Consider the following 229,637-nt stretch of genomic DNA (forward strand, 5'->3'; position numbering starts at 1 on the left):
CATATCATTTAAACTGACCCAATTCTGCACAGATCACATTCAGTTTAACACGGAACAATAATGTGAAACTGAAAGCCATCTCAGAATAATCACATTTTAGACAAACTGAGGCATGTTTTAGCATGGGATCATTAGAGCAAACGTGAACATGATCAAAAAAAAAAATTCTTGAAGAAGTAGAACGGTGAAATATCATTGGAAAATGTGCACCGCTATCTCCATAAATTGTCTCCTGGAAGGCACTGATGGTGGTGTATTTATATGAAAAGTCAAGACTTTAAAATTGACCTAGAGAGAGAAAGTCAAACCCTGTAAAGTGGGTGTAATTGTCAGTTAGTTAAAGAAATAGTCTGATAATATATCATATCAGACCAATCCATACCCATAGCACTGTCACATCACTGTCACATCATCAGCAGAATTATGAATGACTTCAAAGGTTTTACAGTATGCATGGCTGCAGTGTTGGACCACTGTGATATATAAACATGGCCGATGCGACCCCGCTTCCTCTTGCTGTGCAGAAATGAAGGCTAAATATCCTTGAGAGTGATACCATCTTGCGCTGATTACATCATTTGAAGCCAGAATTTGCACAGACAAATGTACTTAATGGGAAGAAATCACTGGAATGTCTTTCCTAATAAACTCCCTCTCACAATGAAAATATGTAACATGAAATATCTTAGCATTAGTGTTTCCAGCTAACTGGCAGAGCTTCCTTCTGAATAATACACCACTACCAAAAAGCCTTGAAAAATGCTACCTAAAATAAACAGTTTTTGTCTATGACCCCGATCCAGCCTAAATCACAAAGATATCACTCAATATAAACTACACAAAAGGGACTCACAGACAAAGACAACTGTAGACCCCGCAATAAACAATAACGATGACTGCTTTTATGCTCATCCATTCACACATTCTGGACAAACATCTCCACTCTCTCAGGCCCCTTGAGAGGTATTCTTTACCTGTCCACAAGTTCTTGTTAAAGTTCAAGTGCTCTCTGACTTTTCTCCTTTCACTTTAGAACCTGCCACTCCCATATAATTCAGCTCCCCCATACTACAGTGGCATTTTAAAATATCAATTACAAACTATTTATTCAGTTCACTTATTCTCCCCATTTTATTACCAGGTTAAAATTTATTTTCTATATGTATAGTATTATACATTTTTTTTCCCCCCATACAAATGCCGTGCACATACACTGTATGTGTACCCTGTTCAGTTCGGTTCAGTTCAATTTATTTATAAAGCACAAAATCAAAGCAAAAGTTATCTCATGACACAAAGAGACCAGACCATGCTCTTTAATTTAGTCTTTAATACAGAGAGACCCAGCATTCCTGTAAAACACATAGTTATTACTCTAATTTAAGTCACAATAACTGAAGGATTAATAATATTGTAAATATTAGGACTATTATTTCACCCTTATTTCGTTTGTTTGACGTCTGTATCACGTCAAATTCTGATGTCAGTTCTGTTAATTCCTGACTGTCCTTGAACATCTCGTCTCTGTTCCTGTAAAGTCATGAAATCACAGCACATGGTACAGTAAAAAGTAAGAACATACTTCAAAACATTGGTCATATATCGGTCAGTGAGGTATTGTTCTAACTCTCAAACACACCCACCCACCCACACCACACACACACACACACACACACACACAAACACACACTACTCAATGATGTGTGTAGCCTTAGGTTTCATAAATACTCCCCCTTCCTCTGTTTGAGCAGCCTTGTTTGCATTTACATTCCCCAGTAACCTGGAGACACCTGCATCTCACACAGAACGCAAGCTTATGCTGTTGGACACACATTTAGACACGCACACACACACACACACACACACACACACACACACACACACACACTACACTATAAAACCTGGTGTTATCTTATGTGTCATGATTTACAGCACAATTGCAAAGATAGTATCCTTGTATTATTTGTCTAATGCTCAATGGCTACGAAACAACTTCCTCATTGTTTTTCAGCTTCCTTGCCCTTATTCAGCGACATGCTCCGGTACGTTCAGAAACTCACGATCACATCATGACACAGTGCCTGACAAAGTTTTTGATAGGTAAACTGGGACCTCTCCTAAGGCTTTTCCGTGCATTATCATCATTATCATCACACACAGACACTAACACAGCTCCCCACACCCCCACCCCCACCCCCACCCACTAACTCCTTTGTGACGCCTTACACCTCCACCAATGAAAAAGATCTGTTATGAGACAAAAGTGAGGTGAGCACACAAGTGACAACAACACCGCCAACCTGAGCTCTATACTGTATCTGGTGTGAAGGTAACCATAGCAGCCGTTAAGAAAAGCTGCCATCACTACCATAAATAAACCTTCTTGATGGGTGGGGGATCACTTTTTACATTTTCACCTCGTTGAACGGTGATGCTGATAGGCTATGGAAATCTCTTAATGTTTTAATAAAAAAGCATGTAACTTTGACATTAACGTCATTCTCCGGTTGGATACAGCTAACGACAACACGAAAGCAGAGATTTTAGATTTGTCAGAGTTGAGGGAGTGTGCATGTGACAAAACAGACCAGTTAAGTTGTGCAGAGCTGAAAAGCAGGCCACTGTATGTCTGAGTCAAAGGCACCTCGATAGGATTGTGCTTCAAACCAAAGCAGCCTTTAATGAAACTGAATGGACATGCTCCCTAACAAACAAAACTCTGTGAAAAGGCAGCCTTGACACTGATTGAAATGATGTTGGCAGTGGTGGACAGTGACAGACTCCTTGTGCAATATTACTGATATGCTTCTATCAAAAATCTGCCTTTGTAAACAATGTTCTACCTTAAAAATACAATTTATTAAAAGGCTCTTGCCCTAAAAATGATATTTGAAAGCATTGCTTTTAAATATACTTTATTAAAAGTATTATACTGGCTTCAGAAATACATTTTGAAATGACTCTGACCTAAAAACAAAGTGCTTAAATTGCTAGCGTCACCATAGTGATAATGTTTTTAATCACACAGACCTTAGAACCTCCCAAAAAAATCATCACCTTAATGTGTGGGCAGGATTTGACCCTTGCCATCGGGGCCGTGGCTGTGGCCTCCCCACTGCCTTGTCTTGACCCTTTATGAAAACTATATGCTTATGCCACTGTGGCCATTGTAGTTTGTTCTTTCTTTCCCCATCATACCTCTCTGTCCTCTCATGTCAAATCTGCCTCTGCAATGATTGGTATTAGGCCTGTGCAGCTCTCAACAGAGCTGATAAGTAAGCGAGATGACTTGCTTGTTAGCTACTAGAGATTTCTCTTCTGGTCAGCAATATAATCAGCCAGCCTTGGCACCATGTGTTTTTAAAGTAGACGCATGCCTCACTTGGTGTCTAGATGACCAGCTTGCTGCCGATAAATCTTGATCAATTGTTTCTGAAAGAAGGACTATAGAAGCATGCCACTGCAAGATTTTGATCAGAATGACTTCACTATATAATATCCAATACTTCTAATAATACAGCTAATAATTATTATATCAAATATTGAATTAAATATTTCATTTAAAACATTTTTATCCATCTGGAGGTAGTACCCATCCTTTCCAATGGGAAGAATTACCCAAGCTTTTGATGTCACCATCTGGCCAACTCTGAAATTCTGCCAGAGACATGGAACTCTTGAAGGAACACTTGATCCCAAGGAGTTGTGTTGAATCAAGAATCCCATCTGGGCTGGCTCCCAAGCAAGGATGGTCAGGGTGCACCACTAGGCTTCACTTGTCCACAGCATGTCCTCTGCTCTCAGTGAGTGTGGCAACAGTGACCTCGTGTTTTCTTGCCATGTTGTTTTGCTGTATTGCCACTGGAGGCTGGGAACAAATGTGTGTTTAGAATTTATTTTTGGTGTTTCCTTTGGCGATCATGCAATAACTGTGAAACACTTCCATCAACGAAGCCGCTTGTACAAAAGATATTTTCTTATGTCTACTGAATGTCTACATCTGCTCTGTAGTTTAGCTGAAATAGTTGGGCTCTTCATGAGGAATGAACTTGTGTGGTTCTTAAATAGTCAGGGGAGGTTGTGGAATCTCCCACTGAATTTCTTGATGAGCCTGGATATGTGTGCTATGGTGACTACATTTGCTACCTAAACTGAATGAAATATGTTTATTATTCACCCATCTTAGATTAAGCACCTAAGCTTTTATGTGAAGGCTACATACTTCCACAGAATGCGTGATTACAAGAGTGTCCTTGCCCTGCAATATATGAGCAACCTGCTGTCTGTCGATATTAGTATGCAAACCTTTTGATGAGATATGTGAAGGTTCTGAATTGACTCCTGCTTTGTGGTACACAAGGTCAGTTTCAGCATTCTCATAAATAAAATCCGACCAACGTGCTGCGTAGGTATTGGTATGACGCCAAGCTTTTCAAATTTCTTTACCATCACAGGCTACAGAGTCACCAAAATACTTAAATTCTACGATATGCGATACAGGGCTACTTCTTCATTGTTTTCCCAACCATTACAGAGGGTAAAGGTATTCTTATTTTACCCTTTCTGAACTCTGTGACATTTCCTACATCATGAGTTAACTTGCCAAGCTATATCTTCATGAAGTAATGATACACTGTACCAGCTGCAGAGACAAGATTAGCGTTACCATGGAAAACGCCAGTTCTGGTTCTTTGACAGGTTGCGTCCATAATTTCTGCAAAGTATTATTTAGGCTAGGAATATGGTGCATAACATTGTTGTATACTTTAGCAAAATGTGGGCGGTGAAGCAAATGATGCATATTACATTTTTTATGACTAAATATGCAGATACCAAGAATGAAAAAACTCCTCATTGTAGTTTACATTACTTCCTGATTCAATCACAGAAGTAAGCTTTTTCATAGCTCTGAGTTCCCCCTCACTTCAAATCAACGAAAGCAGCGCAGAGGAAAAACAATAACACAATTAAAAACATGAATTACAAGGAGATGAAAAAGCTGTGTGGTGAGAAAGATTTCCTAACAAATAAAATCTAGTGGTACGTCTTGGCATGAAAGTAGAATGAAAGGCTTTCATTGCACAAATGCAAATAGTTGAAATGGACAAAAGTTTCCCCCTCAAGTTATTTCCTGAGTATTTTTAATTTAACTTGATGTTCACTGAATTCTCTAAATTTGAAGGTCACACAGCACAGACACATGCGTATTAATCCTCAGTTACCAAGAGACATTCTTTTTAGTTTCTTTTGAGCTGAAGGTTTTACTGCAGGGTTGTGAGTCAGATACTGAAGACCGGAAGATAGGATGAAATGTAGGATAAAGAAATAATGAATGCTTTAGGATGTCACATTAGGTCAGTATTTAGAACTTAACGTCCAAGTAACTTGATGGTTCAATGTGACTGCCCTGCTGTATTATTCCAGATCTCCTGAATGGATCATCTACTGAATTATAATCCCATTCTGGGTATTTCATTTATAATACTGTGTGGAGGAGTCTTGTCAAAAGGTTGTGTGTGGATGAAATGCAGGAAGGGCTTACATTCTGATTTATCACACAGTGTGTGCACATGTCAAATGCTGATTTTCCTTTATTAATCACATCATCATCACATCTATCTATCTATCTATCTATCTATCTATCTATCTATCTATCTATCTATCTATCTATCTATCTATCTATCTATCTATCTATCTATCTATCTATTTAGCTAGCCACAAGATGTTTGAGAACTCTCGGTTAAGTGCAGCAGGCTGTATTCATTCTAAAGGATAAGCTGTGTCTTTCAACTTACAAAAAGTAAATGATGGTACCTTAACATGACAGAAGGTTTTATTAAGATAAAGTGCTTGATCCTTTCAGGTTGCAAATATAAATCTGATTCTACTTAGTACTACAGTGACAATTCATCTTTTAATTCTCTTCCAACACAATGGTTGACACATGGTGGAAATCCCTTTTTTGGAATCCACCTCTCCTGTTTATCCTACTGTATGTTTGAGGAAGATAACAGTGACTTTCCATTGTTGTGAGAGGTGCGCATAAATGATGCATCAGACAGTCACCTGCTTCACTTCCCACGTTTCCTTTGTGTGGCTCTGACACAGCATGTCATTCAGACTTCCTGCAAGGCACCTAAAAGCATTTTTCCATTTCCTCTCCTGCAACATGGATTAGATTTCCTGGCACTCTCAATCCCAACAAGATCACACACAAGTCCCTGCTGGATGCTGAGCGGCAGGGCTTCACTTCGGTTGCGTGCTATGCTGGCTATTTCAGAGAAGGCCCCACATGACAAAGGTCACTGTAAACGTATTCTACCCTGTTTAAGTGAAAGTTGTTTTTGGAGTCACTGGTATCATCCTCTACTCTGAGGCATCCTAACACTCTCAGATCACATACCAGTCATCTCTTACTTCTTACACTGCTGATTTTGAAAAAGGTTTAGGGTTTTCAAAGTAACATTCCAGCATTTAAATGAGATGACCAGTGTTATTCATGTCCCTGTCAGTGGTTTTAATGTTGTGGCTGATGGTGTATATACAGCTTCTACTCAAAGTGCTTTGCAAGGCTAGTCTGACACATACTTACTTAAACACTATATAGATGAAAATATCCGAACACACTTCTTTATGGGGCTGTTTTTCAGGGGTTGGGCTGGGTTTTCAACTTTGTGGCAGCAATTTGGAGAAGGCCCTTTTCTGTTCCAGCATGACCGTGTCCCAGGGCACAAAGCAAAGTCCATAAAGACATGGTTGAATGAGTTTGGTGTGGATAAACTTGACTGGCCCACACAAAGCCCTCACCTCTTCCTCTTCCTTCCTCTTGTGGAAAGCCTTCAGAGAAAAGTGGAAGTGGATGTTGTAGCTGCAAAGCTGTTTATGTGTTTAGGATGTGATCCCATTAAAAATCTCTGTTGGTGTAACGGCGAGGTGCTCCAATATCTTTGTCTGTATAGTGTATGTTTGAGTAGAACAATTTAACACAGCAGAAAAACAGCACAGACTATTTCTAACAAGGTCTGGTATAGGTCCTATACACCTCCTGTTTAATTCCAGATTTTGGTGAAACAAACAGATGCAGATATGACTAATGGCTTTGCATTACACTGCAGGACATCCTATACCTCTATTATGTACATTAAACTAACTTGTACTGCACACTGGGTATTGCGTCCTCTGTCTCATCCTAGCTAGGCGATTCTCTAGCTTTCTCTCCCTCTGTCTGTCTCTCTGTTTGTCTGTCTGCCACCGTCTTTTTGTCTGGCTGTCCAAGTTGTGCTTTATTGCCGATGTCAAGTGACAAGTTGCAATTATCTCTGCTTTAAATACTAGACTTCCACTCCACCATGCTGCCCGAACAAGTCTGCATACACCATCCCTCATGTAACTCTTACCCCGTCCCACTCCTGTACCAACCTGGAACTTGCTGTGAATCAGCGCTGTGCTCCTAGTAGAGAAGGGAAGTTTGACTCTTTCTTTGTGATGGTGTGTTGGAATAATGCTTTTGGACCCCATTCTGACCAGAAAGATGTAATTACACTTTTTTTTTACCAGTTTTACCACTATGTCTGATTGGTTTCAAAGTCTGGGTGCTATTCCTCCTGGGTACTAACTCAGAAACACCCGTCTCAACCTGTTTCAGAGCAGCTCACCTTGTGTTTACATTCTGGTCACTCACTTGCACCTGCTGAACCAACTTATAGCCACTCTCAGTCCCCACTGATTCTTACTGACGGTCAGTAATCAGAATCAGGATCAGAATCAGCTTTATTGGCCAAGTATGTACATGCAAGGAATTTTACTCTGATTTCACTTAGCTCTTCATACTAAGATAGAAAGGCATAAAACTAGAACAAAAAGGAATAGTCAAGGCAATTTAGGGAGTAATTAAATGGTAGATGAAATGACAATGAGAGTAGTGCAGAATAATTCATTTATACGGGTTGAACAGAGGATGGGTGAATATGCTCACTGATTTCTATACAGTATCATATACAAATATTTTTATTTACATGTGCAATTATTGCAGATGCTACATTGTGCATGTAATGTATTTATTCAGTGACTCTGTGTGACATCACACCATTTAGGCTGAGTGCAGTCTCGGATGAAAGTTCAATGCATGTTTGCAGTCAGAGGGTTATTGATACTGTTCGGCTTAACTGTTAGTGAAGGCCTGGGAGAAGAAACTGTTGACTTTGTGCTATGTGAATAAATTGAATCGAACTGAATTGAATTATTAACTAACATTTAGAAACTCAATCAAGTGACTACCTGCTGTCAACCTTAACCGAATGGAAAAGTGAAAGGATGCTGTCGCTGATGATTTAATCTTACACAAGGCTAGTGCACTGAGCACTGCTGGGGTTATTAAGTTGCCCTTGAGTTTGCCAAACCAACATCAATGCTGTCACACCTGGGACCATTCCTCTGTCCTTCACAAAAAGATAAAATGCAACTCCAAATTATGCAGTTAAAAGCTTACAGGTGTAATATGTAACAACTGGCCACTTGTCAAGGGGGCAGCATATCCACTGACTAACTGCTAACTGCTCCTCACAATACTGTCTGCTGTAGCAATCAGAATCAGAATAAGGTTTGTTGACATTATACTATAAGTACAATGAAATTCGGTGTGGCTTCTCTCCATTATAAGATATAGACACAGTGTAACCTATACATGTGAAAATAAACATAGAATACAAAAGACAGTATCAGTGTGAAAACAGAGTCAGTGTAGCAGCAAAATTATAAAGATTACTAGATATGACAGGGGAGGGGTACAGTGAGAGAAGAGTGAGAGGAAGATCAGTCATCAACATTGTGAAAAAATGGCTTGCTGAGCAGCGAATTAAGCATTTATTTCAGCCAGACCCTCACTGATTGTCAGAGCAGACACACAAAGATATTTCTGGTGAGTTTTATTTTCTTTTGTGCTTGAATGAACAATGAAGCTTTATGATGAGTTTACATTGCAAGTTCACACAGAGCTGCCAACTTGTGAAAATGTTACACATCATTAAAGTGAGTCCACTGTGACTTTCTTGTTCACCTGGCATTTAAGTTGGCAAAGTAACTGACCAAGCATTACAGGTTGTTAAACATTTTCATTACTTTGAATATTATTTTAGCTAAATCTCTAATGAGAAAAGCAAGAACAAGAGACTCATTCAACAGCATATACTGTAGGTGCACAAAGTATGCATCCAAAACAATGAGTAGTAACCCCCTGACCTGTAATTGGGTGCTGTGGCAGTCACAGTCTGGCATTCAGCAGCTAACACAATCAGCACAAAGCACATATCCACTGCAGTAAGCTGCTGGGCAGGGTCGCCATTTCGGACTCAGGTACGTTCAGGATGGCTATTTTTGCATGTTTACATGACCGTTAACAGAGTTGTTTAGCGGACCAAAAAGCTATCAGAGCCTGTTGAACATGGTGAACTCGCTGCTTACACGTATGTCCCAGCTGAAGCTACACTTACAAAATCAAATCTGGCTACCCTTTCCTGTTTCTGCACTTTTACCAGTATCCTCATCTGGGTCCTCCATGTCCTCATGTTCTGGTTACATAAGGGGCCCAACAGGTCCTGGTGCAGCCTCACACCACCTCACAATCTGCCCTACACATTTTGCTGGAATCATTTTAACTCCAGTGTCCATCAAAATATAATTTTCTTTACAATTTAATTTATGCATAAATTCACTAGAAACTTAACACCTTGCCTCATGTAAATTAAATTAAGATTTTTTTCTTTTTGCATTAAAGTTTGGTTGTTTTCTGATTCCATGGTTACAGTGCAATAGCCAGTGTGTAATTAGCATGATTTTCCATGGTGAAGATTTGATTTGCGTAAATGTAAAGAAAAAGTTCTAAATAAAAACGGGACTCGAGTGTAGTTCACAGCTGACTCAGAGTCACATAACAAAACACTTATTGGTTACATCACCCAAAGCGTGATGGAAACTCTGGTGGCAAAAACTAAAAATACAGTCGGACTAAATGAAATTAAGAAAAAGAAACAAACTATGAACTAAAGCTCAGAATGTCTCATTAACATGTTTTTGTATCCCTGAACACCCACTCTGTCCATACACATAAATTCACAATATATTGAAAACAGTGAGCAGGCAAAATCCAAACAATTATGAATTCTTTTCCCCCCACAGAAGCTGTCATAAAACATATATAGTAACACCTACTAATGAATTTATGAGTAGTCCAGCTTACAGTACGTGACATGCCTAGTGAGCAACTGTGCAATAAGCCTGTATACTGACATTGTCAAAACAGAGCAAAACAGTCAGTTTTGAGTTTGAAGGGTTTATTCCTCAAAAAGCAAAACATAAAAATGATTATATATAAATGATCTGTTTCCTGTAAAAATACACATGATTATAGTTGGCAAGAGAGCCACATTTGATAAATCAGTTGGATTGTGAGGGTTTTAGAGCTCTCCCTGTGGAGAAATAAAGTGCAACGCATAAGTCAGGAGAATGACTTCATTCAGGTGGGAGCCAGCTCTCACTTCACCTACCACCTACTGTCAGCACCTGAGGGTTACGTCACATGACATGGACACAGTTCATTTCTTAAATCTTTCAGAGAGAGACATTACAGGGGTAGTATAGGCAAACAGAGAGCCAGGAAGCTCACCAGTAAGGGCACGTGATCGCTGGAGAAAGTGACTTCTTTGATCATGCTCTACAAACAATGTAGGCTGCCTTTTAATCTTTAGACTTTTCATTGCTAAAGTTAGCAAATGTGGCTAAAAAAGTCAACTAAATGAATGTAATCTAATGGAAAAAAGGAAAAAAGAGTGCACATGCAGGAATATAAGAAATTGCGAGTAATGTTGGTTTAAAAAGTACATGAGAAATGGTAAATAAATACTATTCCAGTGTGTGTGCGTGTGTGTGTGTGTATGCCCACACGCGTGCGTGTGTGCCACACTTGGGCCACTGCAGTCAAAAAAATCTGGAAATGGCCCTGTGGATGACCATACTCAACATCACTGTGTCTGCTGTGAAAATCTTCAGGTATTTCTGGGATCCACAGTCTATTCAGACCTGAAAGTCTATGTCCAGTATTTACACAGTCATCATAAAGGCCCAGCAGAGGGTATGTTACTCTGCTCCAGCTCAGGAAGGTCAACCTGCCTCAGTTGCTGTTCTACACTGCGATAATCAACCTGTTATCTGTACATCCGTCACCATCTTTTATGGACCAAACAAGGCAGGAATAGACTACAACAGACAGTCAGGACTGCAGAGAAAATCACCAGTGCCAACCTGTTCCCATTCAGGATTTATACATCTTATACATCCAAATGATGTGTTTCGAGTTTGGAAACAGGTTCATCACACTTTGGATGCAACCTGTTTTAATTTCTCCCCTCTGTTAGGTGCTACAGAGCTCTGTACTGCAAAACAACCGCATACTACCTGTAGCTACCTGCTGCTTAGTGCTGGGCAGATAGTATACAGTGGGTGTTTTGAGCTTTTTCACTGAAAATAGCTGCCTGCTGCTCCGGACACTATGATGATGAGAGCCCTGAGACTTAAACAAAATAGTAAAATTGTGGGCTGTACAACTGAAACAGTGAAGCTAAAAAGCTCTGGAGAGCAGGGGGGAACTGCACAGTCACTGATGGGTTCATCTCTATGAGTGACACAATTTGATCCATTATTTATATATACAAAAAAGTGCAGTATAGTATATGTGCAGTATATTATTTGAGGTTTTGTATATTTTTGGATCCTGGACAAGGACTCCACAGAACCAGAATGACATCAAATCTCTGTTGCTTTTGAGATCTTGCCTGGTGTGCCACCTGTGCCGCACTGGTGAGGAGCTATTCTGGATGGAGACTCATGCTATATCATTTTTGTACTATTAACATACTATTTGTGGGCATTTAAAAGCATCTTTTAGAAAGCTGTATGGAAGGTGTCTCCTTCTAAACGGACTTCAGTTGGTCTCGGTGCCACGTTCAGAGACCTGTATCACCTCCAATGTCACCTCCAATGAATGAATTCACTACAGAGGAAACTCAAGCCAAATGACACCACTAGACAAGCATCTCCGTATCTCCATCCACGCAGCTCAATCTCAGCGGTATTGGCCTTCAGGTTGCCGTGGTAACATCATGCATTCAGATGTGGTTGTGAGCGTGTCTGAGTCAGAAGCTAAAGTAAATGTCCCTGAAACTTGTGAAAGATATTTATCCGGGAGCAGAAAAGGCAAAAATAATACAGCCAGAACTCCACACAAAACCTCTGCAGGCTAACTGAGGAGCAGAGAGACAACAAGGTCAGAGCCACACACACATGCACACACACACACGCACAGCTGTATCATGAGTGTGAATAGAACATGAATGCCCCACCTCCAGTTGATCACGATGTCTCTGTTTTCCTGTGCGATTTTACTGTGATTTTCATTCTATTGATGCTGTGACATGAATTTCTTGATTAAAGAATAATATTATATCAATACATTAACATCAAACTGCTAATAGCAATTTTCACATCTAATAATTTTCATGCAGAAAACGTTTCAGTGTATTCTCCCGATCTTTATCATCCGCAGCACAGACTTTGCTTCAGTTGTGGGGGAGGCTTTGGGGGTTACTGGACATCATTATACCCAAGTTACACTTATTCATCTTTTATCTCTGTATGCTGCCATACCAACAGGTGAGAAATAAATCATCTTTGACTAGTGAAATTTATTCCAGCTCAGCCACAAGAGGTCAGGAGTGCATGCTTTTCAAATACTCACAGTCTCTGTTACTGTAAGCATTATGTGTAACATTATGTGTAAATGCGGTAACTGTTTCTTTCCCTATTAGATAGATTGATAGATAGATAGATAGATAGATAGATAGATAGATAGATAGATAGATAGATAGATAGATAGATAGATAGATAGATAGATAGATTTTTCACTCCACAATATATATATTTCACAGCTGTAGTCTCTAGTTACTTGATGAATTAAAATTTTATGTGGCAAAAAAAAAACAACTAATAATATGTGATACAGTGTTACAGATTAGTCACCAGTGAATGAAGTATTTAAAACTAGTTCCACTTCAACCAGCTGCAGCTGTAAAATGCTACTTACACCAGCCACAGGAGGACATATTTCAACATCGAGCATGTTTACCTTTTATACTTCAAGTGCATTTTGCTGATAACACTTGTATAATTCTACATTCTACATTCAACATTTTCAATGCAAGACTTTTACTTGGAATATTTTTGCTAGTGTACTTTAGCTTTCAAAAGGATATGAGCACTCCCTCTAACACTATCCACTATAAATACGTTAAATTGTTATAAAATTTGCTGTTTATTTCACATAGTAATTGTTACTTTACATCTTTTTCAGAATAACACATCACTGAGAAAAAAATGACGAGTTTAACTGATATACCATCTCTGATTGGCTATTCTTGCTCTGCGTATGCTGTACATTTGATTATCACACCATTGTTCAAAGTTACTTGATCTAACATATGATATAACGGCAACATCTCCAGTTCAGTTCTGGCTGAAAACCTCAGCATGCCTGCCTCCAGTCTATCAACACTCTTGCTCTTGCTTGCAATCTCTTTCATGTTTATGTGATGAAAATGTGATCTTTTATATCTGTAACGCTAAAAGTAAAAGAAGTAAACTGCAGGGTTTTGTAGTTAAATCTTAAAACTAAGAATGGTTATACATTGTTTTTATGCTGAAGAAAACTAGTTACTACTGGGACAGCTAGGCCCATGTAACACCTTAGGACTGAGAGAAATGCAATGTACTGCAAAGTGAAGAGTCCATGGTGCTGTGCCCTCACTTAGATTCCTGCTGATTGCAGTGAGATAGCCTAAGCCTCAGCAAATTCCACTTTTGATTAGAACCACAAATAAAGCTTTACTGGTCACTGAGCTGTGACAATAGATAGTCTGCTCTCTAAGTCCCGTCAGCCTGGTCTGCAGGGCAAAGAATGCCACAATGGGCACAATGGCATAATACAAAAGCAGGACTTGTTTTTATCTGACAGGGTTGGGTTTTTAGTCGTGCTTGCAAAGCAAAGGGCTGTCAGGATGGCAAATCACTCTGATGGTCAGTTCTAATAACTTTTAGCCCAGTTGGGTGGAAGCAATATCATGAACTTCAAAGGCCACTACCAGCTTATTGGCCTGCACTGTCTAGATATATGGCTGCATGACAAAAAGATGGAAAGCAACAGAATGTGATCCTCTACAGGGTCTAAACTCTGTGCGGCTTCAACAACCCGTCCACGCCTGCCCAGTGCCGTGCATGTGTGAAGGAGACAAACGATGGATCAGTTATTCGGGGATGGCTTGGATTTCAGAAGATTGGATGAGCAGCAGTGTATTTTGCTAATAGGTTGAAGAAAATCTGTATGTGTACTTTATTTTAATCAGCCTGGTGTTTTTCTTTTCAACAAATTAGCATTCCTAGATACCTCTGTTTTCATTTAATACAGGTCAATTTGTTTTATATAATCTTTTATCCACACTTCGATATATCACGCACCTATATTTCATGCTGGGAAGGAAATCTTGTCCATCTTGTCTATGTTATTTAAACACATTCTGCTAAAAGTATTTGTGATGTCCCATGTGGCTTTGACAAAAGAACATTTCCCACTTGGCACTATAAAAATACTGAGATAGAAGTCGTGTACCACCACTCAGCCTGAAAATAGCCAGATATGATTTTCTGTCCATACTTCCATCCCGAACTGGGGGTAATACCATATTTGCTTCTGTAAATGATTTTATTTCTATGAAAATGATAAATGAGGTATTTCAGCAGTAGCAATAGAATTATCTTAGTTTTCTCCCAGGATTGGCTGTGCTCCCTGACTTGCAAAATCAAAGCCATACAAATGGAGTCCAAGCAGGATTTTCTGCTTCCACTAGTGAGTATTGACTTCAAGCTGGTTTCTTGTCCAGGGCAGGTGAGAGCTGGGGCACGGCCTGCTAAAAAAAAATAAATAACAAATGAAAAAATAAATGAAAGGAAAACTAAAACATAATTCAGGAACAAAAGAAAAAAAAAACTCTGCTTCTGCACAATGCACAGCAGTAGGTCCAAGCCAGCCTGAGTGGTTGCGTTTCAGTGAGTTGGTACTTTTTTTTTTTGATAGTTTCACGTTACATTTAGCCTTTTTGTGACCATATCAAATTACTGTGTTTGTGCAGGTTGCAGAAACTCGAGCCTGTCAGGACACAAGGTCTACCGTTTGCCTGACAGAAAGATCAGTGGTGCTAGCTTTTTTGTGCCTGGGTGCATTTTGTGCAGGTAAAGAGACTAGATTACACTGCTGCATCTGTGATGAAAAGCATAGTTGTATACAATGCTCATTTTGGACATGAGCCATATGATACAGTTGGAATATCAAAGCCAGAACCTTGTGAAACTGCTGGCTGGTGCAGCTCATTCCATACACGCAGCTGCCTCATCAGAAACCTCATCAACAATTGTTCCCTCTGCGACCACTCAGGAGGTTTAAGGATTCAAAGGATGAGATCTGTGCACGTACACAGCTGATGACAGGAAGGAGCTTCGTTAAGTAGTAAAACAGCATCAAAAACACCCACATGCTGAAGAGGGTTCTGGAAATAATTAAAGACCCTTCTCTTCCAGCCAAGGCACTTTTTGTCCACTTCCGTCAGATAAAAGGTTACATATTAAGAGAAGAACTACATGCCTCTGTAACAGCACGTATCCTGAAGCAGCGAAGGCCCTTAACTCCTCATCATTAGTTCAGTTCACGAATTCAACTTAACATCCCTTTATCATCTTTATTTTTACACCATTAAGTCATCTTCTTGCCCTGGGCCTGTTGGGAACTTTCCACGGGCCTCATTCCTGATTTGTCATACACCTGCTTGTCTATTCCTTGGCTGTTTCAGGGATTTTCCATTTATTTATTTATTTTTTAATTACTTCTTAAACAGTTTACACCAATATTTCTCTACCCCTTGCCTGTTTCCAGTTTTAGCCTAAGTTACTGCTGGCCTCAGACACCATTATTTCTAGGCCTCTTCGTGTAATATTTTTTTTAAAAATAATTGTTTTATGCAAGATTACAATACTGTTGTAGCTGTATCTTGCTTTTCTTTCAATCAAAATCAGAACATAACACGACTACTTCATGCTATTATATGGCATTGCATACTACAATTTTAGCTCATCACAACTTACTTAGAAATTATACCACACTGTCTTGTCCTACCTCTAGTACACACCAAGACAAATTCCAATCAATGTTTAATTCAAACGGTAATAGACTATTGAATCTCGAATCTTTGTCCTCATCAGAGACGATAAAAGGATCCTATGTGATTTAGTCTTGCACTGTTTCCTGAGTGGACACCCATATCTCCTTGCTATAAACACTGAGAGCTAAGGCTGGGTGATAGAACAATCTCGGGATTGTGTTAAAATTCATGTCCATAACAATGATAAATAGATAGCGGCTTAACTTCAGAGTCCACGGGGGAGATAATGAAACATACCTTATATTTCACTGGAGTTAGTGACCACAATGATCATTATCTGTAAGTGCAATGTAAGAAAGACAGCCTATTTAATATATCAAACAGCTGTTTAACATGCAGAACACAAACACGCAAAAATGTGACATCTTCAGCCACAGTAATTTGCTGCCCGTCTTCATCCACACCAGGTTTGTTTTACACAGCCATACTTCATGCTAAAATGCGTAAAGTGTACATGCTTTATCCTCCAAAACTAAGGAAATTGTTGGCAAAGAGGTAACACTTTGTAAGTTATATGGAAGTGGATTTTTTTTTTAAAAAAGCACAGATTAAGACAGTTTGCAAAATATGCCATTGGCTGGATCCAACCAAGACAGGAAACACACATCGTAAATGCAAACCATAGTTTCAATATAGTAATAAGTTACAAGGCAAGCTAGTCTGTACTGCTTTGTTTGAAAAGATAACATTATTCTATTTTTATGTTAATAAACTACTAATAAACTATTACTGGTTTCCTCTGGCTTCAGCATAAGCAGGATACTCTTCAAAGTGGAAAAAAACTTTATTACATATTTGGATAAATACTGATATTGACCAATATGAAAAGAATTACAGTGAATAAAATGCAATATTATATATCGTGAAAAAAAAGTGAAAAAAATAGGACTGTAATAATTTAGAAACTTTTTACCGCCTCACAATGACGTCAGTACCCTTTTCTAAACTCTCTGTGTTCGGTGTCTGACAGTGGTCTTTCTGCTTGACATGACGCTGCATGCGTCCATGCCTGTGTACACGTGCCTCGGCCCCCGCCTCTCTCGTGTTAAGCCATGTTGCCACACAGCGGCGCAGCATGGATGGAGGAAGCCGCCCCGGTCCCGTCCGCATTAGTAGTCGATATAGTATTTCAAGTCAGAACCTGCTGTATGGACCACAATGACGACTGGAGTCCTGTTTCAAAATAAAAACAAACGTAGCATGCTCGCTGTATTCTCCACCTCTTTCACCAAACCGGGATCTCCACGAGCTGTTTTCTCTCTCGGCCAATCACAGGCGGCAGAGGTGCAGCGTAAACCCCGCCCACTGTTCTGTGCGTGTACTTGGGAGCTGGAACATTTTGTTTACTACAGCTGGACAGCCTGTGGCACCTCACTAGCTCTCTCATTCTTAACAGTAAAAAGCTCAAAGCTGTTGACAATCTGGCGTTTAAGCTCTCCGGGAAACAACCAGGTAGACGCCACGACGTCAAACTTTATTAGTTTCGAGGTAAAGTAATGAAAGATAAACACGTCCTCCCTTCATGCTTACTTTCAACAAAAAAGAAGTTATGGATATTTGCGACGGGAAGAAGAGGAGAAAGGTAAGCGGCGCTGTGCAGGGCTGCAGGCGGAGCGTGGCCGCCCTGAACATGAAGCGGGATGTAACGATAGGCAAAATCCTCCGCTCCCGCACGGTGGAGGACAACAATCATACGGAACCCATGGAGGAGGACGAGGACGACGACTGCTTCTCCATTAGCTTCTTCCGGAATGAACCAGTGGAGCCCGCCGTGGTGGTCTCTCCACGGTACAGCCTGCTTCGAGAGGTCGGCCGGGGAAGCTACGGGGTTGTCTATGAGGCTATAGCCCGAAAAACAGGGGCCAGAGTGGCGGTAAAGAGGCTCCAATGCGACGCTCCGGAAAACGTGGAGCTGGCTCTGGCCGAGTTCTGGGCCCTGACGAGCCTGGAGAACCGACACCAGAATGTGGTCCAGCTGGAGGAGTGTGTCCTGCAGAGGAACGGCCTGGCCCAGAAGATGAGCCATGGAAACAAGAGGTCCAAACAGTACCTGCGCCTGGTGGAGACCTCACTTAAAGGTATACAGCCCACTTACTGTCTGCTGCTGTGCTCCTCAGTCGTTAGCAGTGCAGTATCACCAAGGCTGATACAGTATCTGCTAATCATGAAGGAATACATGCATGAAATGAATCAAAGGGAACTCTAGAAATTCTTTCAGTAAGAGTCCCTACAACAAAACCTTGTCAATAAAACCACTGTCAGAAAGTAGTGAAAGACTGTGATTTTGCCAGTTTAAACTTAAAACTTAAACTAAAGCAGTCTGTCTCTTAAAGGCTCTCTTATCTCACGTTTTTTAATAAAATCACACTCGGTTAATCTACAAAAATAAAAATGTTTTCGTTTTAGGTAATCTGGCACTATGGGTTTGCAACTGATGGCTTTAAGTGCAATCAAAATTGTGGTGCTGGTTTACTGAACCACACATGCAGATTAATAAAAAAAATCAAACTTTTACAGATGGTTCTAGTTATCTGTGTTACTTTTAAAAACAAAGCGAAACATAATTTACTTGGATGACTTATGTAGTTGCTGTATTTGTACTCAAACTGAAAATAAACCATCTGACGAGACGAGACTGAAAATATGCACCATGAACTCTAAACTGTGTGTTTGATGGAAGGCTCATTCACTGAATTAAAAGTCCAGTTTGTTTTGCAGCCTTGTGTCTGTCAGTGACGTTGTTGCTATACATCACCTACAGCGGGCACAGAGAGCACACTGTGCCTGCCTCGGCTCACAAGAGAACACAGTGTACTTCTTGGCAGCATGTTAACCTAATGCTTGTTGACTGAAATTTCAGACACTAATCAATGATTTTACAGTGTAATGTGGCGTATTCTAATGACACACTGCCGCTTTCTCTTAGGACAAATACATTTTTATTCACTTCTTTTTGTGTCATTATTGTCACCAATCCAGTTTGACCTACTTACCACTTCCTTTGTTATTGCACAGCAGGCCTAGCAGAAATAGACAGTAGCTGTTAAACATATCTTCAGAAAGTTGAGGTTTGACATTGAAATGCTGATCCATGCTGTTCGAAATCCAGAGGGATAACCAAACAGTGTACAGTCTTTGCTGCTTTTCTTTTAATAGTCCAGCTGTTGAAATGAAATATTCACCTCGAGCTGACATCTTTTGCACTCATCAAATGATAATACAGAATGTTTGTAAGGTTTGGATAACAACACAAGAATCTGATTTTAATTTATTTGCCCTCTCAGCTTTTTGCTTGACCCACTTAACCGAGTTTCTAAAGTGAGCTGGTCTGAGCATGTAGTGGACTTAAAGCCTGATAGATAAATCAGATCCAGATCCAGTATTTGCTATCAGCATGTTGACTGATAAGCAACAACAAATATCTGTATAATAATGGTAATATGTATTAACTTTGTGTGTACATGCTGTATCTTGGTCGCATATCTTTACTCTTTTAAACTGTCAAATATACCAAAAAAAGTCATCCTAATTTCTCAGAGCCCAGTGTGTGATATTTTCAAGTTGCTCATTTTGTTCAACCAACAATCCAAACCCAAAGACTCCTCACTTACCGTCATGAACGACCAAGAAAACCAGCAAATCCTTACATTTAAGAAGCTGGAACCAACAAATGTTTCTCATTTTTGTTTGAAAAAAATGTCTGAAATGATTAATCAGTTATCAACATAGCTGGTTAATTTTCTTTTCATAAACTAATCAATTAATCAACTTATTGTAGCAGTTCTAGTTCACGCCATTATCTAACTAAGTTGATCACGAGGTGTGTCAGGATCCTGGTGGCTTACCGCCTCGGCTGAACCATTTCCTGCTGTTTGTGAATGTATGGTGAAGTCTGCTGAGGTTAGAGATTTGAAACCTCAAACGTGACAGTAAAACCTGAAGCCTTTAAGTTGTCCCACAACATACGAAGTACCTGTTTCTCCAGATTGGTGTGCACTAGTTATTCTTGTTTTGGTTGCATTGACATTCTAAAACAAACTGTAAACACAGAAATATCAATTAGGCCCCAGAGTTAGAAAATAATTAGCATTTCAGATTCTGTGCCGAAAGTAGCACTGAACTGGGTTTGACTGCTGTGATCTCACTGAGCAGGTCATATCTGTCTGTCTTTAATCTGCAGGGGAGCGCATCCTGAGTTACCCAGAGGAGCCGTGCTACCTCTGGTTCGTCATGGAGTTTTGTGAAGGTGGGGACCTTAACCAGTACATCTTATCCCGAAGGCCTGACCCCCAGACCAACAGGAGCTTTATGCGGCAGTTGACAAGTGCTATTGCTTTCCTACACAAGAATAACATTGTCCATCGTGATCTGAAGCCAGACAACATTCTCATCTCGCAGAAATCTGGTTCACCCGTTGTCAAAGTGGCTGACTTTGGCCTCAGTAAAGTTTGTGCTGGCCTAAACTCCAAGAACAGTGAAGACCTCTCTGCAACAGGAGCAGGTGGGAGAGGCAGCAACCAGAACAACATTGTCAATATAAACAAGTTCTGGTTGTCATCAGCATGTGGCTCAGATTTCTACATGGCCCCTGAGGTGTGGGAAGGCCACTACACAGCTAAGGCTGATATCTTTGCCCTGGGCATCATTATCTGGGCAATGATTGAGAGGATCACTTTCATTGATGCAGAGTCCAAGCGTGAACTGCTGGGCACCTATATTCGACAGGGCACGGAGATTGTACCTGTTGGGGAGGCTCTGTTGGAGAATCCAAAGATGGTTCTCCACATCCCTCAGAGGGCCAGGAGCTCCATGTCTGAGGGTGTGAAGAAACTCCTCCAGGACATGCTTGCAGTCAACCCTCAGGACCGGCCAGACGCCTTCCAGCTGGAGGTGCGGATGGACCAAGTCACGTGTGCTGCGTGACATTTTACCAAAACCTCTCCTTTTTTTTTAACGTAACCAGTCAAAGAAGGGACCCTTTCCCTCTATCCCAGGTAAGCTTTACCTCCATGATAACTTAGTAGTGTTGCTTGTTATTGTCCTTCCTTTAGAATTTTTTTTCTTTAGTCATGTGTAAGTGAAGAACCTGCAAGTTTCAACCAGACAGGAGGAGCAGTCAGTGACATGAGGTGCTGTAGCGATTAGTGGGATTTAAAACAGGAGTCACCACCGCTGGCTGAAAGTAAACACTGGCCGTTGGTAACCCAGGGCTGAGAACCGGTAATCTTCCTTTCAGCTGACACCATTAGGCTTTCTTGTCCTGGTCACCGACTGGAGTGCCTTCATTTAGTAGCCACTGGTAGTTAAGGTTGACTTCTTTTTAGTTTGTTTCTCAGAAATATCCTTGAAATGTCACTGCTTAGCTTTGTAACGAGGAGAGAAGCCACTGTCATTAGTTCCAACAGCCAGGTTGATACAGGTCACGCGAGACATTTGTCAGGATTTGCATCTCAATTTTATAGTATGGGTCATGATTCCTTTTAGTCATGATAATGTTGTGGTTCCCAAAGGTAATTGCTGAGTTGTCTGAATACAACAACATCCCTACAATGAAGGCTGACAAGCCGAGAAGCACAAACAGTGCTTTCTACGAGGCAAAAAGAAGAACTGACCCGGCTGAAATGAAGCAGGAAGTGGGTCTGTAAACAGTAATGGATGTTAGAACATGAAGTTTGGATCATAAGTTTAGTGTTCATCTTTGGACAAAATGGATAACCTGGAAATTTGTTATGTGATGCCACCACACTCCCAGATATCATCAGTTAACTTTGTTAGTACCGTGTTACTGGTACAAAATAAGATCCAAATAGTAATAAACTATAAAACTGTTAAGAAGAATATTTCATTAATTGCGTCTCTGTCAGTAAATCTGATCTGTTGGGCTATAGGGACCACGAGTAGCTGAAAAGACATCAGATGACATGTTGACCTCGTCCCTTCACTCCAAATAGTTCTTAAGTCTTACCTGATATCTGCCAAAGCTTCCCACGTCACTGTCAAGGAAACAGGATTAAGAAAAATGAAAATATTCTTTGCATGGTACTGATGTCAAGGCATAAAACTGAGCCACTGTTACAGCTGACTGAGTCAACAATTGCTGTCACTGAAGATGAGTCTCACTTTAAGTGAATTAACAAATACAAAAGTGTATTTGAAGGTGAAGTTAGGTAACAGGAGTTACCTGGGGGGAGGGGGGAGGGGTGTGTGTGTGTGTGTGTGTGTGTGTGTGTGTGTGTGTGAGAGAGAGAGCACAGCTACTGTATATGAGCACAAGGGAGGCCCACTTTTATATTGGGACTGTGAACCAAGCAAGGTACAACCTGAGCCTGAGGGCAAACAGCCTGGCTTCAGTGTGTGTGTGTGTGTGAGAGAGAAAGCAAGTCAAGCAAAAAAACAATGAGTTATTGACACATTAGTCATGAGTTATTGGCACAGATGCATTAAAAGTGAAAAAGGTCTTTGGCATTAACCTGACGTGCAGTACATTTCTAGAATTAAGGAAATAAGAATGGTGGTAACACATCTGTGTTTGCATGATATTTGTGACTAATTTAATTTGGTTTAGGGGGGAAGTTTAATCTTAGACTAGTCTAAAAGTAAGAAAAAACTCAGAAAAGGTTCATCATTGTTCCAAAAAAATCTTAAAAATATGATAAAATTAATGTAGTGGCTATATTTAGTCTACAATGTTCTTATCTTACTCTAAACTTATTTCTAACAATAACCAGACTGCCTTAAGCATTGAGTTGGCACGCTGGCAACACCAATGGTAAAACATCCACGTGGCTCTGCCGTCACTTGTTTATTAGCATATTATCATTTCACAATAAAATTTCACTTCCTGTCCATTTATCATTCACATAATTAAAACAGGAATTAAATCATATAAAACATTCAGCAATATTCCTCAACTTTATACCGAATACCTCTCTGAACTCAACAAACTGTCACTTGTAAATAGCACTTACAATTACTTATCTGTTTGTTAATTACTTGTTGCTAATGCTTTGACTATGGACATATTTGCAGAATGGTATCCACATTGTCTGTCTTAATCACATTATGATTGGATTATTGGTGTCTATTTAAACATAGCCACTTACAGGTCCCCGTTAACTTCCCTGAGTAACAAAGAGTTCATCAGAAGTGCTTTTAAAGTCAGATTGCCTTTTTAATTTATATCACCCTTTGTGTAAAAAAATACAAAATTCTACTACAGTCGTAGTTTTTTAAGAGAGGGTAAAGCCACATTGACCTTTGTGTGACACTGCTAACTGGAGAACATCTTTAAATCCTATCAGTCTTGAAACAAGCTTCCAGTTTTCAACAAGTCTTTGTTCTGCTAGCTATGTGTATGTGTAATGTGATTTCATTCATACTACCCAAATACAGTACATTTTCATGTGCCTTTCACCCGCAACAGAAAATGCCCCCACTTTTTTCTGCTTGTAGTGACTGTGTAGGAAAGGTGTCCCTGTAAGATGTTAATTGTCTCAGTTTGCTATTTAGAGCGGAAACTTCTTGTAGCACATCAATCAGCCGCTGAGTGGATGTTCACTGACCCGAACCGTCCGTCTGTTTGTTTGAACTTGAATCCTCCTTTGACCAGGACTAAACCCGGCATTTGTTTGACAATTAGCTCTCCAATCCTACAACCATTCTCTGTTAACTCCTTATTGTAAGGCCTTGCCCAGAAAGCCTGCCCCCTCACCCCGTGACGTAACGCCTCTCGGCTTCCAGTGGTCAGGAAGGTCAGTGATGCGCTCGCAGAAGAACGCGCCATTGCACGTTAGTTATGCTATCCCATCATGCCACAAGAGAAAAAGCAAGTTATGCAACAAGACCCACAGCCTTGCACTGGTTCAGTGGGAAAACCTGTCATCTGTTGGAGAGCAGGATTAGTGTGGGGGTATTTATGTCAGGAGCTGGTTAACTGACAGGACTGCTGACGACAGCACAGTGACGACACTCGCCCTGATGACATTTCATGCATACAGATAAACAGAAAGGATCTCTAGTCAGATGGGGAACATATTGGGCTGATTTTGTTTCTTTGGGAATCTGTGGGATCTGGTTCAGTCAAGTCAGTCAGTGTGCAGATGTTTTACTTTGACTATTTCCATGTTAGATTTAGTCTGCAACAATCAGTCAATAACAAATAAATTGTTTCAGCTGTCTCTGCGATATCTCATTAAATTTTTTTTTGGGTCTGTTTTGGTTTTATTTGATATGGCAGTCAAAGAGTGAGAAATGGGGGAGGGAGAAAGAAGCGGCACGCAGCAGAGGGACATAGGTTGGACCTGAACCTGAGCCACTGATCACCTGCTTTTCTGTACTGCAGCTTGTTGGTATTGGCAGACATATGGACCAGTGCTGAATAATATGGACCAGTTTATCAGGTTTAGAGGAATTTTCTGAGCTAATCAAGGTTTACTTCCACTGATTGTGTGACCCTAACCCTAACCCTGTCATGAAAAGAGATTATTCACCACTGTTGTTATTAGTAAGGCCTTAAAAAAAGTTCTCATGCTCTTAAAATTTAACTGTTTGCGGAAACATTTATTATTTTATTTTCCACGTGCAAATGGTTAGTTTCACAAGTGAACTAGAAATGTGAAAAGAAGGTGAAGTCACGTGTAAACTGGACGTTTTCATCATTATTGTGAAAAAAAAAAATCGCACATGAATGAAAATTTCCACATGTGAAATTAACTTTTTCACATTTGAATTACATACATTCATATGTGATTTTTTTTTTTTACAGTATGGATTAGAAATTCCAAATGTAGAAACAAATCTTGGCACATGAATCTACATTAAATTTGCTTCCTCATGTGAATTCCAAATTTTTTGGCTGTTTTCTCACTTTCATTTTTTTCTCACAAAATTTTTAAAATGTAAAATTTTGACTGACGTGGATTAGAATTTCCATATGCGGAAACACTGTGTGACGCGTCCACAGTGTATGAAATATTCATGGCGTGGATCAGGCATAGAAGAGCCCTGTAAAATTGCGTATCGTCAGCATCACATCATAACCATGTGTTTTGTGTGACACCCTTCGCCCATCTGTCTCACCCATCCTCCCTGTCCACCTCCCCCCTCCGTTCCTCTTCGCCTCTGCTGGACAATGAGAGTGCTGCTCCTGGTTCAGGGCTTATGGAGGCTTGTGTCTGGAACATTTTGTCCTCTCTCTGCCTGCCAGCCATGTGCCGCCTCTGTTTAAACCAGGCCAGAGCACTGTAAGCCTTAGCCCTGCCCACGTGCACAGTCTTTACTCTGGGCATCCTTTTTGATTTTATTGACAGCATGAACATGGGTGTGGTCCTTTCGCTGTATGCGTGAATACCTCCCCATACTGTAATAAACATAATGATACCCTCAAGCGTTGGCGTTTTCCTCTTTGCATGTGTCTTCCACCTTATCTTAATCCTCCAACGCAACGTGCAATTTAAACAAAGACCAAAGGGTCCGAGAGAATTCTGGTTTTGGTCCCCCAAAGGAAATGAAGTTGTTTGGACAGCAGTCTGAAGGCAGGGTACGGTATGTTCTGTATTGGCTCAGTCAGTGGGGGGTATTACAGAAGGGCCGAGAAATGCCAGAGGGAGACCATCTTTATGAGGGTGGGTGTGATGAGCGCACCCATCTTATGCAACATGGTTGTAAAAGTGAGCATTCAGTGGCTGAGAAGCTTGTAAATATTTCCTCGGAGCCCTCAGGGTACAGAGGAAGAACTGCAAAAACGAGTTCCTACACAAATACAAATGATCCTGGTGAAACACCACTTTGTGTCCCTGCGTTTATTCTGGAGTTAAAAGTTGGAGAGTAAGAGGGAAAGTGTGTGTGTAACGCTCGATTAATGATGACCCCAGAAGACCCTTTCCTTTTTATTTTTATGTCATATGTCCATAAAAATCTACATTGTTTGATGCCAACGCCCTACACCATTCAGGAGACCCTGTCATCCCACAGTACTCTGGAATAACACAGATCCACATCTTTTCCACTCCACTGTCCCCATTCATGCTGGCTGTGTCGGATCTAATGGGTTGTAAGCTCTTAACGCCATGTTAATCTTTTTACAGTCTGCGTACCGTCTATCACAGCTTCACAGCTCAGTGCAGGTGCTCTGCGTGCTAATGTTATGCCCTCTTAGTGGATTTTTTTGGTACTTCTGAGGTGCCACTGCTGTTTTGGCAGTTTTTGGCCTTTGAATGGTTCTAACAAAGCTGACAGGGTTGATTTTGACTTGTAAATAATAGATGAGAGGTGTGGTCAGTATCCCTTGCAGGAAGCAGAGGTTGGTCTTTTGCAGGTATTGCTTTATGATTTTTGGACGGACATTTTTTGGGAAATGAGACCATAAGAGCTTCAAGATGGCAGGATTTCCGGAGGGATGCAGATGGGACACAAACAGTCAGAACCTTAACCAATGTCAGACTTGGCCTTAAAATTTTTTGTTGTTGTTCACATTTTCAGCTATTGTTTTTGAGACTCTCCAGAAGCTCTGGAGATATGTACGTGTCCGTTTTTCAAGACCACATTGTCAGAATTTCTCTATTTTCAGGTCTTTATAGAAGTAAAAGTATTTGGACAAATTCAGTGGATCGACAGAAAGTCCGTTACAGTTTTTCAGTAAAAACCGTGATATAATGATAGATTCCAGCGTCTCCATTGTGAGGGTTTATAGCTTTTCTCTGTTTTTTATTGTAGTAAACTTTGCGTTTGGTTTTGGACTATTGGACATTGTCTGCTGATTTGTTGGAACTGATTCTCAGTGAGTTTTGCATTGTGAGGAACTTGGAAGCGCACACCTAAACTTACATAATGAACAGTTTTTGTGAATGCCAACCAAGTGGAATGTGTTGCTTTGCATGCCACCCAGCCACAAAACCACCCCAAGCTTGTAAAATGCAAACGTTCCCTCCCCAACTGGTTATCATAGAGAGCTGCCACAGTGTATTGGGTTCACAAGAAACCAGCCCCCACCACTTCCCCAGAGATACCGGTCCTGGCCGGTTTTTAACGAGGTCTGCTTTTGGGTTATGCAACTACAAATGGCTGACAGGGTGGCTGAGGAGGCAGCAGTCCTCAGTTTGTCCAGGATCTACTGGGATTCGACCTTTGCCTTGTTTAAGTCATTTTGCTAATTTATGTAGGAGTAACAAAGCAATAATCTGAAAACTGATCCAGAAGGAGGATCAAATGTTTATATGTTGTGCGATGGTAGTTTCATCAGGGTTCAACATTCAGACCACAGAACAAAAACAGCGACTGATCAGACTGCACCAGATTGGATTGTAAGAATGAAAAAAAAAACATTTAAATATATGTACACTCCATTCAATTTACAGTTCACTTTACAACACGTTATGTGTCTGAACGGGTGAGTGTGTTCACACTTGTGCACATCATACATTTATAACCTCACTTGGTTGTCACATTATATGTCCCATGCTTTTATATTGACAAAAAAAAAAAGCTTAAGTCTTCAAAATATGACTGAAAAATGTTCTCTTTTTCCCAGTGGTGGCGATCTAAGTCTGGATAGTAATGTGCTTCTTGACTGCTGTGCAGAGGAAAATAACTCTCCCTTCTGCCGGCAAAACATCACCAATGAACTCACAGAGATTCAGCATCTTGTTGCAGAATGTGTCAAAAGTTCGAAACTTGAATCCATGTTCCCCAGGTGAATCACCAGCTCTCTAGTAACTTTGTCTCCCTGCTGCTCGGCAATTTAACAGCACAGTAAAAAAAGACAAAACCCAGGTCAAATATTGAGTTTGCTTCAAACAAAGTGTTTGTTCATATCATCAGTCTGATGGCAGCTTGACAGTCACTGCCACTACTTCCAGCTGATTCACTGAATCTGGCTCCACTTTATGATGTTAAGCTAATCATCTCGTGGTCTAGTGTAGCCACGTCTTCTGATGACAGATTCTGTTGAATAGGATACCATTGATACCATTAACCAACACTACCCTTTTCTGTATTTAACCCCCCTGTAATAACAAAAATGTAATTTCAGTTGTAAAAAAGTATGTTGTATGTAAGTATGTAAGTATGTTTTAACAGTCTCAGTCTTTCAAAGGATGAAGGTGTTCAAAGACCTGGGAGCACCGGGAGAACCTGTTCACTCTTTACTCAACCTGGACTGACATGAAGAAAATAATGGACTATCAGCATAGTATTTATTTATATGTAAATATATAAATAACAAAACAAATGTCAGAAAGATCATTAATAAAATGTAGTATTGCCTAGCAGTATGCCACTGCAGGAAGTAGCCTGTCTTATCCAAACAAGAAGAAGAGATGCCACCATTACCTGACTGTTGTGCTGTTATCGTCCCTACCACTAAATTTAAGAACTATCGATTTATAAAAATCCTCACATACTGTTTCGCCATACTGAACGGCATGCTGGGACTCAGTCAGTGGCTGAGTGTTGGCTAATGCAGATAAAAACGCAGATAAAAATTAAACGTCATCCAAAATAGTGAAAAAAGTCCCACCAACAAGGAACACAGCGCTGGCTGCAGATGTACTAATAATGTAGCAAGTACTTGCAGGGGTGATAGAGTCTGTCTCTCTCTCTGTCTGTCTGTCTGTCTGTCTATCTATCTTTGAAGTCCCTCTCTGTCCCATATGCACTCTTGGGTACTTGGGATTTGGTGCAGATCGATTTATCCTCAATCAGCCCTCGGCAGTACTGATATAATTTGGTCCATACCCTCAAATGTATTGGGTTTGGTAACCAACCTTACTGCATCAGCCAACAAATTGTTTGTATTCCATTAGCACATCCATAACTATGTTTGTTAGAATTTTATTTTATATCTCCCTACAATTTCCAAGATAGCAACTGACATTTAACTGCAGATTTATAGGCAATTTTCTTGAAAGAACTATCTCCTTTGTCACTAATTAAAATGTGGACAGTGTTCAATCATTTACTGCCAATTGAAATAATCAACTTTGATGCATGATTTTGATACTAAAGTGTGTAGATCTTCACACCATATTTGATATATTGGGGAAGTTATGGTGCTGCTAAAATACAGTGTTAATACATATTCTCACTTTTCAAATCTGTCCTTTTTCCAAGTTATGCTGACCACATTGATTGTGTGTTGGGATGTGAGTGCCATGAAAATGTGTCTCAGGCACCCGCAGTTCTGTGGTTCATCATGTCATATGCAGACACTGACAAGACAGGAAGACTTAAACGTTCATCTGTTGAACATGTTTGCTGTGGCAGTCTGGAGCTGGTCTCAAACTACCCAAGTAAATATGAAACTTATAGTTATAGATGCGGAATCAGAAAATAAATAACTTGTGTTAACATCTCAGCCAAAACAAAAAACTGCTTCATTTTATAAGAAATTCTATTCTGCTTAAAACAGTTGCTATAAAGTTGCCACAGCGGTTCAGAAGATTAACGTTTGTCATGCATTCTCCTTCAAAATACTTCATTTTACTGTTTATGTGCTTGCTCAGTTACATAACCTTTAGTTGTTGTTGGGGGATTCCAGATCATGATGGCTTTGCTTTCTCTTCTTTAATAACAGCTTTTACTTCAATAGAAAACACAGCCATAAACCAAAGGAGGTCTCCAACAGAGCCTCATCTTTATCAAAGCTTGGCTGATGGAGGTGTGCTGCTTAGTTTGTGTAGTCTGCTGTCAGAGAGTTGTGTAACTTATCCATGGTGGCGTATATACTCAGGTATGGGAAGCATGCTCATTAAATGTGTGCCTCAGGTCAGAGAGTCCAGAAAGTTCACAAATGGGTATGACATTCCCTCACGGAAGAGGACGTTCACAGCTGCTCCTGCAAAAACTGGACATGGAAAGAGAAAAGAATTAGTGAGGTCAGGTAAACACCTGAGTGCACCTTGAATTTATCAGCTGTTCTTTTCAACAATACTGAGCTTTTAAAGGAACAAATTTTGGTAGGTTTTTAGCGTGATGGTAAATTTTGGGAGTGGATGATCTGGCTAAAAATATCACCATCTTTTTAACGACAATCACTATCTACAATCTAAATTGTGATCATTTTTTTTCTCAATTTTGAAATAATTGATGGGATTAAAGTAGTTTGTTTGCTTTTTCCCATGGTGAGTTTTTTCACAGGTGAGCTGTGTGTTGGAGAGGCTTGTTGCTAATGACATAGTCTATCCAGACAATCGAAACCAACCTGGTACCAAATGACATCAGCACCAGTACGTGTAATTACAGTGAGCCCACATTAAACAGGAGATGTCACACCACAGTCAGATTGTCTCTCTTAATGTGTTTTCTGCAGAGCGTGTGTGATTATCAGTAGATGGGATGTGTAGTGTGAGAGGGAGATGTCCACTAATTAAGTGATTAATCAAGTGATTAAGTGATTTTGCCACATTGGCAGCTGTTTAATATACCTGGGTGGAATGCCCAGCTGAAGTCTATGTGTGGGAAACACTGAAGTTTGGAAACAGTAAGAAGAAATTTACCCCGTCAGACCACTGACTGCTAGTTTTGGTCAGAAATGATGGGAGTTCTTTGGCTTGCTTGAAGATGAACAAAGGAGATTAAATGAGCGACCAGTGGCCTCAGTAAACCTCCGGACAGAAAACACATCAACAGTGTGTTGCTTTTAGCATTTGAGGATGCCTAATGGTGAAACAGGTGAAACTATAAGAAACTATGAGATGATGAATACTGGCACCTTTTTCCCAATAGGACATATTGTTAACAGTATACTGTATTTTACTGTAAATATGTATGGGATTAAAAGGGCTCATCCTCAGCAGTGGCATAAGCACTTTCCACGTCTCCATTCAGCACATCATCCCTTATTCACCATCTCCAACATGCGTGCTTCCTGCTAAGCTGACCCACTTGTGTTCTTACCATGTGATGTGAGGTTATGCAACTTATGAAAAGAGGAACGACGCACTGCTAGACTGAGCTGTGGCTATTATTAGAACACAGTGCCGAAATAAATCTGGACACATATGGAGGAAGTACACTCAGGTGTCAGGTGTTGTTGTCATTTTGCTGCAGGTAGGTGCAGAGGCAGTTTCTGTTTACGCTGGGACTCCATTCAGCTACAGCTAAATAAGACCTAACTGTCTCCTTGTCGCTCCACTCTGACCTGTTTATGCTTTCTGTCTTTGCAGCTTTGTTTACTACATGGACGTGGAGTCTGGAAAAAGGGACTCTGACAAACTGAACTGTGAAGAATCCACTAACATATTTTGAGCGGGAAGAAATGGACTGGCTGATGATTCCAAAACTCTGGGACAGGAATATTATATGCAAATCAGACCACAGTGCATTTCCAGCACCATCCAGTTACAATCACTGTCACCAGGGAGATCTGACTGGATGTGACGACCAGGTTTATGACATTTGTTGTTTTATATTTGTTGATTTTTGCTCCCCAACAGCCCCAGTGTAGGCCTCCTGTTCCTTAACATTTGTGGATCTGTGGCACAACTTACAATACTGACTCTACCAGTGTTCTAAGGTCCAACACATGGGGCGTGGACTACTCATCATTTTACTGATGATAGTATCTGAATAACAATGAACCACACACGACACCATCAGCTTCTCTTTCCCACACTACCCCAGACAACCTTGTGCCTTTAAGATGATTCACAGAAGTGCGATTGGATCTTTCAATAAAATGATTGTGTGGGTTACAGTGAAAGCTCATGCGTCAAGACAGAAACTTCATGAGGTTGAAACCACCTTTTCTTCTCATGCAGGTTTCTGTCTGTCTGCACACATGCACGGTTGACCAATGGAATCTTTTCCTTTTAATGATGTCACACTTCTTAGACCATATCCCAGGCTGCTATAATGTCAAGTGAGAATGTGATCCTGTGGTGGCCCTCCTCTTTCCAGAAACTCTAGTGCAATCACGATGCTAGAGCTGAAATATACAAAACTTTAATTAAGATGTAGATAGTTATCAAAGTTTTTGTTTCAGTGTCATGAGCGTGCCCATGTAAAGTAGGTTTACAAGGAACATGCTCTGAAGGCAGAGGCAGAACAAATGTGAATATTACAGGTTTTTCACTTGTTTTGAAGGTTTACTGTAGAATTCACAGAAGTAGCTGGACTGCATCAACACATCAATACTGCGTTTGTAATGGAACAATGTCCAGCGGGGCATTTTTATGGACATTAGTTACTGTTTAATCCAGATAGCATCTATCATCACTGCAGTTTAGTATTAACATATTTGCTAAACAAACTTATAATCAAAGAACAAGTGTAACCATTAGTTGAGTTTTGGTTACTTTTTACTGAGTGACTTTTTCTTTCAATTTTATTTCTGTTTGCATTGGGGTTGAGTGTGGCATTTCAGAACTCTAATCTGCCTTTTGAGCCATTTGTTTTTTACATTTTCTGATTGGTGTGATATGAATAGTGTTTAATGGGTCATTCTACAGGGACATCCCGACACCTAAGCAGTACTACTACATTTTTCTTGAGTATCTGATCTGGGGACTCTGACCGGAGATTTGAAGGTTTGCCATCTGGAAATAATCCCCCAAAGCAGCCATGGGATACCATTCTTAACTGTCCCTTCCTTCCTTCTTCCTTCCCCTCGTTACTGAAATGCTTTAGAGTCTTTGCAGCGGCACACAATGCTGTGTAAAACACATTCAGGCAGTGGTTGGTTGTAGCCTACTATCTGTGTTGTGAAAAAATCGTATCTAGTTTGTGAAAACTGATCACTTTATGTGCACTGTGTTAAGGCACAAGCCACATGACTGATCTATTGGTTAGATGGGGCAACAAGGATTTCCAGGAAAATAAATAGAAAGTTAAAGACAGAAATAAAGGAAAAGGGGCAGTTGTATTATGAAGGTATTTGTATGCTCCACATGTAGAAAGCTCTGCTAGCCTTCACTCCCTCAGCACAGACCAGAGGAATGACCAAAACCTCCTTTTGGTTTCATAGCACTGTGTAGCGTTTAGGAACAGCTCGGTGACTCAATAGTAATAGTAACTATTGAGGTTTTTTTTTTTTTTGTAGTGTGATCCTACCTCATTCTCAGCAACATCTTATCTACCTTGACAGTCTCATTAACAGCACTGCTTGAGTGGGTTAAATTTATACCTCAGAATCAATCTCTTCAATCCTGATCCAACCTTTAACAGAATTTCTGTGTGTTATTTTGCTTAGCTGCAACTGGGGATCTTTGCAACTAAATCATCAATACTAAAACTTGTTGTCCACTTGCCCTGCTGTCACTGTATTTTTGTATGAACAGTTTCAGATAGCTCTCTTCAGATGTGTAGTGATTCCACTTGAAAACATTTTACACTATGCAAAATGTTTCACTGCCTCACTGTAAACACCTTATAGAGCCACACCATTGTCAAACAGTTGTGTGTAATATCTTGTATTTTTATCTTTTAGTGCATATTTCCTGTGTGTACAAAAATGTTTTAAATGTATAATAATGAAGCTGACAGGAGCCATTAGATGTTCGAGAAAACATCATGTTTTTTTGCTGTAAATATGTTTGACAATTTTTCTTGGAATAAATGATCAAAACTATGATAGTCTGGACTGAATATGTATATGCATGGCTGTAGCTCGGGTTAAAATCACCAAAAAATCATACTTAAAAACTATTAAAAATATAAATATAAAAGCATTTTTAGTCAAAATCCACATCCATCCATCCATCCATTTTCTATACCGCTTATCCGTCAGGGTCGCGGGGGAGCTGGAGCCTATCCCAGCTGACTACGAGCGAGAGGCGGGGTTCACCCTGGACTGGTCGCCAGTCAATCACAGGGCCAACACACAAAGACAGACAACCACACACTCTCACACTCACACCTAGGGGGCAATTTAGAGTAGCCAATTAACCTAATGTGCATGTTTTTGGTATTGTGGGAGGAAGCCGGAGAACCCGGAGAAAACCCACGCAGACACAGGGAGAACATGCAAACTCCACATAGAAGGGCCCAGACCGGGATTCGAACCTGAAACCCTCTTGCTATGAGGTGACAGTGCTGTCACACCACCATGCCGCCCCCAAAATCCACATTTTATTCATAAATTTACCTTTTTAATTATGTCCTATGTAAAACTTATCTACCTGTATTACGGGCTAAATGAAGAACTTTCATCTGTCAGCAGATTGTTAAAGTTACGTTTTTAGGCATGTTATGCCTGTTATGTAACAGATAGAGGAGAGAGAATGGGAAAAGACTCATCATGTCATTTCCAACTGATCTCTAGCCAGGTGTGAACCTGGGATGTTTTGCATCACAGTAAACATTTTTTCTAGTTTCAATATAGGCACAGGTTTTGCAGAAATGTAGGGTACTCCTATGCTTGGCTGAAATGACTACAAAAGTATGTAAGATCCTCTCATAAAGCACCGATTTACTGTGCCCATTGAAATGAAATGAGACAGTTAACATCAATCAAACTTTGTGAGCAAAGTTTATAACTGGCATGGAGCTATTGAGAAATTCTGGGAGGGAGGAACCACCATCCTGAACAAATCAAAGAATATGCACCAGATCAGAAGAAGATATAACAAGTCCCACCATTATCCACCACTCACAAGGCAATTAATTTGAAAATAAAAACTAAATGTAAACTAAAAATTGATGCATTCAAATTGTTTAGACAGCTGCGAATCAAATCTTCTCCATACCAGATCAAGTGTTCTATCAAGCTACGCTGTTAGTAGACAAGTCTCTCTGAATAGAAATCAGTTGCTGGCTCCCAACATATTCAACTAAAGCAAATTTGTGTAAAAAGATTTAGCTGAAATTTAATGGATGTCACATGCCGTCAAAAGAACATGCGCCTGAATTTAAAGCTTTTAACGATCTGGAATCTTGGAAAGAGATCATCATTTGACCCGCTGACGAGGGCTGGTCATTTGTGGTTTTGGGTTTTGAGCAATAACAAGAATTCTAACATGGGAATTGCATATGACCAGTAAAAGGAGAAACGATTCAAAGAATATAGAGGTCAGGAGATCCCCAGAGTAACCGCCAACTGCTGCTCACTATATGTTTGGTGTAGCTATAATTATCTTTAGCTCAGTTAGCCGTCAACCTAGTGGCCCTTTTACGTCACTGGAATGTGCCTGAACTGTGACCTTGCATTATTGGGAGAGACACCACAGGTCGTTGGGGCTCAGCCTTCCGGTGAACATGGCTGGGACCAGACATAACCTCGGAGACCGATGAATTTCATACCGGTGACGGGAAGATACAGCAGCTGTGAACAGGAGAGATGTGAAGTGAAGTGACTGCATAGAACCTCCAGTGTTATCGCAAATTTCCAGTTTAAAGGTGTTAAAGTGAAAGAGCATTTCCAGCAAAGGGGTTACCCCACACCACATACTGTATCTCTTTGTCCTATCAGAGGGCCATATACATGGTGAAGTTAAGAAAACCAGAGCTACCAGTACTTCCTCACAGGATAACTTTTTGTATTGAGTACTCTCCTGTGGCAGACAAGGTCACTAGAAAACCACCCAACATTGGCTCCTGGGTTTCTAAGCAACCGACAGGTCTGCCATCGTGATAAGGAATTTCTAAACCCGATAATGATTTTACTAATGGTCCTTTTAAGTAGCAATGTGTGTGATTTTAGTTCATGTTTGTGTGATCTTAGGTCTTTTAATGTCTTGTATGTGTGTGTAGTGAGGATTCTGAGCTATTGTCACAGTGTATAATGTTCTAACTTGTCAGAAAACAAATAATTTATGTATTCATGTGCTGGCAAAAATATATAAAATTTCAAAATTTCAAAATGAATCCTTCCTTAACTGCAGCAGCAAACACGTTGATATACATTTTCTGGTTCGCGTCGGAGAAACAATATCAGCTTTAAAAATGTGCAAATCTGAATACACAACTGCAATACGTACCATATACACAGCCATTATGCACAGGCTAATCATGGCTCTGCAGCACAGAAACAAATCTCATCCTTTCCTAGCAGTGGTGACATAACTATCTCACTACCCTGCAGAGAAGCACGTTGGGTTCACGCGAACACAATGGAACCTGTTAAATGAAGAACTGAATCTATCACACTTCCTCTAATTTGTCACACTTGATGGATGTTTAAACTTGTGCTTATTGTATTTTCATCTTTGGAACTTTAGGAGAGGTCTGTGTTGTTTTGTTCTTTTGTTTCGGACACTGAGTTTGGGGTGTGGCACTCGGACACTGTGGAAACTGCCACCCTGTTCAGCCAATTGTGCAATAACAATTGGCTGATCAAATGGCTTAATCAGAAAACCACATATAAGTAGTTATTTTTAAAAGAACCATCTAATTTGCCACAAACCATCTTTGAGAAAAAATAATTTGACACATTCTTTGAATTTTTAGCTTACTTTAGAATTTTTAGGGACATATTTATTTTTAAGCCTGTGGTTAAAATTGCATGAGCTTCATGAACAGTGTTATAAGAATTATCAATTACAGTTCTGAGGAATTAATTACCAAAAAATGCCTTTTTTTATTTTTTAACCACAGTTGTGTCTTTCTGACCCTGTTTTGTTCAAAGCAGCAGTGACACATTCCCAACTGTGTGTTGGGCTTTGTTTGCCAGCCCACTATTTATCCCACAGAATACATGTTACCTGGCTTCATATGCTAGTGGTGCATCGAGTAGACAGAGTCTGCGCACCATTTGACTGTTATCATAGTTGGCAGATATGCCAGACCCATTGCTATATTTCAGCACAAGAGCGGGTGAATGAGTGAAGGGAGATTGATGAGACAGAGAACTGATGAATATCACTCAGGCATTCCAGGTATTAGATGGTTACTTCTGTTGATTCATTTATTACACTTCTTTTAGTTTTCCACACCCTCAACATTAAGTATTAAGCGATGCACCAGTGCACTGAAATGGAGCAGACCCACTGTTGTTTATTTAAGTCTTTGTCCACTCTGACTCTGGTGAAGACACAGAGCTAAAATGTTAGTCTGTTCTGTACTGTTAATCCCTCTGTACTATTAAAGGTTTGGAATCTATCGGTGTGCCACAGTCCTGTTTGTCCTCTGGATGAATATTAGTTTGTTTTACAGCGCCCATGTCCTGTCATTGTTTATTTAGGCACAAGCAGCAAAAGGAAGAAATTGTTTCCCACAGTTGCCACTAATCCCCTGGATCTTCACTGGATTATCCCACAGATTTTGTTTGATCAGTTCAGAAAGACCAGACAGGCTCCAAACTTTGATCACCACCCAAACAACTACTGAAGAGACTGTTACTGGGTGGTGGTATTTTTATGTCAAAGCTCATTTCAGGATTCTCCTGCACTAAACACTGACTGACATCAGACTGTAGCACAGGCAACACTGTAGGACAAAGCAGAAACTGATTCACCCTTAACTACAATATTGCCAGGGTCAACCAAAAGCCTTCATTACTAACTGAAGATGGGGTTTTTGAAAGAGGAAGGTGGTTTATCAGGCGGAGAGAATATAAATGTATATCCTTTCCACTTTTATATAGGAAGTGTAAGATCCAATCTTTCTGGAGTTTAGCCCATAGATACAGAAAACTGTGATGCCTTCTATTTGAACTGGGAAGCTGGAATTTCCAAGAATTTTACAGAAAGGCAGGAGAATCTCTTAACCCCTCCAAATTCAAGATGGCTGCTCAATATACCAACAACACAGAAAGCTCTTTTGAGTGTCTAACAATAAATATAGCTTAACTATCAAAATAAGTAACTAAGTAACTGGAGACAAAAAACATGAATTGCCCCTTGAATATAAAAACAACTCAATGAAATATTGAGAAATGTAAACATTATAATATATTTTAATGTGTTTGGTTACAGGCCACTGCCAGTGTTGTTTCCAATATGATGGCAATGTTGAAGTATCATATATATAACAACGGCCATCCTCGGTGCACAGGAAACAAAAGATCCAACATTCTGATGCTGGTGACCACTGACAGGTCAGAGCTCTTCTGACAGAGCAAGGGGGGACCTTTTAATGATGCGGATGATTGTTGTGAATATGTATGTACTGTATGTGGAGGTTATATATATATGAACTTATAGACTTTATGAGGAGTCAAACAATTTTGTGCCAATGCACTACAAGAAGAGGAAGGAAAAGATTATCAAATCATTGGAATTGCCCTTTAAAATTTGTCAGACTGATATTTTACTTGTGTGACTTAGGAGCTTATCTATGTTTGGACTGAATGCACACTATTGTCTACTGTCTGGAATGTTTTTGTGGACTTCAGGAAGAGCAGCAGCTGCTGTGGTAGCAGCTAATAGGGATAATGCAGAAAGAATAACAGGGCGCAGTGACCCTATTGGCTGTGGGAAAGTGGAATACCCCCTGCTGAAATAAGTAATAATGACATAGTAAACAACTCCACGGGATATCAGAGCTGCCATGTTGCAGTCCTGGTCAGAAACAAAGCCCCGTTCCATACGGCCACTGAACAGCACAGTCTGATTAGCCTGCTGGATTAACTGGAAAGTATAGATTCATGATGAGTGGGTACCAGGGAAGCACTAGTGATACTTCCTGCAATATAGACACACTGTGTCTCACACACTTACACAGTAGACAACAATATGCCAGTGTGTCACACACAGCAGACAACAATATGCCAGTAGTACACAGTGTACTAAGAGTGGAAGAACAGTGAGTGGGGAGGGGCAGCTATAGGCAGTAAAATGAAACTAAAAGGCAGGGGTTGGAGGGTTTTACAAGACATCGCTGAATCTGGGAAGATGGTGACAGCTGTGACATGAGCAGCAAGTGGCCAATAGGAATGCAAGAATCCTCCATGCCCAGACAAGGCAGTCAAGGACCAGACTTGATGAATCAAGAATCTATTCTATTATTTATGAGTACTTATGAAGGTGGGCTTACATTTATTATTGAGTTGCTGTGTAATTAACAATATTATTTTTTGGAGAAATATCGGTATGTATTTGGTAAGAAGGTAGGAGAGGTGCCCTGAATACAGTGACACAGCTGGAGTCTAACTTTCACAGTGTGCTAACATCCAGCAGCAATAACAATGGAAAAATTCAAGGCTAAACTCAACAGGTAGCAGTAGAATATGACAAGAGTAAAATGAAGTGTGTAGTGACCACACATGATGATTACAAAATCAACATCTCTGCCATAACACAACTGCCATTATCAAGAAGACATCAGCATCATAGTCAACATTATCATGATAACAAGCCCAAGATGGTAGCCTAGAGACTGAGGATTCACTGCCTCTTCTCTCAAACAGGAGTGCTTGTACCTGTTATTCTTAATGGGAGAATCTGTACTGAGAGCCAGAGTTCAAGATCTGAACTTGTGAGTGCTTTGGATGGGTGCTGTTAGCCTTCCGCCTTCCCTACCTGATGAAAGATGAAAGATGAAAGTGACATATTTTGTCATTGGAGGGAACTCACTCCAACGAAATTCGTGCTCTGCATTTAACCCACCCAAGTGACGTGCACACACACACAGCAAACCCGAGGCAGTGGGCGACTGCGTGCAGCGCCCGGGGAGCAGTGGGGGTTAGGTACCTTGCTCAAGGGTACCTCAGCCATGGACACCGGGACGGGGAATCGAACCAGCGATCCACCGGTTACGGGTCCGACACCGCCTAACCGCTGATCCACGACTGCCACTCAAAGAGGTCGCATAGCACGCTATTAAAGCCTTCTGAAAGAACACAGTTATTCATGATATTGTATGACAGGGGATAAGAAGATGCTCAGTTTTGATGGTCACAAGCCATCTGTGGAAATCCTGTGTGAGAATCAACTGAATTCAAATGCTTACATGTAAATTTCCTAAATTACAAAAAGAGAAAAGTGGTCATTTTTTAAAAACTGTCTTCATACAATTGGATTGTGTGTGCGGGACATTTTTAATATGAAGGAATGTACGTTAACTTCAAACCCATGTGAAACAACAATTTCACAGTACATCAGTTTTTAAAGATGGTATCTGCGGCAACTTTCCTGCTCTGGAGCTGGAAAGTGTTCTGGCGAAGATTGGTTTTCCGATGCAGAAGGGGGGAGCAACCATAGTGACGAAATAGGCTACACCCATGCAACTTGAAGTATGTTGGAGCCTATGACATCATGAGCACATCAACACTGTTTTTGTATAATACTCAATAAAAATGGGGATAAAACCTCCACACTGCAAGTTTTTGCATCAATTCAAAAAAAAAATTCTTGACGGTACTGCAGTATCTCTAAATTATTGGATAATATAAATTGGAATGGTATTATTATTAATTCGTATATTATTAATTTTTTATGGTGAATGCGCTCACTCAGTAGCCTGTGATGCAGCATGACAGGAGAAAACTGAAGACATGTAAGAGCACATGTGGTGCAGCCTGAAGACATGTCAGTGGTGTTTTCAGGCCTGCTGCCAGAGAACAACATGTTCCTGAACATGTAGAGGAGGGAGGGGCACCCACATAGAGACACACAGAGCACTGTAGGGATCATATGTGCTACTCTGGTGTCAGTACACCACAGCACACACTCCTCCTCCTCATCCCCTCTGATGCGTTAATGCACTGTGTAGACTGAGATCAGCGACCTCACACAGCTACGCGCATATTCACCAGCTTACATAAGCACACATACTGGTGTCACTTGGCTCGCCTCATAATCTAATACTGGTGCGTCCGAACACAAAGTCACTTTTGTTATTTTACCTGTCTCAATTCTGAATATTGCAATTTGAAAGTCCGAACTTGCCTTGTTAGTTGAATAATTGAATAATTGAGAACAGCTCTGTTTGTTGCTGGGACAACAGTGTTACATCAGTTAAGTCTTTCTAAGAAAAATGGCTAAATACAATGTCTGTCTGTGCTTTCCAGAATGACACAAAGAATTGTTATCTGATCTGAGGTCACAACAGGTCAGACATCATTTGTCTGTGTTTTCCAAAACGGTAACCAATTACTGTTGGAGGCTAAACCTGTGACAGCAGTGTGATTAAAGTTTACTCTGGTTAGGTTTAGAGAAAGCATTTTGGTTTTGGTTAAAATAGGTACTTAGTGTTAGACAAACATCTTGAATTGGGTAAAAACGACTGCTCTATTAAAATAACAGTTAACCCAAATGAGAAAATTTGACCATTATCTACTCACTCCCTTGCCAATGGAAAGTCAAGGGAAGAAAAAAAACAAACATAAAATGGCTCCATAGTCCCTGGAATATCTGACACCCTGAAACAAATTTGTAAAGATGTTATTTAAACCCTTTTCAAGCCAAAATCTTGTATGAAGCCGCTAAGCTAAATGCTAACACACATTGTCTGCAGTGGGCACACAAGCTCAAACACCAATGCATGTGCAGCAAGATCAGATGTGATGTCAGCTGCCTGGTAACAGGTAAACACTGAGGTATGCAGAGAAAACAAATTTGCCTTGACCTTACACTGTGATCTGATTAGAATAATGGCACATATTCATGTCCCATCAATGCACGTCACTAACTTGACTTCTTCCCTGTCTTTGTGTTTTCTCGTCTCTCAGGTTCCCATGGATCATGTCTGGACCTCCTGCTGTGGTCCCGTTTGACACCGACTGTTATTACCGCCTGTTATACAGTACTTACTGGCTAGCAACACCGATCATTCTGTGAGTCAAATGTCACCATCAGTATTCTTCACAGTCCTCCCAAGCCTTCCAGACACCCTTCAAATGTCTAGCAGTGACGTCAGTTATTGGTTTTATTGAACCTGCTCTCTTTTCAACAACAACATGCATGCTTAATAATAGCAACTGAAGTCAGCTTATAATGACTCATGCTATCCGAAGTGCACAAAATTCAGGTGCAGACATGCAGCTCTCATAATACTCTTTGACCGTTTGCTCACAACAGCTGTCCCTTAACATCCACATTGTGGGCTGCAAAAAAGTTACTTTATTAATTCCAAGCTGGGAAATTCTCTGCATTTAACCCATCACTGATTGAAACACACACACACAACATGCAGTGAAACACACAGGAGCAGTGGGCTGCACCAAGCGCCCAGCGAGCATATATATAATGGGAGTTAAGTGCCTTGCTCAAGGGTACATCAGCCGGCTAAGGGGGGTGGGGACATTATCACTCCACCACATTCAAATTTTTCCTGCCCGTCCGGTGGAGGAATCGAACCAGAGACCTTCCGATCACAAGCCACTTCTCAAACCTCTAGGCCACGGCTTTTAGGAAATTTCACGTAGGCTACACTTGCACTCATCGTGAGGATTAAATGTTGCACTTTTTTTGTAAAATGTGGACATTTTTTTTTCCCTGCCCTGTGTTGTCTCTTCAACCTATTACCAAAACAGACACTGTTTAGAGCGGGAAACAAATAGTCTTGTAGTGTATATACTGGTATTGAAAGACAATAGGCTACAGGGCAGTGAAGCAGCTTGAGAATAATGTAGTATGTCAGTGACCCTGTGTGAGAAAATGTGGAGCAGTAATAAATGTAATGTAAATTTTGAACAAATACTATTAGCTCCTGTGTTTGTGGCACTATGTTTGGTTCCCAAAATTATTGATCCCTACAAGCCTCAAGCTATAGTGTGATTTCAAGCATGGCAATTTGGATTATTGTATTCAATTGTTGGTCTTTTTGGTTTCTGAATTCCCCAAACACTAATGTATGCAGTGATTCAAAAAGGTCTGATGTTTTACTCACTGGCTGAGAAAACAGCTTAGCACATCAAATCTCTATTGTTGTTATTGAGAAAAGTGACAGAAAGTGGCCACAAAATGTGACAAAACACCTTTCATGAGATTAATGTAGTACAGTAACAGTACATGTAGTACCTTGTAAGTAGTTTACAATAACTTTCTGACTAACATCTCTTAAAGAAAACCTACCAGTTTAGTTTTTCCCAAATAATTGTTTATTTGTAACTAAATCTGAGCAATTAAATTGGTCGGTACAGTCACCAGAAAACACAACCCATTCATCTATCTATTTTCTATACCACTTATCCATCAGGACTGGAGCCTATCCCAGCTGACTACAGGTGAGAGGCGGGGTTCACCCTGGACTGGTCACCAGTCAATAGCAGGGCTGACACATAAAGACAGACAACCACACACTCACACCTAATGTGGGCAATGGGCAATGTAGAGTAGCCAGTTAACCTAATGTGCATGTTTTTGGGATTGTGGGAGGAAGCGGGAGAACCAGGAGAAAACCCACACAGGCACAGGGAGAACATGCAAACTCCACACAGAAAGGCCCAGACCGGGATTCGAACCTGGAACCCTCTTGCTATGAGGCGACAGCTAACCACTGCACCACCGTGCTGCCCAAAACACAACCCACAAGTTCCGACAAACAGCAGTTTTCCACTAAATGAGCATATTTCTATTTCTTTCTGAAATGACTTAACTAACTGCTCCAGCAGCTGCTATATCATCCTCACTGTCGAGTGAAAAACTATTGACAAATACAGTAGTCATGACTGAATGGTTGGATAATGGCCTTTAATATAATCATTCCACAGACACTGATCCACAAGCTCAGTACTCTCGGACTGAGCTCCACCCTCTGCAATTGGGTCCTGGACTTCCTGACGGACAGGCCGCAGTCCGTAAAGATCTACGACAACTCCTCCTCCCCCATCACCCTCAGCACTGGCTCTCCTCAGGGCTGTGTGCTGAGCCACCTCCCGTTCACCCTGCTAACACACGACTGCTCAGTGCAACATCTGAGCTGCCTAATTGTGAAGTCTGTGGATGATACAGCTGTGGTTGGACGCATCGTCAGCAGCGATGAGTCCGACTACAGGCAGGAGGTGGAACACCTGAAGGGTTGGTGCAGAGAGAACAACCTCTGCACCAACGTGAAAAAGACCAAGGAGATGATCGTGGACTTCAGAAGGGGCAGACATCTCCCCCTTCCTCCCCTGTACATCGGAGGGACAGCGGTGGAAGTGGTCTCCAGCTTCAGGTACCTGGGTGTCCACATAACAGACGACCTCACCTGGAGCAACAACATGTCCTGCCTCATCAGGAAGGCACACCAGCGCCTCTACTTCCTCAGGAGGCTGAGGCGTGCTGGACTGGGGAGCTCAGTCCTGACATCTTTTTACAGATGTGTGGTGGAGAGCATCCTGTCCTCCTGCATCACTGTGTGGCACGGCAGCTGCTCTGCAGCAGAGAAGAAGGTTCTGCAGAGGGTGGTGAAAGCTGCACAGAAGACTGTGGGACACAGCCTATCCACAACCATGGACATTTACACCTCCAGGTGCAGGAAAAGGGCCTCCTGCATCATGAAGGACCCCAACCACCCCTCATACAAACTGTTTGCCCCTCTCCCCTCAGGCAGGAGGCTGCGAAGCACTACGGCCATTTGCACTACTCCGCCATTTGCACAATACCACAGTACTGCTGTAAATATTGTTGCTTGCTGTTCACTGTTTATTTATATAGTGTTATTTTTATTCTATCTTTTATCTAATGCTATATTTATAGCATTAGATATTTTGTTAGGTTATTGGGCTTATACCGGGACCGGAGAAACTAATTTCGTTCCACCTCATGTTCCTACATGTGTGAAATGACAATAAAGCTCCTTGAATCCTTGAAATAATCTCCCTCCCAAACAGCTAACATGAACAAGATTTCAGAAACGAAGTGTGAAACAAATTGGCAACTCGTTATCTTGGCAACTCGTATATCTCATCATTTTACCACAGTAGGATCTTATATATCAGTTTGTTTAGCAAATTGTTTTATATTCATAGACAGTATAATAAGTGAACAGAGCTCCCAGGTCTTAAATTGAAGCCAATTCATGTGTGCCTTAAACCTGCTTTCTTTCTAATGTCCAGCAGAGGGAAACTCCTCTGGTTTCAAAACGAAGTCTGAGTGGGCTGTGGGCTTATGAGAAAATGAGCCTACTTATAACTTTATTTATTGCCTTACTAAACAGTTACCTAATGTGTTTGTGTTTTCTGCTTGTTTTTCAGTTTTTTTTAAATACAGCATGATGTTCATTTTGTAACTTATGTTGAGGGATAAGCTGGTACAAGAGTGTCCTCAGGTTCTTAGTCAAATCCAGTCAGGACAGACTGGACAACCTCTTGTCCAAATATGGTCACTACTAGTTCAATATAGTTAGAGGAGGTGTAACAGGTTGTATGCCTTCAATTCTCTGTGGGGAGAAGAACTAGAAGAAGAACTGATGGAGCAGATGCACCATCAGTCCATTATAGATATATAGTGGACTCAGATTAAGCGTTGCTGAAAGTAGTTACAGTAAGCTACTGAATAATTTATCTTCAAGTATTGCATTAGGTCCCATATCCTTTGAAATGTCTAATGTGGTGTAACTGTTTTTTGTTTTGGGTTTTTTTTTTTTTCTTTTTAACCTGGTCAGGACAGCTTAAAAAGCAAAAATAATGTGCTTAATGTGCTGTTTGATATAGTTAACATAATAATCAATGGGCCTAATGGCTTTTCCCTTTCTGTTTCTCATAAAAGAAGTATTGATCTGAGTTGCCTTAATACATCTTCAAAACAGAGCATCATGTACTCTAATGACAGCATCGAGACGTCATTTTGATGAGTCATTTTGTGAAAGGAGACAGTCAAGGAGGTGACTGATACTCTTTGATTGTTTTGTTAGTTTGGTTTTAATCAGTTCAGTTGCTCTATCTGAAATGTCACCTTTTCACACATGCATGAAAAGCAGCCTTAATCACATACTGTTTTGTTTTCTATATTTATTAACAGTGTCTCATCGCCCAAAGGGGTAATATTTTCTAAAAATCCACTGAGAATTGTGAGAACCACCAAAGATGAAGCTACTGGAGTTAATACTGTCCTCTTTTACAATTCGAACTACCACTCAAATGTTGGAAAAACTTCACTGTTCTTTCTGTTATGGTTTTATACCACAAATGTTAAAAAAAATATGGATAAAGGATAAAGACTGTTTGCTGCCTTAAATTCAGTAACTGTCTTAAAGTCACTGAATCTGAGACGACCTGTTAGCTTTCCTTTAGTGAAAATCATAGATCCACAAAACAATGTAGCTTCAACATCATGATTCAGGATTAGACAACATGGGTGGCTCTTGAATTACTTTCAGCAAATTTCTTGTTGATGCTCAATCCAGATTCAGATTTTCATTGTGCTGGTCAGCTTTGTTTTTGCCATTCAAGGATTATCATTATCTTGAAGTTTCATTTGTCTCTCATTTGTTTCTCTGAGAGGAATATGGTACTAAAACAGCGTTAACTATGGACAATAACCCAAAAAGAAACTCAGACTACTGATGCTGTAAATATGCTTCAGATAGCCTTTTAAGCATAACTTCTGAAGGAATGAAGACTTTGGATTTCTCTCAACGCTTATATTGGAGGCATATTAGGAGGGTAACTTTTAACAACTAGCATGAACATCGGGAATGATTACAGTGACTGCAGACCTTTTTAAGTGTAGATATATGGGCATATGAGAATTGATAGACTCGAAAAAAATGTGAGCCTATTCTTTAACAAACAAACGTGAATAATCATTTACAGATAAATAAAGCGAGCTTGTTGAAAAAAATGAATGAATCAGACTGTGAAGTACAGCATTACTCATTTTGCTTGACAAGAACACAATACATAGAATGTCACAGAACAACACACTTCAGTATGCATCATGAAATACTCTAGTTTAAAGATACTTTCTAACAGGGACCAACAAATGAAGCCAAAAATATCAGTACTGGTACAGAAACTTCACACAAGAGTCACACCCAAACAAGCAAGCTGCTGACTCTCTGTCTGTCTCTGTCAGACCAACCTGACCCACTTCTGCAGTGAAGCTGCCTTGTTCCAGGGCAGCACATGGCGCCCGCAGCAGACACACATACACACACACACACACACACACACGAAGGCACGCTCGCCTACATTCAGAGGGCTGATATCCGCAGTCTGTTCATTCAAATCGCTCTCTTCTTCACCCTCTTTGACAGAAACATAGAAATCAGATGTACTGTTTTAATATCAGGTAATGGTGCTGTTGATAAAAATACTTTGCTAGTCACTAGCAGTCACTAGTCATCTGCTATGTTCTGCCATATCACATTTCAAATGTCTCTTTTTCTATTATTAAACAGTAAAAATGTGTCTGTGTGCAGGAAATGATCAACAACATAAACATTAAACAAAAAGTATAAATGTGTTCTTCAAAAGACCCAGAGATTTAAAATCTAATAAATTTGAGTATTTAAGAAAAGCAAAGCTGTGCTCTTTATCTTTGATTATAACATACAAACATATAAGTAACTTTAAAGGAAGGAATGAATTGACCCCGGCATTATGATCAACTCTCCTGCATTCTGTCTCACTCAGACTCAGACAAGAGGATCAATATGAATCTCATCTCTGTGCATCCAAGGAGACTGTAAAGACTGGAAGACTGGACACTGGGAGGGAAAGTTCAATTATGTCCACATTGGCATCTCATCTAAATATATGTCAATGGCATGTGGCATACTTCCTGTATTTGATGTGTTATGTTTAGGTGGGTGCTGTGTACATCCACATGATTGCCAGAACTCAAGGTTTCCCTGCAGAACATTACATTGCAAATAGATGATTAATATTATACACTTCTTCTGTCAGCGGTTTTAGCGTTGTAGCTAATCATAATTTGTAATTTGCTGTGAGACTTTTTTTTTTTACATGGAAACAGGGGCTGACTAAGCAACTGCATCAAAACAGCTTCTCCAGAAAGAGTATACATTTTAGTGGGAAAATGAAGTAAAGAGTGTCACAATCTAATTTTTTAATCTCTTCTCTCAATTGTAATCTGGATTATGTAAAAGCACCTTTGATTTTCTCTCTCTTTCTCTCTCTCTCTTTTATGTTTTATTTTTGATCCTTTTTAAGTTACCTTTTTGTTAAATTGAATACATTTCTTAAATTAATTTTTCAGCAATTTCCAAATGTCATTCTTAGAAAAATGCAAATGTCCAGTACTTTCCTATAACGTTTATTATAACATCAGTAACTTTCTTATGACACATTTGTGAACTATTTCATTTCCTATGATTAAAAACCGTTTTGTTTTCTTAATTTTTTGTTATCTGTTTTTTGACAAATTATTCATGTCAGGTAATTTTGAACAGGCACATTTGCAGTAAACTTCTTTGACTGACACGACCACTTTTGCCCATGTGCAGAATAGATCAGGCAGCTGGTACAGATCAGGCACTGAACAAGCCTGTTGGAGAAGCTAACACTGATGTTAGCATTTAAATTTCCCTGACCATGTATTAATGGGTGTATATCTTCTCCTCCAACAACACCTAACCCTAACGCATCAGGTTCATCAAAGCTAAAATGTAATGCCAGTCTTTCATTTTGACTGCTGATGTGTCATCACCTTTAATGAAACAGTGTAAATCCATTTACACTAAGTTCCTGCCTGTCCTCTGAACCAGGTCAGTACCTTATTTCCAACACACTTCCTGACCTCTCTTCTTCCCACCTTTATTAAAGCTGGAAGTGTGCACAGGTACTATACATAGGTCTGACAAATCCTAATCCACAGGTCTTTAATCTGCTGTGAGAACAAGCTGTGGACACGTCATGTCTCAACTGCCTGTCTGTCTGATCTGGTCCGTCTCAATCCATTCTTTCCGCTGAGGATGACACAGCAAGAATATGGAGTCAGCCCACAGGAGAGGTGGAGGTCAGACTACACCGCCCTACCTGCCATCCACATGTTCTGTGCTGCATGGTTTTATTTTGCCATTTATCTTAAGGCTGAATGGCTTTGTTTATTTCATTTTCATTTCATTTTTTTTCTTTCTTGTAATATTTCCCAAGATCCTAATTCTGCAAGACATATTCATTTAGTCTCATTTATACATTTCTGCACGTCATTAATGCTTTGGACATATGAGGACTTTGAGGGACAGCAGTTCTGCCTTTTGTCTGCGTGTGTGTTTTGAGCAGCAGCACACAGCGTTCAGGACACAATGTCCCAGCACATTTACAGCTCTGTGTCCTCAGCCTGGAAACTGATGGCTTGTAGCTAAATGAAAGCTCAGCTCACCCATGAACCAGAGCAGCAGCATGTAGGGAGCAGTGCTGCCCTCTGTCTGTCAGCACAGGAAGAACCACTGTTGGCCACCAAAGGATTAACCATATATAAAGTCACACTCTATTCTGCGAAGAGTGAAGAGTTTGCTGGAGAAAAAGGCACATGGCTGAAGCTTGTGGTCACCATCATCTGCTCCAGAGTCTGAGGCATCTCAGAGCAAGCTAATAGGCCAGCCAGTTAGTTTAACTCTTAACTCTTTAACTCGTTGGAGTGAGTTCCCTCCAATGACAAAATATGTCACTAAAAAAGAAAGGCTGTTTTTCAAATAGGCTAATTACTGAACTTTACTGACATTATGATATTACAATAAGTATAGAAACAAACAAAAAATAAAATTGCAAAAGGAAGGACTGAATGGACTGAATATTTTGGCAGTATTAAAAAGTTCAGTGATTAGATTTGTTTAGTTTACAAGTTCTTGACAGTGATGTTGCTGAGACCCTTGTGGTAAAGCAGAGCGACTTCTCCTTCACTGACACATAGAGGAACCCTACACCACTGGGTGAATGACAAAATACGCTCAGCAGCCAGAGAATTGCTGAGGTTAGATTATGGCACAGAACAGACCATGGCACTCAGATAAGAACAAAGGTTTTTCTCCAGTTTTAATCTAATAACAAGCAGAGGTCAAAACCAGAGAATTAAACTTTGTATGCAAAATTAACCAGGCAGCAAGGTGTGCAAATACATGCACATCTTGTACTCTTCTAGAGTATACATGTCTAACCAAAATGATTTGTTTTGAGCAAGAAGAAGTCTGACAAGACATAAGTCTAGATCAGATCAGATCAGCCTAGTTTTGTTGGAGAGAGAGTATATGTGGTATCATAGGTTTTCAGCATTTCAGCATAAAGAATGGGCAAAAATTTCAGTCCGAGTGAACACATTACATTTCTTTCTTGTGTAATTTTATAGTGGATAATAACCAATTTATTCTAACCATGTTAATTTTAAAAATGTATCTGTGACACAGAGATAACAGATGAAGATGAGCTCTATGCACTGCGCAAAACCTGACAGGGGAAACATGAAGAAGTCTCATCACAGATATAGACTGCCCTCTGGTGGTGAACAATCCTCAAACAAGCATTCACCAAATGCGTCACACACTTATACATCATTAAGTTATTGTAAGAAACTACTTGGCCTCTGAGGCCTCTTGGAGTCATATTAGGGCTACCTGATGGAGCATTTACACAGCAGTTCATTAAATAATCAATGTGCTGCAGACATTCAAATGATTAGTTTGAGTCTTCTTCAAGATAGAGGTTAGGATCGAGTCAGTGAAGCAGATTATGCAAGTGTTTTCTCCACAACAATAATGTGTATATATTTGTGAAGTTGAAATCTGGCCTTCAATACTGTCTTCTACTTGTCTATTGAGGAAGCTGGTGTGTAGGCTTACATTTGTTTCTCAATGGTGAGTGTGCACTGGGACATTTTAAACAGAGAAAAACAATTTGTGTATCTGCACAAGTTATATTTTCGACAAATATTTTGGTAATACAAAGCAAAATTAACTTTGAGCAAACAAAACGTGTATGTACTCGGTACATATATTTGTGTTTTTGTTTATCCCCACAATACTAACCTCTCATTTGTCATCTCAAATTTGTGCAGTGTGCTCTCAAACCCTAATTTATGATTTATTTACAGTTTAGTTTGATTGATTATTAATTAAAATTTAATTAAAATACATTAAGCAGAATTGAACATGTATTTTTTTGCATAATGAGGTTCCATTAATGGAAGCCTGTACTTGACTTGACTTCTTAAATCTCAAGCAAAAGTAATCCATTACACAAGTCATTATGTTAAAACAGCAATATTATTAAAGTACAATGCCCTTGGGTTGTTCTAAACCTGTAAAAGTTTTAGTTTAGCGAGATTTTGACAGTGAGAAGACTAATTTCAAAACATTTTTGTAGGCCTGCAGTTCATTCCAGGGTCATGTGACCACAGTACTTGAGTCAATCCCTTCTGTACAGCCTGGTGTCTAAAACATAAAAAACTATACAGCTACACTAGGTTGTAATTAATGTTTTAGCCTGTTTTAGACACAAAACAGGACAGGAAATCATCTTATAAAATCAATATGGCTATGGTTGCCTATTTACCCATTTAGCACATCACATACAACCATTTGAGCCATTGTCTACATTGCTGTGTTGTGTGCTTTATGATCACCCAAGGTAAGTGGCATAAAACATTATAACAGCAACAGGTGCTGTGTATTGATAAATATGCTTCTATCAACTATTGTATCCAGTCGCCATAAAGATAAAGTCAGATGATGGTTCATACATTATAACATCACAGTCATGAAGGCATTCATTAAATAGATTTACATTTTACTCTTACACTGTCAAACAAACCAAGCAGGATGGAACCCTGTGTATACATAAACAGACCTTTATGGACATTATTTATAGAGTGCAGATCAGGAAGTTAAATTGGAAAGCATAATTTACAGGCCTGTGTAAATTAGACAGAGCTGTGCCTTCCTGTTCTAATCCTGCATGTATTGGCCTTTATCTCCAGAGCTGATAAAAACGATGCTTTAGACTCATCTCAAGAGGCTGTGATCCTGTTTGATTTAGGGTGTGGCTAATCTCTGCAGGAATCTAACAGCTCCCAGGGTCTGCATCCTTGAGCCAAGGCATAGAACGAAATGAATCTTTCAAATGACATCAAATTCTCTTGATTAAATTTACTGTAAGCTGGTGTTATGTTAAGGAAGTTAAGATATTAATTTCAAGTATTTCATGTCAGTCCTCGGGAAAATTTGGCTTGTGGATGATCTTATGTGGACGTAATCAGTTGTTCTGTCAGACAGTAGCACCGGCAGCCTTTCTTAACCTCACTCATGGGATATTAGTTGGTGTTATGTTGTCAAGCTCCAGCTGCACTACTTTGCACCACTTTAACACAAGCTGTGTAACATGATACCCTGAGAAAAGCTACATTTCCTCTCCAACAGTGCTGTCACACACTTTTATGTATTGTGTTGTAGAGATATCTACTGAAGTTAGCGCGCTAACCAGTTAGCTCCCATCAGTCATGTTTCAAAATACCACTTTGCACCTCTAGAGGTGATAGTCCGATAGTCCCCTGTAGATTCATATGGGAGATGTTTACATGCTGCAACTTTCACAAGCTCTCAAGCACAAAATGCCAAGAAAGAAAATATTCTTACACGTTTTCCTTATTAAACAGAAAAATACAACTATACACCCTCTGAATTTGGGTTTCTATCTTTCACTGAACTGAGAGGAGCTTATTTGCCTTTTTAACTCACACTTCATTCCGATGAGACAAACCAAGTAAAACTCTGAAAACCATCTTGGCTTGTTGTTCCACAGTCACCTCTGGTGTGTGTCTGATTGTCATCTGAAACATCCTCCTCTCTCACATTTCCAAAGTGGCAAATGGGACAGTCAGCAATGTGTCTGAGACTATCTAACTTTCTTGCACACGGTGCAAAAAAAGTGCAACATCATGAATAAGACTATCACAACAGAATTTTCTGACTGGCTGGCATGTGTCCATTAATTTTTAGCCACCTGACCTGCAGACAAACAGGAACATATTTGTTTGTACTTCAAAATAACATGTGCCAGTCTTAAACTTGGCTAGGCTAGGAACAGCCTCAGCAAGAATTAGCAAGAACTGACTAAAGTGCTAAGAGCCAGAACAGCTGTTCAGTGGGAACGCACAAATTTATCATAAATATGTTTGACCTTTGCATCAATCTGGACATCATAATTTGTACACTATAAGGAGGAAAAAGGGAACAGTGAGAGAGACAAAGTAACAGTGATAAGGACATGGCTAAGTGTGTGTGTGTGTGTGTGTGTGGGTGTGTGTGTCTTCAGGCTGTCAGGCTGTATGATCACAGAGGAAGGCTGCACTTCTCTGGCTATCCAATCCCTCCCCTCTGAGAGAGCTGGACCTGAGCTACAATCACCCAGGAGAGTCAGGGGTGAAGCGGCTGTCTGGGGGGACTGGAGGATCCATGCTGGAGACTGGATGCTCTCAGGTATGAACAGACAAGAGCTCACACACTGTTTGTCTGTCACAGTGACAAGCTGAGGACTGTTGCATCACACGCTGTGTAACAGCAGCGCTGTTGATAACAGTGCAGACAGTAACTGATGTGCTGAGAGTCCCTGCTGAGACTGACGTCCTGACTAATATCACGCCAGAATCTGCTATCCATCATTTACTGATGACTGCTTCAAATGATCTGTGTTACAAATGCAGTCAAAAAGTATATCAAAATGAAATAATATAAAGTGTTTATAAATCGTAATGCAAAATCATCAAGAGGTTCAAAGTTGTACCTTCCTTTAAACTGATTTGTGTTTTGGAGCCAGTCTCTTTTCCATATGTGCTGCATTGGGTTTCTTCTTGTGTGTTTGCAGCCAGTTTCAGGGCAATAGTGTGTAATGTGGGGCAGTCGTGGATCAGCGGTTAGGGTGTCGGACCCGTAACCGGTGGATCGCTGGTTCGATTCCCCGTACCGGTGTCCATGGCTGAGGTACCCTTGAGCAAGGTACCTAACCCCCACTGCTCCCCAGGCGCTGCACGCGGTCGCCCACTGCCCCGGGTTTGCTGTGTGTGTGTGCACGTCACTTGGGTAGGTTAAATGCAGAGCACAAATTTCGTTGGAGTGAGTTCCCTCCAATGACAAAATATGTCACTTTCTTTGGGGCAGTCGTGGATCAGCGGTTAGGGTGTCGGACCTGTAACCGGTGGATCGCTGGTTCGATTCCCCGTCCCGGTGTCCATGGCTGAGGTACCCTTGAGCAAGGTACCTAACCCCCACTGCTCCCCGGGCGCTGCATGCGGTCGCCCACTGCCCCGGGTTTGCTGTGTGTGTGTGTGTGCACGTCACTTGGGTGGGTTAAATGCAGAGAACAAATTTCGTTGGAGTGAGTTCCCTCCAATGACAAATATGTCTTAAAAAAAAAAAAAAAAAAAAAAAAAAAAAAAAAATAGGACTCTAAATCCATAAGTGATCTTCCGCCGCAGTATAAACCGTGACATGCTTTTAGCTGTTCATCTTGTTCAAAGTCGACTTCCAGAAACAACAACTCTTAAAAACAACAGATTTTTGGATCCACATGTTAACGGGTGGTGAGAGAAGGAGCACACAAACAGAGCAATAATACCAGAAGTATTGGAACTGTATAATGATGAAGTATACAGAAGGTACTATGGTGATTATGATAACAGCAGTAGTAATGATAATAATGGTAGTAGCTGTAGTGCAGCTCCTCCTAGTTGGCTGTTTGCAAAGCCTTGATTTGACTTGACTTGACAAAGACTTGCAAAGAGACGTCATTCATCGCACTCTGAATGGAGCTCCTCTCATATCGAGAGTTTTTTAATGAACTAAAATCAATCCAGAGTTGAGACGAGGCACAGTTGCAGTCCTATATGCCTGTCTGTGTTTCCATTAGAGCAGTTCCACACACCAAATCCCATAGAGACTGCATCTGTCCCCCGACCGAAAAATAATAAACAAACAAAAAAAAAGAAATAAAGAAAATAATTTCTTCAAATACAAAAAGAAGAGATTAAGTCATAAAAACTTAAAATAAAAAAATTAACATTAACATTATCACAGTTCAAACATAAAAGAGAATTAAATGTGAACTCCTAATAAGTCTATGACGATGGAATTTCTGCTGCTGTGTGCAATGACTACTGCATCCTTCAGCTCGCCCAGGTGTTTTTCAGTAAACATGGACAGCATCCCACCAGGTATGACTACATTCGTTAGAAGCTTTGCGAAGTTGGAAGACTTCTGCTGACACTGCGCCACTTGCAGCGGAGTCAATCGCTGTGTTTCATTAGTTGCTCCATTTCCCCTCATTCACGTCCCCTCAGAGCACCATGCATCACGCAGAGGTCACTTGGAGAGCGGAGGGAACGTGGATGGGGGAGGAGAAGCGGGAGGAACAGAAGAGTCAAATCTAATGAACTTGTCCACTTTGAGCCAACAGCCCGACCATCAGTTGTATCCTCAGAGCTTCAGCTGACTGCTGGCACTTTGGATGATGTTTTAACTGTTGGTCTTGCTTTGCTGGTAGGTCAGTTTTACACTGCTGGCACTGCAGAGAACACTGATTAGAATATCAATCAGTCTGTTTGTAATTCATCTTAGATAATATAAAATTCATTTTATTTTCAGTCAACTTATGAATTCACATGATCAAGATTTTTTCTGACAGCCTCCCTCTCTTGTCTTCAGTGCAGCAACACTGATGTTTTTCGCTGTGATGTATTTTTAATGTTCTTCACAGCTCTTAATTAAAACAGCCTGTTCCTCTTGACTGAAAAAGACAGCATGTGATTGGTCCATTTTGTGCCAAAGAAGAAGTCAGATGAGGCACTAAACAGCTCTTTTCATGTGAACACACGCACACAGCTTGATGAAGAGAACCTGTGTTAACAAAGAAACTCACAGGAAAGAAGTACAAGACAGCAGCTTTCATTATTGATATGTCAGATAGTTCGACTGTCAGGACTTCACATCTGTACACATGTTATTTAACAGTCTTCACATCCCACTTCCCACAAGTGTAAATAAAGCAACCAGTCCAATGTTAATATACTGTAAGAGACGACAACTATGTAGCAGTGGTAGATTCTCTAGAAACACACTGTATTAATACTGTAGCACGTACTGTATTATAAAATATACCAGAATATATTCAGAAAATGCACTCTATATTAGAGAATATATCAGTATGAATTGAAAATCAATATGTCACTTTCCTCACATTTAATGTTAGGTTGTATAATAATTGAAAGCAATGAGGATTTGAAGAGATGTGGCTCAGGGCTCCTGGTGAAACTGGTCTAGTCAGTCCTGGTACGGGTGTAGTTGGCTCTCATTAAAATCTCAATGTATAGTGTAGGTCATGTTCCCACAGCCCAAGTGTACTGTTGGACACCATTGGAGCCTGCCTACCCATACGTGGGCCAGTGCAGGCATAACTAGACATACATGGGTGAGGAAAAAGTGTGCATCAGCAATTTCTCAAGGACTCTGTTTAGGATAAAAGGATGAGCACGGCCATTCTGTCCTCAGTCCAGCTCCAGAGTGAACTCGCGTTTTGTTTTGATGTGTGACAGTAAAACTCTATTGCATCAAACTCTGACCCTTTCCAGCACATCTTTTTGACTCTTATTAAATACAAATGACACATACTGCCATCTAGTGCCATTATACTGGAGAGAGGGTAGGTGTCTCTAGAGCTGATATCTCCCAAACTCTATAACTGAAACCAAAACAATCCAGGTGGATACATGGTACTACAGGTAAGAGGATGAATATGTGTTTTTGATTCTGGGATGAACTCTCTGTTTAACATGAAATATTTTGCAGTTCTGGGAGCCACTCTGGTCTGTCTTTGGCAGTTGTCGGAAGGTGCCAGCTTTTTAGCATTTGTCATGAATTGTTACCGTTCCCAGACAGATTGTCTGTGCGACTTGTCGGCCTTTGTCTCAGTGATTGTACAGCTGTATAACTCCCACTGACCTTGTCAAATCAAATCATCATCAAGATAGGAAAAACTCAAACAGGTCTTTGTACTACCAGCATGTTTCCAGGTCTCACAGCTGCAGTAACAGCCAGTGCTACTTGGATTATCTCCCCACAGAGAAATATCTCTCCTGACATATTTGTGGCAGTGTATCAGATCTCGACACAACACCAAAGGCTTCTTACCACATTGCCCATTTGTGGCTGCAGCTTTCATTATGGCCAACAGCAAGATATAAGCTTTGCTGCTAATTTCTTTGTCACATCTCACAGATGAGGTCACCCTGACTAATTAATGCAAATGTCTTCTGTCCTTGCCAGTGTGTGTGGACATCCTCACTGTCAGTAGGACCACAGCCACTTCTATTCCGGACATGAGAGGGACATTTAAATTGCCTGTTCAAAACACACCACTAGAACAAAGGTACACTGGGAGCAGGAGATTGCAGCTCACATGGACAAATAAGACGTTCAAGGCTGATGGATCATCTTGTGATTGATTGCCACTGATTAAAACTGCTGCCCATTCACTGATGTGTCTATAGAAGGGACCAAATATAATTTAGATGATACAATGTGTGTGTAGAGGATTATTTATAGAGACAGGATGATCTACAATAGCTGTTTACTAAGAGATGAAATAGAAATCATGATTGATCTACTGAATTTCTTAAAATGAAGATGATGCGACACTGGTGACATTTTATGCACATAGATTGTCACGAGCAAACAACAAATCAACTTCAACTTTTCTTTGAAAAGGTGGAAATAAATTCAAACTCTGACTGGGCTAAACAGCCTATTTGCTGAACAAACCCGAGATGTGGCTGGTGATTCAGAGGTCTGGTTCCAGGCTGTTTTGGGTTTTACCTCCAAATAAAATGGCTTCCTCTGGCTAAAATGCAAAAATAAAATAAATTCCAGTTTTAATGCTTCATCCCAACCCGGTACACAAGTAGTATTATAATCACAAACATCAGTGAAAGGGAAGTCGAGATGGTCATTTTTCCTGTAACGCCACCGGGAATCTATTCTGTCAGTTTACTGGGATTTTAATGTATGCTGGGTGGAGAAACACTCATTAGGTGGCATGTGGAGTACCACCATGAGAGACTGGTAAATAATTATGTCATTACCTCTGGACCACTGGAACCTAACTGAGGTATGCAAAGAAAATGTGAAAAATTACAATAATAGAAAAACATGGTTCAACTAAGCACAGAAACGTCAAGAAATAATAATGTTATTAATATTAAGATTAAGTTTTTATTTTAAAGTTTCATTAATCAGGGTGGACAGGAAATTAGAGAGCAGAGGAGAAAATTACTGAAGTGCTGGTTTAGTTTTCCTCCCAATCTTTGTAGTTCTGAGGCATTTTACAGGTGTGGATATACACATAGTTTATTAGGTACATAGCTAAAACTATCACAGTCTAACACAACAGCTGTGACAAGATGTGTTTCTAATGATGTGTAGCTAAAAATACACTTTCTAAAAGGCGATGACTGTCTGATTTCTCCTGAGCTAGCCACCGTTACATCAGAGTTACATCTAGGTTCAAAGTTAACATCAGTGGTGAGACATTTACAAACCAGATTTAAAGCACGTAATCTATTTCTTACAGTACATCCAAGTAAACCTGTGTGAAACCTAGTTGGTGCTCAGTATTTCAGTGACTGTGCACGAGGGTCTATGGACTTCTAGTCAACATCAACCTCTTTATAGTGAAGATGTATTTTTTTTGTCTTTTCAAATGTTTGAACAAGTGTCATCTCTTGAAAAATGTCCAATCATCACAAGAAACATTTGGCTCCCGGGCGGCTGTTCAAGCTGCTTTATATAAATTTGTACGGTTTGCTTTTTCATTTCACGGCATGCAGCTCAGATACTGCATGTAGCATTGCAACACTACAGATTTATCTGAATGCACAGATACCATTATAAAGTCTGTAGAGGTTCCTTCTGTGCAAGTGAAATGGTCCTTACAATAAGAAGAATTAACTTTTAAGTTGCATAATCACCTCTTTTTGACGCAACTGGGGTCACAGCATAAAAACAAGCTGAAAATCATATCATTTCATATCATCATATCATTTATCATTTGATATGATAAATGTGTTAGCTAATACCTGTATTTACACAGCCTGAGAAAGTTCAAGCAGGAAATGTGCGTCTGACACCAGAGGCCATCAGGGGTTATAAGGCATACAATCTCTGCCCACACACCTAAATCAACGATCTGACAAGGGTGGACAAGCAAGCATGATTTAATAACCCAATATACACTTTGTTGACCGACTGTCAGAATTTGACCCTATCTAACCCCATTGACCTCACACCGGGTGAAATCTATATAGCAAGAATCTATTCACACCTTGGGAGAACACCAACTAATAAAACACACGTGTGTGTATGTGAGTGTGTATGAGTGTATATCAAAGAACAGAAAATGATGTCCTTGGGATCAATAAAAATGTAGAGAGAGAAGAAGCTTTTAATTAAACTGTGCCAGGGAAAATTTGAAAATTGACCCAGCTCTGCAGATATGAACAAACACTCAAGACTTCATCAATGAAATTTATGATGAGCCACAGAGATTTAATGTGAATTTATATCTAATAGGACAGAAGAGGAACGCAGGTTCACATCTCTGCTTACTCATAATAGCATTTACCAAGACTTTCAAAATGTGTATTAAAATAGGTTCAACATCATCACAACTGACTAAAAACAATCAAAACTGAAAGATTTGAAAGAAGACTGAAAGACTCATTTTAAGCCATGCTAGCTGTGTGGATCTGTTGATGTCAGTTGACATTTTAAGGTTCGTGGTAAAATATTTTGGCAATAGTCACTGGGTTATGTAGGTGCAGCACGCTAAGTATCACAGTCCTGGGTGTAATGGAATATAGATCGGAGGGCATGATGATGAGCCATTATCCCCTCATGCAGTCTCATTACTCATTTTATGTTAACACTTGACAATAAGGTATGTTCACTGGCTCTTTCACAGTTAATCAGGAACCGTTCATGAAAAAAGTGGTCAATATAGCTTAGCTTAGCCAACCTATGATTCATTAATGTAGGTTCTCCCAGGCTATTCTCAAGGAACTCATCATTATCCACCATATAGTCCTCCATTAGGAATTATTAGGGAAGTCCTTGTTAATGATTAATCAAGTATAAAGTCAATCGCCTCTTAATTAACGAATCATTAACTTATCATTAGCTACTCTATAAAACTTGACTAAGAGTTACTCATTAGCCAGTGGCTAACTAGCTGTTAATTCCTTATTATCCAAATATTTAGTTTGCTCTTCTTGACAGAATCATCAAATTACCAGCTGAGAGAATGTGCAAGAAAATCCCTGGTTATGAGAAGTCTGTTCTCAGTGCAATCAATAATTATAATACCAGCATAATAATATAATACTAACAATGTGCTTTGCACTGGCATATTTGAATTAAAATCCCTTCTACTTCCACTGTGCACCTTTTCTGTTCTGGGTAAAAATATATTTATCACACAGTAGGAGAAGTGAATTTAAAGAAATGTGTTAGAAGAGTGTTAGAGTGCTTAGTGCTTAGTAAGTGCCACTAGAATAAGATTTGATTTTAAAGGATCCAGGAATTACATAAAACCAAGAAAACAACTAATTCTAGCAGTATTTGCTGTCTTTATGGCACCAAAAGCGGATACTTTGAATGATATGTCGTTGTTTCCATGTTTGCTGCAACTAAAGCAGAACCCCACCCTTAGTGAAACCTAACCAGACTTAAAATGCATGATGTCATAACACAAAATAGAAAACTGAAATGTAAACAAGCATATTATGAAGTTTCAACATATCCCTGTTTGGATATGTACAGTGCCAACATTTATTCTGGTGACTGGATTGGATACTTCACTGTGAGTCATCACTACAAGCAACAGCTTTTCACATTGCAGCTCATCAGTTTAGAAAATATACATGATAATATCAATTTCTATTAATTAATAATATCAGCTAACAATTCTCTATGACATGATTTAGATAGATAGATACTTTATTGATCCCGAGGGAAATTCAATAATTTCAAACCAGACATCACAGCATAATAAATATTACTGGAGTGGGGAAAGACACACAAACAAAGTGTTGTGATGGAAGAAAAGATTGCTTCTTAAAGCCTCATTTTTACTACCTCTGCATCACTGTTTGGACAGCAGTGGTATTAAAGAAGTGATGTATCCATCATCATGCACTGTGAGGGCTTGTGTCTGTCCGCGTCAGTGGAGAGAGCCAGTGGGCTGAAACCAGCATCTGCCATGATGACAATAAATCAAGTGACGACTAAATCAAGCTTCTTTGTGAGGTTTATGTGTGAAAGGGAGTGTGTGTATGTGTGTGTGTTTGGGAAAAAGACGCTGGAAACATATGTATGAGCTGATATTCAATAGTTTGCCGTGAATGACGTGGTGATGATACCCTGTACGAACAATGACACTAGATGATATGTTAATCAAAGTGTCTCGTTGACATTTCCACGAGTCAAGCTTTAACAGTTTTGTCCATCAAGGAATGAATGGTCTGTTTCATGAATGAGTCAGTGTTTCATTTCTATAATGACGTGTCATTTGTTAGATAAGAGAAACAGGATGAATGATCGTCCACATCAGCACACGTCCTAAGCCCCAAAGCGGTATGAAGCAACTAACATCAACAGACACAGAAAACTTCAACTTGTTTTTATGGTATTTAACAGAAAGAAAAAAAACTGTATGTATGCATTGTTTCAAATGGTTTGAAGTCCGTTTCCTGTTTCCCAACATATTTTTCATACAAACTGCCAGTGTTAACCCAGACTTGTTAGATACCAGCCTAGTAGACTTCTGACAAGATATGATCCCAAGTCGGTAAAAAATTAAAAGCAGAATGATAAATTCATGATGACATATAAAGTCAATCTTGACTGAATTTGAACAGCGTTCACACCGACGCTGAGCCATGTGTTACAGAACTGCTTGTTTGTTTGAGTCCTGAAATAAAGAGATAAAATAAAGAGACCACCGTAAGTCCAATAGCACCACCTACTGGAAGCAAAGCTCTCCTCCCTCAAAGTCATCTAGTGAAAAACAGGTGGCAGAAGAAAACCCTCAAAAAGTCGGATGTTGAGAGGACAGAGGAGGCTCTGACCTTACAAAATCATATATGGGAGATTTTTCATTTTTAATTACGTATTGTGCTGTCTTATTTTCTGTGTTGGTTCCAACTTTCCATCTGCCCTGTGAGATATTGCATACCGGTATTTTCCGGAATTGTCTAAAGTCATTAACATCTGGCTAATTTGACAAGGAAGATATCTGGCCTTGCCAGATTATAAAAAAGCGAGTGTACATGTGCGTATACGTGACGAAACGAGCTGACGTTAAACTCCGCCCATATGTTGTTGTTCCACCGTCACGTGACATACATGCTATTTTTAGCCAGAATAAGTTCTGAAAACACAAAACACTGTATGCTCTCGGTCTGTAGTCGTGTACGATGTATTACAAAATGCATTTTGTCTGAGATTACAGTAAATTTACAACATTTCAGAATATTACTTTGAAAGTTGAAAGCGGAAGTTGTTTTCGCAGTATTTCTTCTTGACACTGACCGGGGATGAACCGTCTCCCTCCCTCACGGTAATTAAAGATGGAATCACGACAAAACCTGTCCGAACCAGCAGTCGGTGCTGAGCAGGAGGCTATACCGAGTCCCGTGGATGTCGACACCGCAGTGTTGCTGCTGGGAGCGGGAGTAACAGCCATCACACACCCGCTGCTCTATGTGAAGCTGCTAATACAGGTAGCTGATGTCGTTAGCTAACAGCAGCCATAATTATGGTATCAAAAGTGCTGTGTTGTGTCTAAGGGTCCTGTAAAGACTCATGTTTCTGTATACTCATTTAGATTAGTTACCGACGGCAAAAGGCTTGCTGGTTGTTACATCCATGGTCGTTACTCCAGAAAGAGGAGTCCTGCTGCAGTGTGTCTTTACTGTAACAGAAGATGCAGCACGGCAAGAACCGCTCAGTTTTCTCAAATAAGACAACAGAACTGTTCAGCTGAAAATATGTCAATCATTTTCTCCGTTTTTAATGGAGTTAGATTGTGTCCGTTTCTTGCCCTGACTTGCACTGCCTGGTGTTGCCTCTGTAATCTGTGGGAGAGAAAAAAATACCAACATTATTTTAAATGAATGTATTATCTGTTTTACCCTATTATATACTGTATATTCTTTTTTTATACAAGTTGTCATGTCAAACACTTCCATTGCTGATTTTATGCCGCATACTCTGTCATAGTGGAAGAGATCTAGTGTGTGTGACGCTGGTTAAACCTCTGAAATGTCCCTTTAGGCTCTTATGCTGTGCTTTAAGTCAGGCAAGTTCATGATTCAGCTGTTCTCCTTTGCATGAGGATAGTGAATCGATTGCAACCCCATGATAACAGCAGTAAAGCTGCTGTGACAAAATCATGACTTTATTATCATCATTCCCATAACGCAGGGAGGACGTTTAATCTCAGTTACTGTTGTTTCTAGGTGGGTCATGAACCTCTTCCCCCAAGTGTGGGCACCACTATGTTTGGACGAAGAGTCTTATACCTGCCTGGCTTCTTCTCCTATGGTGAGTGAGGTGTGATCATTACTGTTCTTAGTCTTATTGTTTTACTGCGCACAAGTCAAGAGCGGTTGACAGGAAATGAATTTGGTTTCAGCGCAGTACATTGTGAAAGTGGATGGAAAGAGAGGACTCTTTCGTGGCCTCTCGCCTCGCCTTGTGTCCAGTGCCATCTCCACTGTGGTCAGGAGCAAAGTTAAACAGGTAAACAACGATTGAGACTAAGTCTTTATCACTACACTATATAGACTAAAGTATTGGGACAGGCCTCTTTATTGTTGAATTCGGGAGTGGCATAGAGCTGTTTTTCAGTGGTTGGACTGGGCCCCTTACTTCCAGTTAAGGGAAATCTTAATGCTTCAGCATACCAAGACATTTTGGACAATGCTGTGCTTCCAAACTTTGACAGAATTCCCACAGAAACACTCCAAAATCTTGTGGAAAGCCTTCCCAGAAGAGTGGAAGCTGTTATAGCTGCAAAGATGTCTTTGTATTTAGAATGTGATGTCATTAAAATCCCTGTTGGTGTAATGATCAGGTGTCTCAATACCTTTGTCCATATACTGTATCATTACATGACAATTGCTAATTTTGAAGACGGAGGCTAATATGTGTTTGAAACATGTTGCATGTCACTTCCCTGAGTTTTGATCCCTAACTGCATCCATTATGTCACTGTAAAAATGTGTCCCTCGGGCACTTCCTCACCTGTTACTGACTTGAATGGATAATGAAGAAGTCCACACTTCACTACACCCATCTCTTCTCAAAGTAGTTGTCATTTCTGAGTCAATGGCATGACCTGGAGATTTGGTATAACAACAATACAGCACTTTTCAAACTGAGCCAAGGTTGTGGCCGCATCTTAGGGCCACACACACACACACACGCTGGTTTTATATTTCCATTTCCTGTGACAGTTGTGGAATAAAAAAATTAAGCTTTTTATCATCGTTTTTATTATCTGTCTGGCGCGTAAAGGCGATGGTTTGTGTGGGAGAAAAGAAACGTCTGGGTGAAAGGTTGTTTTAAAGTATTGTGAAGGCTTATCCCCCCCGCCTCTCGCCTGTAGTCAGCTGGGATAGGCTCCAGCTCCCCCGCGACCCTGACGGACAAGCAGTATAGAAAATGGATGGATGGATGAAGGCTTATCCGAGTAATTTCAGTCCTTTATTCAGCAGGTGGAGCTTCTGTCCAAGAGGGATGACATTCAGACTTCACTCAGGAAGGTGGTCCAAGAGGTGAGAGGTGCTCCCGATGAAACATGAAAACAACATCCATCACTTCTTTCATTTGGAGTCTCACTGAAGTTTAATAATTGAAATGTCTCTGTGTACTTTGTTTGAATAAATTCGAATGTTTAAAAGAAACAGTTTAACCCAAAACGAAAATTTAGTCATTATTTATATATCCACAACACATTTCTGCAGCGTCAAAGCAAAACAGCGTTGCTGCAATCTGTTAAACAGCTGAAGGAGTCAAATCCACTTGGTCTCTTGGGGCTTCCAGAGAGTGGGACTTTATTTTTGTTTTTTGTTTTTTTTTTTATTTTAAAGTTCCCATGTGCTTCAGTTGTTTATTTGGATGATGCAATTCTTTTTTTTGCTATGAAGCTGTGAAAGCCTCAGAAACTTAATTAAACTTTCATTTTTATCCTGGCTCACTTTATTATTGTCTCTTCAAATTGTTTCCTCTCTCCAGACCTCACATGAGATGATCATCCAGTGTCTGTCCAGACTAGCCACTCATCCTTTCCATGGTATGTCCTCATTAAGTCTGTCAGAGTTTGTTTAACCATGAAAAGTTTCTTTGATTTTGTGGCTACTGGCCTCTGCCTCTCCAGTGTCACAGCAAAGCAGGGCTGTGCCTGATGACGTTCATTATTAATAGCTTGTGAAATAATTTTTTTAATGAATTCTCCAAGGTGATGTCTTCGGACGTCTTGTTTCATCTGACCAAGTACAACCCGAAAATATTCATTTTAAAGGAGCAGTTAACCAAAAAAAAAAAAAAAAAAAGGAAAATTCAGTCATATTGAAACAGCCCCATGCCAATGGAAAGTTCGATTTAGTGTCTCTGTTTACAAAGCACTGGAGCTCCACAGCGGAACAGGAGCTGTGAAGCTCCAGAAATGCTTTGTGGACTACTTAACTTCACCTAGACCAGGCATGTCACACTGGTCCACAGGAGGGCCGGTGTGGCTGCAGGTTTTCTTTCCAACCAAGCAGCAGTACACCAGACTTGACTCATTTAATCAACTGATCTCCGTCTTCAGACAGCTGATTGGTCAAACGGTGTGCTCTTGGTTGGTTGGCACAAAAACCTGCAGCCACACCGGCCCTCCTGTGGACCAGTTTGACATGCCTGGCCTAGACGATAACTGAGTTGTCATTTTTAGGGGGAACTGTTCCTTTAACATCACCTTGGAGAAACTGAAAGGAGCAGCAAAGGATTGACATTTTTCATCATTCTTTAACTATTAGACCATCCATCCTTTGGTGCTCCTACAGTATGGAGGTCTCGTATGCCGGCTGAATGGAATATAACACAATAATCTCCATTGGTTGTTTGGCTCTTCACCTCTTTTGTTTTCCTTTGGCAGTGATGTCAGTGCGGTGTATGGCCCAGTTTGTTGGCAGAGAGGTCACATACAGGTAAGACTTTGTATGGAGCTGCAGATAAGTTGCACTTTTCCCTTTGAACACATTAAAACTGTTTCCACAACCTCGTCATGACTGAATAAGCAACAGTCCAGGTCAGGTAGCTAACCGGCTGTCCTGCTCACTGTTAGTCACATCCTGCTGGCTCTCTACACTCATACCTGATAAGTACCAGTTCTGTCAAGTAGCATGAAATCAAACCGGATTCATCTTGTACGCTGTACCGAACTGGACTGGCAAAACCGGAAAAACTCCACAACCATACAACAGAGCCTTGCCTTCTTCAAACTAATGAGAAGAGCTCAACACAAATAAAGACATCTGCTTTCAGCCAGATTTGTTAAAAGTTTAACATGATGATAGTTTGTTCATGTAGGACACCTTCACTCAAACTAAACTAAGGGCCTTTAAAATGTGGGATTTTTTTCATGTTAATTGAGTGTGTGTCACATTTGCAGTGGGATGTTCACTTCTGTTATCAAGATTTTTAAGGAGGAAGGAATTGCTGGATTCTATGTGTGAGTCATGCTCGTAATTTCATGCTTTCATGAAATTCTCAGTGATCCTGGACTTTGACCATTCTGAGCAGTGTTTCGTGTGTTTGCAGTGGTCTCATACCCCACGTGGTGGGAGAGGTTCTCTTCCTGTGGTGTTGTAACCTCCTGGCTCACTTTATTAACACCTACGCTGTGGACGACAGTGTAAGTCCATTTCATTGTTGGATGGCAAAAGAGAGGGTGTAAGAAAAACTATAAGCTATTACAATAAATGTATTGTACGCTGAGGGAGTACTGCTACTTTCAGCAGTAGTCAGGCCAGATAAATTCAGTATAATGTACATTTTTGTAGCACTAATTCACTCTGCTGCTCTGAGGGGATTAAAAACGATGTCTGAAGAGCAACTTCATTTTATTTTGAAACATTTGCAGGAAGTGTTGATTTTCATTGCTGGTAAATTAAGAGTTTAGAAGTAAAGGTAGTAAAGGAGAAACTTATACTGAGGGAAAACAGTGTGAGTGTTATGTGATTCGAGGTGGAAATGAACATTATACTGAATGAACCATGTGAGCTACTGTATTTCTAGTACAGCTAATTCAACCTCCCTTCAGTGCGTTTTGTTTTTTTACTGCAGCAATTATTTCAGGCTGTCATTTCAATTCAATTCCATCTTTTTATTTTACAATTGATGGTTGATCTAACATTATTTGATCCAAAAGATAAAAGAAAAAAGGTGTTAAGATGTTTGAATGTGTCAATGTGCTGTTCTGGATGCCAGGAAATGACAAAGGATTACATTTGCTATCAGGCAAACTAAACAGGTTTAAATGTGGTTAAATTCTCTGTCAGCTGCAAAGTGATGGAAGCACACGTTCACCTTGTCTCCTTGTTGGTCTGTTGCAGTTCAGTCAGGCCTCAGCAATAAGAAGCTACACTAAGTTTGTGATGGGGGTAGGTTCAACACACACACTGTGGTTTGAAATGTTACTCACACGCAGCCATTGCAGCATATTAAAGTGGTGTGTTTTACTCCAGATTGCAGTGAGTGTTCTGACGTATCCATTCATGCTGGTGGCTGATCTTATGGCGGTCAACAACTGTGGGTGAGTCCTTCTTTCAAATTCTCTAAGGAATGATCAGGAACGTTTTCATGGAGATGGACATTTTACTGTTCAGCTGTATGACTGATGGAACATGTAGTCTTTTGCTTGCAGCTAAGAAAATGATTAGAGAGAGATAAAGAGATTACCATCCACTTAAAGTAAACGTCCTTGTTTTATTTAAATTTGACTACTTTTAAGCTCACTGTTTCCCCAACCAGAATTTGAACCGTCATGTCGGGAAATAAAATACACCAAAAAAGTTCTTAACACAGTTGAATAAGTAAAATATGTCAGATCCACATGATGGAAAACATTTCCTTTTGGGACTGTTGTATTTCTGAAACCTTGGCGACTTGTCCTGACGCCTCAGTCTGCCTGCTTGTCGTTTGTGTCGTCAGTCTAGCTGCGGGTCTTCCTCCTCACTCGCCCGTCTTTAAGTCCTGGCTGCACTGCTGGAATCACCTGAACCACAAGGTACAGACGCTCTGCTGCTCAGTCATTCTGTTCAGACAGCTGTCGCCTCACGCTGACTTTGACCCGAGCTAATGTAGTGACATCACATGACGCAAAAGGAAGTTTTCCAGCCGGGATCTGAATGGTGCAGTAGTATCCGGTCTCCAGACCAGCTGCGCTCTGTTTTCTTTACCTGCATGTATAATGTGCATGTTAGAGTACCTTCAGCGCTGATAGGATATTACTCAATCAGATGGCGTCATGGGAGGGAATATTAATGACACTTTGCTTAAGTGGAACATATGGCTCCTCATCCTTGTCATTTTCGCAGAGTCCCTTTAGTTTGACCAGGTTTTTGTTTGAGGCTGATACTCAGAGTTTGGACTGAAATTGTCAGTATTCCAAAGCATTTAAAATTAGCGCGTGTCTCCGTCCTGTCAGGGCCACCTCTTCAGAGGATCCAGCTTCTTTTTCCGCCGGGTGCCTGTGACCTCCCTGCCTTACATCGAGGACTGACGTCATTATCATCATCGGCACCTGTGGGGATGTTCCTTCCCCACCTAAACATCTCCACCTGTCGGACTTTGCTGCTGCCATCCACATGTAGCAGAAGCAGCAGATGCACAGCTCACGGAGTGCCAATGAACTTTTCTTCACAGGAGCTGCAGTTCAGTCCCGTGGTTCTGGGGGGACGGAATCTGTTCGGGTCAGCTCAGAAACTGTGGGGCAGTGTTTTGTTCCAGAGTGAAATAACCAAACTTATATACGCTACGACTACGGCTCCTTCTCCATAGCGACGGCTGCTGAGGCTCATGGGTGCTGAAGTGACTAATGCTGTCACACAAACCAAACTGAGAGAAACATCCTGATCTGTTCATGGTCATAGCTTGCATCTGTATAGTGTCATTGAGTGTTCTTTGTGGAGGGACACTGAATTACCAAGCAATTCCCTACCCACACCCATTTTTACACAACACATGGATGTTAGCCATTGATTTCCCTTAATTTTCTTAGATTTTAAAGGTTCAATTTGTAAGATATGGCCAGAATTTTAGTATAAAGCATTTTAGAAATTATTAACATTACCAAGAGAATTGAAGAAGCGACAGTGTTGTGCAGAGACGACCTGTGTATTTTAAGTTAGCACGCTAACCAGCTAGCATCTGGAGGCCAATAGCCCCCTTATTTTCATCTGGGAGATCAGAATCAGAAATCAGAATTCCTTTATTTATCCCTGAAGGGAAATTCTTATGGATGGATGGATACAAGCAGCAAGTTTGCTAAGTCTCACAAGCTCTTTTAGTCTAATAAGTAAGCAAAACAAACTCTCATGTCGAGGAAGTAAATGCTGTTTCACCTATTTTCCTTACTGAACAGAAAAATTCAGCTGTACACCCTCTGAATTCAAATCAGTTCAGTTCATTGAATTCAATGCTCTGTTTCACCAAACAAAGATGAATTTAATTATGTAGTTAACTAACCATAAAATGCTCTTTAAACTTAGCTGAGATGTAATGAGCCATCATAGTGAGCGTCAGGTTTGCACTGCTTTCTGTCAAGTTACATTATCGATGTTCGCTGGCTTGGATTGCACATGTGTCAGGAGTGTCATGAGTCACTTGACTTTTATATCATTACAGAAATGAGTGGCTGCCTGAAGTGGCAGTAACCCCCCCCCCAAAATCAATCGTGAAAGTAATTTGTAGATAAGTAGCTAAAATTTTCCTTCAACAGTTCACAGGTATTTTTGTTCAACTGTGGAACATTTTTGCTGAACGGCATCTGCTGTTGCTACAAATGGAAATTACAGGATAACAAAACATTGATTTTGTAAGCAAGCTAGTTGACGTCAAAGCTAGGTGACCTGACCGAGAGACAGTGGAATCAAACGTGTCCAACTGCAGACCCCAGGTCAGCAATCCAACGGAACGAGCTTAAATTTGCATAAAGACAAATAGGTTTACCTTTTGCCGTCTCTCTTTACACATCCTGGCATCAAAACTCGTACACAACACACAGACAGTGAAAATGTATTTAACTCGCTTCCCCACAGGATGAGAAGGTAACAGCACCCAAATGAAATGAAATTGAATCCACACAGAGTTAAATATTGAGATCCCGCGAGGGAAAGATATTTCAAACTGACGTCCATCTTAATGCTAATGAAAAACTTCGTCAGTCAGCTGATGTGCTGTTAAAGATTAGCTTTTAGTATCTGGTGAGTTTATGTTTGTCCACAAATCTTTAACTTTGTTGTTAGCTTCTGCAACAAGCTAACCAATTTCAAAAAATTGGAAGATGCAAATCCTATTCCACCTATATATCAGCTGAACAGAATACCAAAAAAAAAAAAGATATTTAAAGTTAAAGTATTTTTGGAAATGCACACTCATTCGGAATTTGAGAATCAGCGTGTATTTCGGGTTTGTTTTGTCTGTTTAGCTGATAAGTGTTTCTTTGGCATTTAACGCACTAAAGGAAAACCATGCAGGTTTCTGTTACCTGACAAACAACGTGACCTTACTTAAAGGTGTGAAGAGAGAAGTTCTTTAGAAGGGGGGTGGGAGAACATGAGGTTGTTAACTGAAACGACACACCTCACCTCAGCCCACTTTCAAGCTCTCTGCTCTCTAATCTGGACCCTCCGCAGACCACAAAGCAGGAAGAACAAACTTAGTGACTTCTTGTTTTACCGTCATGATAAAACCATTGATAAGGATGTATGTGACACACGGAAATGCGGTGTAACAGTAACACAAGCAGAGTCACAAACTCTCTGCACCGACTGTCATAAACTTGTGGTCATGGCAGAGCGAGTTTTATTGTTGTCACATTTTACATTTCGAAGATTGCGCCGTTTTATGTCTTCATTCAAAAGTCAAAAGATTTAAACTTAAAGCTATCATCTAAAATACTGACCTGCAGTGGATAAAAGATTGCAACCAGGTGACCCCCCCCCTTGCTCTAAACAAATATTAAAATAAGTATTAACAGAATAAGTTTTAAGGTCCTTTAAGGTCCTGTCAGGTCTCCCTCCACTTGTGACTTTCAGCCTGTTATTACCAGTAATTCCCCTCTCATCCACACCAGTGACTGTCCTCCATCTGCCATTAAGTGTCATTCCTTTGGAGCCGCATGAGGCTTGGACCATACACGACACAAAGCAGCTGAAGTAGCTACAGGTTCTGCTGTTTCTTTGCTGTATAGGGCAACCGTTGTGTCTGGTTTTGCTGAAACTAACAAAAAGTATAAAAGCATGTATAAGCATGTATGCTTTAAGTGACTGCTCAGGAGGGGCCTGAGAAGCATGACGAGGTGCTCACCTGGCCTCCAAACTGAAATCTAGTTTCAAATCAAGCATCTGTGGGATGTGTCAGAACATTTCCAGTCGATGGAGGTGTCCTGTGGTGTCTGGCACCGGGGGCAGTAACGGCTGATCCTTTGTGTTCTGTTAACTTTCTGTAAAATGTGTGTGTGTGTGTGTGTGTGTGTAGATGTAGGAATTGGCTGCATAGATGTACAGTAATATATGTCTAAACATTACAATTTTATTTCCTTCCATCATACCCAGTCTGTGTTGTGTTTAAATCTTTTGCCAGAGAACTCTTTTAAAAGCCATACACACACACACACACACACGTCCTTGTTGGATCATGTGTCTGTCACCTGAACTGAAGGCCGACCACTGGCGTTCATGTGAGTGATGAATGAATCACGTTCACACTCTGACTCTGGTGAAGTCCCTGCTGCTAGGCTGTCATTTGTGTTTTTATTCATGTAACTGTTCTGATTGTTGCATTTGTTTGTCCGCCCTCAGTTGTTAAGACAATAAAATCTTTGCTACTCAGCGGAACTCAGTTCATTTGGGCGGCAAGGCACCATGTGTTTTTGTCATGGCTGTATCTGATCAGGTTCTTTACAGCACACTACAATGAAACATTCGCTGGGAGTGGAATTCTTTGTTCTTAGGCTTCCCTCCAGCAATCCTCACACAAAGTGTATTATAAGGAAAATCACAAGAAGTTCTTGTGGAAGAAGACAACCTGCTGTCTTACCGTCTCTGTGGTGTCAGCGTGCTGCGCCCAGGTCAGGTCCTCACAGGAAGGATCCTGAAGCTGGTGATTCTCTCCTCCTCGAGTACCATTCATGATTCAGCCGACCATCAGCAGGATGGTTCTCCCTTGTGAGCCGGGTCCTGCTCGAGGTTGTTAAAAGGGAGTTTTTCCTTGCCACTGTCTGCTTGCTCCGGGGTTCAGGCTTTGGGTTCTGTAAAGCATCTAGAGACAGTTCTGATTGTATTAGGTGCTATGTAAATAAATTGAATTGAAATGAATGATGATGGGTGCATGTTCTTCTCTCTGTTGCTTCCTGTAGTCCACAATCAGCTTGTTGTGGCATGAAGACGTCAGGGCTACGAGTTCTTCTCTGTAGGCCATCTCATACTCACTGGTGATCGGACCCATCACATCAGCAAACTTGATGGTTGGAGCTGATGAGGAGTTTGGAGGGCACAGTGGTATTAAAACGCCGAACTATAGTCAATGAACAACATTTCCTTTGGTCCAGATGGGAGAGGGAAGAGTAGGGGGGGGGTGATGGTGTCATCCATTGATCTGTTTAGTCTTGGTCTTGAAGAGGTTCCAGTGAGTCAGGGAGAGAGGAGCTCATCAAAGCACTTTGACCTTTTTGTAGACAGGGACGATTGTGAGCACATTGAAAATGTCTGTGAAAGTACCTGGCAGCTGGCCGGCTCACACTTTGAGAGCTCGGCCAGGGATACCATCAGACCCAAGTGCCTTCATGGGAATCTGTTGTCAAAGCCTTCACAGAAAATGTTGTGCTGTACCACATGTTCCTTCAGTTGGGGCAATACATGAGAAAAATCCAAATGTTTTCACTACGCACTGTAGCTCATCCAAAAGGTTGCTGCAATGCAGAGACCTTTTACCAAATGCAGAAAAGATGAATTGTTTGGAAAAACATATTATTAATTATTCAGCTTTATAATTATAACCTTCACTGTTTGCTTATTAGAAAGTGAGAACTCTCACTAATGTCTTTTACAACTGTAGCTGTAGTGTCGTAATTTTCATATTAGAAAGCACGACATGACGATGAATATCAGTCATATGGGTGGAACCAAGCAAGGCCTACATGACACTTTTTTTTTGTCTTGTCTCTGGAGTTTAACAGGCAAACTTGAGATGTGAATATTTTTGCTGGGAAGTTTCAAATCAAATAATGTTTTGGGGAGTTGTGTCTCAAAGTTATCATTGTGGCCAAAGTCTGACATTAAGATCAGCTGTTCCTGTTCCAGTACCATCTTAAGATACTTGCATGCTTAAGACAAGCACCCTTCTCTAAAGGAAACCATCTAAATATTGATTAAAGTCACTCAGCTGACACTCATTCAAATGTTGAGGAGGAAGACACAACACAGTAAGTGCAGAGTAATTCATTGTCAAACAGCAGAAAAATATAACAGCCACACACTACAAAGAGAACAGTGGATTAAATAATGTACACCCACCTTCCCAAAAGCCCTCACTTCTGACTCTCAGATCACGCGGTACATGTTGACACGAGCAGAGCAAGACACACACACACACTCAAATCTGAGCCTCATGTGGAGGAAAACAACATGCAGGCCTTAAAAACAGTCCATCATTTCTACCAGTGCGTGATCACACCCTCACGAGCAGTCTGAAACATCTCTCTCTCTCACGCTCACACAGAAAAATTGGCATCATCAACAAGTTGTTCAATGTGCTCTATTGCTTTAAGTTGACTCGTGCTGTTTGGTAAAAAGCATGCAGAGCAGAAGCGTTACAATAACGGACAGCTTTGTTTAAAATGGTGAGCGCTGCCATAGAAATAAACAAAGCTGTGTGCTTTTCTAAAATGTCTTATCTCGTGTACACTACCCGACTGCACTGAAGTTTTATATTATACAGAAGAAGAAAAACCTTCAGACTGAATGGTCACATACAGAAGCCCATTTCTGCCAGGAGATGCAAAAAAAAAACAAAAACAAACAACAAATGCTGGAAATGACAAATGGTTAAGAGTTTTAAACTTGATAAAGCCAATGTCAGAAATAAACTAAACTGTAATGTCAAAAGGATGGATGGTCAAAATGAATGATATACAATAATAAAAAAATATATCTAAATTTCTCAGTTTTCCATATCATATTCATGGTTTGACTTTTACTTAAATTTTGACCTACTAAGACATTTTTGACAAAAACTAAAGGATGAAATTCATTATTGCATTATTATAATCGTATAATCGCTTTTTCTTTCTTTTTTTGCTGTCTCTCTCTTGCGCTCTCTCTTTCTGTACCTTTTCTATTTGTTTTCTCTGGGAGATATGGGCTTCCATATCATACCTTATGGACACAAGGAAAATATTTAATTTAAAAAAAACAAAAAAAAAAAAACGGGCCAGGCTACATTCACACAAACAGCATTTTGGAAATTTTGTGGCAAAAATTATTTTCTCCATGATTTCATAAAACATTTACATTCATTTTAAATGACAGCATTTTGGATATCGTGTTCTGTGGAAAATATTTAGCCCTGTGTTGAATTTAAAAAGTAACTCCTCACTGGATCAAGCACTAATGCACTGAAGAGTTACTCTTTAAGGTCCAGTGTGTGGCCTTTAGAGGGTTCTATTGGCAGGAATGGAATAGTCATAAATGTGGTTTCATTAGTGTATAAACACCTGAAAATAAGAGCTGTTAACATGGTTCTACAGTAGCCCAGAATGGACAAACCAAATACTGGCTCTAGAAAGTCACTACAAGTTCTCCTACATGCTTTAACATGAAAAGGGGGGTGAATGATTCCACTAAATCCTACACAATGGACATTAAGATGTTGAGTGTCTCCTTAAAAAAACAAAATAATAATAATAATAATAATAATCTCTCTCTCACACACACACACACACACAGTCAGGGTGCCAACCTGACAACAGTAATGCTACAAGCTTCCCTCCAGCCAATATTAATTTCAAATATCCTGACCTCATTAAAGAACCACCACACTATTACGCATCAAAACATATATATACACACACATGTAAAAAAACTGACTATTCATAAGTTCATCAACCAAACCAAACAATGTCTTGAGAATACAATACCTAAAGCTGAAGTGGTGATTTAGACAAGAAATTTCATAAAAGTGGAACAAAAGCCCAAGGGTAGAGCATTAACAGCTGCAAATCTGACATCACGCCCAGGACCACGTGTGACTATCTGTTACAAAGCCATTTCTTATTTCCACAAGGCTACACTGTGTAGGTCACTCTGCTTTTAACATGTGTGCAGTCTACAACAATAGCTGAAGTTTGGATGGGAGGATGTATTGTTCTGTGATGATCAGGAAGAGCCCGTGGCTCAGGAGGTAGAGGTGGTTGTTCACTGATCACAGGGTTGGTGGTCCACATGCACACAAGTGTTCAAGACACTGAACCTCAATGGTCAGGCCAGCACCCTGCGTGGTAACTCGCTGCCATCGGTGTGGGAGTGTGTATGCGATGGACAACAAAAATATTGTAAAGCACTTTGAATAAAAACGCTTCATAAATGTGGCCATTTACCACTTAGATCTTGGCTTTCTCGCACCGATAGCACTACATGTCTGAGTTCACAATTAAATATTAATTAAAACAGTAACAAAGCAGGGAAATGTGTGTGTGTGTGTGGCAAAGGGGTAACTTCAGTTTTTAGACACCTCCTTCCCTCCCCATTCAAACTCATTTGTGGAAACAAGTGTACTTTTCCAGTCCAATAAAAACACCCAATCCAAACACACAAACTAATGAGCTGTAGGCCTGACTGTCCTCGAGCTGGATCAAGCATCATATAAGGTGCTAAAGGTATCTGAATATGCTCTACATGGGTCAAGACTCAACAAAATGCATCATTCTCACGTATTCACGCTTTACAACAAACAAATCTCGCAAATATTAATCTATAAAACTACATTTCTAAGTTACAAGAAGTGACATGACAATTCTGATCAAGCAGAAAGATCATTCAGCTCAGTCTTTGGTTGGGTCATCTTAGGAAGCAAGCAGCACTTTAGAGAAGCCTCAGAGTGAGCTCTTGTAGGAAACCATGAGTAACATTCGGACAGACTCCCTTGTAGAGCACCTGATTCATTCCAAGTGGTGACTTAATGCAACGTTTCATTTGAGAAGTCAACAGAAAAAGGGTAAATGGAGTGGATGTCCTGGTTTGGAAGGAGAAGAGCCCTTGTTATGTCCAGCAGACTGATGCTGGTTTAAAGAGAGGGAATGTTAATGATGCTGGTGTCAGGAGTAAAGACATCCCACTGCATCCCCTGCTGGAAAAGGCCAGTGGACAGAATCACGATCACTTTAATCCCAATTCACAAACGTCAGAGAAAGTAAAGACCTGCAGAAATGAAAAGGCAATAGTTCCTATGATGGAAAGCAATGGACGAAATTGAGCCCCTTTATTATTATTTGTAGAGTCCTGTGTGACAAGAATCCTCGTCACTCAGCTAACAGACAGAGTTCTCCTTTCAGGGCTAAGGTTTCTCAGTAAACAAGGGTTTGGACAACTCCATCAGGTTTCATGGTGGTGTTGGCTAAAAGCCTGTCTGAAGGTGCTCATCTCTTGCCTGACTTCATATAGGATGGTATAGCTCCTCGCGCAGTCAGGCCTTCGAAACGTTTGTAGGTGTAGTTGATGAAGACCCAGTCCTTGTTCTTCAGGTCGGCCTCAGTCTGGTTAGACACTGGGGTGGCTTGAGGAAGAGGAGGAGAAAGAGTCTGAATCATTTCTAGATATGACAACAACATCAAACATGTCAAAATGAAACAGGCAGCATACCTGTCGGTGTGAGGATATCCGAATCAGGGAATTCATCAAAGTTTGATGTGTCGTCAATGCTTTTGATCTCTATGGGAATGGCAGCAGGTCTCTCTCTGCAGAACAGATGAGTGAAGTAATGAAGAGAGTTGGACAGCTTGCCAGTCAACTGACATTTTGCACTTGAGCTGCGTGACAATCAGCAAAGGCGGCTTTTGTACACCAGAGGCCTGCACTACGAAGCAAGTTCAAGATACCCAAGATATTTTTCCATTATGTGCCTTCACTGAGTGCTCACATGAAGGTGGTTATCAACTCAGTAAGTCAACCCAGGTTTTCCCCAATCTAGGCATTAATGTGTTCACATGAGAGAAGCAGTGTTTGCAGCAAATGACCAAAAACAAGGAGGATGGCAGGGAATCAAAAAAGATACAAAACTCCAACAAAAATCCATTACAATAATTGTATAACCCACACCTTTAGGAATTCACCACCCTAAGGACAGAGTCCGAAGCTCCAGCACAGTCATGGTACACACCAATAAAAGATGCAAGCTGTTTTTGAAAAGTACCAAAAATTTTGGAAACACTGCTACAGTTACAGTCTGCCAAAGGTCTAAAATTTTAACCACCTAAGACTGAGGAAATTTTCAAATGTGTGAACGTGTGATAACGTTCCCCACCTGATATGGTCGTAGTCCACCCCCTCAAAGAACGGATTGGACTTGATCTCCTCCACACCTACAGCACCAATCCTGTGCTCCTCCTCACAGCAGAACCTGCTCACAACATGTCTTCACTTAATATCATATACATTTTACAACTCATCACATACGATTTTAGGTGTTTGGTGCTCATAAAACTTTGACAAGTTCAAAACAAAACAGCGCATCCATAGACAATATGGAGTCCCATGATGGATATAAGGCGGTGGTACAAGTGAGAGTGATGAAAGTTGAACGGAGGTGTGTTCCTACCTGAGGATGAGGTCTTTGGCCTTCTCTGATATAGGCACTTCTGGAGGAAAGATCAGCGTCTCTCGCCAATTCATCACTTTCCTGTACGTCTCTTGAGGTGTCTCTGAGCAGAACGGAGGGTAACCTGCAGACAGTGAGGACAGCAACCACCATTTAGACCATATACAGCCTACCAGGCCTCGCCTATCCGATAACCCCCGAAGGTAAATAAGGTGGACACTCTTCCATCACGGCTGACTCATTACCTATCAGCATTTCATACATGATGACACCCAGGCTCCACCAATCGCACAGCTTGTTGTATCCATTTTGCATGAAGACCTCTGGAGCGATGTAGTCTGGGGTTCCCACTGTAGAGAAAGCCTAAGGGGGAGGAGGAGGAGGAGGAGGAGTGAGAAAACAAGAGACAGAAAGTTGGAGCTATCAGTGCATGGCTAGGTGAAGGTGAATACAGATCAATATCCAAAAAAATTAAAGGCCCCTAAAACCATTTAGAGATTCAAAAAAAGTAAGGAATAGGGCAGAATAAACAATAAATTACAGGGCTGTCCTGAATACCATTTTTGGGGCACAATGCAAGCTATTACACTTATGGGTATTATTTATGTATATACTTAGCTATTATTCTAATGTCTAATGACAGATGGGGACTGGACGGGAAACATCAACCTCTTTCTCTCTCACTGCCAAAGTCTAAAAAGGCAACTTTTTAGTGTTGAGCATTCCAAATCGAACACTAATTTGTACTCTGATTACCAAGGCAAGAATAGAAGCTCAAAGCATTTGGGTCAGCCCTAAGCTGACTTGACATGATACCAAATTTGTGTCATAGACACATCAGTCCATACTTAAAAGTGCTGAGGTGTGATATTGAACCAGAATAGCAAGATGATTTAGTCTGTAATTTTGACACATTTTCTCTTAAACTGCGCTGTATGCATTCACTCTCTGTGTTCCGTACCCAATTTCCACAATCGTGGATGAGTTGGGGCTGTTGTGGCCTTATTAATCATGCTCTGTATTAAAGGTGCAAAGTAGTCATAGCTGTTCTGCCTCTGAGCCAGCAGCAGAGGCAGAAACAGAACTGAACTGACATGTGTGTAACAAGAGGGACAGGAGCGTGACATTTTGACACTATTTAAAAAGACTTACCAACTGCCTCCTGTTCCTTTTCCAGGTCTCTGCTTTCCTCTTGGAGTTCATGTTCTGGAAGGCTGTGGAGACAGAGCTGGTCAGTATTACACGCAAGTTGTCACCCCTACTGATGCATTTAACACCTAAATACTTCATACTGGCTGACCAGTTTAAATCAATGCTAACCAATATGGAATCATTACTACTTTACTTTAGCTAGAAAACATGAGTTATGAAACATGAACAAATTTGAGTGGCTCATGTTGCATGCAAACTACAGTTGAAATAAATGGAAGGGGTTGCCTCACTTTGCTTGCTGAGGTCACTGGGCAGGCTGTGGTTCAGGTTCTTGTAGAACTCAGTGCGGTGAGCCCTCTTCAGGCCCGTGCACAGACCAAAATCAGACAGCTTAACGTGACCCTGAAAACACAAAAAACAGTACTATAACCCCTCCGGTCTGCAGCACACAGTTATGTTTAAACAGTGAGCTCATACTCCAAATAATAATTTAAGTGCTGGAAGCTAAGTCTGTCATCAGTCTTCTGCTGGGCTCTTTAAGGGCATCAGGCTGTAAAAAGCTAACAAAAGAATAGCAAAGTTCAGCGTTCAGAGCTCCAGTGTAATTGAAGCTGAAGTCTGATGGAAACTTTTTTCTACGGTTTAGTACTTCAAAATAAGCTGACATGATACATTATATTGGTTATTCAACAGAGCATGTAAATGTGGAGTCACAACAGGGCTGAGAAAAAGCTCCTCATTAAGTTTAGCTAAAATAGACACCATCACGCTGAAAAAAGTGGTTCATGACTCACCCTGGAGTCCAGCAGCAGGTTGTCTGGTTTGATGTCTCTGTGAATGAAGCCCAGCTGGTGGATGGAGTCAATGGCCAGCACCGTCTCTGCTATGTAGAACTGAGTAGCCTCTTCTGTCAGGGTGTCCTTCTTCATCAGCAGGGTCATCATGTCTCCTGCACCACGACAGCAGTAACCACAATCACTCACCATGATGTAGACACGGACAAAAACCTGGCACTGTTTGCCAGCTTCAGAACTTACTGATGGTTCAGAACCTCAGGAGAGGGCAGTCAGTAAAATGCCACGCTGGGCAAGCAAATCAGGCAAACGGTAACAAAGAATTTAACACATTGTTATTTTTGGAACTAACTAAGGAGTAGTTTTACATTTGATTCTTGTGTTTTATTTACGGCTTTACAATCTGTTGTTTTACAAAACACTTTATTTTTTGTGTTTATCTAATTGTTGTGAAGAACTTTGCAATGTTTTACTAAGTGCTATAGAAATAAATTTTACTGGAATTATTATTATAAGGTCAAGCGCAAACAAAAATTTTAATTACCCAAAAGAAACAGGAGTCTGGTTTGGTGGTTACAGAGGATGAGAGCCAATCTCCAACCACGTTTTGCACAGTTTGCCACAAGTTTGACATCAAGGTGGATACAATTAAACATGAAAAAATAACTTCTTTGTTGTTATTTGATAACCAGAAGTGTTCTCCCTCTGCATGCCTCTTTTTTACTCAGTCATTTAACGTAACTCTTTCTCCTGAGTAAAGTAAGGAATTGCATTTTTTTAATCCATCATCTGTCTAATTTGTCTGATCTTTGCAGTTTCTGAGACACAGAACAACTGGTTTGAACCTGTGATGGGTTCTGTTCTCCTGACAATACTGTGTTGTAGGGTGGTATGCTCATACCTCCAGGCAGGAACTCCATGATGAGGTAAAGGTTCATCTTATCCTGGAAACTGTAGAACATTTTGACCACCCACAGGCTATCTGCCTCCACCAGAATGTCCCGCTCAGCACGGATGTGACCAACCTGACAAATGGACATGGGCGCACACACACACAAACCAACACACAAGTTCAAAGATGCACAACACAGGCAACAGCGGAATTTCAATTTGTGTATTTTACTGCCTCACCTGTTCTTTCTCCAGCATATCAGCTTTGCGGAGGATCTTCATTGCGTAGACATGGCCAGTGTCTTTTTTCTGCACCAGACGAACCTGGAGGCAAACACAACAATGCTCATACCAACCGGACAGGCTTGATCAATGGGAGGAATGACACTTTATAATGGAACTGAAAAACAGACATAAAAGATGGTGGATTTCAGCCACAGGATGTTTGGAGCTGAGACTCTGTGCTCTCATTTAATGAACTCTCTGATCACAGGCACTGATCACACAATTCGGTGAGTTCATATAAAGTATTAGCTCAGAATATTAATAGCGTGTGTATACTCAAATATTACAGTGCGTAAAGAACACAAAAAACTGAACTGAGATACACTGAAATAGACCAAGAAAAGTCTGATCTGTCCCCAACTGCACACCTGAAGTTCTAATCAACTTCGGCTCCGGAGGAAAACAAACGCCTACCCTGTGCTTTCTGACTACGGTCTGCAAGCTTAGCAGGAAAGGCTCACACATGCAGGGACTTCTAATAAATGTTAGTATTTGACTGATAATGATTTCATAACTAAATACAGATATGTGCAGTATAAATATCTATGCAATAAAGTGTTTCTTAAAAAAAACTGTATTACTCTAACATTTTTCACCTTTCTTCTAAATTTCTTTTTGTGCTTCTATTTTTTTTTTTCATCTAGGAGCACATGAGCTCCTTCAGAAAAAAGTTGCTTGATTGCTGCAAGCCGCACCGTCGAAGGTGCAGGAACTAAAATTAACTTGGTAAACTGAAATATTTTACCGTCCAAAATATTTTCCTGCTGGCCATAAAACTGCATTACAGCGATTCAGTGTTTGCTGAATCAAACAGGTTTGGTGATTTTGTTACAGGGAAATATCAAATATATTGATATTTTTTTATTTTTCAAGTAAAAACATTCAATGGTTCCACCTTTAAGAATAGCAGATGATGTACTGCTTTTCCTTTTAATAATATAAATTTCTTTTATTTATAATAAATAATACTAATAATGTTGAGGTTTGGAAAGCTGGTATGACAAAACAAACACTGTGATGGTGTCACTGGATTCTGGATAATTGTGACAAACATTTCTCAAACATTCATTTTCAGGATAGGTAAAATAATCAAACAATTAATGGAGAAAATTAACAGCAGGTGGATTCACAATGAAATGAGTCCTTTTCAGAATAGATAAAAATAAGCTGATGGTCCTGATTACAATTAAAAAGTTTTAGCATTAATATAGTTACCATGTTATTTTTAAAAAACAAGCTTGGTTACCACACCTCATCCTCCATTGTTTATTGTTGTGGGGACTGAGTCTCTCCCTTTGTTTGAGTTCTAGCACTTTGCTACAGTCAAGTGCTTCATGCTAAGTTACTTTAGTCAGCCGCAATGTGCCTAGATCATCATTTAGTCATGTTTCTACATTCTTTTTCTTTCTTTCTGTTATTATCATCACAATGGTGGTTACTGTATATATCGTTACTGCCTACAGTTATAATCACTGTGCATCTCTGCCTCCCTCACTCTCTCAACCCACACAGTCAAGGCAATTGGCCTTCCATCTATAGAGTCGGGCTCTGCTCCAAGGTTTCTGCCTTCTAAAAGTTTTTCCTCTTTTCCTCGCCACTGTGGCCAAGTGCTTGCTCATGGAGGTCTCCCTGTATTAAAGACTAGAGAGTATGATCTACACCTGCTCTATTTGGAAAATGTCATGAGATAACTTTTGTTGTGATTTAGTGCTATAGAATAACTGAACTGAACAGAGAGGTTAACATAATAGTTACTGAAAGGCTGTGTACTGCGTTTGCTTTCACAGAACAAAAACGTTCTGTTCCATTAATTCAGCATTACTATGGTGTATTCCTGTATTCTTCATAAAACAGTTGTGGTAAATGTTTCTTAAAAATAAATAAATATTACCTTTATTTAGTAATTATTTATTAAGAAATAACTAAATGTCAAATAAACACATAGCTACTGAAATAACCGCAGTGCCGGTCTATCAAAGAACTGCACTACAAATACCAACAGTCATAAATCGTTTCTGCACTGCAGGCTACAGCTCGAATCAATACACTACATGCCACCACAGTATGCGGTGCAAAACAAAAACAGTGTCAACCAACTTATGTCCAGTGGTGCAAGTCTGTAGTGAAGTAGACCTACTTCACCAACCTGCAGCAATTGATCTCATTTATTTTATAAGCAAATGTAGACTTTTACTCTCATATGACCAGTGATGGTTGGGAATTTTGGACACTGCATATGTGATATAGTATGTCCTCCTGCATGTACTGCAATTCAACACTTTGCAGATTTTTGTAGGTATGATTACAATACTGTAATCTTTCCTTGAAAAACTCAACTCTTTGGATAACAACTGCACAAGTATCATGGTTCAAATATTTATGTATGAATGTTTATTTATGTATATTTACGTAAAAGATTTTTACCTCTCCAAAAGCTCCTCGGCCAATCACCTTCAGGGATTCAAAGTCCTCCAGACCCAGTCGGGTGCGTTTGAGACGCAGAAACTCTGTCTCTTTCCTTGCATGCTGAGAACGTCGCACACGTTTCTGCACATCACAGACATCACTTTCAAATACACTAATCTGTGTTAATGTGTAATGACCACCTATCATTCAAACCTGCATCTTTCTAAAGCAAAAAATAAATGAAATTCACTACTATACAGATTTTCCAGGAACTTACAACTGTGTGATGGGACTGCAGTAAGATTTCTGTCATACTTGTAAGTTACCCTGGCTCCAATCATTATAAATGCTAACTGTTCAGTCAAAGGAAATAAAAATCAAGCACTTTACAGCACTGTGCAAGCAGGTAAAAATCACTGAGCTAATTTTCCTCATACTGCACAAAGCATGCTGGGAATATGCTGCTGGTTGTGTGTTTGTCACTCACCTCTTCATCAGCCAAGCCCTCCTGATCCATCACCTTTTCCAGCTTCTGCTGCCTGAAAACACAATCTGCCCATTAGCTTTGTTTAATAGCTACGAAGTAGTGTGTTTTACTTATGTTGGTGTAAAAGCCAAAAACAACATCACAATGCCCTTGCAAAGTTTACATCATACTACATGTTTCATCGTCATCGGGTATACTATACACTGCTGAATACTAGGTCAGCCCATGTATACATCAAATTATTTACAATGTTAACAAAAAATTCTGACGTATCAGCAACATGCCAAAAAATGGCTGAATTCAAATACTCCAACAATCTAGACTTGGTATGTTACTAGACCCTATACTTGGACACTACAAAAAGACTACAAACAGAAAACCAGTGTTACAGGCTGGAGGTTTGTACTTTGAGAGATGTGAGTAGTAAGAATTCTCTCCAATGGAACACCATTTAATGTTCATATTTTTCAAAATAAATGTTACATAACTCACTTATTCAGGTGTTTCAAGAGAGCCTCAAAGAATATATATTATGTGTAAATAACAAATAAATAAAAAAATAATAAAAAATCATCTAGCCACCACAGTAAACTAATCAGGCGTATACTCTGATGTAACTTGTCACAACAGGAAGTGGTCTAGCCTCAGCTTGATTCTGACATAAGTCACACCCAACGATGAAACAAACATAAGCAGAAGCAGCAGTAATATTTTGTCAGTTTCACTGAGAATTACATTGTTAGGCTGTTTCATCCTGAAACTGCAACATAATGGTGATTACATATCAGTGTGCAGTGAAAAGTGCAGCAAACAGTCAGTGTGTAGCCACTCCACTTTTGGATGTTACCTCATCTCTCTCTCCTCGTGCTGGGCGATGAGGTTACTATAAAAGTTCTCCAGGGTCACTTTGGCCATGGTGACCCGCTCCTTGGTGTGGTTACTCATGGAGGAGCACGAGCTCTGGCTAGTCATTGCCATGCTTTACCTGACAGACACACAAACAACAAATTGAGCAGTGGACTTGTCCACAGTACACTACATCCTATTAAACCATCTTGCTGAAAAAGACATGTCCAATCAGTCTGCTGCCACATAGCTGAGAAAAAACCCGATAGCACTGAGGAGTAAGAGGTATGATGGAGTATGGGAGGACTGAAGAAAACAGCAAAATGTCAGCGGTATTAAGACACACCTTGTTATGGTAAAGCCAAATGTTACAACACTGAGCTGAGCTCTAAAAAAAAACAATTGGCATTATGAAAGAAGAGGACTGTTGGCCCAGAAAAAGAGGAAGGAAAGCTGCAAGTTCTGTTGTCTGAGAAGAACGATGTTTATAGCATTATGAAAGTGCAGTTATGAAGAAATGATCAGGACATCTGATTTGTGCAAGTACAAATCATCTGTGGGATAGATGGGCTTCTGAGGCAAGTTGACAATTTACAGTAGACATTCATTTGAAGCTCATTAGTTTGAAACAGACCCCAAAACATTCTAACAATAGATGTAATGTTACAGTTGTATCAGTTCTCCCATGAAGTTGCTGTCACTGAGGGATACATAATGACCATGGCCTGTGAACTTTGAGCACCTACAGTACATGTACAGACCACCCCAGAGGATTACTGGTACCCATACATGTGGACTGTAAGTTACCGTATTTCTAGAATTAGCTACATTTTGTCACTACTGACCACCCTGTGATGCATATGCACTCTAAAGATGTAACAGGTTCTTCCTTGTCTCATGCTGGCCTGCGCATGTCCTCTGAATTTCATGAGAATCAGGCCAGTAGTTTTATATAATACCGCTGACAAAGTTGCCTTCAATCACAGTTGCCTTCATTACCAACAACATCAGTTTAGACCATGTCTTCTGCAAGCGCCACGGCAGGGCATGTGTAATTGAATAGCACATAGACTTTTTTTTTAACCCCAAAGGCCAATCGATGGGTTAAGGAGAAGAAAGAATTCCAGTCAACTGAGATTTTCATTGGTTAACCTCAGCCCCATCCTCTTTGGTAGGGGTAACTAAACAATCAGAAGTAGGTGAAGTCACTCCTGCAGTCAGAATAGTTAATTAACTGTCCTTTTTGCTTGTGAGAATCATATGTGCCCACACAGTAGAGAAAATGTACCTTTATGCAATACTCACATGCCTACACTGAAAGCTAATGGATGCTGCTAACACCACCAAATGCATCATTTAACTTTGACACAAGTTTGAAACGAGAGCTGCACAAAAGAACTGAACTCTGGATATGGCTGCTGTGACTTTTCCATAAAAGTAACTTTGGTCCTATTCAAACATAAGCATATTAAGATAATAGAGAAAACGTTGGTTAATGGGCAGCACGTTCAAAAACCTGTGCTGGTCAGGATTTAGTACACCTAAATTAAATTGCAAGAAATTCCTAATATTTTAATAAACATTTTCAGTTCTTTCAAATACGTCCTTCCATCCCTTGGTCTAAAAACATTCCGGGAATGACATTAAACTGAACTATAAAAATTACTAATTTATTTCGAGAGCCAATTAGATGTTTTGGGAATTAAGATGTTGGCAAAAATGCAGAACGGGAACTTGTTTGGCGTTACGTGTGATGTGGCCTTAACACACACCCGTATATAATTTAAAAGAAGTCTTATCGTGACGTCCTCCAGAAAATATAAACAAGACAGTTGAAGTGGCTATTCACAAAACGTGAACTATGTAATTTGTAAATGTAAAAATGTTTAAAAAACAAAGCCAAAACACAACAACCAGACTGACCCAGCCAGTGTCAACAACACGTAGCTGCTGCTAGTTTCGGTAAGGCAGCCATACGTACCATTACCATAAACTAACAAATGAGTAAAGAATTGCGAACATAGATTAATTTAACTCAACCCTAAACATACTATAACGTTAACTTAGCTAAATCATAGTCAACAATTTTAAGTTGTCTTCGCTTCCGTTAACCTACAGCCTCATAAATATATGCTTTAACCTGCTAACATTAGTTAGCTAGCAAGTTAGCCATCAAAGTTCCTGGCTGCGTCAAGTCAGCAGAGATAGGATGATTATCAGTGAGTACATCCTTCAAAATAAGACTCTCACGTTTCTAACAAGAGTTTAATGCCCTCGCTATCATCCTGAGCTTTATTTTGAAAGCGTTCATCAGGAAATCTCAACTTTCATTTTCACGAACTTGATAACTTGAAGTTATTCCAAAGCGAATAGCTAAGGGAAACTTAGCTAGTAAACGTTAGCTACTACTTACTTACGTTAGCTACTTATCTTATAAAGTAGCTTGAGTCGTTCGTTTTGAAACAGAACGCCACAAGCAAAGGTACGTTCACAATTAAATTGTCAGGACAAGTAACCAAATAAAACGTTCAATATACAGTGTCTTGAAGTTCTTTCGTTAAGTATTTCTTTTAGTTAGTCTTTGTTCGCTTACCTTGGTCGAAGGTGCGGTATCTACTGTCTCTTCCTCTGCTTAGTCGAGTGTTGCGTCACCATCAAATTTAACTTATCGTGACACCTAGTGGCCAAATGTCGTTCCTCTTTCCGTCCCAATAATACATACTGTACATGCCCAGTACTCGCCGCGATCCACTGCGCGTAAGTGACATATTTTCGTAAATTATCAAAATGCTCAGGTGCTCGTTAAGACCTCGAGCGCTTGGAGGTTTCATTTAGGAGCTGAGAAGAGTAAAGCAATCCAACTAGAAGCATACTGAAGGCTACATAAAAGAGGCATATCTTGAATGGTCTCTGTCTGGTAACATTTTTTAAATGGAAAAATTCGTAAAAATGATAAAATGTTAACTAATATTTAATATTTACCTTGACGGTGTATACAAAATATGATTCCTATCAGCTCCATGGAGAAGAATACATTGTGGATATTGTACACTGGTGGACTCAGGCTGTCCGAAAGGGCTTAAAAAAGGTAAGAAGGTCACCAGCTGTTGTTTTGCTTATCTTTTTAGTAATGTCATTTCTCATGTTGTTAATTGCTTTCCTGCCTGTACAACATCCATTGCACGTCTGCCCGTCCTGGGTGAGGGATCCCTCCTCTGTTGCTCACCCTGAGGTTTCTTCCATTTTTTCCTGTTAAAGGTTTTTCTGGGAGTTTTTCCTTAGTCGATGTGAGGGTCGAAGGGCAGAGGATGTTGCTGATGTTATGTTAAGCCCTTTGAGACAAACTGCTTGTAAAAATGGGCTATACAAATAAAGTTGACTTGACTTGACTTGACTATACAGTGAGGGCCCAGCACACACGTTTGTGATGCATTTATGGTGAAACATTTACAAACCCTGGTTAAGATTAAAACTCATATGTGACTCAGATTTATAACTTATAATAATTACAAAATTACTATTAAAAACACTAGCTGTTTAACCATTTAGAGGCTCATGGAGGCCAGTTAAGTTTCTAATATGTACAGAAGCAGTTCATCAAAAGATTCATTTATTGAATCATTCAGTGCATGACATTAGGTTCAACTGTGTACGTGTACTGCATTACTTAAGTCAAAAAAAAAGAAAAAAGTCACAACTTGCACAGGCCGTCTCGGTCTCAGCCACTCGCTTTTTCTTAATGAAGGTTTCACAGGACAATTTACAGGATATCTCAACACTTTGATCTGATTCCGACATTAAAACGTTCTATCAGACCCGTATATCAGTTTATACACAATAATTAATTGTTTTATTATGACAGGTTAGCTTATTAAATGCTACACAGGTGATCTGTGATTTCTGTTCGGGGTTCAGCTTTCTTTTAACATGAATTTCCACGTAAATCAGCATCATAACAGCGAAAACATCACACACAGAGGAAAGAAATAAAATAGCTTTCACAGTTGATCTATATTATCAGAGCTTCACATCTGTACAGATATTATTTGTAAACCTTCACAATAATACAAATAAAATCCAAATCTCTCTAATAAAACAACATATTACAAGTCTCTATTAAAATCAAAGCTGTTGACTATTTAAAATATATGTGTGGCTCTTGCACCCCCCCAAACAAAAAAATCGGAAGTTCCATATTATATACAAGAGAAGCCAGACATCTCAACAGCTGATCTCTCCATAACTCTGTAACTCACTAAAACAATCTAGATGGATTAAATAACACTCCATCCATTTTCTATACCGCTTATCCGTCAGGTTGACAGGGGAGCTGGAGCCTATCCCAGCTGACTACAGGTGAGAGGCGGGGTACGACCTGGACTGGTCGCCAGTCAATCGCAGGGCCAACACACAAAGACAGACAACCACATATGCACATGCTCACACCTGGGGGCAATTTAGAGTAGCCAGTTAACCTAATGTGCATGTTTTTGGGATTGTGGGAGGAAGCAGGAGGCACAGGGAGAATGTGCGAACTCTGCACAAAAGGGCCCAGACTGGGATTCATACCTGGAACCAGGAGTTCCACTGGAAACTTCCCACTACAACAGTCCCTCTAGCGTTTGAGCTGGGATTTATGTGGACAATCCAAGTGCAGCGCACAGTTTACATCTTCTAACAGACAACTGGACTGGAAGGAGTTAGTTTTTTGTCACATGTAACAGTGAAAGAAAGACAGCATTATGCAGATAGAAACCAAGGTACGTGGAGTTAAAAAAGTAGTCTTTATTTGAAATGATTTTCCTGCTCATCATCAGCGACAGACTGTGGCCACAGGCTGAGAATCAACACGTGGAACTGTAGTCTCTCATTCTGCCAGTGTTTCACAGAGTAGCAGCAACATACAGGCGTACAGTAATTCACATATTAGTACACATTTAATTAAAACCAAACTTTAAAACTAAAACACACAGTGCAACATTCACATCTTTTCCTATGTACTCCTTTATATACACCCAGGGTCCGACTGTTTCGAGCTAGTGTTTCCTTGTCTTGTCCTTTTTCTTCTTCTCTTGGTATTCTAGAATCTTTTTGTGAAATATTCCTGCATGGCAAAAAAAAAAAAAAAACAGGATACTGAGTCAATGTTAAATCAGACAAGTTTCAAAAAGATCTTGAAATGGCTCACAAAGTGATAACACATAAGAACTAAAAGACTGTTAGCACCTTTCTGCTATTTTCACTGTCTCAGTGGCCCTGTAATGTAGCTCACTCAGACTGTGGCAATGACTGCTCAAGTGTCCAGCCTCTGATAATCTAACATCATGGCTACAAAGAGAGCGCTGGTGTTCACAGATCCTGGTTTTTAACACACATTTTGTTTTCCCAACATAATCTAAATTACATGCGCATTTGAACTGATAAACCACTTTTTTAGTGCTTCATGTGATTCTGCCCTTGACTTTAAACTTAGCAGCAGAATTACTGAGCTGACCTTAGGAGCATCTTTAAATCTCAAAATACAGATCACTGAGAAACAAGCCTGTGTGAGTCCAGTTTACTCAAGTCAAATTCCTTAAAGTACACAGTGTCTGGATCAGGATACAGGATACAAGTAACATGGAGCTGGATTATATCTTTGAGCTGGACTTTGTGTGTGTGTGTGTGTGATGTATTCTCAGTCCTCACCTTGCTGCGGTCCAGGCTGCTGCTGCTCCACCTCCTGGATAAACAGATCAAACATCTGCGTCTGGATGAACTTCTTGACGAAGTGTCGAGTGGTCTTGGACTCAATGGCCTTGTAGAAACTTCTCTTTTCGAACATCCCCGGCCCTCCATCGCTACTGCGTTTCACATATGAGCCGTAATGGCCAACTGTTTTCACAAAGAAATGCAGGAAGGCCTCCGACACCACCCGGTTCAGGTCCTCCACAGCTGAAAGAAATAAAGGACAGAGAACATCTGTGACGACGGAGCTCTGCTTCTGTTCCTAAATGACACAGCTGGGCTTAATGCCGGTTGCAGTTTACTCACATGGTGCTTTTTGTCTGTTACTTAGTGCCTCTAGTATTTCACTTTGCAGCTTAGGAGGCAGAATAGAGCTTTCATCACCAATCTGGAAGAGAAAGATTTTGCTTAGTGCAACACAAATGTTTTCATTTTGATTATAATTGAGAAAAGACGATTGTCAATTTCCCCTACTACTATTAAAGAGCTCTTATCTTAAATGATGATTTCCTTTTTGTTGATGGAACACTTACTGAGACGATGAAGGTCTCCTTTTTATCCTCAGACAAGTCGACCACCAGCAGCTACAGAAAGAAGAACAGGGCAGAGTAAGGAGGACACTCCAATGTGCTAATACACACGTTTTGTCGTGTTGTCCATGATAACTCACATCACTCTGGTCGGTGACCAGGTCCAGCAGGCGTTTCTGGACCCCCAGCAGGTAGGGCGTGGGCGCCATCACGACATCAATCAGGATCTCTGGGACAATGGAGATGAAGGTGTGCTGCCAGGTGAAGGGGTACAGGAGGGCTGCTACTGCATGAATGACTTGGGATAATGTACTGTTGAGAGACAAAGGAGCTGGCATCAGGATTGATCATTAACAAATTGTCCAGGTTTAGTCAAGTTACTGTCAACTGAACCGAACATCAACCAACACTGATGTTAAAGGAACAGTTCACCCAAAAATAAAAATTCAGTCATTAACTACTCACCCCCAATAGAAATGGAAAGCAGGATTTAGTCCTAGTGAATTTTCATTTTCAGGTGAATGATTCCTTTTAACTGTGCAGTTTTTCTTGTATGGATTACTACTATTATTCATTGCTGCATGCCTTCTCTGTGAAAATTAGCATACAGGTGAGTGTGTAAGATCAGAACTGATCATCAACAACAGGTTTAGACTGTTCACTGAACGGAACACTTCCTGAAGAGGTTTGCATCAAAAGTGTACTGGGGAAGGGCAGGATGATGCCCTCTTTGCTGAAGGCTACGGATGTGAAACTTGTGCACCAACTGTTGAGTTTGACTGTTTCAACTGTTGCTTTCAACCATGAAGGAAGTGAGCTTGCCTAAATGAGATAAAGTGTGGCTATGATGTTAGTGGTTGTGGAGCTACATGAACAATCAAGGTACAACTTAAAACACAGAAGCACATTATTCAACTTCCATGTATGTCTAATAGAGCCATGATTCCATGTGCTTATATACTGAGCTTCAGGAATATCATACCATGAGGATAAAATCTTATCATGATATTGATTTACAAATGTCTGTTGTACAAATAATTGGCTACAGCTGGAAAATAATATTATAAGGTTTACGAGGATGGGTTCTGTGATTTTACTGTTTATCAAATCATACTGAAAGTGACTTCAACAATATCATTCGTCACTGTTGGTATAGATGTTGTGTGGCCTTCACTATGCACTTAAATAGACATTTATACTTCTTGTTTCATAAGTACAGTATATGTTATATATCATTTTTGGTGTGGACAGCCGCTCAGACATGTGACTGGACCACTATTGCTGGCCTTCTTTTCTGAAGGGTAAAATTTGCAAGTGAACGTATATTAAATCCTGTTTATTAATAAATGAATGATGGAATGATAGAATATCTAATGATGGTTTACGTCCTTTGAGCGAAAAACACGTTTTTAATCTGCTGTAAAACACAAACAATGTCAGCAAAACAACAAAGCAGTACTGGGAACATGGCTGCCGAAGAACTAAAGCTGCAACCAATGTTATTTTTTATCTCTGATAAATCTGTTGATTTGTTTTGACTGATTTTCATTCTTTCAATGGGTCACTTCAAACATCTGCTTTGATTGAATCTGTGATTCAATCTGTTGTTTTGATAAACTCACTGTGAAAAACAAAAACATGCTTGGAAAAATTGTGAATGTGTGCAGCAAAGTCAGCGGCAGAACTGCAAAGACAAGTCGTTTGATCGCTTAGTTGATCAAAAGAAAATTAGTCGTCAACTATTTTGATAATCAACTGAACATTTCATTTGTCTTTTTCCAAGCAAATTCTGCTGGTACCAGCTTCTAAAATGTAAGGATTTCAAGCTTTTGTTTGTCATTTATGATAGTAAATGAAGAGTCTTTGGGCTCCCTCTATAAATTGAATTTAGTTTGCTTCCATCAGAGCAGAAGCTCTACAGGTGTGGAGCTGACGCAAACAGATACATGAGGTCTTTGATTCCTTTAGCTGTAGGTTTTTAAAGCTGAATGCTATGAGGAAAGTGTGAAAGTGTGTATCCTGGTTTCTTGGTTTTTGTTGCTTTTTCTGAGGATTTTGGTCACAAACAACAGGAACAGTTCACCCAAAAATAAAAAATCAGTCATTAACTACTCACCCACAATGGAAGGCAGGATTTAGCCTTAGTAGTATTTTCATTTTTAGGTGAATGATTCCTTTAAACTGTGCACTTTCTTGTATGGATTACTACTATTATGCATTTCTGCACAGCTTTTCTGTGAATAACAGTGATAAAAACAGGTGAGTGTGTAATACCCCAGTTCATCAGCAATGAAAATGATCCGTCTCTCCAGGACGGCGGCGGCGAACACCAGTAACACCTCCTTGTCCGTCAGGCAGCTGAAGAGCGTGGCGAAGTTTACGTGTTCCAGCCAGGAATCCAGCGGACGGGTCAGACTGATGATCTGAGGGAGAGTCACCACTGTCATAAAGTTGTCAACAGTAGTATCAGCATGTCATCACTCAAATAACAAGCCACTGACTTTACACTCTTACCAATACCACTGTCTGATGGTGGTTAGTTTATGTACTGTTCATGATTTATGCCTTCCACTTTGCATTATTGTACGTATTTATAACTGCCACTATGGACGAGAGTTTTAACATAGCCAGAGAAAGCGGCGAGAGCATTTGTTCCTCCCTCACCCTGAGGGCTGGTCACAGTAACTGCAACACAAACAGTGTAGCAGAATCAGTGAATACTTGAGATGACTGTGAGCTGTTGAAACATGGTAAGTAGCCTGATGGGAGAAATGTGAAGCTTGGGTAACGCAAGACAGGTTCAGACACAACTCCAGCCAAACACACCCATCAGCGACAACTTACTATAGTCACTGGGTTACAAATGTTCTCATGCTGTGTGTGTCAGTGTGTGGGAGTGATGTTTGCAATTCATCTGTTTACAACATTCTGGTACACATTTTTTCAGGAAAAAGAGTGTGAGTAATGACACAGCTGCCTCTGTATTCATGTTTAGTAGTTCTAAAGAACCAGGAATTTTCCTGGCATCTTCACAGTCCTGTGGAAATAAACAATTAGGCTGCTAGCGTGTATGCTAAGTGTTTAGTGATAGTAATTAGTGATAACTGTGATAATGTTTTCCTCTCTAGTCACTCAATGTTGTCATAATGCTTTAGCAGTAAGGCTTAAGTTCCACCACACTGGTAAATGTTGGGAAATACTCTAGATTACTGTAGAGGGAAATTCCACTTGATTGCATCACTTTGAAATCTTAACTCTAATCTGTGACACAGACACTTCGGATGTAGATTAGATAGTAGGGTTTCAGCGGGTTTTACCAAGTTAAATTTAAGACTTTTTAACACATTTATAATACAGCACTGAATGCATTTTAACACATGTTTCACTGTCACACCAAAGTGTCAGTACGAGTGCAAGCATGAATGTATGATGGAAAACCAGATAAGGTAATATGGCTGAGGAATTCTGATATAATTAATGATATAATTCATGAAGTTAACAAAGTGACATGAAAAAGATGAAAATGACTTGAACTGACCATTCAAGTCAATTTATGCTCTCACTAATATCACTCTCACACTGCCTGTTATAACCAATGGTCGTGACAGTACTTCCTGCATGTCTCTTGGCGCTGACTGATTGAACAGCCTCCTGCAGCACAAACACCTCAGTTTATAGTTGCATATGACAGCACGCAACTGCATCCAGAATCACTTCAGAACTAACATGTCTGCCGACTACAGGCAAGAGAAAGCATTTAACATTTTGGTCAAGGTTTATTTTAAAACACGTTTTAAGGCTAATTAGAATTTTTTGGGGGATATGAATGCTTTTCAGTAACTTCTGATACACACTCAGGCAGGCTGTAAACAAGCTGACAACTTAGACAGGTTATATAAGTGGTTTTATATGGAGGTAGGACTGAAAGTGAACAAGAGAACTGCATTCACACAAGTGCAAATGTCACGTCAAGTTGTGGTCAAATTTAAACCAAGAAGTTGGTGTGTAAACTGGGCTGTAAACTTTGGCTGACTGTTCACCTTCATTTTCTCTTCTAAATAAGCCTGTCGAACCTGGAGGTGTGTTTCCAGATTGTCTGATCATCCAAACGGCTCATATTTCTTCATATTTCATATTTCCAGATTCTGAGATTTTTAGCAAATGACTTAGTAAGAACAATGTTATCACAGAACCAGTGGTCGAAGCTGCGAAAATAAAAGCACTGTTGTGATAAAACATAGCATGGATCTCTTCACGTGACTGAGTTTGATGCCAAACAAAAAGATTGCGACACATTGCGATAGACGTTTTGTTCTCCCCATACACAAGACAAGGACACGAAGCTTATCTAGAGATTCATCAGAAATATTTTTAAACCTGAGTTCACCTAAGCTAAGCTTAATGTCCAAAGTGAAACTCATCATTACATTTCATGGTAAGTCCAGAACTGAGACTGCTCTATGGATCTGCATAGTCTTTGTTGATGTAACACTGAAAGAAAAGCACACAGTTTTTTTAGTATCTGTATCATCAAAGTTTAAGTGGACCCTTGTGTGCAGAGATTTGGTCTGACCTCAGTGCCCGACTCTGGAATGAAGCTCTTAATCTCCACAGTGTTTCCCGGAGCTGGGAATGGAGCCTCCCTCAGCTTCTGCATGAATGGGTAGATCATGGCCATGGAGATCTGCCGCCGCTTCTCCACCTCATCAAATATCTGTGCACACGCAAACACACAGGAGAACACGCAGTCATGAAACAGTGCCAATGCATACTAATACAAACCAACTCATTCTTTGTAAATTGTCAAGCTTTATTAAAGAAAGGTATTTTTTCCTTGTATCCCAGCAACCCTCAGCAGCAATGACTTTATAACCTTTTTCAATGACAAAATTTTAAGCACGAGAGACAAAATTCAACATCTAAAGATCTCAGATGGTACTGACCTACCTTCAAACACTGGAACCTTAGAAACAGCAATAGAACCAGAAAATCGTCTTGACTGCTTTTCTCCCATTGACCTTCATCAGCTAAATTCATTCATATGTTCATTTAAAGCAACAACATGCCTCTTAGACCCCAAAGCTGCTCACAAGAAGTTTTACCCTTACTTAGCACCCCTCTATTAGATATGATCAGTCTGTCCCTAATAACAGGCCACACCCCAGTCCTTTAAAGCAGCTGTAGTCAAACCTCTCCTTAAAAAGCACACACTTGACCCAGAGGTTTTAAGCAACTATAGACCAATATCTAATCTTGCATTTCTCTCCAAGATCCTTGAGAGTACAGTGGCCAGTCAGCTATGTGATCTTCTTCTATTCTATAATCTATTATCACTATCTATAGTTCCAATACTTCTGGAAGTATTGCTGTTGCTATGCATCTCTGTTTGTGTCTTGCTTCTTCTTGAGCCGGGGCCTGATCTGAGGTTTCTGCCTTCTAAAACGCAGTTTTTCCTCGCCACTGTCGCCAAGTGCTTGCTCAAGAGGAATTGTTGGGTTCTCTGTATTACAGTTTAATTAAAGAGTAAAGAAGTCAAGAACTGCTCTAATTGGAAAGTGCCATGAGATAACTTTGGTTGTAAACTGTCGCTATAAATAAACTGAATTGAATTAGAATTATTTTTTTAAATGTATCCAAAACATACCACTTTCCAGTGAAGTCTCTCAAACAGTAGAGTACTGTGATTCTTTTATAAACTTTGCTATAACTTTTTAAATAAAAGACAATATTCAAATAAGGATGTGAAAAAAAAACACCAAGGTGGTAGGAGGATTGGCACTTTAAAAACTGAACAAATTCGTTTAAACAGCTGAGTCATTGCAGGAACAAAGTCATGTCAGACTAACCAATGTGCTGAGTAAAGTTTCACCCAATCAGCTTCACTGGAAACTAAACGGAAATAAAAGTCAGGTCAGCAGAGCGGTGAGAGTGATATGACTGTGGCTGTACTGATCTGTTAAATGCAAATATACTGAATATAGCAAAACAACTTAGAAACGAGGAGGATGTGTTCAAATTCTAAAAAGAATGATGTCACTAACATACAATCAAATGTCCTTAGAAAATTAGAAAAAGTGGCCTGTCTCTCTGGACAGACTCAATAGAATTACAAGATTCTAAACAATTACTAATAACTAATGTAACAATTACAATTACAGATGTAATTGTAATTACGGAGGAAGAAAAAAGTTTTGTTTTTTTGGATGAAGAAAAGGCAGCTTTTTTACTCTCATCAAAAGTTAGCAACAGACAGCAGCTGTGAAGTCTGTGAAGAAAGCCGCTACTTCAACTCAAAGTATGGCTCATTCACAGCACGTAGTCAGGATTTCATTTCTTCAGTTAACTCTTCAATTATATTCCCTGCAAATTTAATTTGCTAACATGAAAGTCTAAGAGGTCTTTCAAATCCTCATCCACACTGCCAGAAATCAGATTCTGATGGGGAAATACTAAATCATTTATTTATATTGGCCATTAAGTAGTCAAATGTAAAGAGACTGAATATACATATATATATAAAAAATACTAGAATCAATCAATAAAATATTATTCAACATATGTCTTTAATTATAGAATGTAAACTTGGCCCAGATTACTAAAACCCAGAAAATTTCAGAGGACATGTCTTCAGTCTCCTATGGTTGCTTGCACAAAGCTAAGTCTTTATTCACAGCAGTGTTTCGTGAGACCTGCAACACTAAACAAACAGAAAATCACCTGACACAGGTGAGACTCTTAATAACAAACTTTAGACACACCTTTGACACATTTAATGTTCTGTCAGGTAGGTCTTACAGAGCTCCATACAAATGCTGTGTTAATGTAGTGGTAAGTTTCAGCATTTGATTTTTTCACCACACAAGTGCTTCATCCCAGCACTCCCTAACACCATACCATCACTTTTCTGACAGAAAAAACACACTCCATGCACATGGGATCTTAGGTGATAAACATATACACACACACACACACACACACAAAAGACGACAGTACCACTAAAATAAACCTTTCAATTATTCCAGAGCCCATTCTACATGTTTTAACTCTCAATCAGAAACAAAGACGATTTTTCACCAGAGGTACAGAGATCCTGAGGCTACTAATTTGCTTGCATATTTCCAGGCTAACCAATTACAGCTTGTACATAAATTTACTCATGTCACTGAACAATGCCATCCCTGGTTTAATACTGAAGAACAACCATGCAAAGAACTTCTTATGTCATCACTGTCATTCATCAAATCTTCTTTAAAAAGCTACCAGTGTTTGAGAAACAGTATTGCAAGCACAGCACAGAGGACATCCCACAAAATCATGCACTTAACACAGGAATCTTATTAACATCCCACTATGGAACAATGCAGAATTCCTTCAGGTTAATTAACAAAACAAAACAAAGCAAAACAAAACAAAAAACACTCAACAGGTTGGAAGAACACAATTCAACTTTCATCACTTTCAAAGAACTCGACCATGAGTACGGCAAAGGTCATAAATCGCTGCACATAAACACAGAGAAAACAACCACCAAAGCTCATTGTCTCCCTGTTGAAATTATACAAACGTATCAATGATATTAATCAGATAATATCCTGATTAAGAATGTGAAAAAGACTTAGTCATTTCACTCCTGGACCAAAATCAAATACACTGTCAATGACAAATAAACCTTCAACTCATTCAGTGTAAAGCAAACTACAGAAAACATATCGAAAAAAGATTCCTTCAGCTTCAATACAACACTTCTGCTAAATAAAGGAACAGCAGGAGGGAATGCATTGGCTCTTTATGGCAACTCTTAGAGCTGAAGACAAGACCACAAAAACAACACACCTATTTACAAATTCACAATTCTGACAGTTTGGAAAATTTGTAGACAACTAGTGCTCCATTTTTGTCTGGGTTCAGACCTTTGAATCTGTCCATTCTACCAAGTTGACTGAAAGGGAGGGTAATGAGTTGATAGCTCAGTATGATCTCAGGCAAGCTAAACACTGGAAAATAAGCTTAAAAGACACTAAAAAAAAAAAAAAAAAAAGAATGTTGAACTTGCCTTAGAAAAGAGGCCGAAACAAGCCAGGGTGCTGATGATGCAATAAGCCTCCGGTGGTCGGGCTCCTTTCCCTCCGGGCTGCGGATTAAAAGAGAGAGACGGGTAGGATGTTCAGTGAACATTAGAAAGTGAGTTCTAAATGAAGACACCGTAAAGACACATTCAGTCTAAACACTGACCAGCAACCTCCTGCAGTAGCCATTTCTCCTGCTGCCATCAATCTCAGTCAGAACAAAGGAGAACGTCTCGCTGGAGGTAGACAAGGAAAACTCAGAACAACAGATATACATCGATTTCCAAAGAACTGAACCACAGATCAAGAAAGTGATGGAGGAGCAGTAGTACCTGTGGTACTCAGTCAAAGGGGCCCAGTTGATGCCCTCTGGGAAACAAAAGAGAGTGATTGCCTTTAGTGTCTTCTCTTCCTCCTCCTTCTGAAATCTCGCCATCCCATCTCTCTGAAAGTAAACAAGCACGAACACACGCACTTGAAAAACATCTGTTTCCCGTATCTGATTTTACGCTTAATTTAGCGCCTTGAGTAAGTTATTTGGACTGATAGGATGTTGATTTTGTCCTGTAATGTTTATGTCAGCTTTCAGTCTTCTCATCTTTCACTTGCTGCACTGCTACATTTTACAATCACTACATGTAATAAAAATACAATTACAGCAACAGCTTTTGAACATCAACAAACCCCCTTCCACAGTAACTTCCTGTAAAATGTGGTTATTAAAATTAGGAGTTTCCTCCTTTGTTCAGCTTAAGTTGTGGTCCATGAATCCTTCCTACCTACTCTGAAAACCAGTGTGACTGGCTAATCAGGAATGGAATAATCATGAACAGCAACAAAGCACACTTTTAAGTGGTGTAGACCCTGGATGAAAATTCTCAGGTTGATTCCTAGTACAGCATTTTAGACAGAAAAATTCTCAGAAAGCAAAAGAACAAAAGGTTAATATTGTTTTGTTGCAGTTTTAACCACCAACACCCAATATCATCATCAGAGTTGTGTGTCCTGTACAATAAACGTGTGTGAGGTTGACCAGCTCAATGTACAATTGCTGTTCACCATCAGACTGACCTTGGGAAACTGGTAGGTGATTTGAGGTTCGTAGCTGCTGCCACCCTGGGTCTTTTTGAGGCTGACCACCACCAGATACTCAAAGAAGTACTGACCACTGACATAGCGGGGCTGCCTGGATGAGTTGTCTGCCACCTCAGGGCCCAGTGGCTCTAAAGCTTCAGGGTCTTTGACTCCTGTGCAGAAATGTGGAAATACATTGTAGTTTAGCACACAGAGCTACGCCTGTGATCCAGGTGGAAAGATTTACAGCCCTCATTAGATCAACACAGGCTTGGTCCCTGACCTGTGGTGGCTCATGCTACAGAAGTATGATGCCTTCCATGCACTCTGATAGATCTCACTGAGCTGTGACTAAATCATTGTAAACAATACCATAAATAAACATAAACAATATTTACAATATAAAGTTTATTTTTTGAAAAGGACCAGTCCAGCATTTTTTGACTGTATTTATTATTTTTCTTTCTGAGAGTTAGTTGTTCAGATTGAGCTGGAGTCAGGATGTGCTGAGCCTAGCTTAGCACAAGCTAGACATTTTCTCAAATGCTTAACTGATTCTTTAACGCATGTCTCCTGCTTAGACATGTGTTGTGAACAGTACCAAATCAAACACATTTAAAATTATCTGCATCAGAAAGCAAACATTTAGAACCAACAAAGACCACACACTGCATGATTGTGTTTGCTGGTTGTTAACAGCGACAGCATAACTGATTATTATGCTGCTGAAAAGTGGTGGGAGGATTCAACTGACCTCTAAATATAGTTATATTTATCCTCTCTTTAGATGGAATACGTTACTCAACTGCATTATTTATTTACAGCATCTGTAACCAATGTTTGCCCGCAGACTTGGCCCTGACGTCTCTACATACCCACTTCTCCTGTTGACTGTACTGCTCTGTTCAGAGTCCATTATTCACCCTCACACAAAGAGCCCAGCTTCGCCCTGTCGCCTTCACAGGCTGCCACTCTGCTCATGTGTTTCTGCAGCATTCCTCCCTTTTTTGTCTAAAATAAAGCACCGCAGCAAAGAGTTCTTAGGGCTCAAGTAGGCCGCCTTCAGTTTCTGTGAGTTTAAGGCCTGCTTGTACAAATCCTACTCCACTTACATGCATACATATTAAAACTTGTTTGATGATCATTAGGCTTGATGTGCCTTACAAAGGGTTTGGGCATCTCTGCATCTCATCTCTGGTGAGATTTTATTAACAACTTATTACTACTCTTTCTGTGTTACATCTGTCACAATCCATATGTGAAACAGCTGCCTTTACATAAAGTTTCCAGAAAAACACCACAGATCCACAATAGCCACATTTATGGGTACTAAGCCAGTTTGAAATAAATCAGAACTTTCCTTTAATTCCTTTCGATCAGTGGTTTTCAAAGTGCGTAATATTAATGGATTTTGTCACTCTTTGTATTCTGTGTCTTACTAAACCATAATCTCAGTTTGGTTTTGTTCATCAAATTTGGATATTTGGTTTGATTTTGTCAGCTCTTATGTGCATTTAGTAACCGCAGCATTAAAATGTGGAAAACGATTACCATCTCAGCTTGGCACCCAAACAGAGATAGTATTTTCCCCATGACACATGGCAGTGAAAGTTGTGCTTCAGCTCACCTTGGCAATGGGAGGAAAGACAAAATGCCAAAGTTCTCAGCTATGTGGGAACATCTTCAATTCAGTGATGACAAGGCAGTGTGCTAAACGTGCCCTTTGACATTGGCCTACCACAGGGCCACAAAAACCATGAAAAAAAACACCTGAACGCTATAAGTAGTAGGCTATTGTTTGATGGTTAAAATATGAGGACATACAAATGAATTTCAGTGGGCCACTTCTTGGTCTGACAGCACACTTAAGTGACAGTGAACAAGAAAAAGGAAGTATGTGTGATACAAAAAGGGAATCTTTTTCCTTTGATGTGGTAATGCAATGTAATACTCACTATCTGCTTTGCCTCTGCGGAAGGATGACCACATGGCACTAATCCTCTTGAGGGCTCCTTGTCGTCCACCTTCATCTTCACCTGATGGGAGGGCTGATGGAGAAACAAAACCAGCAGCTGCTCAGGATTATGTGACCAACATCCATACTGTGCATACAGATCAAACATGGAAAGGTGGCTTATAATGCAGAAATGAAGTGTCTATAAATGTTTTGGTATGTTCTAAGGCTTTTTTGGCAATTGACAGTGTTAACAGTGGCTCCACCTTGACAGCATGCAAGCACAGGGTATTAATACTCACAGTAACACGCCACAGAAACAAGTTTGCTAAGAGTGGTAATTATAAAACCTTTATTCGACTATCCAAGATGACATGGTTAAAGAGAATCATCTTTATATCATCTTTAAATTCAAAATAAAAGTGTCAAGGATCCTCGTTACTCCAGCAAATGGCTATACTTACTGTGTTTCCTAGCGACATCAGAGATGAGGTGACCTTTAGGCTGCTCACCTAGACAGCAGAGAGAAGAAACAGTTGGGAGACTGCCTCTTTCCACTGGAAACCACAGTCCCTAAATGCCCCAAATCCCTAAATTTACATCACTTACAAAATATTCATTTCATGATGTGTTTGCATCCACTTTCCAACCAACTTAGAACCAAGTTGGTTGGTCAGGCTTGAATGAGCCTAAGAAACTGTTTCCTAAAGAAAAATAACACAACTGAGGACATCAGACTAAGTCAAATCCAGTTTAAGAACATCTAGAATGCGAGTTTTCTTTCTAACATAAATGTGTTGTTATTGTAGAGTAATTAAACAAGTTAGTTTGCATTTTCAAAGAACTAAATTTCTCTTATCAGTTGGATTCTGCACCTTTTTAGTACTTTATTAGATTAGTACGTCTGATATATTGGTGCCCTTATAAGAAAAAACCTTTTAAAATATATTTTAAATATTTCTTAGTTTCTATTACACCCTTTAACTCATTTAGTTCACCTAAAATTTACCTAAAAATGAGAGAGAATACCTTACAGTGCATATCAGGGTGTAGCCATGTGTCAAATCTATATACTAGCTTTACAATAGGTCAGTAAGCCTGGCTGGCTGATATCACACATACTGTAGCTGCTCCAGTATACATGGTTGATCATGGCTGTGTACTATATGTTTGAATATTAGCTGCATGATTGTTCTGAGAGAGCATGACCTTTATATTAGTTGATTAAGCTATGCAGAGCTGCATGATATAAATAATCGTGCAGCCTTATTTATTTGGATTGGCACACTACAATGCACAAGAGCAGTCATCAGTGACATGTCCTCGTTGCTAACAACAAATGCAGGTTGACTTTCCTATTAATCCTCTGTGTATACTGCAGCACTAACAGTCTCACTGCTGAATCATTTGTTTACTTCAGACTCTGAGGAAATAATTTTCATTCTTGTGCTGCATTTATGTCATGTGGGAAAACCCGCTTTCTGCAGGAAAACACTGTTCATCTCATCTTTAAGATGGTGAAAAAATGGCAAGAGAAAGAAAAAGAAAGAGACCTCACTGGAAATTGGCCTGAAAACTGAAAGTCACAAATGCTAGTGTCACTCAGAAGCGTTATGGTTTCTCATGTTAGCTGAAGTCAATATCTAAAGTAAAAGTAAAAATAAGTAATTATTCAAACAAAAAGTTCAAACAAAACACATTTTCTTTCCCACTGAAAGGTATTGATTAATCTTAAGCTGGAAGCTGGACATAAAATACTTCAATAATTGTTAGGTGATGGAAAACAGTTCAAATTAGTATTTACAACATGAAGCCATCTTATGGTAGAGGGGGAAATGTGTACTGACTGTTAGTTTCCCTTGCATATATTCAAATAAATCACATCACACACCAGTGGTTGCAGGTAATCTATCTCCAGTTCTGCATTCTAACACAGAAACAGAAGTGTTCTTCATAGAACACTTTCATGCTTGTTATGCCAAACCACCCATACTTAGAGAGAGAGGAAGGGAGGAAAATGACCCACAAGAAAGTTTTAAACCTTGAAGTGAAGCAGAGGTGTTGCTGTTACCGTGGTATGCCTCCCAGTTCTTCAACCACCACCAGAGCTTAATGGAATAGTTTGACATTTTGGGAAATAAACTTGTTCCCTTTCTCGCCAAGACAATCAATATGGCTTATCTTAGCATAAAGACTGGAGACATGGGGAAGCAGTGAGTCTGGCTCTGTCCAAAGGTAAAAGAAAATCCAACTACTAACACCTCTAAATCCCCATAATTACCACTACATTATTAAGTTAGGGGAGGAAAAAAATCATCCAATTGTATTGCAATCATATTGCGTTTGTTGGGATATAATGCTGTATAATTCATGATTTTAGAGGAAACTGTATTTTCTGTGTTTCATTTGGACTGGACCGAAAAAAACAAACAAACAAACAAACAAATATTAGGATGACCACACATAGTGGTTGTACAGGGGATCAGGTAACAGGCTATTTCTTGGCCAGGAGCAGTAGGAAACTTACAGAGACAAGACTTCTTCTCAAGTCTTCTCTTCTAACTCTGAATTTTGCCACAACACAAAGCTATTCCTTGAAGTTCTGCTGCTGGAAGTCAAATAATTTTACGAAAAACAAAATCTATCTGTAACTATATAAATATAGTCATTCGGCGAACTGAACCTTTAACACTGCAGAGAGAAGGGTGGTAGACAGACAGTATCAATCACTGTTAGACAAAACCAGCAACACTTGACCATAGACCGCATTCTTGCTAGTTTAGAAATGTTACCACAATGTGGTTTGCCAAGAATGATCTCCCATTTATCATCCACTCAGACATTTGTGTTAAGTTAAAAACCTAAGTGACCACATACAGTACATGAAGAAAGTGAATACATCCTACAGTTGGACTTTGTCCTGGTTTCCATCTGGCTCACCTCCCAGGTTCCTGATAACAACCTTTCCAGAAGCCACAGGTCCAAACACAACCTCTGACAGGACAGGGCGCTTGAACAGTGTACAAGTGGCACAACTTTTTATTTAGTTAGCCAAACACACAAAATACACAGCAAAAACAATCTTATGCTGTAGTGTAATTTATTCACAACTACATCAGAGCAAGTTTTTCTTCAGCACACACTCTTTGCCTCATCGCGCTGCTGCTGTTCAGCTCTGATGCGGGGTAAATAACAGTCCTGTTTAACAGCCTCATGTCCCGAGGCTCCTCGACATGTTACAACACCATGCTGTCAATTCTACACGATAAGGAATGGCGCAGCCACAAAAGCCTGGCTAAAACTGCCTGAAGCGTGTTCTATGCTCTTGTTCCACACAGAAAAACCTGCAAATTCTAGATTACAAATAAAAATCTGTCCTCTTATCTGTTTACCTTTAGTTATATTCAAAATATAGCAGCTTTGAGTAGGCAGGCATAAAGCTCACCTGGGATTTGAGGTTTTAAAAAGATGTTGGTATTACTGATAACACCAGCGTTTCAAATTGACTAAAACAAAAAAAAGAGATATTTCTGACTTTAGTTTCAGTTTCTGAGGGTTCGAACTAATCCATAATTTACAATTTAATCCTTTCGAATAGCTGTTAATAACTGTTTGTGGACAAGTTTGTCAGTAAAAATAAGTGCACTTGTTACAACCAAAAGTCTGCCATTCATTCAAATACTGTTTTACTGAAGTACGTTAATACAACATCAAATTAAATTCCAGTATCCGCCTGGCACAAAAACAAGCACTACACCAAACTGCATTTAACAATACGTGAATTCAAGTTGCCAGCCTATCTCGCATGTATTCAGTTCGACACGTTTATATTTCACCATACAGCGAATTATTTCACCTTAATTGTCCACAATATTCAACTAGACAACAAAAAAGTATAACTGAGCGTCGTCTGTTAATTAGCAACTAAAGTTGAAGCTTAGCTTTCAATGTAAGTGGTCGACTAAGTTACTTGATACCCGGATATACAAGCAAGCAAACCTGCTACAGGCAGCTCAACATCACACGTCCCGACAGGTACGCGACCGTTGCCTGCTTGTTTGCTGTCCAATACTCACTCCATCTGCTCTTGAAGTTCGTCAGCCTGGGCCCTTTTCTCCTCCTCGTTACCGTTTCACTCATTGCTGTTTAACTCCACAAACGCAAAGTAGTCCTCTCATCTGTTTTTGTCACCAAACAGAGTAACACAACAGTAGTACTTCATCGTTTCCATTACTGCACATACGCCGCATCCAGACTCGCGTTAACCACCGGTCCGCGTGCTTCACAGACTGGCCGTGCTGATAGCACGTCCATTGGGTCTACTCCCGTGCTGCGTTCAAGGAAGTGCGGAAAAACTGTCTGTAGTGTATTTCCTGCTACCAGGAAAATGAAGTTAGTCCGACAAGTTAAAAACAATTACACATGCACAACCAACATAAACACATAAAATAAGGAAAATATGTTGGAGCATATCAGTGACACTACCACCAAAACAGACTCAACATACTCAGCCCTCCCACCCTGACAGTCAACCAGAAGATGTCATAGAAACTCAACAAGCCAACAATAACAAAGTCTTTGAGTAAGTGCAGGCCGGAATAACTTTTACCTTCCTGGGAACCTGTTAAATGCCAGAGAGCTGAATCAGACTTACTTTTATGACTTTTTTCCACTTTGACAAGACAGTTTAGACTGGCTGAGATTTCTGGAAAGTCCTGTTTACTGGTACCTTACAACTTGTAAACAGGGAAATAGGCCTATTGTTCACCTGCCAGGGCCTTCAATTAGCCAGAGGTTAATTCCTCCACAACTATATAAAGCTCACATCTGTCAGTCTTAGAATCCCTGATCACAGCATTTTTCAGGCGGCTAATAGTTAGCATATTTCCCAACTAAGTTTCATCTGTTTGTCATAGTACAATCATATAATAAGGACAAAATCTTTACTTGCTGCCTCATATATACCACCCACTGTCAGGTGCCATTTTAATAAGATAGTCAGTGTTACATGTGGAAACCCGTATTTGATTCCTGTGATTATGCTCAAAAATTGGAGTAAAAGGAGTCAGATGTTCAATCTCATAACTTAAATACCAATATTATTTCTCGTGGTTCTATACTGTGTCCAAATGGATTCATATGTCATACCATCTTAAAAATACTATGGGCAGGTTATATGTCGTATGTATCATTTTATTCTCTTATCTTACAATTCATCCCATGTCTGAATGGAAGTTTACCTCCAGAGTCAGGCCGGCAGAAAAAAGGCTGCAAATGTGTCATACAGCTTCTGGGCTTGCCTGCAAAAAAAATTTTGCCTATATATTCTGGGTAACACATATCAAACTTTTTTCCCCAACCCTGTCTCTTATAAATTAGGTCTATGTACTACTAAATGGTTTTGAGTATAGGAACTGCTTCCTGTATTACGTTCACTGGCCCTGTTTTTCTAGTCCAGGAAGTGTTGTATTTTTTACTTCACTCCACCCAAGCGCAAGACACTTAAATATTGACAAAGAATTCTGTCTCATACTTCAGGTCACTGTTGACTTCTTACATTTTTCAGCCAAGTCACTATTTTTCCAGACTATAACAAAATTCTTTAAGTTGCTTATACTATCATAACGTCATGCTTGTGGAGGAAACAACTGAAATATATTGTCAGTGAAGATTTTTTGCATGTTTTGTATGAATATTTTACAACTTTGCATGCATTCATTTGCTATGTGTCATCATTTTATAAACATTCAGTACAGGTACCATTATTCTTCTTTTAAAATATACTGTCTGTTGCAAATTAGTAGTACATAAATGTCATTTTTAGGAGACTGGGTTGGTTTTCACCACACAAGCTGTTTTGGAAATCTTGGCAAGGCTAAAGAGACTGAGGTGGATTTCCATGACAAGCTAATTAGTAACAGCATTTGGGGCAATAAGGCATTTTTCTTTTCCATTACGTCAAGGAATTGTCATATTCAAAGGAAGTGGTAGTAAACATAGATTCAATGAAAAAGGCCCGGCTCTTTGAGGGAACTCAAAGAGTCTAACTAGGATAATACTGAAGAACTAACATGGGGCGGGGGTCTCAAGAGGTACAAAGTGGTATTACAAGAAAAGACAGGCCAGGACTAGCTGGTTAGCATGTTAACTTCAGTAGATATCTCTGCTACACAATACACTGACGTCTTTAACATAACGTAAACGCTACTTTTTATTCACATTCTGTTGATAATGCTCGTTCATTTTTGAATGTCTTAATTCCAAATTCTGGCCATAGCTTACAAATGTAACTTACAGTTTGTAATACCAAAAACTTAAAACTGAAAGCAAATAAAAAAAGAGAGTGGAGGAAGGAGCTGCAGCAGCAGTTGACATTGGTGTGAGCTGAGTAAAGGTGTGTTCAGACAGAATGCAAAGCAAATTTTCACCTTGTATTTTTCCACTGACCTCGTGTGCAGTCATGCTATGTCCTTGCATAGTGTCTGAACTTACCTCAACAGTTAGAAATGCCATGTTATAAAAGCCACACTCTACATCTATATGAATATGATTGAATCTTGGTAGTAAGCTGGTAGCTAAGCGGCTGAAGCACAGCCAGTGATTGTGAAGCATGAGTTAAACGGATGATGCTGATCTGCTCTGCCATAAAATATGCCAGGCCATGCTTTGCTATGTCCACTTAATGTACATACCTGTCTTCTTCACGTGGTCCTGACTGCTGCGTCGCTGTGAGGCATCTTCATCTTCATCTGGAGCTGACTCTAAAAATGAAAAAGAACCAAGGTCTCCTAGGTTTAAAATCTGTGACCAGTTGGTGTTGGTGTTCTTTATAAGGGAACAAACTCACGTATCATGTTAATGTAGGAGAATGTATGTGATTATTGTAATGACCTTGGTAGATTTAAGAGAGTGGGATAAGTTGACTGACTGAGAAGTGTGAAAGTACTTTTGTATTTTTACCCTTTTTTGACACCTCTCGTACTGAAGAAAATGACATCAACCCTCTCCGCCGTGTAAATTCACTCCCTTCATAGCTATTGTGTCTTTCTGTAGAAAACAGACATAATGAAATGATGATGAGTTATCAATAAATAAAAGGTTAATTGAGATGCAGGGTTTGTCTTAAATTATATTAAAACATTTTATATCATAATGAGTATGTACTGTATGATCCACTGTCTTACTTTTAATACGGAGAGATGAGAAGCTGAAACTCCTCCTTGTGTTTGGAGACAATTGTTGTGCTGAACTCTGAGAGAAAAAGAGAAAGCACATATTTAAATGAAATGCAAAAACTAACATTATACAAATTTACTGACTGGTTGGGAAGAAGGATTAGCATAAATTTCTGCCTTGCCAGGACAAGAAATGCTGTTTAGTCAGTATCTCAACAGCTATATGGATATTCGGAGGATAGGATATTTTTTCAAGTGCTATCATTTTTGGTTCAATGTGTCTTAACTTAAGAGCTGGGAGTTCTTTGTACCCAGAGAATGAACCATTTTCATATTGACAACCTCAAATCCATACACCTTTTTAATGACTGGATTGTTATGAAATTTTCCAAGCATGCTGACGGTGGAAAGAGGATCTTAATGTTTTTTCATAACCCACTAGCCCTTGAGGTATCCAACACATTCTCCAACTTAAACAACAAAGCTTGTAAATGGCCTTTAGAAAGGCACATCTGAGGAAACACCACCCCTGTCAGCAGGATGACGATGTTTGGTTAAGGTCTATAGTTTGTCATAGTCATAGGTCCTTAGAAACCAATGCTGCCAGACTGGTTTAAACACGTACAAGACTCGGTTAGGCTTAGTGAAAAATGCATTTGGTTTAAAATAAGCACTCAGTTAATCTCAGTGAAAGTAATCTGCACTTCATTAAGGTTTGTGGTCACGGTTGAAAGAAACTATCACTATTGGTGGGAAAGGGAAACAAACAGCAGTCTCCCTCTGTGGACTCGCCACTCTATAAAGGCATCAAGTTTGGAGTGCGTCCCAACTGAAGGAATTTAAGTAACTTGGGATGTTGTTCTCAAGTGAGAGTAAGGCGTTTTGATTCCCTGTCAGCAGTGATGTACTGGATTGTGGTGAAGAGGTTCCTTCTGATTTATCTGTTGTTCCACGTTCAACTGTCATTAGCTTTGACTAGTGCCTTAAGGAATTAGAAGATATAAGCAGCCAGAAAGGGTTTTCATTTGCAGGGTGGCTGGACTCAGTCTTAGAGACAATGGGAGGAGTGTGGAAATCTGATAGGAGGTAGACATAATTTACAAAATAGGCTTTACAAAATAGATGGGTGGAAGAATGGGTGCAGATTACCCACTGTACAATTCTGAGTCTGGCCCATTTAGAGAAAGGACTGGATTACTCAAATCTTACATGATATTCTTAGCATGCTCAGGCCAAATTATCAACTTTAGATAACTAGGGACCAGAGAGGCAAAACCTATGTAGATAATCATCATCTACAGAGAACAAAAAAGATGAACTTTGCAATACTGTACACTGTATTTTTTAAAAGGTAGTTCATGTTAACAGTATGCTATTCTGAGCCTATTAAACCTTAGTGTTCAGTGACTAATCTTTGGCTGGCTCTAATTCTTTGTTTTCTTCACTGTGACCTTAAAAACTCAAGTCAGTGTCTTTCTTTTCTCTCCTACCACCAAGCCACTGTTGTTGCTCTGGGTTATTGCTGCAGCTTTTATAGTTGACCCTTGCTTGAATACTCATCTGGAAGCTTATGCTGCATGTACTGTATATGAGCATTATTAGTTCTGCATGGGAAGACACAGCCACTATTTATAGCCGAGCAAAATGACAGGACATGATGATGCCCTTTGGGAAAACTCCCTGCTGTATAAACCTCCAGGGTACAAGTGGAATTCATCAAAGTAGGCTTAGTTGAGCATAAAATAAAGTATTTGTAAACTGAAATATTAATTGTATATAAAGTTTTTATCTTGGTTTTTTTAAATTTATATTATTTTTGGTGGTGTTTTTATATATGTATCTATAAACACATGCATTGTTTTACTTGTGTATAACAGTCCTGTCTGCTTGTAATTTTTATTTGTTCTGCTTTATTGACTTTAATTTGACTGTGATGTCGATTCTTGTTTAAGTACCCTGATATCAATGAAAAAACAGCAGTCAAATTTTTTGTATGTGTGCACATACTTGACCAGTAAAGAAGTTTCTGATTTGTTAAAATAGTAAAATATTGTTTGTTTTGTGCTTTTGTCATTAGTGCAATTTCCAAGTTTTAGTTTCTGAAAGCCTTGACATATGCTTAAAGTCAGTCATTGATCTGTCATAAAAAAAAAACTCCTGGCACAGGAAGTGATAAACAGCACCTACATTAAATCAAACCTCTTTCCCCACAAAGAAAACATTTAGTGCTAAACATGGCAGCAAAAACTTCAGCAAACAACTTCTGAACCTGAAAAATGAAAACTTACTGATCAGTTCCCATTAGTTTGTACAAAGAATTTTCACATTCACTCATAGTCATGACATTGATTTGCTTCATATCAAAGCCATAGTTTTACTAGCTTCTGAGGACTTTACCTGGTGATGATAAGAATTGTATAATTGGTAATGTCAGTTTGTCTATTAAGCACACACAGGAAGAAACAGTTTGGCTCTGCTCAAAGTTCAAAAATACACAAACAGACTCAATGATTAACTAGGCTTAATTATCCACCCATCCATTTTCTATACCGCTTATCCGTCAGGGTTGCTCTGAAGGTAATTAAGACTTGCATTTAAAGTCAAGATGAAATGATTTTATATCACATCTCATTTAAAAATCAAAATCAAATCACGTTTTCTGAAACAGTAAACCTGTGCTTGTAGGCTCAAACCGACCAATTTCAACCAATAATATCATGACATACATCCATCAGTCAGTCTTAAAATGCTCATGTTTTGGTTTTAGTCTCTGTCCTGGCACGATGGAGCCATGCCTGACAACCACACTGTGATGACAAGATTTCATGAAGCTTTGCACATTTAGGCTACTGACTCTGTACTCTTTTGTCTGTCTCGCACACCCGAACATGTTCTGGCATGTAGCTCCCCCATACTCTTTTTTTTTTTCTTTGTTTACATCGTTTGTGTAACGATTCCACAAAAACGATACAGAAGCTTCAGAGGTATTGGCACTGGCTGCTGTTGCCAATAGCAAATGCTATTTTGGACCTCTAGCTTTAGTGGCCATTGATGTGCCTCTATACATGTGCACACTTGTCTTTGCTCTGCCTTATCATTCACTTCAAAGAACAGATGGCTTCAGCCACCTATAGTGACCACACCTTTAAGTACACAATACACAATATGGTTTTTACACTGCCTCCATTACAAACACAGACTGTATTCTCTGATTCTAGCCTTTATAATACCTTTCCTGTCACAACGAGTCTCTGTGTCTCTTCCACTAGCCACATTCTCAGTTCCCCAAATCATGGTCTTTCTTCTCCTATCCACAGATTGCCCTCAGACTTTTCCTTTTTCCCACCACCTCATTTCCACACACATTTGCACATGTTTCCACTTCCCTCATCTACTCTGCAGTTGCCTGAGTCCTTCCCACCTACCTAGAACTCATTCAGTCAGTCAGTGAGTATGCCTGTCTGTATCTTATTAGTTGCTCATTTGTTTGGTAAGATTTTTTTGTCACACTAAAATCACCACAGGTGGAAGAGGCATGCAGATCATGAGTAAAAGTAACACTGCAATATAAAAAAACCATCCTGTTACAATTAAGGCCTGTTTTCATAATCTTACTTGATTTAAAGTATGTAAATAAAAGTAAAACTATTCTTTATGTAGAATTTCCCCTTTCAGTAATACAGGATTAATATTACTGATGCATTAAAGGAACAGTTCACCCCAAAATGAAAATTCCATCATTATCTACTCACCCCCCATACCGATGGAGGTGAGTAGCATTACAATAGTATTACAGCATTCTCCTAAACAACTAAAGCTGATGTGGACATGTTTTAAGTTGCAAAACAACCCCCCCCATAACAGCTCATACTATACAGCTCATCTGGCATAATCCATGTCAGCAGAAGCCGTGAGTTTCTGAATTTATTTGCAGACCTTTTTAAGGTGAAATCTTCGCTATAGCTGCCATCCTTCAGTGTCTGAAGTGTGTGCCTGAGGTTGAACACACATATATGTGGTGTAAATAATGTCTTAAAATCAATTTGGTGTTTCCTGGCTTCCAGAGGCTTGGAGTACACTAGATATTTTGAAAAGAACTGAGGAGACTTCAGTAGATCTACCATCGGCATGGGGGTATGTAAGTGATCCAAAATGAACTGAAATGCTCCTTTAATATATGAATAGCGGTTTTTGTTGTAGTTATATAACTAGCGCTGAAGTGGCTCAGGAGACAGAGCAGGTTGTCCACTAATCAGAATGCTGATGATCTGATCCACAACTCCAGCTGCATGTTGAAGTGTCCTTGGGCAAGATGCAAGATACTGAACCCCAAATTCCTCCTGATGGCCCAGCATAGAAATATTGTCAGGTGCTTTGAATAGGATGTGCTGTATCAGTCCTGATGTGCGCGCTCACATGGTCATGTGTATATCCACCACCTGTGTATGAATATATGGGTGAATGTGCACTGAATGTGTTTTAAAGTGCTTTGTGGAGTCGAAAGACAAAATGCAAGTCCATTTGTCGATTACTATTTGTGCAGTGTCCTTTGCAAAAACTGAACAAACCTATTAAGACACTTGTATCTGTAACTGAATCAAAAACTTTTCTTTGTATCCCTGTCTGGGAATTTTAACTAGTTTTTAAAATAAAGGCTAATATACAATGAATTTCTGTATCTTGAAACAACAAAATGATACAGCTTGTGGTACGGATCATGAAAATGTTAATTCTGAAGTAAACTGAACGCTTACAATGTATGTGGTTTGTTGTGAATGTGGAGATTGGACTGATGTTACATTGCAAGCCTGAATTGTTATCTCATTCCGCCCATGTTTTCAACCAATGAAAAGAACATCCCGCATCAAGATTATTGACGTTATCTGGTAGTGGTTGATCAGCACTTGATCCCACTGGTTGCATATGGTAACAAAAACATAAATGCCATGATGGTGTAAGTTTTTGTTTTTGTTTTTTTTTACTTGTACAATGATGACATGATGTAAACAGCGCAAATAGACCTTGGTTAGTGATGATATAACTTTTTAAAGTTATATCACACATGCACTTCCCCTCTTATAATCAGCATCAAAATGTTGTGTGCTTGGTAATTCTTACACAGGAAGTAAAAGTTTTCAAGATCAAAGTTCTCTATTTCTCTTGTCATGTGATATTCACAGGAAATGCTGATGTTTAACGCCTTTAATCTTTGCTTATTCACAAATTTCACACTACAGTTTTTGATCTGGTTTTCTAAATTGCACAAACTGCACATAATATTGCCCCTTCATTTCAAATATACATCAGTGAATCATATATGAAGTGAGTGTGAAAATGGCCAGGTAAAGACAGTTGGGTCTATTTAAACAAGTGGTGCAGCTTGGAATTCAGAACACAACGAGCATGGTTTATCAATGGAACACACTCACCACCTGTCCTTGCTGTGTTGTCTCGTCCATTTGTCACTGCTGATCAGACCAAAGAAATGTATTTATCCAGTGGATCCAGTGCTAACGTTATGACCTTTTCATAACTTTCGCTTTATTTCTAAGTAAAGCTTAAACCGTTCTTGTCCACTGCTTATACGGGCCGTTGTGTCCAATAGCAACAACAGAGCAGCAAGTGCACATGTATGAGGAAGTGCACTGTTGAAATGTGCAGTTGGCGGACTTCAGTCTTAGGCTGGGGTTTCCTCTTTCAATGTTAAGCCAAAGTGCAGTGACGCAGTGTGGGTGTGTATATGTTTACTATGCAGTGAAACCTGTGTAACAGCTATTGAAGACATGCACTATTTGAAATTGGATAGGCCTATATTTTCCAAGGCTGAGTCAGCCTGTTAGCAGTCAAACCAAAGAGCCTACCTGATGCTATCTTTCTTTTGAGTCAGTCATTTTGAGACTCTTAGCCAACATCAGCAACAGTTCCAGACCCAACTCAAGTTGTCCATGGATAATTCAATTCAATTCAATTCAGTTTATTTATATAGCGCCAATTCACAACAAAAGTTATCTCAGGACACTTTCCAATTTGAGCAGGTCTAGACCAAACTCTTTAATTAAATTGTAAAATAGAGAGAGCCCAACATTCCCCCTTGAGCAAGCACATAGCGACAGTGGTGAGGAAAAACTGCCTTTTAGAAGGCAGAAACCTCGGAGCTGACCCCGGCTCAAGATGGGCGGCCATCTGCCTTGACCGGTTGGGTTGAGAGAGAGAGAGAGAGAGAGCGAGAGAGAGAGAGAGAGCAAGGGAGAGAGGGAGAGAGGCAGAGGGGGTGGGGTGTGAGAGAAGGAGCACACAAGCAGAGATGCATAGCAGCAGTAATAATACCAGAAATATCGGAAATGTAGATAATGATAATGACAATGAAGTATACAGAAGGTATTATGGTGATTTTGATAACAATAGTAGTAACTGTGCTGTGATAATATATGAAATTATATTATTATAAAGCTCCTTTCTTCAAAAAATATAGCACCTAAAACAAAAATGCAAGCGTTGTTAGGAGAGGCAAAGAGGGATCCAGATCCTGTAACAGCTAGATGTGCAATACTGAACATACTGTATGTGAAGAAATCTGAATTACAAGTCAAATTATGTTAATTACGTTATGTTGAGCTCAATAAAAGACTTCGAATAAATAGTAGTAGTAGTAATAGATGACATCTAAAAATGTGTCTGTCCATATTAATGTTTCGTTGGCCCATGAAAAATTGTACAAAGCATCACAGTTTTATTGTCTCAAGAGTGCGCTGCGGTTTAATGTTCAATGTCCTCTAGTGATGTCACTTGAGTCAGTATTGGTTGAGACATTAAGTACATTTTTGGCTTCATGCCCCACTGAGTAGTAGAATGCATCTGTATCCAGGTTTTCCATTGCAGGGAGGTGGTCAGGATGAATGGTAGGCACACAAAGTCAGAGGCTGCCACACCGAAATAAAACTTGTGATTCTAGTTTGTTGTGAGATTTAGTCAACAAAAATACTTTGGTTAAGGTTGGGAAAAGACACTTTCAGTTGGAGGAACAGTCAAGAAATGTCTGTCTGTAGCATGCAATTTTTCCTCTGATTCTGATTGTATGATAATCAAAAATCAGTTTGTGAAATACTGACAACAATTCATCTTTAGGATACGTGTACACAAACTTTCCATATTTAACTCGTGCTGACTCTCAGGAAAATGGACAATACGTGCTTAATTTTCAAATTTCATCAGTATTTAACAAACTGCTGTAATACTGTGTCCTTTATGCTGGACAAATTGTATTTTGTGAAAAATTGTGATTTGTAATACTGGACTATAAGCTATGCATATGAATTACCTACCATGGCAGAGTTTTGCACAGCCACAGGAACTGTCTCGTATCATTATTCCATATTATTACCCCTTACTGACACAGTTCATGCAGTTTCACACTAATTAAAGTTCAGATAAATGCTAAAACATTGCTTAACTAGCTCATTTGTTCTGTTGTCTTGTCAACTGTTGAGTAGCACTGGGTGTTGAGCACCTTATAGGCCACAAGAGTGCAGGGCACACTAAGAGGATGTGCTGGTATTGAGTGGAAGTAAAGCAATTAATCAGTAAAGATGTGTATCGTTCCTCCAGTTTTAGACGTCCACTCATGAAATTCTCTGGCTTGAAGGCTCCATTGCATTGCACTTTAAATAACAAGAAAACAGAATAAGGTACCATGTCCAAGAAACGATGTTCAGTTTTTGTCTCGTGTCTGTGTTGTCTTGTGATTTCCTGTTTTATTTTGTCACTACTTCCTGTCTGTGTCTATTGTTGTCAGCTTTGTCTGTTTTCCCTCCTTTGGGATTACCTGTCTCTGCCCTGATTGTTTGCACCTGTGCCCTTACCTTCTGTGTCTATAGTCTTCGTCTGCCTTTGTCCTGTGCCATTTTGTCTTGTCCCTTGTATCAGACAACCAGCATCATCTCCATGCCATTGCCATTGTCACTACCAGGAGTTGTTATTTTGTTACTTTGTTCAAGTGATTTTCAATTTGTTATCTTAGCCTAACATGAGTCAAGGGAGTTTTTTGTTTCTTAGATTAGTGAAAGTTTTTTCTTCTGTGAAGAGTGATTTTCAGTTTGTATCTTTTGTGAATAAAAGTTTTATTTTGAAACTTTGAGAATTGTGCATTTGGGTTCAGCTCTGTAGTTCAGTCATGACATAAACAAACATATGAGGCATCTAAATGTAAAAACAATAGTGTAACAATGGTATAAAACCAATAAAAGCAAAAGCCAAAAATAAGGTTAAAAGCAGTAAATATAAAAACAGAATATGAATGGAAAGGGAAGGCAAACAGCAATAAAATGTGCAGAATAATTAATCAGATGTTGTACAGATATTAGATTGCACTTTTGTGTGTGTGGTAGCTCATAGGAACCTATTGGGTCCTGACCCACTGACTCAGTTGTTGACTTCATTGGTTGTTGTTTATTTCATTTAAGTGTGTATGGAAATTGAGTTCAGTTTTTGCCTATATGTCTGGCCTGACTAGGCCAAATGACATATATATATATATATGACGTATACTTTGTGCAGTGTAGTTGACATTTTGAATAATTTCTGATCCACACAGAAAATGAGATCCACATTGATGTATTCCAAACAAATTCACAGCAAACATTGTAAATATTTTCCAAAGCTGACATGGTTCTCTCTCATATACGGACTTCGAATGCTATCATATCTAAATCTGCATAGTCTAAACAGTAAGTCTGTCATTTTACTCCAGAAGTCCAGTGATACAAACTCATCATGTCCTTTCTGATAAGCCGAACAAAGTGGAGTAGGTCATATAATCACATAATCTTTAATGTACAGTATGTTACATAATGACCAGCCTGATATCAATTTGCTGTTTGATATTATTTATTTATTATTTTAGCTCAAGGATATGGACAGACCTTCAAGATGATAATATGGATGTTTTGAGGGTTCAAGCCAAGTTAATCAAATTGTTAAAGATGAGTTGTTTCCAGCCACAAAGGAGTGTCGAGTAGGAATATGGAGCTATTTTGTTATGGCATTTAAGTGGCTGGTACTGTAAATGAGTGAGTAATCAAACTGTGTTTCTATACACACCCAAATGTTCCTCAGCAGGAAAATGCAACTTAGAACAGAAGCAATTTTACTCGATCCACTGACTTTTTTTCTCATGAGATTTCACCATGCAAGCACCTGACATACAAGCCTTTGGAACCTGAGCTTGGCCCACAGGAAAAATGATTAGGATTTGTCTGAACTGCCAGGTGAAACTTCGCTTTTTCTGTGATATTGGGATCGATGTTGTAGTTTATTATTTGTATCTGTTCAACTAAACACATTATCTGTATCCCTTAATTTGAAACTTAACCTGAAATTGATATGGGTTGATCAGAAGTTGCTTTATTTATTAATTATTAGAAACTGAATTTACTGAATAGTCTCAGAATTAAGCTTCAGATCAGAAGAGTAAAAGAACTATTTACAGAACAAGAGTTGTATAAACCTGTATGAATGAACTCAAATATGATGAAACTACAAGGCACTTGCAGCATCATACTTGACTAAGATAACCTACAGATTGAGTTCCTACATGAAACTGTTCGCAACAAGGTCTGTGGTTTATCTTGAGTAACCCTAACTTCATAATTTCTGGAAAGAGAAATTGTTGATGATTTTGTCAAATGTATTTTATTTATTAGTCCCAACTACTTTCATTATATTCAAGAGAAGGCAGACATCTCTGCGGCCAGTATCTCCCAAACTCAGCAACTCATATCAAAACAGTGTATATGCATGAAGAGGTAAGAGGAAAATATGCAGCTGATTTTATTGTGTTTTGTTTTTTTCTTTTTTGATGAACTGACCCCTCATTATTTCTCTCCTCAGTGTTATGTAGACGTGGCTAACTTTTTTTCCGGTCTTACGGAGTGTTTCCTTGCTGCGCTGTGGTGCAGCAAACCTGAGATTTTTGTTTTTATTTCCATTACAGTACAGTAATATATATGGGTTTCTCATATAAAGAAACTCTGAAGGAGATCATATAGAATGTTACAAACACTCAACAGTTTTGTAAACAGGTTTATAAAGAGTTTTACACACAGGTTATGAAGGTATAATATAATATATGATTACGTCAGTGTCATATCTCTGTCATATCTCTTCAGACTGATGTGTTCCTGCCTGTCACTCATCCTGTGCTGTGATAAAGGACAGACTGGATCAGAACGTCACTCAGCCACACAGTCTGGACATGTTAGAAAAGGGCTAATCTGAAGTCCTTGTCCCACTTGTTAGGGTTTGATCATGTCTCCAATCCAAAAGCATGTTAGAGATAAATCACATAATGCCTGTTGACGTTCAAACATCAGACAGCAGAGCTACACCTAAAGACAGTTCTTACTCTTTTCACTGCAGAATGAACAGGTTTGTGGCAAGTGACATTTATCTGGACTTGTAAAATCTGTCAAAATGTGCTTTGATAATATATGAAATTATTTACACTGGCATGATTTGGTGAGACCAGGCTGGTGAATCACAATCCAGGTGCTTCTTCACTTTAGCAAAATGCCTGTTTGCATTGTTGACATCTAACTTCATATTGAACATATTGAACCTATTGGTCCTGTCACTATGGCTCTGTGATATGACTTTATAATTTCATCCGCTGATTGTGGGAGCTTTTTCTTTCTACTCTGACATATTCATTAACGAGCCCACAAACAGGTAGTCTTGTAGCGATGCTGACTATGTAAAATAAATTGCTTGACAAATACCACAAAACTCCTGAACATTCATCACGTTTAAACACTCGTAGTGACAAGCCTCACAGAAAGGAAAAAGAGATTTAGCACAAGAATCCAAAAAAGTTCTTGCATGAAGTTTAAGCTTTGCAGAAATATTGGGCAGAAGTTGTAAAAGCAACAGATAAAAGAAAGGTCAAAAGACTAAGTGATGTTTACAAAAATGCCACACTTATTCCCAGTCATACTCAGTAATCTGTGTGTTTACATCCTTATTAATCTTAACAGTGTACCCAGCGACTGATCTCCTGTACACTCGTGTCACTGTCATGTTCACTCTTACGCTGTGCAACACAACAAAGGGAGCTCAAGTCATGTGGTGACAGTGCCTGCACAAACAAGACACACACACACACACGCTCACACACGCAGTCGTGTTTCCATCACTCCTGGGGACATTACATACACTTACATTCATTTCCTGGAGGCTTAACCACCACCTAACCATAACAATAAACATTACCTGCCTAATCCTAACACTCACCTTAACCTGACCCTAACATCACCCTAACCTTAAAGCAAGTCTTCACTCTAATATTTCATCATTTATGTTGTGGGGATTTGCATTTTGTCCCCATAAGTAACAAGGCGGGTCCTCACGATGTGACTGTGGAAATGGGAACAGGAATATGCATCCGCACACACGCACACACATCCCTGCTTTGTTGAGTTTTGCTCTATAAAGTGTAGGACCAATGATCCAATGAATGAACTAAGAGTTGTCTCTGTCACTGAGGGGTGCATCAGAGGACAACAGGACATGGAATACAGAGCTCTGCTGGAATTAATTAACTACAGTAAAGCATACAAAACTAAAATTTACATATTATACATTCTTCATAAACTAGAAGAATGTATAATATGTCATAAATCAGCATCAAAATACATCATGATCATCACACTGGTGATGATCATGATGTATTTTCATTTGTGATGCATTCCCACAGTAATAGATCTGATTCTGCACTGACACAGACTTTATTCAATGTTGTGTGTCCAGGCTTCAAACCTTGTGAGTAAAAAGGAAAACCTACTTTTCCAGTTAACAAGTACACACGTATGTACTGTAGCAAGTAAGAGCTGCAGAACAAAATCATTTCTTTTTATCATTCCATACACTGAAACTAAAATACACGCAGAGGATTCTCTCCATCCCGCCAGCCTGAATGCCCAGACACGCACTGGGAAGGTTTGTCATCTTGTCAATACTGCTTTACTTATTGGCCAGAACACATCAACACCTTTCTGACAACATATCCTACTAAAAAAATTAGAACAAGCTTTCATAACCAAAGTATATAAAAACAACTAGAACACTGAATGCCAATTATATTCATTCACAAGTCAAGTTGCAGTTTATATCCAATTCTGTCCAGACTCATGTGGTGACTCACAGGAAGCTTCAAGTGACTTCAATGCCTTAAATATGGATGTTCCTGCAAAGAAGTTATGAATTCTAAAACATGGATGCTTAACACACATGTTCAATCCAGCAGCACAGAAGATCCATACAACCAGCACAGTTTCAAGGCGGAAACACAAGATTAGTGTCACCAATTCAGTATCCAACCAAATGTGAAATATATCCTGTCTCTGCAAGGAGGCATAAAAACACAAGAAACAGACTTGGCACCACCTTAACCCAGCGTAGAATCATGACAGTTTGTGAACAGTGAAAAAATATGATGTATAAGATTTGTGTAAAGGGACACAAATTATTACACAAATTATCGCTATTTTTTTCATAACTCTCAGCACTCAGACTCTTTGGTGCCCACACCATGTCTATTTGACTGAATGGACTGCTGTGACACCGGGCTGCTTAACCACATGCAAAAGAGCCAAAGACAAAGGGCAGGCCAGAGGAGAGTGTCAAAATCTTTCAGTGGATAAAAATCCTGATGGTGCTTTTGTGTGCCATCAGAAATTCAACTACAGGGCTTAATTAATGCCTCACATATACATTAACTGATAAGGAAATAATCACAGCAGGTTGTGGGCCTTCCTGATTTGACTGAAACTCCTTTCACAGCAAATGGGTGACACCCAGCCAGGGATTCTACTCTGCTATCATTGTTAGGCTACAGCTTATTTACATACTCACTCAGGCCATGTGAGTCTACTCTGTTCTAATACAACACACTGTGTGTCCCACTGCCTGTGCTAATGGTCCAGCGGAACACACACACTGGCTTGTGTTTTCACTTGTGCAGATTTGATGAGAAGGCAAAATAGTTGAACAGGTGGTTGGTGGTTGAAGGCCAGTTTTCCCTACCAACTGAGTCCAGTATGAACACTCAAGATAAAGACAGTCAGTCCAACGCTGCAGATATGACAGTGGGACTGTGTGCACTGTAGTCTCACTGTAAGGAACAAAAAGATCCGAAAAGCTTTTTTTTTTTTTTGTTATCACTGTGCAGTGATGTCTCAAACTGGCTCAGGCAATGTGACAAGGAAGACTGGGCAAGGGATTCGCTTTAAAAAATACAATACAATACTCAATTTATTTATTTTATATGGAGGTAGAGCGACCTAGAGAGAAGAGAGGGAGCTGCGTTAGTGAGAACGAAGCAGTGAATCACAGAAATGCAGTGTTATTTTAAACACCTGGTGCAAATCCAAAGGCCCATGCTTAGATGTCATTATCCACATAACACATTTCTAAAATTCTTAAAAATTCAGTAATGAAATCCATGCAATCCCACCTATCTCTGTAACATTTCCCTGCCAGGCAATATGTATATAATATGCATTGGTGCAGCTTTAGTGCTGGCTGTTTGCTGTTTGCAGCTGTTTTGCTGAACGGACCTGCAGATAGGGCATCCTTCAGCATCCTTGACAGACAGACAGACAGACAGAGGCAGAGGCAGGCTGACCTGATGACAGTCTATTAAAACAAAAGACTTTGCACTTAAAAAAACCAAACAAACAAACAAACAAAAAAAAAAACAGATATATCAGACTGTGACCATTTTGCAAAAATGCCTGTGAGAGTGTAAAGCCAACACTATGTTAGTGTTTCTTCTGCCAGGGTTTATAATATCAAAACTAATTCTTCTTCTGGCTTCTGGTGGCTGAATAGGAAATATAAAAACTACATTTCACATTACATCAGTAAGTATCCCCGTTGTCTCTTACCCTTTGCCCGACTACACCACCTACCTGTAACCCCCTGTGCATTGTGTATGTACACTGTCACCTCCAAGTTTCCAGGAATATACAAATATGAACAAAATTATCACAGATACCCACAGTTACACAGATGTATATAATTATACAGTTCCTCATTGTGTCCTCATTGTCACTGTGCAATGATGAACAGTGAATACAACTGTATTTTAGTCAAGAATATAAAGTAGATGTCATGTAGATTTTGAAGTCTGTATGAAAGACATGTTAGCACATTTTTATATGAGACTTACTGAAAACAGAGGAAAGATACAGTATTCCTTCACCTCACATTTGTTAGGCTTCTCAAAATTAGAAAGCGTGCAAAATGTTACCAGTCTAACAATTAGCCCTTTCGGCTGACAACAACAGCTCACTCATGGCCATGAGAATCAAATGTGAATGAGGACTTTTTTAGATTAGCTCTGCATGGGAAGAGGTGGGAATGCATAACACTATCTGGCTGTGATGCAAGCAGTCACAAAGAGAAAGCTCTCCTGGACTGTCTTATCGGGCCGATTGTGAACAGCTGTTACTATGTTGTGGAGTCAAAAGGTCAGAAACACCTTCACAAGCTGAGAAAAGGCTTTTCAAAGAGCTTGTCAAGCTTAAACCGGATCACATCGAGATGTCGGTTAGATTCATTATCATCCTGGAATCAGAAATGTTAAGAATGCTAAATTCTTTTCTAAATTATGTTCACACTTACTCTACTGAACACAGGGAACTTGGAAATACCGCATTACTTATTCAGTAAGGGATTACAATTTGGAATTTAGTAATTACATTACAGATCCTGATGCCTGTAGTTAGATGTGGGAATAATATCAGTTCTGTCATTCTACATTCAGTGGAGACCCTGGACTGGGGATGTGGTAGCTTGGCGCAGAGACTGGAGGCAGGGGCAAGTGGGTTAGCGCTACTTAAAGAGGAGAAATTCAACTCCTGGTAATTGCAAGGTTGTCTTATTCTCGTGTTTTGTCTTGGCCAGATTGCTAAAGTAAATCTCTCTTGAGGAATTCCCAAGTTTTATGGAGTTGGAGGGTGCAGCTGAGGTCAGGACTTATGCAGAGCTGTGTGGACTCACCGAGGCTGTTGATGGATAGTAAATCCCTCAAAACCCACCACAACATCCTGTTTCATATTTCAGTGTGTTAAAAGGTGAGATGTATGTGGAGGATTTGAAGTAATTTAAAGCACCTTTGATTAGCTGACAGTAGTGAAAAGTAATGAAACGTATTACTTTTGCTGATAAGCAATTAGTAAAGCAACAGAATTATTTCTGAGTACAATTACAGTTTCCAAGTCACTTGTTTAATGAAAAAGTATTATTCTATTTCATCAAGAACACTGGCTTTTATTTAAAACAGCATTCATTAATATTAGCTCAGCTCTGCAGAGCTTCATCAGCTCTTTCATTTGCTGCGTAGAGCTAAAACAGAACTAAAAAGAGAGCAGGGCTACAGTCCTGTAAGCAGGCTGCAGAGCTTCCTGTCCAACAATCTCTGTTAGGACCGTGAGATGTAACCTTGGAATTAACACTGATTGCAAAAAAGGCTTGAAAGAACCTTCTGTTTCACCTATTCCCGAAGCTTTTTCCTGTGATTGCAAGGTAAGGCTCGGTCACATGCTGCATATGAGCATTGCAAAATATGACATACTTTGTTACTTTTTTCTATATGTGTCTCTTTCAGTCTGATCAAAAATCTAGTCACATCTTGTCTTTGTCTTCTCAGCTACATGCAGTCGTGGATCAGCGGTTAGGGTGTTGGACCCGTAACTGGTGGATCACTGGTTCGATTCCCCGTCCCAGTGTCCATGGCTGAGGTACCCTTGAGCAAGGTACCTAACCCCCACTGCTCCCCGGGCGCTGCACGCGGTCGCCCACTGCCCCGGGTTTGCTGTGTGTGTGTGCACGTCACTTGGGTGGGTTAAATGCAGAGAACAAATTTCGTTGGAGTGAGTTCCCTCCAATGACAAAATATGTCACTTTTTTTAATCTTTACATATGCAGCACTGTCCCCCCTCCGGTCCAGAAGGAGTTGGTAAACCACCTGAACGTGTTTGATCTCTGACAAAAATACCAGAAGAAGAAGGATAACTTAGAAGAATAAGAAGAACAACTTGGGTTGCAAGACTTCGGCTAGGGCTAACAAATAACTCATCAAACACATAAAAAAATGTATTTATGAATTGTGATGTGTGAAATGTGTGAATCATCTTCACTGCTCTCACTCATGCCACACCCTCAACTGTACATATAAGTGCTCAGGTTATTCAGTCGTTGAACTGATCAGAAATCAGATAAACATTATCGCAGTTTGGTGCACTTTGTATTCGATTGTGCAGAAATGATTGTGCACTCTCCCTCTCCCACTCTCAGTCACTTGCTGTTGGTCATTACAACATGGTTGCATGCACTGTTTGCACCAAAATGTTTTGCTGTTGACGGATAGTTGTGACATGTGACATCTCATCTTATATCAGATCCCCAGCTGAGGGGGTTATGGTAGCCTCACAAGCTGTCTGTGGAGCAGTCTGAAGAATCAGCTGTGCCACCATGCCCTGCAGTCCGAGTTGTGTTTCCTAAAATTTGATCAATATCCTGTCCTAAATCTGCTCTGTATCAACACAGCTCTGTGCAGGCCTTAGCCATCTGGTTGGCAATGTTGTTACATTCCAGCTGGAAGTATGAGTTAACTACTCACATCAGACAAGTACCTCTGAACTCAGGTACCCTCTGAAAAAAGATCAAGAAATCTTTCTGCCCAGAATGAGGTGCAACATTAGTACTGATACAGCATCTCTCCTCTAAACCAGTGAACTTTCAATCTGGGATTGAGTTCCACAAAATGAAAACCAGGACTTTTCTTCTGATCACAGTATAATGCTTATTAAACACAGAAGAGCCATTTGTTTTATCGGGCTGCTCCCCACAGAGGGCTGAGATGGCCTTCAGAACTCTTGGAAGGTCTTGGATAGAGATAAGAATTTCAGTCATGTCCAAGTAAAATGAGTCACTCCATGAAATGAAGCTACATGTCAAAATAAAGGTCAGTTCTTGTGAAATAGTGTATTGTTATAAAATCTACTTCATAACAACTCAGCAACATGGTGAGTGAAAATTACCAGAGGGAGAATGATGGTTTAACCTCACATTTTTCTTTTTTCTTTTCTTTTTTTTTCCTTTCTCCTGCAAATCAAGTCTTAACAACAAGAACATTACAAAAAACTATAATGTTTTAATATTTATTATAGTATAATGTTGTCATAGTGAAATAAATAACATCCATCCATTCATTTTCTGTTGTGCTTATCCATCAGGGTTGCATGGGGGGTGGGGGGCTGGAGCCAATCCCAGCTAATGTTTACATAAAACACGTCACATACAAGATTTGCAGAAATAAACACCAACACTGATAATCTAAGATAAAAATCAGTACAAATGACGTAGATATAATTTGTATGCAAAATTTCACACTGCATAAAGTAATTAATTCAAAAGTGTATCAAAAATGCATTAAGAGATGAAATATATTGTATTCCACACTACATAGGCTTGACAGGTGTGTCAAATACAAGTAAAACATAAAATGTAAAAAGTAAGCTAATATCTCAGTGATGCCTTGATTAGCTCTCTGTCAAAATTAGCAAACAAATAAGCATGTGTAAGTAGACATATTATCAACTAATCTGACCTATACAGCTCTTTCCCTCTTTAGGAATATAAAAAACTGACTGTACCTGCCCAGCAAACAACAGACAGGCTATGTTAGTGACTAAAATGTGAACACATTTGGTAACTGAAGAGAAAGTTATTTTTCTCAGAAAATGGCCAAAAAGGGCTACCATAGAAGAGAGTGAATATTGGAGCTACATTCATCAACTGGTCACTAGTTGTTAACACATTCATTAAAACAACTTTAGTTATAAGGTGACCAATACGTTAAAAAAAAAAAAAAAGAATAAATTATCATTATCACTTTGAATACAAAAGAAACACAAGGAGGAACCAAAATCTCACTAGGGTCTTGGGAATTCAGACTGTTGGAAGCTTGGGTTTGATAATTTGCGGCAGTGGAACAGGCCTAATAAACAGTTGGAGTGAAACTTGCTCTACCTGTTCCAGAAGTAAGAAAACCTCATATGCAGTCTCGCTGGCATTTGTCATAAAGCATATTACTAAAAATCATATGTCATGTGGTGCACTCAATTTGTTCCAGATGCTGATAGTAAACCATACAATATTGTTGTAAGTTTAACATTTTGCAGCCTTTAACAAAAGCCATTTCCAAACAAGCCTATGTTGATCTTTGCTGAGGTGAAGTTCCTCCCTTTCCAGTGGACCACCAGAGGACCTCATTTCAGAAAATGTCTGTATGGTTAGTTAATGGTGAGACAAATAACTTTTTGACCCCGTTCGAAATGTTCCACGAATTGGATATATGATGTTTGTCAGTTTCCAAGACTGTGAAAATAGGTAATTAGAAACACTAAACACTCGTCCCATGTCAGATGTCTGTTTACACTTGGAGCCGAGCACCTACAATATGCTGCCAGTGGGTGTGATATGTCACCTGGCAACTCGGTTTCCCTCCAGTTCTGTTTGTGATTTTGGACCTCTTTAGTGATCCTTCACAGAAAATTTTGTTAAGTTCATAGTACAGACATCAGTCTTTCAAACTTGCTATGTCCAGTCCAGACACTATAAATATTCAGCTATTCACAAGGTCAAATGTCATGATTCAAATCCCATCATTCTTTGAAGGGGACTTTTTGAGGCTGAAGGTGACCTGGTAGTTGTATTCTGTACATTAATCTTCTTGCGTGATGATGAAATTTTGCTTTTTTGTCGTGGTGAAGGCTGTGATTTCTTCCTATAAGCTTCCCTCTTCAGACTGTTGGGAGCCCCCAGTTGCTCTAAAAGTCTTTTCTGAAATACTGCTTGAAACTGCTGTGCCTGCAAGACAAAGATAAGAATACGAAGTTCATTTGAGGACATGCAGCCTGGCTGAAGCGGCAGGTAACCTTGGCCCTGAGTGGGACTGGCACTGATCAGCTAGGATTTATCTTGGATATAAACTTTATTATGGTGTACTTTTGGTTTTAAATCAGGTACTGAAGGCACTATTCTTACATTTTTATTTCCAGTTTATGTGTATTGTGTGCGGGCCTAGTTCTCATATCTGCACTATGTTAGTACCATAATGTGCATATTTAAAAAGGATGACATTTAGGTGTTCATTCAGCACTCGAACAAAAGCTGCTGCTGGTAGTGTCCTGTACACCTGTATGCAAGTGAACAGATTCTTTACAACTAGCCAGTATCCATAAATGGCAAGTGGCTTGTATCTTTAAGGACATGTTAGCAAACTTACATTTGTTAATATTTATGTTCTTTTTCAGATTGTTACACTAGACTATAGCACTCATTCTCTGTAATGTATTTATGTTTTACATGAGGGTTTTACCCGAGCCAGGATATACAACAATGATAGCAACCTTATCTCATCCATACAGGGTTGGGAGTATAAAGCTGTTAATAATACACTGGTATTGGATATTTACTGGCAAGTATTGAATCAATAATGGTAAATTCACTACAGTTTTTGGTTTCTTGTGGTCGTTGAGTTTGCTTTAGATGTCATTACATCAAGCTCCTGTCACGTGATAACAGGTGGTTGTAATTTAACAAAGATTGTAACCCTGGCCATGGGTCAAGGACTGCCTCTGTGTAGAGGCTGCATGTTTCCTAGAAACTGAAACTCAACTCTGAGACCCGGTTTGGGCTGGACCAAACTTATGCTGAGTCAGGTTGGGTTGGGTCCAGTACTGACTGTCCTCAGGACCCTTTGAGATTTGAAAATGTATTCAATGCATGTCAGGTTTGGTTAGGATTTCCATGGGTCTACATGGGTCTGTTTCAGATTGGTCACATGATGATAAGTGAGCCAAGTCCAGACAGGGCTCAGGCCTCAAGGACCACGAGATGCATTTGACAGTCTTAAAAGAAAAGCTATGTGAACCTTGAGTTATGGCTGTATTGTACAGCTATTGAACAGGCAGAGAATAAACTTTCATGTTCAAGTAGTAGAGGTCATACCATGACCAGCTGCGCCGTAGTGTGAGATGCTGTGGTTGTGGCTGGGGAAGTCGTGGTGTCCTGCTGGTTCTTTGGTTTAGCACAGTACATCTCTAAATGTTGAAGTTCACAGCCGGCTGGCCGACAGCACTGGTCCACTATCCCCTTCCCTCTGGGCCGAGCTCCATAACCAGACCATGTACCTTTACCTGCAGAGAGTCATGTCAAACATGAGATTCTTTTCCCTCTTTTGGGCCTCAGTATGTTCCTTACATTAAAAAAGAAAAACGATCAAGCTTGAATGTCCTCAGAAAGTCTCTTGCATGCATAGTAGCAACAGATACCTGACAAAGTCTGCCCCTACCTATTGTAATAGTCATTATACAGTATACAGTGCAAGTGCAAAGATTTCCGTGAAGGTGGTGTAGACAAGAGACATTTGGGGCATTAAAATCCAAAGGCTCTTTTGATATGCTATTTCATGTCAGTCTGACAATCTTCAATCCTCTGAACAAACATGTCGGGCAGATAAACACTGCTTTTGTTAGTTGCCACACATGAAAACCTGTTGATGTTGTGTTAGAAGATGTTACAAGATGATACAAGATTGACCTATTCCTGTACTGTAGGTTAGTACTGCTTGTATTTTTAGTCATGCTAGCAGGGAGCTCCATGGATTGCAATGTTGATCATCAAATACTGAGGGAATCTGAAGATTTTAACAGATCTGAAGACCCTAAATATTTCATGATGCCCCTGATTTTTCCTTGAAAGAGGCCATAATCAAGCAGAAGATGTCATAGGCGAAGTGTATACTTTGAATTGTCTTTTTGGCTCATCTGTCTTAAACTCACCGTGCCTTCTGTCTCTGCAAATTCGCTGTCCCTCTCTTTGTTTTTAGTGTGAAAGCTGTGCTGGTCTTAGATAACACGTATTTTAACAATAAAGCTATCACACACTGAGGCACAGTGTCCTGGTGAGTGTGTTGCCATTATGGTGGATTTCCACCACTCTGATAGCAGATGGAGAAGGTGTCCTTGGTCAAAGCAGGGGAAAGGTAATCAAGTAAAAAGGCCTGTGGGTAATTCTCTGTGTGCAGTGTGACAGAGTTTTGTTCTTATGGTAATAAACTTTTGAAATTAAATGCAGCTATGTACCTTACAGTATCAGGTGCAATGTCTGGGTTATTTTCAATGCACCACATGCTCCACCAATTAGCTTTATATGTTATGATGAATCATTGTTCTATTAAAATGTATTTTGCCTGATTTCAGTGTCATACTGCCTTAAAAGTTGAGTTTGTTTCATTTGCAGTACAGAAGAATAATGTTGTGGCTAGTCTTCATGTAAACAAAAGAAGAGGTTGTGTTTTGTTGTTGTGGAGCTGATAACTTGCTCAGAGTCACTGCAGTGTATTCATGTACATGATGACCATGATCATATCTGTGTTATGCACTTCTGCTAGTGGTTAGCACACGGGGTAAAGTGACCTTGATGGCATTTGGTCCTGTCAGCTTTATTTGATGTAATAAAATACATCAGAAAAAAATAAAATCAATCTGCTTTTTCTCATCCATTCCATTCATTAGCGATAGCCGCTTATTACTGTAGAGGGTCGTGGGAGGCTGGAGACGATCCCAGCTGACACTAGGTTGACACACAGACACGAAGAAGCTCACTTTCACACCTACAGGCAATTTAAAGTTGCCAGTTAATCTAACTTACAGAAGAGACTTGAGAAATCTGTGCAGACACAGGAAGAACATGTGAACTTCACACAGAAAGGACAGACAACCTAGGCTGTTTTGAATCAGTTCTCCCTTACACTGCTAACAGAGCATAGTAGTGATGCAACATACTGAATTATATTGCTCAAAACTTTAAAAAACAAGGTTACACATGCAGTCCAGATAAAATTATATTAGTTTGATCACGGTGTGGCAAAAAAATGGATTGTGTCCAAAAGCGTTCATAATGTTCAGAAAAAACCTGAACTGACAAATGATGAAATGATAATATTAAAGCACTCTCTCTCTCTCTCTCTCTCTCACACACACACACACACACACACACACACACACAAGCCTGAAATATACACAGAATCCATAGCCATGTAGTTGCTGGGGAGAGATGTTAGAGTGAGGGAGCTGCCAGGTAGTCAGGTGCTGCTATCAGTTAGGGCTTCAGTATCCTTCTCAAAGGCAAGTGCCCAGGAGGTGAACTGGCACCTCTCCAGCTATCAGTCACACTCCACTGTCCAAGCCCAGTCACCATGGATTGAGCCTCTGCCGCCCCTCCGGAGGGGAAAGGTTTGAGGGGAAGGATCAAAGAGAGCATGATTTCCACATGTTCTGCATAGTAAGGAGACAGTGTCACTCTTCCGGATGGAGCCTCTGACACACACTTAGCAAACAGCTACGGGTTCCACAAGTGTGTTTTTCTCTGCAGGTGTTTCTTCACATGGAACCCGGCTGAGTTTAGGTTAACTTTTAACTGATTTTATGCTGATTTGGTGGAGGTCTGCTGGAACAAGTGCGAACCTCAGCTATTGTTAGACGGTAAATAAATGGTACCGAGAAATCCACTTGTGTGAAAAAGTGACGCAAGAGGGGTAAGAAGAGCGTCATAGTTTGAAACTTAGGTCAGCTGCTGTATTCGACAGGTTGGGCAGTGAGGACATGTTGAAAATAAGACAGATATGAAGAAAAAATTGGAATTACTGCCAATGAATGACACATCAGAATGTGGGGGGAGGGAAATAAAATGTAGTTAGACTTACCTAAATAGATTCCACGATCCCCACACACAAATATGAGGTCACTCAGGAGATCAGACCCACAGCGGAGTCTGGCTGCCTCAGAGGGGAGCGGCCAGGCTGCCAGACACATGGAGAACACACACACCCGAATGCACAACACCTGAAGATGGGGGGGGGGGACTGTCAATACACGAACAGAATACAAAGCCAATAATGTACAAAAGAGGTTGACATGCCATCATATAGTAAATAAATATCTCTGCATTGCTCTCATATTCATTTCATGGAACAGAGACATGAAAAAGAATCAAAAGACCAAAGAGACAACAACAACAACAAACCCAGTTTAAGCAAATACACACAATACACATGAGACATCTCTGTTTAAGCTCTTTGCTTTTGACATGGTTACTATGAGTGGTGACCACAAACATAATAGTTACCTTTTCCATAATGAACCCCTCGTTCACTTTTTCTTGCCATTTAACCGTGTTATGTTTGGGGCTTTCTGCTGAGACCACAGGACTGTATTCTCAGATGTTTCAGATGTGACTGCTTCAGGCCAGAATCATAAATTATAAAGAAGGATTTCTGCTTGAAGTATTTCTTTCCATTTCTTTTCAACAAACTTCAGAGAATCATGGAAGGGGATATGTTTATAGACAACCTAATTGGACTGACGATCATTAGTAACTATTTTAATTTTGATTAAGTTTCAGAACATGAAGTAATGTTGTTCCTGCTGGAGAAATGGTTACACCATGACTGTGTGCTCTCTGCTTTCATATTTAATGGTCTTGTGTCAGAGTGGCCATACTGTGCAGCTGATGTGCAGGGCCACTTGATAGATTGTGCTGCAACTAACTTTTTTAGCAACCAATTTAGGTTTTTTGTTTCTGGGGCATGACCCAATCCAGCAATTAGACTGTTGTTAAATTGTAAATTAGATTATGAGTTATACTGCAGATTGTAATATATTTTAAGTAAAGGGAGGCAGCGCACTGCCAACTGAATGAGACATTTTTGTTGTGGTGAAATATAACAAGTGAGCAAACCATATTGACTCCAACCACTAAGAAGAAGATGTTGTTGATGTGGTCAGTACAGAAACTTGAAACTGTCTTAATATTTTTCTATTAGATAGATATCAGTTATTATTGCAACATTTACAATATATCAGTCTTGTACACCTCCACCTCCACTGTCAGCATCTGAACTTGGTTGACAGCTGGAGTCATTTTGATTATGAATCCATCAGCGTTTCCAAAAGCCAAAGTCATGTACTTAAACTGATTATTTTGTTAGAAAAACAGTTCAAAATCCAAGTTGCCCTGTTTACAAAGAGATTAGGTAATAGTTGTTTTACGGCTCCATGGTTTCTTAATAATTTCCTAGTCAGTTTCCTGAACAGAACTATTACTTGGCATGACTTAAGGCAAAACAAAGGCAGGTAATTCTAAGCATTTGTTGAAACAAGCTTTCATTTAAAGAATCAATCTAAATTCAGTGAAGTCTGTGAACAAACGCCCCATTTTTTGCATGTTCAGCTGACCCGTTGTGTGCTGCATTGACTGTTATCCCAACCAAATGGCAACAAAGCACCTTCCTATTAATTTAATAACAAATGAGTTCCTTTCTAGGATTCAAGGGATTTATAGGAAACTAATGGACCTATGAAATAAAAGACAAGAGGACACAGAAGAACAGAAATTTTTATCAGACACTAACAGTTACTATCAAAAAATAATTTCAACTAGACACAGCAACTTTTGTGAGTTCAGGAAAATCAACGTGGCAAAACCAAAGTCTTACCTTCAGTGCTTGCGGTCTGGCAAAAGGGTGGCATGAGGAGTGCATCCTGTCTGTGTGGACTGGCTTTGGGAGACCTGCAGTCTTATAGTAAGGAGCAGGATGGGAGGACCACAGCACCAAGGTTTCCTCCCTCCACTCCTCATACTGTTTCACAGTCAAATCTCATCCAGAACTCATATCAGATGATTTAACACACTATCACTGGGGATGAACTTGTCCTGCTTCGTTCCCACCATGTTTGTAACAGAATATTTATGATAGTCGCTAGCATGGCTTGCCGACTTGAGTGCATACCTCAGTTCTTAAGGTTAACTGTTCCACAATAAAACCTCCCTTCATGAAGGTTATAATGTTCACGTTGTGTTTAACTGTTTCGGAGAGATGCTGATTCAACTCATGCTGGAGGATGTAGTTTGTGGCATGATTGATATGTGTTATACTGAGAGACGCTTATAAGATAAGATAGGCCTTTATTAATTACAATTATTAATAAAATTCTCATAATATATATATTATCATAATATAATATTTACACTGCCCACATTTACAGAAATGGGGTGGACACAATAACAGAAACACCTCTAATGTTTAGGTAGGTGCTATTCATTCTGTATGTGAATAATGTACAGTAGGAACACTACATTTTAATTCTCATTTTAATGACTGATGTCTTATTAGAATTGGTAGGATAGATTTTTAACCAAGACCTGGTTGGTTATTAGCGTGCACATTAGCAGCATATCAGCTCTTTATTATTCATTGTAAAAGCTGATACTCAGTAAGAAGTTGTTCACGAATTGGGAACTTATTCTTTGCTCAATATGGGTCTTATGAAGTGGTAGTACGACAACAATAGTCATTCTTCCTTACTAGCTTATTAGCTTTTTAGTGTTGATATGGTGACTACTGGATTTTAGTGTGATTGCATATAAAATCGATGCAAAGACCCCACTGCACATGAACGGAGTTATAATAAAATTTAATACATATTTTTCCTTTTTAAACCATCTCCTCTATAATTCTTGGATATTTGCAATAACAGAAACATATCAAATGAAATTTCAGTTGAAAAAGTGAATGTTAAACATGAAAGATTACAATTGATCAGAGGCACAAGTCCATTCTTTTTACACAATGTGAGAACACAGGACGTGAAAGTCACCAATACAACAGTCAAACAATAGTGAGAACTGAGAAAGCCCCCCCTCCACCCTAAAAAAACAAAAACAAACAAAAAAAAACAGAGCAGAGCACACACATTACTCTATTGTACATATAAGGTTCCTACTTTCATAACCATCTCTCTACTAAGTCAGATAATAGTGATGATCCTAACATAATGGTTTGCTCTCTTCAGCTTCAAAACCACCAGAATAAAGCATTCAAAGACTCCAGTGTCTCCCGAGGGCGCTGTGTGAATTCTGATAAATGTCTTCAATAGAATGTCCCTTTCATCAGCATTGAACTGAAGATTATGACATTTGAAATGGGAAGAAAAAAAATTTAAAAATCTGGAAATGTTCATCTATAAAATAATAAGACTGCATTTTGGACACATTCACACAAGTATTCACAGCTCTCCACTTGAGATCGGATCACTCAAGACACGTGTTAAAACCACGTCTGAACAGGATCAGACTGCAAGGCCACATGGAAACTTTGGTCTGTTGGCAGCCCAGGGAGAAGAGTCAGGTGTCACAAAAAAGTGCACTCGTTGTCTGAAGCATTGACTGTATTTGAAGATGGACAACATAAGAGCTCCCCAAAAGTGAAACCATCAAGCACCAGTCTAGGTCATAAACACCTCCCTCTCAAAAGCAGATGGAACATGGGCCAATTTAAAAACAAACGCGTCAAATACATTTTTCACAAAGACGGTTTCTGTCATTTTAAATAACTCTTATCACACTGATGTGTGTTCAAGTTTTTCTGATAAGTTGTAAAAAAAACCCCAAAAAAACAGTAAATGAAATGTGATGATTGACAGCCCAGAGCAGCTCGTGCTTGGCTCAGGCTACTGCACATTCGCAGGCTCCAAAAGGAGTAAGATGGCAGCACTCGTATCTGGTATGTTTTAGCTTCATTTCTGAGTAAAGACATGCCATTAATCTTAATATATGTCAATGGTCTGGCTTTAGGACTTTAAGCCTTAAGTTTTGATCATATTCTGGTTGTGGCATGGGTCATGAGTACATGAGCTATTCACATTCCTTACATGATTGTAAAGGGGTTCAGCCTGATTGAAATCATACACTTCACACAGCGCATCGTTCAGGCTGTGCTAAAATGCAGGGTGAAAAGTCAAAGCATTTCATTTAGCATACCAAACCCCCCCTTAAAAATGTTCCTGATTGCGATTTCTCTACTGGGTTAACTCAGCAGTTTGAGGATGCTAACCCATTTTTAAATGCTTTCTAACAAACCTAAATCAACCTTACTGTTGCTCACTGTGACTCAGCTGTCATTATGACGCATGCCGAGAGCAACCTCTTCCTGTCTGAGTTTGGCCTTCAATTGAGCGATCATCTCCTCTTGTTCCAGCTCCGTGAAGTCACACTCCTGCTGTATCGATGCTGGAGCGTGAGCTACACCCTCAGACTCTCTCCTGGTCCGACTCTGGTTGCTACTTTGCTCCACAATACCAACACTGTTGTCAGATTTACCTCTGCCCATGTCGTTCTGATTGGCGCTCTCAGATCCTAGGTCCTGTATCTCACTGTCACTTATGGCAACCTGCTCCTGCTCCCCCTGAGGCTGAAACCAAGCTGGCTCGGAGTCTGCTGCTTCCTCTGCAGCCTGCTTTCCTCTAGCATCCTTACAATGGCTGTGTACGTTGTGCACACTGTCAGTGGACTGAGGAACAGCACGCGCAGTCTTGCATGATGATACATCCCTTCCTTTGTGCAGAACACCCTTTCTGTTTTCACTCTGTGTTACCTTACATGAGTTGAGTTTCTTCTTGGAACTGTTGTTATTTAGCAGCTTCTGAAGGGGCATACAAAGTAAAATCACATAAGGCTTATGTCCATTTTTTGGGATTCATAGTAATGGTACATGATAAACCAAAAGTCCACAGCAGAGGCTGCTGTACTGCGGACACAAAGTTTTATTTCTGTCTGGTATTTATTGGTTATTGTGAATGAGCTACCTTTTAACTTTGAGAAACAAGTTATTTTGTAATAATAATTCATTTTATTTATATATCAAATATATCAAAGCACTCAAGGTTGCCATACATCAAAAACAATAAACAACAATAATAACTAACAATGTCAATAAACATTGGAAAAGAAAAGCAACAGATAAAAACATGACAACAGTAAGTACAAACTGAGGATAAACTACTATGCAGTAGTCATAAGGAATAAGCTATTCTGAATAAGTGAGCTCATATGATGTTTTTAAACATATATTTCTGGATCACAATTGATCCAGAGTCACTGTGTCACATGTAGTAACTACAGTAAGAAAAGCGCTACACCAATAAAGTAGTCATTCTTATTATACTCACCTGATCTGTCTTTGTGTGAACATCCTTTGGCTGTTTTGTGGCAATTTGGGGCAAAATGATACGTAATCTCTTCTTCTGTATTTCTCTGTCTGCAGGTTCAGCTGAAGCCTGGGGGGACTGGCGCTGCGGAAGGGTAAACAAGTTATACACAAAATGTTACTGCACACAAAATCTCTTTGACAGAGGTACAGTCACACATCTACTTTACACCGGATACTGTCTAAATGTGCTTTATGTATTGGCAATTTTCACACATTCATGCAGTTATTACAACATTGGTCTGATTTTAAGATAAGATAAGATAAGAACTTTATTGATCCCGCAGGAAATTGTTGAATCTAGTGTCACAATATCTATCCGACCATCTATCATGACCAAATACCTGCAAAACTTGTGATATTTCCATCAGCTTTCATCCAAGACTGTGAATGTTGTAAACATGACCTGCTATTCATCTGCATGTTAACATTGTCATTTTGGAAATCTTAGCATACTGACAATGCACCATTGTGTTAAAATACAGCCTAAGGTACTACAATGGCTGTAGATTCTTGTTTCACCTCCAGAACCAAAACTAAACTTGTAAAATGATAAGCCATGTTTTCCCAGTTTTAGCTTGTTGTACCCGTTTGCTGTTGTGACTTCAATCTAGTCGCCAAGTGAAATGTCATGTTACCTTCTGACTTTGAGATGACATGTTTGATGTTGAAGGAATGGCAGAGTGCGAAGCTTGCTGTGGTTCATGTACCCCTTGTTTACTCTTTTTTCGACTGGACTTCCTGATGGACAAATAAATGCGTCCGTGGTAGATGACGACAGCAACTCGGTAGGTCTGCAGTGCAGAGGTTGGAGGCAACATGGATATCTGAGATATGTCCTCTGGGATCTTTTTCCCAGGCGTGGTGTCCTTCAGCACCTTGAAAGCTGCACGATTGGACGAGACAATAGACATTCGGAAGGGACCAGGTGTAGCCTGAAACACTTTGCCCATCAGCGAAGATATGTTTTCCATCAAGTTGTTTTCTGCAGTGGAGGATGTTTTCTGGCCTTTCCTCCGTAGGACTGCTGGGCAAATCCATATGCCCTCTGGAGATTCCGCAAGCTTCCTGGGGCCCTCGCTGTCAGCCAGGGAGAGGCCCATTCGTCGGACCACTGAGTTTGGTAAACTCCTTATATCAATGTTTTTCACTTCAGCCTCCACTGGAATGTAGATTTCAAGACTTTCAAGAAGATCCATGTTCTGTGTATTTCCCTGTGAACACATGAAGAGCTTATCAGTAACGCTGCAGGCTCCACACCAGCCACTGTTTTAACACACTGATTTTTATAGACCATTTCCCATTATTGCCTTTCAGCTCAAAATTATGAAACGGGAATGAAATTTGTGGATGTGTATCAATAATTAATACTTTCATACAGCACTTGTTGGTTAACCTTTTCCTAGTCCTCTGTCTCATCAACAGCTCCATCTGACCGCAACACAAAAGCACCGATATTTAACTGAGGAGGAAGAAGAGGACTGCTTTGCCGCAGTTTGTGGATTGGGTGGGCTGAGTCATAAACTGGGATCAAGTGAGTCTCCCGAATAAAGTGTGCACAAGGCCCATATGCAGTCTGCTGACATGCAGATAGAATCTGTCAGGATCTAATGTTGTTCCGTGTTCTTCTACACATTCAAAAGGCCACACGCAGTCCAAAATACAATGCGGCTTTGGATGATATCAGAGCATCACTAGTGTGTAACAGAGTTCACACACTTTGTGAAGCCACCTTTGTAGGCACATCTTACTGTGTGAATAATGAGACCTTTAAACAGAAGGCAAAATACTGTGCCATGACCAGTTTTTTGATGGTCAGTGGTGCAATCGCTCTCTGCAGCTACACCTCACTTTAACAGTGACATGCACATGGGCACACAGATGGGCACAAGTGCATTTGCTACTTACTCAAAGTGGGAGCTTTGCATGAAAATGACAGCCGTGCTGGTCAGGAACTGACAGTGTGCGCCACTTGCACCGGGTAGAAGATAGAGCCCTATGCCAAACACTGCACTGGTATACTGAATTTTGATACTAGACGTCACACTCGACACAGCAACAGCTCTGATTGCGCCCCCATAAAATGAAAGTGTAACAGCACTGCAAACCATCAGGACAACTAAAACATTGTGTTTTTATTTGTCACGATAACCATTCAACTCAACTGTTCTTCTAATGCTTCACATCAAGACTTCAACCTGGTACAGCTTGAGAAAACATGGCAGTAGTTTCAGAAAACCCACGCATGCACAGGGAGAACATGCAAACTCTGCACAGAAGGACCCAGAACCCAGACCTGAACCTGGAATCCTCTTGCTGTGAGGTGACAGTGCTGACCATTACACCATGTACAGGAACTCTGCAGGTCAATGAGTTTAAAAGGTTTGAGTGGACCAGCAAAGCCAGAAACCTAGCCAACCCTACTGAATAACTCTCAGACAAAATGAAGAATATGAACTGAAATTATTCTGGGCTTTCAAACTTTAATAAACAGATGAATCAACAATGCAGAGCAGTTGTATTGTTGTCAGGTCTTATCCTGTGCTATCTCCTTATTGTGACACCAGGAAAATGACTTAGCAAATGAGCTTACATACTGGACACTGACGTGCTTGGTATTTGGAGGATTTTGTGAGTTTTTGTAAGCTGTAATTGTGTGTGACATTAATTTCTGTATAGTGAAGGTGGAAACAATCTGCGAGAATAATAATAACTTAAAACCATAACAGCTCAGTTTCATAGTTTATATTTGAAGGAGTCCTACATGAGACATTGAAGTTTGACTTTACTCTGTCAATGTTGTATATATGGTATATTCATTTAGTCAAACAAGACAGCAGGCTTGTTTAACATGAGCAGCCCGACACAGCAGCTAATTTCCATGAATGACGGTGTGTGATTTTGTCTGCCTTGTTTTACAGGCACTTGAGACATGGAAAATGGTGGGACAAAGATGCTAACAAACAACTTGCCAACAGATCAAGCAGAGCGCTCAATGGGACTTCTTAACTCATGCTATTGATGAAACTCGCCAAATGGCTCTGCAAAAGTTTTACATTACCACTCACAATTAAAAAGGTATAGTACACAGGATTTTTCTGAAAAAAAAAGTGAAGGAGAAAAACAATCCCTCTCAATCATCACTTAAGACCCACTGGAATGTGGAGGTGTCTGTCTCTACAGAGAACATTGCCTGTATTTTCTAAATTTTTCTGGACATTAACAACCCTGGAGAACAACTGATCATACTGACACTTTGGATTGGGTGACTGTTGAGTCATGACAGTGAAACATCTGACTCGCTCACTGCACATTTGAATAATATGCAAACAGCAACTGAGTAATCCTGCATTGTATGCCTGTAAGTAGATTAGTCTTTGATTCATGGCAAGAAAAAAAAACAAGTGTCAGATAGTATCAGATGTTTCCTGCACAATTTAGCTGAAGTATAAATGAAGAACCCTTATTTTTCACATTTATACTGAAACAGCCAGGGTTACTTCCATGGACGGTGTTCAATATGATTTCCATAAAGTAATGACTGGACTTTTATTTGAGCCAACCTCCTCTGAAGCAACGAGGACCACTGAGCTACTACCGCCATCGCAAGTCAAGCCAAGCCAGCTCCGAGCTGTTCAGGCCTTTAAATTCCTCCCGACAGCAATCGACTAATCTCGTCTACTTTCAAAGGAAGCTCAGTACATCTCCAGCAAGCCTTTGGGCTACAGGGGTGTCTCGGCAGCTGACAATAACATCACGCACCATCGTCGTCGTGAACGCCGGGTTTACAGGAATACTTTCGACAGTCACTAGAAACTACTTAAAATACCAACGAAACTGAGAATTAAGGTTTCCATAATAACACGTACAATCGCCGATATTGAATTAAATAACGTCAAATAAGTATTTAAAACATTACCAACCTTAGTTATATTTAAAAGGACAAAATTGTTGCTCATACCTTGATGAAATATTCGTGTCAAGTCTCAGAGACACCGGCTGTAATATTCATTTTCATTTCCTCGGAAATCAACGAGATTTCCGGCCCGTACTCTTCAGAATAAAGGTGCAAGAACCCCTTATCCCGCACCGGACACAAAATCATTTAATTAGTAGCATTTGAAAGAAAAAAAAAACAACAACAAAAAACGCACGTCTTTCTCATCCTGTCATTTGCCGATGTAGTACACGAGTGACACACGTCTATTTGACAATTCCTTGTGTGTTCCCAAATATTATCTTTCAGTTATAATCTGTAGTGTCTGCAGGATCTCAAACTCAGCGTGATACAGTACGAAGATGGTACTTTAAACTATGTAAGTATTGACTGGAAAGTGACTGGATTTAAGGGTATGCAGTTTTTCCTTTAAAACCACATAATATGTTACGTTAGGCACAGGCCAGCAATTGTAAAATGACATGTACGCTATTCATTAGCAATTAAAATGTGGTTAATTTAGACACAGCTCTGACTGGTTTGTTGTTTTCGGCCAATGGAACAAGGGAAGTATAGCATAATGCATTTTCTGCAACCGGTTTCTTTATAATCATTTAGTGGATATTACAGTAATTCTGTTATTACTTTTAGATAAAAATCCACATTTTTATTCTGAAGGCTGACACACCTACGTAGGTCTGACGAAACACATATCTTTGGAAAGGAAATAACCAACCCAACATCACGCTGCTAAAAACATGTAACAATCTCAACCCAATTAATATACTGTCAATTTTGCTGTATCCGGCTCACAAAAGATGTGTTCAAACATTTTAACTAGTAAGTTTATTTGATAAAATATTTATATATTGCATCAATACTTGATATCCATATTACATTGAATAATTTCTTATCAATACCATAACATTTTAACCAAGATAAAAAATAGAAAAAGCTTTTTAGTGACAAATTATAAATGCACACTGGCAGTGTTTTCTGAAGCATTCAGCAACTCATCAGCAGAAAAATTGTAAAAACATCTGGTGTGAGAAAGCTCAGATGTGATATTTTCACAGTATTTCCACAAAGTCTCACAAGAATGGGATGGAGAGACAGCCAACCTGAAAATATAAAGCGCCTGGCCACAACCAGCACAAGCACCTTAACAGCTTGGCTTGGAGGTCAGAGTCAGTGTGAATTAGATGGAGATGCTTCTGTAGCACTTCAGAACCCCTGAAAGCATCAATGTACTCCCTCTTAAATATTTTTCATCAAGGATATTCTGACTTCAGTCTTGTACTGTGGAAGGAAGTGGATATGTGTTGCCCATCTTTATGTATGTCATGGGTCAGTACATATTTCAGTCATCATATTCCACCACCCAGGCATGAACACTGTCAGTGTGCGGAAGCGATATAAAACTTGTGTTAGTTTTTGATAACCCCAACAAAAATAAACAGTAACAATAAGTTTATATTCGAAAATAAATCTATTAACTTTATAACAATGTTCGAATATGTAGGATCTTTTAAAAAAATCTCAGCTCGAGCTGTTTTTCATCACTTCTAAACCTGCTTCTTTCTCTTCCAGAAGCTCTTCGAGTCGTCTGATCTGTTCATGTCGCTGGAGCTCATCAGAGTCCATGGGTGTTGTGGGTAAACTGCTGCTGGCTGGACCCATAAAAGTCTTACATTTCTGTTTGCTCTTTGCTATTAAACAGCTGATCCTTCCAGATGTTTTCACATCTTTTCTCACAGCCTTAGTTCTTCCACCTTTTATACTCATTTGTTCTGTTGTCCACACCCACTTCTCTGGCTCTACTGACTTTGCACTGGACTTCACAGCAGGAACATGAGAACCAGGGATGCAACACCGACAAACTGTGCGCTTCCTTGTTCTTCCCATCCTCCTCGTGTTTGTGTTCAGATCCACACAGCTCGGAGTCTGTGGTTGCGCATCTGTGTCCTGTGAGTTGGGGATGTCATTTTCATCTGTGCTGAGGATATCTTCATCTATGGGTTCCACGTAGCCAATTACTGGCTCAGTATCAACATCGCAAGATGTTCCCTTGAGTGAACTTTGACCTGAATTACACTTCAAAGCAGACAGAGGGTTTGTGCTCAGTTTGAAACGTGGACATTTGAGAGGTCCAGTACATGTGTGAGGACTTGGATTGGAAGGGTCTGCTGACAGTTTCTGTTCAGTTTCTACTTTCATCAGTTTGATGCTGATGAAACCATTGCCACTATCAGTTTCTTCAGGGCTGTAAAGGTCCTGTAAAATAAGTTCTTCGTGTTTCAACCTGCTCATTGGTTCTTGATGGTCCTCCATTAACCTTACGCACTCACTCTGTAGAGGTTCTGCAGGAACCAACCCAGCTGAGGCTTCATCAATCCTCTGCAGGCAAATTTTAACATCAGCTGTTATCTTAAATATTCGTCTCAGCACATGGTCAGCCATTTGACAGGATTTTGGTTCCAGCAAAGATGTTGTTGCAGGATTCGTAGAGCTCTGCAAGTAGAAAAAAAACACTCTTTAAAATACAGATGATTTATAAATGAGACTATGAGTGTATAGCCAAGCTAGCAGCTCAGACACAGTAAAGCTCTTCCAGCCCCTCCCCTAAGGAAGGCGGCTGAGGAGCATCCGGAGCAAGACCACTAGGCTCAGAAACAGCTTCTTCCCCGAAGCTGTCAGACTGCTGAACTCCAGCCATGCCCTGTAGTCCCCCCCCCCCCAAATACCCATACACACACACACACACACCCCTGACACCCCCCCCCATTTTCGTACTATATTTTTATAGTCACTTACTGCTCCCGGGACCTGAGTCCTAATTTCGTACCATAAACATGTGAATGTGTTTACTGTCTATAATTTTTTCATCCTGATTAGCCATATTGTTGTTTTTGGGTAATAAGCATGCATGACATGCTTATTGCATGACATCTGTTGTTCTTCTTGAGATTTCATCCATCCATCCATCCATCCATTTTCTATACCGCTTTATCCACCCTATTATATCAATTATTTTTTTTATTATAATTATTTTGAAACTGATTTATTTTATTGCCAATCAGATGAAAAAAGAGATATCAAAAATAGGTAAAATGCCTAAAATGGGGACATAATAGTAATGCACTCAATGCAACTTTCTGTTTTTCAGAACAACTCATATTACTATTAACTCTATTGACAGTTGACAACAGAAATCAAGAAAAAACAGATAATCTAAAGAGGTCTAGTAGAGTTCGGTTATGATAAACGGACATAGTTTAATTTCTCCTCACTCTGCTGATGAAGAAAGTCAACGGAGCAATGGGAACACTGTGCAAGAGAAAGATAAGAGGCGAGGCAAGTTGGTGTGTTTGTGTGTGTGGACAGTCAGAGACCAGAGGTTATATTCACAAATATTCCGAGAGCACCTTCAGACAGCTCCTAACTTAGCCTATTTAGCCCATTTCTAGAAAGGAGTCCTGGTTTAGAAGTGATTTAAGAAACTGCTAAGACCAACACCAAGCAAGAAAGGCAGAGAAATTTTTATCTTAGTGAAGAGGTGTGGTCAACTCTATTGCTATTTACATATTTACACTTTCTTTTACATGCTGTGATTGGTCATTCCAAAAAAAGAAATACAATTGTATTCTTAGTGATAATGGGCACAGCATAGATGGTGGAATGAAAAGGTCTTATCATAGAACTCTATTAATTATGAATACTCTTAGTGATTATGTCTATTACACAAATTGTACGCCATACTTCAAAAGAAGTCAATAACATGTTTGAGAGGCCTGCTAATGCAGTACTCACCTCCATTTGGTCATCCTTCTCCTCTATCTGAGAGCATATTCTACTGCTGCTGTCAGAGGCGCTGGGATCTGCTGAACTTTCTGTGTCTACATCAGCTTCCATGCTCTCCAACTGCTGTGTGCAGGTGCTCTGCTGACTGTTGATGACGTTTAAGCCCTCATTATCAGCGGAACCAAAAACATCTGTATGGCTTCTGACTGTGTTAACAAATATGTCGTGGCCAGGTGTTTTTCCTCTAAGGGCGGAGATGTCATCTCTGTCATCACCAGCAGTTGTACCGTCCAGACTCGTTAGTTCTTTCACACTGTTAGAACTGCTTGTGCCCAACTGATCAGTTTCCTTCCCAAGTACCAAACCTTGTGCTGAATCAGACTTTGATTTGGGTGGAATATATGAAACAAATATTACATTGTCTTCATCCAGATGTGTGATTGCTGACATATTAACTGATGCTGCCTGCTGGGACGAGTCATCCTGAGTGTCGTCATCATCACAGAGGTCAATCACGTCGTCTGACTCATCTGAAATGATAATTCTGTCGTCCTGCTGTAATTCAGATGCCACTGACTCCAGTGATCTTCTGGATGAAGGTACCATGGTTTTGTTGACTTCATAACTTTTATTTGCTGGTACTGAAGAGTCATTTTTTACTGTTTTAAACTGCATGCTGCACTTTTTGGCCACAAAATACACCTTCCCGTTGCATACAACCAAGGCGTTTTCCTGATCCTGTCCACTTTTGCCCTGACTCAACTGAGAAACTGACTTGCTGGCATTTTCTCTTTCTGCCAAAGCCAAGAGAATCTCTGAAGTAACAGATGGAGAATTAAGAGGGTCAAGAGTTCGAGCCGTTGAGCTGTCTTCTTCTTCAATCCTCCACTTTATGGGGCTGTTGGGCCTTTGTGAAACCGTTGGTACCAATTTTAAATGTTTCTGGGATCCTTTTGATAGGGGTCCACATGAAGTTTTACTTGATGCTTTAGAGAGCAGTTTGAGTGAGTGAAGTGCTGAATCATTTGGTGGAGTGACACCTTGATTTACGGTCGTGATTGGTGACACATAGACCACACTGGGTACATCTGAACCTGGAGAGGGGCTGGGTGATGACGTAAAAATCTTTTTCTTGATATTCACTGGCAGTTCAGATGCGGGAACTCTTCGGACTTGTGCATGAGGAGGAATCTGAAGGTACTGTCCTCTGGGGAGTGCTGGAGATTTCACAGTCACTGGGAACTGACTTGAAACTCTTATTGGCTTCTCACAGTTTGTTGCAGTCGTTGCAATTGAAGGTGCTACTTTTCCCATTAAATTTCCAGTCTTTTGCTGTAATGGATGCTTATCTGGTTGATTCTGTAAGACATTCATGAGGGAAACTGGTTTCCTGACAACTTGCTGAGTTTCAGAATGATTAAAATCTGCCTCTTTTACCACCGGAACAGGTGCTGAGGCTACAGCTTTATGTAGTGTTGGATCGGTTTTGGGTTTGCTCATCTGAGTTTGGACAAACTGCCCATTAACCATCTGTACAGGAATCAGTTTCATGATGTTCTTTCCATCGGCACCAACAGCAGGCATTGCCTGATAGAAGACACCTGTCCCACTGAGACAAAAAGAAAGCAACAGCGCACAGACACATGTTATGTAAAAACAGCAAAGATTAAAAGATAAAGACATATTGCAGTTTTACATTTACATATACTCACTCACTCACTCACTAACATAACATTACAGGTCAAGATCATTATAATGCTGCGGTAGTACAGATCTTAAAGCATTAGTTCAACATTTTAGGAAGGAAAGACCCTTATTATTGTTATTTTTTTTTCTGAGGGTGAAATGAGATATCAATATGCTAGTTTCATAAGACATTTTGACATGCCACAGCAGGAAAAGTGCAGGTGTAAATTATTAAATTTATGAGGCTGAACTTCATTTAGTTGCTTCAGGTTTGAAACATGTTTGTGTGCTAAGTGCAGAGCAGGAGCCAAACATAGTTAGCCCACCTATGCATTAGGATTGGAAGCTGGAGGAAACAGCTAGCCTACTAAGCTAGGCTATCCTGACTCCAGCCTCAACAAGTTTATTTCCTATAATGTAGGCCATCTAAAATATAACCATACGTATTACATTTCTATTCTGATTTGTTAACTATTCATACTCTTTGCCGCGACAGTAGCACTGTTTTGTTATGATCCATGATTACACCACAGATTTAGTTTGACAACACAGTGTAATGTTACTTCGCTAACTTTAGTATCACTGTACATTACCTGTTAACCGCACACATTTCTTTCATTGCGGAATACATCACTCGTGAAAACACGTGAAACTTGGTTTATAATGCTCCAGCCGTCCCCTTCACATAACGCAAACAGTCGCTTCAGCACAGCACGGCGCAGAATAATTCCTGGAAGATGCTAACGTTAACTGGCTTAACTGAAAGCAGTGATCATAAAGATACGTTAAAGTATGCTAGTTGTTTTCGTTGTTCCTTCTGTCATTAAACTGTAGGAGGCTTCATCGCCATGGTCATTCATCGACTGAGTAAACCACAGTTTTATTCGCTGCAAGCATATATTTCAATGTACATTTTTTCTTTCACCATTTCGCTTCTCGGCTTCCGTTCTCGCATCTGTCACAGCCTTCCGGTTTGTTGTATGGGTTGTATTCAATGTAGCAAATCATTTGCGTTCTTGTTTCAATGTTAGGTTCTGCAAACGGTGTTTTATTCAGCATCAGCTCTTTTTTTGTGTCAACTATAATTCGTTTCTATTATGGCCGTGTTCATTTCCACTTGACGCTACACAAAATGCTTACAGTACTGTTAGCAAACGCTGTTGGCTTTTGAACGGTCTCTTCTGTTACCATCCACTCAAACATTACATGTTCCGCTTCCGCTCTGTGAAATGTTGTTTTCAATGTCTGTGAGGCTCTTGTTGTAGTTTATAAACCTATTTATCGTATTTTTCATTAAAAAATATCAAAATAGAAAAAAATAACACAACATATTTCCACACTTACCCTTACTCATACCTACAGATAAATATGTTTTCATGTTGGGTGCCATTGATTGTGAGGACCTGGAGCTGAAAAGACTACCAGTACCCAAATGGAGAACCAGATATCAAAAATGAATACCAGCAGTGGTCCTATATTCAGTGGTGCTGATTGGTGTTACATTCTGCTGATAAATGTTCATGTTAAAAGTGCCATCATGTAGGAATCATATTTTTATCTGCAGTTTTATCCTTATAACCTTTATTTAAGAGAGTAAAAACACATGAATGAGGAATTATAGAAATCACAACTGATGGTATTTCCAAAATCATGCCTCATCAGTTTAAGTAGTCAACACATATGTAGAGTAAATTCTAGGAGGAAAACATGAGTTCATGCAGATTACACTGGAGAGTGTAGCTACTAGAACAGCACTGGTGAAGGATGCTGGGTAGTTTTCCTTGGAGGGTTTCACTGCTTGGGATGTACCATGAGGTTAAATCACTGCCTCTCCGAAACATTTTGAAAAAACGAACAAACTTTATAACCTTCCTCAAAATAGAATTTATTGCAAAGCTGTTTTAGTAGACCGCATAAGTTTTAACCTTTTCTACAACCTTTTCTTTTGGGAGAACCCGTGTTTCACTACCTAAGGTTTTTCATAGGTGTCTGGACAGTTCAAATAAGAGCGCCATAATATGGTTAGAAGTTTCAATCAGTGTAATTGTGTGTGTAATTAAGCGACAGTTTGCACGTTAGTTACTCATCCAACACATCCAATATGGGGTGTTTGGCTTGTTGTGGAGTTCTGAACCCAAGTTTGTAAAGAAGAAACAAACAAGCAAAATATTTTTTTTCTCTTAAATAAAATGACTCGCATATTAACCAGCTCTTTCTGTATAGTGTGGTAGAATGGCTCTGTACAGGTGAATTCTGCCTTGTGGGAGAGCTGACTTCACAATAAGTCATTCAGTTGCTTATCATATATTGAAACTTCAAAGGCATTAACAACTAACTACAAATGAATTCAGTGACATAATTTATCATGTTGCACATTTAATCATCAGATGTAATATCTCAACATACCATTCATTGACTGGCCTGTAAGTCCTCTAAGATACATTCTGGTTCAACAGCATATCAGAACAACCGGTATATAAAAAATGAGTTTTTATACTAGCTGCGTAAACTGGAATGAGTAAAGATACATTCTCTTTAAAACGCAGAAGGCACATTTTGACACAGAACATTAGTTTTTTGGTGTTAAAGACTTATATGTGTTTGATGAGGCAGAGACATTACCTTAGCGGTTAACAATGTTGCCTCACAGCTCCAGGGATGGAACTTGATCCAGCATGCCAAGCTGTTTTAGTGCTGAGCCTGTTTAGGATTCCTTTCACCATCCACATAGATGTCAACATGAGTGTAAACGACTGTTATGACTGTTGTAAATGACCCTGGATTGCTGTCTCCCGTAAGCTGAACATTTCAGCCACTGAGCAGCTCATAAAATTAACTAGTGAAACAATACAAACTCACTGGATAGTAGGATAACTCCGCAGTAACTTATAGGGAGAAAAACAATAACACATCAGGTGGATGAAAGTATCAAAAAAACAGGAGTTTTCATGAGCTGCTCAGTGACTGTATGTGATGAGATGATTCAAGTAACTTCACATCAATGCATATCAGACAATTAGTGCAATCTTGCGTTATAACGTGATTATTACAGTTTAATCTAGCGAATCAGATTCAATCCCATTATGGTAACATTCATGCCGGAATGCTCAGTCCTTGTTTGCCAGCAGATCATCCAGAATACGCTCACACATGTACAGGCAGCGGGGCACATGGAAAAACCCTGAAGAAGAGAAGAGAAATGATCATCTTACCAACTGGGCAGAGCAGGACATTGCCCCAGTCCCACAACTTCAGGGACCCACAGGCTTCAGGTTCACATTGAAACAGTCAGTCTGTCATAACTTGTTTGGTAATACTGTAAGCATCACTAAAGAACAGGATGAACTGAAATATAAAGGCTTTAAAGGTCTTTATATTTCATCAGCATTGTGTTTCTAGCTTCACTGGAGTAGTGTACTTTGTGTTTTTCTGTTGCAAACTACATTAGCTGCTACGAATGCAGTCTGCCAGACCGCCTGCAGTCAAATTGTTACGTGTTACGACAAGGAAGAAGAAACCACCTACTATACTATCAGCATGTAGCGATTTAGCCAAAAACTAGCATGTAGCATGGAGTATGTAGCATGCAAGCAAAAGCAAAATCTGCAGTTTGAGTTTCAGAGGAGAGAAATCAATTGTGTGGATTTTGAACATCTGCAGTTTTACGACAGTTTAAAGAAAAACTGAAAATTTGCTCCAATAATTTCAGAGTGAGAAACTGTTGGCTCACAATCACCTTTTCCCTCCTTTTATTAATTAAGAGTCTTTCAACGAGCTCAAACCTAACAGGATGACTATGACAACAGGACTCTTCTGTACCCAGTTGATGTTGGTCAATAAATACAGCAGTAACAGTAACAGTACCCATCTATTGGCAAGTTTTTCTGTTGCTTTTGGCATTCAGTCAGTTCTGAGTTTAGATCATATTCTTACCTTTAAACGGACCTCCTTTAAAATCCAGTGCCACTTTTCCTTCTTGCGTCAAATAGCCAAACCACTCACCACTCTCAGCATCAGGAAACTGCACAGTTGGGCACATGTTCAGCGTATTAGTGCACAGCAATATACAAATATGTGCATTTTGTATATCTACAAAATCAACACTTTGTCGATGGATAAAGGAATAGTTGATGGAACAAGTTGTGTCTTGTTTGTTCAATCTCCACTTGTGGTTTTAGGCTGTTTATGTGATCTATTTCTTGAAAATGAACATTATGTCCACATGTGTCCCATCTTGTCCATCTGTTGTCTCTGGTTATAGCGTAGGTTGCCAAATATGGGCAGGTTGGTATAGGTATTACAGGCATGATGACACCAAACCTCACAAACTAATTTAGACTTTTCCACTGCAGTAATTTAAGGCATTCCACTGTCTAGACCTGTTTTATGATGTAACTCAATTTTGGCTGTGCTCAGCAGGTTCACATATCCATCTTCAATCCATTTTTTTTCTATTCCACTGACTTTATCGTCTTGCTATAAAAACAACTCACTGAATTTGGTTGAAAAATATAAACACTGTTGTGGTTTTTATACAGAAAAACAGCAAAGCACCTTGCCTGTTTACTTTGATCTTTTATCTGTTTACTTTTATCTATCGGTTATCTGTATCTTTCCAATAAGTTGATGATGTTGACATGCAATCTAGCGGCCAAGTACATACTTCTCTACATCTATGTGTGCCACATTAAGTGACTAGCTAAGACTATAAGCATTGGCTTGTTTCAATGTGAAGTTTGTAGAACAAATATACGTCACACTACCACTGTCCAGGTTGAGAATTACTTAAGCAATGAAAATGCAGTGTTATTCACTGTGTCTTGTTGGCACTGCAGAGTAAACTCACGTGGCTAAAAATGTATTCATAAACTTGTAAGAATTTCTCCAGCAGTTCTGGCCTCTTGGTTTGACTGTAGGCCATCAGGAAGGCGATGAGAGCCTCACAGTGAGGCCACCACAGCTTCATACTCCACTCCAACTGGTCAAACAAACAACAGGAACAGACACTTCATCTGATGCATTTTCTAAAACTTAAAAACCCCACCAAATGCAAATGATATCCACAATTACAAGTAAAACAGAACAGCTTCCACTGCCTAAAGGAAAACACCATCGTGTGCTGATTCACCTGTGTGGGGCAGTGACCATCCACATCCAGGAAGTAGAAGAGACCACCGTGCTCTTTATCCCAGCCGTACTGATAAGGGAGCTCCACAAACTTGTCAATGGCAGTCCTTTGGAGCTCCTCATCCCCTCGCTCTGCACTGAACTGAAGCAGGAACCAGCCTGCTTCCAGGGCATGTCCTGGGTCAGCATGGGTTAGCATGTAGAGAAGGCCAAAGGAAAAAGGAACATGCTGAGGTAGGCAACGAAGAGGAAAAGAGCTGAACCCCAGCTCCTCCATGCTCTCACAGTGCTTGCTTGTTATTATCTGGCTGTGGGGCTAGCAGGCAGTGTTTACCTGGGTTCTGCAGTCGACCATGGCAACCCGGCAGCTCTGCTCCCTCCAGCGACACATTCTCTAAAATAGCTGTGCCATCTCTCTGTAACAAGTTACAGGAGCAGTAATGAGAAGTTTGACATGCATTAATTGGACAATATTCTAGTAGTTAGTCAAAGTGAAAAAAATGTAACTTCTGACTTTGTTTCAGAGGCAGGAACCATACAAATCCAAAAACCAAAAAAAATCCAGTTTGACAACGTGTCCTTACTCAGTGCGGTGTGTGTTTGACTAACCTGGGTGTTTGCTTATGCATTGTTAGGAGAGCTCATTATTTAGGTACAGTGCTTCTTCAAAGTTTGTGACCTCACTCAAGTCATGAGAGCTGTTCTGTATTGAGGAATGGGCTAAAACTCCTCCAAGCCATTTTGGATGACTGATCAGTAGTTACTGGAAATAGATAGGTACTAATGGTTAATTTTGTTGAGTAAATAAATGCACAAGTATAATATTCCTGTCTTGTGTGAAAATCTGCTCATGTTTTGAGTCATTTTTAAGCAGAAATATGGAGAATTCTAAAGTAGGCACAAGCGTTTAAGCAGCACTATAGGTACAGTGTTATAGTGACACAGGAAACTAATGGACAGAATAAGGAAGATCAAATGACAACTTTTAAGTAAAGTGTAATTTTCCCTTACGAGTACTGACACATTTGACTGCATGATAAAGTCCTTGACTGGAAAATATTTACCAATTATATGTCAATTATATAGCATCCAGTGGTAAAGTTGCATGATATGGTGGAATCAGATAGATCAAGGTACTTATAAAGGTTAAATGTTTCTTGGTGAAATGAAAGTTATCACTATATTGACATGTATGATTCCAATGCATTAGGTCTAGTGAGAAAAATGCTGCCTTCACTAGAGATTATTTTTACAGGAGTACAGAGGACTGCTAGAGAGCTTCATCACATGGTGCAACAATCACCTGAAGCTCAGTATCATCAAAACCAATGAGCTTGTGGTGGACAACAGTGCTTCAAACATGGATGTTGCCGCAAAGAAGCTACAGATTCTAAAACATGGATGCTTCACACACAAGTTCAACCTGGCAGAGCAGAAGATTTACACACTAAGCACAGTTTAAGGTAGACGTTCAAGATTAGCATCGCCAATTCAGTATTTCAAATGTGAAATATTGTCACAATCTGCCCTTCTGCAAATGAGTTATGGCATTGAATAATACACAGAAAACATTTCGATGTCACAAATTTCAAACGAAAATCAGTTCCCTTTAATGGAGTCATAAACATCAGCAGATCTGTACATTTGCAGAAATCTTCCAAGTTCAAATCTAGTGAACTTTGCCATTAAAATTCATTAGCAACTCAGTCAACTTGAAATTTTTGTGCGATAGCAGAGCTTTCCATGTAGTTCACAAACAAGTCCAGCGACTAGTTAGCCACCAAGTCTAGCACCATCTATTTTGCAAAGACACAAAAATGAACTGTGCTATGCTACGTTCCGTTGTGACCACACTCTGCTTGGAATCCAAGTAACTGCAGTTGATCAACATACAAGCTTTTCAGGCACACACTCTGGTCTATCCTTGGAAAAGTATTAAACACTCTTTCAACCTATTCTGGCCAGTCATGTTAACCAGATAGCATCAGTCAGGTTGTGTGTGTCCATACCTGGATGTGATGTAGAATCTGCTGCACACACCAGCTGCCCAGCTCTCTATATTTCTGGACCACCTTCTGCTCCCGGCCTTCAGTTAGCTGTTGCACCAGACACAAGAGCATCATGGGAACTGCCATGCTATTGGTGGGAACGTCTCCAGGAAGCTGGGGCCGACCCAGGCTTGAGGAGTCCACCTGAACCCAGTAGATGAGCTGCTCCATCATCTGTTCAGCCTCCAGCTAACAACACAACAGAAGAGAGGCCAGCCTTTCAGAGCCATGATGTGAAACGAAACCTTTTGTCTTACTCAACCTCAGGTAAGCTGAAACACTTTTCATGTTCTTTTTGTTAGAAGCAGCAGGGGACAACAGGGTCAGTCAGTTGGTTGGTCTAGCAACCATTTTGATCCACAAAATATTTTAGATTGCAACACTAATTATGATAATAACTTTTAGACTGACTGTCATGAATTTTGGTAGAAATATTTACATTTCCAAGAGGATAGATGTTAATGACCCAACTAATAACCTGTGATTCCCTGAGTTTTCCTACAAGTTTTACATTTAACTAAAAACTTGATGACCAAATACCTGTAAAATTAATCCCTCAGCTGTTCTTTGTATTCCATGCTAATTAGCAAATATTAGCCGACAAACAGACTAAACTGAGATAATGACTATGTAAGCATTACCTGCTCAACATCAGCATGTTAGCATTGTCATTATGAGCATGTTAGCTTGCTCATGTTAACACGCCTGCTAATGCTTTTTAGAGGCGACACTGAAGGTTTCAGCTTTTAATAAGGATGCAAACAATGCAATTTTTACGGGAGTTGTTCTTCAGGCTTTAAAACAAGTTCCAAGCATCTTCAGTTGTCCAGAAGAATGCTGCAATGGTGTTTTGCTGCGAAGCTTCAGAAATGTTCTGTGGACAAAGAAACGTCACGAGACATTCCATCGGCATGGCGGTGAGCAGATAATGACGACAATTCAAATGTTTCGGAAGAAACTGCAACAAAGAGGGGAGTAGTTTTTCCAAAGCTTGATGAGTTTCAACATCCTTTTATATTCATGCACCGTCAGCTTAAAAGTAGCACAAAAACAGTGACGCAACACTTGTAACTTCTTCAGCATGTCACAATGCACTGGTCCCAGTTTGAATTTGCCTCTCTAAGACAGGACTATCGAGTCTCCCAACTTCATTCCAGCTATATTTCATAGCAACAGCAATCCGATTAGTACTCAAAATACAATCCACTATTCCTATCCTATGTATGATATACAATCTGTTTTTAATAATGCGTACCTGCATGTCCTTGTCACCAGTGACCCTGCTCAGTTCATCCAGGGCCATGATGTAGAAACATTCACTGAATATAGTCCTCTGAATTTTGATTGGTTTGCCATCTCTTGTTAAGCAGAAGGCACACTTCCACTGGCCACTGCTGCCGCCCGACACACGACCAAACTTTCTCAGGAATGCTCCTCCTAAAATGCAAACAGAACATGTCGGATGAACTGTTTGTATGAAGAAGACATGAATACATGATGATGATGATGATGATGAGCCGAAAGTACAGGACAAACAGTACCATGGTGGTCATTAATCACCTAAGTCTACAAAAGAGTGCTGCCCTGCACCATCTGTTGCTAAGATTTACCTGTGGATGTGTGAAATCTGATGACACACAAACATAAGCCCCAGTGCAACATCTGAACAGCCAGACTTTTAAGGTGATAATATACTGGACTCCAAAAATCAACTGAGAACATCTACACTACTACTTAGTGCACTGGAAAATGAAAAGTAAGATGGTGTCCAAAACTGGACTGTCTGTGCTGTAGAGAGACACTGATATTCTTGCAAGTGGTACAAGTGGACTTGGATCTGTTTTGAGACAATAAATTATCAGAATGAAGCTTTACTTTCACACACACCAGCTTTTGCTGCTTCAAGGATTTCAGGCTTGTGGAACCGATCCATTGTTCGGTACAGGCGACAATACATCCAGACCTGTGAAAGAAACAAGTCAGAATATTCCCATAACATCTAATAACCACGTTTCCTACACAAGCAGCATCACCACAGCGACTGACCTGCCTGCCCTGCAGCCACACGTACTTCAGCTCATCATAAACCTTCCCATCCCTCCCAATGCAAGTGAAGAAGCCTCTGAAACAGGAAGAGAGGGAGATCCGAGTTCATGACAAGGAAACAATATGCAATATTTTAATTTCAGAAGCATTCAAGCATAACCACAGTACCCATGTACAGTGTCATGAGAGTATTTGAGCCAGAAATCCACCACACTGTCCAGTTCTGTGCGAATCCTCTCTCGACATTCCTCCAGCTTTACTGCAGACATCATTCCTTTCAAAAAGAATACAAAAATCAGCTGGTCAATTTATGGTGTTTAGCCTACTGTATATCCTGTGTGTGTGTGTGTGGGCACACTGACCATCCAGTGATATACCTGGATGCATCCTAGTCTTGTTTAATATGTTGTTAACTTTGAGAGACAAAGAACATTTGCATGTGTGCAAATTTGATGTTGCTCCTGGTTGTGTTTCAATTTTAACATCTCTGCTTTCAGAAAATAACAAAAAGAAAACAGGTCTGATTGTTTAAAACGTACTGTCTTTTAGATGTCTTCTGTCTAAAAGCAGATTCCACCTCTACCAGCTGCAATCATGATCAGGTCCATCGAGCTCATGATACTTCTGTACCTTTACATTTAGCCACTTATTGAAATGTAAATTGTAATTTTTCAATGCAGTTTTTTTTTGTTTGCTTTTTCTTTTTTTTTTTTAAACAGGTAGGCCTGTTACTCCTTCTAAGTAAGGGATGAGTAATTCTTCTACAAGCTATTAATAAGAGATGTTTTTTAAAACCATGATGTGCATGTACTCTCGATGGTTCGCGTATCTTTCATGAAAACAAAAAAACCCCTCAATATTCAATTTAGCAACACAGACACAGTTTAGTTTTGAAAGTGTATTCTGTAAACTGAGTATGGATTTCTGTTTTGCTTTTCCCTTGTGTGACGTAGCGACAGTTTTGCATGTCTCTCGTGTGTTTTGGCAGCAGTAAAAGGACAAAGCCTGTAAATAAACCTGCTCTTACCTTCGGCTCCAAACACAGCAGTCAGGCGGTGTGCGTCGCGTTGTGCAGCAGTGTGCACTTCGTGTGCACTCCGTGTTCACTCCGTGTCCCCTCTGCGTCCACCCTGTCACATGACCCGTGCTGCCTCAGCGGCTCTGGAAGAGGAAGTGGGAAGCGGATCAGCCCGAGCTTTCAACACAGACTGTTAACACAGGACTGCTATCAAAACACTGGAATTTGCACATGCGGCATAAAATTAAGATTAGTTTCATGTTTGTGAGATCCTGCATCAGGAAGTGACGTAATGAAGCGAGAGAAACAAGGAGGGATGTCAATGAGAGCAAAAGCAGTATATATGTATAAGATTTTACAGCATGCAAGAAAAAAGAGAAGGAAACACAGCGAACCACATACCAGAAGTTAAACAAAGCTGCAAAACTGAAAACTGAAAAAATAAAACACCCACCTGAAGTTTTCAAATTTAAAATTAAGACATTCAATATATGGGCAAAGGAAGGGGCAAAATGAGTTGTGGCACTATTCAGCCATCCTCGACCTACTCAAGGAACTCTGTGACCATTACACCATACTATCCTGCAAGCACCTTTATTTTAAAATAAAAAAGCCATAACAAAGTGAAAAATATTAAAGGTATTCTGATTCTGACACAAGCCCCTCTGGCTGGGCCACAGGGGTGGGTACAGAACGTTTTGAATCAGGATGGCCAAACTGGGGGCATACTCAAAAAATGAGACCAGCAGCAAAGATATACACAAAGTGTTTTTGTTTTCTATCAGTTTTCTATCAGTGTAACCCCCTTAGCAAAAAGTCAGCTTGAAAGTCTCCAGAAGGCCACCAAGTCAGTATCCACAGTGGATGTGAGAAAAATCTGGGAGTCAACATAATAAAACTGCTGGGCCTGTTGACACCCCTGACAGTGAAACATATGCCAGTCAGCTGGCTGATGTTATTCCTGACATTTTTTAACAGATCACTGTGACAGGAAAGTGTTCTCACCTGCTTCAAGAGAGCCACCAGTCGCTGTGTGAGCACAGCATTCAAAAAGTTCCAATGATAGGCTGCTGTAACACTGAGTATAGATGTTTGAAGGAATTGAAGGAAAATGAATCAGCCACTATTTTTGATATTTTGGAATCATGTAAGCACATTTTCTCTGCACTTTATGAAGCCTGGGAGGACCAGCCACACTGCTGCTTTTGTGTATTAAAGAATTTATTTACCGGGACACAAATACATGTTTTTCATACATGTGAGGTGTTTTATCACTACTCTGCACAAATTGCTGCTTGTTCACACTTTAGCCACAGCTTTCAAGTAGCACCATTTCTGCTTTGGTGCTTCAGAAACACAGTTTCTGGACTGTGTGTACACCAACATCCGCGATGCATATAGAGCTCTTCCTCGCCCTCACCTTGGCCTCTCTGACCACATCTCCATCCTGCTGGCGCCAGCTTATCGCCCCCTGCTGAGACGGATCAGGCCAACAAAGAAGACTGTCACTGTGTGGCCCAGTGATGCAGCCTCTGTGCTCCAGGACTGCTTCCAGTGCACAGACTGGCAGGTCTTCAGAGAAGCAGCTACATATGAGGGAGAGGTGGACCTGGAGGAATACACCTCCTCCATCCTCGGCTTCATCTCCAAGTGTGCTGATGATATCGCCACCACCAGGACAGTAACCTGCTTTCCCAACCAGAAACCCTGGCTGACCGCTGAGGTAAGAGCTCTTCTGAAAGCTAGGGATGCGTTCAGGGCAGGTGAGCCATCAGCACTGAGAGTGGCCAGGAAAGAACTAACGGCAGGCATCACGATGGCCAAAGCCACATACGCTCGCAAAATACAGGGGCACCTCACCTCCAGCGACCCCCAGAGCATGTGGAAGGGCATAAAGTGCATCACGGACTATAGCATCAGAGATGCACAATGCCCAAGGGACCCCTCCCTGTCGGACAAACTCAACAGGTTCTACGCTCGCTTGGAGGATCCTGAAAACAACCTCTGCATCAATGTGACGAAGACCAAAGAGATGGTGGTGGACTTCAGAAAGGACAGGCGCCCCACCCCTCCCCTGCACATTGGAGGAGTAGCTGTGGAAGTGGTCTCCAGCTACAGGTACCTGGGTGTGCACCTAACCGAGGACCTCACCTAGAACACCACCTGCATCACTGTGTGGCACGGCAACTGCACCGCTGCTGAGAGGAAGGCTCTGCAGAGGGTGGTAAAGGCTGCACAGAGGACCATGGGGGGCAGCCTATCCGCCACCTCAGACCTCTACACAGCACGATGCAGGGGGAGGGCCCTCTGCATCATGAAGGACTTCAACCCCCCCCACCTTCCCATACCCATACACACACACACACACACACACCTGACTCGTACTTTTATATTTTTATATTCTACTTACTGCTCCCGGGACCTGAGTCCTAATTACGTAACATAAACATGTGAATGTGAGCTGGTATGACAATAAAGTTCCTTGAATCCTTGAATCCTTGAATAATGTTAAGTTACTTGTTAAACTGACTGCTGAGCAACGTTGTTTATGAAGGTTTTATGTTTTATGATATGGCAACTCATCTAGCTCAGGTTTCCTGTTTAGACTTTCACAGACTTTCATTGTTTTCTTGCTGTTTCATCTCATTAGTTGGAATTGTAAATTATGTGTGTTTTCTAGTGCCATGAAAGTACAATTCTTGAGATATTACAGGCTCTACCATGGCCAGTATTCCACAGTTCCACCTTTACCTTGCCTGTATAACAACTGCATGTGCACATTTAGCACATTTAATTCGCTGAAGGTTCTTTTGTTGAGAACACACTCTGGGAAAACGGTGGTAGGTGGAGACGGTCATGATTTGACTATTGATAAGGTGTTTCCCTGCCCTGTGTGTGATTTATAAGCAGCCGTTTGTTGAAAGGGACATATATGTACATCTAAGAGAGCATTTATGGCAGAAAGAAATGATGCTATTCATTTAGGGCTTGCAAGTTTAAAACAAATGTTTACAATACATATAAAGCACACAAATGGAAACAGCAGTTGTAGTAAGATAAGATAAGATAAGATAAGATAATCCTTTAATAGTCCCATAACTGGGAAATTGCAGTGTTACAGCAGCCAAAAGGATACAGAGAGTGAAGAACATGCAAAGATAAGAGCAGGATGTGCATTCAAAAACAATAAATACACAGGGAACAAGTACCTGCAGCTGTACACAGTACAGAAAGACTATTTACACTGGAGTTCCTCAGGTTATGCTTAGTGGATGGATGAATTATTGCACAGATTTTGTTCAGGGACTAAATAAGTAAATACTAATCCTTGTAGTAGTGTTTTACATGAGGAAAGATCATTGCACAATTATGATTACACATGTATTATTGCACAGGTCTGGCGTGACCATTTTGTCCAGTTAACACATTCATCAGCTTTAAAATGTCCAGTCTATCAGCTGTGAATGTTGTGGAGTCTGACAGTAGTGCATGTGTGGTTTATTGGCCGTTAGCTAACTGGCCAGTTAAGAACGACTCAGCCCTCCACTCTGCTCAGATGGCCCTTTTGTACAGTTCAGATGATGTATGACACTTTGGATATGGAAAACTTTTTGCACCTCTCGTGAGTGGCATACAAACTCATGGAAACTCATGGTAAAAATAAAGAAATATGAATGAAATAATAAAAATAGAAATAAAATTAATAATAATGATAATTTACATTGACATCACACATACAAGTGACTCTACATTCTAACATGCGTATTGGAACACCAGCCAGTTCTTTTCATCAAAGGACATTCCGGGTTCTGTTTGTCAGAACACGTGCCTTTGAGCCCTGGCAGAAGTCAGACACGCTTGTTGGAGCAACATCCACTTGTTACTTGACGTCATCAGATTTGAAATTTCTGAAATATCATCATGGCTAGCAAGTCTAAACCCTTAAACGGCACTAAGAACGAATCGCTCATGGAAAACTTGAAGAGAAAAGTCAGAGAAGGTGGAGATGAACCTTCAAAGACAAAGAGGAGAAGACTTAACTACAACCAGACTGAGAAGGAATTAGCATCCTCATCTGCGGACACTGGCAATGGTAAGCGAATCATGTGAAGTTAGTATTCAACATCATAAGTTAAATGTCAAACCTGAACAAACAAAACAAAACCTACATTCACAGAGAAAGACCATGAGACCAGAGTGAAAAATGATTTTTAATGTCTCAGCTTTAGAGGGTTTTGATGTGGCTATTTTCAGTTTGGAAGGGAGCAGGCCAACTGTTTTGCCTTTGCCTCAGGAGTCTTTATGCTAACCTAACAACAGCTCAAGCACGCGTTGGGATGTGTATTTCCTGAAATGACGAAATATTTCTTTAACTAAGAGGAGAAAATCAGTTTGTTATTTTGGAAGTCACTAAATGACAAAGATGGACTTATTTTCTCCATCAGTGGCTGGTCATTAACCTGGTGGTCCTCTTTTTCTCTTGTCATTTGAAGAGAGCAGCAGCACACAGTCCAATAGGTGCAGTACAACAGTGGAGGATGTGAGCAAGAGGACTGGAAAGAGGAAGGCTGCCGCTGATGAAGAAGAACCCTGCACGAAGAGATGGAAGGGGCGGCCAGCCGTGAAGGATTTGATCAATGCCCGAAGAGGTAAGTAGTAATTAACACGGGCTTTGACTTCATGTTAATGTGCAACACAAAACAGTCACATTAATGGTCACATGATGCCCTGATTTGGAAACAGAGTGTAAAGTTATGTACAGGTGTTTTTGAGTTTTTGCCCCAGCCTTTTGTAGCCCCTATACCAGCATGTTTGAACTGTGCTCCTGGCATCAAATTCATTATAAACATGCATGTACAAAAGTCACTGCTCATAAATATATAGTTTTCAAACTGTTTTCAGTGGAGTATATGCCAGAAAGGATGAGCAGGTTGTCACATTTAGTTTCCTTTGTTCCACACAGCGGCCCATCTTTTTCAGAATCAGGGTAGAAAGGATTGATTTTAGAGCTTTTTTAATGTGTAATTGATGCTCCTGGCAACTGCGCTTAAACAAAACACGTGTTTGTCTGTTTAGCTGAATTTGAGGCCAAATACCAGCAGGAGAATCATCTCGGCGAAGGAGGCTGTGGATGTGTGTTTGCCGGCTACCGCAAAGAAGATCATTTACCTGTGAGTATGATACACACATTGTGACACATACACTTACACACATTCACTCATACACACACTCACTCATATGCACACACACACAATCTGGTCAGGAAGTGCTAACCAAAGTGCTATTTGTGTCTTGTAGGTTGCCATCAAACACATAACAAAAGACAAAGTGTTGTGCAAAGAGGTAAGTGAGCAACACCAAACAGGACGCTGCACTCAGCCCAGCGAATGTGTGTTTGATGAATCACGCTTTTCTGTAAACCTGTGGAGCTTCTCCTTCTCTTACACTGTTTTTGCTTCAATGTTTCAGGGACGAAATGGGAAAGAACTCTCAGCTGAGGTGGCTGTGATGTTAAAACTCCAAGCTGGAAGAACTGGATTAATGGAGGAATCAGCACCCGTGTCCCTCCTGGACTGGTACGATCTGGACCAGGAGCTGATCCTGGTGCTGGAGAGACCAATGCCCTGTATGGACCTTCACAATTACGTCACGATCAGCAAAGGCCACTTACAGGAGGACAAGGCAAAGGTAAGCTGCTCGAGCGGGTATGTGTGTGTGTGTGTGTGTGTTTCAAACAGGAACATAATGACTTGTGACTTACCTGTAACATACTGTAACATATAGCTATTGCCACAGGTTCTCCTTATGTTTCTTATTAGCACCTCTTTCATCATAGTTCTCTGTGCCACAAGTGGACTGTGCTGCCCATTTGTCTTGCTATCTAAAAGCATGTCACCTTTTTCATCATGTCTATAGAAAACATTCCATAATTAAAAATTATGACCGTCTCTGATGAACATCTTTTGGGTGTCTGTGGGTTTGAAATATGGCTGATGAAAAGTTTTGTCCTGCTGTTGTTGTCAGCTTTGAATCACAGCAGTTAAGCCAAAGTTAACCCAAACCCCACAGCCATGACACAAACTGTTGAACCTCCTCACAGTCCGTCTCCCCACTCCGATCCCTCACTTTTCTATTCGTGTCCCTCTCTTCCAGATCATACTTAAACAGTTGGTTGATGCAGCAAAAGAACTGGAGGATAAGCGCATCTTTCATCGGGATATCAAGCCGGAAAACATCCTGATTGAGACCAGCTCAGATGTGCCGCGTGTTCGTGTCATTGACTTTGGACTGAGCTGTTTCTTCAAGAAAAAATCAGTTTACCGTGTCTTCTATGGTAAGCCATCTGGCTTTTTCTTCTGCCTCTCACTAATTTACCTGCCTGTGACTTTAATGTTTAAAGAAAGCCACTTTTCATCCTCAATTATTATCACTTGTGTGTATTGTAGGTACCCCCCAACACGTCCCTCCGGAGTGGTACAGTCATTATGCCTACAGGCCCGGCCCCACCACAGTGTGGCAGATGGGAGTGGTCTTATATGAGCTGCTCCACAGAACAGCCCGATTCGATACCGCAAGTTTCCTCAGACATGAGCTGCCGATCAGCGATGAGCTGTCCAGAGGTAAGAAAAACGCACTCATATGCAAACACAGAGCTGTTCATTTCAATTCACCTTCTGAGGAATCACTGTGGCTGTCAGCTCCAACTTTCTCATCTTTCTTTCCCTCCAGATTGCCAGGATTTCTTACAGAAGTGTTTGAACACGTCCCATGTACTGCGACCTTCCCTGAAGGAGCTCCAGCTTCACCCATGGCTCAGATAAACCAACAATACACTCACACACATGCTGAGTTCACACCAATACAATACACGCAATACAAGAACTATTTCTGTTCTCGTTTTTTACAGAAGCGGGAAAGCTTGGACCAGTTCACCTGGACCATCCGCCACGCTTCTACGGGTTTTCTTTCCTCGTCTTCTTAGAGAGCTTGGGTCGGGTCAGGAGCTGCTTATGATTTGTGCTTATGACGAAAGCCATATCACATCATAAGGAAAAAAATGGATACTAATCTATGAACTGGCCATTCTGTGATAATAAACTTGAATAATAATAAAAAAGAAACAACTTATGACTGTTACAGTTTCTGAGACTGATTGCAGGAGAATAATCTTCTCAGATAAAACAGGGTTGTCTAAATGAATGGACAAGACCTAAAATGATGAAGTGTGCTCTCTGCTTATGACTTTACATCGCTCTATGCTTCACTCATGTTGGCATGATGAATAAAAATTTTTAAAATGTTTGTTAAAACCCACAGCATCATATTTACTTACTTTCTTCCTATTTCCAAATTGCTATCACAGACCCTGCATACCAATGGTATATAAGACAACTGACATTGTGTTCTTTAAAGACCACCCTGCAGCCGTTGAAAGTGAGCAGTCTGATGAAGTACAGTATATTTCTGTCTTCTATAAAATGTCCATATATAGCAGGGAAATCCATGGGCCAACCACACTGCACCATTATATGCAAAATGCTGAAGCTAATACATGCAGACACTGCTGAGAACAGCCTTCAATCCTGAGGTGTCTTTCTCTCATGACTTGGATGAGTTCTCCGTTTTCTGCCAATCCCTGTCTTGCACAAGTTGAAATATACAATAAAAACAAAATTTCTTGGTGCAAAGGAAAGCAGCTGTTCACAACTCTCATTTAATGATGCCTCCACAACAAGGTCCCAGTCACTCATGCTTGAAAAGGAAAAGTGCAAACTTTATAACAAATATGGTATCTAAATGAAAAGTAACTTTCAGCATTTTCATACGCATTCTCTTCAATCCAAGATGGATGTAATTTACTCCTTTTCCTGACCTGTTTCACTATAAAACCTAACAGTAAATCTTGATAAAAGAAGTAACATAAGTTCAACTTGGAAAAAAAGTTGGACTCATGAATATAATCTCACTAAAAAATGAATTGTTGTTGTAATAGCTCAGTTGTTTTGAGTGCCTCAAAATTTTGTATTGATGGAATAGTTCCAGCTCATTCCAGTGACCCATTTTCTTGGCGCTGACTTTATATCATTGCAAAAAAATGTTTATCTCAGTTTATAAACCACCATGAGGTGAACAAGTAAGCTAAAGAAAGCATGTAAACATTTGTTTTATGATCTACCAAAGTATAATGATTTGTTGTTGATTACATAAACACAAACTTATTGAGATACTCACGAAGAACATCATTCACCAGTGATTGAAACACAGCAGGAGCATTAGTGAGACCAAAAGGCATAACCATATATTCATAATGTCCGGTCGGTGTATTAAATGCCATCTTCTGTGGACCAAATGATAGGCGTTGCGTAAATCCAAAGAGGTAAATACCTTGGACCCCTGGAGAAGCTCAAACCCAGAGGCAATGAGAGGGAGAGGATACCTGTTCTTTACTGTGATCTTGTTAAGACCCCGATAATCGATGCAGGGTCGAAGAGTCTTATCCTTCTTCCCCACAAAGAAAAATCCAGCTCCAGCAGGTGATGAAGAAGGCCTGATGATCCCAGCCGTGAGGGAAGCTCCTATGTAGTCCTCCATGGCCTGACATTCTGGTCCAGACAGAGAGTACAGACGCCCACGAGGGGGCGAGGTACCAGGGAGTAAATCTATGGCCCAGTCATAAGGACGGTGAGGAGGAAGTGAAGTAGCCTTAGCTTTACTGAATACCTGCTTAAGGTCCAGGTAGCAGGGTGGAACAGAGGACAGATGAGGAAACTCCTTGTCGTCGACCCCCTTGGGTGAGGTGGATGCTCCCTGCAGGGTGGCAACAGAGGAGCCCACCAGGCACTGCGTCTTACAGTTACTCTCCCACGACAGAACTTTGCTGGAGGACCAGTCCATATGAGGATTGTGCAGAACTAACCAGGGATAACCCAGGACAAGAGGGTGTTTAGGTGAGTGTAACTGGAGAAGTGTAGTGAGTGACCAAATACATCACATCGCTGTCTAGAGGGGAGGCAGGCAGGGAGGAATCTAGAGGAACAAAAGAGAGGTTTAATTGCTTTGCCAAACTAATGTCCATGAGACTAGCATCAGCACCAGAGTCAATGAGGGCAGAGAGAGGAAGAGACAGAGATTCAGAGGAGAGTGTCACCTGTGAGAACTGCCGGCCCTCATTGCGTCTACAAAGGTGTTCCTCAGGAGAGAGCTGAGTGCTTCCAACCAGCATGGCTTCCTCTGACTCCCTCCTGGCGTCAGCAGAAGGTGGGGAAGCAGGAGCAGGAGAATGCCTAGGCGAAGACCCCCGGATAGGAGACAGGTTGTGAATCAGACTGGAAACCTGTTCACACTCCCGCAATCTCCTGTCGATCTTGGCCGCCAGAGAAACTAGAGCATCGAGCTCTGAGGGCAGGTACAGTGGGGTTAAGTAATCCCTTATACGCTCAGAAAGCCCACTGAAAAAGGCATCGACCAGAGCCTGATTCCACCCACTATCAGCTGCTAGTGCCCTGAAATCGATCGCGTAATCCATAACACTACGCTGTCCCTGCCGCACGGCGACTAGGGCTTTAGTGGCCTGTCGACCAGGAGCTATAGTCTTCCACTAAAAGAGGCAGAGAATTGCAGATGGCAGAGGGGCAGAGGGGAAGGCTGCGGCGTGAAACTCAAAATGAAGCTCACATTGGGTGATAAATTGTCTACAATCACCAGACTCACCAGAGAACTTCTCAGGACTAGACAACCGCAGGCAAGTAGTGTCAGAATGAGAAGCAGGGGTGTTGGTGCTGTTGTTGGTTGTATGTTATTATGACCATCTCAACTGTGTCAAAAAGTTTTAATCATCAATGCAATAAAAAGAAACCAACACAATTACAAAAAAGAACAACAACTATAGAAGTCAGCATAACACTGGGGGCAGTCGTGGATCAGCGGTTAGGGTCTCGGACCCGTAACCGGTGGATCGCTCAGGTGGATCGCTGGTTCGATTCCCCGTCCCGGTGTCCATGGCTGAGGTACCCTTGAGCAAGGTACCTAACCCCCACTGCTCCCCGGGCGCTGCACGCGGTCGCCCACTGCCCCGGGTTTGCTGTGTGTGTGTGCACGTCACTTGGGTGGGTTAAATGCAGAGAACAAATTTCGTTGGAGTGAGTTCCCTCCAATGACAAAATATGTCACTTTAAAAAAAAAAAAACTAAAAAAAACACCGGTGGCACGCTCGAGCGGGCAACACGGAGTGGGCCCAGGCAGCGCTCAAAAAAATGGACAAAGGCGGAGGGGCGCTTCAGTCACGCCAGCCGTCGGAGTCTGGACCAAAAAGAGAAAACGACACAGAAGCAAGAGAGGAGACAAAACCCACATAGAGCAAAAACAGCAGCGTGGACCCAGGGAGGGGTGGCTGACTATAGGCGAGTTTACCATGGTCACCGGGTCACCAAAACGACCGCCCCATGCACACACGAGCAACGGAAGACTCGCAGAATGCGTTACCTGAGTGAAGAGGATTGTGCACCCACAACAGCCACGCCAAACAATCACAGTGGTCACGCCAGGCAGGTGGCCACTGGAAGGAAGCGGCGGAAGAGGAAGAGGCAAGTGTATCTGCACCTCTCTATATATACAGGGGCGCATTGTATTGCCCCTCAATCAGGGCGCTCAGTGTGTTGACACAGTGCCATATAGTAGCAGGGAGAGAGATGACCTGTCACACCTGCCTGTCAAGAGCCACTTGGCAAGCCTGCATTTTCTGTCAGTTAGGTAGCTAATGTAAAGTTAATTGAGGAGACCATAATTTGAAAGCACACAGTGAGGGAGCAACCCGACTGAACACCATTTTATAGGAGAATATGCATAAAAATATGGAAGCTCGATTTGATGTTCTCAACTATTATGTAAAACAACAAACAAACTCTCTTTACTGAAAAAGTGATGGCTCAGGATCTCAAATAACAGGTTTCCTGTTTAGACTTTCGCAGACTTTCATTGTTTTCTTGCTGTTTCATCTCATTAGGTGGAATTGTAAATTATGTGTGTTTTCTAGTGCCATGAAAGTACAATTCTTGAGATATTACAGGCTCTACCATGGCCAGTATTCGCTGAAGGTACTTTTGTTGAGAACACACTCTGGGAAAACGGTGGTAGGTAGAGACGGTCATGATTTGACTATTGATAAGGTGTTTCCCTGCCCTGTGTGTGATTTATAAGCAGCCGTTTGTTGAAAGGGACATATATGTACATCTAAGAGAGTATTTAAGGCAGAAAGAAATTATGCTATTCATTTAGGGCTTGCAAGTTTAAAACAAATGTTTACAATACATATAAAGCACACAAATGGAAACAGCAGTTGTAGTAAGATAAGATAAGATAATCCTTTAATAGTCCCATAACAGGGAAATTGCAGTGTTACAGCAGCCAAAAGGATACAGAGGGTGCAGAACATGCAAAGATAAGAGCAGGATGTGCATTCAAAAAGAATAAATACACAGGGAACAAGTACCTGCAGCTGTACACAGTACAGAAAGACTATTTACACTGGAGTTCCTCAGGTTATGCTTAGTGGATGGATGAATTATTGCACAGATTTTGTTCAGGGACTAAATAAGTAAATACTAATCCTTGTAGTAGTGTTTTACATGATTAAAGATCATTGCACAATTATGATTACACATGTATTATTGCACAGGTCTGGCGTGACCATTTTGTCCAGTTAACGCATTCATCAGCTTTAAAATGTCCAGTCTATCAGCTGTGAATGTTGTGGAGTCTGACAGTAGTGCATGTGTGGTTTATTGGCCGTTAGCTAACTGGCCAGTTAAGAACGACTCAGCCCTCCACTCTACTCAGATGGCCCTTTTGTACAGTTCAGATGATGTATGACACTTTGGATATGGAAAACTTTTTGCACCTCTCGTGAGTGGCCTACAAACTCATGGAAACTCATGGTAAAAATAAAGAAATATGAATGAAATAATAAAAATAGAAATAAAATTAATAATAATGCTAATTTACATTGACATCACACATACAAGTGACTCTACATTCTAACATGCGTATTGGAACACCAGCCAGTTCTTTTCATCAAAGGACATTCCGGGTTCTGTTTGTCAGAACACGTGCCTTTGAGCCCTGGCAGAAGTCAGACACGCTTGTTGGAGCAACATCCACTTGTTACTTGACGTCATCAGATTTGAAATCTCTGAAATATCATCCTGATGACTGCGTGCAAAAGACATCAACACTAAGCACAGAGTCTGGCACTGTCCAAATGTCCAACCCCTTAGTGTGCTGAAAGATCACGAATTAAGATGTTATTTCTCATTGGTTGTACTGCTTTAAACTGGTTTACCAGATCTGATTGTACCAGCTGTAGCTTCTACAGGCAACTTATTCATTTTACAATAAACCTGAAATCGTGCATCATAACAGTCAGGCTAAATCTAAACTTAATTTAAAATCAAATAATGGGCCTCATGCAAGAGAACATTTTCTTATTCTTATCTTTCATCTTATCTTTTTGTTTTGCTCGTACCAGTGTTTTAAATAACATTCAACAAATTTTCCTAACAGGACAAAAAAATGCTATAAATTGCTACTTTCAACCTGATGAATGTCATCATGTGGTCATGAGGAGGTGCATGTTCATGTAATTTCATCATCATCATAACCGGCGCATCTAAGTTGCAGTATGTGAGCTAGTTTCATTCAGAATTTCATACTACAGAGCTTTAAGACCCGCCACACAGTGGGCACAAACCAAACAAAGCTGTGTCAGCACTCTTTTTACACGACCCCCTCTCCCCTAAAACAAAATTGAAAATATTAATGCAGTTGTCAAGTACGTGTTGTCAGAGCAGCACTGTACTGTGACAGATATAAAGACAATACGTGATGTCACACTGTGAGCTGTGAGCTGTGAGCCTGACGGCCATCTCCATCGACGCCCTGAGACAGTTGTTGGAGTGACAGATTTTTCTACATCATTAAGTTATATCCTTTAAGTCGTACCATGAAAAATTAAACTGGCCAGTCATGATGGTATATGGTAAACAGTATATTAATTAATTGTATTTTTACAATTAAAGTTTGATTTTTTTGTGTTATTTTTACTTGATTGCTTGATATTTAAACTCCAAATTCACTGGGATGAAAGCTTTAGAATTCATTTTCAGTCAGTGTTTTCCTACTGTAGCTTCTCTGAGTGTCTCTCTCAGCTCTGAAACGCTCATTTGTTTAAATCACTTAAATCACTCGTACGTGCCACTTTTGTTCCTACATGTCGCTCTTGCATGAGGGCCATTTGCTTGATTCACTGCAAGACTGACCTGTTGGTCCAACTTTAAAATGCGTACCTTGGAATCAACATTCACCATAATCATGGCTCCCAGTGGCCCTCCTCTAAGGCTGAGAGGCACTGATGCTTCGTAATGGCGAATCTCCTCCAGCAGGGGGCGTATCTGGAAGAAATCGGCCTCTCTCCGCAGTAGTGCCAGCTCTGAAAAGCCATTGGGTAGGTCCAGGGAGCTGGAGCGCAGGTAATTAAGAATGTACCTGAACACCTTTCCATCACGGTCTATGAAAACATTCCCTCTGTTATCTCTAAGCACAGGCATTTGTCCGGTGAACACAGCACCTAACATGGAGTCACGGCAGCGCGTCAGAGTGTCCAGGGTTGTTGTGTAAATTTCTCCACCGACGTTCAAGGAAACTGGGTCCTGGAGAGAGTTCCTGTTGCTGTTGCCGTCCGGTGAGTTGAGGTTCAGCATCTTGGAGGGTTAGCAGTGATTTCTGTGACCCAGTAAAGTTTTCTCTGATGTTGCTGTTGGGAGCCCAAGGATCCTTCTGCTCTGGTCCTCAGGAATACTGAGGACTGAGGGAAATTTCGAGGGTTTCTATTGTGTCCCAGAAAAACTTGTCTCCACTGACAGTGAGCAAGCCGCAGTAGTAGCCGGGAAAAGGCCAACTGAGGAAAGATGTGAGGAAATCTGCCAAGTCTGCTTCCAAAGCTGGAGATTTATAAAAGCCTTTAAAAGTCTGCTGGTCTTCTCCTTGTCACTTTTCCTCATAGGAAACATCCTTATGAATGCAGGTGTTCCCCGTGTTTTTTCTGTGGCTAAGTTTAAATTGTTGTTGATGTATCTCCTGCAGGATTCTGAATGGTGTCAGCCAACAGCAAGGCCTTCACTCTGACTGCACTGAGGCAGAAAGGCAGCGGGGCCACAGTGACCAGACCAGCATGCTAATCACTGGACACTTCTGGCTCCGTCGCCACGAAGCTCGCTTTTATTCTCAGCTCATACCCCCGATCTCTCGCTCTCGCTCTCACACACACACACGAATCTCGCTTTGTCGCACCTGCCGTATAATGTCGCAGGATGACAATAATGAAGTCTGTAACTACTGCTGCAGACATGAAACAAAACAGAATGCAATCATTTACAAATCGATTTCAACCTATACTCAGTTGAATACGGTGCGAAGACATCTGAGACATTCAGCCATACCTCAGTCACACCCAGACTTCTGTGCACCAACATCGGGTCACTATTCATCAGAATGCTAAGTGTAGTCGGCATCTTTTGTTTATGTTGTTCGTTAGCCTGTAAATGGCAGTGACTGATATGGCAATAGTGATTGTGAACAACACTATCTGCCGTGACGTTACAGTGTAGTCACATCTTGATAGCCAACCAAGTCTGTCTGGCTCATTGGCAGTAGCAGTAAATCAGACAGCAACCGCCTTTTGAATTTGTGACATACCAAAGTGCTGCGTAAATGTAGTCCAGGTCAGACATTTTAGGGGAAAAACACAATTTCAAGTCAGGGGAATCTTTGGGCTTGTACTGCATACACAAAAAACTGCACATTCATGTCCAACTTAAAGGTCCAGAGTGTAGGATTTTGGAGGATCTAAAGAAAAAAAAAACTAAAAATATTTCTAAATTTGTTTTCACTGGTGTATAATTACTTGAAACCATGAATTTCTGTGATTTTGTTATCTTCCAATGAGCCTTGCATATCCACAGAGGGCGCAGGTTCTCTTGCACTGCATTGTTTCTAAAGTAGAACAAACCAAACACCAACCATGTGCTGTCTGAGCTGCCGTTCATTTTGTCAACAAACACTCAATAAAAGAAAATCACCATAAAATAGTCATTTAAAACCAACTTCATGAAAAATCTAATGCAAAGGCCTGCCTGCATCTGTAGAAACAAATTCAGTGGCTGTTGATGAGTAAAACACTTTCCTCTGCCACCCAAACTACTGGTTTCTCAGAGGTTGATTCAGTGGTCTGTTTGCATCAGTAATATTATCTGATGGTTTTGAAAGAAACAGATTTATGGACTAAATTAATCTATAGTGGATTAGGAAAGAAGGGACAAAACAGCTGAGACAAACGCTGACATTTACAAAAAGGTACGTTAATGTAGCATCAGGTGCTCATAGATGTACATGTAAAGTTATCAGAAGAAAGAAGAGTGTGTTCCATGGTTGTTTTCATCTGTTAACCATCCAAATCCTCCCTGGATGTTTGAAATATCACCACATTATCTGTGAAATGTACCTTTAATAAAGGCAGCTTCTGCCTGCCGATGGCATATCTATAACTGTCAGCTTTCCATATGTGGATTCAAAAGAAAAACTTCACTTAATGGACTTAATAATGACAATCCTGCTAATTAACATATAGTGCACATGATCTCTCTTGTAAATAATACATGAGCTCCTGAATGTGTGTGTGTGTTTTAACCTGAATGTGCAGTATAGTCCTGTCAATGGCGTGGGCCTGCAGCAGAGTCACAGTGCATCCCCCGAAGCCTCCACCTGTCATTCGGCTACCAAACACCAGTCTGTCTTGAACAGTGACTCTACATTCAACAGATGCACCACAGCTGCTTTGACTGTACCTAAGTGAGCTGTGGCTCTCCACCATAAGCTTTCCAAACTCTTTGTAGGCTCCTCTCTTCAGGGCTTCAGCAGCACGGACAGTTCTTTCTATCTCCTCAATCACATGACGAGCTCTTCGATAGGTTACATCATCGAGTCTATCCTTCATCTCTGAAATGATAGATGAGGTTAAATATACACATTAAGTCAACCTCCAGTGGACATATCGGCTGTTAGAGCTCTCGGAATTAACTTGCATATTAATTTTTACAGTCTAAAGATTTGCAGCGTATATTAATTGTTGTGTGTCGTCCTTTTGAAGAAAGCAAGGGAGAAGTTGTTTTTTTGCATACAGACTATCAGAACCTGTACTTGAACTGGCGATGAACAATATTTACTGGGCCAGTAAATTATCAGCCCGACAGCAAAATTTCTAATTTAATAATGATGGCTGATAAAAGGAGCTGAAATTACGAAGGCAAATTTCTTTCACTGGCTTAACGCTGATCATTCACTCAGTAGGTTGGGGTATGCACTACAGGCTTTGAACTTCTTTTTAAAGTAAAGTGTGATGTTATCACTTATCTTAGGTATCAGCCATGAGAGGCAGGTAATGATCGCTTATCGTATCAGCTGGAAAATAAATAGATAAATAGTAATCATGACTCTTCTGTTGTTGATGAGGTCTGGCTGATGAGCAGAGAGCTGAGAAGAGCAGAGGAGATCATCAGGGTCTCTCTGTCCTCCATCAGGGACATTCTCACCACATCAGCATTGTGGATGCCCGTGCACACCCATCACACAAACTCTTCTTAAACTGCATGTTATTCTGTTTGTACTGTTTACATTAAATACATTAACTGTCCTTCCTGCACTTTGTGCTCCTTTTGTGTTTAGCGTTTTCCCTGTTTGCTCTATGCATCGTCTTTGTGCTGTATGTACAGTCTGTATAGTCCTTGTGCACTGTGTGTAGTCCTTGCACATTATGTGTAGTCTTGTGTTGTGTGCACAATGCACAGCTCTTTACAGGTTGTATTTAACTTCTCATGTGGTGTAGTGCAGCACCTTGTCCCTGGAGCAACGTTGTCTCAGTCCACTGTTCACTGTACTGCTGTTTACAGCAGAAACGACAATAAAATAAGCCACTTGACTTGAAAGATGAAAGTGACATATTTTGTCATTGGAGGGAACTCACTCCAACGGAATTTGTGCTCTGCATTTAACCCACCCAAGTGACGTGCACACACACACAGCAAACCCGGGACACTGGGGGTTAGGTACCTTGCTCAAGGGTACCTCAGCCTCAGCCACCGGTACTGGGAATCGAACCAGCGATCCACCGGTTACGGGTCCGACACCCTAACCACTGATCCACAGGCTTGACTTGACTAACTCTGATATTTAAAAATGAAATCTCAATATCATGATAATAATACAATTAAGATAATATGGTGTAAATATAACATACAGATGTTAGGATCTCATCTGGTTGTGTTCTTTAAGCGTAATTCTTTTAAAAAGCTAACAAAAATATCCTGGTGGGGACAAAGTAAGCTTCTTAATGGTACTTTTGCAGGCTGTATAGCTAGAGAGCCATTCAGTGGCAGCACAATTGTGCAGCATAAAGCAGAAAATGTCACTTTTGATGCAGAACTTAATAAGACACAGTTCTGAGAGCAAGTCAGTCGGTTGCCACTGTCACCTTAGCTATCAGCAAAACAGAAATATGATTCTATAGACTCCATAGCCTGGAGGCTAAAGGGACATTTCTGACTGCATCTCAACAAATATTAAAAGCTAGTTTAAAAGTGTTGTTAAGAATGTTTTAGAACTTGGGACAGAGTCAGGCTAGCTGTCTCTGTAACTACATCATCTCTGAATGAGAGACTGAATGATTTTTCTCATCTCCCCGTTGGAAAATAAGATAAACATATTTCCAAAGATTCTGAAAGAAAAGAAAAGAAAAAGGACAGCAGAATGACACTGATGGATTGAAAGATGATATGATGGGACAGGAATCAGGACAGTAAAGGACAGGACAGTGCTGGACAGGGGACAATAAGATAAGACAGTGGGCCAGTGACAAAATGGATCAGCATAAATGAATAAAAATATAGCCTTCACACCCTCCAGGTCCTTCATAGTTGCATCTCTGAGACTTTCCTTTCCCAGGATGGAGGCAGCCTCTTCACACTGTCTGCGTCTCGTGGGGTACTCGCTGCCGGTCAGAGAATGTTTCACATTGGAGTTGGTGATGAGAATGACCAGGCCTGGATCTGCCAGAGGTACAGGGGTGGCCTCCAGGGACCTGCGTCAAACCACACATACGCAACTGTACACATACGCAATATGGACCATGAACCACAAAAGTTTCACTATCTACAGACATAGAATTCTATCCATGAAACATGGAGTTAAATCCCTGAAGATAAAATATGTACCTTAATTTCACATAAAAGGGATATGGGCTTTACATATTTGCAGATCAAAATTACTAAAACATATAGAAGGGAAGTTACAAATGTCACATGGTCTGACAGGAAGTGATCCATAAATGTGCAAATATGACTCTACATTTGGGTATTTACATTTGTAAAACATATATCATTTCTATGTTAAATTAAAACATGTGTTTACAAGGAAATCAACCTATACGTACAAAACACAAATAAAAATATACATGTTTGTGGATAGTAAAATTTATGTGGATCATGATAATTTGTGGATTAACTAGCGTGGGTTACAAAACATTAAAGCCCAATAAAATCTGTCATACAAAACAAGAGCAAGCAAAGCAAATTGTAACAAAGAAGAAAGGAACCAGACATCTTGATGTTACCAAAGACTCTTGGATTAATCGACTCTCTTTGGATGTTTACCTGCAGTCAAGGAGCAAAGCATGGCCCTCCCTGCCGAGCACAGACACAAACTGATCCATAATACCACAGGGTACACCGGCGTGAGTGTGCTCTGCCTGCTGACAGGCTAATGCTTTGGATATCTTGTCTCCATCATCTGTAGAAAAATGTCAAATGGATACTAAAAATCCACGGTCATATACCTAAAGAAGAAAAGTGGTTTTGTTTTTTTCAGGGTTTTTTTTTTTTTCATTTTGAGCATCAGTTTAGAAATCATTGCTCATCATCTGTCTCTATTATAAAGAAGGTTTCTGACCGTAAACATATTGAAATCTGTATAAAAAAAAAACAAAACAAAAAAACAACTGACCTGGCTTAAGTTGCTGCAGGAATGTATAGAAAGCCACCTCCAGAGAGGCAGAGCTGGACAGACCTCCTCCCAGGGGGACACTGCTGGTTATCACTGCCCGGAAACCCGGGACGGGAGGAGCTGAAGCGTAGCAGGACGCACAGAAAGTACACATTTAATAAATATCATGTGGTGTCCAAACAGTGTAGGATAATAGAACCTTTGTGACATCTGATCTCATTCAGTTTGACAGTACATGCTTCATGAGGTAACTTAATATAATCTATTTTCTATTAATAATCGGAATCTGCAACTAATAACTAAAGATATTTAATAAGTGCAGTGGAGTGAAAAGTATAAAGTAGCAGAAAATGGAACTAATCAAGTATAATTTTAAGGTGCTGGTACTTAGTGCATTTTAAGTATAGTACTTGAGTAAATGTATTTAGTTACAATCTAAAACTTGTATTCTAAATTTTGAAACTAATATTTTTGATTTTTACTGTGAATGTACTGTATATCAGGTCCAAATATTGGTTACTGGTCTTCTTAATTAGTAGTAACCGGTATGGACCCTGACAAAAACACAGTCGATTCCTAGTTTTTACAGCTGTATACATTGCTCATTTGTTTACCCCTGTAATGCTGTATAACACCCTTCACGTAGTTTGCCCAGCTGGGTAACCCTGGGGACAGCGGTGATCCATCAGTGGGCAGGCTGAAGTCCATCCTCCGAGGCTCATCAGCATCCTTAGTTGCTGTCACCACGGTAACATCATGTCCAGAAGTTTGACTCCCCACCACCACAGTCGCCAGAGGCAAGGCCTGATTCAACAAACACAAGCAAAGCCGCAAAGCAAACTGAGTGGTTGTCTTTGTCAGAGGGGTCAAACTCCATTAATAAACAAACAAAAAGTATAACATTTCATTCTCATTAGTGGTACACAGAAGCATAGTCCACTTGCTAATCCTTGGTTCTGCTTTTCTGCTAAATGTGTCATGCTAGTGACCCACCCTAAAGGAGATTAAAAACTGCTGTTAATGCAAGATTACAGAACTGGCTGATCATTGAATCATTGAAAAAAGCTGTATTTTTCATTTGTGTGTGTGTGTTGTGGTGTGTGTGTGTGTGTGTGTGTGTGGGGGGGGGGGGGTTTGTAGACTAAAGAGCTAAATCCAACTTTATACTGATATGGCGAAGGGTAGAAAATGACAGAAAATGAATTTCTAGTCAGGAATCAATTAAGTCTTATCTCAATCTATAATATTACATTTCATACTGATACACTAAATTAAGTAATGTAACTAGTATCTTAAGCTGTTAAACAACTGCAGTATAGTAAACTTAACTAATATCTTCCTCTGAATTGGTATGGAGTAGAAAGGAGTAGCAGAAAATGGAAATACTCAAGTATTTCGAAATTGGAAGGAGAGTCTCCACCGCCGAACAGCAGAGAGACTCCTTGTAACGTGTTTCAAGAGAGCCAAAGTTGTGTCATGAAAAACGTGTTCGCAAAACAAGCAAGGGGACATTTAAATTCCAGATTTTTGAATGACATTTGGTGGCACAGATGCTGATGTTATCATTTCACCCAAATCACCATTGGCAAGCTGTGTGCAACCGATTGAACAGTCAAACTGTTACCATTGGAAGTACAAATCCCTGGTTGTAGTCAGTGTGCTCCCCGATCAGGTTGACTCGTCCAGGAGCGCACACCGCCATCAGAGGAGCCTCTTCCCCGAACATGTCACCGTACAAACGCCGAGCCTCCGCAACAAGCTCGGACACACTTGGAAAGGAACTGGCCATTGAGCAATACACGATTTCTACCTCTACTTTAAACAAAAAGTCTATCAATGAAACGTGTGCGGGAAATTCATTGAGATGATATTATCAACCTACAGGACAACAAATCGCTAAGAGTCTATGGCAGGGGTCGGCATGCGGCTCTTCAGCGCCTCCCTAGTGGCTCCCTGGAGCTTTTTCAAAAATGTATGTAAATGGAAAAAAATAGGGGGGAATATATATTTTGTTTTAATATGGTTTCTGTAGGAGGACAAACATGACACAAACATTCTTAACGTTTTCCAATGCTGTAAAAATGTTTATAGTAAATATTAAATTTCAACATTTCTGTCAACGACGATGTGCGTCATAGCCTGCGACACACGTTTCAGCGCGGCGCGGTGCCACGCAGGTGGCTGTTGTAAACAAACCGGCGGGTGTGTCATGGGCCATGGATCCCAAAGGGGAAAAGCGAAAGATAGCTGATGAGAACAGAGGATCCAAGGAAGAATGGACCGAATCATTTGCTTTCATTGCCGATGCGGAAGGATTGCCTGCATGTTTGCTTTGTAATGAGAAGTTGTCAAATAACAAAAAGAGTGATTTGGAAAGACATTTCCAGGGAAGGCATGCTAAATTTGCAGCAGAACACCCAGTTGGGAGTGAGAGAGAAAAAGTGCGATTGCTTTACTTTTGGAGAAATTAGAGGAGCGCAAAGATAGATTTAAGAAGTGGATTGCATCTCCAAACTCCACTTCTGCTGCTAGTTTTGTTGCAACGTAATAACGCGTGGAAAACCGTTCACAGATGGTGAGTACATGAAGGATTCATTCATCAAATTGGTCATTTTGGTAAGCTAATATAGCTAATATACACTTACAGCCTGTGTTTCCTTCATATAAGGCTTTTAATTTTTTGCGGCTCCAGACAGATTTGTTTTTTGTGTTTTTTTGTTCAATATGGCTCTTTGAACATTTTGGGTTGCCGACCCCTGGTCTATGGCATGTAATCGTACTGCTGGAATCTTTTGGCCATGGATGTGTCAGGTGCCTTTTACTTCCTGGTGGTGTGACCAAAGACTTTGTTGTGAGGTTATGATTGATGAGAAGCCGTCACGTGACAGGGCAGACGAAACGAAAGGTGAAAAATTTGAAGTTCTTGATTGAGAGATTGACTTTTTTAACAGCCCTCGCACTTCTCTGTACCGTAGCAATTCATGCTTTTATTGTGAAATCGCTTTGAACTCGCTATTACCATAGTGTCTCATATACGGGGGCACTCGAAAACATTGGGGAGGCTGGCTTGACCGCGTTTTGGAATCGCAGGCTGGCTTGACCGCAGTGCAGGACTGGTGGTGTGGGGTCCCCCGCGCCCCCCTTTTATTGTACTAACCCTGGCTTCGTCACTGTTACTGTCTGTTTGCTCCTATAGATTCATAACACTGTATACATTATGCCACATTTTATGCGCAAAATAGTAAGAGAGAACGTATGTGTCTTCCCACAGCATAGCCTTGTCAAATATATAGGTCACATTGCAAATAACCTGTTTTCATCACTCCAGATCAGTCAGTTTTGGCAATGTGCATGGATGTTGAATGACAAGAGAAAAATAAATGACACAATAAGAGCGCATATGCGCATATAAATATTTTTTCCTTTATATTATTATTCTGGTATATGTGTAACAAAACATCATGCTGTGTTAATGAATAGGTGATGACTGCATGACAGTCTGTCACAGGGAGACATGAATACACGTGTGTTTGAGTTTGTGCTTCAAATATTAATTATCCAAATGACTTAAAGCTATGCATTTCATTCTAGGTGCATGAAGTTTCTGTCAACAATTCAACAACAGGTATGTATTTCACTTACGATATACAGTACACAGTATACTATTATGTTACATTTCATATACAGTATGTGCAAGGGTTTGTTCACTGTTTTGCAATACCATGTTGATAACTTCATAACTTCATAACTTATAAAAAACAACCTTTGCTGGTTAAGCAAATTTGCTACACTTTAGATCATCAGTGATGGTCAAAACCTGAAGTTGAAATGAAAGCAGCATAAAATATAGAAAACGCTTTTCGTAGATACAATTAAGAAGGAGAATAAGAAGAATCAGCTTTATTGACAGTATATATATTTTTACATACACACACTGAATTCGTCTTCTGCATTTGACCCATCCTTAGTTGAACACACACATGCAACACCCAGCAAATTACATGCAGTGAAACACACACAGGAGCAGTGGGCAGCATGGGGGGGTTAAGTGCCTTGAAAAAGGCTGTGCGGTGTGGCAGCTGCGGACTCTCTGCCTCCTCCCACCGGCCCCCCCTGGGCTCTGGCTGCTGGGAAACTTCCACGGTCAAAAAAAAAAAAAACAGTTTGGCGCCACCACCAGGAAGAATTAAATTATGATGAGACTTGATTTGGACATATCTTTTTGTGAACTTTCATAAATGGCAGACAAGAACTATTTAAATGTATATGATTGAAAAAGAACCAACATTAAAATCAAAGGTCCTCAGTTTTACTAATGAAGTAGTTTACTATTTATGCAGTTATCCTGTGTACAAGTTAATAGGACTTTCTTTTCTCACTAGTTTAGGTTTATGCCTATGGGATGGCAGTGTAAGATCACACTCACTAGTTTAGGTTTATGCCTATGGGATGGCAGTGTAAGATCACACTCACTAGTTTAGGTTTATGCCTATGGGATGACAGTGTAAGATCACACTCACTAGTTTAGGTTTATGTCTATGGGATGGCAGTGTAAGATCACACTCACTAGTTTAGGTTTATGTCTATGGGATGGCAGTGTAAGATCTGCAAGTCTTCTACAAAAGGGAACCTACTAAAACATTACAGACTACAACATGCAACATTTAGTCGTGGGCAATCTCAGCCATGTCTCTATGGTAGTTGCCCTTGCACATTCAAAACGCAGAGTGCGCTTCACACACATTTGTCCAGGTACCATGCAGCTGAGGACAGTCTGCAGCCAAATATCACCTCCACTTTTAAGTGTTTAGTTTGTGATTCTAGTTGTTCTGCTGAGAATGACTTCTTCCAACATATTGGAAATCATCTGAAAGGCCATGAAACTGTCTTTTGTGAAACATTTACAATACATTTCTGAAACACAAAAGTATAAGACATCAACAATATTCTTTGACACAGATTTTAACACAGGTTAAAATTTGCTCTATATGTGTTCTACATGTGGTACTCTCCTCTTACCAGTGTATCTTCTGTATAAATGTAAACATCTGACTATTTTCCAGCTGCTTACATGTCAACAGTTTGCGAAATAGCCAATTTTTGCAATCTTTGTTAAGTTACATTTTTAGAATTATATCGCTACTGTAAATTTGAATGTACAACCAGCAATGTATGTTATCAGAAAATGTAGCAGCTAGTTTGTGCAAAGGTGACAAAACTCAGCTTTCTGCTCACCATAAGTTCAATGATAGTCATATTTCCTTTTCCAGGACCGGTGACTTCCTGAAGTTCTAGTTGGTCCTCTGGAAACCTCAGTTACCACAAGGAGTGTTTCATAAGACTGGTGGTCAATGCCAGTGGTCAGTGTTTACCTCCTGGTATTAAAAACTGCACAATGACTTTGAGTAATATTAATTTGTGTTATTTCAGGCACCTAGCAATCCCGCCATCAATATAGCCAGAGATGTTGTCATCTGGTGTTTGAAGTTGTACCTTGGGGAATATGCTGAGCACCTCTTTAAAGAATATGATGTAAGTTAAAATATATATTAAAATATACAGAAGTGATCTCTCTCTCTCTCTTTTATCTCTGTTTATTTAGGACCTTCTCCTATAGCTGTATAGTCTGAAATACACAATGTTCTTGTTATTTTAGGATGCAGATGAGGACAGTGTTGACAGGACCTTGCTGTACAAGGGATGAAAATCTACAGCATCCAGACTAATCCGTCAGAGGGTAGAGAGGACATCGGAATTGTGATAGAAGGAACAAAGGTCCTGACTGGTCTGGGTAACTTTCCAAGGGCTTGTGCCATGCTCATGGGATTGACGTATGCAGTGGATCTTGCCTATCCCAAGGAACTCAGGTACACTTCTGAAGCCTTTCAGAAACTTTTCCTCGAGCTGGATTGTTCAAAGCTTTCCCCAAAAGTGAACAGCCTCAAGAACAAGCTGCTGGCTTAAAAAGGGACCCCTAAATACGTTGGAGTGCTCCGTAATTCTGTACTGCAGTTAAGTATTCAAGTCTTATTCAGAAAAAACACCTTATCCATACTCACTTGAAGCGTGTGATGTTACACTTTGGACTTATAATCGACACGACTCGAAGTAACTGTTTTTGTAGCTTGGTATGGACAGTGAGAGTTGCACTATGAAAACACAGAGCTTCTTGATGGACTATGAACACTCAGCCACCAGCTTATGGATGCCAGTGACACAGTCCACTTTCATAGAGGCAAAACCGGACTCTTTTGTTTTTCATGATTCTTCTGGTTGTTCTTGTAACGCCACCTCACAGCTTCATTATGAAGGCGGAAAATATTCTGCTGAGTCTTTACCTGTGTTTTGTGCCACTGCTAGTTGTGAGCATAAGCTGTATATGTTGATCTGACGCAGAGGAGGCTACCTGTGTGAGTGGTCAACCTCAAATAGCAAGTGCCTTTGTTTTTTTTTTTCCAGAATATTTGATCACTCTGCTTGCAGGCCCCAAACCTCCCTGCCTTTCTGGGAAAAATAGTTTTGAAATATGCACACACAGTTTTAACTGATGTAGTTGTTGATGTTTCACTTGTTGTGCGTTTTCTGTATGAATTGTTAAGTCACTGCCACATGGTTTACTTCGAAGCTTGAAGTTGCAGTACTGTAGTTAATTGCTGTTCAGGTGTTTGTTCAGAAAAATCCAATTAGTCATGTGAGGAGAGGGGCACCCCTTTTAGGACTTATTATTGGCACAGGGTTAGCTGCTGCTGTGATTCTGTTGTGTACATCAGGGATACATGTTTCATAGAGAAGCTGGAATTTGCACAAATAAATGATTTGAGTTCCACTGTAGTAGTGAAGAACTAAACCAAATGAAGGACCTGACCTTTATCCCAGACTTGAGTCAGTGAGCATGGGATGTGTTTCTTTTAATTGTTTAGAAACATATTGACCTTAACCATTTCAGTTTATACAGAAAAAAATGTATTTATTTTTGTTTATGCAAAACACAAATAAATGTTTAATTACCTGCTGTTTTCCTGCCCTGCAGTAAATTCTTGTAACAAGAAAGCTTAATGGCAAATTAAAATACGTTTCGTCCAGGTAATTAGTAAATATAAATTAATTCCACCTAAATAGTTAGTAAATGTAGTAAATCACTTTTTTGCAGATATTTGGTAAATCTAACTTACTTTTGTTCAGATACCTAGTAAATAAAAAAAATTGCCATAATATTAGTAAATCCAAAATATTTCAGCTGATAATTTCATTATTTTGTACTTAAGTGTTTTGTTTAAATGAACTTAAATCAATAGATTTGTAGTACATAAAATCTATTCAATTATATTAAGGATCACTTTCTTGCCATAATTTTTTTTAAGCAGCCAATGGTCAAACTTTTTTGAGAGTGTGGAAGGTGGGACAGGGTGAAGAAGATGAGACCAGAACAGAAGGAACCCAGACGTGATGAACAGCTCCAGGATCAGAGAAGACATGAGTGAAGCGACATGGACATGGATGACATGGAAGAACATGGTGCACTGATAATCTAAATGCTACAGTGGCTTCAATATGTTGTTAGTGATGTGAACAGTAACAAAGTTAACCAAAAGGAATAAAAATGGCTTTAATGATACTGTGCTTTTTCCATTCAGTATCTAGTTTATAGCCGTGTAAAGAAATGTGCTTATTTATCACAGAATTAATGGTAAGGGTATATCTGTGTGTATAACTAATGAAAGTTAGCCTCATGGAGTAAAATGACTTTTAAAGATATTATAATATATACAGTAATATTGTTGCCATGATTTTTGTCAGATTGAATGCAAGTTTGATTTGCTTTTGTTCTTCTGGGCTTTCAGGGAAACTCTACGATCTCAAGTGATAAGAAGGACCCCAGAGGAGCCACAGAATGAGAAACAAGATGAGGAAAAGCCCCAGGACACAACAAAGAAGAGGAAACAGGCCGGGGAAGAGCAACAAGATGAAGGAAGATGAATGGAAGAGCACAGTGAGACATAAAAGTAGTGTAAGTGTATTGTGTTGTTTTTAGTTGTGGACAGTGTGACAAAGGAGAACCCAAGTGTTAAAATGTCTCTGTAGATGCAACATGTTTTGATTTGTGACAGTCAACAAATAGGAAGTGAGCATGAGTTTTTCCTTGTTTGAGGTGGCTATAAAGAAGGTTAAGTAAGGTAAGCATAGCATCTTACGCCACCCTCATGCCCCTGTAGGCAAACACCAGGGGTCCTATTGGGCTTTCATTTTATTAATGAGAATAGACTTAATTATCTCAAAACATTTCATCAGCTGGCATGTGAAAGCAACCGGTCCAAAGTCGTTTATCTCTTTGCAACGATAAGGACCGCAGTGTTGTTTTCCCTAAGGCATTAGGTACCCTCTGTAAATTCAGAGGGCTCTGAAATATGTGGTGTGTGATGTTACAAAGTTGGCTGTCACATGACCTTAGAATTCTCCCACTAACACAACAGTCTGATGAGAGGTTTCTTGTGACAGTCATCTATTGAAAACCATGTAACTCCATGTTTCAGTAACTGTAATTTCACGTCATGCACACTCATGACTGACTCTCAGCCTGAGTCTGACACACACATATACACGCACCTTTTTACATTATGGTGTCATGAAGATACATGACTTTTCGTCAGCTTTCAAGGAGCACTGTGGAGAGACTCATTATGTCCTACACTGAAGTAAAGCAGTGTAAGACACTCTCACCTGTCTCTTCTTAGTGGAAAGCCCTCTGCTCTAAAAACATGAAATCTGTGAGTAAAAACATTTAAGACTTACTCAATATGAACTGCCAACTTACGTAACCATTTAATGTAGCATTGATGGAAGAATCTATGCTTCATTAGTAAATAAATGTTTATCTCTGTGGCTTTGGCTGACGAGGTTTGACAGTGTTTACTGAAACTCTGCTTCATACAATTTTACACATTCACAACCATGTGAGTGGTCGGCTAATGTGTAGCTCATCTGGAACATTTTAGAAGTTCTCTGCTTTGTTCAAGGACATCACAAGCTTAGTATCATAAAATATTTGTGCTTCTAGTCCTGCTCTCTGATTTTGTATTAATGATTATTGTCAGTGCTTCAGAACAATAGTCACTTCTCTTAGGGCTTAAAAGAGCTGCATGATTCCCTTACAGTTTCGTAACAAGGAAATAAAATTCAACATTGGAAAACATTTCAGTAAAATTAAAATCAGAAACACACTGAATTAAAAAATTCACAGTATTTATTATTTATCTTTTTTTTCCTAGAATGAACTGACTCAATTTCTTAACTGACTTGACTTCTGAGTCGAGATGCAGTGAGTTGGTGGCAACTTCCGATGTGCAGATCTGTGAGGAGCATCCCAAACCCACCAGCACAGAAGAAGTGAATGGAAACAACAGCATCCCCTGTGCTGGTCGGGCCCGATCTGTCTGGACAGGTGTAGAGGGTGGGGTCAGGGGTTGCTGTATAGAACAGAAATAGGACAGAATATGAGAATTTTCTAACTACTCAACTACTTATTTTTACAATCACAGTTCCAAAATGATTGGGACACTGTGCAAAACAAAACAGAATGTGATCATTTGTTAATCCTTTTTGACATATATTCAGTTGAAAACAGCACAAAGGCAATACAACCGCACCACCCTCCAGATGGTCCTGCAGTAATCCCTGTCATCTGGTCCATATCTTTGTGCTTGTGGAGATCCAAGGCTTGCACTTCTCAGGTCAGCATCTGTGGAAACAAAAAAAAAAAAAAGAAAAAACGGAAACTACAAAAACAAAACAACAAAAAAACAACAAAAATTATTAAATTAATTGGAAAAATTGCAGGAGAATTTCACTGACATTTTTCAGCATTTTTTACTTACCTCTAAGCGTAACCATCAATACCTCAGGAATACAAAAAATCAAAAGAGTGATTAAAATAAATAATCAATTTTCTAAGATTCACTGGAGACTTTCACTTCAGTTCAATGTAATTCAATTCAATTTTATTTAAAGTGCCAATTCATAACAGAGTTATCTCAAGGCATTTTACAGGTGTGTATACAACACATTCAAAAATAAAAGAAAAAAGAAGAGAAACAGAGAGAAACATGTCACAGGGCAAAACCCCGCACTGAGTAAGCATTTGGCGACAGTGGCGAGGAAAAACTTCCTTTTAACAGGCAGAAACCTCGAGCAGAACCAGACTCAGTGTGGACGGCCTTCTGCTGCGACCGCCTGGGAGCGAGAGAGGAGAGACAGGAAGGACAGAGAGAACAGTGCAGAGCAGGATCCAGGCAGGGCCATGCAGAGGGTTCTGGATCCAGCAGCAGTACCAGGACTCAGTTGGGCAGGGTAGAAGATTGTGGATCCAGCAAATGGGAAGTGAAATTCAGACTTGCAGGAGACATTTCATTGATGTTTAACTTACCTGTGTCTCCTACGACCATCTACATCTTACCTCTAGTGGAAACACCTGCAAGCTGAGTTGAAAATGAAATAAACAATCCTAATATATTATATATCAAAGCTTTGCTATAAGTCATTGCCATTCCTGCCAGACATATTCAATTCAGTTCAGTTGTGTTCAATTCAGTTCAATTTTATTTAAAGTGGCAATTCATAACAGAGTTATCTCAAGGCACTTTACAGGTGTGTATACAACACATTTAAAAAAAAAAAAGAAGAAGAAGAGAAACAGAGAGAAACAGGTCCCAGGGCAAAACCCCACACTGAGTAAGCATTTGGCAACAGTGGCGAGGAAAAACTTCCTTTTAACAGGCAGAAACCTCGAGCAGAACCAGACTCAGTGTAGACGGCCTTCTGCTGCGACCGCCTGGGAGGGAGAGAGGAGAGACAGGGAGGACAGAGAGAACAGTGCAGAGCAGGAGCAGCAGGATCCAGGCAGGGCCATGGAGAGGGTTCTGGATCCAGCAGCACTGTCAGTGCAGTAGGCAGAGTCGTATAGGGCTCAGGATCTAGCAGCAGTACCAGGCCTCAGTTGGGCAGGGTGGAAGATTGTGGAAATGTGAAATTCAGAAAAAAGAAGAGAAACAGGTCCCAGGGCAAAACCCCACACTGAGTAAGCATTTGGCGACAGTGGCGAGGAAAAACTTCCTTTTGTCACGAATAGTCGGCGTCGCTGACGCAGAAATTTACTGCACCCCGATGCAGAGTCAAAAGGAGCAGCCAAGGTGGAGTTCCAAAAACAATGGTCTTTTATTAAACAAAGCTAAACTCAAAAAACAAACTTACTGTGGCAAAAAACTCCTGGGCTAACATGGCATGGCATGGCATAACAAGGTAAAACAAAAGTTCCAGGCATGGCATGGGAAAAATGCAGATCCTGGCATGGCATGGGGGAAAAAAGCAGACGCACTGACAATGGTGACTGGGAAGACAAGGACTAAATAGACAAGACAACGAGACACAGGTGACACACATCAGGAGGGAGAAAGCAATCAGGAAAACTAAAGCAAAGCTACATGAAAACAGGACACACAGGGGAAGAGACACTTTCAAAATAAAACAGGACATGACAAAAACCTTGAACATAATACATGGAAGCACAAGACAAACATGGTGTCTATGCCTGGTGGTTTTTGGTTATGCTTTGTCTCTTGATTTCAGTCCATGTGCCATGTTTCATGTTTGTCTTGTCATGTGTTTCCATGTTTTATGTTCAAGGTTAGTCATGTCCTGTTTTATTTTGAAAAGCGTCACTTCCCCTGTGTGTCCTGTTTTCTTGTAGCTTTGCTTTTAGTTTTCCTGATTACTTTCTCCCTCCTGATGTGTGTCACCTGTGTCTCGTTGTCATGTCTATTTAGTCCTTGTCTTCCCAGTCACTGTTGTCAGAGCGTCTGCATTTTTCCCTCATGCCATGCCAGGATCTGCGTATTTTCCATGTCATGCCAGGAACCTTCTGTTTAATTTTGCCTTGCCATGCCATGCCTTGTTTTCGTAGCTTTTTGCCACAGTAAGTGTGTTTTTGAGTTTAGCTTTGTTTAATTAAAGACTTTTGCTCGGACCTCTGCCTGCCTGCCTGCTCCTTTGACTCTGCATCAGGGTTCAGCTCTTTCTCTGCGTCAGCGACGCCGACCCTTTTCCTGACAGAACGCTTTGACCACAATGAACCCCGTAGAGTCTCCTAATGCGGGCACCGGACTGGCGGCCCGGCCTCCCAATTTGGTGGAACTGTGGGAGGAGCAGATGCGCCGCTTTAGGCCCCGGGGAGGCCTGCATCCAGCGACAGGCTCCCCGCTGCCAGGGCGGAGTCCACGGATCGAGCCGCCAACCGTCACGGAGATCAGCGCCACATTCCAGACCCTGATGGAGCGGCTGTCTGCCGTCTCCGCTCTCCTCGCCTCAGCTGATGGACTGCAGCCCACTGTTCCAGGTCTGGGTCCACCAGCACCCCAAGCTACGCCAGGGCCCCATGCTTCAACTGATGGACCGCAGCCCACTGTTCCAGGTCTGGGTCCACCAGTACCCCAAGCTACGCCAGGGCCCCATGCTTCAGCTGTTGGACCGCGGCCCACTGTTCCAGGTCTGGGTCCACCAGCACCCCAAGCTACGCCGGGGCCCCATGCTTCAGCTGATGGACCGCAGCCAGCTGTTTCAGGTCTGGGTCCACCAGCACCCCAAGCTACGCCAGGGCCCCATGCTTCAACTGATGGACCGCAGCCCACTGTTCCAGGTCTGGGTCCACCAGTACCCCAAGCTACGCCAGGGCCCCATGCTTCAGCTGATGGACCGCAGCCAGCTGTTTCAGGTCTGGGTCCACCAGCACCCCAAGCTACGCCAGGGCCCCATGCTTCAACTGATGGACCGCAGCCCACTGTTCCAGGTCTGGGTCCACCAGTACCCCAAGCTACGCCAGGGCCCCATGCTTCAGCTGTTGGACCGCAGCCCACTGTTCCAGGTCTGGGTCCACCAGCACCCCAAGCTACGCCGGGGCCCCATGCTTCAGCTGATGGACCGCAGCCAGCTGTTTCAGGTCTGGGTCCACCAGCGCCCCGGGCTACGCCGGGGCCCCGTGCTTCAGCTGATGGATCGCAGCCCACTGTTAAGGAAAGGAAAGGAAAGGAAAGGAAAGTGACATATCTTGTCATTGGAGGGAACTCACTCCAACGAAATTTGTTCTCTGCATTTAACCCACCCAAGTGACGTGCACACACACACAGCAAACCCGGGGCAGTGGGCGACCGCGAGCAGCGCCCGGGGAGCAGTGGGGGTTAGGTACCTTGCTCAAGGGTACCTCAGCCATGGACACCGGGACGGGGAATCGAACCAGCGATCCACCGGTTACGGGTCCGACACCCTAACCGCTGATCCACGACTGCCCACAGGTCTGGGTCTGCCACCACGTCGGTCACCACGTCTTGCCGCCAAGCCTCCACGTCTCGTCAGGTCTCCACGTCTTGTCGCCAAGTCTCCACGTCTCGTCAGGTCACCACGTCTCGCCAAGTCTGCACGCCTCGTCAGGTCTCCATGTCAGGTCGCCAAGTCTCCATGCCTCGTCAGGTCTCCACGTCAGGTCACCGGATCTTCACGTCTCGTCAGGTCTCCACGTCAGGTCACCAAGTCTCCACGGTTCGTCAGGTCTCCACGTCAGGTCGCCAAGTCACCACGTCTTGTCAGGTCTCCACGTCAGGTCACTGGATCTCCACGTCTCGTCAGGTCTTCACGTCTCATCCAGGCCCAGCACTCAGGCAGGCTGCCTGAGGCTTCATGTCAGCTCTCGGCCCGGCATTCAGGCAGACCGCCTGAGGCCTCACGTTGTGTCCTGGCCCAGCATTTGGGCAGACCCCCTGACTTATCGAGCCCCACCTGGGTGTTGAACTGGGGCCGCCCGCCCGAGATTGCAGGTTGGGCCACTGCCCTACACCAGGGCTGAATCCCTGACTTTGTTTTTTCTTTGTTTCATGCCTCTTTGGTTTTCCCCCCTCCAGCCACCCAGCCTGTGTTAGACCTGTGTTTTCTTTTTTTAAGGGACATCTGGGATCTGTCCCTTAAGGGGGGGGGGGGGGGGGGGGTTCACACATGGACAGAAATCAAAAGACAAAGCATAACCAAAAAACACCAGGCATGACAGAACCCCCCCCTTAAGGGACAGATCCCAGATGTCCCTCAAAAAGAAAAAACAGTTCTAAACCAGGCTGGGCGGGTGGAGGGGAACCAGGAAGGAGGGAAAAACCAAAGGGCAACAAAACCAAAAACCACCAGGCATGACAGAAAACCAAAAAACAAAGTCTGTGATTCAGTCCAGGTGTAGGGCATGAGCCTGACCTGAAAACTCAGGCGGGTGACTCCAGTTCAACACCCAGGTGGGGCTTGATGAGTCAGGGGGTCTGCCCAAATGCTGGGCCAGGACATAACACGAGGCCTCAGGCGGTCTGCCTGAATGCTGGGTCGGAACCAAGGGCTGAACCATGAGCCGCCTCTGTGGCCACCTGACGAGGCGTGAAGACCTGAGGAGACGTGAAGATCCGGTGACCTGACGTGGAAACCTGACGAGACGTGGACACTTGGTGACCTGACGTGGAGACTTGGCGGCAAGACGTGGTGACCTGACAAGACGTGGAGACCCGGTGACCAGACGTGGTGACCTGACGAGACGTGGTGACTTGGCGACCTGACGTGGAGACCTGACGAGACGTGGAGATTTGGTGAAGTGACGTGGAGACTTGGCGGCAAGACGTGGTGACCTGACAAGACGTGGAGACCCGGTGACCAGACCTGGTGACCAGACGTGGCGTGAAGGCAGACAGACCCAGACCTGGAACAGTGGGCTGCGGTCCACCAGCCGAAGCATGGGGCCCTGGCGTAGCTTGGGGTGCTGGCGGACCCAGACCAGTGGGCTGCGGTCAATCAGCCGAAGCAGGGTGCCCTGGCGTTGCGTGGGGTGCTGGCGGACCCAGACCTGGAACAGTGGGCTGCGGTCCATCAGCCGAAGCATGGAGCCCTGGCGTAGCCTGGGGTGCTGGCGGACCCAGACCTGGAAAAATGGGCTGCGGTCCATCAGCCGAAGCATGGAGCCCTGGCGTAGCTTGGGGTGCTGGCGGACCCAGACCTGGAAAAATGGGCTGCGGTCCATCAGCCGAAGCATGGAGCCCTGGCGTAGCGTGGGGTGCTGGCGGACCCAGCCCTGGAACAGTGGGCTGCGGTCCATCAGCCGAAGCATGGAGCCCTGGCGTAGCGTGGGGTGCTGGCGGACCCAGACCTGGAACAGTGGGCTGCGGTCCATCAGCCGAAGCATGGAGCCCTGGCGTAGCGTGGGGTGCTGACGGACCCAGCCCTGGAACAGTGGGCTGCGGTCCATCAGCCGAAGCATGGAGCCCTGGCGTAGCGTGGGGTGCTGACGGACCCAGCCCTGGAACAGTGGGCTGCGGTCCATCAGCCGAAGCATGGAGCCCTGGCGTAGCGTGGGGTGCTGACGGACCCAGCCCTGGAACAGTGGGCTACGGTCCATCAGGCGAAGCATGGAGCCCTGGCGTAGCGTGGGGTGCTGGCGGACCCAGCCCTGGAACTGTGGGCTGCGGCCCCTCAGCTGGAACGTGGAACTCTGCCGTTGCTTGGGAAGCTGCTGGACCCAGCCCTGGAACTGTGAGCTGCGGCCCCTCAGCTGGAACGTGGAACTCTGGCGTAGCTTGGGAAGCTGCTGGACCCAGCCCTGGAACTGTGAGCTGCGGCCCCTCAGCTGGAACGTGGGACTCTGGTGTAGCTTGGGAAGCTGGCGGACCCAGCCCTGGAACTGTGAGCTGCGGTCCACCACCCGAAGCATGGAGCCCTGGCGTAGCGTGGGGTGCTGACGGACCCAGCCCTGGAACAGTGGGCTGCGGTCCATCAGCCGAAGCATGGAGCCCTGGCGTAGCGTGGGGTGCTGGCGGACCCAGCCCTGGAACTGTGGGCTGCGGCCCCTCGGCTGGAACCTGGAACTCTGCCGTTGCTTGGGAAGCTGCTGGACCCAGCCCTGGAACTGTGAGCTGCGGCCCCTCAGCTGGAACGTGGGACTCTGGCGTGGCCTTTGGAGCTGGCGGACCCAGCCGTGGAACTGTGAGCTGCGGTCCATCACCCGAAGCATGGAGCCCTGGCGTAGCGTAGGGTGCTGGCGAGAGCAATCTCGCTGTTTCAGCCCTGGAACTGTGGGCTGCGGCCCCTCAGCTGGAACGTGGAACTCTGCCGTTGCTTGGGAAGCTGCTGGACCCAGCCCTGGAACTGTGAGCTGCGGCCCCTCAGCTGGAACGTGGAACTCTGGCGTGGCCTTGGGAGCTGGCGGACCCAGCCCTGGAACTGTGAGCTGCGGCCCCTCAGCTGGAACGTGGAACTGTGGCGTGGCCTTGGGAGCTGGCGGACCCAGCCCTGGAACTGTGAGCTGCGGCCCCTCAGCTGGAACGTGGGACTCTGGTGTTGCTTGGGAAGCTGGCGGACCCAGCCCTGGAACTGTGAGCTGCGGTCCACCACCCGAAGCATGGAGCCCTGGCGTAGCGTGGGGTGTTGACGGACCCAGCCCTGGAACAGTGGGCTGCGGTCCATCAGCCGAAGCATGGAGCCCTGGCGTAGCGTGGGGTGCTGGCGGACCCAGCCCTGGAACTGTGGGCTGCGGCCCCTCGGCTGGAACCTGGAACTCTGCCGTTGCTTGGGAAGCTGCTGGACCCAGCCCTGGAACTGTGAGCTGCGGCCCCTCAGCTGGAACGTGGGACTCTGGCGTGGCCTTTGGAGCTGGCGGACCCAGCCGTGGAACTGTGAGCTGCGGTCCATCACCCGAAGCATGGAGCCCTGGCGTAGCGTAGGGTGCTGGCGAGAGCAATCTCGCTGTTTCAGCCCTGGAACTGTGGGCTGCGGCCCCTCAGCTGGAACGTGGACCTCTGCCGTTGCTTGGGAAGCTGCTGGACCCAGCCCTGGAACAGTGGGCTGCGGTCCATCAGGCGAAGCATGGAGCCCTGGCGTAGCGTGGGGTGCTGGCGGACCCAGCCCTGGAACTGTGAGCTGCGGCCCCTCAGCTGGAACGTGGAACTCTGGCGTAGCTTGGGAAGCTGCTGGACCCAGCCCTGGAACTGTGAGCTGCAGCCCCTCAGCTGGAACGTGGGACTCTGGTGTAGCTTGGGAAGCTGGCGGACCCAGCCCTGGAACTGTGAGCTGCGGTCCACCACCCGAAGCATGGAGCCCTGGCGTAGCGTGGGGTGCTGACGGACCCAGCCCTGGAACAGTGGGCTGCGGTCCATCAGCCGAAGCATGGAGCCCTGGCGTAGCGTGGGGTGCTGGCGGACCCAGCCCTGGAACTGTGGGCTGCGGCCCCTCGGCTGGAACCTGGAACTCTGCCGTTGCTTGGGAAGCTGCTGGACCCAGCCCTGGAACTGTGAGCTGCGGCCCCTCAGCTGGAACGTGGGACTCTGGCGTGGCCTTTGGAGCTGGCGGACCCAGCCGTGGAACTGTGAGCTGCGGTCCATCACCCGAAGCATGGAGCCCTGGCGTAGCGTAGGGTGCTGGCGAGAGCAATCTCGCTGTTTCAGCCCTGGAACTGTGGGCTGCGGCCCCTCAGCTGGAACGTGGACCTCTGCCGTTGCTTGGGAAGCTGCTGGACCCAGCCCTGGAACAGTGGGCTGCGGTCCATCAGGCGAAGCATGGAGCCCTGGCGTAGCGTGGGGTGCTGGCGGACCCAGCCCTGGAACTGTGAGCTGCGGCCCCTCAGCTGGAACGTGGAACTCTGGCGTAGCTTGGGAAGCTGCTGGACCCAGCCCTGGAACTGTGAGCTGCAGCCCCTCAGCTGGAACGTGGGACTCTGGTGTAGCTTGGGAAGCTGGCGGACCCAGCCCTGGAACTGTGAGCTGCGGTCCATCACCCGAAGCATGGAGCCCTGGCGTAGCGTAGGGTGCTGGCGAGAGCAATCTCGCTGTTTCAGCCCTGGAACTGTGGGCTGCGGCCCCTCAGCTGGAACGTGGAACTCTGCCGTTGCTTGGGAAGCTGCTGGACCCAGCCCTGGAACTGTGAGCTGCGGCCCCTCAGCTGGAACGTGGAACTCTGGCGTGGCCTTGGGAGCTGGCGGACCCAGCCCTGGAACTGTGAGCTGCGGCCCCTCAGCTGGAACGTGGAACTGTGGCGTGGCCTTGGGAGCTGGCGGACCCAGCCCTGGAACTGTGAGCTGCGGCTCCTCGGCTGGAACCTGGAACTCTGCCGTTGCTTGGGAAGCTGCTGGACCCAGCCCTGGAACTGTGAGCTGCGGTCCACCACCCGAAGCATGGAGCCCTGGCGTAGCGTGGGGTGCTGACGGACCCAGCCCTGGAACAGTGGGCTGCGGTCCATCAGCCGAAGCATGGAGCCCTGGCGTAGCGTGGGGTGCTGGCGGACCCAGCCCTGGAACTGTGGGCTGCGGCCCCTCGGCTGGAACCTGGAACTCTGCCGTTGCTTGGGAAGCTGCTGGACCCAGCCCTGGAACTGTGAGCTGCGGTCCACCACCCGAAGCATGGAGCCCTGGCGTAGCGTGGGGTGCTGACGGACCCAGCCCTGGAACAGTGGGCTGCGGTCCATCAGCCGAAGCATGGAGCCCTGGCGTAGCGTGGGGTGCTGGCGGACCCAGCCCTGGAACTGTGGGCTGCGGCCCCTCGGCTGGAACCTGGAACTCTGCCGTTGCTTGGGAAGCTGCTGGACCCAGCCCTGGAACTGTGAGCTGCGGCCCCTCAGCTGGAACATGGGACTCTGGCGTGGCCTTTGGAGCTGGTGGACCCAGCCGTGGAACTGTGAGCTGCGGTCCATCACCCGAAGCATGGAGCCCTGGCGTAGCGTAGGGTGCTGGCGAGAGCAATCTCGCTGTTTCAGCCCTGGAACTGTGGGCTGCGGCCCCTCAGCTGGAACGTGGAACTCTGCCGTTGCTTGGGAAGCTGCTGGACCCAGCCCTGGAACTGTGAGCTGCGGCCCCTCAGCTGGAACGTGGAACTCTGGCGTGGCCTTGGGAGCTGGCGGACCCAGCCCTGGAACTGTGAGCTGCGGCCCCTCAGCTGGAACGTGGAACTGTGGCGTGGCCTTGGGAGCTGGCGGACCCAGCCCTGGAACTGTGAGCTGCGGCCCCTCAGCTGGAACGTGGGACTCTGGTGTTGCTTGGGAAGCTGGCGGACCCAGCCCTGGAACTGTGAGCTGCGGTCCACCACCCGAAGCATGGAGCCCTGGCGTAGCGTGGGGTGCTGACGGACCCAGCCCTGGAACAGTGGGCTGCGGTCCATCAGCCGAAGCATGGAGCCCTGGCGTAGCGTGGGGTGCTGGCGGACCCAGCCCTGGAACTGTGGGCTGCGGCCCCTCGGCTGGAACCTGGAACTCTGCCGTTGCTTGGGAAGCTGCTGGACCCAGCCCTGGAACTGTGAGCTGCGGTCCACCACCCGAAGCATGGAGCCCTGGCGTAGCGTGGGGTGCTGACGGACCCAGCCCTGGAACAGTGGGCTGCGGTCCATCAGCCGAAGCATGGAGCCCTGGCGTAGCGTGGGGTGCTGGCGGACCCAGCCCTGGAACTGTGGGCTGCGGCCCCTCGGCTGGAACCTGGAACTCTGCCGTTGCTTGGGAAGCTGCTGGACCCAGCCCTGGAACTGTGAGCTGCGGCCCCTCAGCTGGAACATGGGACTCTGGCGTGGCCTTTGGAGCTGGTGGACCCAGCCGTGGAACTGTGAGCTGCGGTCCATCACCCGAAGCATGGAGCCCTGGCGTAGCGTAGGGTGCTGGCGAGAGCAATCTCGCTGTTTCAGCCCTGGAACTGTGGGCTGCGGCCCCTCAGCTGGAACGTGGAACTCTGCCGTTGCTTGGGAAGCTGCTGGACCCAGCCCTGGAACTGTGAGCTGCGGCCCCTCAGCTGGAACGTGGAACTCTGGCGTGGCCTTGGGAGCTGGCGGACCCAGCCCTGGAACTGTGAGCTGCGGCCCCTCAGCTGGAACGTGGAACTGTGGCGTGGCCTTGGGAGCTGGCGGACCCAGCCCTGGAACTGTGAGCTGCGGCCCCTCAGCTGGAACGTGGGACTCTGGTGTTGCTTGGGAAGCTGGCGGACCCAGCCCTGGAACTGTGAGCTGCGGTCCACCACCCGAAGCATGGAGCCCTGGCGTAGCGTGGGGTGCTGACGGACCCAGCCCTGGAACAGTGGGCTGCGGTCCATCAGCCGAAGCATGGAGCCCTGGCGTAGCGTGGGGTGCTGGCGGACCCAGCCCTGGAACTGTGGGCTGCGACCCCTCGGCTGGAACCTGGAACTCTGCCGTTGCTTGGGAAGCTGCTGGACCCAGCCCTGGAACTGTGAGCTGCGGCCCCTCAGCTGGAACGTGGGACTCTGGCGTGGCCTTGGGTGCTGGCGAGAGCAGTCTCGCTGTTTCAGCCCGGGAACTGTGGGCTGCGGCCCCTCAGCTGGAATGTGAAACTCTGGCGTGGCCTTGGGAGCTGGCGGACCCAGCCCTGGAACTGTGAGCTGCGGCCCCTCAGCTGGAACGTGGGACTCTGGCGTAGCTTGGGAAGCTGGCGGACTCAGCCCTGGAACTGTGAGCTGCGGCCCCTCAGCTGGAACGTGGAACTCTGCCGTTGCTTGGGAAGCTGCTCGACCCAGCCCTGGAACTGTGAGCTGCGGCCCCTCAGCTGGAACGTGGAACTCTGGCGTGGCCTTGGGAGCTGGCGGACCCAGCCCTGGAACTGTGAGCTGCGTCCCCTCAGCTGGAACGTGGAACTGTGGCGTGGCCTTTGGAGCTGGCGGACCCAGCCCTGGAACTGTGAGCTGCGGCCCCTCAGCTGGAACGTGGGACTCTGGTGTAGCTTGGGAAGCTGGCGGACCCAGCCCTGGAACTGTGAGCTGCGGTCCACCACCCGAAGCATGGAGCCCTGGCGTAGCATGGGGTGCTGACGGACCCAGCCCTGGAACAGTGGGCTGCGGTCCATCAGCCGAAGCATGGAGCCCTGGCGTAGCGTGGGGTGCTGGCGGACCCAGCCCTGGAACTGTGGGCTGCGGCCCCTCGGCTGGAACGTGGAACTCTGCCGTTCCTTGGGAAGCTGCTGGACCCAGCCCTGGAACTGTGAGCTGCGGCCCCTCAGCTGGAACATGGGACTCTGGCGTGGCCTTGGGAGCTGGCGGACCCAGCCGTGGAACTGTGAGCTGCGGTCCATCACCCGAAGCATGGAGCCCTGGCGTAGCGTGGGGTGCTGGCGGACCCAGCCCTGGAACTGTGAGCTGCGGCCCCTCAGCTGGAACGTGGGACTCTGGCGTGGCCTTGGGTGCTGGCGAGAGCAGTTTCGCTGTTTCAGCCCGGGAACTGTGGGCTGCGGCCCCTCAGCTGGAACGTGGACCTCTGCCGTTGCTTGGGAAGCTGCTGGACCCAGCCCTGGAACAGTGGGCTGCGGTCCATCAGCCGAAGCATGGGGCCCTGGCGTAGCGTGGGGTGCTGACGGACCCAGCCCTGGAACAGTGGGCTACGGTCCATCAGGCGAAGCATGGAGCCCTGGCGTAGCGTGGGGTGCTGACGGACCCAGCCCTGGAACAGTGGGCTACGGTCCATCAGGCGAAGCATGGAGCCCTGGCGTAGCGTGGGGTGCTGGCGGACCCAGCCCTGGAACAGTGGGCTGCGGTCCATCAGCCGAAGAATGGAGCCCTGGCGTAACGTGGGGTGCTGGCGGACCATGGGCTGCGGCCCCTCAGCTGGAACGTGGAACTCTGCCGTTGCTTCGGAAGCTGGCGGACCCAGCCCTGGAACTGTGAGCAGCGGCCCCTCAGCTGGACCGTGGAACTCTGGCGTGGCCTTGGGAGCTGGCGGACCCAGCCCTGGAACTGTGAGCTGCGGCCCCTCAGCTGGAACGTGGGACTCTGGCGTAGCTTGGGAAGCTGGCGGACTCAGCCCTGGAACTGTGAGCTGCGGCCCCTCAGCTGGAACGTGGAACTCTGCCGTTGCTTGGGAAGCTGCTGGACCCAGCCCTGGAACTGTGAGCTGCGGCCCCTCAGCTGGAACGTGGAACTCTGGCGTGGCCTTGGGAGCTGGCGGACCCAGCCCTGGAACTGTGAGCTGCGGCCCCTCAGCTGGAACGTGGAACTGTGGCGTGGCCTTGGGAGCTGGCGGACCCAGCCCTGGAACTGTGAGCTGCGGCCCCTCAGCTGGAACGTGGGACTCTGGTGTAGCTTGGGAAGCTGGCAGACCCAGCCCTGGAACTGTGAGCTGCGGCCCCTCAGCTGGAACGTGGGACTCTGGCGTGGCCTTGGGTGCTGGCGAGAGCAGTCTCGCTGTTTCAGCCCGGGAACTTTGGGCTGCGGCCCCTCAGCTGGAACGTGGACCTCTGCCGTTGCTTGGGAAGCTGCTGGACCCAGCCCTGGAACAGTGGGCTGCGGTCCATCAGCCGAAGCATGGAGCCCTGGCGTAGCCTGGGGTGCTGGCGGACCCAGACCTGCAACAGTGGGCTGCGGTCCATCAGCCGAAGCATGGAGCCCTGGCGTAGCGTGGGGTGCTGGCGGACCCAGCCCTGGAACTGTGAGGTGCGGCCCCTCAGCTGGAACGTGGAACTCTGCCGTTGCTTGGGAAGCTGCTGGACCCAGCCCTGGAACTGTGAGCTGCGGCCCCTCAGCTGGAACGTGGAGCCCTGGCGTAGCGTGGGGTGCTGGCGGACCCAGCCCTGGACCAGTGGGCTGCGGTCCATCAGCCGAAGCATGGAGCCCTGGCGTAGCGTGGGGTGCTGGCGGACCCAGCCCTGGAACAATGGGCTGCGGCCCCTCAGCTGGAACGTGGAACTCTGTCGTTGCTTCGGAAGCTGGCGGACCCAGCCCTGGAACTGTGAGCTGCGGCCCCTCAGCTGGAACGTGGAACTCTGGCGTGGCCTTGGGAGCTGGCGGACCCAGTCCTGGAACTGTGAGCTGCGGCCCCTCAGCTGGAACATGGGACTCTGGCGTAGCTTGGGAAGCTGGCGGACTCAGCCCTGGTACTGTGAGCTGCGGCCCCTCAGCTGGAACGTGGAACTCTGCCGTTGCTTGGGAAGCTGCTGGACCCAGCCCTGGAACTGTGAGCTGCGGCCCCTCAGCTGGAACGTGGGACTCTGGTGTAGCTTGGGAAGCTGGCGGACCCAGCCCTGGAACTGTGAGCTGCGGTCCACCACCCGAAGCATGGAGCCCTGGCGTAGCGTGGGGTGCTTGCGGACCCAGCCCTGGAACATGGGCTGCGGCCCCTCAGCTGGAACGTGGAACTCTGCCGTTGCTTGGGAAGCTGCAGGACCCAGCCCTGGAACTGTGAGCTGCGGCCCCTCAGCTGGAACGTGGGACTCTGGCGTAGCGTGGGGTGCTGACGGACCCAGCCCTGGAACAGTGGGCTGCGGTCCATCAGGCGAAGCATGGAGCCCTGGTGTAGCGTGGGGTGCTGGCGGACCCAGCCCTGGAACTGTGGGCTGCGGTCCATCAGCCGAAGCATGGAGCCCTGGTGTAGCCTGGGGTGCTGGCGGACCCAGCCCTGGAACAGCAGGCTGCGGTCCATCAGCCGAAGCATGGAGCCCTGGCGTAGCGTGGAGTGCTGGCGGACCCAGCCCTGGAACTGTGGGCTGCGGCCCCTCGGCTGGAATGTGGAACTCTGCCGTTGCTTGGGAAGCTGCTGGACCCAGCCCTGGAACTGTGGGCTGCGGTCTATCACCCGAAGCATGGCGCCCTGGCGTAGCGTGGGGTGCTGGCGGACCCAGCCCTGGAACAGCGGGCTGCGGTCCATCAGCCGAAGCATGGAGCCCTGGCGTAGCGTGGGGTGCTGGCGGACCCAGACCTGGAACAGTGGGCTGCGGTCCATCAGCCGAAGCATGGAGCCCTGGCGTAGCGTGGGGTGCTGGCGGACCCAGCCCTGGAACTGTGAGCTGCGGCCCCTCAGCTGGAACGTGGAACTCTGCCGTTGCTTGGGAAGCTGCTGGACCCAGCCCTGGAACAGTGGGCTGCGGTCCATCAGCCGAAGCATGGAGCCCTGGCGTAGCGTGGGGTGTTGGCGGACCCAGCCCTGGAACAATGGGCTGCGGCCCCTCAGCTGGAACGTGGAACTCTGCCGTTGCTTCGGAAGCTGGCGGACCCAGCCCTGGAACTGTGAGCTGCGGCCCCTCAGCTGGAACGTGGAAATCTGGCGTGGCCTGGGGAGCTGGCGGACCCAGCCCTGGAACTGTGAGCTGCGGCCCCTCAGCTGGAACATGGGACTCTGGCGTAGCTTGGAAAGCTGGCGGACTCAGCCCTGGAACTGTGAGCTGCGGCCCCTCAGCTGGAACGTGGGACTCTGGCGTAGCTTGGGAAGCTGGCGGACCCAGCCCTGGAACTGTGAGCTGCGGTCTATCAGCCAAAGCATGGAGTCCTGGCGTAGCGTGGGGTGCTGGCGGACCCAGACCTGGAACAGTGGGCTGCGGTCCATCAGCCGAAACATGGAGCCCTGGAGTAGCGTGGGGTGCTGGCGGACCCAGCCCTGGAACAGTGGGCTGCGGTCCATCAGCCGAAGCATGGAGCCCTGGCGTAGCGTGGGGTGCTGGCGGACCCAGCCCTGGAACAATGCACTGCGGCCCCTCAGCCGGAACGTGGAACTCTGCCATTGCTTGGGAAGCTTTTGGACCCAGCCCTGGACCTGTGAGCTGCGGTCCATCACCCGAAGCATGGAGCCCTGGCGTAGCCTGGGGTGCTGGCGGACCCAGACCTGGAACAGTGGGCTGCGGTCCATCAGCCGACGCATGGAGCCCTGGCGTAGCCTGGGGTGCTGGCGGACCCAGACCTGGAACAGTGGGCTGCGGTACATCAGCCGAAGCATGGAGCCCTGGCGTAGCGTGGGGTTCTGACGGACCCAGCCCTGGAACAGTGGGCTGCGGTCCATCAGCCGAAGCATGGAGCCCTGGCGTAGCCTGGGGTGCTGGCGGACCCAGCCCTGGAACTGTGGGCTGCGATCCATCACCCGAAGCATGGCGCCCTGGCGTAGCGTGGGGTGCTGGCGGACCCAGCCCTGGAACAGTGGGCTGCGGTCCATCAGCTGAAGCATGGAGCCCAGAGTAGCGTGGGGTGCTGACGGACCCAGCCCTGGAACAGTGGGCTGCGGTCCATCAGCCGAAGCATGGAGCCCTGGCGTAGCCTGGGGTGCTGGCGGACCCAGCCCTGGAACTGTGGGCTGCGGCCCCTCAGCTGGAACGTGGAACTCTGCCGTTGCTTGGGAAGCTGCTGGACCCAGCCCTGGAACTGTGAGCTGCGGCCCCTCAGCTGGAACGTGGGACTCTGGCGTAGCCTTGGGACCTGGCGGACCCAGCCCTGGAAGTGTGCGCTGCGGCCCTTCAGCTGGAACGTGGAAATCTGGCGTAGCTTGGGAAGCTGGCGGACCCAGCCCTGGAGCAGTAGGCTGCGGCCCGACAGCTGAGGCATGATGCCCCGCGGAGCAGGGACAGGAACGAAGACCTCCGCGGCGGCCGGCGGCTTAGTCCGCGGAGCAGGAACAGGGACAGGAACGAAAACCTCCGCGTCGGCAGGCGGCCTGGTCCGCGGAGCAGGGACAGGAACGAAGACCTCCACGGCGGCAGGCGGCCTGGTCCGCGGAGCAGGGACAGGAACGAAGACCTCCACGGCGGCAGGCGGCCTGGTCCGCGGAGCAGGGACAGGAACGTGGATCTCCGCGGCGGCCGGCGTCAGAGTCAAAAGGAGCAGCCGAGGTGGAGTTCCAAAAACAATGGTCTTTTATTAAACAAAGCTAAACTCGAAAAACAAACTTACTGTGGCAAAAAACTCCTGGGCTAACATGGCATGGCATGGCATAACAAGGTAAAATAAAAGTTCCAGGCATGGCATGGGAAAAATGCAGATCCTGGCATGGCATGGGGGAAAAAAGCAGACGCACTGACAGTGGTGACTGGGAAGACAAGGACTAAATAGACAAGACAACGAGACACAGGTGACACACATCAGGAGGGAAAAAGTAATCAGGAAAACTAAAGCAAAGCTACATGAAAACAGGACACACAGGGGAAGAGACACTTTCAAAATAAAACAGGACATGACAAAAACCTTGAACATAATACAAGGAAGCACAAGACAAACATGGAACATGGCACATGGACAGAAATCAAAAGACAAAGCATAACCAAAAAACACCAGGCATGACACCTTTTAACAGGCAGAAACCTCGAGCAGAACCAGACTCAGTGTGGACGGCCTTCTGCTGCGACCGCCTGGGACTGAGAGAGGAGAGACAGGGAGGACAGAGAGAAAAGTGCAGAGCAGGAGCAGCAGGATCCAGGCAGCGCCATGGAGAGGGTTCTGGATCCAGCAGCACTGTCAGTGCAGTAGGCAGGGTCGTATAGGGCTCAGGATCCAGCAGCAGTACCAGGCCTCAGTTGGGCAGGGTAGAAGATTGTGGATCCAGCAAATGGTAAGTGAAATTCAGACTTGCAGGAGACATTTCATTGATGTTTAACTTGCCTGTGTCTCCTACGACCATCTACATCTTACCTCTAGTGGAAACACCTGCAAGCTGAGTTGAAAATGAAATAAACAATCCTTATATATTATATATAAAAGCTTTGATGTAAATCGTTGCCATTCCTGCCAGACACATTCAATTCAATTCAGTTCAGTTCAATTCAGTTCAATTTTATTTAAAGAGGCAATTCATAACAGAGTTATCTCAAGGCATTTTACAGGTGTGTATACAACACATTCAAAAATAAAAGAAAAAAAAGAGAAACAGAGATAAACATGTCCCAGGGCAAAACCCCACACTGAGTAAGCATTTGGCGACAGTGGCGAGGAAAAACTTCCTTTTAACAGGCAGAAACCTCGAGCAGAACCAGACTCAGTGTGGACGGCCTTCTGCTGCGACCGCCTGGGAGGGAGACAGGAGAGACAGGGAGGACAGAGAGAACCGTGCAGAGCAGGATCCAGGCAGCGCAACATCCGAGCTTCCACAGCGGTGGAAGTGATCTCCAGCTTCAGGTACCTGGGCGTCCACATAACAGACGACCTCACTTGGAACAACAACACTTCCTGGACAGAGTGAACAGTGCAGAGCAGGAGCAGCAGGATCCAGACAGGGCCATGGAGAGGGTTCTGGATCCAGCAGCACTGTCAGTGCAGTAGGCAGAGTCGTATAGGGCTCAGGATCCAGCAGCAGTACCAGGCCTCAGTTGGGCAGGGTAGAAGATTGTGGATCCAGCAACACATAAGGAAGTAACTCGGGTGTTAGAGTGTGTTAGTCTTCTCCCATGTTTTCCTTGTGTTCTCCTTTGTTCCTTCTTTCTTTCAACAAGTAGTTGAAACCAGCTGACCGTCATCGTTTTCCAAGCCCAGAGTATAATGAATGAGAAAGTGTTCTCCTCACTTTCTAGGCCATGTCCTCATTGTAAAGATCATTAATCACTCAACTTGCCTGTTACCATAAGAATTCATTCCACCTTCCATGTCAAGGTCTTTCAGTCTTCTCCCATTATTTCCTCGTCTTCTTCGCTGTTTCCTCTTTCCTAGTGATTTGGTTCTTTCCTGTCTGTCTGTCTTGTCTATTCAATTTTTGCCTTGAGTTACTTTCCAGCATTATAATTTTGTCTGCTCCTTCTCTCTTGTTTTCTTGGCCATCAGACTGGATAACCATCTCAGGATATGAAGAGGTGAGAAGGGATATCGGCTTCTGTGTCATTTGCCCAAGACACCGTGCAATCTCCCCAGCTGTCAGGTGTTAGGGCTGTTTGTAAACTCCATCCTCCACGTAGGAAATTGAGTTTGTTGTTCACACCATCCACTGGACTAACCAGGATTTGGAATCTTATCCTGGACTATAATGACCAACTTGAGAAAACTGTCTCCTCACTTTCTTGGCCAACTTAACTGTTATCATTAGTCTGTTAGTTTTCTCCCATTATTTCCTTGTGTTCTCCTCTGTTTCCTCATTGTTAGTGTTTTGTTTTTTCCTGTTTGTCTTGTCTTGTCTGTTCAATGTTTGTCTAGCACTCCACATGGTGACCTACTTCTCCTTCCAGCCTTTCCACCTGCACACCTGTTACTTACCTGCACCAATGATGCTGCTAGTCAGAATCAGTGTCGTCAGACCATCTTTGGTGGTCAAAAGGGCCACGGCAGCATGTCCATTTTGTGGAAGACCTGGAGCCTGAAGTCCAAGGAGCTGAATTCCAGTAGCTCTCTTCCCTGCTCCTTTTGGTTGTGAAGCTGAGGCCAGAAGTTGAAGGAGCTTAATTCCAGTAGCTCACCTCTCTGCTCCTATTTGTATCAGAGCTGAGGGAGTTGAGGGAAGTTGAGGGAGCTAAATCTTCATAGCTGACTTTGTGATCCCACCGCTGCCTCTTCACATTTAGCTGCTCTTCATTGCTCTCATCTCTGGTCCTCTTTGTTGTGGAGGTGAGGCCTGAGGTTGAGTGAGAAGCGTCTCCTTGCCTTTAGGAAGCCAAGGGTAGATCTTCTGGAAGTGGTTCTGCTCGCTGCTGAGGAAGCTCCTGATCCTGGACATTGAGTTGCTGAAGAGCACCAACCGGAGAAGGAGGAAAATCTCATCACCATCGCTCACAAAAATCTTCCCCTGGCCACGGCTGGTTCAAATGGGAGCGACGTCTGATCTCATCTTCATGATCCTCAAGCAGGCACTCAGAGCCAGAATCGTCGCTGGGCCGGTCAGGCAAGTCCATTTCTGCATCCCGGACGCTTGGCGCGCGCTGATCGAATTACCACAAGTTGTGTGTTGACAGTACTCATCAGCTTAGATCGGTCCACAAACACTCACATATCGTTCATTTATCAACGCCAATAAAATTCTGAACAACACTAAGCTATTTGTGAATTTTGAGGAATCGCTGAAAATAAGTTTGTAAACTTTCAAACGGCTAAATGTTTCGGTATCAGCTCCGGATACAAGTCAAGTCAAGGCTCAATAATCAGAACAAACAAGTACACAGAAAGTGATTATGATAATGATATGACTGAAAACATAAAACAAGCCTGTTTTACTGATGTATTTACACACATACAAAATAACGAAATCTTCTTACAGCATTGAGAAGCTTTATAACCCATGTCTGTATCAGCTCAATGCTGTTATAATGCTGAGAGCATATTCAAGGCAGTTGGTTTGTGGCTAAGAGTTTCTCAAATGTTCTTAACAGACAAAACATGATGATAACAATAACAATAATAACATTATAGAAGGAGATTAGGAGATTTGTCCTTATGCGCTGCGCGCTTTTACGCAAGGCTCTTTCCACGTCTCGCATGCGCAACAGAAATGTGAAATAACAGGGAAAATATGGAATGGAGAAGGACTATCAGACATGAATCTCAGGGAAAATGTGATCGATCTGTCACTGGTTCAAACAATCGACTGGCAAAGGCATGTATTCTTTTGCATCCACTAAGTGAATCATGGCTACACTGGCTAATAAATGAAGCGCAACCAACAACGGAGCTTCTGTAAAATAAGAGCAATGAGCTCTGAACAGACCATACTAGTACTTCACAACTCTTTATAGTCACATTTCATCAGCTGCATATCACGATGCGTGACTGAGACGGCTGCATCCCGGACGCATGGCGCGCACATGCTGTCCCATACAGCTGACAAACAGCTCTGTCGTGCCTCCAAAATAGAACACCAAACTAACGACAAAAGAGGTTTTCAGTGTTATTATGCAAACACCAATATGCCCTGTACAAGTTGTGTGTTGACAGTACTCAGCAGCTTAGATTGGTGCACAAACAGTCACACATCGTTCATTTGTCAGCTCCAATAAAACTCTGAACAACACTTTGAGGAATCGCTGAAAATAAGTTTGTAAACTTTCAAACGGCTAAATGTTTCGGCATCAGCTCCGGATACAAGTCAAGTCAAGGCTCAATAATCAGAACAAACAAGAACACAGAAAGTGATTATGATACGATATGACTGAAAACATAATACAAGCCTGTTTTACTGATGTATTTACACACATACAAAATAACGAAATCGTCTTACAGCATTGAGAAGCTTTATAACCCCTGTCTGTATCAGCTCAATGCTGTTATAATGCTGAGAGCATATTCAAGGCAGTTGGATTGTGGACAAGATTTCTCAAATGTTCTTAACACACAAAACCTGATGATAGCAATAATAATAATAATAATACCAACAATAACAATAATAACATTATAGAAGGAGATTTGCCCTTATGCGCTGCGCGCTTTTACGCAAGGCTCTTTCCACGTCTCGCGTGCGCAACAGAAATGTGAAATAACAGGGAAAATATGGAATGGGGAAGCACTATCAGACATGAATCTAAAAATGAACGATGAATGAATAAATGAACGATGTGTGACTGTTTGTGGACCGATCTAAGCTGATGAGTACTGTCAACACACAACTTGTGGTAATTTGATCAGCGCGCGCCATGCGTCGGGGATGCAGCCGTCTCAGTCACGCATCGTGATATGCAGCTGATGAAATGTGACTATAAAGAGTTGTGAAGTACTAGTATGGTCTGTTCAGAGCTCATTGCTCTTATTTTACAGAAGCTCCGTTGTTGGTTGCGCTTGATTTATTAGCCAGTGTAGCCATGATTCACTTAGTGGATGCAAAAGAATACATGCCTTTGCCAGTCGATTGTTTGAAGCAGTGACAGATCGATCACATTTTCCCTGAGATTCATGTCTGATAGTGCTTCTCCATTCCATATTTTCCCTGTCATGTCACATTTCTGTTGCGCACGCGAGACGTGGAAAGAGCCTTGCGTTAAAGCGCGCAGCGCATATGGACAAATCTCCTTCTATAATGTTATTATTATTGTTATGCTGAGAGCATATTCAAAGCAGTTGGTTTGTGGACAAGATTACTCAAATGTTCTTAACACACAAAACATGATGATAACAATAATAATAATAACATTACAGAAAGAGATTAGGAGATTTGTCCTTATGCGCTGCGCCACGTCTGGCGTGCGCAACAGAAATGTGAAACAACAGGGAAAATATGGAATGGAGAAGGACTATCAGACATGAATCTCAGGGAAAATGTGATCGATCTGTCACTGGTTGAAACAATCGACTGGCAAAGGCATGTATTCTTTTGCATCCACTAAGTGAATCATGCTGAAGCGCAACCAACAACGGAGCTTCCGTAAAATAAGAGCAATGAGCTCTGAACAGACCATGCTAGTACTTCACAACTCTTTATAGTCACATTTCATCAGCTGCATATCACGATGCGTGACTGAGACGGCTGCATCCCGAACGCATGGCGCGCACATGCTGTCCCATACAGCTGACAAATAGCTCTGTCGCGCCTCCAAAATAAAACACCAAACTAACGGCAAGAGAGGTTTTCAGTGTTATTATGCAAACACCAATATGCCCTGTACAAGTTGTGTGTTGAAAGTACTCAGCAGCTTAGATTGGTGCACAAACAGTCACACATCGTTCATTTGTCAGCTCCAATAAAACTCTGAACAACGCTGAGCTCTTTGTGAATTTTGAGGAATCGCTGAAAATAAGTTTGCAAACTTTTAAAGGACAAAATGTTTCGGTATCAGCTCCTCAAGTCAAGTCAGGGCTCAATAATCAGAACAAACAAGTACACAGAAAGAAGGTGCAGTGGTTTGATAACACCCGCAGATGATGGTTCCATCGTCTCCATGGAGACCAAGCATAACACATTTTCTATTTAGCATTTTATGAATTTCAGCCCAGTCGCCATTTTTTTTCACTACTTTTCATGCAAAACTTTGAACAATTTGCTGACATCAAAGCAAAATCAGTGTTTTCAGTTCACCACACTACTTATTAACACATTCCACACATTTCCCGCGGGATTTCAGCGATTCTGTCTATTAAATTAACATTTTACACCAAGAAATCATCGAGTCACCAAATGTATGCCTTTCCAACAGCCCTGTGATATGACGTCATTCAGCTACCTCCACACTCAAAACCTTTCACTGATGTCTCGTACTGCTAAAGCTTTAAAGGGCTTCAAGATTTCACAGCGAATCCGTCACAAATAAAACGCTCAAATAAATTTTTCTTATCTGCAGTGTCGTCGTCCATCTCAAGGGCGACTTCCATCCGAAAAGGTCCCGCGTTGAGTGGTTTGCTGAAGGCCATTTCAAGCTCCTCAATTTCCCTCAGTGATTCAGTAATCCGATAGTTTTGTTTTCCAGCAAGTTTCCCAAAAGATATTTCCCAGCGCTTTAATTCTCCAAAAGAGATCACTTCCACAGCTCAGGTTTGCCAGAGATGAGCTCCTGCCACAGTCCAAGTGAAAATGACGAGAATCAGAATCTTCTGCGGCCTTTTATATGAGCTGGTGCGTCGTTCTGTTTGGAATTTTCTGACAGACGTGTTCGCGAATTGTATTTACATATTTTCTTATATTTGTGAAATATATTTTTGTTTCCTTTATGCTTGCATTTTTCCCCCCCACTAATTTATTTTCAACCATTTGGCTTTCTTTCTTTCTTGCAGAGCTGCAAGGTAGCAACATGAAGACCATTAGTTATGTTCTTGCTGTAATTACATTGTAAATCTCATACAACCACTTAAGTTGTGCAACTACCACAGATCTGAATTATTACTGAAAACACAGTTTAGGGAGAAACTGCTCAAAGAGATTAAATAGACCAGCAGGTGATATGAATTGTCCAACTGATGCTACAGGTTGATGTACGGCGCCTCATGTCAAATGCCTCTTTTTCTTTTCCCTGGAAATCAAAATGCTACCATATAATAAGTGTGAGGTTCTCAGTCACTAACTTATTTCTTTTTGATTGAAGTGCCTCTACATCATCAACACTTCTGTTGTGCCTCCAAGCGGCAGCTCACGGTTGTGAATGTGACCCAGCCAGCCACTGCTTCCTTTGTGGAGTTCTGATTTCTTGATTTATCAAAACAAGACAGACACAGCATTGAGAAGCTTTATAACCCATGTCTGTATCAGCTCGATGCTGTGATAATGCTGAGAGCATATTCAAGGCAGTTGGTTTGTGGCTAAGAGTTTCTCAAATGTTCCTAACACAGGAAACATTACAAAACATGATGATGATAATAATAATAACATTATAGAAGGAGATTCGTCCTTATGCGCTGCGCGCTTTTACGCAAGGCTCTTTCCACGTCTCGCGTGTGCAAGAGAAATGTTAAACAACAGGGAAAATATGGAATGGAGAAGCACTATCAGACATGAATCTCAGGGAAAATGTGATCGATCTGTCACTGCTTCAAACAATCGACTGGCAAAGGCATGTATTCTTTTGCATCCACTAAGTGAATCATGGCTACACTGGCTAATAAATCAAGCGCAACCAACAACGGAGCTTCTGTAAAATAAGAGCAATGAGCTCTGAACAGACCATACTAGTACTTCACAACTCTTTATAGTCACATTTCATCAGCTGCATATCACGATGCGTAACTGAGACGGCTGCATCCCCGACGCATGGCGCGCGCTGATCAAATTACCACAAGTTGTGTGTTGACAGTACTCATCAGCTTAGATCGGTCCACAAACAGTCACACATCGTTCATTTGTCAACTCCAATACAATTCTGAACAACACTTTGAGGAATCGCTCAAAATAAGTTTGTAAACTTTCAAACGGCTAAATGTTTCGGTATCAGCTCCGGATACAAATCAAGTCAAGGCTCAATAATCAGAACAAACAAGTACACAGAAAGTGATTATGATATGACATGACTGAAAACATAATACAAGCCTGTTTACTGGTGTATTTACACACATACAAAATAACGAAATCTTCTTACAGCATTGAGAAGCTTTATAACCCATGTCTGTATCAGCTCAATGCTGTTATAATGCTGAGAGCATATTCAAGGCAGTATGGTTGGTGGCTAAGAGTTTCTCAAATGTTCCTAACACACAAAACATGATGATAACAATAATAATAATAATAATACCAACAATAACAATAACAATAACAATAATAACATTATAGAAAGAGATTAGGAGATTTGTCCTTATGCGCTGCGCGCTTTTACGCAAGGCTCTTTCCACGTCTCGCGTGCGCAACAGAAATGTGACATAACAGGGAAAATATGGAATGGGGAAGCACTATCAGACATGAATCTAAAAATGAACGATGAATGAATAAATGAACGATGTGTGACTGTTTGTGGACCGATCTAAGCTGATGAGTACTGTCAACACACAACTTGTGGTAATTTGATCAGCGCGCGCCATGCGTCGGGGATGCAGCCGTCTCAGTTACGCATCGTGATATGCAGCTGATGAAATGTGACTATAAAGAGTTGTGAAGTACTAGCATGGTCTGTTCAGAGCTCATTGCTCTTATTTTACAGAAGCTCCGTTGTTGGTTGCGCTTCATTTATTAGCCAGTGTAGCCATGATTCACTTAGTGGATGCAAAAGAATACATGCCTTTGCCAGTCGATTGTTTGAAGCAGTGACAGATCGATCACGTTTTCCCTGAGATTCATGTCTGATAGTGCTTCTCCATTCCATATTTTCCCTGTTATGTCACATTTCTGTTGCGCACGCGAGACGTGGAAAGAGCCTTGCGTAAAAGCGCGCAGCGCATAAGGACAAATCTCCTAATCTCCTTCTATAATGTTAGTATTATTATTGCTATCATCATGTTTTGTGTTTAAGAACATTTGAGAAACTCTTAGCCACAAACCAACTGCTTTGAATATGCTCTCAGCATTATAACAGCATTGAGGTGATACAGACAGGGGTTATAAAGCTTCTCAATGCTGTAAGAAGATTTCGTCATTTTGTATGTGTGTAAATACATCAGTAAAACAGGCTTGTTTTATGTTTTCAATCATATTTAGTATTCAAACAGAAAATTGTTGATTTTAATTTGACCCAGTGACCTAATCTCTATACTTGTCAATATAACTGTACTTAATGTTTTAATGTCTTTATATTTTTCATTCTTGTGAATAAGTTTCTTCCAAGTTCATGAACAGTTAGGATTTTTTTCCAGGTGATTAAGTACAGTAAATAATGGTAACTATTAAGTGGGACATAAATACAGCATCAAATTATTCTCATCCTGTTCATAGTAATGAAGAACTGCATAGTCATTGATATTACTGTTAAAAGGGCCTGTCATGTGTCATGAGATTCATGTCTGCTAGTGCTTCTCCATTCCATATTTTCCCTGTTATTTCACATTTCTGTTGTGCACGCGAGACGTGGAAAGAGCCTTGCGTTAAAGCGCGCAGCTCATCAGGACAAATCTCCTTCTATAATGTTATTATTATTGTTATGCTGAGAGCATATTCAAAGCAGTTGGTTTGTGGACAAGATTACTCAAATGTTCTTAACACACAAAACATGATGATAACAATAATAATAATAATAATACCAACAATAACAATAACAATAATAACATTATAGAAAGAGATTAGGAGATTTATCCTTATGCGCTGCGCGCTTTTACGCAAGGCTCTTTCCACGTCTCGCGTGCACAACAGAAATGTGAAATAACAGGGAAAATATGGAATGGAGAAGGACTATCAGACACGAATCTCATGACACATGACAGGCCCTTTTAACAGTAATATCAAAGACTATGCAGTTCTTCATTACTATGAACAGGATGAGAATAATTTGATGCTGTATTTATGTCCCACTTAATAGTTACCATTATTTACTGTACTTAATCACCTGGAAAAAAATCCTAACTGTTCATGAACTTGGAAGAAACTTATTCACAAGAATGACATTTTTTACAACATTAAGTACAGTTATATGATTATGATAATGATATGATTGAAAACATAATACAAGCCTGCTTACTGATGTATTCGCACACATACAAAATGACGAAATCTTCTTACAGCATTGAGAAGCTTTATAACCCATGTCTGTATCAGCTCGATGCTGTGATAATGCTGAGAGCATATTCAAGGCAGTTGGTTTGTGGCTAAGAGTTTCTCAAATGTTCCTAACACAGGAAACATTACAAAACATGATGATGATAATAACAATAATAATAATAACATTATAGAAGGAGATTTGTCCTTATGCGCTGCGCGCTTTTACGCAAGGCTCTTTCTACGTCTCGCGTGCGCAACAGAAATGTGAAACAACAGGGAAAATATGGAATGGAGAAGGACTATCAGACATGAATCTCAGGGAAAACGTGATCGATCTGTCACTGCTTCAAACAATCGACTGGCAAAGGCATGTATTCTTTTGCATCCACTAAGTGAATCATGGCAACACTGGCTAATAAATGAAGCGCAACCAACAACGGAGCTTCTCTAAAATAAGAGCAATGAGCTCTGAACAGACCATGCTAGTACTTCACAACTCTTTATAGTCACATTTCATCAGCTGCATATCACGATGCGTGACTGAGACGGCTGCATCCCGGACGCATGGCGCGCACATGCTGTCCCATACAGCTGACAAATAGCTCTGTCGCGCCTCCAAAATAAAACACCAAATTAACGGCAAGAGAGGTTTTCAGTGTTATTATGCAAACACCAATATGCCCTGTACAAGTTGTGTGTTGAAAGTACTCAGCAGCTTAGATTGGTGCACAAACAGTCACACATCGTTCATTTGTCAGCTCCAATAAAACTCTGAACAACGCTGAGCTCTTTGTGAATTTTGAGGAATCGCTGAAAATAAGTTTGCAAACTTTTAAAGGACAAAATGTTTCGGTATCAGCTCCTCAAGTCAAGTCAGGGCTCAATAATCAGAACAAACAAGTACACAGAAAGAAGGTGCAGTGGTTTGATAACACCCGCAGATGATGGTTCCATCGTCTCCATGGAGATCAAGCATAACACATTTTCTATTTAGCATTTTATGAATTTCAGCCCAGTCGCCATTTTTTTTCACTACTTTTCATGCAAAACTTTGAACAATTTGCTGACATCAAAGCAAAATCAGTGTTTTCAGTTCACCACACTACTTATTAACACATTCCACACATTTCCCGCGGGATTTCAGCGATTCTGTCTATTAAATTAACATTTTACACCAAGAAATCATCGAGTCACCAAATGTATGCCTTTCCAACAGCCCTGTGATATGACGTCATTCAGCTACCTCCACACTCAAAACCTTTCACTGATGTCTCGTACTGCTAAAGCTTTAAAGGGCTTCAAGATTTCACAGCGAATCCGTCACAAATAAAACGCTCAAATAAAATTTTCTTATCTGCAGTGTCGTCGTCCATCTCAAGGCCGACTTCCATCCGAAAAGGTCCCGCGTTGAGTGGTTTGCTGAAGGCCATTTCAAGCTCCTCAATTTCCCTCAGTGATTCAGTAATCCGATAGTTTTGTTTTCCAGCAAGTTTCCCAAAAGATATTTCCCAGCGCTTTAATTCTCCAAAAGAGATCACTTCCACAGCTCAGGTTTGCCAGAGATGAGCTCCTGCCACAGTCCAAGTGAAAATGACGAGAATCAGAATCTTCTGCGGCCTTTTATATGAGCTGGTGCGTCGTTCTGTTTGGAATTTTCTGACAGACGTGTTCGCGAATTGTATTTACATCTTTTCTTATATTTGTGAAATATATTTTTGTTTCCTTTATGCTTGCATTTTCCCCCCCCCACTAATTTATTTTCAACCATTTGGCTTTCTTTCTTTCTTGCAGAGCTGCAAGGTAGCAACATGAAGACCATTAGTTATGTTCTTGCTGTAATTACATTGTAAATCTCATACAACCAGTTAAGTTGTGCAACTACCACAGATCTGAATTATTACTGAAAACACAGTTTAGGGAGAAACTGCTCAAAGAGATTAAATAGACCAGCAGATGATATGAATTGTCCAACTTTTATGTCTACATTATTAGTTCTCTCTCTCTCTCTCTCTTTCTGGCTTTCTCTCCTTCAGAAGATGAAAAATGTTCACAACCCCCATGCCACAATTTTTATCAACTATGAATAGTGACAGCTGAGGCAACTCATACAAAAGGAATCATTTGAGAAAGAGAGTTTGGCATGATAGCATCACCCATCCTGTGACAGTGAACGGCGCTTCTGCCATATAAATGTAGCAGTGTATCGTGGTAGCTGGCGTGACTCCTGGGCTTTTAAACACACAGATGTGGCATATGGCCCCTGGTCCCGAGGTGGAGCTGCACATCAGCTTACCTTCTGTCTCAACAACTAATGAAACCCTACAGGGATGATGATTTGTGCCATTATCTAAGGACTGGATCCATCTTCATGCTCTTTTTCATTTCATTTTCTTTTGTGAGAGTGTGTGCAGGATGCTACAGGTTGATGTACGGCGCCTCATGTCAAATGCCTCTTTTTTTTTTCCCCTGGAAATCAAAATGCTACCACATAATAAGTGTGAGGTTCTCAGTCACTAACTTATTTCTTTTTGATTGAAGTGCCTCCACATCATCAACACTTCTGTCGTGCCTCCAAGCGGCAGCTCACGGTTGTGAATGTGACCCAGCCAGCCACTGCTTCCTTTGTGGAGTTCTGATTTCTTGATTTATCAAAACAAGACAGACTCAAGAATATAATTCAAATTTTATTTGTCTTGCTTTTTCTTATTAACTTAATGTGTTGTTGCTGCTGCTTCCCCAGCTCTTGTATTTGCGACCAAATTTGACCCGTGCATGTGATCATTTTTTTGTTTTTTTTCTCAAGTCTTAATTTTAATTAATCTTAATCTAAATCTTAACTCTTCTTAATTTTTCCTTCAGCCTCCTCCACCTTGCATGAACTGGTACGCATCATGGAATGATGATCTTTTGTCCATGTGCACTTAAAAATTTAATAAAGTTAAAAAAGTTAATAATAAGACATAATAAATTTATGTCAATAGTAAGAGTTTACCTTCACTATGTCCTGCAGCTTTTACTTGCTCCATTATGTTAATAACATAATTGTCATCTGGGAAAACAGATATAATTTTACAATTGCCATCCACATTTATAATGACATTAAAGTATCTTGCTTTTTTAACTCACCTGTTGTCAGTCTTGGGCAGCACAGCGGTGCTCACGGTGGTAGCACTGGCACCTCAAAGGGTTCCAGGTTCGAATCCCGGTCTGGGCCCTTCTGTGTGGAGTTTGCATGTTCTCCCTGTGCCTGCGTGGGTTTTCTCCCAGGACTCCAGCTTCCTGCCACAATACCAAAAACATGCACATTAGGTTAAGTGGCTACTCTGCGTTGCCCCTAGGTGTGAGTGTGTGTGGTTGTCTGTCTTTGTGTGTCAGCCCTGCGAGCCAAAATTAGAAAAGGTCCCTGAGGCTGGAAAAAAAAGGAAAATTTATCCAGATGAAGCCTGTGAATATTCTCATTGATCCAGGTCATGGTTATCTCAAGGAAATTCAATCGAATGCAACTGGACTTAGTTATTTGTCTTTGAAGACGTTTCACTGGGTTGGACTAGTCCCAGCCTAGTCAAGCGAGCATGAACTGATGAAGCCTCCTGGATGAGAGGTGAAACGTCTTCAAAGACAAATAACTAAGTCCAGTTGCATTCGATTGAATTTCCTTGAGATATCCAGATGAAGGTTTTGGAAAAACGACCGCCTGTGGATGGTACTGGTATTAACCAGCAGATGTCGCCACCACACAACTATACTGTGTTGGGAGTCTTATTCAGTCAGAGTCCCTGATGAGGCTCTTGGGAGTAACTTGCGGGGGAAACAAGCATTTTCCTTAGGTCTATAATATCCAGAAGTGTCAACATCAAAAACAGTTAGATCTAAATATCAGATAAAGTAAACTAAACAGGGGTCTCTTTATGTGATTATTGGAGAGTCTAAAAATGAAAACTCTCCCTAATTTAAATTATTTATCAAAGGATTTATCTCTATTTATTAAATTTGTATTATTATTTGTATTACATAAACAGCCACATCACTCTGTAAAGTTGGTAGGAGTAAAGAAAGATAATAAATTCTATGATAGGAGATGTTATGTACCGCGTTCAACGAGAGCTTTACTTTGAAGCGCTCTTCCCAGCAGTAACTCAACTGTGAATTTCTCTGTCACCACCTGCAGCTCGCCGCCTACAACAGGTGAGGACGCTCCTTTCCATATAAACTTATTTATCCAGGAAAAGCTAACTGAAATGACCTCAGCGTGTACGCGTAACGCTTTGTATAAATGGAAAGACTCGTGTTCTTGGACTTTTGAGTGTCTGGGAGTTAAACATCTTGACAGTTGAGAACATTGTATCAATGAGACTGACAGGTTAGCTAGCTACCGAGGAGAGGCTGCGAGTATGGAGGATTTACACGGCGAGTAGCAGCGGACATACCTTAATAAACGTATCCAAATATACAGCCTAGCTCAGACATGGGCATACTACGGCCCGTTGGTCTTTTTAATCCGGCCCGCCAATCATCTCCCAGTTATATCAAAATATACCGGCAAACCTTGTTCATTTACTTTCCCCTGTAATGCCCACATTTCCCCAATAGATGGCGCGCTTGAGCATTTGCCCCCTCTTCTTCGCGGTTCCCGCGGTCCCAGAAGAAGCACTCTCCTTCTCGGTTTCCGCGGTAAAGCTTCCCCCCTTCTAAAAACAAACATGAGTTTATCAAAGAAAAGAAAAGTCGACAGTGAGTGCCGAGTGTTTAAAACAGAATGGACAACAAAATATTTTTTCAAAGAAGTCCGATCAAAGGCTGTATGCTTGATATGCCAAGAAAGTGTCGCGGTTTTTAAGGAGTACAATATTAGCCGTCACTTTGCTACGAAGCATGCCAATTATGCCAGCAAGCTGTCGGCGCAAGAACGGGCAGCTACGGCTGAGAGGATGGCAGCCAATTTACTGTCCCAGCAAAATTTTTTTCACCGACAAACTGCGCTTCAGGAGTCAACTACCAAGGCAAGCTTTTTCCTGGCATTCAAATTAGCAGCAGCTAGCAAGCCTTTCTCCGAAGGTGAGTTTTTGAAAGACTGCATGGTGGAGACTGCAGGTGTTGTGTCCGGAAAGTCAAGGCAAGTTTGAAAAAATCAGTTTGTCACGTCGGACTGTGACTCGCCGTGTGGAACTAATTGATGAACATATAGCTAGCCAGCTAAACAAAAAGGCAGAGTTCTTTCAGTTATATTCACTTGCACTGGATGAAAGTAATGATATCAAAGACACAGCGCAGCTCCTAATTTTTATCCGAGGAATAAATGACAGCTTTGAGATAACGGAGGAGTTTTTGACCATGGAGTCCCTGAAGGGAACAACGCGGGGGGAGGATTTGTATGACAAGGTGTCTGCTGCCATCGAGAAACATAAACTACCTTGGAGTAAACTTGCCAATGTCACGACGGATGGATCACCAAATTTAACAGGAAAAAACGTTGGGCTGCTGAAACGAATCCAGGATAAAGTAAAAGAGGAAAACCCTGAACAGGATGTTATTTTCCTTCACTGTATCATCCATCAGAACTTACTCCAGACTTTGATGCACTGACAAAACAGGGAGATCAACAACACTGTTCCCACTGAAACTCATGGTGTGTTTTCCTGCTGTGTTTATTCAACTGAAATGTAATTAAATTAATCATTAATCATTAATAGGTCAAATCCTGTATGTAATTTATATAACACTCCATCCATCTGTTCTTGGCTCGGCCCCTCTGTCAAAGTTTAGAACTCATTGTGGCCCTCGAGTCAAAAAGTTTGCCCACCCCTGGCCTAGCTGCCCGAATTTAAAACGGCTCTGTCCTCAGCTGCCGGCTGAGTTTCGCTGGTAATCCCATGGTTGTTGCCAGTACTTTACGGTAAGGTATCCCGGCGCTGTCATTTTATTATATTTTAAGCAAACGGTGAACATGTATAACAACTTTAAACGAATCTTCAGTGCTTTCTTGAAAATTCGGGATATACGTAAACCACCGCAGTAAACCTTATTTAAGTAATATGTTAACATTTAGCAACTGTTTCACCCCTCGCGTTATCACCCCTCAGTGCGTTTTGGTGGATAAGTATCATATGAACAACAGGCGAGTCAGTTGAGGTGTTACTTTTACGATGTTCCTACATATTTATTTATATGATGTCTGCCGAATTTACAAGCAGCAGTTGTGATTTATGGAAGGTCTTTAAACTTCGCATAATAAATACTACAAAGACGTCGTAAAGACAGTAGATTTGGAAATGATGGAACACGTAGGATAAAAAACAGAGGAAATAAAGACAACAGCATCTTTTCCCTATAGCTGGTGGCTGGGAAAGTATTGTTGTTGAGTCACCTGGTAGGACACTTTACCCAGGAGCAAGTGGAGACTTGGGTGAGTCTCGGAAATCATCAAATGCTAAGATGGACCTGTGAGACGAGCCAAAATCCCGCTCGGAGAAAGAGAAGTGAATAATAAAGGAGAGCGCAGCAGCAAACTTTCCTCAGTGGAGCGTCCAGTTCAGAAATGACTTTTGTTGCTAGAAGCAGTTTAAGCACAACGTAGTTATGAACTGTGATGTAGTTTCCTGTGTGGTATAGTGTCAATGTTTGAAGGGTTATTTTTCGATGTGGAAATTATGTGTTTAAGGTTTATTATTTTAGGTTTATTACCTGATTAATATTTCTGAAATATGTGTTTTTATATTAGCTTTTATGATAATCTGTTCACATTTCCCGTGGAGTTAGTGAAGTTAATGTTTAACAGCTTTAACGAGTTTAATGGAGCCGTAATGAGGCACAAGTTCTTACTGTGGTCGTAGTTTTTGTGTTTATTCAATGTGTACTATGTTAAAGGAAGAAAATAAACTGCAAACTTCACCAGCAGTCAAGATCATTGCCATCACATATTACGCCTATCCGTACAGTCTGACCAATCAAAACTGGAAACCACATCCTCTCGACCAATAAGGTGTGTGCTGTACTTCGAGCGATTTTAATTGGTCAAACTGCACTCGGGAGGTCGGCATTGCTCTCACCCTCTTAGAGTGGTCCGTCCGTTGGCGTTCTGAGCAGTTATAAATTTGTCCGTTGTTGTTAAGAAGTTTTGAATTTCGACCATAATGACGGAAATCGTATACATGCAGGCAGGCCAGTGTGGAAATCAAATTGGTGCTAAGGTGAGAATATTTTTTGTTTGAAAGTGAGGTCTCAGCTCACTGAAAAGACGGGCGGGAGATAAATTAGCTTAAGTAGCAACAAGGCTAATGATAGCCTGCCTCGGTGGTCGTACGTCGCTGGGGTAAATCAAGCTAGTTAGTCATCTGATTTAACGCACAGTGTTTCTGTTTTTTGCTCGTTGTAGTTCTGGGAGGTGATAAGTGACGAACATGGCATCGACCCGACCGGGACATATCACGGAGACAGTGACCTGCAGCTGGAACGAATCAACGTCTATTACAACGAGGCAGCAGGTTAGCCTTAATATCACTTTGCTGAAGATTCCGAGCTACACAGTTAGGTTATCTAGCTAATTTCTAATGGCGCCAGAGTAATTCGGCACCAGTCGGAAAACTTGTTAGTACCCTAGCTATCCAGCAGGGGGCCCTTATCCCACTGCAAAACTCTTAGAAATGAGTCTTGAAGTCAGTCCACCCTTCCTCGCTACCGTCGCCCTGTTTCCGTGACACAACAAACCTCCGGCTAACGGAAATGTCCCAAACAAATATCCAGTTAGTTTAACTTACGGTAATATTGTATAACCCATATAAGCGACTAACTTTGTTTTTGTAATTGAAATAAGTAAGAAGAAAAGAAGACATTGTATTGTCATTAAATGATATGTAACAGGAGAGCTATACGAGGCATTAGAGGTCTCCTTAGGTCGTTTGTGACCAAAGATCAAATTTATACATCACTTTTGTATGGAGCTTTGTATGGAACCCCATATAGATATAACCCCAATAAGAAGTAGTCACTGCTGCTTATAAAAAAACAATGGCCAAAATGGCCATGATTTTTTTGCTTTGTTCACTCAGCAATTCAAAAGTATGTCGTATGTATAAGAAAAAGGAGAAAGATGAGCAGGTTATTGTTTGAGTAATTGTTTAAGCAACTGTGTTTTCATTTCCAGGCGGGAAGTATGTCCCTCGTGCAGTGCTGGTGGACTTGGAGCAAGGCACAATGGACTCCGTGAGATCTGGTCCCTTTTGACAAGTCTTTCGACCGGACGGCTTTGTCTTTGGTGCGAATTTTAAATGCGATCATAAGATGTGCAATGCAAATTGCATTGCTGTGAATAAGCATCTAGAGTCAGCCTTATTTTAAAGTTGAATATCCAAAAAGCGAGGTACTGGTGGTAGTATTGGAGCCAGTCTCTTTCAGTGCTTTCACTGCTCTCTGCAAGGAAATTGTCTTTGACTTTGCATGTATGATGAAGTCATGTCAAGTAGATGTGGATCCAGGTGGTTTTAATTTCTGCGTTTGCATGTTACACAGGCCAGAGCGGAGCAGGTAACAACTGGGCTAAAGGCCACTACACCGAGGGAGCTGAGCTGATGGACTCAGTCCTGGATGTGGTGAGAAAAGAGGCAGAGAGCTGCGACTGCCTCCAGGGCTTCCAGCTCACACACTCCCTGGGAGGAGGCACCGGCTCTGGCATGGGCACGCTGCTCATCGGCAAAATCCGAGAGGAGTACCCAGACCGCATCATGAACACGTTCAGCGTGGTGCCTTCACCCAAGGTTCGCTTAATACACAAGAATATTTTATTGTTAAATATTTGTCCCTACACTTGGTTCTCTGGGCTTCATTGCTGTTTTCTGTTCCTCCCGTCGTCTGCGCTTTCCCTCCGCTCTCCCGCTCCAGGTGTCGGACACAGTGGTGGAGCCATACAGTGCTACCCTCTCTGTCCACCAGCTGGTGGAGAATACAGATGAGACCTTCTGCATTGATAACGAGGCCCTGTATGACATCTGCTTTCGCACACTGAAGCTCACCACGCCCACCTATGGTGACCTCAACCACCTGGTCTCAGCCACCATGAGCGGGGTGACTACCTGCCTGCGGTTCCCTGGCCAGCTCAATGCTGATTTGAGGAAACTGGCTGTTAACATGGTGCCCTTTCCCAGGCTGCACTTCTTCATTCCAGGGTTTGCCCCCTTGACCAGCCGCGGCAGCCAGCAGTACAGGTAGCCTGATTTGTTTAAACTATCATTCGTCAAGTTTTACTTCGATGCATTTGAAATAAATCCTGACTCAAGTGTCTGTCTTTTTTTTTAGGGCATTGACGGTTCCAGAACTCACCCAGCAGATGTTCGACTCCAAGAACATGATGGCAGCTTGCGACCCACAGCACGGGCGTTACCTTACAGCCGCCGCCATCTTCAGAGGCCGCGTGTCCATGAAGGAGGTGGACGAGCAGATGCTGAACGTGCAGAACAAAAACAGCAGCTACTTTGTGGATTGGATCCCCAACAACGTGAAGACAGCTGTCTGTGACATCCCTCCCCGCGGCCTCAAGATGGCTTCCACCTTCATTGGCAACAGCACAGCCATTCAAGAGCTGTTCAGGCGCATCTCTGAGCAGTTCACCGCCATGTTCCGCCGCAAGGCCTTCCTCCACTGGTGAGTAAAAGAAGAGTGCCGTCGGGACAGCGGTGTGAAGTCCACGTATTTCTGCTGGACTGGCACAACACCAAACGTTTAGCCACGAGAGTTTGGCTTGTTTGTCAAAACGCATGCAATGAAATAAAGATGTGTTTCAGGTACACGGGCGAGGGCATGGATGAGATGGAGTTCACAGAGGCTGAGAGCAACATGAACGACCTGGTGTCCGAGTACCAACAGTACCAGGACGCCACGGCCGAGGAAGAGGGCGAGTTTGAGGAGGAGGGCGAAGAGGACATGGCCTAGACACCTGCTGTGACCTATTTTTTTGTTGGTTGTTGCTATTTTTACTATGCAACAGTAAGCGCCAGGCAACTGGTAGTCCTGTTATTGATAATTGGCTGAAAATCAATAATTTGTATGGAAAAATTGTTGTTGTAATTCCACTGAAAGTTATCAAATGATAATACGGTATTCTTGTCCAGCCGTGGTTTTCAAACGTTTCCTGTTCTGTGTTGGCACTGTTCTCGTTGTGCTCTTCTTCTTTGTTCACTTTCAGGACATGAATGTTTTTAACCTGTGGAGCAGTTTATTTTAAACGGTCAATTCAGCACCTCCCATTGCAAAACTAAAAGACAGGTGGCCTGCACTCTTCTGTGAAGCCCAAGTGCTTTAAAAAACTCAAAAAGGGCACTTTAAAAGTTGAGACACACAAAACAATTGAGTATAGTGTAATATGTGTTCAAACTTGGAAGCCTCTTGCTGTGAGGTGGCAAATATACACCTAAGCTGCTACAGCTCTAATGCCAGAGGAAGACTGTACAGTTTGGTGAGAAGATGGAAGAACTTCTGATGGCATATGAGGCTCTGGTAAAATATTTATAATGCATTACGTTGATGTGGAACATAAACAACAGAGCCTAACATCCCCTTGCGCATATGTGGCTTGCTGCTGTACTTATAGATAAACAGATACTTTATTGATACTGAGGGAAATTCATAGCTCATTACAGCAGTGTAGGTTAGTCAAAAGTAACCAAACAAACAACCAAGGCCTAACTGTTAGTGGAAAAAACAGAAAAAATAGACTAAACATACTAAATAAACTAAGTAAACCAACATATGCTACATAAAGTACAATAGAGTTGAGAGAAAGCAGGTCGACCAGACTGACTGTGTGTAAAAAACCAGAGACTAAAAAGCCACAGTGTAAACATATGTAAACGGAATTGCTACTCAGAAAATGAGTTATAAAGTGCAGGTTAACTGTGCAAAAAAAATTATAAGGTGCATAGTGGAATAAATGTCCAATAAATAAACGTAATATTTTTTACGCCTGGTGTGACTCAGGCACAGACTGTCGCTGGGATCGTGACCCCTGAACACCCAGAGATGTGTTGTAGAGTCTAATGGCCAGGGGGACAAACGAGTTCCTGAGTCTGTTTGTGGAGCAGGTCAGAGACAGCAGCCTGGTGCTGAACACACTCCTCTGGCTGATCAGAGTCCAGGATGGACAGGATCTTATCTTATATACGGGGTTCATCGGAGGTCTTCAAAAGTTTCAAGGTCTTCTGAGTCATCCTTTCCCCATATCCATAGCTTAATACCTCCACACAACACATCTACTGTAGACAATTTGCTTTGACTGTCATAGTCATATATGGTCAGCGATGTTCATCACTATCTTACAGTTCAGTATTGTCTTTATATTTCCCCTTTCAGTGTCAGACAACTGCACTGTGTGATTTGATATTACACTGTGTCAGACCTGATTACATTGTTCTGCTCGCTTGATGCCTCTGCTTTCTTTAGCATCTGAATGAATCTGAATTGCCCCCTTTGTGCAGTATTCATGTCCTGACATTTTCCTCAAGAATTTGCTGCTATAATTTGTAATTTACTGTTCCATCAGTAATGGTAAGCCGCCCTGGCACAGACAAAGGAAAACAGGACCAAACAAGGATTCCACCATCCCCATGTCTCACAGACAGGATGAGTTTCAGTTGCTGGAATGCAATGTCTTTTTTTCCCTCCAAACATGGTGCCACTCATTTAAACCAAACAACTTTATACTCTGTTTGTCCCCGTCTGCAGAGAAATGTTCTTTTTGGAGAGCAGTGACTCTCCTTGCCAGTCTGCCATGCACACTGTGGTTGTTCAGTATTCTCCTGATGGTGGATTCATGAACATCAACATTAGCCAAGGTGAGAGAGGCCTTCAATTGCTTGGCAGTTAGTCTGGGTTTCTTTGTGATCTGTTACTTTTACACATGTAGCTTTTGGAGTGATCTTTGTTGGTCGACCACTCCTGGGGAGGGTAAACAGTGGTCTTGAATCTCCGCCATTCGTGCACAATCTGTTTGACTGTGAGTTTGTTCAGTCCAAACCCTTCAAAGATAACTTTTTCCAGCCTGATGAGCAACATCAACTCTTTCTGAATTCCTCAGAAAGCTCCTTTGTCCATGCCATCATATACTTCCACAAACACCTGTTGTGAAGATCAGACAAACAAAACAACAAAACAGGGCACTGAATGACACCCGAGTCTCATCCCATGGACTCTAATTTGGCCTGCTAATCCTAAAAGATCACATACTCACAGATATGTAATATTGGATCATTTTACTGAATAAATGAATGCACAAGTGTAATATTCCTGCCTCATGTGCTTGATTAGGTGCTCTTTGTCTACTTTCAGGAAAGTGACTTTTATGCTGAAATATAGAAAATTCCAAAGAGGTCACAAACCTTTAAGCGACACTGTATGAGGGTTTCACACTATAGTTTCTTGTTGTATTGCTAAGAAACCAGCAGATGGCAGCAGGTCCACTGCAGCGTTCAAGCTTCCTTATAGACCTGTCATTTCTTAGTTGAAAAGGGCATTAAACAACAAAATGATATAAAATATAACCATAGGAAAAAACAAAACAAAGCATGAACTTTGACCTCTTCCCACCATTTCCTTCTTCCCAACACCTTCCCAGTGGAAGCCAGCTGATGTAGTTGGCGTTTGGGGTTTTATATACATAAAGAAATAATTCATCTTAGTTAGAGATGAGTTAAAACGCATACATTGCTTGTTCAGCCTAAGGATTTTCTGTTCATCTTGTGTTGGGACAGATCACACACATAAAAACATATATTACTGAGGAAATGTTTTCTTAAGGCTTATCTGCGAGATCCAAATAATATATATGTGTTCTTATAAAACCCAATCACATGTGCTTTTTGCATGTTAGGAACATGCACAGATGTACACAATGACACACCCACTGCTGTGCTGTATGACACAATGCACGTAGCACAGGGCCAGCCTTCTTCTCTAGATGCTGGGTAATTAGAGGTGTTGCATAACCACTGATCAGATCATTTACTGGCTCCAGCAAGAAAGTTGACGCAACTGTGATAAGAAAAATCTCCAGACTCATGTCAGGCACTACTGCAAGCCACACTGGGACTAGACATGCTCCTTGGGCTCTTTTGAAAATATGGTTTCAGTCACCCTCATTTTTAATATGTTAGTTTGATTTTTTTACTCTGAACATTGTTCTCCTACTGTCCAGCTGCAGCTCTTAGATAAGGAAAGCTCTGAGTTGATTAAAATGTTGATATGTTATTTGAATCTTCATCATGTATTCAGAGTTGCCTTAAGAAGCAGCAGCGAGTGGTGACATGAAATCCAACATCATTTATCAGAAAATCAGCTATGTACACTTGTATTTAGAAAAATATAAAAACTAAGAGCTAAATGGAAAGGGAATATGTTTTGAATGTCTAAACTTTTGTGGCTCCCCTCTTCCACCCCATTTCACCACCTGTTGATGTTATTACTATTAGCATCACTTCCAGCAGATATGGTAGTTTTATTAGTGGAAATGTTAGTATTGCAGTAATATCGTGACTCAACACAGGAAAGTCCTTGCTTGCATGATCCTTCCTGAGGTATCTAGTCAGTGAAACACTGAAGAGTTGAGACATGCTGCCAACAGCCCTACCTAACACTCATTTCTTTTGACAGACCCGGCAGAAGACACACGGTAAGACGTTTGACATTTAATTCTTTTTCCACATCTGATAAACAAGCATTCAATTGGTCAGTGACTCTCTTGTCAAGTGTCCTGTAGTGATGGCGTATCCCTTTCTTTTTTACAGCAAATTACTGTAGTCTGATATTTGTCAGGATGGGGGGTGACTTCAAGGTGAACTGTTTATGTAACTTGCTTAGCGCAAGTGTGTTTATTGCAGGTAGGTAACTAAATAAAATAAGTGTAGAGTAAGAACAGCTACATTTATTAACATTTGAACCTTGTCTACGCTCTCCTTTAGGATGCACCTTTGTCATTCTAGCAGCTTTCCCAATCGCCCAGATCTCTCTAGGTAAGTGACCCACTGACGTTCTGTTCATTAATTGAAATAATTATGATATTAAATAATTATTGAAATAATTACCGATTACGGAATACAGATTTTGCTGAAGACATTTAATAACATGTATAGCTTTTTTTTGTACAACACAGAAAACTATTTTATATTGGATCGCTTCTATGGAACTGTTCACAATGTCTTGCAAACCAAACTATTAGACGAATGAAAACTGTGACTTCACAGTGACATTGAGCGACCAGGAAACTGAATGGTTCAGTTATCATTAAGGACATTCAGATGTCATAGGTAAACCAATAACAAAGTAGTTAGCCTATGCTTCATGTTGTTATTGTCTCATGTATGTTTTATTTCACATTTTTATCATGTTACCAGTGCATGCAAATTGATCGTTCACTGTACATCAGCATAGATTATATGTAACCTGCAATTCCTTACAGTATGGAAATAATGTGAAATGCTTCACTTCAACCAGCAGAAATTTTCATGTTGGTGTCCTGGACATGTAACAATGAATCTTCAGATTCGTCGATACAGATTCACAAGACGTTACCTACTCATTAAAAGCCTACTATTATAATTTGACAACTCTGTTGATAATGATGGGCTGCTGAGCTATTAACTCCATGTATGTGCAATCCACTCAAACATCTGCAGTATCTGCCTGTCTCGGTTTTCTAAATGTCTTTGCTCCGTGTAAACAGGTGTAGTGTACATTCATGAGTGTCCAGCAGCACCATTTATCCCAGTGTACGTGATGGTGTGTGGGATACTGGCCCTGCTGTTGATGGGCATGTTTGCTTTACCAAATCTCCTCTGTCCAACAAAACCGAACAACATATTCTGGACTCTGTCGCTCTTCGGTCTGATCCTGTTCGTCTTCGTCTGGTTCTTCTATGGTAAGTCACACACATCCATCCATCCATTTTCTATACCGCTTATCCGTCAGGGTCGCAGGGGAGCTGGAGCCTATCCCAGCTGACTACGGGCGAGAGGCGGGGTTCACCCTGGACTGGTCACCAATATATGGGTAACACTTTGTATGAAGACCACATCTATAATGCGTTAAAGGGGTGTTTATAATATTATTAGCATTATAAGGAATTCATCATGCTTTGCAGCTACACCCACAAACACACGTAATGCTCTTTGACTGTAGTGTAGCTGTAAAACTGTACAATGAAATTATAGATGTGTCTTACAATAAATTACAAACTCGAGGTTGACTGATGGAGTTCATAATAGTTATTACTGTAAGTGATAAAATGTAGCTAAACCCCTAAATCACTTTTTTTCTGATGAAAATCAGTTTAAATCAGTTTAAATAGATATTTAGTATTTATATTTAGTTTATTGCCAAGGTCCAAACCTAGTCAAGTCCTAGACCAAATCCCAGGTCCAAATCTTGAATTTGAATGCAAAATATTAGAATTTTACTTCTTGTGTTATGCGTAGCGACTGCCCTCTAAAGGTTGGAACCCGGCTATTGCAACTGAATTTTGTGAGTGGCTGATCTGGAGGCAGTCTACGTCATTTTCATACATTTCCATACGTTTAAAAGAAACTGCTGCATCATAAGTGAATATTGGGATACTGCATGGATTGATGTAACATACTATTGTTTAATTTTAAAGTGTGTATACTCACAGAATGTTATAAGCCCCGTCAGTCAACCTTCAGTTTATAACTAGCCAAGAAAATCCATAAAATGACAGAATGTGCAATTCACTGTAAGTCACATCTCTAATGTTTTGTTATAATATTGATATACTGCATCAGAAACATAAACATTATGTGTATTTATGAATATAGTGATCAAGCATTATGAATGCAATATAATACTCCACGAAAGCCCCCATAATGCACTACAGAGGTGGCCTTCATAGAAAGTCTTCCCCATTTATTTTTATCAGACACCACAGCTGTGTAGCATAACCATCCTCTTGAACATTTTGGTGTCGTCTCAGCATGCTGAACCACCACTTCCTCTACAGCACACTCGTCTTCACCACTTGCAGTGACTGACCACAAGCAAAACCAAAAAAGCAAAAGTTTTTTTTTCTAGCTCTGGCTAATAAAACAATTGAATGCATTTGTCCGGAGAAGTTACAGTACTACTTGGTGCTGGGTTATTTTTGTTGATACCTTAAAGGTACTGACACCCAGCTGTAATGTTAATTATGTTCAAATATTACGTTCATGTGCCTTTCATATAACTTTTTGTATCAAATTAGGTATGTAAAATTGCCATGATTTAGACTTTTGGTCACAGTGTGCTGTAATAGAATAATTTTGATCCAGTTTCATATTATGACCTGTTGGGGTTTTTACATATCTGGTGAATTTATAGATGTGACTGTACTTTATTCGTTCATTTTGTTGGCTTCCATTATCAGGCAGTTACGAGATTTATTCTATATATCCACCCAACTACGACAAGAGCAGCTTCAACAACAGTATCTACATTCCCACTGCGCCTGACAATAAAACCAACCTCATCCTGGAGAACCAGAACAAGAGCCTTCCAAGCCTCAACCAGACCTGGACAATCAACAACAACCAGACTTTGAGGAATCTGACTCAAACTTTGGCCTCCAGCAACATCAGTAGTCAGACAAACAGAGAACACCTGAACGCTCCACAGATGTCTCGTGTCATGGCTGTTGCGCCTTACTGTAACAGAAGCTTGTACCTGTTTGCTTTCTGGACGACCACGCTGGTTTATGTGTTTGCAGGACACGCCCTGGTAATAATCATCTGTATATCTGGCTGCATGAAAATTACAGACAAACTTGGAGCCTATTTCAGTACCTGAACTGATCTCAATACGATTCAATTTCTGAGATTTTAATCTGCCAAAGTATCGACTTGCACCACCTTCCTCTGGATGAGGGAAGCTTAATTAGTAAGTGTACTTTGAAACAAATTGTTACAACACTGTATTCTTCCAACACCTTAAGAAATAAACAGAAATCAAAAATTTTGACATTTCCTCTCTGGAAATAGAAGGTCTATGTTGCTTCAGCACATATGTTGATGTAAGTGATTTCTACATGCAGTATACACAACCTGTTTATACATTACATTTCTCAAAGTCAGAGTCATAGGTCAATATACCAACTTAAGGATGCCTTATATTAAGGGAACTTTGAGAGTTAGTTGAGCAAACCATAGCCACGATTGCTGACATTAATCCTAAGAAAATGTACAGTGCTGAAAGGTATAAAATATTTTTGTTACAGATAAACTGGAAATTGATATCAATTATAATACTACAGTGTGAAGGTTACTTTTAAGGGTTACAAAGGTGATCTAAGCAGTACAACAGACCTTAGTGTCATTTCTAATGTTCTCATAATCCTTTTGACACACTGCCTACAATAAAGACAAGGACACTTGAG

At 41.8% G+C, this 229,637-nt stretch overlaps 12 protein-coding genes and 4 long non-coding RNA genes across 34 annotated transcripts; 8 read left to right on the forward strand and 8 right to left on the reverse strand.

Moving 5' to 3' along the window:
- The first annotated feature begins 17,318 nt into the window (after positions 1 to 17,318).
- On the forward strand, positions 17,319 to 33,876 carry stk35 (serine/threonine kinase 35). 2 transcript variants are annotated; one of them, XM_046397988.1, is made up of 3 exons: positions 17,319 to 18,391; positions 20,494 to 21,307; positions 31,475 to 33,876. In XM_046397988.1, exons 1-2 carry the CDS (start codon positions 17,836 to 17,838, stop codon positions 21,234 to 21,236), a joined length of 1,299 nt encoding a protein of 432 aa, XP_046253944.1. In that variant the 5' UTR covers positions 17,319 to 17,835; the 3' UTR covers positions 21,237 to 21,307; positions 31,475 to 33,876. The 2 variants fall into 2 exon arrangements, with proteins under 2 accessions (XP_046253944.1, XP_046253945.1); XM_046397989.1 differs by lacking the exon at positions 31,475 to 33,876 and adding an exon at positions 27,841 to 28,083.
- Positions 33,877 to 62,250: 28,374 nt separating this feature from the next.
- Positions 62,251 to 72,208, forward strand: LOC124063899 (mitochondrial carrier homolog 1-like). Of its 4 annotated transcripts, none has more exons than XM_046398014.1 (12): positions 62,251 to 62,830; positions 63,569 to 63,653; positions 63,745 to 63,851; positions 64,826 to 64,888; positions 65,349 to 65,406; positions 66,250 to 66,301; positions 66,766 to 66,825; positions 66,915 to 67,008; positions 67,709 to 67,756; positions 67,841 to 67,908; positions 68,312 to 68,382; positions 68,803 to 72,208. In XM_046398014.1, the coding sequence occupies exons 1-11, from the start codon at positions 62,678 to 62,680 to the stop codon at positions 68,343 to 68,345; spliced, it is 822 nt and encodes a 273-aa protein (XP_046253970.1). In that variant the 5' UTR covers positions 62,251 to 62,677; the 3' UTR covers positions 68,346 to 68,382; positions 68,803 to 72,208. The 4 variants fall into 4 exon arrangements, with proteins under 4 accessions (XP_046253970.1, XP_046253969.1, XP_046253968.1 ...); XM_046398013.1 differs by having other exon boundaries at positions 62,256 to 62,830; positions 64,829 to 64,888; positions 68,307 to 68,382; XM_046398012.1 differs by having other exon boundaries at positions 62,266 to 62,830; positions 68,307 to 68,382.
- Positions 72,209 to 73,800: 1,592 nt separating this feature from the next.
- stk38a (serine/threonine kinase 38a) lies at positions 73,801 to 87,768 on the reverse strand. The gene is made up of 14 exons (XM_046397984.1): positions 87,643 to 87,768; positions 85,051 to 85,188; positions 84,204 to 84,255; positions 83,735 to 83,857; positions 81,266 to 81,349; positions 81,036 to 81,159; positions 80,135 to 80,289; positions 79,631 to 79,742; positions 79,341 to 79,402; positions 78,434 to 78,551; positions 78,189 to 78,312; positions 77,895 to 77,990; positions 77,234 to 77,328; positions 73,801 to 77,147 (listed from the first exon to the last, which is right to left on the reverse strand). The coding sequence occupies exons 2-14, from the start codon at positions 85,179 to 85,181 to the stop codon at positions 77,011 to 77,013; spliced, it is 1,413 nt and encodes a 470-aa protein (XP_046253940.1). The 5' UTR covers positions 85,182 to 85,188; positions 87,643 to 87,768; the 3' UTR covers positions 73,801 to 77,010.
- An 874-nt stretch (positions 87,769 to 88,642) lies between these two features.
- dennd2da (DENN/MADD domain containing 2Da) lies at positions 88,643 to 115,213 on the reverse strand. 4 transcript variants are annotated; one of them, XM_046397978.1, is made up of 18 exons: positions 115,005 to 115,213; positions 109,585 to 109,651; positions 109,361 to 109,447; positions 109,093 to 109,161; positions 107,641 to 107,700; positions 102,865 to 102,912; positions 102,402 to 102,494; positions 100,444 to 100,619; positions 99,705 to 99,817; positions 99,539 to 99,608; positions 99,360 to 99,437; positions 95,880 to 96,020; positions 93,581 to 93,729; positions 91,447 to 91,618; positions 91,310 to 91,360; positions 91,083 to 91,164; positions 90,738 to 90,983; positions 88,643 to 90,153 (listed from the first exon to the last, which is right to left on the reverse strand). In XM_046397978.1, the coding sequence occupies exons 1-18, from the start codon at positions 115,032 to 115,034 to the stop codon at positions 90,086 to 90,088; spliced, it is 1,800 nt and encodes a 599-aa protein (XP_046253934.1). In that variant the 5' UTR covers positions 115,035 to 115,213; the 3' UTR covers positions 88,643 to 90,085. The 4 variants fall into 4 exon arrangements, with proteins under 4 accessions (XP_046253934.1, XP_046253935.1, XP_046253936.1 ...); XM_046397979.1 differs by lacking the exon at positions 107,641 to 107,700; XM_046397980.1 differs by lacking the exons at positions 107,641 to 107,700; positions 109,093 to 109,161; positions 109,361 to 109,447; positions 109,585 to 109,651; positions 115,005 to 115,213 and adding an exon at positions 106,477 to 107,303.
- An 11,261-nt stretch (positions 115,214 to 126,474) lies between these two features.
- On the reverse strand, positions 126,475 to 134,604 carry igf3 (insulin-like growth factor 3). 3 transcript variants are annotated; one of them, XM_046398086.1, is made up of 5 exons: positions 134,195 to 134,229; positions 132,826 to 134,053; positions 132,404 to 132,542; positions 129,646 to 129,833; positions 126,475 to 128,502 (listed from the first exon to the last, which is right to left on the reverse strand). In XM_046398086.1, exons 2-5 carry the CDS (start codon positions 132,832 to 132,834, stop codon positions 128,281 to 128,283), a joined length of 558 nt encoding a protein of 185 aa, XP_046254042.1. In that variant the 5' UTR covers positions 132,835 to 134,053; positions 134,195 to 134,229; the 3' UTR covers positions 126,475 to 128,280. The 3 variants fall into 3 exon arrangements, with proteins under 3 accessions (XP_046254042.1, XP_046254041.1, XP_046254040.1); XM_046398085.1 differs by having other exon boundaries at positions 132,826 to 134,604; XM_046398084.1 differs by lacking the exon at positions 132,826 to 134,053 and having other exon boundaries at positions 126,476 to 128,502; positions 134,195 to 134,603.
- A 550-nt stretch (positions 134,605 to 135,154) lies between these two features.
- si:dkeyp-110g5.4 (uncharacterized protein LOC561637 homolog) lies at positions 135,155 to 141,847 on the reverse strand. Its single transcript, XM_046397999.1, has 4 exons — positions 141,705 to 141,847; positions 138,382 to 138,957; positions 137,706 to 137,828; positions 135,155 to 137,179 (listed from the first exon to the last, which is right to left on the reverse strand). The coding sequence occupies exons 2-4, from the start codon at positions 138,940 to 138,942 to the stop codon at positions 136,649 to 136,651; spliced, it is 1,215 nt and encodes a 404-aa protein (XP_046253955.1). The 5' UTR covers positions 138,943 to 138,957; positions 141,705 to 141,847; the 3' UTR covers positions 135,155 to 136,648.
- Positions 141,848 to 142,517: 670 nt separating this feature from the next.
- Positions 142,518 to 148,136, reverse strand: lrif1 (ligand dependent nuclear receptor interacting factor 1). The gene is made up of 3 exons (XM_046397964.1): positions 147,761 to 148,136; positions 145,491 to 147,090; positions 142,518 to 144,191 (listed from the first exon to the last, which is right to left on the reverse strand). The coding sequence occupies exons 1-3, from the start codon at positions 147,796 to 147,798 to the stop codon at positions 143,220 to 143,222; spliced, it is 2,610 nt and encodes an 869-aa protein (XP_046253920.1). The 5' UTR covers positions 147,799 to 148,136; the 3' UTR covers positions 142,518 to 143,219.
- A 1,198-nt stretch (positions 148,137 to 149,334) lies between these two features.
- LOC124063889 (renin binding protein) lies at positions 149,335 to 157,548 on the reverse strand. Its single transcript, XM_046397998.1, has 11 exons — positions 157,416 to 157,548; positions 156,557 to 156,662; positions 156,389 to 156,464; positions 156,230 to 156,305; positions 155,598 to 155,779; positions 154,304 to 154,531; positions 152,629 to 152,710; positions 152,296 to 152,471; positions 152,014 to 152,145; positions 151,101 to 151,188; positions 149,335 to 150,348 (listed from the first exon to the last, which is right to left on the reverse strand). Exons 2-11 carry the CDS (start codon positions 156,658 to 156,660, stop codon positions 150,275 to 150,277), a joined length of 1,218 nt encoding a protein of 405 aa, XP_046253954.1. The 5' UTR covers positions 156,661 to 156,662; positions 157,416 to 157,548; the 3' UTR covers positions 149,335 to 150,274.
- On the reverse strand, positions 157,526 to 178,451 carry LOC124063888 (galactokinase-like). Of its 5 annotated transcripts, XR_006844168.1 has the most exons (9): positions 178,135 to 178,446; positions 177,125 to 177,314; positions 176,511 to 176,630; positions 176,162 to 176,297; positions 175,409 to 175,590; positions 173,146 to 173,453; positions 166,555 to 166,690; positions 166,128 to 166,433; positions 165,105 to 166,009 (listed from the first exon to the last, which is right to left on the reverse strand). XR_006844168.1 is itself a non-coding variant. In XM_046397994.1 (8 exons), exons 1-8 carry the CDS (start codon positions 178,297 to 178,299, stop codon positions 170,770 to 170,772), a joined length of 1,182 nt encoding a protein of 393 aa, XP_046253950.1. In that variant the 5' UTR covers positions 178,300 to 178,451; the 3' UTR covers positions 170,426 to 170,769. The 5 variants fall into 5 exon arrangements, 4 of the variants coding, with proteins under 4 accessions (XP_046253952.1, XP_046253950.1, XP_046253949.1 ...); XM_046397994.1 differs by lacking the exons at positions 165,105 to 166,009; positions 166,128 to 166,433; positions 166,555 to 166,690 and adding an exon at positions 170,426 to 170,889 and having other exon boundaries at positions 177,125 to 177,134; positions 177,174 to 177,314; positions 178,135 to 178,451; XM_046397996.1 differs by lacking the exons at positions 165,105 to 166,009; positions 166,128 to 166,433; positions 166,555 to 166,690 and adding an exon at positions 157,526 to 157,549 and having other exon boundaries at positions 178,135 to 178,445.
- LOC124063928 lies at positions 160,000 to 169,374 on the forward strand. The gene is made up of 2 exons (XR_006844180.1): positions 160,000 to 160,210; positions 168,500 to 169,374. It is a non-coding gene; the product is annotated as an uncharacterized LOC124063928 (long non-coding RNA).
- Positions 160,816 to 164,534, forward strand: LOC124063882 (serine/threonine-protein kinase pim-1-like). Of its 2 annotated transcripts, XM_046397986.1 has the most exons (8): positions 161,086 to 161,499; positions 161,900 to 162,055; positions 162,483 to 162,577; positions 162,705 to 162,749; positions 162,876 to 163,094; positions 163,560 to 163,740; positions 163,853 to 164,026; positions 164,136 to 164,313. In XM_046397986.1, the coding sequence occupies exons 1-8, from the start codon at positions 161,328 to 161,330 to the stop codon at positions 164,225 to 164,227; spliced, it is 1,134 nt and encodes a 377-aa protein (XP_046253942.1). In that variant the 5' UTR covers positions 161,086 to 161,327; the 3' UTR covers positions 164,228 to 164,313. The 2 variants fall into 2 exon arrangements, with proteins under 2 accessions (XP_046253941.1, XP_046253942.1); XM_046397985.1 differs by having other exon boundaries at positions 160,816 to 161,499; positions 163,853 to 164,534.
- Positions 178,452 to 179,027: 576 nt separating the features above from the next.
- On the forward strand, positions 179,028 to 183,537 carry LOC124063924. 3 transcript variants are annotated; one of them, XR_006844176.1, is made up of 5 exons: positions 179,034 to 179,085; positions 180,102 to 180,135; positions 181,781 to 181,870; positions 181,941 to 182,042; positions 182,167 to 183,536. It is a non-coding gene; the product is annotated as an uncharacterized LOC124063924 (long non-coding RNA). The 3 variants fall into 3 exon arrangements; XR_006844175.1 differs by lacking the exon at positions 181,781 to 181,870 and having other exon boundaries at positions 179,028 to 179,085; positions 182,167 to 183,535; XR_006844174.1 differs by having other exon boundaries at positions 181,781 to 182,042; positions 182,167 to 183,537.
- Positions 183,538 to 183,907: 370 nt separating this feature from the next.
- On the forward strand, positions 183,908 to 186,317 carry LOC124063925. Its single transcript, XR_006844177.1, has 2 exons — positions 183,908 to 184,518; positions 185,777 to 186,317. It is a non-coding gene; the product is annotated as an uncharacterized LOC124063925 (long non-coding RNA).
- Positions 185,742 to 187,156, reverse strand: LOC124063927. Its single transcript, XR_006844179.1, has 2 exons — positions 186,155 to 187,156; positions 185,742 to 185,974 (listed from the first exon to the last, which is right to left on the reverse strand). It is a non-coding gene; the product is annotated as an uncharacterized LOC124063927 (long non-coding RNA).
- Positions 187,157 to 216,383: 29,227 nt separating this feature from the next.
- On the forward strand, positions 216,384 to 222,434 carry LOC124063885 (tubulin beta-1 chain-like). Of its 3 annotated transcripts, none has more exons than XM_046397991.1 (7): positions 216,384 to 216,424; positions 219,612 to 219,720; positions 220,380 to 220,490; positions 220,745 to 220,989; positions 221,114 to 221,436; positions 221,528 to 221,872; positions 222,013 to 222,434. In XM_046397991.1, the coding sequence occupies exons 4-7, from the start codon at positions 220,804 to 220,806 to the stop codon at positions 222,158 to 222,160; spliced, it is 1,002 nt and encodes a 333-aa protein (XP_046253947.1). In that variant the 5' UTR covers positions 216,384 to 216,424; positions 219,612 to 219,720; positions 220,380 to 220,490; positions 220,745 to 220,803; the 3' UTR covers positions 222,161 to 222,434. The 3 variants fall into 3 exon arrangements, with proteins under 3 accessions (XP_046253947.1, XP_046253948.1, XP_046253946.1); XM_046397992.1 differs by lacking the exon at positions 216,384 to 216,424 and adding an exon at positions 218,069 to 218,132; XM_046397990.1 differs by lacking the exons at positions 216,384 to 216,424; positions 220,380 to 220,490 and adding an exon at positions 219,285 to 219,426.
- A 3,328-nt stretch (positions 222,435 to 225,762) lies between these two features.
- LOC124063914 lies at positions 225,763 to 229,216 on the forward strand. The gene is made up of 5 exons (XM_046398076.1): positions 225,763 to 225,890; positions 226,006 to 226,098; positions 226,180 to 226,230; positions 226,941 to 227,135; positions 228,633 to 229,216. Exons 2-5 carry the CDS (start codon positions 226,035 to 226,037, stop codon positions 229,049 to 229,051), a joined length of 729 nt encoding a protein of 242 aa, XP_046254032.1. The 5' UTR covers positions 225,763 to 225,890; positions 226,006 to 226,034; the 3' UTR covers positions 229,052 to 229,216.
- The last annotated feature ends 421 nt before the right edge of the window (positions 229,217 to 229,637 follow it).

The sequence above is a fragment of the Scatophagus argus genome, chromosome 8, assembly GCF_020382885.2.
Source record: "Scatophagus argus isolate fScaArg1 chromosome 8, fScaArg1.pri, whole genome shotgun sequence".
In the NCBI taxonomy this organism is placed as follows: domain Eukaryota; kingdom Metazoa; phylum Chordata; class Actinopteri; family Scatophagidae; genus Scatophagus; species Scatophagus argus.

Coding starts and splice junctions, on each gene's coding strand:
- stk35 (XM_046397988.1), top strand. CDS start 17,836: ATGCTTACTTTCAACAAAAAAGAAGTTATGGATATTTGCGACGGGAAG. Junction 18,392..20,493: donor GGTGGAGACCTCACTTAAAG/GTATACAGCCCA, acceptor TTTAATCTGCAG/GGGAGCGCATCCTGAGTTAC.
- LOC124063899 (XM_046398012.1), top strand. CDS start 62,678: ATGGAATCACGACAAAACCTGTCCGAACCAGCAGTCGGTGCTGAGCAG. Junction 67,757..67,840: donor ACACTAAGTTTGTGATGGGG/GTAGGTTCAACA, acceptor GTTTTACTCCAG/ATTGCAGTGAGTGTTCTGAC. Junction 67,909..68,306: donor ATGGCGGTCAACAACTGTGG/GTGAGTCCTTCT, acceptor TTGTGTCGTCAG/TCTAGCTGCGGGTCTTCCTC.
- stk38a (XM_046397984.1), bottom strand. CDS start 85,181: ATGGCAATGACTAGCCAGAGCTCGTGCTCCTCCATGAGTAACCACACC. Junction 84,256..85,050: donor CACGAGGAGAGAGAGATGAG/GTAACATCCAAA, acceptor TTGTGTTTTCAG/GCAGCAGAAGCTGGAAAAGG. Junction 79,743..80,134: donor ACCTGCTGCTGGACTCCAGG/GTGAGTCATGAA, acceptor TTGTGTTTTCAG/GGTCACGTTAAGCTGTCTGA.
- dennd2da (XM_046397978.1), bottom strand. CDS start 115,034: ATGGACGAGACAACACAGCAAGGACAGGTG. Junction 102,495..102,864: donor TGATGTCGCTAGGAAACACA/GTAAGTATAGCC, acceptor TTTCTCCATCAG/CCCTCCCATCAGGTGAAGAT. Junction 99,818..100,443: donor TCACCTACCAGTTTCCCAAG/GTCAGTCTGATG, acceptor GTTTACTTTCAG/AGAGATGGGATGGCGAGATT.
- igf3 (XM_046398084.1), bottom strand. CDS start 134,239: ATGCACTCCTCATGCCACCCTTTTGCCAGACCGCAAGCACTGAAG. Junction 132,543..134,194: donor CCAGACCGCAAGCACTGAAG/GTAAGACTTTGG, acceptor CCCCATCTTCAG/GTGTTGTGCATTCGGGTGTG. Junction 128,503..129,645: donor CTACGGCGCAGCTGGTCATG/GTATGACCTCTA, acceptor TTTGTCTTGCAG/GCACAGCAGTTTCAAGCAGT.
- si:dkeyp-110g5.4 (XM_046397999.1), bottom strand. CDS start 138,942: ATGGATCTTCTTGAAAGTCTTGAAATCTACATTCCAGTGGAGGCTGAA. Junction 137,829..138,381: donor TGTCATCTCAAAGTCAGAAG/GTAACATGACAT, acceptor ACCCTTCCGCAG/CGCCAGTCCCCCCAGGCTTC. Junction 137,180..137,705: donor TTCACACAAAGACAGATCAG/GTGAGTATAATA, acceptor ATGCCCCTTCAG/AAGCTGCTAAATAACAACAG.
- lrif1 (XM_046397964.1), bottom strand. CDS start 147,798: ATGTATTCCGCAATGAAAGAAATGTGTGCGGTTAACAG. Junction 147,091..147,760: donor GAAATGTGTGCGGTTAACAG/GTAATGTACAGT, acceptor TTTTTGTCTCAG/TGGGACAGGTGTCTTCTATC. Junction 144,192..145,490: donor AGAAGGATGACCAAATGGAG/GTGAGTACTGCA, acceptor TTCTACTTGCAG/AGCTCTACGAATCCTGCAAC.
- LOC124063889 (XM_046397998.1), bottom strand. CDS start 156,660: ATGATGTCTGCAGTAAAGCTGGAGGAATGTCGAGAGAGGATTCGCACA. Junction 152,711..154,303: donor AGATTCTACATCACATCCAG/GTATGGACACAC, acceptor AACTTGTTACAG/AGAGATGGCACAGCTATTTT. Junction 150,349..151,100: donor TAAAGGAGGTCCGTTTAAAG/GTAAGAATATGA, acceptor TCTCTTCTTCAG/GGTTTTTCCATGTGCCCCGC.
- LOC124063882 (XM_046397985.1), top strand. CDS start 161,328: ATGGCTAGCAAGTCTAAACCCTTAAACGGCACTAAGAACGAATCGCTC. Junction 161,500..161,899: donor ATCTGCGGACACTGGCAATG/GTAAGCGAATCA, acceptor TGTCATTTGAAG/AGAGCAGCAGCACACAGTCC. Junction 163,095..163,559: donor TACAGGAGGACAAGGCAAAG/GTAAGCTGCTCG, acceptor CCTCTCTTCCAG/ATCATACTTAAACAGTTGGT.
- LOC124063888 (XM_046397993.1), bottom strand. CDS start 178,299: ATGGCCAGTTCCTTTCCAAGTGTGTCCGAGCTTGTTGCGGAGGCTCGG. Junction 176,298..176,510: donor CCTGCAGCAACTTAAGCCAG/GTCAGTTGTTTT, acceptor ATTTTTCTACAG/ATGATGGAGACAAGATATCC. Junction 173,454..175,408: donor AACTATGAAGGACCTGGAGG/GTGTGAAGGCTA, acceptor CTATCATTTCAG/AGATGAAGGATAGACTCGAT.
- LOC124063885 (XM_046397990.1), top strand. CDS start 219,370: ATGACGGAAATCGTATACATGCAGGCAGGCCAGTGTGGAAATCAAATT. Junction 219,721..220,744: donor CTATTACAACGAGGCAGCAG/GTTAGCCTTAAT, acceptor CATGTTACACAG/GCCAGAGCGGAGCAGGTAAC. Junction 220,990..221,113: donor GCGTGGTGCCTTCACCCAAG/GTTCGCTTAATA, acceptor CTCCCGCTCCAG/GTGTCGGACACAGTGGTGGA.
- LOC124063914 (XM_046398076.1), top strand. CDS start 226,035: ATGGGGGGTGACTTCAAGGTGAACTGTTTATGTAACTTGCTTAGCGCA. Junction 226,099..226,179: donor CGCAAGTGTGTTTATTGCAG/GTAGGTAACTAA, acceptor GCTCTCCTTTAG/GATGCACCTTTGTCATTCTA. Junction 227,136..228,632: donor CTTCGTCTGGTTCTTCTATG/GTAAGTCACACA, acceptor TTCCATTATCAG/GCAGTTACGAGATTTATTCT.